The sequence below is a fragment of the Cervus canadensis genome, chromosome 21, assembly GCF_019320065.1.
Source record: "Cervus canadensis isolate Bull #8, Minnesota chromosome 21, ASM1932006v1, whole genome shotgun sequence".
Lineage (NCBI taxonomy): Eukaryota > Metazoa > Chordata > Mammalia > Artiodactyla > Cervidae > Cervus > Cervus canadensis.
In genome coordinates this window covers 13,239,821-13,498,277 of record NC_057406.1, presented here as the reverse complement: position 1 = coordinate 13,498,277, position 258,457 = coordinate 13,239,821, and the positions used below count along the sequence as shown (strand labels likewise).

The 258,457-nt window shown below is 47.6% G+C and overlaps 2 protein-coding genes, 1 long non-coding RNA gene and 1 other non-coding gene across 11 annotated transcripts; 2 read left to right on the top strand and 2 right to left on the bottom strand.

Moving 5' to 3' along the window:
* Window positions 1–62,790: 62,790 nt before the first annotated feature.
* On the top strand, window positions 62,791–95,905 carry PARP11 (poly(ADP-ribose) polymerase family member 11). 5 transcript variants are annotated; one of them, XM_043439969.1, is made up of 9 exons: window positions 62,791–63,002; window positions 76,590–76,788; window positions 80,925–81,053; window positions 81,918–82,038; window positions 84,374–84,449; window positions 87,988–88,060; window positions 88,144–88,274; window positions 89,515–89,666; window positions 95,666–95,905. In XM_043439969.1, exons 2-9 carry the CDS (start codon window positions 76,594–76,596, stop codon window positions 95,893–95,895), a joined length of 1,107 nt encoding a protein of 368 aa, XP_043295904.1. In that variant the 5' UTR covers window positions 62,791–63,002; window positions 76,590–76,593; the 3' UTR covers window positions 95,896–95,905. The 5 variants fall into 5 exon arrangements, with proteins under 5 accessions (XP_043295904.1, XP_043295903.1, XP_043295905.1 ...); XM_043439968.1 differs by lacking the exon at window positions 95,666–95,905 and adding an exon at window positions 91,509–92,224; XM_043439970.1 differs by lacking the exons at window positions 76,590–76,788; window positions 95,666–95,905 and adding an exon at window positions 91,509–92,224.
* TRNAC-GCA lies at window positions 86,188–86,258 on the bottom strand. The gene has a single exon. It is a non-coding gene; the product is annotated as a tRNA-Cys (tRNA).
* A 31-nt stretch (window positions 95,906–95,936) lies between the features above and the next one.
* CRACR2A (calcium release activated channel regulator 2A) lies at window positions 95,937–249,749 on the top strand. Of its 4 annotated transcripts, XM_043439964.1 has the most exons (19): window positions 95,937–96,135; window positions 96,990–97,150; window positions 170,034–170,264; window positions 178,483–178,594; window positions 179,835–180,018; window positions 184,242–184,388; window positions 195,785–195,875; window positions 196,932–197,027; window positions 199,427–199,614; window positions 204,356–204,427; window positions 206,099–206,144; window positions 210,818–210,924; window positions 214,532–214,850; window positions 221,907–222,039; window positions 228,083–228,164; window positions 228,281–228,395; window positions 237,529–237,630; window positions 240,280–240,356; window positions 242,058–249,749. In XM_043439964.1, exons 3-19 carry the CDS (start codon window positions 170,067–170,069, stop codon window positions 242,140–242,142), a joined length of 2,154 nt encoding a protein of 717 aa, XP_043295899.1. In that variant the 5' UTR covers window positions 95,937–96,135; window positions 96,990–97,150; window positions 170,034–170,066; the 3' UTR covers window positions 242,143–249,749. The 4 variants fall into 4 exon arrangements, with proteins under 4 accessions (XP_043295899.1, XP_043295900.1, XP_043295902.1 ...); XM_043439965.1 differs by lacking the exons at window positions 95,937–96,135; window positions 96,990–97,150 and adding an exon at window positions 129,247–129,730; XM_043439967.1 differs by lacking the exons at window positions 95,937–96,135; window positions 96,990–97,150 and adding an exon at window positions 130,033–130,152.
* Window positions 126,356–130,316, bottom strand: LOC122423211. Its single transcript, XR_006264104.1, has 3 exons — window positions 130,165–130,316; window positions 127,836–128,030; window positions 126,356–127,435 (listed from the first exon to the last, which is right to left on the bottom strand). It is a non-coding gene; the product is annotated as an uncharacterized LOC122423211 (long non-coding RNA).
* Window positions 249,750–258,457: the final 8,708 nt, after the last annotated feature.

Genomic DNA, 258,457 nt, shown 5'->3' with positions numbered 1-258,457 from the left:
TTCTACTGCAGGGGAGCAGGGGTTTGCATTGACATTACTTGAGTGGTTCAGGAACCCTCGACTTCACAAAATAATAAGAGAGCATCTTTGGTGGATGATGCTGCTGGGACCCCATGGAGAACTGTACACAAATGACCCTTGCAGGGCACACACTTTAGTGCAGCCCTTCAGAATTCTCATGCCCAATGTCACAATATCATAACTCTGAAATGAAAATCTCAAAACCCTCTGCGGGCAAACATCAGCAGATGCAACAAATAATAGGTGTAGACCACCAAGAACCTTCATTCAGAAAACAGACCTATTGGAGAAAGACAAGAAATGAGTGGGTTTTTTAAAAATTGTTAAAGATATGTAAAGGGAAAAAACGGGAAAAAAAATCTTAAGACACTACCAAGAAAACCCAGACAGATTTGAAGAATCAAATTGAACCTAGAACAAGAAAGTACAGAAATTGACATGAGTTACACATAACTGAGGACTTTCCTGGTGGCTCAGTGGTAAAGAATCAGCCTGCCAATGTAGGAAACGTGGGTTCAACTCCTGGGTGGGGAAGATCCCCTGGAGGAGCAAACAGCAACCTACCCCAGTCTTCTTGCCTGGAGAATCCCATGGACAGAGGAGCCTGGTGGGCTACAGTCCATGGGGTCACGGAGAGTTGGACACAACTGAGCGACTAGACAACAACAGCAGTATATAGCTGAAGTGAGAGTTTAAGAACTGGCAGATTTCAGAAATCTGCCCCAAATGCAGATAGATACATAAATGGAAAACATAAACACAAGATTAAGAGACATGGAGAATAGAAAGAGGGGAAACACATGACTAATAAAATTTCAGGAAAAGAATATTAAGAGAACAAGGGAAGAAAGCAACCAAAGAGAAAAAGGCTAAGAAATTTCCAGAATCTGTGAAAGAAACAAATCTTCGGAGACAGAGTCCTAAGAAAGAGCAGATGAGACATATACCCATAACATCATAGCAAAACTTAAAAACCAAAAAGACATAGAAGATCTTAAAAGAAACGAGAGATAGAAATACGGATTGCTCATAAAGAAATCATAATTGGACTTATAACTAACTTCTCAAAAGCAACAGTAGAAATAATAATATTGAGATAATATTTTTAAGTTGCCTAGAGAAAAAAAACCCTGTCAGCCTTCATTTTTGCAATCTTAAATTATCACTTAAAAATGAGAAGAAATAAAGATATTTTTAAGCAATGACCCAAAGAATGTATTGTTCAAGGACACTTGTGGAAAATGTTTCTAGAGTATTTTAGGGAAGAAAAAACTGAACTCAGAGGGAAAGATGTTAAGGCAAGAAGGGATAGTAATTAAAAATGCTGATAAGCATCTAGGCAAAGCCAAAAAAATGCACTAATTGTTCAAAACCAACAGTGATGAAAGTAATGAAACTTGAGTGTAAAACTAAAGTGGAACTGTCTGAAATGCTGGATAGCAATAATATGTAAAACAGGTTAAAATGTTCTCAGTTCAGTTCAGTCGCTCAGTCATGTCCAGCTCTTTGCAACCCCATGGACTGCAGCACTCCAGGCTTCCCTGTCCATCACCAACTCCTGAAGCTTGCTCAAACTCATGTCCTTCGAGTCAGTGATGCCATCCAACCATCTCATCCTCTGTTGTCCCCACCTTCTCCTGCCTTCAATCTTCCCTAGCATTAGGATCTTTTTCAATCAGGGTCAGTTCTTTGCATCAGGTAGCCAAAGTATTGAAGTTTCAGCTTCAGCATCAGTCCTTCTGATGAATATTCAGGACTGATTTCCTTTAGGATTGATTGGTTTGATCTCCTGTAGTCCAAGGGACTCTCAAGAGTCTTCTCCAACACCACAGTGCAAAAGCATCAAAAGCATATTATTTAGGAAGAGGGTACTAATATTAACCTTAGAATCTGGCTTGACAGAAGTTTCGGGCCAACCCCTGAAAGAGTAGAAACAGAGCGTGTAATTTCTAAATTAACTGAGGGAAAAAGAGAAATATGGAGGTCTTGATCAAAAGACAGGACAAGAGGAAGAAAACGCATGAAAAAGAAGAGTAAACAGAAAATACAGAAAGAAATGGTGGAAATAAATATAAACATATTAAGAAACACAGTAACTTTTTAAAAAATATCTTTTATTCAAGTATAGTTCATTTACAATGTTGTGCTAATTTCTGCTAGGCAGCAAAGTGAACCAGTTATGCATAAATATAACTATATACATTCTTTCTCATATTATTTGAATATTGACTATAGTTCCCTGTGCTATACAGTAGGACCTTGTTGCTTATCCATTCTATATATAATAGTTTGCATCTGCTAATCCCAAACTCCCAGTCCATCTTTCCATCACTCCCCTCCCCCTTGGCGACCACAGTCTGTTCTTTATGTCTGAAGAAACACGATAAATTTAAGTGGATTACACTCACTAGTTAAAAGACAATTGTCAGGTTCAATGTGAAAGCAATAGAAAGAAAACTTACTTATGCTGCCTTCAAAATATATACCTAAAACAGAAGGATTCCAAAAAACTGAAAGTAAAGGATAAAAAGAGGTATGTATACTAAGCAAATACTAGTCAAAACAAAACTAGCTATAAGGCTGTAGCAGAGTAAATGTCCTTAAGGCAAAAAGAGTTATTATATCGTGATAAAAGGAACAATTCATCAGGAAGGTATAACCAACCCAAATTTGCATTTATTTATTCTAGACACTCAAAATGCAAAAAAGCAAAATGGCTGAATTTCAGGGAGGAACTGACAAATGGTTACAGATTTTAAAATACACTTTTCTGTTGAGCAATAGATCAGGTGACATAAAAATTGGCAACAATGTCTAAGATTCAAATGATACAATGAACAAGATTGATCTAACAGACCTGTTTAGAATCTTGTACCCAACAGTAAAAGAAGACACATTTTTCAAACATGTAAGAAATAGTTATAAAAACTGACAAGGCACTCAGCCACAAAGCAAGTCCGCACACATGCCAAAAACATAAGGATCATAGAGCCCACCTTCCTCAACCACAGTCTAAGTAGGTTATAAATGAACCAGGAAAAGGCAACTAAAAAAGGTTTCAATACTTTGGCCACCTGATGTGAAGAGCTGACTCATTGGAAAAGACCCTGATGCTGGTAAAGATTGAAGGCAGAAGGAGAAAAGGGCAGCAGAGGATGTGGTGGTTAGATAGTATAACCGACTCCATGGACATGATTTTCAGCAAGCTCCGGGAGACAGTGCAGGACAGAGGAGCCTGGTGTCCCGCAGTCCATGGGGTCATAGAGTTGGACACGACTTTGAACAACAAAAAAAGGCAACCAACATTTAGAATTTAATACCTTTTGAACTGATTCATAGGTTAAAGAAAAATCATAATATCAATCAATAAATATTTAAACAAAATTAATTTTTAGATTTATATATATTAATTTTTATTGATGTATAGTTGATTTACAATGTTGTGTTAGTTTCAGGGGTACATCAGTGAATCAGTTCATGTGTATATATGTATATATATATGGAGGAAATGGCAATCCACTCCATCATTCTTGCCTGGAGAATCCCATGGACAGAGGAGCCTAGTGACCTACAGTCCATGGGGGTCACAGACTTGGACATGACTGAGCAACTGAGCATGCACACACACATCTGTTTACTTATTACTATTGGAATACTTTTTACTATTAGAAAGGTAGTAGAAAGTATGAGATTACCCAAGTACCATTCTGTCTAAGCTGTCTCTGGCAACACGCATTCAGGTGCCACATCTGAGAGGGACGTGGGTGAACTGTTGTATTTATGGGAGGCCCTTCAAGTTTATGTATGTATGTATGTATATATATATATATGTATGTATGTATATAATATATATATATATGGGAGAAGGAAATGGCAACCCACTCCAGTATTCTTGCCTGGAGAATTCCATGGACAGAGGAGCCTTGCAGGCTGCACTCCATGGGGTTACAAAGAGTCAGATATGACTAAGTGACTAACACAACTATATATATATGCATATATATATATATATGTGTGTGTGCATATATATATATAATATACATACATTCTTTTCCAGATTATTTTTCCATGTAGCTAATTACAGGATATTGAATAGAGCTCCCTGTGCTATACAGTAGGTCCTTGTTAGTTATCTATTTTATCGTGATCGTGCCCCTCCTACTGTCTCATTGCAGCTTCTCCTTTGTCTTTGGACATGGGGTATCTTTTTCCAGTGGGTTCCAGGGTCCTCCCGTCAATGGTTGTTCAATAGCTAGTTGCAACTTCTGTGCCCTCGCAGCGATGAGTGCACATCCTTCTACTCTGCCATCTGATTTGATCTCTAGTTATCTATTTCTTACATAATAGTGCATATGTGTTCATTCCGATCTCTTAATTTATTAAAGAAATTGTAAATTTTTCTTAATTCCCGCCATGTTTCCCCTTTGATAACTGTAAGTTTAATTTCAAGATCTGTGAGTCTTAGAACGAAATTTACAATCTTACTTAATAAAGCTTGAGGGATGTTGAGAGAAGCCCTGTCAGCAGAGGTCCTCAACAGGGGACAGTTTCCCTCCCCAGGGGGATGTTTGGTGATGCTTGGGGACTTCTTTGTCACAACCACAGGCAGACCTACAAGCAACCCAAGGCTGGAGGCCAGGGATGCTGCTGTCTTCCAATACCAAGGATGGCCACCCACGATTCCAGCACACTGGACCCCCAGGTCCTCGCCCTGTTCAGGTGGGCGTTATACAAGCCACTGAAGAACAGTTGACAACTCTGCCACGGCAGAGCCACGACCACACGTACCGTAGCTCAGAGCTTCAAAGACCACACTTAAGGTGCACTTCAAACAGCCCCTCTGCAGCGCGAGCTGGTCCCGGCCCCAAGACCACGTCTACAGAGTTATATTTACTAGTATGAAGTCTAAAATAGAAACCCCGCAGCAAGCTCTCCTTTCATTAAAGGTATCTCTTTGATACCAAAGTGGGTACCCGTGAAGGGGCCCGTGTCAGTTGTTGACACCAGTCTCTGGTGGGCATGCTCTCTCATTCTTGTTTTAGGGGGCACCTTCAAAGGGCAGCAGATTCACAGTCTGGCGACATCTTTGGTGAAACACTCAGATCTTTCCCTCTCTAGCTGTGTAGCTGGTCTCTAGAGCTTGACGTTTGCAATGTAAGAGTCTAAGACAGGTGGCTCATTGTTTAATGTTTCAGATAGCCACAAAATGAATTTCTTCAAGCCCCATTTAGAGTACTAAGGTGCTTCTGATCTAATGAGGTTTTATGGTTTTATTTTTTTTCCATCTAGATGAAAGACAGTCTGTTAGTCAAGGTAGCTGGTTATTTTTATTTATTGGTTTCCCATCAAACCCTCTCTTTCTCTGTCTCTGGAGTACACACAGGTCTGTATTCGGTGTGTCTGTGTGTGGGAGACAGACACACAGACACAGGATAACAGCCACAAAGAAAGGCAAAACCAGCCTGTCTATGTCTGTCCGGCTGAACTGTCTTGTCTCTGTGAAACGCAGAGGACGTAGGACTTCCTGTAAGTCCGTGATGGTGGTGACGCTGGTGAGAAGGGAGCCCAGAAACACCAAGAGATGGGCGGCAACCAAGATAAGAGGAAGACAGAAATAAAATATCAGGAAGGTGAGGATGGTGTGGCTCCTCTTCTCCGCCCTGAGCAGCACTGTCTTGGTTCCAGGTCTCTCTGTTCACAAGTCCTGTCTGCGTCACTGAGGATGGACCCACTGGGGCCTTGGGGTTATGAAAAGCCTCCAGCGTCTCCAGCCTCCATCCTCCCGAGACCCAGAGCATCTTTAACGTCTGCCCAACTGCTGCTGGGCAGCCTCCTTCCTCTTGCAAAGGTCAGGAAGGGAGATAGTGGAACTTGTAGGGACTGGTTGAAATCGTTGTGGGCCGAAGTGATGGTTGGATCCCAACATCTAAACTTTAGCCGATTTGAAAGTTACTTTGCCTGCAAAAGAGAATTTACTGAGCACTCTTCTAGTAAATACAAAGATTCACAATGAAAAATTTTCTCTTTCATCTTGGGAAAGAATTCTAATGGTGATGCCTCCCTGTGTATCCTAGTATTTTGCATTTATTCAGGTTATTTTCACAGCTGCCATCTCACTTGGTTTTGTCGGGGAGGAAGATGTAGACTGCTATCTCTCTTTATCCCTGGGACACTGGTGTGCTTCCTCCTTTCTCATGATAAGAACAACGTGGGGCTTCCCTGGTGGTCCAGTGGCTGAGACTCTGCACTCCCAATGCAAGGGATTTGAGCCCGGTTCAGGGAACTAGATCCCACATGCCACGACTAAATATCCGGCATACCACAGCGAAGATTGAAGACGCCACGCACAGCAGCTAAGACCCAGCGCAGTCAAATAAATACATGAATATTAAAAAAAGAGAGAACGATGTGACTGGTGGTATCTCTCATGTTTTCCTCTGGTGACAAGGAAGCCCAGCGCCAAATGCGTAGCTCAGACTTCACTGATTGAGTCTTTTCCTGGTTTTGATTTTTGTTTATATTCTTATTTTCCTTGGGTCAGGTTTTTATTTTGATGATATTTTGCCATTTTATTCTTTTTTGAGTTTTGGTTAGAAGCTCATTGCATTTATTCAACAGATATTTATTATCTGTCATATTCCCTGTTCCTCCTTCCTGCTTATTTAACACCATCTAACATGCCACGTGCGTGTGCTAAGTCACTTCAGTCATGTCCCACTCTGCAACCTTATGGGCTGTAGCTCACCAGGCTCCTCTGTTCTTGAGATTCTCCAGGCAGGAATACTGGAGAGGGTTGCCATGTCCTCATCCAGGGGATCTTCCCGATCCAGGGATCGTACCCATGTCTCTTATGTCTCCTGATTGGCAGGTACATTTTTTTACCACTATCACCACCTGAGAAACCCCTAAAATGCCATATATTTTATTTATTGTTTATCATGTATCTTTCCTGACTCCCCAACACTGTATAATAGAAATTAAGCTCCATGAGGGCAAGAATTTTTTTCTGTTGGTCTGTACTGTATTTCCAGAGTCTAGGGAGGTGCTTAGCACATGGAAGACCCTCAATAAATACCCACTGAGTGAAAGAATCATTTAGCACTTGCCAAATTCTGTGTCAGGAGATGGGGACCAGAGCCAGTGTCATGGGGATGTGACCTGAGCAGGTCACAGGGTCCCACACTGAGGTGGGCCCCACACTTGGTTGAATGCTATGGTGTCATCATCTTGAAATTCCTAATATACTTTGAACAAAGAGCCTGCGTTTCTGTTTACTCTGGGCTTCTCGAACTCCATGATGAGTCCTGATGAGGGTATTTCTGTGTTTCTACCTGCATAAAGTTTTGATCTGGAGGAAAGAATCATAAGAAAAGAAACAAACCACAAATATGAGTTTCCACATGAAATGTATATGGGTGTGTACACACACACACACACACACACACACACACATCTTTTTGATGCAGGGTCAACGCCTTTTCTCTGCCATCTTTCTCATATAAAACACACCCTTAATACACCGTCCGTGATTTCCTGTTTTCATTTCTTGAAAGGGGAGGATGAAGTTAAAGACAGACTTGAAAAGAAACCTGCACAACCCTTCTGTAGTTTGATAATCTCCTTTCCAAACACTGACAATTGTTTCACTCACTCCTAAGCAAGTTTGGGGGCCTTATCTTCGTCAAGTCTTCCCAAATGACTCAGTTTGGTTCTCATACATTTGAATACTTTTTGTACTCATGTTTCATTGGCTTACATGATATTTAATTCAGTTATGTGAATTGCAATAACTCACACAACTAGCTTGAATCAGTTTAGGAATAAGCACAAAAATGACTCTTGAAAAGCAAGCACTAAACAAAAGGGAAACAGAAATATTCAGTCATGTTAAAGAGTGGCCTACCTGCTTCCAGCATTCAGAGTACTGTGGATACCAATCACAGAGAGATGGATATCTCTCTGGTGAATCTGTAAGTCAGTTGGTGAATCTGGAAGTCAGTTAAGGGGAGGTTGGTTAAAGGAATTTCTACTGTCATTAATTCTATGAGAATACATAACAGAGAGATTCAGCCGGGCCAGAGAGGTCACAGAAGCCTCCCCTGAGGAAGTTATGATTGAAATGAATTCTTAAAAAAACATAAAAATAAAGGTAGGGTTTGCCTAGATGAAGAGAGAGTGGTGATTCAGTTTGTAGGAAGAGCAAGTGCAAAGGCCCTGTGGAAGGCTGGGTTTACAGCAGATTCAGAGAGCTGAAAGAAGGGGAGTGTAGCAGGAGCCCACAGAATGTGAACTATGTAAAGCATGGAGAAGTCAGGAGGAGAAGACTTGGAAAGCTTTACGGGTCATGTCAAGGATTTTGCGTTTTTCAATGGGAGTGAGGGGCACTACCAAAGATTTTAAGCTGGAAGAATGACGTTATCAGATTCAAATTCATAAAGATCACTCTGGCTGCAGTGGAGGGGAACAAGAGTGATTTGAAAGGTCAGCATAGTCCAGGGAAGAGGTGCTGTTAGTCAAGTAGGACTGTGAGGATGAACATGAAGAGGATACTTAGAACTTGGTGACAGAGTAGATACGGAGGGAGGGTGATGATTGATCAAGAATGACATAATTTCTGACTTGTAAAACTGGGTGCATGATGTTTTTATTCATTGAATTCTTCATCAAAACTATACTACAAGCCTATAGTAACCAAAAAAAAGTATGGTATTGGCAGAAAACACACACATAAATCAATGGAAAAGATTAGAGAGCCCAAAAATAGATCTATGTGTTTACAGTTAATTTATTTTTGACAATGAGCCAAGAATATACAATGGGGAAAGAAGAGCCTCTTCAACAAATGGTGTTGGGGAAAACTGGACAGACATATGCCAGATAATCAAACTGGACTATTATCTTACACCATACAAAAGGAAGACGCACAGATGCCAATAGGTACAGGAAAGTATGTTACACATTACTCATCTTTAGGGAGATGCAAACCAAAACCACAGTGGACTATCACCTCACACCTGCTGGAATGACTATTATTAAAAAAAAAAAAAAACAAGAAATAACAAGTGTTGGCAAGGATGTGGGGAAAAAGGGACCCTTTATGCACTGTTGGTGGGAATGTGAACTGGTGCAGCCACTGTGGTTAACACTGTGGAGGGTCCTCAAAAAATTAGGAATAGAACTATGATGTGTGTGTGCTCAATCAGGTGGATGCTTTGCAAACCCATGGACTGTAGCCTACCAGGCTCCTCTGTCCATGGGATTTCCCAAGCAAGAAAACTGGAGTGGGCTGCTCTTTCCTATTCCAGCTGATCTTCCTTAAATATACATTGAAACTGGCAACATGGAGGTCCCTGATGACTTTAAAGAAAGCTGCTTCCTGGAGTGATGAGATAGAAGGCAAATTGAAGTGAGTTGACTACGAAGTAGGAGATAAGGAGATGGAGGCTCTTCAAATCCTTTCTAGGAAGGAAATAGAAGATCGATAATAGATAGACAGGTAGATAGATGATAGATATATAATAGATGATAGACAGATAGATGATAGATAATAGATAGATAGATGATAGGTACATAATAAATAGATGATAGATAATAGATGGATGATAGATATATAATAGATGATAGATATATAATATAATAGATAGATGATAGATAATAGAGAGATGATAGATATATAAGAGATAGATGATAGCTAAGTAGGTAGATTAAGAGATAGATAGGAATGGATACACACAAAGGTATGTGAAATGTGTCTGGATTTCCATATGGATGTATGCATGCATGCTAAGTTGCTTCAGTCGTGTCTGACTCTTTGTGATCCCACGGACTGTAGCCATCCAGGCTCCTCTGTCCATGGAATTCTCCAGGTAAGAATACTGGAGTGGGTTGTCATGTCCAGGGGATCTTCCTGACCCCGGGATCGAACCCACATCTCTTATGCCTAGCTGCTTTGGCAGGCAGGCTCTTTTCCACTAGAGTCACCTGGAAAGCCCTTCCATATGTATAGTCATGTCTATCTTTCTACATATACATTTGTATCCATACAAACAAGTCTCTACTGTATTGTTGAGAAAATAGATTCAGAGAAATTCTATGATTTACTGAAAGTTGTATAGAAAACCCGTAGCCAGGCTATGGCCATAAGCCCATCCTCTGACTCATCCGACATAGCTCAGCACGTGGGAGGAGGGTTGGCTCTCAAAGCTCTGGCAAATCACACGTTTTCTCCAACTCTCAGTTCCCTTGGCTTTACCCGTTTGTTGTGAGGATTAAATGCAAGAACCACTCAACAAGGGGACCTGGCAGCCTGTTTATCAGTTTTCACCCCCTTCTGACCCCCAATTTCCTTTTCTCCTTCATCTAAGAAGAAGGGGATAACATGAAAGGAGTGAGGGGCTTTGGATATTTCTTTTGAGAAGGGTGATGAGCTGGAAACTAGGTTAAAATCAGCTGGAGAGATGGAGGGTCGATGGAGCCAATGTACTGGCGGCCAGAAAACTAAGTGAGTGCAATGTGCCATGGAGGAGAACCGAGAACTGTCTCTCCCTGGAAGTCTTTCAACTGAGGCAATAACTCCTTTCTGGGTGCTTCGAGCCATTTGTTCAGTGCTGTTGTCCCTGATCTTCCAAGGGAGTGATCCATTAACAAGTCTGAGAACTTTGTTGTTGTTTAGTCTCTTAGTTGCGTCCGACTCCTTATAAATCCATAGACTGCAGCACACCAGGCTTCCCTATCCGTCACTGTCTCCTGGAGTTTACTCAAATTCATATCCATTGAGTCAGTGATGCCTTCCAACCATCTCATCCTCCGGGGCCACCTTCTCCTCTTGCCCTCAATCTTTCCCAGCACCAAAGTCTTTTCCAATGAGTTGGCTCTTCATATCAGGCGGCCAAAGTATTGGAGCTTCAGCTTCAGCACCAGTCCTTCCAATGAGTATTTGGGGTTGATTTCTTTTAAGATCGACAGATTTGATCTCCTTGCAGTCCAAGGGACTCTCAAGAGTCTTCTCTAGCACCACAATTGGAAGGCATCAATTGGTTGGGGCTCATTTTGTTAGTGATCCTGAAATTGAGTCTTCATTAGCGTTTCAGAGGAACATCTAAATGCCACCACTGAAGTGCAGGCTCCTTGGTCTCCTGAGAGCATGTGTGCAAATTCCTGTGCTGCCCGGCCATGGAGCCCAGTTTCTAGAGGTAACCAAGAGGGAATGAGGCTGCCTCCTCCCATGCCCCACCTCTTCATTCTGTCTGGAGAGTCCACAAAATGCAGGTTACCTAAGTGTCTACAACTGGTTGTCCTCTGCCCTGTCCCTAAGAGGTTAAACCAATTTAGATGCCTGGGTTTGGGCAGAGGTAATCATTTTTTCCAAGTGGTTTTCAAGCATGTCATTATTCCCCTAGTGGAGCCCAGTTTAAGATGGGAAACAGTTCCCTGCCAGCTTGCACCAATATAGTGTAGATTTACCTAAAGGTGGGGTGGGATGATGGTAGACAGTGAATGAACTTTCAAGTTCTGCCCAATGCCAAGGGGCACACCATTAGCAGCCCTATAGAGCAGCAGTCCCCAACCTTTTTGGCAACAGGGACTGGTTTTGTGGAAGGCAATTTTTCCATGGACAGGGTCGGGGGAGATGGTTTGGGGATGATTCAAGCATATTACATTTATTGAGCGCTTTAGTTCTATTACTATTATATCCACTCCACCCAAACCATCAGGCATTAGATCCCAGAGGTTGGGGACCCCTTTGGTTGGTTACCTTTGGGCTTTCCTACCCAGTAAATTTTCATTTGGATTTTTCACACGAACCAGCTCCAGAAGTTGCAAATGCCATTCCACATGCTTGAAGAAGCTATTTCCAAATAATTCATTCAGCATCACGGTGATAGCCAGAGGCTCCGTTTCCTGGTGGCTGGGGGCAGGTGTGGAGGAAGAAGCGGGGTGGGGGGAATGAAGTCAACTGGATACAAATCAGAATAAACACGAGAGTGGAAGGGTTGCACGGCCGGTCAGACTCAGCTCCTGGAAAAGGTTAAATAAATAACCTTCAGCTATGACCTGAGTGAAACAGGAAGCTCAAACCTCCCGTCATATCAGAGAGGTTTCCACAGTTCACAAACTCATTGGTCCTTAAGGGCTGCCTTCCCATAGCTGTTCTTTCCCAGCCCCACACAAACACTTAGGTTCAAAGCATTCAATCTGTTTTTTTTTCAAGGCTTGGGTACTCAACCATGACATCTCTTTCCTTGGTGAATTTTAGGCCGTGGTTCAACATTTGATTTACAATTTAAACATCCCCCCTTAAAAATAACTGAGTGCACACAAGTGTGTAACGTTCAGCCTTCTTTTCTCATAGAATATTAAAGAAGGTCTTACAGAATCTAGAACAACTTGACATCAAAATGAATAATACTACTAAAGCTATAATGAGGAACCCATGAATCTTGCTGTACAGCAAAAACTAACAGCATTGTAAAGTAACTGTACTCCAATCAAAATTAATTTTAAAAAGGTAAACAAAGAACGCACGCTTATGAAATGGAAGAAAGAAAGAAGGAAGGAAGGAAGGAAAGAAAGAGAGGAATAAAGAGAGAAAAGCTCTTCCTTAGCATGGAAAGTGAAAGTGAAAGTCACTCAGTCATGTCCGACTCTTTGCGACCCCATGGACTGTGTCCATGGAATTCTCCAGGCCAGAATACTGGAATGGGTAGCCTTCCCCTTCTCCAGGGGATCTTCCCAACCCAGGGATCGAACCCAGGTCTCCCACATTGCAGGCAGATTTTTCACCAGCTGAGCCACAGGGGAAGCCCAAGAATACTGAAGTGGATAGCCTATCCCTTCTCCAGGGGATCTTCCCAACCCAGGAATCAAAGCGGGGTCTCCTGCATTGCAGGTGGATTCTTTACCAGCTGAGTTACCAGGGAAGCCCTTAGCATGGAAAGTCAACTGATAAATGTAGAAGAAATGATGGAATTAGAAAATCACCACTTGGCACCAACATAATAATTGATTTAGGCAAGAAACATCAATGGATGTTTAAACCAATGGGGGAAGGTTTGAGGAGTATTCAAATTTTATATACTCTCAATGTCTACCCATAAGACACTTACCGATTATAAGGGGCAAAATAGTCATTTTGCAGTGGAGAAGCCTGGCAGACACCATCTTAAAAGAGTGATCAAAATTAATATCAGCAGTAATGGGACAACTTGATTTTATATGCCTCTAAAATGATATATTTAAGAGAACACAACTTCACTTCTGTGGAGTTCCTGCCAAGTACGTGTAATCTAATCAGCAGACAAACCCAACTTGAAGGACAGTCTACAAACAAATTGAGCTCTACTCTTCAAAATTGTCCACAGCATGAAAACACAAAGAGAGACTTAGGAACTGGTCCAGATTAAGAGAGACTAAATTAGAGATGTGATAAAGGAATGCAATAGGAGTCTGTGTTTTCTTTCACAATAAAGGACATTATTGGGGCAATTGGTGAAATCTTTGTCAAGTCTGAGGTTTAGATAGCAGTATTGTGGTCCCCTGGAGGAGGGCATGGCAATCCACTCCAGTATTCTTCCCTGGAGAGTCCCATGGACTGAGGAATCTGGCGGGTTATAGTCCACAGGATCACAAAGAAGCGACTTAGCATGCACACACACATACATCTTGTTAACAATCGGTTTTCCAGGTGGCCCAGTGATAGAGAATATGCCCGCCAAGGCAGGAGATGCAGGAGACCTGGGTGCGATCCCCGGGTTGGGAAGATCCCTTGGAGGAGGAAACGGCAACCCACTCCAGTATTCTTGCCTGGAAAACCCCAAGAACAGAGGAGCCTGGTGGGCTCCAGGCCATGGGGTCACAAAGAGTCAGTCACCTCTGAGCTACTGAGCAGGAGTGTCTCATTCATGTTCATTCACATTGTAGCATATGACAGAAGTCTCTCTGCTGAGGCGATTACATTGTGTGTATAGACCACAGTGTCTTTGTTTATCTCTCTATTGATGGATCCTGAAGCTGTTTCTTCCTCTTGCTCTTAATAATGATGCAGTGAACACCAGAGTGCAGATGCTTCTTCAAGACTCTGCTTTCAATTCATTTGGCTGTATATCCAGAAGTGGGGTCACTGGATCGTATGTTAGTTCTATTTTTAATTTTTTGAGGAATCTCCATACTGTTTTTAATAGCAGGTGTACCATTTTACATCCCCACCAACAGTGCCCTAGAGTTGGCCTGGAGGGGAGACCTTTTTGGTTTTCATAACCAGGGAAGCTGCAATAGGCATCTAGTTGGTAGAGGACACTAACCATCCTACGTGGTGCAAGACAGCCCCCCACCCCCACCAACAAAGAACCACCAAGTCCCAAATGTCAGTAGTTGAGGTTGAGGAACCCGGTCCTTGATTGACTTCAAGGTTTTTTCCCCAGTCCCACCCCCACCCTCCATCTTCAGTATAACCAGGGCTGAACCAACTTGACACCTTAAAATTCAACTTTTCTCTTGATGAGTTTTTGGTCTTTTCACCATCCTTAGGAGCCAGGCAAGATGCAGCCAACATTTGACGGCTTATGACTCACCAGGCAGCACGTTCATTACCTTCTCTTGTTATCTTGCTTTATTCATTCTTATTAGATAGCCATTGCGCCCTCACTATGTGCCAGGTATAGTACTTCCATCTGAGGAAACGATTGTACCCCGTGTTTTTGCAGATATGGCGACTGTCGCTCAGAGAGGTTAAGCAGTGTATCCTGAATCACTCAGCTTGCAACTGGGTTGCCTGCTGGATACACATGCTGATAGTAGCTGCTGCAGTCATCTCTCTGCTGGGACCTGTGGGTGACCCAGAGGCTGGGGTCAGCATCTGCCGTGATCGGCACACCAAGGCAGGGGTGGGGAGGTGACACCATCATGGGAGGAAGAGAAGCCCGTGTTCCAGGTCCCCACCCAGGTGCTCCACAGGCCTCCCAGAGAGTACGAATGGGTTTTGATGGGGATAACAGTCTCTCCAAATACACTCATGGCTGGCCTTTCTTACTGAGCCATTCAGCTTTCAAATGCTCGGTACATTAGCCCAAAGGATGGGTGTTTTGTCTTCTTTTTCCCCTGCCCTTTTTTTTTTTTTTTTTTTTTAAGGGAAAGCAATTTGCTCCTTTCTGATGGAGAATGAGATCTGGCAAGCAAGTGCTCTCTCTGCCTCCTTCCTCTGTCCGCACACCCCTCACGCTCGGCCCCCCCACCCCTGCTTCCCTCCCCACCCTTCAGGGGAAAAAATAGTTGTGGGGCGGGGGGGACTGAGGGGGGAGAGGAACACAGGATCCATGCTAAGCAAAACTATTTGCATAAGCTGTACATTCGGTTCTTAGAGCTGGGGCTGATCTAACCTACGACAAATTCCTCCGTCTCGGCTACCTGCCAGCCGCGTTTTCATCGGGGCTGGCAAGACAACTGAAGTCTACATTCTGTACCAATTAACCACCTTCAGGGAGAAGACCACCAATTGCAATGCCAGCACACTCCGCTTGTTAAAGGGGACAGGGGGCCTTGTTGGACTAGGCCCAGGCTTTTTTCTTTAGGGTGGTGGGCGGGGAAGCAGGCCAGGAGGAGTGAGGGGTGGACTGGGGGTAGGGTGGGGGGGAAAGGAGACCAGAAAGACCAATTCTGAAGTTGCAGGAACTGTCCGGAAGCCATCTGCATGGGCCGGAACATCGTAGTAAAGACGGGCATCCACAAGGTGACTCTGGCAAGTAGAAAAGGGGCCTGAAGTGAGGGAGAAGGACTCCTGTGGGCCCCGAGAGCCACAGGGGACCCAGGGCCACTTTTTCTGGAAACGTGGGACTGCCTACACCGCTGGCACCCAGATAGGAGCAAAGGAGGGGCCTGACCTCGCCCTCCCGTGCAGACAGCCATCGGCTTTGGTAGCATCACCTCCTGGCGCGGAGATTACGGATGTGTGGCTACAAGCCATGCGGGGAGGAAAAACCTCTCCTCCTCGGAACTCAACCCATTTCATCCTTCTTTGCTGTTGGGCCATGCTGGGGTAGCAGGGTGACAAAGGGTGCTTAAGAAACTTTTGGGGTGAGGGGAAGACCCATGCCGCTGGTGTGCCACTGTGCACTGTACCGTCCTTGGCCACCTCCTGCAAATTCCCTAGCCATCCCTCTTTTTCTTCTTCACCTGGATGGAGAAGACCTCCAACGTGAACACATGGAGGCCTGAGGGGTCCCCAAGAGATCACTCCGTGACCCTCCTGGCTCCAAAACTTACTCTTTAGAAACCTAAGTGGGTGATGAGTACAGCAAGTTTTTCAAGCTCGAAAAGTGGGGAGCCCGGGTTCTTGCCTTACCTGCTCACATGTTGAATGGGGCAGGGAATCTCGCTGTGGGGAGGATGAAGGTCAAGTGCTCCTGGCAGACTGCCCTTCTCCCAGGACCTCCCTCCTGCCTGCCCAGCTGTGCCTCGGTTTCCTCAAGGGAAATCCACCCCCTCCATCTTCCAGCTCACTCCCGCCTCAGGCATTCCATCCCCAAAGCCTCTGACATGGGGTTAGTCACATCCATGTGGCAGTGAGAGATAAAAGAGGGGCCAGCCGAGGGTCCTTCTCCTCCACAGGAGCCTGGAGTAGAAAGATGGGGTGCCCCTAGCTCACCCCTAGCCCCCACAGGCCCCCAGCCACCCCCATGTCCCCAGTCCCATGCTTCATTAAGGGAGCACAATGTGTCCCCATGGTCGCCTGCCAGCCGGGATGTCCCGTGTGCAGCAGATGCAAAGAGAATGAGCAGGCGGCTGAAAGAGCCGGGGACAAAAAGAGCACATTGTCCCGAGCGCTGAAAGGGCTGCCTGAGAGGGGACATATGCATCTGAAAAAAAATACCCCAGTGGGTCTCCCCCCTGCTGGCCCCAGCCCGCCCTCACCCAGCCTTCAACTGATGCTGTACAAAGGGGTCCCCAAGCCAGGCAGGGCCAGGCCAGCTCCAGGCCGACAGCAGAATGCGAGCGGAGGGAAGGGTCTCAGAGGCACAGGCTCCCTCCAGGGAAACTCTCCACCCCAGTCCTCTGTCCAGTCATGGAACACTGGAAGCCAGGGAGCTGGGCATGTCCATGGAGACCCCTGGCCCCGCCCCCTTACTTTACAGGTGGAAACACCCAGGCCCGGGTTAGGTGATGCCCGACAGCTTGACCTGAGAAGCCAGGCTGCCTGAACACCCCGATCTCCTATGTTCTGGTCCCCCACACTCTGGGGCCACAGCCACATAGCCAGAGGATGATTTTCCAAAGGGGTTGGAGAGTATGTCTGGACCCCCTCCTCTGCTGCTCTGCCAAGGTGTGGGCCCCAAACTCAATGTGGGGAGAGATTGTGTCCTACCCACAAGAATCCCAGAGCTTGGTTGGATTTGGGAAATGAGGGGCCCCGAGAAGTGGGAGAGGGAGAAAAAATCAGCTTACAAACAAGCTGCTATTCTGTAAGACACCATGTCATGGTTTTGCGAAAGGAAAAGCACATGAGTTTACGAGTCAAATGCAAAAGCCCAAGTCCTCTGTCCTGGTGTGTGAACTTGGGCAATCCCAGGAAGCCTCCATAACCCTCACCTTCCACTTGAGAAAGTCAGGGTGGATGCTCTGCCTGAGTCAGTGTCGGCATCAGTACCTATCCGGGTACCAAGGTGGATGTCAGCGCTACCTGCCCACCTCTCCCAGACGGCCACCTGGGGATCAGGGACCACGAGTGAAGGGGTGAAGTCTCTGTGTGGGCGATAGGCCATGTACACATGAAAACATTCCTTTTAGTGCTAGAAAGCCTTCATGTCCCAGGACTGTGTTCCTCTATAGGGTATTTTCTAACCAGCCATTGCTTCTTGACTTTGACTTCGGGGAGAGAGCAGGAGGACTTGGTGGGAGTGAAGATTCTTTTAAAATCCATTGTACGTTTGATAATACCGCCTTTCAACCTTCATGGACAAAGGGACTTCTGGACAGCCAGCCCTCTGGGCCGGCAGCCCTCTGTGCGCGCCCCCGCACGTCTCCCGTGGGCCTTCTGACGTGAGAAAGGTCTCGCCCCACCTGGGGCCACTTCCTCTTTCCTCTGCAGCCCCTCCCGGGGTGGACTGGAGAGGACCCCACAGGCTCAGACGGCAGCCCCCCGGGGAAATGAGCTCACCGACCGGCCGCTGGCAGATGTAGGGAATCTGTGTGGTCTCTCACACAGCTGTGCAGAATTCTTTTCCCCTGAAAGTTTCCATTCTGTATGCGGGGCAGTGGGCAGGGGGAGGGCGCGCCGGCAGGCAGGAAAGGAATGTCGGCTCCCCACCCTGCTTGCGGGGCCGCTTTGTTTCTTTGAGACCTCAGTGGGGCAGAGACCTTGCGCTTTTACGCTGCGAGATGTCAGAAATGAGTTCGTTTTATTCCAGATGTAACGCCAGGGTCTCTGAATCGGATTATACATGTTATGTTGCCGTGCCAACACACACACACACACACACACTCCCATGCACACACATACCCATGCATGCATACACCCATGCACACCCACGCCCACATGCACACCCCCATGTGCATACACCCATGTGCGCGCGCACACACACACATATACACACACACGCCAGGAGCCCAGACTCTGCTCAGCATTGAGCAGCGAACCAGGACCCCAAGAGAAATAACGTTTTCTCTCAAAGGAATTTCCCCTGTGACATTCCCGAACCAGTGAGAAACCTGGTCAATGTCGTGCTGCCCAGGGCCCAGAGAAAGAAGAGTTCCCTTTGGACAGGGTGGGTCAGAAGCAGCTTGGCAGGGAGGGGGGACTTGACCTTGCTGCAAAGAAGGCTATAACTTGGGCAGAAAGGCAGTTCTGGACACCCAACATAGCATGCCAGGGCGACTGAGAGGCAGAGGGGGGTGAATCTGTCACCCATGGGCGCCCACAGGCACCCACGTAAGCCCAGAGGTCAGCTTAAAGACTCCTGAAGCTGAAGGCCAGTGGAGAACCAGCCGGTCCTTCCCCACTGCCAAAGGTGATCATGACCGAATCATCTCCCTCATTTGTGGAGGCCAAGAAAAAGATTCTGGAATTTCTGGCAAGTTTTTCTGGAGTTCTAGGTCTATACTTGTCAACACATCTTCCCTCATATTTGCTTTGAATCTCTTTGGCAGCCTGGGGTTCATACCTGAAACCAACTCTTCAGCTTAGAAAATCCAAAGAGGTACTGTGGGCAGAAAGGTGTCACTGCAGACATGGTCAGCTCCTCCTGTGAGGCAGACCCACATCAGGCTCTGGCTGTCAGAGTAAATGAGGATTTTCGTGCCTGCAGGATACTCAGGATGTAATAAGCAATTCAAGCATATCATTAGAAAGTCTCTTATAAATTAAAGGCTAAAAGAATTCATAAGAAAGTTCCCAAGTCTGCTGGGAGCTGAGGGGATGATCAAGAAGTCTTCACGAAAGAGGTCATTGTTGTGCTGGGCTTGAAAGGAGGGGGATGGATTGCCAGGTAGACAGGGGCGGGAGGGGCATTCTACACGCAGATCCCCAGGGCTCCACATTGGATGCTGGTCCACAGGAATTGCACCAGGGTTGAGCAAGCTTCCCTCTTGTTTCCGTCAAGATCTTGTTGTTGTAGTCAACTTAGCGTCTGATGAAAGTATAATAAATAAGCAAACGTGCACAGAAGTAGTCCAACACTTCATAGCATCGGCCAGGGGATTTGCAAACCTCACAGGTCCCAGTGCCCTCGTGGTCTTTTATTAAGTGTTGGCACCCAAGACAGAGTGTCTGAGTCTGACGGGTGCCTGGAGGTTCCCTGCAGAGAGTCGAGCAAGCTGGGGGCCTCTGGTCATTCACTCACGCGCAGACCGCCTGAGAAAAGGGATAATGTGGGAGGTGAGGAAAGTGTGAGCTGAGGCCATAAAAATTAGAACAATAACAAGGGTGGGATGGGGAGGGAGTCATGGTGGTTTACTGGGTGACCCCCTGGTCCATTCTCAGGTGCTTCTGTGGCCCCTTCCTCCTTGGGCTGGGAAAGCAGCTTGATATGGCAACAGTAACTGCCAAATAACAGTAACCCTGGGAACTTGCTCTGCTTTAAGTATCACACATTTATTTATATACATACATATATATATATTTATTTATTTTTATTGGGGTATTATTGCTTTACAGTGGTGTGTTGGTTTCCGTTGTACAACGAAGTGAATCAACTATATATATATATCCCCAAGGGGAGATATATGTCTCCCCTGGGGCCTCCCTGCCCGCTCCCATCCCACCCCTCTAGGTCATCACGGAGCCCTGAGCTGAGCTCCCTGCGCTACACAGCTTCCCACTAGCTGTTTATTTCACACGTAGTAGTGTCTCTATGTCAGCGCTGCTCTTTCCATTTGTCCCACCCTCTCCTTCCCCTCCTGTGTCCACAAGTCCATTCTCTACGTCTGTGTTAACTCACTCGATCCTCACGACTCCGGCAGCCCCTTTTGTAAACAGGAACACTGGAGAGCCAGGTCAAGCAGTTTGCCTGGTGTCACGTGGCGGCGGAGTATCAGGACCCAGAATCGCGCCCAGACAAGGGGGTCCCAGAGCCTGGAGTCCTGATCACGGCCCCATGACCCTTCCTCCAATGACAGAGGGCAAACCACCTCTACCCCTTGATGCCCATCTATGGCATGCCAAGTGGTCAGAAGCTTTGCTGTTATTATTGTAACTGCCTTTCCTTCCATCTTTACTTTCTCCTAATCTCAGGATATAGGAGTGGGCGGACTGGCAGACAAAACAATGGGCATCGGTGTGAAGTTGGGGCATGAATCCTACATTGTTTGATGAGCTGAAATGGGTTCTGGGTCTGTCCATCTCCCAAAGAGTCCATTTCTTTTCCTGGAGAGGGGTGGGGAAATTAGAAGACCTCCTTCGACCCTCTACTTCATCTTTCCAAAACCCTAAAAGAAAGATCTCTCATTCCATAGGTGGGAAACTGAGGCACCAGGACAAAAGTTCACATACCAGTCACAGTACCCGAGAACATCAGTGCAAGACAGAAAAGGGACACTTATTATGTAGTCTGATGGCTCCCTGCCACTATTTCTGGACCAGACTGCAGGAGTGGCAGTCACAGGGCTCACCAGCCTCCATTTCCCAGCCCCACTCCAGGACCAGACTTCACAAACCCATGGGGGCTTCTTTCCCACTGACCTCCAACACTGCCACAGAGGACTTCCCAGGTACACCCTTTGGGAGTCACTCTGTCTGAATCTGAATTTGGTTTATGAGCTGAAACCCCTTTGACATCCCTTGGCCAGCCATCAGCTATTTGAGGGCTTTACTGGGACCCTGCGTTTCTTTCTAGATCTATAACTACTATACTGTCTCCAAGGGGAACTGACATCTTCTCATTATAAGGAGGTTGGGCCAACTCATGTTTCTTCCCTCTTTTATGGGACCAGGGCAGGAGGAGTAAAAATCTGAGCAGTGGCCCTGTATGAGGTTGAATAAACCAACTTGGTTGTGTGCCAGTCCCTATTAACAATAAGATCCAATGATCCCCAAAGCTGCTGCTTAGAATTGTGCAGGATGTAATTAGAATACAATGTGAAAGGCCTCCCAGAGGGTTGAGCAGTGCACAGCCTGTGCAACTGTCTCCTGAGGGCCACCCTCGGCAGCTCATAGTCTAGATGAGAAAGGAATATCTAAATGTGCTCAGTCACTCAATCGTGTCTGACTCTTTGCAACCCCAGGGACCATAGCCCCATGGGCTCCTCTGTCCATGGAATTTTCCAGGCAAGAATCCTAGAGTGGATTGTTATTTCCTACTCCAGGGGATCTTCCTGACCTGGGGATGGAACTCAAGTCTTTTGTGTCTCCAACACTGGCAGGCTGATTCTTTACCACTGTGCCACCTGAGAAGCCTTGATATCCAAACAGGCAACCCTAAATCTGTCCCCTCAGCACTGTCAGTGAGGCGCCTCTAAAGAGCCCAGTGAAGGGATAAGCCAGTATCTCTCTAAATGGGAGCCGAGGACGTCTTCCTAATACGAGTACCCTTAGAGCTAAGCATTGAACAATGAACAGGAGCTCCCCAAGCAGAGCAGGAAAGAAGGGGCATTGTGGGCAGAGGGACCAGAGTGTGGAAAGATGTCTGTGCATGGTGGATGGTTCCTCCTGTGTGTGGAGCTGCTGAAAGTCGGCTCACCCTGTCTGCAGACCACACAACGACACCTGGGTACCTGAAGAGGTCGGTCCCTCCCAAGAGTCTCCTGGTCTACGCCGCGCAGGGCTGCCTGGGGAGCAAAGATCCTCAGAGACACACATGACCGCTGCAGAGAGGAGAGGCAGGGATTTATTTTTTTCAAGGCAGAAACCCCAAGCCTCAGCCCCACAGTACATTAGTGTGTGGCGGTCAGAGTCACAATTCATAGCCTGTCTGCAGGGGCCGGGAAGGGAGGCTTTCTGGGGGTGAGGTGAGAGCAAGGCACTCCTGGAGGCTCCAGGCTCTGTTTGTGCAGACAGCGTGGAATCTCTTCAAGCCAAGAGCGTGTGGACTCCTCCATTTCCCTCCAGGAAAATCCGTGATGCGGTGAGAACTGGGCAGCCAGAGAAGGGGGCAGGCGCCCTGGGGCCCTCTGCCCCTCGTGGTGGGCCGTCTGCGAGAGGGACCACAGAGCTTCAGAGACCTTGGAGCTCCGTCTCGGCTGAAGGTCAAGACCGTCCCCTGGGTGAGGAGTGGGAAGGGAGGGAGGGTTCTCTAGAAAAACACTCCAAGGACAGACAGATCCAGCCCCAGGCCAGATGAATCCTCGGGCCTTGTCCTGCCAGAGAAGTGCCCAGTGAGTCCTTCAACTGCAGGGAAAAGTGCAGAAAGCACCATAGCCTCAGGACACTGGGACAAGGCCGGCTGACCGCATGGGCCACCACCATCAGATCTGGGGTTCATGTCACCGTTCCTAAAGCTTCACTTGTTCTCCTTGCCCATGAGTAGGACTGGAAGTCCTCACTGCGGCTTATTTAGTTTATGTAGTAGGGTATTAGTCACTTAGTTGTGCCCAACTCTTTACGACCCCATGGACTGTAGCCCGCCAGGTTCCTCTGTCCACAGAATTCTCCAGGCAAGAATACTGGAGAGTGTAGCCATTTCCTACTCCAGGGGATTTTCCTGACCCAAGGATCAAACCCAGGTCTCCTGCATTGGAGGCAGATTCTTTACCATCTGAGCCACCGGCCTCATTTAGGTCCATGGCTGTCTTTCTACATCTCCCTGAAGCTATTCTGCCACGTTGTCTCTGAGGGTCTGGCTCCCCGGGCCCCACCCCCATGGGGGCTTCAGCTCTTCTGTGTGCACACAGCCCTTCAGCTAAGCTGACTCCCCGAGGTCCCTTCTACCTCCAGTACCACGATCCTGTTTCTCCTTCCTCCACAGGCCACACTGTGTGGTTTGTACCTTAGTTTAACCTACAATAAAATTTGGTTTATACAGTAAAAGGAGGAGTGGTTGTCTATCTTTCATTGGATTTCAAACTTCTCAAGGGCAGGAACCAATGTCTAGAGTGTCTTGTGCAAGAATCTCACACTGGTCATCATGTGATGCTGGAAGGGAGGAAGGATGGATGGATGGAAGGATGGAAGGATGGGGGAAGGGAGGGAGGGAGAATGGATGGAGGGGAGTGGGGGAGGGGTGAAGCAAGGAAGGGCAGAGGGAGGGAGGGGGAAAGTAGGAGAGAATAGAGAAATCATAGTTTTTTAAATAATTTTATTTATTTTTGGCTGTGCTGGGTCTTCATTGCTGCATGAGCTTTTCTCTAGTTTCAGTGAGCAGGGGCTACTCTCCAGCTGGGGCGCTAGGGCTTCTCACTGCGGTGGCTTCTCTAGTTGCAGAGCATGGGCTCTAGAGCCCAGGATCAGTAGTTGTGGGGCGAGGACTTAGTTGCTCCGAGGCCTGTGGGGTCTTCCCCGATGAGAGACCAAACTCGTGTTTCCTGCATCGGCAGGCAGATTCTTTATCACCGAGCCACCAGGGAAGCCCAGAAGTCATATATTCTTGTGAAGGCCACTCCAACATCCAGGTGATTTCTTATTCCTGAAGGCCCACCTTACAAACACTGCCTCCTTGGGAGGATCTAACAAATTCTGTCTGTAAGAGGAATCTCATGAACCAGCTGCTTTCACCAAGACATCAACCTAGGATGGGCATTCCATACTTGAATACATGAAGAATCTTAGATCCTTATAATAAAATGTGTCCTGAATTACTTTCAAGTCCGATTTCTCCCACACTGACAGGATGGCAGCCGCTAGACTGAAAAGGGACTCAAACGCAGGACAGAGGTTGGGCTTTGTCTTTGAGGAGCTCAGAGCCTGGAGGGAAAGAGAAGATGGGAGCCCAAGTTCACGCAGGGTCAAATCCTCACTTGGGGCGAGGGATGGAGAAGAAGGAGAATTCCTTCCTGCCTGGAGAGACGTGAAACAGGGGCTTTCTGCCTGGATGGTCTGGGGAGGGATTGTAAATCTGTTTCTTGCTGGGAACGCTTGCCTTGAAAGCTTGAGAGCCGCAGAGGCAGTCCTGGTGATAAAGCATCTCTAAATTGGGTCAGGGACAAAAGCTAACGACAGACGAGACCATAAATAACGCACTTCTAGGGCAGAAGGTTCAGCCCCAGCTCTGCAAGGGAGAGGGAGCCGGAGAGGAAGGATTTGATGAGCGGTTTGGGAAGACTTCAAAACTGGTCCATCACTTAGTCATTTTGTGCAGCACTTTCTACGCCTTTCCAGAATATGACAGCTACTCCCAAATTGATTCCTCTAATTTCAGTCTCTCCCTGGTCTCATCCGTGCTCCAGAGCTTTGCAAGGTTGATTTTCTGGGATATCTCTTTGATCACATCATTATTTCTGTAACAAATTCTCAATAGTTCCTCTGAAAAAGAATCAAAGTAAAACTTTAATGGACATTCAAAGTCATTTTAGATTCTTTCTAACAAGCCCTCCCTTCCCTGGTGGCTCCGTGGTCAACAGTCCGCCTGCCAATGCAAGAGACACAGGAGACATGGACTTGATCCCTGGGTGGGGAAGATACCCTGGAGGAGGAAATGGCAACCCACTCTAGTCTTCTTGCCTGGAGAATCCCACGGACGGGGGAGCCTGGTGGGCTACAGTCCATGAGGTTGCAGAGTCAGGCATGACTGAGCGACTATCACTCACTCACAGAGGTGGAAACTGAGGCACAGAGAAGTTAAGAGAGATTCTACTGACTTGACGTGATAATCAGGTTTGAAACCCCCAGGGCACTAAGGGGTTGTGAAGGGAGGGTTAGGGTTCCAGCACCTTGGTGGAACCTGCAAAGTGCAGAATGGGATTTTAGACTGAACTGGGAAATTCTCGGTGTCTCCAGCTTTATCTTTTCTTCTGGCTGGCTGCTGCCCCGCGTTTGGCCTTCTGAGAGCCAGGGGCTCAGTGATGAGCTCACCTTTTCACCCACTTGGGGGATCTCTCTTTCTCTTTTTTTAATCCATCTCGCTTTAATATCCTTCCACCATCCCTCAGCGCCTTTGGAAATCCCAGCTGGCTCTTGGCCTGGTACCCCTGCATCCAGTCACCCTCCCTGCCTTGTCCCCAACTCGGGTGGGCTCTCCTATAATGCTGACGATCTTTGTGGTCTCCTCCACCCTAGAATAGTCTTTCCATTTCTTCCTTTCCTTCATCCCCATGAGTATGGAGAAACTGAGTTTTACAACTCTTATAACTAGAGTGACAAGCCAGAGGCACAGAGGCACAGGCCTGTGTGATCCTGCAGGGCCAAGGTTCTGGGGGACTCGCAGCGACTGTGATCTGTGCCACCCCTGACTTGCTGTGTGACCTCAGGGCGAGCCGCTTGCCCTCTCTGTGTCTCAGTCCCCCGTGGTGGGATCATAATATCTACTGCCAAGCAGTGCTCCGAGCATGAATGAGTTATTCTCCCAAACGCCCTCTGAGCTTCTGGGACAAAGGTGCTATGTTAATACACAGCATCCCTCTTCTTCTTCTTCTCATTAGTATTATTCAAACCCAGATGGCATTATTATTGTTGTTGATTGACAGCCTCGCATAGCCTCATTCACGGGTGTCAGAGAGCCAGGCGGTAGTTAACACAAGCAAAAACCATGTTTAAAACAAAGCCCAAGGATCACTCCAATCGTCTGTGCCTTGGGTTGCTATTAGCGCCAGAGCAGCTGCGGTGGCAACACGGAGGGACAGGGCAAGGAAAGCGCCCGGGAGCACAAAGGGGGAAAGTGGGTCTTGACACTGATCATATAATCGTGCTGGGCTTTTATAGACACTGGGAGGCCTCAGACAGAATAAACGCTTGAACTTTATCCACGGTTTACAGGCAGCGGCTGTAAAGGTCTGTGTTGCTGTTGCTGCCATGTTAATGACCCAGCTTGGGGCGCTGCCGCCCGCCCGCCAGCCCGCCCGCCGGCAGCTTCTTCCAAAGAAAACAAATCTAAGTGAGTAACTCGATGTCCAGCAATGAGTTTTCCATTATAGAAAAATAAGTATAAATCTCTCCCAGTTGGGCAGCCGCACCGCGACGTCGGAGGCTGGTAAAGGGGTCAGGGGAGCTGGCCGCTTTGAACCCCTGAACCAGCCCATCCGAAAGAGGTGCCTTCTCTCTGTTAATTGCAAAATCAACAGATTAAAAACAAACCATGGTGCACGGGGCTCCTTCGCACCAAAGGAGAGCGGATCGGATGGAGGCGGCTGGGGGGGGGGGGTGTCCCTTGAACTGACTCTCCATTACCTTTCCCACTCTGCCTCCGCTGATAAAACCCCATGAGTCATTGACCTGAGACACGCGGAGACATTAATCTTCAGCTCCAGGCCAGGCCTTGCAGTGTTGGGGGCATAAAGTGGAATCTTGAGCAGAGGTAACTGAATGTTTTGTAGGTTTTTTTTTTTAAAGATTGTTCATAAATGTTCTGATTGTCTTTTTTTTTTTAAGATTAAAAAAAAAATGGACCAGTTTTGAAGTCTTTACTGAGTCTGTTACAATATTGCTTCTGTTTTATGTTTTGGTTTTTTGGTTACGAGGCATATGGGATGTTACCTCCCCGACTCAGGATTGAACCTGCACCCCCTGCATTGGAAGACAAAGTCTTAACCACTGGACCACCAGGGAAGTCTCTTGTTCTGATTGTCTTATCAGAACTTGTGGGGCCTTTAGGAAGCTGAGAGGCAGCCTACTTTTGGTGAGGAATTTGGACCAAAGGATGGTTGACGTGAGCTGCTTCAGTCATGTCCGACTCTTTGCAATCCCATGAACTGTATCCCCCCAGGCTCCTCTGTCCATGGGATTCTCCAGGCAAGAATATTGGGGTGGGTTGCCATGACCTCCTGTAGGGGAATCTTCCCTACCCAGGGATTGAACCTGCATCTCTTATGTCTCCTGCTTTGGCAGGCGGGTTCTTTACCACCAGCACCACCTGGGGAGCTCCTAGGAGATGGAAAAGTGATGAACTGGGGGAGATAAGGTGGAGAGGGCAGGAGGAAGTGGAGGAGGCAGGTGGGGATCCTGAACAAGAGAGAAGCTTGTAAGGGCTTGTCTCTGCTAGGGGAGTGATGGTTGGGATTGTGGTGGAGAGGGGCAGGGACAGAGTTAGTATCGGGGGAGGAAGTAGTCAGGCATCTGAGCCCCAGGAAGTGAACCCTGAGATGGGAGGGGTGAGGAGGGGGGGTGATTCCTGAATGATACTGGTTCTAGGGTCTGAAGGCCCCCTCCTACCCTCATTCTTCATTCAGATGCAGAAGAAAAAGCTGAGGTGCTGCTTGGGTGTAGGACTTTTCTCTCCTAAAATAGAATTTAATGAAGTGAAAGTGAAAGTCGCTCAGTCATGTCCTTATCTTTGCGAGTCCATGGACATGGAATTCTCCAGGTCAGAATATTGGAGTGGGTAGCCTTTCCCTTCTCCAGTGGATCTTCCCGACTCAGGAATGGAACCGGGGTCTAACATCCCCTGCCAAAATACGTGTGTTTCTTTTACCCAAACACTTTGCTTTCGTCTCTGTATTTTCTCATTCTTTCCTCCTTGCCAAACCCCCTTCCTTCATTGGCTCCCCCACCCACTCCTGCTACGCCACCAGAGGAGCGTCGAACATCCATCCATCTGTCCGTTCACTCACTCTGTCAATGTGGAACTCCTTCCAAAAGCCATTCTAGATGCGAATGAGGCAGCATCTCTGTCCTGAAGCATCAGAGGCAAACAGGTGCCCAGGTAAGTAGGAAAACGGAAGCAAGCAGCTGTGCCTGGGTCAGCCTGGAAGGGTGGGAGGTGGTAACAGCAGGCAAGGGGTCAAGGAGAGGAGGGTTTCCGAGCTGAAATGTGAAAACCAGAGAGGACTTCTTTGGGGAAACAGAGGGGAAAGTATCTGACATGAAGAGGAAACACCGCGCATGCTCAAAGATGCGCAGGTGGTCCAGACCTGTTCTTTTTAGAACAGAGCCAGGGCAGGGTCAAGGCAGGACGGGGAGGGGGCCAGGCAGGTCCTGGTTGCCGGGTTCCCCAGAGAGGATGGAGTGGAGGGTGGAGAGCAAGGAGGCTGTGAGCTCACAGGGTCTGGGTCACAAAAAGGCCTCATGCACCTCGATGAGGGGTTCAGATCTGATCCTCAGGATGGGGATCCACTTCTGATCCTGGAGGAGGTGGACTCACTGTGAGGCTTGGAGTGGGGGTAGGGGTGGGGACAAGATCCAACTAAAAAGAGGTCACTGGGGTTGTGAGATGCAGGAGTGTGGGACGAGGGCTGGGTCTCCATTGGCTAAGAGGCTGCCTGACTTCTAGGGTGAGACAACCAGGATGGAGCTAACCCAGAAAGGGGCAAAGAAGACAAAGCATCTAAAAAGGTGGACTTGTCTGGAGGAAGGTATGGAAAAAGCAGAGAGAGGAATTTCCTGGAATTCTAACAAGTCTAATTAACTCCTCCTCTGACTCCCTTCTTCCAGAGCTTTTCCCTCTAGTATATTTCCTGTTCCTCCTCTTCAAGCTCCTCTCCTGTCTCTCTGCTTTCGTTCACGTCTTCCCCAAGACCGCCTTCTCACCTGGGTTAAGCCTTTCCTGCCACCTCGTGTTTCCTAACCATGTTCCCTGTCTACTCTCCCAGGATTCCTTCTCTGAGTCTCATTTTCCCCCTTCATCTTTCTCTCCTTTTCCTGAGCCCATGCTTTTCCCAGCTTGATGCCACGGTGGCAGCTGGGACGTGCTCCTGTTTGTAGAGGATGGACTGGCTTCCAGCCTCTTGCCTCGGAGATGGGAGTGAAGTCTTCTCCTGGGAAACAGGATGGGGAAGATTTGGGCTGGGGAGGAGAGAAGCCCAGAAGGATGACATCAAGGGTGGATTTAAGGCAGTCATACAATTAAATGGGTCTTTCGTCCCTGAAATAGTCCTCTGGGAACAGATTCAATGTGATCCCTGGAGATGTCCACATTCCATATCCTAAATTTGGGATCTTTTTAAGTATGGGAGAGATTGTAATTCCTTAGAGGGCAAGAGAGAATTGGCCTTTCCCCTACTTTCTCCCCAGCACCGCATGCTCCCCAGGGAGTGTGGGTACAGATTTCTGATTCCAGAAGTTTCATGAACGACCAGTGGAGGCTTCAGAGGAACCATGAGGAGTCATTTCTATGGTTTAGGTGTTAATGAGTCCAGAGGAGGTTAGTGAGCATCCTCTGGATGTTTACCTCTGCTGCTTCACATCCTCTGTATCTCCTCTAATTCTAGCATCAATCTTAGGAGGTAAGAGCAATCATAATTCCACTTTAGAGACAGAGAAACTGAGGTTTGCGGGATTAGGAAACTTTGCCCGATTCTGCATGAGTCCTCAGCCTTCTCCACTTTGTCACACACTCCTTCCACTATCAAGCTAATGTTTGGAAATAACAGTAAAACAATAATAACACACATTGCTGTTGCTGTTGTTCAGTTGCTAAGTCGTGTCCAACTCTTTTTGACCCCATGGACTGTACCCCTCCAGGCTCCTTTGTCCTCCGCTATCTCCCAGAGTTCGCTCAAATTCATGTCCATTGAGTCGATGATGCTATCTAACCACATCGTCCTTTGCCTCTCCCTTCTTCTCCTGCCTTCAATCTTTCCCAGCATCAGGGTCTTTTCCAGTGAGTCAGCTCTTCACATCAGGTTTTCCAAAGTATTGGAGCTTCAGCTTTTATTGGAGCTTCAGCTTCAGCAACAGTCCTTCCAATGAATATTCAGGGAAGATCCCCTGGAGAAAGTAGTGGCAAACCACTCCAGTATTCTTGCCTGGGAAATCCCACGGACAGAGGAGTCTGGTGGGCTATAGTCCATGTGGTCGAAAAGATTTGGATACAGCTAAGTGACTAAATAACCCATATTAGTCTAATATAAATTTAAGTCCACATTTTTTTCTTTCTCCTAAAATGTTAGAATTGGATCTCACTGTCTGGATTTCGTTTTCAAACAGAGAATTAAAAACATTTCCCACAGAAGTCTGATGCTTGTCTCCAGAAGAAATATGTGGTACCCTGAAAAGGTATTTGTTCATTTGTTTTCAAAGACAGCATTGAATAAAAATTTTGACTAACTCTACCTTTCAGCTCTTTCCCAAGACAGCTCCTCTGGGGAGCTGATCTTTGGAGGAGTATGTTGGAGTGATTTCCCAGGCTTTCAGAAGGAGTAGAAGAAAACTGTCTACCCAGTGCCTGGAAGGGGACCAGAAACAGGCTTGATGGGAGGTAGCTGGAGATGGAAATAGACAAGGGAGTCCGAATGCAGGGTGCAGAAGATGAGAGACAAGTAGGATGGTTGCTGTCACTAAGCAACTAAGAATATGAGAGTGGCTTTGGGATAGTGGAGGACAGAGGCTGGAAGGACCTTGAGAAGGGGAGAGTTAGTGAAAAATTCAAGGGGTCTCAAGGAGGCTGTCAGCAGAAACCTGGTGCCCCTTGAGAAAGCTATTTATCAAGGACTGAAGAAAAATTTGGGAAATGTTATCAGCAACTGGAGAGAAGAGGATCCTTTATGCAGAGGCAGAACGTTTAGCAACACTCTCCTGCAGTAATGGGGAAAACAGAAAGCATGCCCCTTGAGTTGGGTGGTCTAGCCGTGATTTCCAGGCAGGGTTAAAGGTCACCGTGACTTCTCTTTTATAAAGATCTTTGATGTGGACCATTTTAAAAGTCTTAATTGAATTTGTTACAATATTGCCACTGGGCTTTTTTTGTTATGTTTTGGTTTTGGGCCATGAGGCATGTTGGATCTTAGCTCCCCAACCATGGGTTGAACCCACAGCCCCTGCATTGGAAGGTGAAGTCTTAACCACTGGACTGCCAGCGAAGTCCCCCACCCTGACTTCTTCTTGCTGCTTATATTAAAATTTGAGGGGAGAGAGATAAGCTCAAGAAAATACAAAAGTTAAGTAAATGTAAGGGTGGCAGAATCTGTAGAGTTTGGAAAGTCTCCTGCCTCTCCAGATGGAAAGCAATGTTAAATCAAAAACGGCTCTGGACAAAAGTAAAATTCAGAAAAGCACAGTGTAAAGATAAAAGTGAGAGTACACTTGTAAAGTCCTCTGTTAAGACCTTGGAAAGATTTAAAGGAACGCCTTAGAGAACTGTTCATTTGAAAATAAAAATGAAAACAAGCAAACAAAATCCAGGACTTTCAAGAATCCTTGGTAGCTTTGGCAGAAGCCCAAGGTAGACAAAGATTTATTCTCAAGGAAATTTGTGGATGTGACTTTTTATTTTTCTAATGTCATGAACCACAATAAGATTCATAGGAAGTTTCCAAAGGTTTAAGAAAACTGTACAAGCAGAAACACCACTAGCTTGAACTGGAAGAAATAGAGAATATATCAAAGAAAAAAGTTTCAGCTCAAAAAAGGACTCTTCCAAGAAGCCTCCCCAGTTTCTCAGCTAAAGTTAATAGCTATATTTTCTATCTTTCTGTAGGATTTACGATGGCTTTTATGACCCTGAACGGAAATGCTTTACATACTTTCTTCCTTCCAACTGGCCCATGAGTTCAAAAGTGGTAGGGATAATGTTTTATCATTTTTGTTGTTTATCCAAAATGAATGCAAAATTAATACAGATGCTCAACCAATATCTGATGGTAAACCAATAAGTGTGAGGCTATGGATGGTATAGAAGTTTTGATGAAAGAGAACGAATGGAGAAAACCTAAATGATGTGCTTACCAACCAAGGCATAGACAGGAAGCTTGATAAAGTCATGTCCTGGAGGTCAGCATCACTGACTTGGAGTTTGGGAAATCTGAATACACTTCCCAAGTGGTGAATAAGCACAGTGAAGGAGTAGCTTCATCTTTTGGGGGAAGGCCTGGGTACCTTGCTCTCTTCGATGTGTAACTGGTGACTTGCATCTAAGTTTGTTCAGCATTTGGCAACACATTATAGAACATTAAGGGAGACCCAAGGATTCCGGAAATCTGAGCACCAAATTCCCAGAGACCCTCTCAGGCTTCAAAATCTTCTGTTAGGAGAAACCAACTTGGAAAATTACATTAAAATCTATGAGACCAGAGAGTGATGATCATTCTTTGTTGCTGCTGGCACATATCATGCATTAATTTTTTTAAATGGTTGATCTATTGACATATGGGAAGGAAGAAGAAGGGAAGAGGATGTTTTAGAAATTGTCTAATGTTGCTTAAATGGGTAGGATTTTTTAATGAATAGTGTGAGTTTATAGGGAGCTTCCCAGGTGGACCAGTGGTGAAGAATCCGCTTGCCAATGCAGGAGATGCAAGAGGTGCAGGTTCGATCCCTGGGTCCGGAAGATCCTCTGGAGAAAGAAATGGCAACCCACTCCAGTATTCCTGCCTGGGAAATCCCATGGACAGAGGAGTCTGGCGGTCTGCAGTGCATGGGGTCCCAAAGAGTCAGACATGACTGATTGACTGAGCAGTCACACACTTAAGTTTATAGAGGGTGTGATATTGTAGGAGAGGTTTTATGCCACCAGAACAGTGATATCCAATGGCTACGTCCATCAGACCTTTGTCCAGAGGCCTTCTTCATCCGGATGGGACTCTGTCCTCCCCTAATTCTTAGTAAGACTCCCTTCTGAGAGGCTCTGAGACAGAAGCCCATGCCTCCTGCTGTCATGGGAACCTCATCTGAATTCCAGGAGAGTTTTGAGGAGAGATGATTCATGTTGAGGCCAAAATAAGATTTATTGAAATGATTGATATTTCTGTTCTTTTTTCTGTCTCTCTCTGTGGGAATCTCAAGATTAAGACCTAAGAACGATCACAAATACTCAAATACATATTTCTTCGACTCTACAGAACTCATACGATGACGATGTTGGGGGACCCTTGCAAGATGTATCTTAAGACGGGCTGGCAAAGCCTCTCCCCAAACCCCCAAGGGCCCCCTTTCGACTCAAAGCTGCTGCTGGCTAGTTCCAGTTCAGTGGCTTTGTGAAAATGAGGAAAGTGGTCTTTCTTCAGGGGGACACCCCTCTGTGCCGGGGGGCGTGGCTTGGTGAACAGAGTGCAGATGGGTTTATGACCTCACTCATCCCCTCAGGTTCAAGTTCTATGTCAAAAACAAGCTACACAGTCATAGATGCCACTATGGAGCCGCAAACTCCACCTTTGGGATCCAATCTATGTGCTTGGATGAGAACATCATCCTCCACTTAATCAAGTGCTAGCATGCCCAGATACTGAACACCTGTCCAGCACCTGCCAGCCATTGACCACTGCATTCTCTTTACCAAATGGCAAGTAGTGACAGGGACAGGAGGGGACACCAGCCAGAGACCCGAGCTGTGGGAGGCCCCCCGGGGGAAAAACTGGTTGTGGGAGGAGCTGGAAGCCCCCTGGGGAGCTGAAGTTCAGGGAAGGGGTGGGAGCAGTACGGTGGGACAGAAGGTCAGCAGGACCAGATCACAATCACCTGTTTCTTTTTTAAAGGAATTGTTTTCCAAAGTTCGAAATGTTATTTTTATATTTTTCTAATATTTGAAAATTTGCAAAACTTACTTCCTTTTCATCGTTTTAATGTGGCTACTAGAAACTTTCAGATTACATTCATGGTTTGCATCATATTTCTATTGGATGACACTGGTCTGGAACTCAGTGCCTGGCACTTAACTAAAGGTGTTTGTAAATGTGATTTGAAATGAAACAAAACAGAATGTACCACAACTACACGTCTCACTGACGTGTAGAGCTGATTGATCACTCTCTTTTAGACAGTACTTCTATATCTTCACGGCTACTGTTTGCTCTCCTCTTTTTTCCCCAGAGCTTTGTTGAGATTCAGTTGACATACATCGCTGTATGTCAGTTGAAGGTGTACAACATAATGGTTTGATGTATATATATTGTGAATTTTGTCCTCCTCTTCAGAAATTCATAGTTGCTTAGCACAAAAAATCAAGCCAATAAGCCAAAAGATAGTTCCACGTATTTTTTTCTTTAAGTAAAAAACCCCCTTTGCTCCGCTCCACTCATTCCCTTCTCTAGGAGGTATTGCAATCTCTCAGGTTCAGTGAGATGGCTGATATCACAAGAAGAAAAAGCAATTTACCAACTTTGGTCCCTCTCTATAGACACTGAAATTGATTCAGAACTGTCAGTTTTCCAAACTCCAAGTCCCTGGGGGTCCAGTGGCTAACACTGCGCTCCAAGGCAGGGGGCCCCAGTTTGATCCCTGCTCAGGGAACTAGATCCCTCATGCTACAATTAAGACCTGGAGCAGCCAGATAAATAAATAAATATTTTCAAAACCTCCAAATCCTTCCCTTCGAAGCCCTTGCCTTGGCTTCAAAGTCTTATCTACGTAAAAACAGAGTAGAGAGCAGAGTAAGTATTTCACAATCTTCTGTTAAATGAAGTTAAGAGAATAAAGCTTTGAGTTCAGATTAGGAATGTGGAGGAAATAGCAATCTGGAGAAAATTTTAGTTTGTTTTTTTTTTTCCTGAATCACTGAAAAAAAATTTTAAGAAAAAATCTCACATAAATTAAATTTTGGGTATTCAGAAATCTGTGATGACTCCTGGCACCAGGGGGCAAATTTCTGGGAATTAAATGGGATGATAACTCCTTCTTTGCTTCTGAATTCTCTCCCCTAGGTTTTCCATATGTAGCTTATACCCAACACGTGCCCTGTGTCAGAAGCAAGAGCCCTGCAGTGAGGATGCTGAACCGGGGGTGGGGGCTGGGCCTATGGGAGAGAGGAGATCCCGTGGGCTGGGTTTTGGGAGGGGGGGGTCCCATGGGCTCTGGGCTTTGCAGGGGGGGGGGTCCCTGCTGGAACGGGGTGTGGACAGGCACCAGGGTAGACTATGGTTTTAGGCATTTTTTTGTTGTTTAATTACTTAGGATTACATTTCTCTCCCCGGAAAAGATACAGGTTTGAGATGAATTTTAGATGTTTTTAAAACAAAAATACTACTCAGTTGAATTTGCTGTTTTTGCCGGAGCCGTGCAGCTGAGCTGGAGGAAAAGACAGCATAAGCAACTCCCGCCAGACTGAAGCCCTTTTTCTTCTTCTGTGTCACAGAGACTCCATTCTGTTCCCAAGGAAGAAACCATACCCTCAAGGATTCCCAAAAAGCTAGACAATTAGGTAAATATTTTTGCTCAATAAACATGCCATTTGGTACCACTTTCCCTGACAAATTATCTTTCCCCTGTCAAAAAGGGAGTTAAAAAAAAAAAGAAAAGGTAACCTTTATCCTGAGATGGATTCCTAATGAATAGAAAGATACAACTGGGTTTGTACAGTGTTACTGATACAACATTTAAGCACACTTTAGCTTGAAGTCACTAAGCTTTTTCCATCATATTTTAAACTTTTCTAAAAAAAAAAAAAAAATAGAGCTCAGGCTAACTGACTTCTTTAAGAGAATACCCTGATATTGAGGAAGGAAGTGAGACAGCTGGTCCCTAATCATTTTCTTTTTGGGCCTCAAGGCATGTGGGTTCCCCAACCAGGGATTGAATCCGTGCCCCCCTGCAGTGGAAGCTCAGGTCTTAACCACTGGATCTCCAGGGAAGTCCTGGTTGCTAGTCATTTTGCCTTAAAAGTTGTAAAAGCCATGCTTTTACAAAAGGAATATGGGCTGTCTTAACTAGCTTCATGTAGTTAGTGTGATGGCCATGATGTAAGACAATCTTCGTGGAAAAACTGTCTCCATGTTGTCCCTTTATTTCTAAATGCACAGATCAATATAACACTTTACAGTTGCTCAGAGCAGGTCCTTAGATAAGCAGTGAACCACATGTGCTGTGTCTACTCAGTCTTTCTCACCATAAGATTAACTGGTTCATTCATTCGTTCATCCATTCATCCACTCAGTCACATGTATTGAATGCCTTGTATTGAGAAGAAATAAGTAACTTAGCTTGTAGGAACTGAAGCCAACCTCCCAGGTAAAGAGGTTTTTGGTCAAGGTCTTGGAGATTACAGGTGTGGCAGAATGGCTGTCCTGATGGAAGGAATAGCATAAATAACTTAGCCTGTAGGAACTGAAGCCAACTTCCCAGGTAAAGAGGTTTTTGGTCAAGGTCTTGGAGATTACAGATGTGGCAGAATGGCCATCCCAACATAAGGAACAGCATATGTAAGTACACAGGAGAATGAGAGCAGATTCTATGATCAGGGAGGGAGCGGCAGGGAAGTTCAAATTGGTGGGATACAGGATGCCCGCAGTGGAGTCGACTGCGTCTGGTTGCAAAAGACCTCGAACATCAGCCTAAGGGGTTCATATTTTAATTTTTAGGGAAAAGATGATACGAAACAGATTTCCAGTCAAGCTGACACCCGTTCATTTCCTATTTCTCCGTATTCCCCATGCTCTAAGGACAAAATGATGAAAAAAGTATAAAAGGAAAAAGGAAAAAAAACCTAATAAGATGTAGCCAAATTTAAAAAAAAAAAAGAAAAGAAAAAATGTCTTTGTGGATCAATCCCACCACTGAGGAGAGATGAAGTCATGAGACTGGCAGGCAGCAGCAGAAAGGAGCCTGTCTCCTCTGGGGTGACAGAGGCTAAGTGTCTATGAAAAGGTTGGTGGAAACTGGCTCAGTGTCCAAAGACAGGGTCTGACTCTCCCAGACACTGTGGGATGAGGGAACTGGGACCCAGCCTCCCAACAGGGAACTGACCCAGGTTTCTTGAGTGGCTCTGTAATATTCATCACCATGGGGCAGGAGACCCCAGAAAACTATTATAAACCTGGCTATGGGCAGAGGCTGCAGGGAGCTGGGGGGAAGCATCCACAAAGCTTCTCAGCTGGGTGCAAGAGAGAGCAAATGAAACAGAAAGCCTCCTGTATAAAGCAAGTGCTAGTCACTCGGCCCTGGCTGACTCTCTGAGACCCCCTGGACTGCAGCCCACCAGGTGCGTCTGTCCATGGGACTTTCTGGGCAAGAATACTGGAGTGGGTTGCCATTCCCTTCTCCAGGGATGTCACAAAGATTTTAACAGTTTTCAAAGAGGTGTTTTTTGTTTGTTTGTTTGTGTATTTATTTATTTATTTTTAGTAAGTGGAGAAAAAAAAGTTTGTTAGCTTAAAAATGCTCTCCTAAATAACTTTTCAGTTCAGAGGAAATCATAATGAGAAGTCCAAAATTATTTAAATGAAAATTAAATATAAATACATATGATGACGTTAGACTTGTAAGGTTCAGTTAAGACCTACATTTATAAAAAGAAAGAAAGGTAAAAAGTAAATGAGTTTAGAGTCAATTCAAGAAGGAAGAGGTGGGGTGAAAACCAGAAAGAACCTAAAAAGGGAAGGAAGGAAAAAAATAAGGGTGAATGAGAAAACTAACAATACAAAAAAATCAGTAAAATTAAAATTTGATCTTTTGAATAAAAGAAAAATGTCTCATAAGGATAGTAAAGAAAAAGGCACCAAACAATAAAACAGAGAACCAAAAGGGGAACAGACCCACTTTGTCTCAGAAGGGAGAGTAAACAGATCATAAGAGAAAATGATACATCTATGCAAATAAGTTTGAAAAGTCAGAAGAAAGGATTAAGTTTCTTTTTATAATGTAATAAAAGGAGAATAAATACTGGGATGAAATTAGCAATCTCAGCCATACTTTCTTGGCCTAGTTTATTAAGTTTTTTTTTTTTAAAGATCACAAGTCAATGATAAATGTTACTGAATGCTTTTTTTTTTTTACCTCTTGTGAAAAGCATACATTTCCACCCCCCTTTGCATTCTGATGGTGGCGCAACATGACAATAAGAACCTTGATCTCTGAGATCTCACAAACGGACTGGATTTCTTGAGCATGAAAAATAAATTTCTACCTTATTTAATCCTCTGCCCTTTAGTCTTTTGGGGTTCATCTCAGCTAAGCCTAATCTTAACTGATACAAAAAGGGAACACATTAACTTAGTAAAGATTATTTATTAAAATATATTACAAAATCACACATAATAATCTGAGTGAGACCCCCCTGGAGCTGTGCCCTGTGGAGTCTTGAGAGGTGAGACACAGTAAGTCAGGAGGAAACAGGACTGCACACTCTCTAACGGCTTCTCTTCCGTCCTGTACCCGAAGTTTTAGCTAATATAATCAGATAAAGAACTTAAAAACCAAAGGAAAATGTTTTTTATTAGCAGATAATATGATAGTCCCTGGGGCTTCCCTGTTAACTCAGCTGGTAAAGAATCCACCTGCAATGCAGGAGACTCTGCTTTGATTCCTGGGTCGGGAAGTTCCCCTGGAGAAGGGATAGGCTACCCACTCCAGTATTCTTAGTCTTCCCCAGTGACTAAGATGGTAAAGAATCTGCCTGCAGTGTGGGAGACCTGGGTTCGATCCCCGAGTTGGGAAGATCCCCTGGAGAAGGAAATGGCAACCCACTCCAGTATTCTTGCTTGGAGAATCCCCATGGACATTCTGGCAGGCTACAGTTCACGGGGTTGCAAAGAATCGGACATGACTTAACACAGCACAGCATGATAGTCCATAAGATAGCTTATAAACTTTTGTAATAAATGAGTAGTCACTAAACTGGGTGTAAGATCAACAAACACATTGGTAGCCTACCTAAATCACCAGTATTAGACAATTAAGAATGTAATTTAGAAAAAGAATGTCTTATTCATAAATATGAAGACGATGCTCAGGGAGAAGATGATGGACTGTCATCAAAAGAAATGGAAAAAACACATGGTATATTAATTAGGATTCTTTCACATGCAAGTAACACATGGCAACAAGAAATGTCTTAATTCTATGAATGTTTGTTATTCTGTATAACAAGAAGCCCAGTATCTGCAAGTACAACACAAACCTGTCATCAGACTCTCAGTATCTTTCCATCTTTCTGCTACATGGCTTCTGCCTTCAGATTGGTCCTCCCGTGGCTGTAGGTTGGTTTTATTACCCACAGTCTACCTGTAAAGTCTCCTTCACACAGCCTCATTCTGAAGGAAGTAGAGGAAACACCTCTTCACACATCCATGTTTATCAAACTGTTCTCGAAGAATGTCACACCCCCAAGATTAAGTTGTGAGGTCATGCTACCAGCAAGGGATGCTGGGAAGGCATCTCATATTTTCAGTCTTTATCGTGGCAAGTGTTCTCTGCCAATAAGAAAGCGAGTTGGGGGACTTTCTTGGTTGTCCAGTGGTTAAGACTTCACCTTCCAACATGGGGTCTGTGGGTTTGATCCTAGGTCAGGGAGCTAAGATCCCACATGCTTCGTGACCAAAAAACCAAAACATAAAACAGAAATAACACTATAAAAATTCATTAAAGACTTTAAAAAATGGTCCACATCAAAAAAAAAATCTTTAAAAAAGAAAGGGGGTGCAGTGGGGGTAGGTTACTAATGAAAAGGCCATCTATGCCCCCAAATAAATGGATGGGGAGACCCAATAGCATTAAAGCTCCCCCAAATTTAAATCTATGAATTCAGGGCAATTGCAATCAAAAGGCAAATGAGGTTTTTCCGAGGCAGTTGAAAAGGTCATACAAAAATTAATACGGGAAGGGGAAAAAAAGGGCCAAGAATAGCTCAGACAATTTTGAAAGGAAAAAAAAAAATTAGGGCACTTGTCCTACCACCTTGTAAATCAAAACACCCTGTAAAGCCATAATAACTAAAGGTGAGAACACTTATGTCAACACCCACTTCACAAAGCTGTTACAAGAATCACATTATAAGGTCTACAAGAAAAATGCTTTGTTGACTGTAAAATGCCATCAAGGTGCAAGTCAGTACAGAGGACAAAGATGTACATTGCATCTCTGAGCTACAATACTTCCTCCAGCAGTGAAATTAATGACATTGACTTCTTTGCTCCTTACCTGCCGTAAATCTTCCTGTGAGCAGGGTCAAGGGAGGGCAGGAAAGAAGCATGAAAATCGTCCACTTGGAAGGAGTCCCAGAGGTTATTATTCCAGTCTCCCACTCTGAGGAGGAGTCCTACTTACAAATTCCAGCCCCAGGTAGCCATCCTGTCTCGGCTTGAACACTTTCCGTGATGGAAGGGTTACTCCCTCTCAAACCCTGTTGGTCCATGGGCAGGCAGCAGGAATCTTTATAGATGGAGCTGAAAGCAGACTGGCTCCAATCTTTTCCCATTTGCCTTAGTTCAACCTTTAAGAACAACACAAAACGAACTCATTCCCTTGGCCACCAGGGCCTTTCCCTGGCATAAACATTCATAGCTTTTTAACTGTCCCTCTAAGACCCTTCCCTAAACAGGCTGACCTTCCTGGGGTGCCCATTCCTTGGTCAATATTCTTCTCAAATCTTGTGTCATCTCCCTGCCACCACCTCCGAATGGAAACAGGAATGAGTCAATTTAAACAAATTAAGGCATAGTCCTAAGACAATGGATTATCTATGAAAACTGTGTTTTCAAAGAATATATAATGAGTTGGGGGGAGGGGTTCAGGATATGATGTTAACTTAAAACAAGAATACAAACTCTACCTGAGCTACATTTTAAATTCTTCCTCCCATATGCCTCCATCTCACTCAAAAAAAGACTTGAAGGACACACCAAAACTAATAATTATCCTGAAATGTTGACAATTAGATCATTTTTGCTTTCTCCTTTTCAACTTCCTACATTTCTAGGTTTTCTACCACAACTGTACTTTTATTTCACAATTTAAACAAATTACAGAGGCCCACGAGGCTGAAACATGGCAGAAGGAGAAACATGGCGGAAGGAGAAACATGGCGGAAGGAGAAACATGGCGGAGGGGAAACATGGCGGAGGAGAAACATGGCGCTTGGAACAATCCCAGATGCTTCTGATGCAGGTGGCCCGTGGCACGCTCACCATCTTGGTGTGGCCGTGACAAACATCGGTATTTTTGCAGCCACATCAGAATTTTGGGCTCACACTGAGTTTTTTGTTAACTAAAATTATCCAAAAAAAATTTTTTTGTTTTTCACATGAACTCTTTGTCAATAGTTTGAGTCAGTGGATCGTTGTTTTTTGAAAATCAAAGTGAAACTCTTGCTCATCAAACTGTATCCTGCTGAGTATTACTTGTGCGTCTCCATCTTATGTCAGCTCTCATTTATATGTTGGCCTATCTGACATGTCACTGAAGGGTATTTAGCAGAACCAGTCCCCACACAAGGATCGGAGGCTTCTGGCCCTGTGCCCTCTTTCTTTGGATGACTCAGCTCAATCCTTCAATGCTTTCTCTATACACTGGTTTGCCTAGGTGTGCCTTTCCCCAACTGGAGATCATCTCTAATCCTTACCTATTCATCTTACTGTAAGAAACTTTGCCCAAACCCCTGCTGAAAGAGTCAGTACCTCTGGGAAAACCTAGTGGTTTTTGGTAAGCTTTCAAAAAAGAAAAAACTGTGAAATGATGTTTAAGTGGTCATTGGACCATAAAGAAGACTAAGTGCCGAAGAACTGATGCTTTCGAGCTGTGGTGCTTGAGAGTCCCCTGAACAGCAAGGAGATCCAACCAGTCAATCCTAAAGGAAATCAACCCTGAGTATTCATTGGAAGGATCGGTGCTGAAACTGAAGATCCGATACTTTGGTCATCTGATGCGAAGAGCTGACTCATTAGGAAAGACCCTGATGCTGGGAAAGATTGAAGGCAAGAAGAGAAGGGGACAACAGAGGATGAGTTGGTTGTATGGCATCACTGATTCAATGGACATGAGTTTGAGCAAACTGCAGGAGATAGTGAAGGACATGGAAGCCTGACATGCTGTAATTCATGGAATGGCAAAGACACAACTGAGCAACTAACATTTTTGAAGCGATTACAAGCTAACTCTTGAAAACCCAGGTTAAGGTTTGCTGGGGCTCAAAGTTAAACTCAACAGTGAAGACTTCCCAGAACCTACATGTTCCCCCTGTTGACAACTCGGACCACCCCTCATCGCAAATCCCTTGGCACCACTCCTGAGATTCCTGAGAGATTACTGACAATGATTCTGTAATGAAACCTTCAGGTTCTTTCTTCCTTGGTGATGAGATGTGTCAGGGCCTGGAGATCTGAGCTCATTTTAAAGAGACCGGGTATTTATTGCCTGCAGGGCTTCAAGCCTAGGGCTGCAGTTTCCTCTTCACCAGGTTGAAGATCTTCTTGGAGACAGAGGAGATGGCAGCTCGGTAGGAGGGGAACTGCCCTGCTTTTATCTGTCATCTGCTAGCATTGCCCCACCTGCCCCAAGCACTGGACCTGGCCCTTCCCTCTTCTCCCTGCTCCAAGGACACTCACACGAAGCTCTTCTCACTGTTTCAGAGCACTTTTTGCAAGTCCAAGCTAGATTCTGAGTCCCAGCCTTGCTAACACCATGGCTGGATGCCCAGGATAGTCTTTGCTCTTCTCTGGCTCTCTGCTTCTCCCTTGCACTTCTGGAAAGTTTCTTTCAGAACCTAATGCTTCCGGAGGGCTTCCTTTGCTGACTCTGGGTCTTCCCTCTGCTTTATCAACGAGATCACAGGCAGTTTTCCTGTCATAATTTGATTTCTGGAAGAATATCTTTTTTTTTTTTTAAGTTGAAGTATTTGGACAGCAAGGAGATCAAACCAGATAATCCTAAAAGAAATAAATCCTAAATATTCATTGGAAGGACTGATGCTGAAAGTGAAGCTCCAATACTTCGGCCACCTGATTCGAAGAACTGACTTATTGGGAAAGACCCTGATGCTGGGAAAGACTGAGGGCAGGAGGAGAAGGGGACAACAGAGGGTGAGATGGTTGGATGGCATCACCGACTTGATGGACATGAGTTTGAGTAAGCTCCAGGAGTTGGTGATGGAGAGTGAAGCCTGGTGTGCTGCAGTCCATAGGTTGCAAAGAGTTGGACATGACTGAATGACTGACCTGAACTGATAGTAGATTTACAATGTTGTGTTAGTTTCAGATGTACAGCAGTGATTCAGCTATAATGTATAGGTACATATGTATAGTCTTTCCAGATTCTTTTTCATTATAGTTTATCATAAGATATTAAATATAGTTTCCTATGCTATACAGTAGGACCTCACTGTGTATCTATTCTATACAGTGTATATCTTCTACCCCAAACTCCTAATTCATCCCTCTCCATCCCCTTACCCCTTTGGTAGCCGTAAATTTGTTTTCTATGTCTGTAAGTCTGTTTCTGTTTTATAAATAACAGAAACAGTTCTATCACTTTTCTTTTACAAGATCATTTGTATTATTATTTTATATTCCACATATAAGTGACATCATATGATATTGACTGACTTATTTCACTTAGTATGAAAGCCTCTAGGTTCATCCACATTGTTGCATTACTTCATTCTTTTTTATGACTGAGTAGTATTCCATCATATATGTAACCACATCTCCTTTATCCATTCCTCTGTCTGTGGGCATTTAAGTTGCTTGAAGAATGTTTCTTTAATACATCCTCTGTCCTTTTACCCTTCAAACAACAAAACACTGACATCATAAAGCAAGACACAGGAAAAAACCAACCCAGAAGCTCCTCTTGAGGCTTGCTTCTCTTCACAGATGCACACGAGGTCTGATGAGCCACTGGTATTGGGCACTCAGGCTTCTCGTGGTCCATTTTCCTGGAAAACCATATGACGAGTGACAAAAAATAATGCTTAACTTGCTTCAAATAAAAATGTGGAGGAGCTATTCCTTCCTCTTTGTTGTGCATTGAGAAAGAGGGGAAAGGGCAGAGATGGAGAAAGAGGGGAAATTAGTACTGGGTACCAACCTCCTGGTTTCATTTATCCTTCATATCAATCCTGGAAGCACTATCCCAGTTTTATAGATGGAGAAAATGAAACTTAGGTCAAGTTACTTGAAATAACTTTGCCTGTGATCCAGTAGGCAGGGCCAAGTGTTGAACCCAATCAGTATGATGCTAAAGCTCATGCTTTTTCCTACATAACAGGTGGTTGGCAAGCAGCTCGCCGGACAATCCAGACCAGAGATGTGTGTGTGGCTTATTTTTTTTTTTTTTGACAACGTGGTATTTAAATTTTTTTGAGTATATTGCCAACATTTATGTTACATGCCCCCCTTCTCCCCACTCCCGTGTCCACAAGTCCATTTCCTACATCTGAGTCTCTGTTCCTGCCTTGCAAATACCATCTTTCCAGATTCCACATGCGTGTGTTAATATACAATATTTTGCTTTTCTCTTTCTGACTTACTGCACTCTGTATGACAGATTCTAGGTCCATCCATGTCTCTACAAATGACCCAATTTTGTTCCTTTTAATGGCTGAGTAACATTTCATTGTTTTCCTACATAGTTCTAAATCTGGATGCAAACATGTGTCTCTGGGGGGTGTTCTAACAGGGCTCTATTCAATGTGAGAAGTCTGACAATTACCTCCTGGGGATGGCGCCCTCAAGGCTGGCCCCTGCAACTTTTGGGTAATAATAACACATTGTGCTTTGGGTCCTAAAACATCTTAGAAGCACCTCACAAAGGCCTTCATGGATGCACAGAGCCAAGACCATTAGCCACAGTAGATGGAACTGTTTCACGCCCCCTCCTTTCAGGCATGTCTCTGATGTTCTTAGAGAAGGTTTCATTGACTGGAGCTCAAGTGCCAGTGAATATTCTGGGAAAGGACTTCTGTTTTTCTTACATTTTAAAGATGCTTGTATTTGTTTATTTATTTATTTATGTTGTTGCTCAGTTGCTACATTGTGTCCAACTCTTTTTGACCCCGTGGCCTATAGCCTGACAGGTTCCTCTGTCCCTGGATTTACCAGGCAAGAATACTGGAGTGGCTTGCCATGCCCTTCTCCAGGATCTTCTTCTTTCCTGACCCAGGGATCAGACCTGCATCTCCTGCATTGGCAGGCATATTCTTTACCCCTGAGCCACCAGGAAAAGAAAGAAAGGAAAGAAAGTGAAGTTGCTCAGTCGTGTCTGACTCTTTGGGACCGCATGTACCAGGCTCCTCTGTCCATGGAATTTTCCAGGCAAGAGTGCTGGAGTGGGTTGCCATTTCCTTCTCCAGGGGCTCTTCCAGACCCAGAAATTGAACCTGGGTCTCCCGTATTGTAGGCAAACGCTCGCTTTACTGTCTGAGCCACCAGGAAAGCCTTAATCTATGCATTGGTCAATTTGTTCATCAATTCATTAAAGTGGAGAAAATAAAGTTTAAAAAAAAAACCACTTAAGGTAACAGCCATTTTTGTGTTATAAACAGATATTGCTGGAATATCCCTGGTGGTCAGTGGTTAAGACTTCACCTTCCAATGCAGGGGGCTTCCCTGGTGGCTCAAACGTTAGAGAATCTGCCTTCAATGCAGGAGAGCCAGGTTTCCCTGGGTCAGGAAGATCCCTTAGAGAAGGGAATGGCTACCCACTCCAGTACTCTTGCCTGGAGAATTCCATGAACAGAGAAGCCTGGTGGGCTACAGTCCTTGGAATAGCAAAGAGTTGGACATTACTGAGTGACTAACACTTTCACTTTCCAATACAGAGGTTGCAGGTTTGATCCCTGGTTGAGGAACTAAAATCCCACATGCCTCTTGGCCAAAAACCAAAACATAAAACAGAAGCAATGTTGCAAGAAACTCAATAAAGACTTTAAAAAATGATTTGCATAAAAAATTATGGAAAAAAAAAGCCCAGATATTGCTGATAGTATGTGAAATATGCCAGTCCTGGGCTTGACATGCATGATCAGATTTAATCTTCAGAACAAACAGATGAGTTAGGTGTTTACTGTCCCTGTTTGATAAATGCACAGAGGAAGTTCAGAGACATTCATGGGCTCAAGACCAAGAGCTGGTAAAGGGCAGAGCCAGGGTCCCAAGCCCCAGCTACTCCCCTGAATGCTTGTTTCTAAATCTTGATAACCCTTGATGGTGTTTAATGAGCAATTTTTTTCTTGTGGTCACTATGGTGATGAGAAGGGCATGAATCCTGCATCATTCCTTCTCCTCCTGCACCAGTGATGCTCTAGTTCCAGGAGGTCCTGGACCACTTGCATGCCTCAGCCTCAGGAGAACCTCTGGGAGCGGGAGAAGGCAGGAACAGAGCCCCCTGCTGGTGGGAGGCCGGCTGTGCAGACACTCAGGGGCTCACAAGGCAGCCTAGTCTGTCCATCCTGGGGTCCCTGGAAGTGTGAGGTTAGCCTCCGGTTGCTCAGGAGAAAGGAGACTGTGATCTCACCCACCTCCCTGGAAAGGTCCAGCAGGGCAGTGGGCAGAAAGGAGCTCTCCTTCCCAGACATTGGAGACCAAGCTGGAGGAGAAGGGGAGGAACCGTGGGGCAGCCAGGATCCAGGCGAGGGGCTGCCTGGAATTTGCAGCCTGGAGGGCTGGGGGTGGGGTGGGGTGAGGGTCAGGGGTTCAGGCATGGGAGGGATAAGGTTGGCTTCCCAGGCATAGGATTTCCCAGGGAAAGCACTTCCTCCGCTCCAAGTGACAAGGTGAGCAGTGGTGTTTGGGGACCAGAGGAGCTGTGGCTTAGGTGCTATATTTTCTGGATGATTGCTACATGAAAGGGCTCCCAGATGCAGGAGTCTATGTTCCCACGCCCGACGATCCATCCAGCAGCCCATATGGACAGGCCGTTCCTTCACACACTTTTACTTTTGCTTTCCTGGAAGGCGTTCCAGTGTTATCATTCTGTTTAACAGTTATAAACACTCCCATTTATTACAAGCTTCCTAAGCACAGGCTTTTACTTCTCTTTGCCTGGGAAATTTGTGCTTATCACCCCCAAGCAGGGCAATGAAGGTGCTGTGCAAACACTGCTTTACAAGCAGGGAGTGACTTGTTGGTTTGCAGCTTTCATTTTAACAGTAAGCGCCAGGACCTCCCAGTCCCTGGCTTCCTCCTGAATATGGAAGATTCCCCTTAAGGCAGAGGTAGTGACCCCTAATGAAGTGAGAGAGCCTTTTTTCCCACATGTTGTTGGGGGCGGGGGTCTCAGGAGCATGGAGAAGGGTGTTGGCCAGTAAGGCCCAGGACAGGCCCGCAAGAACAAAGATATTCACCTCCTCCTAAGTTCTGGGCTGTAGGCTCACAGCTCCCTGTCACAGCTCTTCTTGTATCACAGGTATTCTCTCTTTATTCAACAGCCTCTCCCTCAGCACCGTGAACACCTTGTAAGCAAAGTCTGTTTATCTTTTCTCTATTTCTACATCCCCAACACCACGTCTTCGGCAGCCCTTGGTTCACGGTGGAAGCCCAGTGCGTGTATCTCTGACATGCTTTGTGAGCTTATGAGTAACTCGTTTTGGGAAAGACTTTATTTTTCCCCTGTTCTGTCTCATCCCAAGTCTTCTCTCACAACTCTTATACTTTTATGATAGTGGTGTGATTCTGAAGTGTTCTGTTAAGATTACTCATTACAGTTTACAACTTACTACAGACAAGAATTTCACCAATGGGAGGAGGAGCCTTTCCACGTGTGAGCATTTTTGCACAATCCACATCTGCTGGGATATATATCAGTACTAATGTAGGACACACTAAAGTAGTTTCTCCTTTCCTAAGAAATGCAACTGCACTATTTATCAGATAAAGTATAAACCTGGCCTCTGACCCAAAACTTTAGGTTGTGTTGGTCAGTACAGGGAAGGTTGGATTAGCTCAGGCACTGATGAATCAGACTCTGTCCCGAGCCTATTTGTCATTTTGTACATTCAACAACTTTTCTTCGATTTCTAATCTGCACTGGCTTCGGGAGGAAAGTGAATCAGTTTTGCCTTTGTTATCAGTTGTGCACTACAGTCCTTTTCTTGTCTTAAAATGTAAGAAGACACCACGTGTTCAACTACTCGAGCTCACCTTTCCATGACTCCTAAGATGAAAAAGACGCTTCCACCATGTTAGGTAATTACCTCAATGTTCTGATTAGGGAAAACTGATAAGGGCCTGGAATTCATGCAACATCCACATTGGTTTATTGAGTTCTCTGGGCAGTGCTCAACAAGGGTAAAGCAATAACTATACAGTTCAGCAACATAGCCACACCCAGATGTCATAAGGATTGTCAGGACGAAGAGCCAGATGATTTGCACTGAAAACAGCAGAAATTTAGAGGGAGGACAGTCTGGAGCTGAGAGTGGCGAGGGAACACTTCTCAAAAGAAATGGGCACTGAACTGGGTCTTAAAGGAAGTGTAGGATCTGAGTGGGGTGGCTGGAAATAACAGTCCACCTTGGGGAAGAGACCTTAGCAGAATGGTGGGGAGGTGCACACAAGTGGATGAGTGGCCACGCCCATCTGAATGGAGAGAAAACTGGTACTCAGGGGAGGAGAAAGAGGAGACATGGGCGGGATGAGACGTCGGGCCAGGTATGTCAGTTCTAAGGGCCACACTGAGGTGTTTGGATTCTATACCACATGTATCCTCAAAACCACAATGACAAGAGAAAAGATGACCTAACTTATAGAGTTGGTGATGACAGGGAAGCCTGGCGTGCTGCAGTCCATGGGGTCACAGAGAGTTGGACACGACTGAGTGACTGAACTGAACTGAACTTATAGCACAGGGAACTATACTCAATATTTTGTAATAACCTAAAAGGGAAAATAATCTGGAAAAGTTATCTATCTATCTGTGGACTGGAGTGTCAGTTGCTCAGTTGTGTCTGACTCTTTGCGACCCCACGGACTGTAGCTCGCCAGGCTCCTCTGTCCATCGGATTCTCCAGGCAAGAATACTGGAGTAGGTTGCCATGCCCTCCTCCAGGGGGGTCTTCCTGACCCAGGGATCTAACCAGTATCTCCTGCATTGCAGGCAGATTCTTTACTGTCTGAGTCACCAGGGGACCCTGTCTCTCCATCTATCTATCTATCTATCTATCTATCTATCTATCTATCTATCTATCTATCTATCTATCTATCTATCTATCTAATCTATCTATCTATCTATATCTGAGTCACTGTATTATACACCTGAAACTAACACAGCACTGTGAATCAGACTCACAGACTTAGAGAATGAATGTATGGTTACTGGGGGGAAGGGTGGTGGGGAAGGATAGATTGGGACTTTGGGATGGACTTGTACATGCTGCTAGATTTAACATGGATAACCAACAAAGACCTACTGTACAGCACAGGGAAAACGGCTCAATATCATGTAACAGCCGAAATGGGAAAAGTATTTGAAAAAGAACAGATACATGTATATGTATAACTGAACCACTTTGCTGTACATCTGAAGCGAACATAACATTGTTAATCAGCTATGCTCCAATATAAGATAAAACATTAAGAAAATAAATCAACTATTCTTCAATTTTAAAAAGAGTAGAGCAAATTTTATTGAGAGGACACTGAAAGACAAGGCCAATGAGAACAACTCGTTAGAAAATGTTTGATGGCTTGAAACATAGAACAGAGACCATCAGACCTTGAAGGGGCCTTCAACTTCATCTGATCCAAATGCTTGATTTCCCAGATGGGGGAAATTTCAGCTGAAATAAAACCAAAACCTGCCCACGCGCACTCAGCGGATAAAGGGAAAAGCCAAAGCTAGAAACCAGTGTGGTGTTTTTTCACCACCCCCCACCCTTAATAAATTCAAATCTCCAGACGTAGACAAATCACATCCCATGTTGCTCAAAGAACTTGCAGAACCCTTGTCAATAATCTTTGAAAAAGCATGGAGAATAGCAGAACTGTTAAGAGACAAGAGAAGAACAAAGTTGTCCCGATTCTCAAAAAAAAAAAAAAAAAAAAAAACCAGGGGGGAGGGAAGGGGCACATTATAAAAACGATAAGCTAGTCAGCTTGACAATTATCCCTGGCAGAATTCTAGAACAGAATTTTAAAAAGCTATTTACTCCACAAACATTATTATAATGATAGAAACGAAGGGGGAAATAACCCACAATTTGACCACTTTAACCCATCAACTGAACAGAGTATTAAGTAGACTCTTTGTAAGTCTTTAGAAAAGGAGAGATCACTCAGAGCCAACCCGAAATCTCAGGAAACAAAACACGTCTTCATTTATTTCTTTTTTGATAGGGATGTTAGACTGGTAGAAAGCAGTGGCGTCAAAACCATGCTTGCTTTCAGCATGGCGCTTGACAAGATCCATCATAATCTTTGTGGGTGAGACATGAACTGGCTCGCAGCCAGTGGGAACAGCCATGGCTGGGGTAAGGATTGTACCTAAAGACTGCTGATTAGTGTGTACATCAGCTTGAAGGGACGCTATGGTGCTGAGCCACAGAGGTCTCTCTTTATTCCTCCCTGAGAGTAATATTCAGTATTTTTGTCTGTGTCTCAAAGGGGATGTTTATTCTATTTTCATATGACACGGACAAGGGGGAATAGGTAATACGAAGGACCCTCGCTGTGTTCTGTGAATTGTGTTACATATACTTCTCCCACAAAATGATCACATTTCCACCGAACCACCCCTGGGAGGCAGATGGGAATGTGATCTGCTTCTGAGATGAGGAAATTGATGATCTGAGATGAGTCATGTGCTTAAGATGACACAGCTCAGGCGGGCAGGAACAAAACTTTGAATCCAGGGATGTCTGGTACCAGAATCGGGATGAAATGATCGTGTGTCATTTCGATAGACTGCAGCTTTGAGCTTAAATCCACGCAGTATCACAGAGCCCAACATCTGAATTTTAATTCTAGAGATCAATTGCGTAGACAAGGATTGGGTTGATGGGACCTACCACACCCATGGAAATGACCTGGTGGGGTTTAGTTGCCCCCAGGCTCCAAAGGAAAAACAGTGAAGAGAGTTAACCAAATTTGGCTGCATTTATTGATACATAGTATTTAAATCAAGACAGTTAATGGTCCCACTGCAGAGAAAGGTAACTAAGAGAGATGCAGAAGCCGTTATATGAAATATGGTTGAAAAAACTGATACCGTTTTAGGCTGAGAAGGCCTAAACCATCCCATATTTAAGGAGAAGCCATTAAAAAAAAAAAAAGTTTAGTTCATTCTGCATTGCTCTAAAAGGCAGAACGGGGATACATGTGTGGGAGTTAAAAACGGCCAGGCTTTGGCTTAATCTGAGAATGAACTTTCTAACTATTGGAACTGTCTGGAAATAGAAGACAGTGGTCAGTTTGCTGTTCCCATGACAGTTTAAAGACTGGACAAGCCCTTGTTAAAGTGGAAGAGGTTATGTTGGGAGCCAAGAGGGAGACAGAGGCCGTGCATGTGCCCCTCCAAATCCAAAATCTGACCCTACTTGTTGTTTTTGTTGAGTCGCTAAGTCCTGTCCAGCTCTAGTGAAATATTCATCAAACGACCCACCAGATAATCCTTGCACAGATCTAAATTTGTTAAAACAATATGGTTTCTTGGGAAGAAGGAGAGGTCCTACTCTAATTCCTAATTTAATTTGGGGATACCTGAATTCCCTGGTGGCTCAGATGGTAAGGAATCCGCCTGCAATGCAAGAGACCTGGGTTTGATCCCTGGGTCAGGAAGATTCCCTGGAGAAGAGAATGGCAACCCACTCCAGGATTCTTGCCTGAAAAATCCCGTGGACAGAGGAGCCTGGTAGGCTACTGGCCATGGGATCACAAAGAGTCGGACACGACTGAGCAATTGAATTCATATCAGCATCATCTCATTGGTAAAGACCCGTCCATATCAGAATAAGAATCTAAAATTTATCAACTTTGATCATAGTGTACAGTTAAGTCTCATGACCACTCATCTTTGTTTTGGACACTACACAGTTTGAGAAATTTATAGTTCTTAAATTTAAAGTATTTATAGCACACTTTTACCCCTGTGTGTATTTCCTTCTGCTTTCATTCACTCTTGACGATTTGGCTGATTTAGGGTAAAGCTGTATAGCTAGATTATTGCTACTCCAGAAAGCTACTCTGACATGTGCTTGACAAAAGCTGATCTTGGTCATCCAGAAACAAAGGAATTCTCTGGCTTATAGAAAGTTTGTGCTCACATTTTAAAACCAGAGCCATTTCTTGCCTATCTGCCAGCGCCACCTAGTGGGGCTCTGAGTACATTTTTCCCAGCCCAGGAGTAAAAAACCCAGTTTGGAAAGATCTATGTGGGATCATCATTCCTTTCTGGACCTCAGAATATTGGGGGTGGAAGAACCTCTAGGGGCCAATATTTAATACCCCTGTATTATCTAGGTGGGCCTTCCCCAAGATCCTACCCAGAGGTACCAATTTTAGTCTTGTCCCCAGGCAGATTGTTTACTGTCTGGGCCACTGGGAAACCCTAAAAGGAATGCATAGTTGACAGGATTCGAACCTGCTCAGGGAGACCCCAGTGGATTTCTAGCTCATTTCCTTAACCTCTTTGCCATGGCTACATAAGCCTAGTCCCCAGAGTGAGCATTAATCCTGGAGACCAGAGCCCCCAGGAAAAAGGAAAGCAAACAAATTGAAAAAGAAAGATCATAGTGAATTTTTCCTGTCTGTTTCCTTTGCATTTCACTTTTTATTTTTTTCAAAGAAATCAGGGCAGATTAAGACTTGATGCAAAGACTTGTGACCTGAGACTTGCAGAGGTTCACAGAGCCTCAGCGAGTAGGATCGGACCAGATGGAAAAATACACAAATACCCTACAAAGTGGGGTAAGAACTTAATTCTTTTCAGGATTTTGATTTTTGAGAAGTGGTTGCCGGGCAGATCTTGCTCAGCTCTATGCCAGTGATGAGACTTGTCTTAAGTCATTTCATATTTAATCCACTGTGCTTTCAAGAGAAGGATATCATGTGCATTCTTGTTCTAGTTTCAGGATTATTCAGGATTGAGGATAATGTTAAGGATATTCTATCAAAGAAAGAGTCCCTTGGACTGCAAGATCAAACCAGTCAATCCAAAAGGAAATCAACCCTGAATATTCATTGGAAAGACTGATGCTGAAGCTGAAGCTCCAATACTTTGGCCACTTGATGCAAAGAGCTCTCTCATTGGAAAGTATCTTAATACTGGGAAAGATGGAAGGCAGGAGAAGGGGGCGACAGAGGATGAGGTGGTTTTGAATGGCATCGTCGACACAATGGACATGAGTTTGAACAAACTCCCAGAGATAGTAAAAGACAGAGGAGCCTGGTGTGCGGCAGTCCATGGGGTTGCAAAGAGTTGGACGTGACTTAGTGATTAAACAGCAACAAGGGACCCGGCCCATGGGACCTGGGAATTGGAAGGGTAAGAGCTTCCTTGTTGCTTTTAGATGCACAGGTTCGTCAAAGCAAGGTGATCTGGACCAGAAAACTGATCACTCCTGACTCTCAGCTACTTCCTGTCCCTCACATTCTTTGGGTGGTTTGTCTCTTTACTTTATGTCTCTTATCACATCTTCCATGTGGCTCTCTTTTTAGTCTCCTCTGGTAAATGAAAAGTTCCTCCAAGCCACGGGGTGTATCTTTTGCTTCCTGTATCTCTTGGCTGACATACCTGAGCCCAGTATCTGATTTATCTCCCTAGGGCATCAAATCATGGACCGTGAGCGCTGGCAGCCACCTTGAAGATTACCTGGTCCACTCATCTCTTCCTGTCTCAAGAGGGATGTGACTTGCGTCAAGTCCGTCACTCAGCTCATCGGAACCAGAGCTGGGATCAGCCTCTGCATCTCCTGACTGTTCTGGACGTTAATACAGCAGGTTCAATAGTGGAAGGGAGGCAGGATGCCTCCCCACCCGCAACTGAGAGCAGCGAGCCACCAGCAAGACAGTTTCCAAACCCTCATGGATACAAATATTGCCTTCTACTCTATAATATGGATGTGTTTGTTGTAGCATGAAAACGTTAGAATATCCTTTTTTTCTTATGAGGAAACTTGGTGCTGAAAGTACAACGAGAAAGAGTTGTTTGTCGTCCTTGACATCATGTTGCAAGCTTCAGAGTCAAAACAAAGTTGTGACTTTTGTGCTTGGGATTGAGGAACCCTGAACATCTTCCTGAGTGTGGTTCTGGGTTCCTGAGGATAGAGGTCAGAAGGAGGGTAAACCAGGGAGGGGAAAGCCAAGATTTTCTTTTGAAAAAATTAATTGTTTTAACAGCCTCTTTGAGATGTAATTCACATACCATGCAACCCCTCCATTTAAATTGCATAATTGAATGGCTTTGGGGATAGAGGTGCTTTGTCTTGAGTGAACAGCTGCAAAGGCACATCCTCACACAGCACCTGTTAGAGTAGAAGGAAAAGCAACATGTTTTTATTTTTAAATTCCATTTATGTTCCATCCTGCCCCTCCTGATCTGTAATTGTTGTTTAGTCGCTAAGTCGTGTCCAACTTTTTGCGATTCCATGGACTGCAGCACCCCAGGCTCCCGTGTCCTTCACTATCTATCTCCTAGAGTTTGCTCAAATTTATGTCCATTGAGTCGGTGATGCCATCCAACCATCTCATCCTCTGTCGCCCCCTTCGCCTCCTGCCCTCAGTCTTTCCCAGCATCAGGGTCTTTTCCAATGAGTCAGCTCTTCCCATCAGGTGACCAAAATAGTGAAGCTTCAGCTTCAGCATCAGTCCTACCAATGAATATTCAGGGTTGATTTCCTTTAGGATTGACTGGTCTGATCTCCTTGTCCAAGGGACTCTCAAGAGTCTTGTCCAGCACTATGGTTTAAAAGCCTCAATTCTTCAGTGCTCAGCCTTCTTTAAGGTCCAACTCTCACTTCCCTACATTACTACAGGAAAAACCATAGCTTTGACTAGATGGACCTCTGTCGGCAAAGTGAAGTCTCTGTGTTTTAATAAGCTGTTTAGGTTTGTCACCCTGGAGAAGGGATAGACTACCCACTCCAGTATTCTTGGGCTTCCCTCATGGCTCAGTTGGTAAAGAATCTGCCTGCAATGAGGGAGACCTGGGTTTGATCTCTGGGTTGGGAAGATCCCCTAGAAGAGGGCATGGCAACCCACTCCAATATTCTTGCCTAGAGAATTTCTACGGACTGAGGAGCCTGGTGGGCTGCAGTCCGTGGGGCCTCGAAGAGTCAGGCACAACTGAGGCAGTAAGTACAGCACAGCACAGGTTTGTCATAGCTCTCCTTCCAAGGAGCAAGCGTGATCTGTAGGGCATTATTAATCCATAGAAGCACACCTTCACTGCTCCCCAGCTGCTCCTCCCAAACTGAACAGAAGCTCTATCCATGTTCGCTTGATTTGCTGGGCAGAAGCAATGGTCTTGGTGATGAACTTGCAGGAAAGAAGAGTTCTTGAGTTGATGGGAAAGGGAGCAAAGGGACAGGGAGAGGGTGGTAGGTGACAAAGCAGGGAGAAATCCTGCTTTTTAAAAGAAAAAGAAAAAAGAACATAAATTTGTCCTAGGGCAGTACTTAAATGCCAATTGCGATCGGATGACCAAAGCAGGCGGCAGCAGTGGACGACTGGAGACCAAACAGGGCAGTGGTCAGGAGCACAATCCTGAAGTCAGGCACCGAGGTTTGGATCCTGGTTCTTGGGCAGGTTAACGGATATCTCTGTGCCTTAATTTCCTTTCACATAAAAGGGGGTAAGGACAGTGCCTACTGAATAGGGTTGCTGTGTGAATTCTATTTGTCAATTACATATTGTAAATAGCTTTAAACAGTGTCAGGCCCATTCTTGCTGTTATACCAGGGCCTGTTCCATCTGCACCCCTTCTACACACACACACACACACACACACACACACCTTAGGAATTCTGACTGGCTGTTCCCTCTGCATGGAACCCTCTTTGCCAGGGTACCATTCAGCTTGCTCTCTGACCTCCTCAAATGTTACTTTCCTAACGAGGACCATCCTGAATGCTCTCTGCCCTTTACTCTTGTCTATGTTTCTTTAGCTTTTGTCACCTTACAGCATACCACACAATGTGCTTACTTATTACATTACAGCCTCTGTGGCCACCTCTCACCATCCCTCCCCAGCCTCAAGCCAGGCCCCCAGCCTTCCCCAGCATGTAGATTCCACAAAGGTAGGAATTTCCCTCTGTTTTGCTCCCTGATACATCCTAAGAGGCTACAGCCTGTGCCTGGAATATGGAGGGAGCTTGCTAAATCTTTGTTGAATGAAGAACTGAAGAGCAACTCCTATTAGATAATCTGCCGTGGTTTCCTGACTTCCCTGATCGTGATTCTTAAGAACCAGCGAGAGTTCCTGTGTCAAGGCCCCCCGTGTCTGCGGTGAGCTGAGTGCACGCAGGACACCCTCCAGCTGTCCTTTCCGCCTCTCAAGGCTTGTCCTTGATTCCGTCCCAATTTTAAAAAGGATTTCTTATAGATGTGCTTTCTGCTTTTAAACTCAAAGCTTCTCACACTGAGTCTGTCTGTGGTCTCTTTCTGGATCCCCCCCATTAAGTCCTTTTTGACAGAGTGATGACCCAAACCCTGGAGTGGCGTTCCTGGAAGAAGAACCTCGGCCAGGAATGTCGCAGCCTCAGAGGCTTTTTTCAGAGTTCTCCATCCTCTAATTAGGATGGTCGCTCATCTCAGCTGCCGCTTTGGGCCGTGGCTGTGAGCTGCATGCTGATGTCCATCGCTGTGCCTGCATCATTTCCCCCAGCAGCCAAGGGTAATCATCAGTGGGATTTTCGAGACAGCCTTTCCATTTAGCGTGAGTGAATTACTTCATGCTGCATTTTTTTCTTTTGGTTGAATTTAATTCCTTGTCCTGTTTCCTAATTAGGAAGATTTACAGGATTCGTTCTGATTTTTTGGAAAAAAACAAATCAAAAAAAAATCCTTCCCAGGGATACTTACCCAGCTTCGACAAATGTTTCATCTGCTTATTTCACCTCTTAATTCCTGCTGGAGTTGTTAACTGTCAGACTCCGACAAACAGGGCTGATTCTGCGACTGCCTCATTGTTGGCTCTTTTTCAGACGGAGGCTGGGTCTTTATATTCAGGGCCGATGGGCACAAATACAGCTCTTTCTCCCCTCACTCCTGGACCCTCTCGTGGCCCCTCATCCTCTCTCTATGCCTCTCTCTGTCTCCTGCTTACCCTTTCTGTCAGATCCCGCCGGCTCCCATATATTATACATTCCTAGTATGCTGGCCCCCATTTTTGGCTGTCCACGTGGCCCTTAAATACAAAATCAAGGACTTCCCTGGTGGTCCAGTGCTTAAGACTTCGCTTCCAGTGGAGGAGTTGCAGGTTCAATCCCTGGTTGGGGAACTAAGATCCCACATGCCTTGCAGCCAAAAAACCCAAAATGTAAAACAGAAGTGATATTGTAACAAAGTCAATAAAGACTTTTTAAAAATGGTCCACATAAATAAATTTTTAAAAAACATATAAAGAATTAGTTATAAAAATACCATTAAAATTATAGTTAAGACTAAATCCTGCATCTCACCAATCACTTGGTTCTCTATTCTTTGTTGTCTTAGGGGACATTGATTTTTTTCCACCATGAATTGACCTTGCCACTCTTTTCCTTCCTCAGCATGTTTTCTCCATCTGGTTATTTTCTTTCTTTCCAGAGATAAGATGGATCTCCTCTGCTCCTCCCCACACCCACCTCTCTTTGCCCCTTGGGCTTTTCATCTGCTCTCTAGGCATTCTGAGATCTAATCCATTCAACTAAAAAAGCTGTGACAAACCTAGACAGCATATTAAAAAGCAGAGACATTACTTTGACAAAGGTCTGTCTAGTCAAAGCTGTGGTTTTTCCAGTAGTCTTGTATGGATGTGAGAATTGGACCATAAAGAAAGCCTGAGCACTGGAGAATGGATGCTTTTTAACTGTGGTGTCAGAGAAGATTCTTGAGAGTCCCTTGGATGATAAGGAGATCAAACCAGTCAATGCTAAAGGAAACCAGTCCTGAATAATCATTAGAAGGACTGATGCTGAAGCTGAAGTTCCAACTTTGACCACCTGATTGGAAGAGCTGACTCATTGGAAAAAGAGTCTGATCTGGGAAAGATTGAAGGCAGGAGGAGAAGGGGATGACAGAGGATGATAGGGTTGGATGGCATCACCGACTGGATGGATATGAATTTGAGCAAGCTCGGGAGTTGGTGATGGACAGGGGAGCCTGGTGTGCTGCAGTCCATGGAGTCGCAAAGAGTTGGAGTTGACTGAGTGACTGAACTGAATTGAATCCACTCAACCAGGTGGGAGGGAGGATTCTGTCCCTCAGGATCCTTGGGCTGGGTTTAGTGTGGTTTAAGACATCTCCACCCAGAACACATGAAAGACAAATGAAAACATCTTCTCTTTGTCTGGCTTTCCTGAGAAAGCTAGTGACTGTCCGTGGTCAGGATGCATAGTTTCTATGGCTGTGGCATTTAGCCCCAGACAATGATGCAGTGGGAAGCCGGTCCAGCCCCAGACTGTGTCACAGAGAGTAAGCTCTTGGAAGACTATGAGAGGCTGAACACATGTCTGGACCATCCCTGGAGACAGTAACAGAAAAGTGCATGACGATGTTTCCTATGAAAACATTCTAGAAAGTCCCAGATCCATTCCATTTCCTCAAAAACATGAGAGGAGTGTTATGATTAATTAGGAGCCCAAATACCCAAGGGGCTCGGGCCGGTAATTTGAATGAGGATAAGAGAAACTGGTCTGGTGACTCAGGTAAAACCGGGAGTCTGTTCCTAGTCCAAAGTGGTGGGCATTGCCAGTTTTTGGCACAGGAAGATGTTGTGTAAGGGGAGCTCGAGAGGCCTATTATTTCATGTGAAATTTCCCAACTTTCAAAACGGTGGCCACTTATCAAAACTGTTAAAATACTTTGCGTGCTAAAGCTTCTTAGCTCACAGTTTGAGACCCTATGACTTAATGATCTCGGGTCACTTTCCACTCTTGCTCTCTAATGGTGGTTACAAATCCAGAATAATAATAAAAAAGATGATTGAGGAACTTTGAACTGTTCTTTCCAGTTTATGAAATGTGTTCTCTTCACATTTGGGACACAGCAGTATATTTTAAGAACATATCCATCTGAGGTTGGACGGCATCACTGACTCGATGGACATGAGTTTGAGTGAGCTCCAGGAGTTGGTGATGGACAGAGAGGCCTGGTGTGCTGCAGTCCATGGGGTCACAAAGAGTCGGACATAACCGAGTGACTAAACTGAACTAAACCTGAGATCTATGCATCTGACTCTCTGGTCGCTAGGACAGGCAACCCCAAGTTTCCATAGAAATGAAGTACAGCTCAAACCCCACAAAAGGCCCTAACCTTTCCAGGTAAACTTTCATTGTGAAAATCCACTCTATCTTCAAGGAAGCGCTAGTTGCTAAATTATTTACTACTGCTCACTTTGCAAAACTTGTTAAAGACAATCACCGTAAACCACCAGTAACAATTTCATAATTATGAATTTTATTCCTAAACAGAAGATGAAAAAATTGAACCCAGCAGTTTATTCAAAGAATAATGAATATATGACTAAGCAAAGTTTATTTCAAGAAGGTAAGGATGGGTTGAACATTAGAAAATCTGTTGATTCTTGTGTTACGACTTCCCTGGTGACTCAGAGAGCAAAGAATCTGTGCCTGCAATGCAGGAGATCCAGATTTGATCCCTGGGTTGGGAAGAGCCGCTGGAGAAGAAAATGGCAACCTCTCCAGTATTCTTGCTGGGAAAAGTCCCAGGACGGAGGAGCCTGGGGGCTACAGCCCATGGGGTCGCAAAGAGTCAGACGGGAGTGAGTGACTAAGCACATTCATACTTGTGTTGAAGAAAATTTGAAAACTGTGGGAATTGTGAGTTAAGTTTTGTTTGGGGAAAAATAAGGACTACATCCTTTTGGATGGCTCTGAGAAACTGCCCCGAGAAGGCAAGAGGAGGAGTCAGAATATATAGGAGCTTTGCAACAAAGGGCAGGTAGTTGGAACCTGGGAACTGGGTTCCAACTGGTTCTGGGAACACTAAAAGATTACTGTTAATGAAAGAAACCAGATATGTCAAGTTAAGGAATTTAGCACTTTTCTTTGTATGAGAAGATGCAAGAGTCTGGATGCACTGAAATCATTCCTTTGATCTGCATCTCAGCTTTCCCGGGCCAGTCTCCTCTATTTTCACATCCTGAGTTCCCTCAGGGCTCATCAGCTCGCCTCCAGGGTGACTGCAATTGTTGGTGACTGTGACATCCTTTGTTAACTGATACGGCAGGACATATTCCATTTCTCACTAGTGTAGTTCATTATATTCATGAGTCAGAATAAAAAAGGAGCACAGTGATAAGACAGTTGATAAATTTAATATCTTTCCCAATTAAACGCTTATAGTAAATAAGTAAATAAGAAGGATGATGTGTGTGTGCTCAGTCGTGTCCAACTCTTTATGACTCTCTGGACTATAGCCGGTCCTCCTCTCTGTCCATGGGATTTTTCAGGCAAGACTATTGGAATGGGTTGCCATTTTCTCCTCCAGGGGATCTTTCGCACCCAGGGATCAAACCCACATCTTTTGTGTCTTCTGCATTAGCAGGGAGATTCTTTACCCCTAAGCCATCGGGGAAGTCCTTAAAGATGATAGTGTTCTAGCACCAACTAGGGGCAAATGCTTGTCATCCTGAGTTAAAGACTGAATGCCCATTTTCTTGTCCTGTATTGATATTTTGGACAATGCAAGAGCAAGAGTGAAAACTGCATTATTTGTAGGTGATATGATTGTTAAAATAGAAATTTCAGAGACATCAGTTGATAAGTTATTAAAACTATAAGACATTTTCAGTGGGGTAGTATACAAGATAAACACACACAGCACTCCATAGCTTGTATGTACGTTACATACATTTACATTTGAAATATCCATTGTGATTAATATTTAAGTCGTTTTCAAGTTTTTACTATTACAAAAAATATAGCAATAAACATTCTTGTATAGACCATTTCTGTACATTTATTCATTTACCTCCTTGAAATCAGCTCCTAGAAATGGAATTGTTCAATAAAAGATTATGGAAATTTCATATTGCCAAACTATGGGGCAGGGACCTTTACTTAAACTTTTTTTTTCCCACTTTATTTTTTTGTCAAATGGCTAACCAATTGCCCCAGTATTACTTACTAAATAATCCATTGTTTCCCCACCACTTTATAATAGATTTATTATATGTATTGGATTGAAGGATATCTGTCATAGTAAGTGAAAAAAGTCAGACTCTAAATCTGTAGGTGTCCTTTGACAAAAAATTGCAATCGGTGGAGGTATACAAAAGCTCAGAAGTTTTTTTTTTTTTAATGTGGACCATTTTTGAAGTTTTTGCTGAATTGTTACAATAGTGCTTCTGCTGTTTACATTTTGGTTTTTTGGAGGAGTGGCTTATAGGATCTTAGCTCCCTGACAAGGGCTGGAACCAGCACCCCAAGCATTGGAAGGTGAAGCCTTAACCACTTGACTGCCAAGGAAGTCCTTCAGAAGGATCTGAAATTGTTTCCTTTTTGTTTCCTATGGGCAGATAGTACTTCTTTGCCTAGAAAATTCTTCCCCTCTTGCAGCTTGTTTTACCTAGTAACTTCAATAGAAGGGCATACTTGAAGTCTTAGCTCAAATTTCTTGGCGGGTGTGGGGTAGGTGGGCTTGCCATAGGGGGTAGGCAGACACCCTGTCCTAGGTAAGCATCCTTTCAAAGAATCCTGTACTTGCAATACTACCTACAAGCCATCCCGCACCTTCTTACTTATCTAAATTACACCTTATTGTTTCTCTGGACCCCAAGCTCCACGAGGGCTGAATACAGGGCAGTCATTCATTCTGGAGCCTAGCACAGTGTCTGGCAAATAACCGTCACTAATTGAACACTTACTGTTTGCCAAATACCGCGCTAGGTGCCTTTAACGACCTCACTACACCCTTCGATACTATATCACCTCAGTTCTGAGCGTGAAGAAACCGAGTCTGAGCGTGAAAGCATGTCCTGTGGGCTATTAATTCCCAGGCCTGTCTACTTCTTGGTCACTGCGCGGTGATCAATAAATAGAGGAAGAACTGCCAGCGAGGCTTGAGGTTCTCTCAGAGAGCACATTACACGGTAACCGCAGTCCTGGAGGGTGCTTGGACTGCTGCTGCTGCTAAGTCGCTTCAGTCGTGTCCGACTCTGTGAGACCCCATAGACGGCAGCCCACCAGGCTCCCCCGTCCCTGGGATTCTCCAGGCAAGAACACTGGCGTGGGTTGCCATTGCCTTCTCCAACGCATGAAAGTGGAAAGTGAAAGGGAAGTCGCTCAGTCGTGTCCGACTCTTAGCGACCCCATGGACTGCAGCATACTAGGCTCCTCCATCCATTGAATTTGCCAGGCAATGGTACTGAAATGGGTTGCCATTGTCTCCTCGGTGCTTCGACGGAGAACCCTTTATGAGCCCCAGGACCACTCAGACCCTCGCGGGCCCCGCCCACCCAGCGCTGAGGCCGGAAGGGAGCGTCAGGGGCGGGGCGGGCTTCCGGGGCCGGGGCGGGGCGGGGCCGGCGTTGGTTGGCCGGCTGCAGCCGGAAGTCGGAAGGTTTGGGGTCCGAAGACGCCGGCTTGTGACAGGGGAGAAGGAGGCCTACGAGAGGGTTGCCTCTCCGTCCCTTGGCTCCCGGGGACCCTCGGGAAAAACCCAGTGCCCCGACCCTGCGGCCGGCCCCTTCCCCTAGGCTCTCTCCGCTCGATTTCGCCACCGCTATGTGGGAAGCGAATCCGGTGAGTAGCCGGGTGGGATGGGGCGGACCGATGGGCGGGGTTGACGGGAGAGGGCGGGCGGAGTTCCCGGGAACTGCGCCCCACCCCCCTCCCCGCACCCCTCCTGGCCCTGCCGGCCGGCTGTTGAGTTCCGGGAACACTGAGGCCGCGACTTCGGCGGCTCCAGCAGCGCCTTGCGAACAGTGGAGAAGGCTCGGTGGGTCCCCAGCGCCGGGCAGGCTGGCTGTCCTGTCCCACTGATTTGGACTCGCTGTGGTTTCTCTGCCCCCCGTCTCTCCACACCGTCGTTTTAAACTGTGTTTTGCTGTCTGGCTGGCGTTTCCTGGGCCTCGAACTTCTGAGTCTTCGTTAGGCTCAGGTGTACTTGCTAGCCCCCACCTCACCCCTATCCAAAGCGAAGGGGATTTCCCCCGGGCTCGCCCCTGAATGGGCCTAAGGGGAACTGCCTGGGCTCCTTTTCCTTTTCTGATGGACAGCCTGCGAAAACTGGGGTGGGAGGAGTGGAGGGGCGAGCGTGTGTTCTTAGATTTTTTTTTCCTCCCCCGGGTGGACAGAAGTGATGACCTGGAGCGTTTCCGCTGCAAGTCGTTCTCCCTCCAGTATTTGCATTGTGTCTGCATATATTTTTGTTTATTTTGCTTTTGTACCTTCAAAGAGAGGAGTCCGTTTCCTAGGAGTATTCCTATTAGTCTCTTGTTAGAGGCGAAGTCGCCTGGCAACACAAATAGACGCTGTTTACACCTTTGAGTTAACTGGAAAATGGCAGAATCATGTATCAGAATCATGCATATATTTGGCCAAAATATGTGCAGCTACCCCGTCTGCTGAGAGAAATTGCTGAATCTCCTTTAATAACCCCGTTTCCATATTTGAAGTAACTCCTTTTCTGTCATCAGTACTTCATCTTCCCCATCCCTGGAATATATTTTCAGGTAAATAAGGGAGTTATCAGTAAATTCCCATCTTGTTTTTCCCCAGTGGAAACTAGTCTGTTGCTCTGGATTTTTTTGCTGCATGTTGTGGTTCCATCCCAGACCTTCGTGTAATGATGGTCATCATTTAAGACCTTTTTTTTTTTTTTTTGGCTCAAACATAGAATTCTCTAATATAAGGCCACATCAGAGGAAAGTAATTGCCGGGTTTTGATTTTAGCAAAAATAATTGCAGATTGTGAGAATGTATTCTGCTTATATATTCACTTTCGCTGTCATCAGTCAGTTTCATATATTATTATATGTGTGTTTGTGTGTATATTCATTTTTTATTGGCTGTCCTCTTCCTGGTTTCTCCATAACACATCTTTACTCATCTAAGTACATGTCTTGCTCAAAGTCACATGTCTTAAATCCTTCAGCATGTTGTAAGCTCCACAGGGGCAGAGATTTTTCTCTGTTTTGTGTCCTGTGGCGTCCACAGACTAGGGAAGAGAGCCTGGCATATAGTAGGTGCTCAGTAAATGCCCGTTGACTTCACAAAGGCCATTGTATCGACACTGGGAAGACTCCTTTGCTCTATTTTTTTTCTCCTCCATCACATACATATCAGGATTCACTGTTAGGTCACTGGTGTGTTTGTGAGGATTATAGAGGCACTAGTGGATATCTCCTCTATTTAGTTTGTTATGGCATTATCTCACTTCTTTGGAAGGAATACTTGGTTTTCTCTGAAATCACTCTAGTGATTTTGCTTGATTTCAGTAGAGCAGCCTGACTTTTGTTAATCGTGATGAACTTTCCACCTACAAACCCACATTCTTCTGACCCTTGTCATGCCACTCTAATATGTGTTAATTCTCCTGTGTTTTCTTACTGATACTGTTTTTATTCCTCTGAGCATGTGAATGCTGTCAATAAGGATAGTTTGTGAAGTGAAAGTCGCTCAGTCATGTCCAGCTCTTTGCGACCCCATGGACTATAGTCCATGGAATTCTCCAGGCCAGAATACTGGAGTGGGTAGCTTTTCCCTTCTCCAGGGGATCTTCCCAAGCCAGGGATCAAATCCAGGTCTGTTTTGTATAAATACAGTCATCATCCTGCATTTGGGTTTCCTCTGGTAATGTGTTTGTTTCTTATAATAGAAGAAGCATCTGGATAGTCTGTCCAGCTGTGCTCCTGGAATAAAAATTAATTTTAATATTTCTCTAAACCAAATTTGGAAGATGAAAAAAAAATGCATCCTAAAGATAAATACAGATGACTCTTGTATTGCCCGCCAGTGTAAATTACTGTTTACCATTTCTTTCCATTAAACAGTATAATAAATTCTACTTTGTGGAGGAAGGCATAGTGAACTGCTTTAATTGAAGATGTCTGCTAGTTTCTCCCTGTATTGTTTTGGTAGTATCCATGACGCTGATACGCCACCTGTAATCTGCAAATCTCTGGCAGATACACCTCTTGTGTGATACTGTATTCTCCTCACAAGTGTTTTGGGGAGATACTGCACTGACTCTGGCTGTGGTAATACTAGAAGCAGCCACCCCCTTCCACCTGAAAAGTACCCCAGACATGTTTGGAGTGTGGAAAATCACCACGAACTTGCAGCATTTCCTTGGGTGGGGGGAAACCCCATACAAGAAAACCAAGGAGCTATAAATAAACTTTATCTCAGCACACAGTTTTATTTTCCTTTTTCAAGACAGTCATGAGGTTGGTGGTGATTCTGTTCAAGTCTTTTACCGGCCAGGCACCGACCGAGGCAGATCCGGTTGACAGGCGGCAGGCTGTCAGTTCCAGTGGGGGTTCCTGGCAGTTCTCCACCCACTGGGGGAGGCAGCCCTTGGCCAGTGTGCCCCAGTTTAGGAAAATGACAGGATCTGTAGAAAGGACTTGGAAGGGGCGCCATCCCTGCCTTGACTCTGCATACCCTGAGCTTGCCCTGCCTTTTGCTCTCTCTGCCATTGTCTTACCCCTCTTTGCTGAAAATAAAGTGTCAACGTTACATGGGAGGGAGTTCCAGCTTTTCTCTGATGACAGAAAGTGAAAAGTGACAAACGTCTCTTAAGATAACAAATCATCTTGCAGTAATAGGCCTTCATAAAGAGTGATATACTCTTGCAAAATTCCTTTTCCCTTGTTAGCTCAGATGGTGAGAACAGTCTAGTGACATAGCAGAGGGAGGAGGAAATGACTTTCCCAAGATCAGGCAGGTGGGGAAGCCACAGAACTGTTAGCACCCGTGTCCTCGCTGCCTCCGTCCTGCCGCTTGGCGGGAGCCGTGATAACGTTTGTAAGTCAGTGCAGCGCTCCACCTGCCAAGCCTCCTTTTCCTCTGTTGTTTTATCGTCACAGCTGAGCTGCTTCCAGACTTCTCTCCTTTCTCTGTCCAGCGTCTTGAGAGAATAGTCTTAAGCTTTTTGACATTCTTACTCAAACCTCGGCTCCCCCAGCCCTGCCTCTGCCCCAGCACGTGACTTGCTGGGAGGTCACCGAGAACTTTGAGTCACCGTGCACAGCGGCCACCGGCACACCTGACTCTTCTGTCTTTCTGCAACACTAATGCCACTGGAAGTATTTCTCACAACTTCCTCTCTTTTTTTTTGAATTTTCTGGGACTGTACTTCTTTGGATTTCTTTTCCTTCCTGTGATTTGTCCTTGAATCCTGATCTTGGCTTAGCTGCACTGCCTTCTTCTGCCCCGAAATGTGCCACCTTCCCCTTGTTCTTGTCTCGGCGTGTCTTTCTGAGCTCCCAGGCTTCAGGTATCACTCTGATGGCCACTCCTGCCCAATGTACGCCGTTAGACCTGACCCCCTCTCTGAACTGGCTGATGGACAGAGCTACCGGTTGTCTGTCCAAGAGTTCACAGGTAGTATGTCTAAACCCAGCTCCCTGAGCTGTCGAGTCATGATTTCACTCCATCAACAAGCACGAGATGAATGCCTGTTTACTCCAGACTAGGAAGGGACCAGTGCAAACCTGACCACGTCAGAGCCTGTCCTCAAGGGCTGGAGGTATAGTTTGAATGGGGCCAGTGTTGCCAGAGGGTGTCTGGGGGACTGGGTAGGTTTAGTGAAGTAACTTACAGTTTGAGCTAGGTGTCTGAGTCACAAGATGTGGTCTCATGGGAAGGACAAAGGAAGCAAAGTAGCTGAATCCCGCAAAAGCAAGAGAGAATGAGCCATACAGCTTCAGTGGAGGAGTGACATGGAAGAAGAGCATGGCTGGTGGGCCAAGTCTCTGTGAGGACATCGCGAGAGAATGAGTGTGGAGGGCTGTAGCGGGTGGCAGCTGACATCTGTGGCTCTGCGTGTGTGGAGTAGGCAGTCTTTTATAGATGTACCCTCGGGCTGGAGGGGGGATGGAGGTAGGGTGGGTTCCTCTCAGGGAAAGTTTTAGACAGTGTATGTCTATGCAGACATGTTCTCAAGATGAGCATCCACTCAGGATTTGATAACTGACAGCTGCTTCCAGCCTTCTCTCCTTTCTCTGTCAAGCGTCTTGAGAGAATAATCTTACACTTTTTGTCATTCTTACTCAAACTTCAGCTCCCCCAGCCCTGTCTCTGTCCCAGCACCTGACTTGCTGGGAGGTCACCGAGAACTTTGGCATTGTCCTGGCATTCTTTATAATTGTTCGGGCAGTGGGTTTAGCTGAGCTTAGAGAGGCATGTGATGTGTGTGGTGTTTGGTGGCTGGGGGCAACACTGAATAGTTTATGGGTCCTCCGATACCTCTGTGAGGTGGGGACTTGTAAATTACTGTCCTCTTGCTTAATGATGAGACAAAGGCTCAACCTTGGATGCACTTTCTGAATAAGGGCAGCCCAGTTTTCAACACAGAACTTTCTGGCCCCAGAATAAATGCTCTTCCCATTCCAACTTAGGATGTAGGATTTAGAGTGAGTAGGAAAGACCCTCTGGGGAGAGAGTTGCAGGGAATCGGAGGTAAAGGAAGGGCTCCTGAGCTGCAGAAAATGTTTGTGATGACAGCTCTGGGGATTCAGGACTTCTCTGGTGATGCCACCCACAAGCAGGAGGAGAGAGACAATGCAGCCTTCCTGGGACTGGCATGGTGGGCACCGCACAGGGCTTGGGGTGAGTCTGATGGTTTGGTGTCAGGGCAGAACACAGTCGGGGGCAAAGCTGGGGTGGTGTTCGTGGTTGAGGCCTGAAGGGGTGGTGTGGGGCGGTTCACCGAGGGAGCCCCACCTGGCCTGGTGCTCACGCAGGGTGCTGAGGCCCTTGGCACGTGCAGCTTCCCCCTCCAGAGTTAGACTTGCTTTGGAAATAAGGTCTGAGGGCAGTCACTCATTTATTTAGCACTTACTATAAGCCAGTCAGTTCTCAGGCCCAGAGTTCACGGTGGTGAGCAACCCAACAGGCTCAGTCCTTGTGGGTTTGCGGTCTGTGCAGTGAGGCAGACATTACATCGATAACTGCACCGTAGCATTCAACTCCAACCATAGTAGAAGCTCTGAAAGAAAAAGCACAGTGGAATGTGTAACAGGAGGAGCTAGTGCTGGACTCGGAGAGTCAGTCACGCCACCCAGTGAGAGCTCCTTCTGCAGAGATCTGAGGGACTGAGCAAGGGTTAGCCAGGTACAGCCAGCATGGGAGGGGAGGAGGGCTGTTCAGACAGCAGAAATGCCCCGAGGCAGGAAGGAGCTTGAGAGAGAAATGGTCTGTGGCTGGAATGCCGGGAACCAGGAGTCAGGGCCTGTAGGTAGTCAGGAACAGGCCACGTGTGGATTTGTGGCACCTGTTTAAGATGTGATCTTTACCCTTGGAGGCGGGGTTTTACAAAGATCATTCTGGCTGCTGTGGGGAAAATGAGCTCTGTGTTAGAGAGTGTGCGAGGCAGAGTGATGGGCTGCCAAAGATTTCCACATCCTGGTCACCAGAAAGTGTGGTTCTTGTCAGGTCACAGAGCAAAGGGGAGTTAAGATTACCGGTCAGCTGACTAATAATGGGAAGTGTATCTTGAATTGTCCAGGTGTACCCAGTGTCGTCATCACTGGGGTGCTTAAAAGCAGAAGACGGAGATAGGAGTGAGTCAGAGGGAACGTGAGGCTGGAGGAAGAATCACAGATGTGCATCGTCGCTGACTGGAGATGGACTAAGGGAGCCATAAAGCAAGCAGTGCAAGTGGCTTTTAGAAGCTGGAAAAGCCAAGGAAATTGAGCCCCGCGACAGCCTCCAGACGGGAAGCGAGCCCACCTTCATTTTAGCCTATGAGTCCCACATCAGACTGCAGCAGACCTGTGAGATGAGAAAGTGTGTTCTTTTAAGCCACTGAGTTGGTTGTTTGTTCTGGCAGCGACTGGAACTTACACAGATGGACATCTGAAGGACCGTGGGGAGGCTCTTAGGGAGCTATAGTGTTGTCCAGGGTTGAGGAGAGCAGGGTGGGTCAACCCAGTTGCCGAATTGACACACTTACAATATCAGATAACTAGGATTCAACCAGCCAGGATGTTTGGAAGACGGGAGCAAGTGGATTCTTGGACTGCTCTGGAAAGTATCTGTCCCTGTTCTCTTGTAACACTGGTTGTGTTTTTTATATATTCACAATACTAAGGTCAGTCTTACTCTCCGATGAGTCGGGATTCTTGGAAGAAATCAGAGCCTAGCAATTGAGCCATTTCCAGCATAGTTTGGTGACTTTGTGAAATCTGGTATTATATTCTCAGCGTTAAAATTTGGGGTGAAAAAAGGTTTAGGGATATTTTGGCCTTGTAATAGTAGGTTGTTGTTATTTATGATGCTGACTATGTTTCAGCATCCACTTCCATAGGCCTCTGGAAATCAAGCATGACCATAGGTTTTATCCGTATCACAAAGAAATGTTTTTAATCTCATCCCACTTTTCAGCAACTCTTGTCAGCACTTTTGTCCTTGGCAGCCAGTAAATCAGGTGGGAAGGGGAATCTTAGAGACATTGCCATTTCTTCCTTCAGCATCTGAGAGCACGTGCTCTGAGGTGTCAGGATTTGCTAGTATTTGGTTTTCACTGTTTCTTTCCACACCCAATTACAATTGGGAGGCGCATCACTGCCTTCTGACTGTCCCAGATGTTTAAGAATCATTTAGGAGCCCAGCAGCACATTTCCTTGCTGTTTGTATAGCTTGAGCTTTTAGTTGTGAATGGATTGCACCTTTTCCAGCCCACGTCACAGCCCACAAAAGTATCATTGCCTGAATGAAAGCCAGCTTCCCTTGTACCATGAGTTCCTACCAGTAAACAGAACAGAAGGCTGTCGAGTTTGCCTACCCTGTTACATACTACATATACTACAAGAATGGATTTGTATTTTCTCTCTAGTAGTCTGTTCAATTTTAAAACTAAATACATGTTGAAACACTCAAGTGATAACAATCGCTCTGCTGTATCATGTGCCGTTGATAAGATGTGACTTCCAACAGAGTACTTTAATAAAGAAATTTTGTCAGTAGCTTTTTTTTTTTTTTTGGTCACAGCAATTAAATTGGGCATTAAATTTGGATTGACAGGTTCTCCGCAACATCAAGACTTTTACCCGTTTTAGCTGTTGGGTGATTCCTTTTTAGCCTGGGCTTCCTCTGTATCCTTATCAACAAAGCAGATTGATTTGGGCTCTGTTTGAAAATTGTGTGGAAGTTTATTTGTTTTTACACCATTATATTTGCTGAAAACCAGCTTATATGAACTGATTAACACAGACCGAACATAGACGTTATGGTAAGAAAATAAAGGATTTTTGTGAAAATCATTATTAATCTTAAATTTCAACTTTGCAAACTGCCTGTGAACAAATTTCTCCCTTTTCCTTTTTTCTCTGAAAATGCCTTTGAACTACTTCCTAATTCTTAAGGACTGTGTTTTAAAGATGCTAAGGAAGACAAAAGGGACTAGGACCGAGCACTAGGAACCTGTGAAGTTATAGGATGAATAGATGTAAAGTTGCAAACAGTTGAGAATCATGGCCAGAAATCTGAGATTATTTGGAGAGTGTGATTCAATGAAAACTGAGAAAAAAGTAGTTTAGATTAATGGTTAAAATGTTACTGAGAGGTTAAATAAGATAAGGTCTGATAAAAGTGCAAGCTCATTGGAGGTCCTGGCAAGTGCCTGTGTGTGCGCGTGTCTTGTCTGTGACAGTGGTAGGAGATACTGGGCCAGAAGCTAGAAACCCAAGTTAGAGTAGATTTCAGCGTGCCTGGAAAGTGAGACAATAGACATAGTGTGTGTAGACACACAAAGTTATAGGTAATAAGCCACCAAAGGAGATGAGGTGGAATCCCCAAAGTACTCAGCCGAAAAGAAGATTTAAAAAAAAAGATGAAAAGGGGACAAAGAACAGTGGACAAATAAAAAGCAAATAGCAAGATGATAAACCTAAGCATTCAGTAATAATAAATAATGCTCCAAACATCCCAGTTAGAAGGCAGATTGTCAGATTGGATTAAAAAGCAAAACCGAACTGTAAATTGTCTACAGGAAACACATTGAAAATGAAGGCACAAGTAGGATAAAACTAAATGGAAAGAGATATACAGTGCTAACTCTAGTTGAGAGAAAGAGTGGTATATTAATATTATGGTAGGTTTCAGTGATAATGGTATTATTAGTTATAAAGAATGCCGTATCCTAATTATAAAGAAATCAGTTAATCAGTAACAACCTTAAACATTTATACACCCAATAATAAAGTATCAAGATAGATGAAACAAAACTAATCAAACTGTAAAGAGAAATAGACAAATCCCATTTTAGTTGGAGATTTTAATACTCCTGCCTCAATAATTGATGAAATAAGTAGTTAGGAATGAGCAAGGGTATAGAAGACTTGAACAACATTATCAACATCAGCTTCAGCTAATCAATATTTATAGACCTTTAATTACATCAAACAACTGCTGAATACACATTTCTTTTTTAACCACACAGAGAATATTTAGCAAGATAGATCATATCTCTGGGCCATGAAAGGAGTCTAAATACATTTAAAAGAATTTGGATCATAGGTATGCTGTCTGAGTGAAATGGAATTAAATTAGAATTCAGTAAACAAAAGATCTGTAAAATCCTTAAGTATTGGTAAGTAAATAGTAACCTCACAAAACCTATTAAAGAAATAAGGGAAAATAGAATATGAAAACCTATCAAATTTGTGGTATGCTGCTAAGCAGTACTTAGAGGGAAATTTATAGCTATACTGATGCTTATATAAAAAAAAAAAAAGTCACAAATCAGTGACCACAGCTTCCTCCTTAAGAAATGAGAAAAAGAACAGCAAATTAAACTAAAGCAGGAACAAAGAGATAAAGTTTAGAGTGAAAATGATGAAAATGAAACAACAGAGAAAATGAAACCAGAAGAAAAAATAGTAATAGGGAATACAAATTACCAATATTGAGAATGAGAGAGATAGTATCACTCCATATTCTACAAACGTGGAAGGAGAGTAAGGGGATGTTACAAACAACTGAATGTCAATTAGTGTGGTGACTAAGATAAAATTGACATGTTCTCTCTAAGACACAGATCACCAAAGCACCCTCAAGAAATAAATCACAACAAATAGCCCAATATTTACTAAAGAATTTAAATTTGTAGGAAAAAACCTACCCACAAAGAAAACTGCAGGTGCAGTTGCTTGCCAGTGATTTTTATGAACATTTAAGGAAGAAATAATACCAATTGTGCACAGACTTTCAGAAAATCAAAGTTAAGGTAATACTTCACCACTCATTCTATGAAACTCATCATGCCAATACCAAAACCAGTCAAAGACGGTGTAAGACAACTACAGATCAACATCCCTCATGAACGTAGACGCAAACATTCTCAAGTAAATTTTAGCAATCAGACCTAATAACATATAAGGTTAATGCATCATTACCAAATGGTGTTTATCCCCCAGATTCAAGGTTTGTTTAATATTTGAATAGCAATCAGTATGTGTTAGTCACTCAGTCATGTCTGACTCTTTGCGACCCCATGGACTGTGGCCCACCATGCACCTCTGTGCGTGGGATTCTTAAGGCCGAATATTGGAGTGGGTAGCCATTCTCTTCAGGGGATCTTCCTGACCCTGGGATCAAACCCAGGTCTCCTGCATTGCAGGCAGATTCTTTACCATCTGAGCCATCAGGGAAGCCCAGCAGTCAGTATAACTTATCTGCAAACACACTAAAATGAAAAACCATATGATTATTTCAATGCATGCAGAAAACACATTTGACAAAATCCAGTATCTATTCCTGATACAAGCTCTGATCTGCCTAGGACCAGAAGAAAACATGCTCAGCCTGAGAAGGGGTGTACAGAAAAGGTTAACTGAACAGGCCTGGGCTTCTCAAACTCTGCACATTCTCAGGAAAAAGCCTGTTTTCATGACTGTCCTTTGCTGAACTCCAAAGAACTGAACTCTTGGAATTGGTTATTGAATGAGTATAATTGCATGCTCGTGATCTTCAGCCATGCTTTCTCAGTGTCCAGATAGTTTACACTAGCAGTGTGATTCATGGTGAGTTCTAACCTTCTAGTGGTCTGGAACTTTGGCAGCTGAGGTCACCCACACAGGTGCTATATGCTTGCATGACCAATACTCAGTAGAACCTCTGGACACCTAGGCTCAGGTGAATGTCCTTGGTGGGCAGCACTTTGTTGCCAACATAGTTTCTGGGAGAAATAAGTGTCCTGTGTGACTCCAGTGGGAAGGGACACTTGAAAGCTTGAATATGATTCCTCTGGACCTCACCCCGTCCACTTTCCCCATGGTGTTTATTTCACTCTGTATATTTTTACAGTAATAAACTAGCCATGAATCGACCAACTCTGAGTCCTGTGAATTCTTCTCTCATGAGCCTGAGGTTGATGACCTTGGGGAGCCCTGACACAAGGGACAGCTATGAAATACCTGTATCTAATATCAAACTTAGTAGTCAAAGACTGAATGCTTCCCCACTAAGATCAGGAATGAGGAAGTGATGCTTGTTGTTTATGCACCTTTATCCTGGAGATTATAACCAGTGCAATAAGGCAAGAAAAAGAGAGCACAGGAAAGAAAGAACAGGCATCTGTATGCTAGAAGAAAGAAGGAAAGCTGTCTGTATGATGCCTATATAGAAAATGTGATGAAATGTCCAGAAGTCTTCTAGAACTAATAAGTGAATTTACTAAGGTTGCCAAATACAGAAACCATATCCCAAAATCAATGTATCTCTACATACTAGCAACATTCAATCAGAAATTGAAATTCCAAATGCAGTTCCATTTATAGTGGTATCAAAAATATGACATACCTAGTAATGAATCTTGCAGAAATGATGTGTGGGATCTGTACACCAAAAACTATAAAACATTATTGAAAACAGTTAAAGAACAGGTAAATAAGTCAAGAGACATACCTCATTCACAGGTTGGAATACTAAATATTGTTGAGATGCCCGTTCTTCCGGGTAGCTCACTCACTATTCAATTCCAATCAAACATGAACGGACCTAGACCTGCCAAAGCAGTTCTGAGAAAGAAGAGCAAATTTGGAAGGCTAACACTACCTGATTAAAAGATTCAGTATGAAACTGGCCTTCCTAAGTGGCACTAGTGGTAAAGAATCTGCCTGCTAATGCAGGAGATGCCAGAGACGTGGGTTCGATCCCTGGATCGGGAAGATCCCCTGGAGGAGGAAATTGCAACCCACTGCAGTATTCTTGCCTGGAGAATCCCATGGATAAAGGAGCCTGGCGGGCTACAGTTCAGAGAGTTGGAAATGACTGAGCAAGCAACATGACATGAAATGGCACTCAAAACCGTGTATTCAAAATAGAAAAAATGTTTATTAGACTAGAAGGTCTAGAAGTAGGCCCACAAACATATGAACAACTGATTTCTTAATAAAAGTGAAGTGAAGTCACTCAGTTGTGTCCCACTCTTTGTGACCCCATGGACTGTAGCCTACCAGGCTTCTCCATCCATGGGATTTTCCAGACAAGGGTACTGGAGTGGGTTGCTATTTCCTTCTCCAGTCTTAATAAAAGACTCGGCGGAAAAGGACGGTTCACTCGGTGTTTTGTTAAAAGAAATGTTTAAGCCCCTTGTGCCAATGAGGTTCCCCCCATGCTGATGGATTGGTGTGCGGCCTTGGAGATGTGACATCTGCCCCAGGACCTGCTCTGACCGCTCCTGGGTGGGTACAGCCTAGAGCTTGTGCACAGCCTTCCCACTCCCACTGTTGATTACAGGTGGGCTCTTGTTGGCTTTCCCTGGTTCTCTACATTGCTTTTTGACTAGTCTGCTATTCTGCTTATATCAGAACTTCTCCTTAATTTCACGAAAAGATTGCTATTTTTTTTTCCCCAATAATGCTCTTAAGCATGAGGTTCTGTACTGTCTGTTCATGTAGAGCCAGCCCCCTCAGGCAGATACATGGATCTCTGCACCCTAAGCGGGGGTGTACGTTTCCTCCCGCAAATAGAACCCCGGTGTCACTGCACCTGGAGCTGGAGATGGGAGCCCATTCTTCCCAGAGTGCCACCTTTCTCTGAGTGGGCACTAGGCGAGAGGGGAGATGACAGCCCCTGGTCTTCTTGACTTACACCTCCTGCCATGAAACCTCTACCCTGGGAGCAAACTAGGTGGAAGCCGTCAGGGCCCCGTATTCACAGCTGGCTGGGTGTGGACAGGAGCTTCCACCACATGAGTGGGGACTGGGTAGAGGAAAGGAGATGAGTCCTTGGTGTTGCCTGCCCGAAGTAGGCCTTGTGCACGTGGGGGCAGGCAGCCCCTTCCAGGGTGTCAGCCCCAGACTAGCAGCTGGAGAGAGAGGAGGCCCCTGTCTTTTTGTCTGCAGCACAGAGCAGGGGGAGCCGGCCTAATGGAGCAGACCTCAGCTCAAAGGCCAGACCCTCCCTTGCCTGCTCTGAGATTTAGTAGATGTTCTTGAGCAAATACTTCTTTTGCTGTATGCTCTTAGGACAATTTCCAGAGACTTTGAATGTTGTTGTTCTTTTAAATAACGTCCACCAGTTAAAATGCAGTTTTGTCATTCCAGAAGTTCCACCCTGTTTCGAAGCTTTTAATATCCAATTTTGGACCTTCTTGCTATAAGAAGGGGGGCTTCCCTGATGGCTCAGATGGTAAAGAGTCTGCCTGCAATGCAGGAGACCCAGGTTCGATCCCTGGGTTGGGAAGATTCCTTGGAGCCGGAAGTGGCAACCCACTCTAGTATTCTTACCTGGATAATCCCATGGACAGAGGAGGCTGCAGTCCATGGGGTCGCAAAGAGTGGGATACAACTGAGCAGCCAACACTTCACACTTTGACACATATAAGAAACAAGGAGGTTTTCATTACCAAATACTATTTCCTCAAGGTGTTATGTTTATACTAACCAAATGAATGATATTTATTTTAATAAACTCATCAGAGGGTTTTAGCCATCTGGAAGGTTATTTTTCTCCCACAGGCCAGGATTTTGACTTTAAACTTATCTTCTACCTGGCCTTTCAATTTAATGATCCAAACTGATTGCTCCCAGGCCCCATAAATATTCCCCTTGGAATAGCTAGCGCTGTAGACAGGCTCCGCCAGCATACACATTGCACTTGAAAACTTACAAAACGTTTTTTTTCCACTTTACATTAACCTTTTTTTTTTCTCCTCAGCCTGATGTGCAGGAAGTATCGTTGTCTGCCAGTTAACCAGAAGATCAAGCAGAGTATGGCACCCTGGCTGACTGAACCCATCTCACTGACATTTATTGACTGCCTCCCCCCTGGTGGACAGCTTGCACACGCTGCTTTCATTGCCTATAAATGTATTATAACCTCGATACATTACTTCCATGGTTACAGTGTTCTAAAGGTATTCACTGAAGCTTGACTTAACTCTTTGAGACTTATTATATAGACTAGTCATTCCTTTGGAGGGTGAACTTGTTGAAAACCATACAGGTTTAGTCTTATGAACTGAGTCTGTAGAAAGAAAGTCATAGCATCTGTGAAGCAAAGCGGTCACATTCACCTTTTGCCCCAGAGGAGAGAAGAAACAGGGGGCTGCCATCTTAGGGAAGAACCGACGCGCCGGAGGCCTCGGGTGTTTCTAGAATCTTCTTTAAACTGCCAGCTGTGTGATTCTAGACAATGTAATTATCTTTTCTCTATTTCTTTTCCCCTGCTAACATTAATTGGAGAATAATGACTTCTCTTGTGCCTTGGGTTGTGGAGGAAAAAATGAGTGTAAATTGGCGAGGAATTGTATCAAATCTGAAGCGCTCTAGGGCAGTAGTACTGGCCTGTGGCCCTCACTTTACAGGGATGGTGGACAATCTGTCCTGGGCGCCCCCTCTCCGGCCTGCTGGCACAGCTGCCTATGACAGGACGCTTGGAGAGGACTTTGGGGGGCTCGCCCCCGGGAACCTGGCTCACAGTGTGTTCCTGGGTTAGTGTGCCCCAGTGCAGCACGCCGGTTGCTTGTATGCTGTGTCCAGGGGGTTTTCTATTTCCCATCCCCCTTCTCCTAGATGGAACTCATAAGCCAAATATTTATCTGAACTATTTCCTTGAAATTCATCCTTCCCAATTTTTCAAGTTATTTTCGGAAGAAAAACTAAATTTAGGTCACTCTTGCTTTCTGTGTCTCTCACGGTAAAATGGGCAAATTAGGTGAACAGTAAGTAATAAAGAAGGAAGAGTAGGCACTGTGAATAACTTACACTACTGATCTTAAAATTTAAATCACTGCCTTTATTACTGGGTTAAAATATATAAGGTTAAATGCGTGTGCATGTCTGCTCAGTTGCTAAATCACATCTGACTCTGCAACCTCATGGACTGCAGCCTGCCAGGCTCCTCTGTCCATGGGATTTTCCGGGCAAGAACACTGGAGTGGGTTGCCATTTCTTCCTCCAGGGAATCTTCCCGACCCAGGGTTCAAGCCCGTGTCTCCTGGGTTGGCAGGCGGATTCTTCACCTGCTGTGCCACCAGCAGAGCCTAAATCTACAGCTCTTGCTCCGAGGGTGTTCTGGTTTTCATTTCATAGCAGCCAATCCACTTTAAAACATGAAGGGAAGTTCCTGAACATAATTACAAAGCATTCCTCGGAGAGAGTTTCCAAACATGAATGAAAAAATAACAAGCCCCATCCCCTGTGCTCAGGTACTGTGCTTGGTACTCTGCAGGACTGAGCATCATGTCTCCCAGCAGCCCGGGAGGAAGGAGCTTCTCATCTCAGGTTTGTGAGAAGGAAACCATGGCCTCAAGAAGGGCATAGAAGCTTATCCCAGGTGACACCACTTCTGGATACTTTAAAGAATGAAATTTAAAACAAGTATTTTCCAAATTACCCAAGTAGTACATATTCTTTGCCCAAAAAAAAAAAAAAAAAAATCAGAGATACAGGAAATTAAAGTTTTGACAAATCACTGGTAACCATTTAACTTTGTGTGTGTGTATATGATGAAACACACATGCATATACATACACACAGAGCAAAGTCTGAATGATACACAGTTAAATGAATAGTATTGATTAAGCGTGGAGAAAGAAGGTGAGAGTTACCAGGAAGGGAAGTGACGGTCAAAGAAGTCTTGAGCTTTATCTTGAATGTTCTGCTTTTTTGCAAGGAGAATATTTTCATATATTAGCTGTGCAAATTTGGTAGTTTTAAAACCCTTAGAGAACAAGAACAGAAAGCTACATTCTAGGTAAAGTTGATCATGACTCACCTCTTTCCCTCTTTTCTGGTGACCTCTTAATCACATTCTCCACCCAAAAATGTTTAAAACTTTCAAAAATAATAACATGTACATGATATAGACAAGATTATAAAGTCATTGATAAGGAAATATAAGGCAGTGTTCCACTGTGTGGAAGTGCACAGACCCTAGGTCTGCATGGCCTGGGTTTGAACCCTGGCTTCCCTCTTGTGACCCTCTCATTTATAAATGTGGGGTAATAATAGTATCTATGTTATAGGGCTGTTGTGAGTATTACTTGTGCAGTACTGGGGACAGAATTTGGCACCTAGTAGAGTCCATCCTATAGGAGATCAGTCCTAGGTGTTCATTGGAAGGACTGATGTTGAAGCTGAAACTCCAATACTTTGGCCACCTGATGTGAAGAGCTGACTCATTTGAAAAGACTGATGCTGGGAAAGATTGAGGGCAGGAGGAGAAGGGGATGACAGAGGATGAGATGATTGGATGGCATCACTGACTCAATAGGCATGAGTTTGGGTAAACTCCGGGAGTTGGTAATAGGGAGGCCTGGCGTGCTGCAGTCCATGGGGTTGCAAAGAGTTGGACACGACTGAGCGACTGAACTGAACTGAACTGAACTGAACTGAAGAGTCATATAAGGGTTACTATTATTACTATTATTATCCTAACATTCAGGGAAAAAGCCATGTTAAATATATATCCATTTGGACTTTTCTGTGTGTATGCATATACAGATGTGCATATATAGACATATACACATTTATGTGGGTAGAGACAGATGTATATTTTTATTAAAATTGGATCATACTGTTTCCATTTATTATAGCCTCCTTTGTAGTCTCAATACCATATAGTATAAACATTTTTCCATGCCACTAAATGAAATGTGAATACTTAATTAATTGCTTTTTTTTAAAAGATATGTTATACAGTTTGCAGGATCTTAGTTCCCTAGCCAGGGATTGAACCGGGCCCTGGCAGTGAAAACTCTTCAGTCTTAGCCAGGGAGTTCCTGAAATAACGAATGTTTAAAACAAAAATCGAATGTGTCAGTATTTGGTCTTAACTAGTTGTAGTAGCGTGGATCCTTTAGCCAAATACGTGAACATAGGATAAGACGCATTTCTTGGCGCTAAACTGAGAAGTTGGAGCGCTTCTCTGTGCTGACACAGCTTACTTAAGTGCTTGCGTGGACGTGGATACATCCACCCAAGTGTCTGATTGTTTGTCCGATTTGTTAAGCAACGATAGTCAATGTATTTTTTATATAAACACCAAGATTTTTTTAAACAGACCATGGACAGTTTAAATGTAAAATTTAAATTTGTGGTTTACTTCATAATCCCAGTCTGAATCAAGGCTTCCCAGGTGGTGCAGTGGTAAAGAACCCGCCTGCCAATGCAGAAGACATGAGAGATTTGGGTTTGATGCCTTGGTTGGGAATATTCCCTGGAGAAGGAAACAGCAACCCATTCCAGTATTCTTGCCTGGGAAATCTAACAGTCAGAGGAGCCTGGCGGGCTCCAGTCCTAGGGTCGCAAAAAAAATCAGACATGACTTAGAGAGTGAGCACATGCAAACTGAAGCTTTCCTTTTTTTTTTTCTAAACAGTCCACTCTGGGAACTTTTCTTATAAGCAGTTAATCCAAAACCTCCAAACTGTTTCTCCAGCAGTTGCTGCTAAAAACTGGAACTTTATGTTCCATGTCCGATGTGCAAATGTGATATACATCATTTTAAATGTTTATCTTCAGAGACAATATGCGAGACAGTATGCTGTTTGTCAGCATCGCAGTTGACATACAGCTCTTTGTGAGAAGAAAAATGATGTGTAGAAACTTCCTGGTGTCCACTGGCTAAGACTCAGTGTTCCCAATGCAGGGGGCTGATGTTCAATCCTTGGTTAGGGAACGGGATCCCACATGCCACAACCAAGACACGGTGTGGATGCTAAGTCACTTCAGTCGTGTCTGACCCTTGGTGACCCTATGGACCATGGCCTGCTAGGCTCCTCTGTCCATGGGATTCTCCAGGCAAGAATACTGGAGTGGATTGCTATTTCCTCCTCCAGGGAATCTTTCCGACCCAGGGATCAGACTTGCGTTTTTTTAAGTCTCCTGCGTTGGCAGGTGGATTCTTTACCACTAGCGCCCCCTGGACCTGCAGCCAAGTAAATATATGAAATAAATAAGTAAAAATTAAAAAAAAAAAATGATGTGTAAACAGCGCACTGGTTACTAAGAAAACGATCTCTTCCTCTCTCTCTTTCCGGCACTTCAGGAGATGTTTCACAAAGCGGAAGAATTCTTATCCAAGACGACAGACAGCGAGGTGGATGAGATGGACACGTCAGACACACAGTGGGGCTGGTTTTACTTGGCGGAGTGCGGCAAGTGGCACATGTTTCAGGTAGCGCCCCTCGGGGTGGGGCGGTGGGAGTTAAACACATGGAGCATCGTCATGCTCACGTGAAAAATCAATAGAAGCTGCACCCGCCAGAAACCAAACCTTAGAGAAATCAGAGAGCGGAACTAAAAGAAAAACCAAGCTCTTCTGGCTCCTCTCCCCTTCCCCAGGTTTTCACAGTGTTTTCTTAGAAGGTACGGTGTGTGTTTTCTGTCTGGAGGGCGAGTGTGTCTGCAGGGTAAGCGTGTCTGCGGGGTGTGTGGTCTGGGCATGCGTGCACAAGGCCAGGCCTGGTTTGATGGACAGATGGTCGGGGAAGAGACCAAGCCTGCATGAAGTGCCTCTGTGCTCCCAGTGTCAGGGCAGAGCGTGTAGATACGTGTTCTCCTCCAGCCTCATAGCAGCCCGAAAGCAGATGCTAGTACTCTCTTACAGTCAAAGACTGGGAAGCTCAGGAAAGTTAATGTAATTGGTCCCAAGTCACACAGCTAATTAACAGTTAAACTGAGACACAAGCCCACACTCAAAAGTTTGTGGTCTTTTTTCTTTTTTCACTTATGAGGCTACTTAAAAGATTTGATTTGAGCCACTTAAGGTGTGTCATTTGGCAATAATCTGAAAACATTGCAATACTTTGGAAAAAGGCCTTATAACCAGTTGTTAAAGTTTTTTTTGTGTGTGTGCTGAAAATCCTTAAGCCATTGCCCACATGTTGTCTTAGCCATTCTCCCCATGTGTTGGTAACTAGGACAGGTCAGCAAGTTTCCTCTGTCCCTCCATTCTCTGTCTTGTCCCCCAGTACCTGCCTCTGTGGCCAAGCCGTTTCTGTGAACAGCTGGTAAATGAACTTTCTGGTTTGTCTTAAAGCCGGATACCAACATTCAGTGTTCAGTTAGCAGTGAAGATATCGAAAAAAGCTTCAAAGCAAACCCTTGTGGCTCCATTTCTTTTACCACTTCCAAATTCAGCTACAAGATAGACTTTGCAGGTATGTTTTTTTTCCCTCATAGTTGTGTGTTCTTAGTGTGTTGATATGGTGAAATCTACAGTTCTGCAGATCAGGATTAGCTGATATATTAATATTTGCAAACAGTGAAGTAAACCCTTTTGGTAACACATAAATATGCCTCCACAAAAATTCAACCTTTAAAATCTTTTAGATTTGCCTTTTATAAAGGTGTGTTTTTATGCTTATAGATACTGATGTATATGGAGAGTTTCGTATATCTTGAGTTCATATAATGCTTCTCACCTAAGGAACACGAAACACCTCTAAGCCATTGTTTCGCTCCTCGTCCTTTCAGTCTCTTGAAATAGGAGCCATCAGGTGATTTCAGGATCCACCAGAGCAGTTACATGACAGAGTCTTAGGTAGCCGGTTCTGTTTTTAAGACCAAAGTTCAGCCAAATGACCCATCTCTTGGTGTCTTTCCTAGAAAACCACTCTTCAGTGGACATTGCCTTCAGCCACTTTCTGATTTCTGGCTCTCTCGTGGGTTAGCCCGCTAATCTGGAAATCAGTCCCGCTTGGATTTCATCCATGATGAAATTAATCCGGGATGAACATTGATCTGTGATGAAATCCAAGGGTATGCTTTTAGGGACCCCATGACCAACCTCTTGCATTCACACCGCTGTCTCCAGTTGCCAGCCTCAGCTGTTCACTGCTCAGAGGCAAAGAGGACCCGGAGGGAGGGCAGCTTTCTTAACGAAAGTGCCTTTGCGCTGCCACACAGCTGTCTTCCAAGTCAGGTGTTCTTTCCTGGTTCTGAGAGTAGAGTCCTTATGACAGCGAGTTCTGGCTGTCGTGGGGTTGGGGGGCTGCTGAAACCCAGGAGATTCCCTTGGAGGAATCGAGGCCCAGACATACTGAAGGGGGTTAAACTGTCCACTAAGACATCGCTGCAGCCAAGTCTCCGATGACTGCTGTGCCCCAGAGTTGTTTGTTTGTTTTTAATCAAGAGTTAGCGGCATCAGATTCTTAGACCTGACTAAGCCTGGCATTTTTTACAATATTAGGCAAATTGGCTGCCTTTAAGGTGCCTGACACTTGTCTTAGATGGAGGGTGCTGGTGCACACCTGTCAGTGTTGAAGCCACGCTGAGAGACGTCATGACGTGCAGACCTCAAGCTTCATGTGGAGGGCAGAGCTCGTCAAAGCGTTTGGTCGGTGGTCCAACAAGCCACGTGTCTTTGAAAGAATAGTTTCTAGTGAACTGTATTTGGGGGAACATTTCCCTTGGACAGTGCAGTTTATTTAAAAAAAAAAAAAAAGTCAATCAAAGAACAGGAGTCACATAAACACCAGTTCCCACCCCTCTATATAATGACACTGTTTCGAAAGTGTAGGTATTAGCATTTCCCAGGTACATTGGCAAAATTAGCCCCCATCATTTTGTCACAAGCCAGCTCAGCTTCTGTTTATAAAAAAAACTGTGAGAAGTACATTCAAAACAAGCTGGTATAAGACGAAGGCATCACAGGCTTAACTCCATGTGCTGGGACGACCTTGCTTTCTTGCCGCCTCGTGGTTGTGCCAGTGTGTACAGAGCCTAGGAGTATACAGGAGGGGTGAACACACTTCTCACAGCATCAGCCCGGCCGGGTGAACCACCTCATCTTGGAGTGGAATGACATCAGTTAGACAAGTTGGTAAAATGACCGGAATTCCCTCGGTAAGACTTAGCACCTACCTCAGTGGGGATGATGAGGTGGACTTGGCAAATACTGCCATGGCTGAGAAAGAGAGGAAAGAAGAAAGTAATATGTCAGTCAGTTCATTAGCCTCTTATCACTAGCATCTCTCCTGTAAGTCTGTGTTGAGTCTAGCTAGGTTTTCCATTTTTTTGGTTCAGGTGTACAATTTAAAGAGAAGGCAAGAAATGTACAAATTTTTGAAACTGTGAGTTGTGCAAGTTTTATCATGGTAATGTATCTTTTTTGTTGTTGTTATTTCCAAAATTTTTGGAACAATCCAAGTAAAGATTTAGGAAGCCAGTCAGAAAATTCAGTACTTTCTTTCTCTTCCTAGTACTTTTAATTTTCCAAAGTTGAGAACTCCTCTCTGTTCACGTGTTTAACTCAAGCATGGTACGAAAAGGAATAGACCCTACATACCGAGCCATGTGTGAGGCTGGCTTCCTCCTGTGTGAGCTTAGATCAAGCAGGGAAGTTGATAACCAGACGTGTGGTCAGGTATCCCTAACAACGCTGTGCTGGGCGGCTGCTCCTGAAGCCCCGTGGTCCTTGTGTGGCTGCAAAGCTTCGTGACGTCGCGTCGCCCAGTGTGTTCCCGTGACTCACCTCTTTGTCTCTGTGCACAGAAATGAAGCAGATGAACCTCACCACGGGAAAGCAGCGCTTAATAAAAAGAGCCCCCTTTTCCATCAGTGCTTTCAGGTATCATGGGGGGAATGGGGTGGAAAGAGAGTGGGCTCTCTCTCTCTCTCTCCTCTTCGTTAATATTTGGCAGAGGAATAAGTAGATGGAAAATGTTTTGGTGGGTTATTTAATGATCTTAATGTTAATCTTTACGGAATTTCACATTTGTTGGTGCATGAGCTGTACTGTTATTTTCGACTGGCATTTCCTTTCCTGTCGTCCTTTTCATTTCCCTTAGATAGATGTATTTTTCAATTCTTTAGAGCAGTTTGCGTGGTAGTTTAAAAAATGCCTGATGGTCTCTACTATAAATCCTTAAAATAACCTACCGAGGTAAGTTCAGTTTAGCTTGGAAAGACTCTCCTGGAACCATCCAATTATTTGGGTTGTAAATCCTAAGTAATTACCCACTTTGTCTTCACCTCCACTGAACCCCGTTGGGCAACTCGTATAGGTAATTTCAGATCTTCGGTGACCAAAGGGGGCCTGGGAAAACAGGAGTGCATGGAACGATGGCCTGGCCGCCTGCTGTCCATATCCTGAAAAGCTATAAATGCCTTGTTGTTGTTTAGTCACCAAGTCATGTCCAACTCTGCGACCCCGTGGGTTGTAGCCCCACCAGGCTCTTCTGTCCATGGGGATTCTCCAGGCAAGAATACTGCAGTGGGTTGCCATTTCCTCCTTCAGGGGATCTTCCTGACCCAGGAATCGAACCCACATCTCCTGCATTGGCAGGCAGATTCTTTACCACTGAGCCACCAGGGAAGCCTTGCTATAAATGCCACAAGAGAAACAAGAGAATTAATAGGTGTTATTCACATGAATGAAGTTGAAGGGAAAAACTTTAGGGCATGTCTCCTATTATTGGGAATGATTCCTCAATTGAGTATTGAGATTCCTATTGTTCAAAGAATTTAAAATGAAACAAACAAACAATGCTATTTAATAGGCTGTGAATTGTAGGAGATGCCCATTTGCTTCTTCCAAGGAGATGTTTTGAAAGGATTAAAGAAAAAAGTTTTTGAAGTTTCTATCAGTTTGCTTCCTGGGACCTTTGGCCTATGTTTTAGGATCGTGATTTATAAGTTATGCAAGTACTTGTATAATGAATGCTCTGGGAAGGGAGAGAACTTTACTTCCTTACCAGCTGCATCATATCCTCATTCTTAAGTACAAGGAATTTAAGAAAGGAATTGCTTATCTTCAAAGAGTATATAATCTGAGAGAATGAGGCATAATAATGCAAAATGTTACAGTAATTGTATGTCACTATATCTGGTGTACTTTTGTCGGGAGAGGCATGTAATGCAAGGCACTTTGTTCTCTCGCAGACCATTGAAGCCATAGCACAAAGACAGGAGAAGGAGAGAAATAACCAGAATAGAGTCCAAGACGCAGGATAATAAAAGGAAGAATGGTTAGGCAGGATACAGAAGAGCAATGACGACAAGGAGGTGTTGATTCAGAAATGCTTATTTATTTATTGCAGGAATACATCGAGCGCTTATGACATGCAAAGTGAATAGCACATTCCTGTTGGCAAGGAATTTGCAATTAACCAAAGCTGTAAATATTCAACAAATAAGCAAACAAAAACATTTTGCCTAGCTGAAAGATACTTCTGCTGTTGCTTAGTCGCCAAGTTGTGCCTTACTCTTTGCAGTCCCTTGGACTGTAGCCCACCAGGCTCCTCTGTCCGTGGGATTCTCCAGGCAAGAATACTGCAGTGGGTTGCCATTTCCTTCTCCAAGGGATCTTCCCGACCCAGGAATCGAACCCAGGTCTCCTGCATTGCAGGCAGATACTTTACCACTGAGCCACCTGGGAAGCCAAAAAGATACTTCAGGCAAAGTGAAAAAAACAAACAAAAAACAAAGAAAACCTGGGAAAGGTACTGTTACGCGGTATCACAATCTCTGTAGTATATGAAGTACTTTGAAGAATCTCTAAGTAGAAAACCAATAGCCCCTTAGAAGAATGAAAGGAATTTGTGCAGTTCATGCAGTCTCACTTATAAAAAAGAGAAATACAAATTATACCAGGTTATTTCTTACTATCAGATTGACATAAATTCCAGAGTCTGATAACACGCCTCTTTGGAGAGGTTGTGGACAAGTAGGCATTCTCTATATTTCTGCTCGGAATGTCAATGACTGTAGCCTTCGAGGAGGGCCTCTGGGAAGTTTCTGTTAAAGTCAGCAATAAATATATTCTTTGACCCAGAAATGCCATTGCAAAAATGTTATCTTAAAGTTTGACAAGTGGCCATGTACAATGACAAGTGGATGGACTTGTCCTCTGTACCATCCTTAATGGCAGCAAAGAGTTGGAAAAAAGCTAAATGTCACCCATAGGGAACTTGTGATCAATAGGAGGGGGTGTGTCCATGCACTGGGGTACCCTGCATCAGTCCAGTAGAATGCACACCTTCATCCTCCAGTGTCCAGAGTGTCTGCCCTGGGCCAGGCTGTGTGCTAGGGAGTTCTCTCCCTGATACAGAAGGGCCTCTGAGAACATAGTGAAGAAAATAGAGCAGCTACAAAAGACACAGGAATATGCTACCATTCCTGTGTGCAAAACAAACCAAAAAACCCCATAGGTTTGTGTTAACCTAAAGTTCTAGAATACCCAAGAGACTAAAAGCAGTGATTACTTGGTGTGGAGGCAAGAGGTGAGAACTAGACCAAGGACTGGAGAGGAAGGGAAACCGTCCACCGCTCACTCTCGTTTACCTTTGTTGTTCAGTTGCTGAGTCACGTCCAACTCTTTGTGACACCATGGGCTGCAGCACGCCAGGCTTTCCCGTCCTTCACTCTCTCCCTGAGCTTGCTCAAACTCTTGTCCTCATCTTTAAATCATGATTGTGTGATGTCCCCAAAGGTAAAATTAGTTAAAAAAACTAAAAAATAAGTTAAAGATAGGCTAGAAGTTGATACATTTCTCCCACAACCTCCAGTCACCAGACAGGATTCTTTTATCAGTTATAGCCTTCTGCCGTCAAGCTCCCAAAGGTCATTGTCTTTTTCTGTGTTCACATCCAGTGTGTTAAACATGGTAGATGACTTTACCTGCTTCTGCTTAGGGTGAATTAATTAGGACCGTGCAGGGGCCTAGTAGACAATAAAGAGAGAAGGGTTTAGATTTGAGTTAATAATAGATCTTAGAGGACATTGAACATGTAGTTGAGGGTTCTGGATGGTATTTAACAGACACCATAAATCCAATAAAGGAGTTTTATTTTAATCAAGAAGTTGATTTTCTTCTTGGAAATTACTTTTCTTCACCTAAAGTCTTCCTACATTTAAGAGAAACTCTGGCAAATTCAGGAAAACAAGATCGAAATAAGATCGTTTTTGAAGTTTCCCATCAGATTTCTCAACGCAGCCCCTAAAAAAGTTGCACACAAGCCAATATTCAGTAAATGTTTTAAAATAAACCAAGGACGACACTTTATTGCTTTTGTCACATGATAATTCAGCTTGGGAGAAAATGTCTGAGTCATTGACAGTGATTATAATCGGCTTCTAAAATGTCGTTTTGTCTTTTCTGCCCCAAGTTACATCTGTGAGAATGAGGCCATCCCCATGCCGCCTCACTGGGAGAACGTGAACACTGAGCTGCCCTACCAGGTAAGGGCAGCACCCAGCGCCCGCCCGCCTGCGGGGGAGGTGGGCCAGGACCCGGGTAACACGGTGCCACCTTCTCTTTCCAGCTTATTCCTTTGCACACTCAGACACACGAATACAATGAAGTTGCTAGTCTCTTTGGGAAAACAATGGACCGCAACAGAATCAAAAGGATTCAGAGAATTCAAAACCTAGACTTGTGGGAGTTCTTCTGCAGGTGAGACCTTGGCCCCTGAGACTTTCCGCAGCCTCAGAGACGGCGAGGCACAAATGCTCGATGGTGTTCGCCACCAGCGGCGCCCCGCGCTCTTCTCCGTGTATTTTGACCTGCTTTCCCAGCCTCTTCCTCATCCCTGGGTAGAGCTGCTCTGTAAGCCACCAGCTTCTTATACAGCGAGGGTCCCCAGCCTCTTCAATCTAATGCCTGACCCCCTGAGGTGGAGCTGATAAAATAATAATGGAAATAAAGTGCACAATACATGTCCTTCCCTCGAGTCATCCCGAAACCATCCCCGCATCCCTGGTACATGGAAGGATTGCCTTCCACAAAACCGGTCCCTGGTGCCTAAAAGGTTGGGGACAGCCATTCTTATCCACAGTTTGATATTTTTTATTACCTTCATTTGTATACTTCTACAATGCACATTATTACTTTGAGTTGTAGGTCTCTTTTTGCATCATTCTTTTTTACAGACAGCATTATTTTTCAAGAGTTATTTGTGTTAATACATGTAGACCTATTTCATTATTTTAATTTTCATATATAAATATATAATTATTTGTTCAGTTTTTTCTCTTGAGAGGATTTTAGGCCATTTTCATCATGTTTGTTTTTTTGCTTTTACAATAAGTCCTACCTGGAATATCTTTTTATGTTTTGGAAGAGGTTTGTCCACTGGGAAGAGGGTTGAACTGGATGGTTTTATGTCCTTTCCAGCCTGAAGATTCAAAATTCAATGCAGTTCAACCAACATGTCCCACTCTGGGGATAAAATGATTAAGGCATAGTCCTTGCTCAAGGAATTTCACTACTTAAAGACTCTGAGAACTCTGTTATTTATTTTCTGAAGTGTCATTTTTATGTATCAGTAAAGCTTGACTGGTTTAAGCAGTCAGTCATTTTACTGTGATGGGACATCATCTGGGAGATCTATAGTTTTTTTTTTTTTAATTTCCAAAATTAAAATATTCAATTGAAGTATAGTTGATTTATATTGTAGTTTTGGGTATAATTTTTACCCTTGTCTGTTAACTAGTAATTTTTGATGAACCAATTTAGATGTCCCAAGAGAATCTGAGATTATCTTTTTTCGAGAGCTATTGTATGTCCATTTATGGTAGACGTTAAATTACTGTTTTCTGTTTCACCCTTTCTGTCACGCTTCACTCCTTGAGGAATCAATGATGCCACTTACAGTAATTTCTGTGTGTTTTGTGTCTGTGCGTTGTGTTTTTAGGAAAAAGGCTCAGCTCAAGAAAAAGAGAGGCGTGCCTCAGATTAATGAACAAATGCTGTTCCATGGCACCAGCAGTGAGTTCGTGGAGGCGATTTGCATTCACAACTTTGACTGGAGAATCAATGGCATCCACGGTGCTCTCTTTGGAAAAGGTAATCATCTGAACCTAGTTTGAGTGCTAGGAGATAGTCTTCTCTTTGAGAGAGGATTGATGATGATTCAGGGGCTCAAGAGGCATTAAGTTAAATGTTAGAGGCAAAAGTTAAATGCTAGGCTCCTGGCACACCCTCAAGAGTTTCCGAGCTACCAGAAAGCCACTTCCTGCTTGTGCAAGATGGAAGGAAGACTTCTCACATCTCTCCGAGGTCAGATAACCACCCCCCACCGCCGCCCCCAAGGCCCAGCCATTTGGATGGGGCATCATGTTTAGATTTGCTCATTTTTGCATTATGACATTTAGTTTCCACATATAAGTCCTTTCCATGGATAAACCTGTATATCAAACTGTTTTATGTCAAGTACACAGAGCACTAAAAAATAAATCAGTTAATGTGTACATGGTACATAGGTCTATTTTTTGTTTGCTTTTTTGCAGAATGATAGGTTGAAATGTTGATGAGCATTAAGGAATAATGGGGGAAATCCTCCCCTTTTTTCTAATGTTGTGGAAGTCTGAGTTCTTTAGTCTTTGCTCACTAGACAAGCATGTTAAGGAAAGAGGGGAGGGGAAAAGGTAAGAGGTGGACTTTAACTTGGGCTTCCCCAGTGACTCAGTGGTAAAGAATCCGCCTGCATTTCAGGAGACATAGGCTTGATCCCTGGTCAGAAAGATCCCCTGGAGGAGCGCATGGCTACCCACTCTAGTATTCCTGGCTGAAGAATCCCATGGACAGAGGAGCCTGGCAGGCTATAGTCCACTAGGTTGCAAAGAGTCAGATATGACTGAAGCGACTTAGCATGTATGCAGACAGTGCTTGGTCCTTATTTTGTACCTTCCCTCCAGAAAGAGAGGCCTTTCCCTGAAAAGGCCATCCCCTTTATTTAACTGTGTAAGAGGATCAGAAAGGTGTTACATAAATCCCACTGGATTTGGGTAATACGGGACTTTGCAATTCATTTCTAAAGTGTTTTGGGTACTTCCCTTACTGAGGGCAGCCTCCTAGGCCTACCAGTTTGGAAGAGTCAGACGCTTCACAGAGATTCCTGTTTAGCCAGTGGACCCATGAGCTTGTCCTTCTGGAACGTTTGGGTGTGAGCTGCATCGCATTCTCTCCAGAAATCTTTTCCTGGATGTGGGGTTCTATCATCTCCAAAAATATTACTGAACTGTCACCTTGTAAAATAGAAACGTGGTTTCTTGGGGTTTGAAATCATTTGTGCAGACCCATGGGTTCACTGTGCTCCCCAGTGATGGGTGCTTAGATGGGTGGGTAGCAGGTGGGGAAAGGGTAGAAGGAAATAGAAGAGGGAGGGAGGTCCCAGCATTTGAGGCTGGTCGTGCCACTTGTAATCACAGAAGCCACTTGTGTCTGTCTTATATATTGGATTTATTTATAAGATTTTTTTTTTTTTTTTTTTTGGCCACACCACATGGCATGTGGGATTTTAGTTCCTCAACCAGGGATCCAACCCAGGCCCCCTGCCTTGGATGCTTGGACTCTTAACCACTGGACTGCCAGGGAAGTCCCTGTAATATTCTTTTTGAATACCACTACGCAAGTCTAGTAGCTGCATTTTGATGGGGATGGGGGATGGTGTTGGTGGTGGGGACTGGTCTGTACTAACACACATACCCCAGTGGCCGCCTGCATCGCAGCTGTCCACAACAGACAGATTTCTGTTCTTTTCTTTAACACCTACAGTTGAGGGAATTCCACATCTATTTTGGCTATATGATTCTATGTGTCTATCCCCCTAGCCATCACAGTATTTTCGCTTGTGTTTCATACATTCCTTGGAGTAACCTTGGCTCTCCGGGGCCCTTTTTGTCTAAGGAACCTATTTTGCTCGAGACGCTGCTTACTCCAGCCGCTTCTGCAAAGATGACGTAAAGCACGGCAACACATTCCAGATCCACGGGGTCAGCCTGCAACAGCGGCATCTGTTCCGAGCACACAAATCCATGTTTCTCGCCCGAGTGCTGATTGGAGACTACATAAACGGAGACTCCAAATACATGCGCCCTCCCTCCAAAGACGGCAGCTATGTAAACTTGTATGACAGCTGCGTGGATGACACCTGGAATCCCAGGGTCTTTGTGGTGTTCGACGCCAACCAGATCTACCCCGAGTACCTGATAGACTTTCACTGATTTCACATCTAAGTCTCTGCGGTTGAGGGAGCTATATTCTTTTTCGCAGGGAGGTCTGCTCACTGATATCTAGCCACTCAGTGTTAGTGCTCTGGTCCTTTCGAAGCAGAAAGAGGCCTCTCTATAAAAAGACACACTGACTCTATGGTTGGTTTGTTGTCCTGTTTCCGTTTGTCACTGATGTTCTGTTAAAGCGCAATATCACTGCTATTTAAGGGCGGCGCTCAAAATGGAATCGTCTGAGTCACTCCATCTTTAAAGTTTACATGTGTGTCTTCAGGGTGAATGTTTTCAGTTCAAGTAGACTTATTCCTATATATGATCAAAAAATAAAAATGTAGACATAAAAGTGTCCCTTCAGAGGAACTGAGCCTTTGTAAAGGAATTCTGAAATGATCATCCACTGATCTATGTGTTACTTTGTTAGTCTTTGGGAGGGTGGGAGTCAGTTTAAAACCTTGAAGCAGCCTGAGTAACTTGAGAGAAATCAGACACAAGAGAATCATTGGCAGTGCTGCCAAGCAGGCCAGAAGGAGAGGATCAAGTCAAGGTACCCTCTCCTGCTGCCTTTGGGAGAGGCAAAGAGTCACCGCAGGCTATGACTGGCCTTGCTCACCTCTTCTGCCTTCTGCAGCCCAACTGACTGCAGTCAGCAGGCACCTCATCCCCCAGAGCTCCCCAATTCTTGTACCCAGACTCACTGCACAAAGTATTTATTGCATCTTCAAAAGGAAATTTTACCTTTTACAACACATGTTCTTGTTGTTCAGTCGCTCAGTCATGTCCAGCTCTTTGCGACCCCATGAACTGCAGGACGCCAGGCTTCCCTGTCCTTCACTGTCTCCCAGAATTTGCTCAAACTCATGTCCATTGAGTTCGGTGATGCCATCCAGCCATCTCATCCTCTGTTTTCCCCTTCTGCCCTCAGTCTCTCTCAGCATCAGGGTCTTTTCCAATGAATGGGCTCTTCACATCAGGTGTTCAAAGTATTGGAGCTTCAGCATCAGTCCTTCCAATGAATATGCAGGGTTGATTTCCTTTAGGATTGATTGGCTTGATCTCCTTGCTGTCCAAGGGACCCTCAAGAGTCTTCTCTAGCACCAAGCACATACTTTCCCTTTGTTTCGGGGCCTTACAGTGATTACTTCTAAGAGATTTTTAATCTGATCCTCCCCCCACCTAATGCACAGCTATTCAGCTATGATATATAAAACCCACACTTCTAAATTCCCTAGTTTGAATCATTGCAGAAAACCTGGGATGCTTGCAACAAATCTGATTTGTTCTTTTGAGTAGCAGTAGACAGTCTGCTCACTGTCTTGAAAAATTAGGTACAGTTCATAATTGTGCTCAGTGAAGTTTGTTTACCTGCTCCATCTGCCTGGCTGTTCTGTTTTAAGGAGGAATAAGTGACGTTGGAAGAACTTCCTGCCCCTAAGGCTATTCTAGCAGAGACAGGACAGCAACTTGGCAGAGATGTTACATAGGTTCAGGTGTTGGGTGGAGGATTTGGTCATATGATTGTTAAAAGAGTTTTTCCAGCCTTGATTTTCTGTGGTTATACCTGGGGGGGTGGGGTGGGGAAGAACACTGGTATCCTTTTTTTTTTTTTTTTTAGAGTTTTGCCAACTCCTAGATTGATTTATTTATTTTCTGTCTGTACTTCGAGGGCATGTGGAATCTTAGTTCTTGGACTAGGGATTGAAGCCACACCCCCCTGCCTTAGAAGAGCAGAGTCTTGCCACCACACCACCAGAGAAATCCCCAGAATACTGGTATCTTTCCTGGAAAACCTTTTTCAAACTCACTTTGGTACTAAATTCTATCTCCATTGCTGCTGCTGCTGCTGCTGCTAAGTCGCCTCAGTCATGTCTGACTCTGTGTGACCCCATAGACAGAAGCCCACCAGGCTCCTTCGTCCCTGGGATTCTCCAGGCAAGAACACTGGAGTGGGTTGCCATTGCCAGTTCCTTCTCCAGTGCATGAAAGTGAAAAGTGAAAGGGAAGTCGCTCAGTTGTGACTGACTCTTAGCAACCCCATGAACTGCAGCCTACCAGGCTCCACCGTCCATGGGATTTTCCAGGCAAGAGTACTGGAGTGGGTTGCCATTGCCTTCTCCGTCCATCTCCATTACCTTCACCCAATTTGGGCTGAAAGGTAGTGAAGGTAATTTAACTTCTCAAGAAAAACCCAGTAAAAGTCCACAACATGACAACTCAGCTCTGTCACTTGAACTGCAAAGACGTCATACAAATAAGGCATAGGGAGCAGGTTAGGTGAGGTGGTTCTTCAGCTGCCACCTCCCCCAGACTCGCTGCAGCCCTGAGGGCATGTGACTGTACCGAGTCAGTCACGCATACAGACACCTGGTACACAGGAAGCTGTGTCCAGTGCATTGAAGCCAAGTGACAGCAAAGAGTCCCTGACTCTGATGTGCAGACGAACAGCCAGTTTTGGCGAAGTGCTGTTCTAGAAAGGACACATTTTATAAACATGTGGAAGTCACTGTGGAAATACAGGAGAGAAAGTCAGCAGGCTGCTGCCTTGTGGGAGGTGGCTCACCACTGCTCCAGACTCGCTCACAAAAACCAGCTCAGAGACAGCAGGAAGGCAGATGCTGAAAGTCTTTTTCTTCTACCTGTTTGTTACTTACATACAAACTGATGTTCAGACAGTTCCCAATTCAACACGGCTGTCTTTTCCAGTTTAATTCGATGGCTTCCCCAGTGCTTGAATGGAATAACTTGCAGATTTTATCTCAGTTGGTAAAGAATCTGCAATGCAGGAGACCTGGGTTCGATGTCTGGGTCAGGAAGATCTGCGGGAGAAGGGATAGGCTACCCACTTCAGTATTCTTGGGCTTCCCTTGTGGCTCAGCTAGTAAAGAATGTGCCTGCAATGCAGGAGACCTGGGTTTGATCCCTGGGTGGGGAAGACCCCCCCTGGAGAAGGGAAAGGCTACCCACTCCAGTATTCTGGCCTGGAGAATTCCATGGACTGTATAGTCCATGGGATTGCAAAAAGTAGGACTTGACTGAGCAACTTTCACTTTCACTTTCATTGGCAGGCGACTCAAGAGACATGGTTTCGATCCCTGGGTTTTGGAAAGATCCCCTGGAGAAGGAAATAGCAACCCACTCCGGTATTCTTGCCTGGAAAATCCCATGGACAAAGGAGTCTGGTGGGCTACAGTCCATGGGGGTCACAGAAAGACAGGACTGACTGCATGCGTGCACACACACACACACACACACATACACAACTTCTGGACATTAGCCAATCTGACCTCCAGGAGACTAAGAGGCTGAGGTTGAAACTTGCAAGGCAACCCCCCAAGTGAACTCTGAACTTCACTAGCTAGCACCTCTGTGGAGGCAGAGTGCCGTGAAATAGACATTGTAAGAGAGAACTGTGCTGTTATTCTTGTCTGAGGTCGTACTCCAAATCCTCTTTCATAAGAAAGACCCGATTTTGATGAACTTCTTAAACGTGATCGTGTTGAGTTCATTGATGTTAGTGTCCTCTTTGTTGTGATCAGTAGACTGATTTGAGAATTGTATCATCACTGTGTAATAAGACTGGACACCACTGTTTGCCATCTTTTCCTCTTGTCAGCGTGTGTGTGGGGGGTTGGGGGAGAGGGAATCCATTCCAGATTTATGAATAAATGATTTTAAAAATTCTGCCCTGAGTAAACTGCAGCTGATAGTAACTTTTCTTTTATCACTTTGGTAATATCAGCCTCAGGGTTTAAAAAAAATGTGTTTATGAGAAACAATCTCCTAAATCTTGTGGTGACAAATAAGAAGGTTTTGTATCACTGTCACTTTCATTTCTAGACTGTTCCTGTGAGGATGGTCAAGACCTGGGAGCCGCTCTGCACTCACAAATAACACTCTTTCTACATGGAATAATCAGCACTCCCTGTATCGGGTCATGGAGGGCTGCATATGTTATATATTTCTTTCTGCGATGTCTGCGTCTCATTTCCACCTTGCATTATTTAAACCTCAGTTCTCAGCTCAGACTTAATGGACTCTTGAGGTGTTTTGTTTCCTGTAACTCTTAACGTAACCCACTTGCAGGTGTGGGAAATCTCTTGTTCTCGGTTTGAATCATCACAAGCCACAGCTAAACACATAACCCGTGGTGGAAAACATTTACTCTGTGCAACTGAAAATTCCAAAGTAGACCAGGGTCTGGCGCCCTCATTCTCGGCGGCTCCTGGCCCAGAGGAGAACCCAGGAGGCTGTCTGCCCTCACCCGAAGAGCGAGCTTCCTGAGTCCACCGGCCTCCAGCCCCTCCCGGGTAGGTCTTTTTGAAGCGAGTTAGACACTTCACTTAATCTTTCGGCTTCTGTTGGCCGAAAAGGGAGGTGTTAAAAGATCCCTTAATTGTAGAGTGGTAGAAAGGCAAAACAGAATGACTAAGACTACCTACCCATGGAAACAAGTCAGGTTTTCCGTTTGCTGAAGCTAGGTCCCAGTCTGTCTAAATTGGACTTTTATTGGGACTCATTATGATGAAAATTCTGGTGAGCTTTGATGGATGATATAGAAAGGTGCTATCTTTATAGAAATGTGTCTAAGCTTATCCAGGTATTTGATGTCACCTCCCAGGTTGCCCCAGTGGATCAGCAGGAGACACAAGAGACCTGGGTTTGATCCCTGGATTTGGAAGATCCCCTGGAGGAGGGCATGGCAACCCACTCCAGTATTCTTATCTGGAGAATCCCATGGACAGAGGAGCCTGGTGGGCTGCAGTCCATGGAGTCGCAAAGAGTCGGACACGACTGATGGACGACACACGCGCGTACACACGCACACGCACGCACACACACACACACACACACACACAGGTTGCCAAGAACAGTGCTAAAAACCATCTTATAGTGAGTGTTTTTGGTCACCCTTCCATCCCAGACTGCCCTCTGGCCCCCGGGGGAAGGAGGTTTTATTTATTTTTCAATAAACATTGTATTTTGCATAAAATAGTCCATTTCTAGATGAAAGTATACATCCCTGTACTTGTAAAGTGAAAAAGGGAAGGTAATGAAAAGATAGCAAGGAAAAGAAAAACAGAAGCCTTGTCAAAAATTATTTTTAATCAGAAGCTTCAGCAACGTGACTTTGCTTCATTTTACCCCTTTGCCCTAAATGCAGGGAAAGGTTTGGTGAAAGAAGCCATCCTGCTTCACTTCCTGTGGATTACTGGATCATAATGCTTGGGCACTGCTGATGGAAAAGAGGAACATTTCAAAGAAATATGAGGTACATGGCTCTCAGGGGCTGCCTGGTCATCGAGAATGATGTCCATGGGAGAGGTGAGTCCCATACGTCGGGGAAGGATGTTCACAGCTCTTCACCAACCCCCACTATTCCTCAGCGGGTATCATTCCCAAACTCTAGGCTGGGAGCTGGCTGGGAAGTTGGTTTGGTCTGTCCCACCTCTCCCCCTACCCCTGCTGTGCTGTGTTCCACCCATCCCAGGTGGGAAGGCATCTTCTTCCTAACACCTGAGGGCTCCTTTCTGAGTGTGACTCAGCTCGGTTGGCCTCCTGCTGCAAGATTATGTAAAGCGTTTTCTCAGCTCTAATTGCCTGGCTTTCATTCCTCAGCCCTGCAGGCTAAGAGCTTGGCTTTTATTTGAACCTTCTCCCTGTGTGGCTGTGGATCTAAGAAATTAGCACTGGTCTTATTTATTTTTAATGGCTTCTCGTGAGAAGGGAACATACTGGGGTATGCCAACGACGCTCGTGTTGTCTGCAGCTTTTGCCGCTGTGCTTTGCCCTCCACTGAGAGGCTACACAGCAAGCTGATCCCGGCTCCCACCCTGCTGTTTAAGCCAGCTCAGGAGAGTCGCAATCCAGAGTTGAATTCAGCTCATCTCTGCAATATTAACCATGAACCCAGATGGTGTTTCTTGTGTTTTCCTGTTCCTTTTTCAAGAAATATCTTGTCCTGAAGGGCTCATGACACTTGAGTATCTCTGCAGGTCCCATACAGAATTAGTAGACATTCTCAGTCCATATTTAATGAACATTCTTAGAGAAGTCATGGAGAATCAATGTCCGGCCCAGTTCCTCCTCTTTATTCGCTTAAGAAAGAGACCACCTTGGGAGCACTGATCTGAGTCTTATTTCTGACTTCGCTGGCTCCGGGCGACCTTAAATAACTCACCAGAGGGGGACAGTCACTTCTTAGAAGGTAAAGTTTGTTGGGGACCGACCGGGCTCTTGGTAGAAGAACAACCTGTGGCTGCATTTCTCTAGGAACACCTGACTTGACTGAGGGCCAAGAGGCAAGGGTTTGGGATGGGAAGGGAAAGGGATTGACCTGGTTCTTCCCCAGTCTCCCGCCACTCAGCACGTCCCCCTCCAGTTCACGTCTCTGAGTTCCAGGGAGTTGCCAGGCAGCAACCCAGTCCAGCAAAGCCCCAGCCCCGTGGGACTCGTGGTCCAGCAGGAGGACGTCCTGAACTGTCACAGGCTTTAGTAAAGGGGACGTTAAGGCTGCTTGGCAGCCTGTGACCAAGGATGTAGCCAATCCCAGGGGATCAGAGGAGGCTTCCCTGAGAACTGACGTCTGGACACACAGATCAGAAAGAGGGGCAAGTGCTAGTTAGGGGGACTCTGGGCCTGGCCACACCCCACTATGCCTCCAGGTTCCAGGAGATGAGGGACAGGTGTGGGTGTGGGCCAATGGAACATTCTTTATCCTTCGAGTGAAGATGGCAGGATCCAAGCCACTTCAAGAAACAGAATCTGTCACCCCAGTGCCTGCATCTGGCTTGGAGGTCTGGCCTCCAGGGGGCCAGGTCAGTGTGGAGGAGGGGGTGGGGGTGGAGAAGGAGTTTGCATGGTGACTGGGACATCAGCGGATGTTTCGGAGATTTTTATTCGACTTGGAATCCAGATGCTGATTATGCAGAGTTGTTCTTTCCTGTTCCTGGGCCTTTGCTTATGCCTTCCTCCCCCGCTCCCACTGCTAGCCCAGAAAACGCACGCACATTCCTCCTTCTACCTTCAGAGTCCCGTCTATCTGAAGCTTGGGCTCTGGGGTCAGATAACCAGGCTGAGCCCTGGTTCCATCTCCTGCCAGCTGTTTGACCTTGCAGAGGCAGAGGTTACTTCACCTCTTCATGCTGCACCTCTTTGTCTGTAAATGGGGATAATAACAGCGCCTAGGCTTCCCCAGTGGCTCAGCAGTAAAGAACCCGCTTGCCAATGCAGGAGACACAGGTTTGATTCCTGGGTTGGGAAGATCCCCTGGAGGAGGGAATGGCTACCCACTCCAGTATTTTTGCCTGAAGACTCCCATGGACAGAGGAACCTGGCAGGCTATAGTCTAGGGGGATCGCAAAGAGTCAGACACGACGGAGTGGCTAAACAACAACAGTGCCTACCTCCTGTCAAGAGCCGACTGGAGTGCTTAGGAGAATGCCTCAGGAAGGGTTATTGGGTGTTAACATTTAAGACCCAGAGCTCTTGGGAGCCTGACAGGTTCCACATTCGGAGTCCCGGGCATTCTTTTCTTCTTAGCACTTACTTGGTCAGTGCCCTTCAGCCAAATAGCCCCAGAAGCAGCCCTGAAGCTAAACAATCAGGGTTGTAGCCAGCGAGAGTCCAGACCTGGAGCCATGGGGAGTCCCAGCAAGCGGGGCTTAGGAAGAGCTTATTGAGGATTTGGGGGGAGCCTCTAAGGATGTGGGGCTCTGCCCAAGATTGGAGGCTGCCAGGAAGCAGGCAAGTCTGCAACTGGGCATTTCGATGGGTCTTATCTGTGGGAAAGGAAGACGAGCCGGAGGATGAGCTGGACTTGGTCACAGAGCAACAGATGCTCCTTTCGGCTAAGGGGTGGTGGTTTGGTATTCCATGGGTGGCTCACTGACCTTATTTTTATCTGTGCTTAGACACAGTTATGGAGTGAACTTGCTCTGTCTCATCTAGCCAGAGTCTCCTCATAACCTCTTCTGAGGTTGGTATTCTGCAGGTTTATCAGTTCAGTCGCTCAATCATGTCTGACTCTTTGCGACCCCACTGCAAGTTTGTGGCCACTTTCTAAATGTCAGAGGCTGCTCTCTTTTTCTCTCTAGACCCATTAATTATTTATTTGAACTAGTTTTTTCTTCCTCAAGAGAAATTATAAGTGAACATATTCATTCATGCAACAAAACAATAGCTGAATATCTATATGGACAATGTGCCAGGCAAGATACAGCGGTGAAAACCCGGCCTTCCTTCAAGGAGCTCCAAGTCACAAGTTAAGACTGAAAGACCGTCTGTGTCAGTCTATTTTGCTCATCAGCTTGCCACCAAGAAGTTTTCCATCCTGCCTGGAACTCCCAAACCCCTGCTCCCACGAGGCAGGGTTAGGAACTCAGTGTGAAGGTTGGACCTGCCACCGCTCCCTGTTCCTTGCACCCCTTGGACTGTGTCTGCCCAGGAAGGGCCCGGGGACTAGGTGTTCTGTGCGTGTTCCATGCTGTATCCACGTGTGGTCCACAATCAGGAGGGGTAAGGGAACTCGACATCCTCACATCTCAGCGCTGTGCGCATTCCTCTCATAGTTTTCTCAGAAGACGATTTTAATTCATCAAACTCCTTAATGTTGATTATCCTTTCTGAATGGCTTTGCTCTGTAGGGTGATTGTGTTTGGCTGGAGGTCAGAGACCACCTTACAGTTCAGCTCAGTCGCTCAGTCGTGTCCGACTCTTTGTGACCCCATGGACTTCAGCACGCCAGGCTTCCCTGTCCATCACCAACTCCCAGAGCTTGCTCAAGCTCACGTCCATCGCATTACAGGGGGTTCCTAATTAGACCAGCATCTGGGCGGTGAGATGCTATTGTAAGCAGTGGACACTAGAGGGCAGCATCTCACCCAGACTGTGCACAGCAAAGTCAGGCGCTGCGCTCCCAGCGCTAAACTGTGGAGAACAGGGGGAAAGGACCCCCCAGGAAGTTTCTGGTCTCCTCTGCTCAAGTCCATACAGGCCTGCATTCATCCCTTTTGTAATAATTGCTGGGAGAAGTGAGCCCCTTTCGAACAGTAACCTCTTAACATTTTGTTTATTTCTTTTTAAAGCAATTGCATTTTGTTTGAAGCACACAATGCAAGAACTCCCTACATCAGGTTCTTTAAAACATACACATCTTCTCTTCTGTTTTAGATACCACCAAAACAGTGTGATGGGGTATTATGTCTGAAGCCTGCCCGCGGAAAGGATGGGGGAAAAATTTCTTTGTCCCACTTTTTTTTTTTTTAATTGGCATCATGTCCAACAGGGGCTCAGTCAGTAAAGAATCTGCCTGTAATGCAGGAGACCCAGGTTTGATCCCTGGGTCGGGAAGATCCCCTGGAGGAGGGAATGGCAACCCACTCCAGTATTCTTGCCTGGAGAATTCCATGGACAGAGGAGCCTGGTGGGCTACAGTCCATGGGGTCGCACAGAGTTGGACACAACTGAAGCTGCTCGGCACAGCACACCTAACCTCTCTAAAAGATTTGCCCAGATAACCTTTTCCCATCCCATCACTGCATCTTTATTTTCTTTTCTCATATGAAATTTTTTGTCACCCAGCAAATAATTTCGGAGTACTTTCCGAGTCCATAAAGACAAAAATAGTTAACTCTTCAAAGCTTCCCTCTCCAGTCATCAAATTAAGTAAAATCACCATCTCTAATCCTATAACTTCTTTCTTGGCTTACTCCATTGCAAAGTCAGCACCTTAGGACATTCTGCATACGCTATGTTCTTTACCAAACGTGTGTCCAAAAGTTGGGCCTTAAACTTAGCTTAAAATGGGAATCTTTGACATATCAACACGTATTTCTTTTAACATTTTGAATATTATTTATTTACTTATTTGGCCGCACTGGGTCTTAGTTGTGGCATGTGAGACCGAGTTCCCTGACCAGGGATCAAACCCAGGCCGCCCGCATTGGGAGTGCAGAGTCTTAGCCACTGGACCCCCAGGGAAGTCCCAAAACACCCATTTCTGAAATCCCTCTCTCAAAGTGCAAGGAATTGAACTTGCTGCACTGCGAAATTTTAAAAGGTAAACTTTCACACTGTTCCTGTGAAATGGAGGTGGGGTGGAGGGTTAGGTAATAACCTGTCACTGCGAGGACAGGAAGTTGACTCCCGAGGTCACATGTCAGGGTCAGAGCTGGCGGAGACCCCAGACACAGGCTTTGTGGTCACCCGGCCAGTGATCTAGCTTTTCCTGCCTCTTTGTTGTAACGTGGCTGTCGTTGCCTGAGCTTGGCACTGATACCCTCCATTTGAAAAAAAAAAAATCTATGTATTATAAGATTAACATTTAAAAAATACACATGTTATGGGTTTAGCATTTTCTGTTTGTAAAGCAGTGTGCTGTCATAGAAAATTCAGGTGTCAGAGTCAGACCACCCTGTGTGACAGACCCAGCTTAGCCCCTTTCTAACCATGTGCCTGGGGGAAGTCACCCAGCTCCTCTGAGCTGCTGCTGCTCTGTCTTTTTTTCGGATTTGTGTATTTATTTATTTTTATTTATTTTTGGCTGTGCTGGGTCTTCATTGCCGCATGGGCTTTCTCTGGTTGCCACGAGTGGGGGCTGTGCTTGAGTGGTGCGTGGGCTTCTCATTGAAGTGGCCTCTCTTACTGAGGAGCACGGCCTCTCTTATGAGGAGCATGGGCTCTAGGGCACACCAGCTTCAGTAATTTGGGTGCTTGGGCTTAGTTGCCCCCTTGGCATGTGGAATTGTCATGGTCCAGGGGTCAAACCCATGTCCCCTGCACTGGCAGGCGGATCCCTAACTACCAGGACCGCCAAGGAAGTCCTCTTTGGCTTTTAATGCTGTTGTAAGTTATCAGAGACTGGGCACATGAAGGCGCTCGACACAGTGTCTGACGTATGTTGGCAGCTCCACTCTGGGGCCCGGTTTTATGGCTGGCTGAGTTCTTCCCAGAGGTGGGCGTCCATCCCTTTGGGCCAAGGTGGAGGCCCAGAAGGTCTGGGAGAAGTGACCTTGCGGAGCCCGAGTCAGAGCCCAACATAGACCTTCGCCTCTCAAAGAGCTTGAGAGCACGAGATGCAGGCGAGGAGACCTGAGGCACAGACAGGCCAAGCAGCACGGGAAGAATCCGTCTGTGATCTGGATGCCAGCCCACTTCCAGACAGTCCCGGCGTGCTGGGGGCAGAGCGCGTGGTGCGCCCGGGTAGAGGGATTTCAGACATTCCTTCCAGCCCGAGGACTCTCTGTTGAGAAGGCTTCGTATACTTTCATCGTCAACGATAATAGCAGTAGCACTTAATGCTTTGGCTTTTCCTAGGTGACCGTGGCCTGCTCTCAGGTCCTCAGTCCTTTAGTCACTCAGTCGTGTCCGACTCTTGGCGACCCCGTGGACTGTAGCCTGCCAGGCTCCTCTGTCCATGGGATTCTCCAGGCAAGAATTCTGAAGTGGGTTGCCATTCCCTTCTCCAGGGGATCTTCCCGACCCAGGGGATTGAACCCAGGTCTCCTGCATTGTAGGCAGATTCCGTACCATCTGAACCATTTTCTTCTCTTTTCTTCTGGCAGAACCTAGCTCGTTGCCTTCAATACTGGCACGTCTCTTTGTTGGTTTTAGAGTCACCTGCATTAACCCAGGTCTCATCTTGGCTCTTCCCCTACCTTGGCAGGCCACTTCCTCCCCCTGGGGCTCAGCTGCGTGTCTGTAGAACAAGGAGGTGGTCGAAGGCCCATTCCGGCTCCTGTCTTCTGTGAAACACAGCTCCCACTCTCTCAAAGCTGTTGAAAATAAAAGCAAGGTCACCTCTGCAAAGCAATTTATGTTCACAGCTCTCCGGCTTAGCATCAAACGTGGACCATAAAAAGGCAAGTAGAAGAAAACCAAATAAGAAGCAGCATATATTGAAATAAAGGGTGAAGTAGCAGAGAGCAAGGGTGTTTTCAGTGTAGCCAGAGCTGTTTGAGAGAATGTGGACCCTCTTGCCGGATGACCTTTGAGGGTCTGGTCCATTGTAATAAGAGGAATGATAGCACCAGGGGTGTGTTCTACTGTCACACAGGTTGTCTGCCACCCACGGGCAGGCAAGAACCTCAGGGGGGCTCTAGATTTTGAGGAATTTCCCCCAATGACTGAGGTCATGCAGGATAAGGTAGCTGGCACAACCCGGGGTGGTAAATCGCCACCTAGAGCGGAGAGAATACGGTGGCATCCCAAGTGGCTGACTTCATGCCTTGGTCTTCTACAAGAGAAAGCAAATTGCAGAGAAGTGAGATGGAGGGGCGTTCACCTCGAATCAACTCTTATGCACATGCACAGTTAAATCACTCAAAAATAAATGCCCTTCATCTTGATAACAATTTACACATCACAGCTATTTGGAAGCTGCTAATCAAGGGGAAAAACTCAGGATGGGAAACCAGGCATTTGCATTATTTAATGTGTAGCCAGTGCCACAGGTTTATGGTTCACTTACCTGCCAATGGCACAGTGTGCACTTTGGAACTCAGGGAAGATCAAAATCTATGTACTATCTGGACTAATATGGCAGTGAAGAAGCTTCAGAAATATACAGCAGTATGGGGCGGTGATTATTGCAGTAGCATTTGGGTTTCCCTGGTGGCTCAGCTGGTAAAGAACCTGCCTGCAATGTGGGAGACCTGGACTCAGTCCCTGGGTTGAGAAGATTCCCTGGAGAAGGGAAAGGCTACCCACTCCAGTATTCTGGCCTGGAGAATTCCATGGACTGTATAGTCCATGGGGTTGCAAAGACACAACTGAGTGATTTTCACTTTGGCAAATCTGAATAAAGTATTTGGGGTGGAAGTAATGAAACCAAACCCACCCACTCATTAGCCTTTAATTCACTCACATCCTAAAGAGAATAAAAAGAACTAAGAAGTTTTGGTAATATGAGGCTTCAGTTATTAAAACTACCAAATGAATGCTCAACATTAGAAACTGTTGATTGTTGCTTTAGTCGTTAAACATCACAACAAGGTCCGACTGTCCAGCAGAGAGAATTCTATTCAATGTCCTATGATAAACCATAATGGAAAAGAATATATGAAAAAAGACTGCTATATATGTATAACTGAATCACTTTGCCATACAGTAATAATTAACAAAACACTGTAAATCAACTATACTTCAAGAAAAAAAAAATGAAAAAAAAGATCGATTGGCCATCCACTGTATGCCAGGGGATAGCCATTCATTCACCTACCAGGCTGGTGCTAGGACCAACTTGAAAGATGAAGAATGTGTGGTCCTCACCTTCTGAGGTCTCTTGGTCAAGTGAAGAGATACACGGGTCAACAAATGAAAGATAACTCCGTGTGAAAGTGCTGATCAGAGAGATGAACTCACACATCCTGGGATATACAAAGGTGTCAGACGTGCCTGGAGAGCAGGTGGATTTAACTTGAGGGTGAGGCCACTTCCTACCTTAATCTTGTTGTTCAGTTGCTCAGTCAGTCGTGTCCAGCTCTTTGCAACCCCATGGACTGCAGCACGCCAGGCTTCTCTGTCCTTCAGTATCTCTTGGAGATTGCTCCAATTCATGTCCATTGAGTCGGTGATGCCATCCAACCGTCTCATCCTCTGTCTCCCCCCTCTCCTCCTGCCTTAGTCTTTCCCAGCATCAGGGTTTTTTCCCATGAAGGAAGGTATACAGCTGACCAAGTGAGAAAGGACAGTCCAGTCCAGGCAGACGTGAGCTTGGGCGAATGTACGGGGCTGGAAGGGACGGAGGTGGTCTGTGTCTGAGGAACAGTGTGCGGGCGTGGCAGCCACGTGTGCTAATCAGGAAGCAGAGTGGAACAGCTGAATCACAGGGGATGTGGCTGGAGAGAGGGCTCGGGCCAGGGTGGGAGGGGCTTCGTATTCTAAGTGAAGGAGATTGGATTTTGTTTGGGAAACTGACCAAAGTTCTTAGGAAGCTGAGGCACGGTCGGCGAGACTGGATAAACCGAGATGTTGTGGGTGGAGATCAAGAATACAGGCACAAGGAATTCCCTGGAGGGCCGGCGATCAAGGCTCTACGCTCTCAATGCCAAGGTTCAAGACCCCACAAGTCGGACATGCGGCCTCAGAAAAAGAGTATGGAGCACAGAGCATCCTTGGAGAATGTGGCGGACATCAGTGTTTTATTTACCATCTCTTGGGAACAGCAGACACACCTGGACGTACCTGTTCTCCCCTGTCCCAAAACTTCAATATGTCACCCTTCCCAAGAACTGCCTTTTAAATGTAAATTTAAAAATAATAAAACATTTAATAAAAAGCCATCTCCTTAGCTATAATGATTGATCCAAGGGTGGATACCAGATACAAGGTAGTTCAATCATATTATCTTATTGTCTTCACCCTGTCCGGAGTGTTTGATCAACATATGGGCATGTGACCCCAATCTGAGACCTTCCCTGATAATTCTGAATTTTGAATCATCACTAGGGGAAAGAGCTGTTTTTTTTTTTTTTTCCAATGGTGAATCTGTCAAGTTGCAAATTTAGCGATGCTAGTGGTTATGTCTCTAATATTTGGAAAAAAAAAACTGGCCTTCAGTAGAAAAAAGTTTAACCTTGGCAGAGACACAGATGTGAGGCCCAGAAGGAAGTTAGTTCTGGTGGTCTTTCAGCCTCTGGTTCCAGGCATCCCTGGAGTTAATTTCATCCCCTCCTGTCCTACAGTTTGGTTAACATGAACCCGTAAATTACCCTTTCTGCTGGAGGTAGTTGCTATTGGGTTTCTGACACTAGTAACCGAGAGTCCTGACTAATGAAGACAGGGAGATAATTAAGTCTGATCTTGATACATTGCCTTTTAAAAGACTCTTCTCTGGTTGGTGGTGGAGCTCAAGGGGAAGAGCAGGACCAGAGATAGAGACTCGAAGGTCATGTTTGGATTAGAGGTTGTCTGAGCCCTGGAAGTCCTGGAAGGAACAAGCTCACCTAAGTTAAGCGTAGGAAGTGATCTGAGGCCTAGGAGGCATTTTGAAGGATGCCAGCATCCAAGGGAACAGAGGAGGACCAGCTGTTTCACACCCAGGCCACTTCTGATTTCACCCAGCTTTTCCACTCTCACGGTCCTCCTTAGGGAGAAGGCCACGTCTAAGTCCATGAGGGGGTTGCTAGCTTCTCTTTTTTTCTATCTTTTCTTTATTGGCCATGCAGCATGTGGGATCTTAGTTCCCTGACCAGGGACCAGAGATCAAACCTGAGCCCCCTGCATTGGAAGCTCAGAGTCTTAACCACTGGACCACCAGGGAAGTTCCCTTTCTTTCTTTCTTTTTTATTTAACGCTGTAGGTCACATCTTTTGAAATCTACAACAGAGTAATTCTAGGTCTCCATCCCCCCAAAACTCTTCCTTTTATTTGAAACCTGTGATCTCATAATTTAGGTCTTCATCAGGGTTAAATTTCTCACTTCATTCAGCCATTGTTGTTCAGTCACTCAGTTGTGTCCAACTCTGTGACCCCATGGACTGCAGCACACCAGGCTCCTCTGCCCTCCACTATCTCTCAGAGTTTGCTTGAACTCATGTCCGTTGAGTTGGTGATGCCATCCAACTATCTTATCCTCTGTTGCTCCCTTCTCCTGCCCTGAATCTTTCCCAGCATCAGGGTCTTTTCCGATGAATTGGTTCTTTGCATCACATGGCCAAAATATTGGAGCTTCAGTTTCAGCATCTGTCCCTCCAATAATATTTAGGGTTGATTTTCTTGAGGACTTACTGGTTTGATCTCCTTGCAGTCCATGGGACTTTACTCATCTGGTAATGATCAGATTTTACTGAACCCTTCTGGTCTCTCTCATCTGTGGTTGTTCTGCAGATAATTGTGATTTTTGGTGTGCTCGTGAGAGGAAGTGAGCACGGGGTCTTTCTGCTCTAACATGTATACACACATCCTTCTGTATACTTTAAATCATCTCTAGATCACTTATAACACCTAAAATAATGAGCTGTAAATACAATGTAAATTCTATTTAAATAATTGCCAGCATGTGCAAAATTCAAGTTTCATTTTTTTGAGGTTTCTGGACTATTTTTTGCAAATATTTTAATCTACAGTTGGTTGAATCCATGAATGGGGAACCTGTGGATGTGGAGGGTGATGACTATCTGGGTGGAGAGCAAACTTCCCTTGCCCCCTAAACTGAGGTTTTAGAATGAACTTCTGTTCTGGGTTCACTCCTACATGATTATCTCTGTGTGTGTGTGTGTGTGTGTGTGTGTGTGTGTGCGCGTGCGCACGTGCACACACAATCATGTCTGACTCTTTGCAACCCCATGGACTGTAGCCCACCAGGCTCCTCTGTCCCTGGAATTTTCTAGGCAAGAATACTGAAGTGGGTTGCCATTTCCTTCTCCAGGGGATCTCCCCAACCCAGGGATCAAACCAGCATCTCTAACCTCGCCTCCTGCATTGGCAGATGGATTCTTTTACTGCTGAGCCACCTGAGAAGCCCATGTGTGTATCTACATACACCTATATCTGTACATGTATCTGTGTCTGTACCTATATCTGTACATGTATCTATGTCTGTACCTATGTCTATACATGTATCTATGTCTGTACCTATATCTGTACATGTATCTATGTCTGTACCTATGTCTATCAAGGAGGAAAAGCCCAGAAACATTAGTCTCTTTGATTTGTCTCCTACGATGGGATAGTGGATCCTGTTCACCAGGGTGAGAGAGACATGAATTGAATCGTATGAGGAGCTAAGTCCCCACTGTATCTGAGACCAGTCCTGGCGTCTGGCTGCCCAAGCCCAGCTGGCCCTATGCCCGCTCCTCCTCAGCCTGAAAAGAGCAGGCAGGTCTCCAGCTGTCTGGCAGCATGAGGGTCGCCAGGTGACCAAGGGGTGCTTGGAGCCCTGATACGTGTGTGTGTGTGTTACTGCCTGGCCCGCATGGGTCTCGGCACTGCATCCACCCGCAGAGCCCTTTTCCATCCCTTGCCATCTGGCCTCTGAATCACGGGCAGCAGGATCTCTGCCAACAGCCCGACGTGATGGTTTATGTTTCTCTCCTTCAGCTGATTTGTTCTTGTCTCGGGTCACTAATCCACTGCGAGAACTGGTGATCAGACGCCTGTCACAGAGGACCAAGGTTGTGATGGGTGTGGCTGCTACAGCAGAAAAAGCAAACTTAAAGCGTGTGGTGTGCACTACCCCGGGGCCTTGTGCATTGAATTCTCCCAGTGAGTTTCCTACTTTTTGACCAAAGATGTTGTTGGTCTTCTGAGACTCCTTTTTCAGAAACCTATAGATTCCTTCCTTGCCATATTCACCAGGAAAGTATAACTTAATTTACATACAGTTTTCTTGGATCTAATAAATCAGCTGAAAGCAGTTGTCTATGTTTTTCTCCTTCTGATTTACTTCACTCTGTGTGACAGACTCTAGGTCCATCCACGTCTCTACAAATGATCCAGGCTGAGTAATATTCCACTGTATGGAATGGAATATTCCATTGTATATATGTACCACAAATTCTTTATCCATTCATCTGCTGTCAGTGGACATCTAGGTTTCTTCCACGTCTCGGCTACTATAAACAGTGCTGCAGTGAACACTGAGGTACATGTGTCATTTTAAATTATGATCTTCTCAGGGTATATGTCCTTCTGTGGGATTGCTCGCCCCCACTTTGAAAGAATAATGAGTTTTGGGAATACACCCACCAGACTTCAGATCTCTGTGAGTGAGGCATATGCTATATGTCTGTATCTAGCACAATATGGTATTTAGCAATATAGACTCTGGAGCCAGGCATTCTGGGCTCACATCCTGCCAGGAGCACTTGCAGGCCGTGTGGCCCCTCTGTGCTTCAGCTGCCCCATCGGTAAAGCAGCACGGGTCTCCCAGCTGTGATGGCTGCATGGGTGAGGACAGCTGAGGGTCAGGACACCCCCTGGGCTGTGAGTACTGGACTTCAAACCCAGTGCCCAGCTCCTCCTGGGCTCAGCACAAGTCTGCGAATGAACAGCAGCAGTCTTTGGCTGCTCACCTGGCTGAATCCCCACAGGTATCCTTACCTCTGGATCAGAAAGGTAGGGACAGAGCTCTAGGGGGAAAAAAAGAGTGGTTGGAATGACTGGCCAGGGAGGCAGTGAAATATCTTTCTTTGAGGTTCTCCTAACAATCTTGACTCTCCTGGGTCGAGAAGGCAGGGGTGGAATCCTGTGTGTGAGGAGCTGGAGGCAGGGGAGGGAAGGGGCATATGAGCTCTCAAACAAGAGAAAGGATGGTCCTGACTCTGACCTCACGCAGGTCCACACTGGCAATAGCTGCTAAGCTCCACCAGAGGGCGCCCTGGGGTTAGCATCCTGGAGCCAGGATTAGCTCACACCCCTCCAGGGGGTCTCAGCGGGACTTCTCAAGGGCTGTTCTTGGTCTCTATTGAATCTTCACCTACTGGAGCCTTGGCATTGTCAGCACCCACCCTTCATTCTTTTCCTGTGACCCCGAGCCTCTGGTTAAGAAGATGTCCTGTATCAATTCACAATATTTAGAGGTCATGGTGAATGAGACTCTGAGATTCCTCAGAGGGGATTGTCTGGGGTCTTCTAAGCATTATGGATGTGGCAGAGCCGCTCAGTGTCAGCCTGTCTTTAATATATGTGTCTGTGTGCATGTACACATGTGCACGTATAGACTCGTGAATGTAATAGGTGATCATAGAGCCTCTTGAAAGTGAGAGGACAGTGAAAAAGTTGGCTTAAAACTCAACATTCAGAAAACTAAGATCATGGCATCTGGTCTCATCACTTCATGCAAATAGATCGGGAAACAGTGGAAACAGTGACAGACTTTATTTTGGGGGCTCCAAAATCACTGCAGATGGCGACTGCAGCCATGAAAGTAAAAGACATTTACCCCTTGGAAGAAAAGTTATGACCAAACTAGACAGCATGTTAAAAAGGAGAGACATTACTTTGCCAACAAAGGTCCATCTAGTCAAGGCTATGGTTTTTCCAGTAGTCATATATGGATGTGAGAGTTGGACTATAAAGAAAGCTAAGCGCCGAAGAATTGATGCTTTTGAACTGTGGTGTTGGAGAAGACTCTCGAGAGTCCCTTGGATTGCAAGGAGATCCAACCAGTCCATCCTAAGGGAGATCAGTCCTGGGTGTTCATTGGAGGGACTGATGTTGAAGCTGAAACTCCAGTACTTTGGCCACCTGATGCAGAGAGCTGACTCATTTGAAAAGATCCTGATGCTGGGAAGGATTGGGGGCAGGAGGAGAAGGGGACGACAGAGGATGAGATGGTTGGATGGCCTCACCGACTCAACGGACCTGAGTTTGAGTAAACTCCGGGAGTTGGTGATGGACAGGGAGGCCTGGCATCCTGCAGTCCACGGAGTCACAAAGAGTAGGACACGACTGAGTGACTGAACTGAACTGAGATGTACATGTACTTAGAAAATATAACATTTATGCTCATGTTCCCTTAAACTATAAAATGCTTTACTTCTCTTACTGCTTGAGACTTCTGGCTTGCTGTGTTCCCTCTACTTTCCCAAGACTGCAATCTCCAGAACTTAACTCATTACTGAACCAAACTCGGTCCATTCCTCTGAGTGCAGTAAAGTTGATCTGCCGACACCAGGTTGTAAAGAAGGAAAGGAGCGTTTATTGCAGGTGCCAAGCAAAGAGTCCAGGAAAGCTAGGTGCTCAGAACACCTGGACTCCTTAAAGGGTTTCTCAAGAAAGCACCTTTAAAGGCCAGGTGAGGGAGGTGAGGGTCCAGGGTATGTGATCTGCTCGTGTGGTTCTCTGATGGGCTGATGGTGGTACCAGGGTGGTGTCACAGGGGTGAACATTATCAGTCCTCAGCCTCCAGGAGGCCTGGGGGTATGTGTTCATGGTCATCAGGTAGTTAACATTTTCCATTTGGTGATGGTTTTAGCATCTGTAAAAAAAAAAAACTCAGGAAGTTTGAAGAGGGAAATGTAATAGGAAGATTTGTTCAATGTAGAAGAGACTGGCGCTATGGAGAGGGTGCCTGGAGAACTCTAAGGGGAAGAGGATGAAGGGAAAAGTGGACAAGGAAGAAGCTTAGGAACTCAGTAAAGAGCCTGCATGCCCGCGGGCCTCAGACCCCAGAGGGGAGGTTCCTGGGTCAGGGAGCACTCTGCCTGCAGCAAGGTGGTGGTGATGCTGGCGAGGATGAAGGTACCCAGAGCCGGTGGCCGAGGGCAGCCTGCCGACCCCCTGCAACACCACTGGGGTGTCTGCATGCTGCCGCTCTGAAAAACAGACACAGGGAAGGGGGAGAAAAAAGCCCTTCTTTCTCTCCCAGCCATGCATTGCCCTGCCCACGCTCCTATTGTCCAGCCTCAGGGCCAGCCAGCTGGCAACGGGAAAGCTAGCCTGCAGAGTCCAGCTCCAGTATTACAAAGCGGGAGAAGGCTGGGGGAGGCGGGTGGAGCTGCAAGACGTGAAATTAATAACTGGCACAGATGGAAAGTACATTTTTTCATCCCCAAGGATGGAAGGAAGCCCAAAACACCATCATGCAAAAGGGAGATAGATTGACTCAGAAAGGCATTTGCACCTAAAAACCGATGGTTTAGGTGAAAACATCTCTTGGAGCAGAGGTATGAGATGCATCCTGTTTGCTGCCAAGGTACTGGGTAAGCAAGACAGGGTGTTATAAAGCCTATTGTGCAAAAAATGTGCAGAACGCTGAGGGCTCTTCAACTGAGCAAATGCCCAATACGGAGTTGATATAGCTGAGAAACACATTCTAGAAGAAATGGAGTCAAAAGTCAATCATTGAAAGATCACTCTTCAGGGAGGCTCTTTATTACTTTCAAAAATGGTGATAAACTTTTTCTGTGCAAAATAGCATTTACCATCTCCCTCCCAACCTGAGCTCTTGATATTCCTGGAGAGTCTAAGACTGAGGTTTGTAGGATCTGGGGCACAACCTTGGTGAGCCGTGAAGCCCCCTCTCCCTGCCAGAAAGGAGTGGGTCTGAGGGTGAAGAGTGGGAAGGGTTCTTTCCATGTGACGGAGAGGCAGTCAGGGACCTGTCCAGCCCGGTCTGTTGCCTGCATTTGTGACATGGTGACCGATCCCTGCAGTCAGCAGTTCCTCCTCTCTCCCCAGAACCCTGACTTTCCTGCCTCCATCACAGCTTCTCTAATTGCAAAGTGTCCTTCCTGATTTGCTCTCTAGACAATCATGTCTGTTCTGCAAAGTGCTGACTCCCAGCCTTGCTGGACAAATTGAACACATCGCTCTTGGAAATGCCGATGCTGCCAAGGTCAGTCCAAGGGTCCCTCTTCTCCATTGGAAGGCTGCCTCACCTCCTGTCCATCCCAGGGTGGTGAATCTGAGTATGTGTGGGGCATCGACCCCCAGCTGCACCAGGCCCACATGGGCTGAGTTAGGCCTCGAGCCCTTCTCTAAGTGTGATAGAGAATCTGCCTGCCAACGTAGGAGCTGCAGGAGATGGGAGTTCGATCCCTGGGGTGGGAAGATCCCCTGGAGAAGGAAATGGCAACCCAGTCCAGTATTCTTGCCTGGAGAGTCCCATGGACAGAGGAGCCTGTCAGGCTACAGTCCATGGGGTCGCAAAGAGTCAGACACAACTGAATGACTTAGCATGCACACACGTGCATTACACGGTATGTACATTTGGAAAAACTCACTTTGTACATACAAAAAAACAGGTATGTACATTTGGAAAAACTTAAGCTCTATAAATTTAATTGTGTGTAAATTATTCCTCAATAAAATTTTCTTTAAAGTTAAAAAATGCTTTCATAGACATTATTCTGTTTGTTCTCCACAACAGCCTGAGAGAGGAATGCAGTGAAAATTCTCCCCATTTCATGTTTCAGAAGCCCAATGTTCAGATAAAAAGTTCTATGAGTTGCCTGAGATCTCACAACTGGGATGAAACTCAGTCTTTTACTCATGTTCCATTTTTTCTATTACATGTACTACTTAGTGGTTTCAGCTGCACCATGAAACAGGGTATAAATTGGTTCTTTTATAAATAAGTGAATGGAATACAAGGTTCCAGAGCCAAACCAAACCTGCAAGTTTCCTGACACAGTGGACTAAAATAAGAACTGGGGCATAAAGAGGCTTCCTGGTTGGTTCAGTGGTGAAGAGTCCGCCTGTCAGTGCAGGGGACACAGCTTCAATCCCTGGTCTGGGAGGATCCCACAGGCTGCAGAAAAGCTAGGCCTGTGTCCCACAATTAACTGAGACTGTGCTCCAGAGCCCAGGAGCCACAACTGCTGAGCCCACAAGCTTCAGCTGCTGAAGCCTGGACACTGGAAAGTCCGTGCTCTGCAACAAGAGAAGCCACTATAAAGAGAAGCCTGCCCAGCAATGAAGACCCAGCACAGTCAAAAATCAATTAAATAAATAAAACTGGACATAAAAATATCCTCTACAGTGATCATTCACATGGTCATACATGATATTTACTTCAAAAAATTTTAAATTAAAATATGGTTGGTGTATTAATACCATAACATGTTATTTGCAGGTGTACGGCGCTGTTGTTTTTGTTCAGTCACTCAGTTGTGTCTGACTCTTTGTGACCCCATGGACTGCAGCACGCCAGGCTTCGCTGTCCTTCACCATCTCCTGGAGCTTGCTCAAGCTCATGTCCACTGAGTTGGTGATACCATCCAACCATCTCATCCTTTGCTGTCCCCTTTTCCTCCTGCCTTCAATCTTTCCCAGCATCAGGGTCTTTTCTAATGATTCAGCTCTTTGCATCAGGTGGCCGAAGTATTGGAGCTTCAACCTCAGTCCTTCCAACGAATATTCAGGGTTGATTTCCTTTAAGATTGACTGGTTTGATCTCTTTGCAGTCCAAGGGACTCTCAAGAGTCTTCTCCAACACCACAGTTCAAAAGCACTAGGTAGTAATTTAATATTTGCATATTTTATGAAATGATCACTGTGATAAGCCTAGTAACCATCTGTCCCTGTGCAGAATTATTATAATACGTTATTTGCCATATTCCTCATGTTGTATATTATATCCCCACAGCTTATTTATTTTATTGACTTCCCAGGTATATCCATGGTTAAGAATCCACCTGCAATGTTGGAGATATGAGTTTGATCCCTGGGTAGGGAAGATCCCCTGGAGAAGGAAATGGCAACCCATCCCAGTATTCTTGCCTGGGAGATTCCATGGACAAAGGAATCTTGAAGGCTATAGTCTATGGGGTCACAAAGAATTGGACTTGATTGAGCTTCTGAGCACATTATTTATTTTATAACTGGAAGTTTGTACCTTTTAATCTCCTTCACCTATTTCATACCCCTTCCATCCCCTTCTCTCTGGAAACTGCCTGTTTGATCTCTGCTACTAGGAATCTCTTTCCATTTTCTTTTGTTTTGTTTTTTAGATTCCACATCAAGTGAGATCATTCAGTATTTGTCTTTGTCTGACTTATTTCACTTAGCATAACATCCTCTAGGGGCCTCCCTGCTGACTCGGTGATAGAGAATCCACCTGCCAAAGCAGGAGACACAGGTTCAATCCCTGGGTCGGGAAGATCACCTGGAGAAGGAAATGGCAACCCACTCCAGTATTCTTGCCTGAGAAATCCCATGGACAGAGGAGCCTAGCGGGCTACAATCCATAGGGTTGCCAAAGAGTGGGAGATGACTTAGAAACTAAACAACAATATTCTCTCGATCCATCCATTTTGTCACAAATGGCAAGGTTTCATTTTTGTCAATGTCTGAGTAATATTCCATTGTATATGTACACACCTAATATGTCCAGATATATGTATATGCACATATATATGTATGCGTGGATACATATGTATGTGCTGCCCCGGTGGCTCAGTGGTAAAAAACCCGCCTACAGTGCGAGAGCTACAGAAGACAAGGGTTCAATCCCTGGGTCGGGAAGATCCCCTGGAGGAGGAAATGGCAACCCACTCCAGTATTCTTGCCTGGAGAATCCCGTGGACAGAGAAGCCTGACTGATAACAGTCCGTGGGTTTGCAAAGAGTCAGACACAACTGAAGAGGCTTAACACTGCATATGTATGTACATATCATGTGCATATATTTATTTTGTTGTCTTTTTCATAATGGCCATTCTAACAGGTAGGAGGTTCTCTTTGTGGTTTTACTTTGCGCTTCCCTGATGATTAGTGATGTTGAACACCTTTTCATGTCTGTTGGTCATCTGTATGTCTTTGGAGACATCTATTCAGGTGTTCTGCCCAGTTTTTAATTGTTGGGCAGTTGTTTGTTTTTTGATATTGTCTTGGATGAGTTCTTTGTATATTTTAGGTATTAACACCTTATCAGGTATATTGTTTGCAAAAATCCCCACCCATTCAATAGTCTGCTTTATGTTTTATTGATAGTTTCCTTCACTGTGCAAAAGCTTTTTAGTTTGACACAGTCCTATTTTATTTTGCTTTTGTTTTCCTTGCCTGAGAAGACGTATCCAAAAAATACTGCCAAGACCAGTGTCAAAGAATGTACTGTGTATGTTTTCTTCTGGCAGTTTTACGGTTTCAGATCTTACATTTTTGTCTTTAGTATATTTGAGTTTATTTTTGTATATAGTGTGAGAAAGTAGTTCAGTTTGATTCTTTCACATGTAACTGTCCAGTTTTCCCAGTAGCACTTATTAAAGAGGCTGTCTTTTCCTCATCGTATATTCTCATCTCCGTTGTCTTAGATTAATTGACCGTAAGTGCATTGGTTTATTTCTGGGCTTTCTCTTCTGTCCCACTGATCTATGTGTCTGTTTTTGAGCCAGTGCCATACTCTCTTGATTACTCTAGGTTTATACTATAGTCTTGGATCTGGGAGACTGATTTCCTATAGCTCCGGTCTTCTTTCTCAAGATTGTTTGCTGTTGGGGGTCTTTTGTGTTTCCATATAAATTTTGGAATTGTTTGTTCTGGCTCTGTGAAAAATGCCATTGTATTTCAATAGATATTGCTTTGAATACATAGATTTCCTTGGTGGTATGGTCACTTAACCATACTGATCCTTCTAATACAAAAACACAGTACATCTTTTCATCTGTTTGTGTTGTCTTCAGTTTCTTTCATCAGCGTCTTATATTAATAGTTTTCCTAGTACCGGTCTTTTATCTCCTGAGTTAGATTTATTCCTAGGTATTTTATTCTTGTTGATGTGACTATACACAGGGTTTTTTCTTAATTTCTCTTTTGGATGGTTTGTTATTATCATATAGAAATGCCACACATTTCTGCATGTTAATTTTGTATGTTGCAACTTCAGTGAATTCATTGGCCAGTTCTAATAGTTTTGGCGCTGTGTCTCAGGGATTCTCTATATACACACAGGATCAAGTCTTCTGAGAGCATCACTATCATTAATCGGCTTCTTAAAAAGATTGCTTTGGTGTGAGTTCCAGCTTTGCCTGCTCAGCAGTTTATATTTCTGGGAAAACTTGAGGAAGTGTCCGTTTCTGCTTCTGTCTCCCTGTAGAGGGCACTCTTCTCATCCCAACCCAGGTTTCAAGGTTTCCAAAAATGCCAAGGAGGAAGATGGCACAGACATTGTCATGCATTCTTGATGCGAAGGTTCCCACACAAGAAATCTCCCCTCCTTCTTTTCATCCTCCTTCCTTCCTTCATCTCGTTCAGCAAAAAGTTTTGAACACCTACTATGTGCAGGGCATTGAAAGTGTGAATGACATGATCCTTCAGTTACACCTAATAACAGAGATAGATGTGTACCCAGACAGTCAAAACACAATTTAAAAAAATGTTTATTTATTTTCAGCTGGGTCTTCATTGCTGCTTGCAAGCTTTCTCTAGTAGCAGTGAGTGGGGGCTACTCTCTAGTTGCTGTACATGGGCTGCTCATTGTGGTGACTTCTCTTGTTGTAGAGCATGGACTCTTGAGAGCAGGCTCAGTAGTTGTGGCATATAGGTTTAGTTGCCCTGTGACATGTGGGATCTTCCTGGACCAGGGATCGAACCTGTGTCCTCTGCATTGCAAGGCAGATTCTTAACCACTGGACTGCCAGGATATCCCTCAAAACATGATCTCAAAGTGCTGTGACAGGAGAAGAGGTTGAGGACCCTATAAGAAAAGGTTAGGTCTAGGTTGTGAAGGGACTTGTATAACATCTAAGGTGCTAGATTTTCTCAGGGTAGGGTGGGCAGGAGAACCTTAGCAGGGAGGTGTCAGGAACCCACTGAGTTTGGAGAGGTCACCCTGGTCTCAACATGAAGGATGGATGAGGACTGAGAAGATCAGAGCCCCCTTTGCTGGCTGTGTCCCTCCTTCTCCTGACCTCAGATCCTGGAGGGTCACAAGTCTCCATCCTGGGCATTCTCATATCTGCCTTTATCTTCTCTTTCCTCCTATAGCTGCAACCCCTCTGCTGCTGCCAGGTAATCTTTCATGTAGATTTTAGTCTATTGAGCAATGACTCTCAGTTTCACATCTCCAGCCAAGACCACTCTCCTGATCCACAGTATCCTGCATCTGAAAGCCTTCTTGGCCTCCCCTGGACTGTCTTAACCTGCTCTTCCCCCTTGTTTTTCCCAGCATAGTAAATATCACCACCATCCACCAGTGAGTTACTTTTAAAATCTCCAGAATCACGTGACTTTCCCAGATCCTTCATACACTTTGAGCCCAGGTAGTGAAATTGACCGAAGTTAAGGCCTGGAGAGTTTTAACGGTGGATAGGACTTCAGACATTGATCAGCCCAGCAGAGGGAAAAAATGTCCACATTCAGCAGAGCCTGCCAAGTGGCTGAAGCGGAAAAAGGACCCAGGGGATGTCTAGCTCATTAAATCCACTGAGCACCCTGGAATCTGATCTCAGTTTCTTCAGAATGCTGGTGGCCTGGGCCTTGCTGGCTGGTCCTTGTCTCTGTATTAACTGAGCTTAATTGTCCAGCTGTCACAGTCGGTGGCCAGCCTTATCCTTATGCATTTGGGGCTGATCTAGCTGTTGCTGTGGGATTTACGCAGCAGTGAGTACCTTTAGCAAGACATGCATTTTGTGCTTTTAACGACTCTCCCAGCCTCCTCCCAGCCACCCTCACCATACCTGAGACTCTGAAAGGCAGTTGTCTGATCTATATCTCCCATCCCTCCAACCCTCTTTCTGAGATAGGAACCCCGGCCCTCCCTCTTCCCTTTCTGCTCCTGTCACAGGACTTCTGGCCTCAGAAGGAATTTTGTATTCATGGCAGCGGCAGCCCAAGTTGTCCAGGGAATGACCCCCCCCAGAGGAGAGCCCGGTAAAGACTTCGCATATTTGTCAGCCTTCTAAACTCTTCTGACAACCTGCCCGAGGCTGCCTGGTTACTCCACTTAAGAACCTTTGTCTGGAACAGTGGAATTAATAGCGCTTGCATAGATCTTGAAGCAGTGCGGGCACACACACAATGGGTGTTGGCCTCCCATTGTGCTAGCGGTGGGGACCAGCCTGCCTGGTACCTGAAACACGAGGGACCACAGATGTAGGAAGGCCATCCTCACTTTCAAAGCTGCAGAAGAGACGGACTTCTGAGTAAACCACGCCCAGGGCATCTCTCCGGCAGGCCAGTTCTTATCCTCGACATCCATACATGGCTCTGGCCACCCCAGACCCCAAGAGACAAGAGTTCATTTCCCATTCATGGCCTGCTGGGGCCCACTGAGCTTCAGTCTTAGGCTGGATGGAGCCTAAGAGTTACCCAGGACAGCCATCCATATTTTGTGACCATAGGGGTATGCTTTCTGGATTTGACTTATGGATCTGGTCAGGGTGGAGCCTGAGTCTGCATCTTCATCATTTCAGTGTCTTTTGAGTCATAGAAGGTTCACATTGCACGTCCAGAAATGAATTAAAATCTTCCCTGGGAGTCATGTCCCATGTGATTGGACTCCAACTTATATTCATAAATACATGTGCTGCTGCTCCCTGATACTTATTCTGTGTTTTAGCAAAATGATATGGTCCTTTGCTCACATACACCATTTCTGAAAGCCGCATCTTCCAGGCACGTATCTTTCCTTGTGGTCCGGCAGCTGTCACTCACAGTTACATCCATCCTTAAAGCCTGATTTCAGCCACACTTTCTCCATAAAGGACTTTCTTGGCTCTTCCCCTCAAAGATTTCTCCTTCCTCTATGCCCTGATGGCTCAGTTGGCATCACTGTGACCACGTTAGTGACTACTTTAGGTATTTGTAGGTACCTTGTTTGCCTGCTGCTGTGATTAGATTGTAAACTCTCTAAGGATGGGCCATTCTCCGCCACCTCCATAGCCCCATCTTGTATCTGAGAGAGCCTTTTGCACAAGCTGGGAGCTCCATAAACATCTGTTGTGAAATGAATGTGAATCAAGAAATGAGCAGTTAAGGAATTTTGGAAAACTCAGCTGGTGATGGAGTCCAGAGTAAATGAGAAAGTCAAGAGCAGGAAATGTGCTGGTTTGATCTCTCTTCGGAAGAAGCCAGCTGCATCCCCAATGAAATTCTCTCCTTTAAAAAAAAAAAAAGGAAAGAAAAAACTAAAAGCGGCAAAGTTGGCAGAGGAAGTGATAACATCACCTTTCATTCCTTTCATTCCTTCACAGATGTGTCCCTCAACTAAAACTAGAAACATCAGATGACTACATCTCCAGGCCTCATCTTCCACCTAAGTTTACCAGAATGTACACACACACACACACTCCTTCCTGGGGGACAAGCATCAAGTATGTTTTAAGTGCTTGTAAGTATTCTTAGTGGGACAGAAAGTGTCACCAACTTATGCAAGTATAGAGTATTAAGGTACATTTTAGTTCTTTTGAGTGTATAAAGGCCAAGACTGTAGATACGTATTTATCTTTGTTAGATTTATAATAAATCCATGTGGACTGTCACCGGTAACAGGAGTGCCACCATCCTGCGATGCTCTAAAGTATTGAGCAGGTGGCTGACATCTGGCATCATGTCCCAGAGCTCATAACAGTGAAAGCCAAGAGTCCAGGGACACTGGACCACAGGAAAGGCGTGACCTGACCAGGACTGGATATGGCCGGGCCCACCTGCAGTCAGCCAGGGTGGTCCAGGGGGAGGGAGAGGGAATTTATGTCATTGCGGGATATTGTTGTTTGTCCTTGTTGTCTGTCTCTCCTGTCATCTTCCAAAGGGCTCATCTCTCTTGCTGAATTGACCCTGAGCATCAGACTTTATGTTTACAGATTTATTGATGTGTAATTTACATACCTTAAAATTCACTCCTTGTGAGTATATGATTTAATTATTTTTAGTCAATGCATAGAGTTGTACAACCATCACCATGAGCCAGTCTGAGAACTTTGCCATCATCCTAAAAATTTCTATCAAGTTCATTTGCAGTCAACACCGACTCCCACCCCTTAGTCCAGGTAGTCACGAATCTGCTTTCTGTCTGTAATCTTTCTTTTCTGGACATTTAATATAAATGAATCATATAATATACATAGGCTGTGCAACTGGCTTCTTGAAGCATGATTTGTTTAGGCTCATCCATGCTGTAATAAGCACTGGTATCTCATTCCTTTCTATGGCTGAATAGTATTCTACTGCGTGGATATTCCACATGGAGTTTATCCATTCAGCAGCTGGTAGGCATGTGGATTATTTCCAGTTTGAAGTGATTATCAATGATGCTGCTGTGAACATTCACTTACAAGTCTTTGTGAGAACATGTCTTCCTTTCTCTTGGGTAGATTCCTTAGAGTGAATTTGCAGGGTTTGGATAACTTTTTGTTTCACTTAAAGAAATAACCGTTTTCCCAAAGTAGATATACCATTTTCATTCCTGCCAGGAATTTTTTTAAAAAGTGGGTTGTCTTATTATTGAGTTGTAAAAGTTCTTTTTGTATTCTGGATACAAGTCCTTTATCAAGTACATGTTTTGCAAATATTTTGTCCCAATCTATGGCTGGATTTTTCCATTTATTAAGGTTATTTGTTGAAGCACAAAGGTTTTTTTGTTTTTTGTTTTTTTTTAATTTTTTTTGTTCCAAACTTTAAACCTTTTATTTTGTACTGGGGTATAGGTGATGTGTTGTGATAGTTTCAAGTGAACAGCAAAGGGACTCTGCTATATGTATACAATGTATCTATTTTCCCTCAAACTCCCCTCCCATCCTATCTGCCACATAACATTGAATATAGAGTTCCAACTGCTACACAGTAGATCCTTGTTGGTTATCCATTTTAAATATAGCAGTGTGTAGATGACCTTCCCACTTTATCCATTTTTTAGTGACTCTTGTTTTGGAACCATAAAGATTTTCACAAGATTTTTCTCCTATGTTTTCTTCTACCAGTTTTATAATTTTAGCTCTTTTACTTAGCACTATGACCCATTTTGAGTTAATTTTTATGCATGATTGAGAGAAGGATCTAGGTTGTATATATCCCTTATCCCAGCTCCTGTTGCAGCAAAGATGACAATATCTCCATCGAATTATCTTGTTACTTTAGTTGACAGTCAGTGGATCGTAAATGTAAAGTTTTATTTCCGGACTTTTAATTCTGTTCCAGTAATCCATACACCTGTCTTAATGCCAATATCACATTGCCTTGATCACTGAAGCTTCCTAATATATTTTGTAATCATGCATTGGAAACCCTCCAATATTCTTTCTTCTTTTACAAAATTTTCTTGGCTACTCTAGATCTTTGCATTTTTCCATATGCAATTTTAGGATCAACTTGTCATTTCAACCAAAAAATCAATTGAGAGAGAAATGACATCTTAACAACATTGTCTTCCAATCCATGACTATTTCATCTTCATTTATTAAGATCTTACCTCAGAGTTAATTAACTCTTTTCCTAGAAGTTTCCTAAGATGAAAACTTAGGTTATTGATTTTTGATCCTTCTTCTTTTCTAATATATGCATTTATCCTATAATTTCCATCTAAGCACTTCTTTCACTGAATTCGACAAATTTTGATAAGGTATATTTCCTTTTCATTTAGTTTGAAACATCTTAAAATTTCTGTAGCTCCTGCTACATGAGCTCCTCCTTGTGTTTTTCTGCTCTTTTGGTTGAAACCTACTGTTAGGATCCTGTTATGTGGATGGTGGTGGTAAAGTGCTGGGGAGGGGAAGCATCCTATATAATCTTATGATAAAAGTCTCAACCTTTTCATGCACCTTAGTCTCTGGGCTATGCCCTTCAGAACTTTATCTTTTCCCCCCTTTATTTATTTTTTAAATGGAATATAACTTGATTTACAAGGTTGTGTTAGTTTCAGGTGTATAGCAAAGTGATTCAATTATAAGATATATATTATAGCTGAAATGCCATGGGCCAATAAGACCGCCACTCTAGACTGATAAATCTGAGACTGAGCTGGGCAGTGCATTCAAATGTACAGGTCTTTTTTGCCCCCAAGTCTGCCGAGGCTTCTGTTTTCCATCAAGCCTTTGCATCTCCACTGTGCGTGTGAGCAGGTTCCATTGACCAGGGCTGTGTGGGCGGCATGGGCTGCTGTTGTCTATATAGTGCTTGCGACCTCGGTCAGCCCATGACATGTGGAGGGTTTATCCATCTCCCCAGGGCTGGTTCACCTCCCTCAATTTCCCGTTAAATCTCCAGGTCATCACTGGTCCGTTGCTCCCCAATTTCAAGCTCTCAGAGCTGCCAGCCCTCCCTGTCCCCTTGTTTCTGAGATTGCCATTTAAACTGACACCTCCAAATGAAGAGAGACCACTCTGGCTGTGACAAAGCGCTGCTTGGTTTTCCCAACCTGCCCTGGTGGAGTCATCAAACAGCAGAACTGCGGGGGATGGGAACAGCTCCAGGCAAGAACACAAATTCAGTCGTTTTCACAGAACAAACTTGTCTCAGTTTGTTTGTGTGTTTTCAACCAATTTCCAGAGGGCTGAAATGGTTGTTTCTGACAGTTCTGACCAAGCTTTATAGTTGCTTTTTGGAGAAAGCGTTTATCAAACTCTTCCTATTCTCATGCTGAAAGTTCCCCTGCGGGCGGGAGGTTTTTATTGTGTGTTTTCCAAGACTGGTGATGTGATGTTTGGGGAGGTTGGAGCTCTGGGCTGAAAGATTTCCGATCTGGACCCTGCCACTGACCAGTCCTTGCCCTCTGCCCCGTTTCTTTAGCAGACAAGCAATGGGAGTGGACAAGGTGATGCCATTTTGAAGATGTTAAGTTTCTAATAGAATTCAGCTCATAAATATACACAGTGGACCTCAGAAGATTAATTGGTTTCACCCTTTCCCTGATCTTGATGGCATTTTTATGTCAAATTTTCTCTCCAAGGAAGGTTATGTATGTGTATATTTTCTTCTATGAAGCAGCAAGTTCTTTGACTCTGGTAGAAAAAGAAGGTCATTGATTTCTTTTTCTTCCTTCTCTTCCCTCCCCTTCCCTCCTCTTTCTTTCTACCCTCCCCACCCCCGACCCTGCCTTTCTTCCTTTGTCTCCCTCTCTCTCCTGTGTTCTGCCATGCTACCACTGTGAGCCCTGACTTAGTCCCAGGCTGTGGACTAGGCGCTATCTACGTGAATTATCAAGTTTACCCCCACCCAAGACAACTTCATTGGGTCGGTCCTTCTTTAAGGACATTCGACAGATGAGGAAATGAGATCAGAGAGACTTCGCAGCTTGCTCACGGTGAAAGAGTTATTTCGTTTCTGCCTCTCTTCCCCTCCCTGGCACTGACTCCACAAATAAACTGGTTCTAAGGCAGCGGGGTTGATCAAGTCTCTGGGAGATGTGGTTGGGAGTCCGGGCGGGGCAAGGATGCTCCTCCCAGTCCTGAGATGAAGGCGAGGCCTTCCTTTGAGAGCTGGATCTGGCCCTGAACTTTGGACGGAGACTGTAAGGAGGGCCCTTTGAGTGGGGAAGCAAAGTTAACACAACATTGTGGCTGGAGTCCCAACAAGGTGCTCTCAACAGCCTGCTGGGGGTGAGCCCCAGGAAGTAGGCTCACAGGTGCTGAGGGCTTTGAAGGCCAGGCTAAAGGTTTCCCTCCATGGGTCAGTGGTAAAGATTCTGCCTGCCAATGCAGGAGACACAGGAGATGTGGGTTTGATCTCTGGGTCAGGAAGATCCCCTGGAGGAGGAAATGGCAACCCACTCCAGTGTTCTTGCCTGAAAAATCCCATGGACAGAGGAGCTGGGCTGGCTATAGTCCAAAGGGTTGAAAAGAGTTAGACACAACTGAGCACACACACTAAAGGTTTTGGATTTTATTCTGAAAGCACAGAAGAGGTGCCCATGGAAGGTTTGTGTGTGTGTGTGTGTGTGTGTGTGTGTGTGTGTGTGCAGAAAAGGGGCAGTCTAGACTGTGCTTTGCCTTTGTCATCATCTGGCCATCCTTTGTAGGGAGTATTGGGTGCAGGGGAAAATAAAAGTATGAAGTCAAGGGTATCACCCAGAAAGAGGTGAGAAAACCTGAGCTCAGGGCATAAACCAGGAAAAGAGACTATGGGGAGGCCAAAGTCACTCCCGAGGAAGTCCACAGAAATTAGGAGGACTTGCAACCTCTTGAGTCAGTAGCAAAATCCTACAACAATTTTGATCTTTAATTACTGTCTAGTGAGCTGTTTCATAGCCTCTGTGTTGTTTTTCCTAAAACAGTGTTACGCTGTTGTGTCTTATTTTCTCTTTTCTAATGGGTCAAGAGATGACTATCGCTTTAAAAAAATAGGTCATTCAGCTTTTATCCTCTCAAATTCCAAATTGTCAGCTGGTATCATTTTTGATGTCTAAAATTTATTCTTGGTTGAGAACACTAGCTTAGAAAAATCAAGCTTCTTTTCCCGCACCCAAACAAAACCTCTTCCCAAAATGATGATGCTGCTGACAAACTTTGGATAGTGGAAGACAGAAATAATTTGGAGCCATCTCATAACCTCACTGTCAACAGATTTTCTTCCTACTCATTGTGCTTAGAATCTGGTTGACGCCACAAAACTCTAGGTTGGAAAGCCTTCTATGGAGTAGAGTTTCTTATTTCCTTATTTATTACATCAATAGCCAGGGCACTGGGGTTGGGTTTTGTGTGTATGTATGTGCACCCGACAAGGTGAAATTAGGAGGCCAAAATGTCTATATTTTCCTTTCTCCAACATTCTATAAAGAACAAAATAGTAGATATAAAACATGAATTTCATCACTCCCAAAGGAGCTCATTCTATCTATATTTTCCTGTATTTGGGGAGCCATATATTACTCATTGTAGAGTCTTAAATTTGTTTTTAGCAGAAGTAATGATACAGCTTCTACCATCCTTTAGGGAGCAGCCTCGTTATGGTGCATTTTCCTTCCTTGCTCTGTAAACTTGGGCTTCGGAAATTCCTGATAGAAGACATTAGTATATCAGACAAGGTAGCACCAGGCAATCTGTCTCTCAGAAGCTGCTTAAAAAAATTTTTTTTTAATTTATTTTTAATTGGAGGTGAATTGCTTTACAATAGTGTGTTGGCTTCTGCCATATAGCAACATGAATCAGCCATAGGTGTACATACGTCCCCTCCCTCCGGAACCGCGCTCCCACCCCCCATCCCCAGGCCACCTCCTCTGGGTTGTCACAGAGCATGAGGTTGCGCCCCCTGCATCATACAGCACATTCCCCTGGCTGTCTATTTTACACGCGGTAGTGTGTGTGTTTCCACGCTAAGCTCTCCGTTTGTTCCACCCTCTCCTTCCGACAAGACTGTTCTCTATGTCCGCTGCCCTGTGAATATGTCCATCAGTACCATCTTTCTGGATTCCATTTATCCATGTTAATACACTATATCTAAGTTGCAGTACATGTACACCACGGAAAGACAGCGTTTCTTCATCTATTTGGCTGCGCCTGGTCTTGGTTTTGGCATGCAGGGTCTCCACAGAACCACGTGGGCTCTCTAGTCGCAGTTTGCGGAATCTGTTAATACGTCCCTGACCAGGGATCGAAGCCAGGCCCCCTGCCTTGGGAGTGTGGCGTCTCAGCCACTGGACCACGGGGGAAGTCCCTGAGAGGCCACTTTCAAGACCTGGGGACCGGATGCAGTCCTACAGTGGAGCCCAGGAGGAATCCCGTCCCCACAGCTTTGATCAAGTCATCCTGGACCATAGTTACATCGTCTACGATCATGGGGTTGGCACTGCTTTTAGCTCTCTTCTGGTTCTTTAACCATGACACCATCTGAGTGATGAAGTCCACTCTTGCTGCTGGAGAGAGTAAAAAGTCATGGCTCACAAGGAAGTGAAATCTTACTTGTCCCGCTCTAAAGGACTCTAGGTTTGTGAATTCTCTAGAGGAAGCCTGTGGCTTTCAGAGGCATCCCCAAGGAGCCTTTATTTCCCTACCTTCTTTTCTTTTTCAAGCCCAGTGATGATCATGCAACCTGAATTGGGCCCTGAGATCTTAGAGAAAATGTCTCCTTCCCACCAAGGCCAGCTGATCCAGCAGGAGAAAGGTGGACAGTGTGGAAACCCAGGGCCATCGCTTCTGGAGTCTGCTTCATGGGCAGCGTGCCCAGCCCTCTCACGCTCTGACCATCTTGTTTGGTTTCGCCTTTGCTGGCGAGGCTCTGGGAGGCAGGACAGATGATAGCCTTCTGTGGAGCCCGGGAGAGTCAATATTGAAAGGTCTGTTTGTTTTGTTGGCCTCCACCTGTTGGAAACTCTATAATCATAGCCGCTCGTAATAAGGAAGAAAGGCCAGCAGGAAATATCTGTACTGGAACAGGGAATGTCTCCACACTGTTCCCCTGGGTGCCACGCCCAAGGAATTGGCCTCCCATTACAGTTGAGAGCAGCTCATGGGCAAGAGAACACAGAGACGCCAGGAGAAGGGTGTGAGGATTAGAGGGGGGTGCTCAGGAAGAGGGGAGCACCCCTTCCTGGCATTATGCCCTGCAAGCCCACTGACTGCTCTCCCCACTCACAGTACTCAGGTCCAAGTGCTCCACCCCAGCAGGGTCACCCCACCTTTCCAGGCTTTCCCTGCTTTCCTGCATCACCAAGAAAGCAGGGCTGGTGTCCCAGGAGTCTCAGCCACCTTCCTCCCATACCTTGCTCCCTCTGATGCCCCCGATCTCTCTGGCCTCCGTTTTCTCTTCTAAAAAACGGGGATGGGTAGATTTCACATCATGTGATCGCCAAGAGCCCTTCCAATCCTCGGATGCTGATGATAAGGGGCTGGGAGGAGGGCAGGCCACCCGTGCAGCTGGCTGTGCTCTCTGAACCGCCAGCCCTCAACCTGTGTGCTGAAATGGCACCGAGACTCAGAGACGGACACAACCATCTTTGACCTTGGGGCTGATGCAAGCAGGCATGCCCCGTAACAGGGATGCAGAAGCCCAGTGACGGGGCAGGGGCGTCAGAAGGAGGGCGAGGGAGGCCTGACCGCCCTCTGAACCGCTGGTGGCCAGGGCTTTGGTGCCACTGTGCTGCTGGGGTACGAGGTGGGGTGGGGGAGGCCGTGAGTCAGTGGTACCCAGGTTTCATGGAGAAGCAATACATGCATGGGTGTTCAGTCACTCGGTCGTGTCCAACTCTTTGTGACCCTATGGACTGTAGCCCACCAGGCTCCTCTGTCCATGAGATTTCCCAGGCAAGACTACTGGAGTGGGTTGCCATTTCCTCCTCTGGGGGATCTTCCTGACCCAGGGATCGAACTCAGTCTCCTGCATTGGCAGGAGACTTTACCGATGAGCCACCTCCAAAGCCCCAAAGCAAGTACAGCACATAGCAATTTATGACAGCGTCTCAGTAAGTGTTTACTTCTGTCCCTCCTGGAACAGGGCTGAGTGTGGAGGGGAGGAGAGCAGAAATGGGGGGAGACAGAGGATGCTAATCCACAAACCAGACAGGGAACCAGGCAGGGGTTCATCAGGAAGGGGCAGGGAGTCTGCTGGGGCCAGTGTCTGGGGACAGATTCCCTGGGAAGGGAGCATTTCGGTGGGGCTGGGATGCCTGGGTAGGATTTTGCAAGCAGAGAAGGATGGGAACGTGGACTCCAGGCAAAGCAAGAGCGCCAGCAGCTGGTGGGGGCAGCAGCTAGTTTGCGGAAATGGGCTGCGTGTGAGTTTTTTGGAGAAGCCGTGAGGCTGGGAAGTTAGCTCGTGTGCGTGGACGGTCTCATGCACAGGGTCAGGGTCATCCTTCAGCCCCACTGCCTCGGGGGGCCTATGAAGATTTATTAATATTTAATGCTTTATTAATTGGATGCTTTTTTATTACACAAGCACTCATGCCCACAGAAGAGGTAGAGAAGTATTACTATAAAGGACAAAACCCCCAGAGATACCAGCTGGTGGGGGGGGCCCTGGATGGTGCAGGTTTTCAAGGAGACATGCAGGAGACGCAGGTTTGATCCCTGGGTGGGGAAGATTCCCCTGGAGGAGGGCATTGCAACCCACTCCAATATTCTTGCCTGAAGAGTTCCATGGACAGAGGAGCCTGGCAGGCTGCAGTCCATGAGATCAGAAAAGAGTGGGACATGACTGAGCGACTGAGCACACACACACACAAACACACACACCCCTAGTCTGTGTCTTCTTCCAGTCCGAGGGCAAGGCTGGGACAGATATCCACCTCTAGAGAAAGTCCTGGGACAGATATCCACCTCTAGAGAAAGTCCTGGAAACATCCTGGAATGGGGCAGCAGGCCTCCAGGACTCCGGAACAGAGGGGCCCAGGAAGCCCGACCAGTCAGGCAGGCCACGTCAGCCCCGCCCTCGCCACCCAGGCTCCCCCGCAGGGCAGTCAGAGGTTGCTGCCTGCTGGCCCCACACGCGCGCAGGCAGATCCTGGAGGGCTCCCAGAGGGCAGCGGCTCCTGGCACCGCTCCCACCTCTGCCCCTGGGGGCCAGTCCAGCTGCTGGGGGCAGGGGGGTCAGGCAGAGCCTGAAAGCTGTGGGCCTGCAGTGGTGTCGCTTGGAGACTGAGAAGGAGGCAGCTGCAGGTAGGTCTGGAGGAGGGAGGGAGGGGGCAAAGAAGGGGGCAGGGAGGGGGAGGAGGGCAAGGGGAGGGGAGAGGGAGGTGTGGAGCGGGTGGGCGCTCCAGGCCCCTCTGCCTGGGTGCCTGCTGGGTGGTGGTGCTTCCTGCTGGGTGCCCCGCCGAGGGGGGCAGGGAGTGTGTGCAGCACATGGACTTCCGAGGGAGGCGTGTGCCCAGGAAGCAGCTGGGCTCCCCAGCCCCGTCCCCAGGCCTGGCCCGGGTCCCCGCTGATGCTCTGAACCCTGTGGGGACTGGAGGAGGGCCAGAAGCCCCGGGGCTGAGATCAGAAGGGACCTCAAGGGCCCTGTCGCCACACCCAGCCTCTTCATTTCATGGATGAGGAGACTGAGGTGAGCTGCCTAGTCCAGGACGGCAGGTCTAGAAGCTGTAAGTCCTCACCTGGGGCTCAGGGCTGCCGGGAGTCCATGCCGCGGGGCCAGGATGTAGCAGGCTGTTGTCCTGAGTGAAAACAAAGCCCTGGGAGGGACGGGGTCAGAAAGACAAAGAGACAGAAGAGAACCTCTCAGAGCAGAGGATGGTCAGGAAATGGGGCGTCACTTCCTCCCTGGCCGAGCTTGAGCTGTGGTCTGGCTGCGTGACTCAGCCAGCCTTGCTGCCTCCGGCCTAGGTGTGTGTGCACATGTGTGTGTCTCTGTGTGCATGTGTATGCCATGTGTGTACGTGTGTGTATACATGGGCACATGTGTGTGCATATATACACTCCATGCTGCATGTTTGCTAAGTCGCTTCAGTCATGTCCAACTCTTTGTGACCCCATGGACTGTAGACCGCCGGGCTCCTCTGTCCATGGGGTTCTTCAGGCAAGAATACTGGAGTGGGTTGCCATGCCCTCCTCCAGGGGATCTTCCCCACCCAGGAATTGAACCAGTGTCTTTGTCTCCTGCATTGGCAGGTGGGTTTTTTTTCCCACTAATTCCACCTGGGAAGCCCACTCTAGCAGGTGTAAAAACGCTCTGGTTTAGGTGTGTGTGCATGTGTGTGTACGTGTGTGTGTGCATACATACACTCCAGCAGGTGGGAAAGCCCTCTGCTCCATACTTCTGTCCGTGGTCAACACAGTGACTTTGTTGGGAGCCAATCCTGGAAGAACCCTGGATAAATTAGTGGCTCCAGAATTAGCGGCAGGAAGGGTCCAGGGGTGGGAGTCCCCGTGGAGATCAGAGCCCAGGAGAAGAGCCTAACTCATGAGGTAGTGAGTTCCCTGTCTCTGGAAGAAACCAGCAGGTATCCATGAATCTTTTCATCAAGGTTGTGGGCTGAGGGACATGAAACTGGGGCAGTGTAACCTGTACAGAACTGAAATTTTAGTTTGAGGGTCCAGGGTTTGTGCCCCGCTTTGGGTGGCATTAGCATGCATGGCTATGTCAGGTGGTGTCTGCCTATCAGAGCTGCTCTGCCCATAGGTTTGGGGGATAAAGGAGAGCTTGTGTCTGCCCTCTGAGGTCCCCTTGCTGCTCGGTACTAACTGGAAAGGATGATGAATGCCCAAGTCTTGGGAAGTTGGCAGGAGGGGTCACCTCTGTAAGGAGTGGATTGGGTGGCCTCCTGGAGGTGGCACTTCACTGTGCCGTAAGGAGGAAGCTGGGTCAGTGCATTTGAGGGGAGGGGCATCATGGTAGAGTTAGGGAGAGGGATGTGTCTGGGGATCACCAGGGAAAGTGCAGTGGACGATGTGGTCAGGAATGGACACACCAACAGCTTCAGCAGACGTGATGTTTTGGTCCTTGTCTACCCTTCTCTGCTGTTCTCAAAGCCGGATTTATTTAGTTTTTTGGGGGGATTTGCTAGAAGGTGCTTAGGTTTATTTATCTATTGTATTGGCGTATAATTGCTTTGGGAGCTTCCCATGTGGCTCAAGTGGTAAAAAATCCACCTGCCAATGCAGGACATGCAGGAGATGAGGCTTCGATCCCTGGGTTGGAAAGATCCCCTGGAGAAGGAAATGGCAACCCACTCCAGTATTCTTGTCTGGCCCATGGGCAGCCCTGACAGTCTACAGTCCATGAGGTTGCAAAGAGTTGGACACAGCTTAGTGACTGAGCATAGACATATAATTGCTTTACAATATCCTGTTAGTTTCTGCTGTACAGTGAAGCAAACCAGCTTATTTATGTAAACGTTTGGTTTAATGACCTTTGATACATGTACACACTCGTAACTGCCAGCACAATCAAGATACAGAACATTAAAAAACCTTGAAGTATAGTTGATTTACAGTATTAGTTTCAAGTGTCCACTATAGTGATTCAAATTTTTATGGAGTATACTCCATGTAAAGTTATTATAAAATATTGGCTATATTCCCTGTGCTGTGTAGCATATCCTTGTAGCATATTTATTTTATACATAGTAGTTTGTCCCTCTTAATCCCCTGCCCCATCTTGCCCCTCCCCTTCAAAGGTTGACTTCGCGTAACTTCACTGTGGTTGCATCGCTTGATGGGCTGGGAGACCTGCAGGTTCTGTCCTCAGGGGCCTCTGCACCTGCTTCAGGCTGATTTTCCCTTCTGCCTCTTTCTTGGATTGTAACCACTCTGTCCGTTCAGACAAGGTCATCAGGATGGATGCAGTGGGTCAGATGCAGGAAGACCCTCTTGAAGGCCAGTGGGTTCCAAAACCCACTCTGTCTGGGGGGACAAAATGACCTTCATGGGCTTTTCTCAGCTTGCGGGATATGTTTTTCTTTTGCGACACTTTCTTCAGGAGAAGTTGCATTCCCTTCGTCAGTTTGTTTTGGCTCCCAGCCCTGGTTTCTCAGAAATGCCAGCGGTTCTTTCTCCCCCGCCCGTTTGTTGACACATCCTGGTCGGGCTGGCGAGGCTGAGGGGGCAGTCATGGGGTGGCAGTCACGGGGTGGTGAGGGTCCTGGAGTCAGACCCTCCAGCGTGGAGGCTGCAGGGAGGCAGGCTGAGCAGACGGGTGTCCCACGGGGCTCAGATTCCAAGGGCCTCTGAACCCACGGAGCCTGTGCTGAAGGCCCCTTGTTCGCAGTATAGAGCAGCCTTGGGGCTGGTTGGCGTCTCCCGATCCTCTGCTCCCGGGACCCCTGGGTCTGGGCAGCTCCGTGTCCTGCTGGGCCAAGGGGACAGGTAAGGTGGGCGAGACTTCGTGCACACACTGTGGGTGTACCGAGCCCTCCCGGAACCAGGGTCCAGCGTGGTGGACGCCCGCCTTCTGGATCCAGGGTCCAGTGGGGTGGACACCCACCTCTGGACCTGCACGTGTGTCTTTGGCAAGGCCCTGCCAGATCCAAGGTCCAACGTGATGGACGCCTGTCTTCCAGATCCAGGGTCCAGTGGGGTGGACACCCGCCTTCCCAACCTACACGTGTGTCTTTGGCCAGGCAGCCTCCTAAACTCCCTTTCCAACTCACAGCAGCGCCAGTGGAGGTTGAGGGCTGGCTCCAATGGCTCAATTACCAGTGCAGACAGGAGGAAAATCTCCTGTTACCTGGGCAATTGGCTGGTTTTCTCTTTATTTACTTAAGAGGCCATTCTGTGTTGGGCTCCGGGAGCTGATGGATGGATGGAGCTTTGCCACATGGAAGCTGCAGAAACACACACCCTTGCCTGCTGGCTTGGAAGGTCGCATGGGTGCTGAGGGAGGGGTGGGGAGGTAGACTAGCTTCCTGCAGCCCCACCTGATCCAATGGAGGATGTCAGCAACCCCTTCCCACTGCACTTTGAGGCTGGATGCACAGAAATGCATCAGGCGTGGTTGAGCGCTTGGCTCCGCTGAACTCATTTGGTCCTGTCCCTGGTGGCTCAGACGGTAAAGCGTCTACCTGCAGTACAGGAGACCTGGGTTCAATCCCTGGGTCAGGAAGATCCCCTGGAGAAGGAAATGGCAACCCACTCCAGTATTCTTGCCTGGGAAATCCCATGGACAGAGGAGCCTGGCAGGTGTGGGGTTTCAAAGAGTCAGACACAGCTTAGCAACTAATGCACATACCACATTAAGATGAGAAACCCAAGGCTCTGAGAGCTGGAATAACTTGCCTGAGATCACACAGCTCCCAAAAAGCTGAGCTGGGGTGTGAACCCAGGCAGTCTGGCCCCAGGGCCACCAGTTCAATCCCGCTCTGCCCCTAGAGATGCTAAGTGCTGGAAACAGTTCTGACTCTAATCAGTCACGTGTCCTGGGGATTCAGCCTCTAAGCTTGAGCTCCTTCCCTCTTCAGTGAGATAGGAATGATCACTGGCTAGTCCATCCTGGGTGAATTCAGGGTGTGAAACACTCTGTGGCCACGGCTCACGTCCCCTGCCGGTCAATGGTGGCTTTGCCCACTGAGAGTGTGTTCTTGAGTCCTGCTGTCTAGAGGGTCCCTGCCAAGGTGCCAGTATTGGACTGAAGTTCCCCAAAGGGAAGGGACAGAACCACTCACCTAATTGGCATCTGTACTTACTGAGCCCTGGTTGTGCCGGCTAAGGGTCCCCGTGCGTGTGTGCTAAGTTGCTTCAATTGTGTCCAGCTCTTTGCAACCCTGTGGACCGTAGAACTCCAGGTGCCTGTGTCCATGGGATTCTTCAGGCATGACTGCTGGAGTGGGTTACCATGCCCTCCTCCAGGGGATCTTCCCAATCCAGGGATTGAACCCTTGAACTTTATGTCTCCTGCATTGGCAGATGGTTTCTTTCACTAGTGTGACTTGGGAAGCCCAAGGATCCCCAGGGATCTAGTTTAAGAAAAGAGACCACAGCCAGCCAGCATCCCGGACCTCAGGAATGAAGATCTTCAGTGATGAGTGGTGCTATGAGCACCTGTAGGGGAGCAGAGGAAGTGGGATGGAGTTGGGCCTGGAGGAGGGCTGCACTTGGGCGGGGAGGACAGTGGGCAGCATAGAAGTGGAGGGGTTTGTGATCAGACCGAGCATAGTGGACAGAGGCATGCTGGTGGGTGGGATCCCTTAGGGTGAGGTCTGTGTCACCATCTCACTCTGTCCATTTTCCAGCAGAGCCTTCTACTAAGAGCTGCCCCTGGGACTGCTAATGACTGGGAGCCTGGAAATAGGCAGCTGGGTAACCCTCTTGGGCCTCAGCCTGTCAGGCCCAGGCTGGGGGCTTTCACAGTCATAGGTCCCTGTGGGTATGGAGAGAGACCTTTGGTGGCACCAGCCTGCCATGCCCTCTGAGGACACGAGTGAGGTCACGGCCAAGGGTGTTCGAGACCCTGGCCAGAGAGACTTCTCCAGTCGGGGTTTGTTTCTCTCTGGGGAAGGAAGGAAGTGGTGGTTTGCTGAAGGTCCTCTTTCTATGACCTGAGCAGGATGGAAAGTTCAAGGCTTTCTTCCCGAAGGCAAGGGTTTTCTGAACAAGAGAGAAACACCACTGTCCCCAGATGAGGACACAGAGGGAGGAGGGGGTCCTTGGATATTTCATTCTGTTTCATCTGAATCATGTCAGAAATGACTGGAGAGGAACCATCAAGAGAGACACCGCTCTGCACATGAACCTTGTGATCTTGTTCTGCTGCCGTGGCCTCTGGTGGCCTTGGGTTTTCAAGCGTTCAGGAGCTTGGGTTCCGTGGGCATTCTGGCGAAAGATCAGCTCCACGCCATGGAGGTCTAGACTCGCCAGGCCTTGGGTGCGGGGGTCTGGTGCCCCTGCAACATCCCACAGACCGAGGAGACCCCGATCTCCCTGCTGCTTTCGTTTTAGTGTCTTCAGTGGGCTGACTGTTGGGTTTTAGGGTATTGTCTTATTTTTTAATTTTTTTGGTAACTTGGTCTTTTTTCATCGGAGTAAAATATACTTGACATAAAATTTACACTTTTAACCCTTCCTAAGGGTACAGCTCAGTGGCATCAGAACATTCACAGTGCTACGTAACCACCCCCACCGACACCATTCCAGGAACTTCTTCATCTGCCCAGTTGCTCGGGTTTGATCTTGACCTTGACTCCGGGGAGGCCCCAGTCTCACTGTGTCTCAGCCTCCCTCTGCACAGCCCCCTTGCCATCCGATGCCCTCTGCATTTGGGCAACCCTTTTGCTGCCGATTCCTGTCACTTTCTGGTTCTATAATTCTCTGCTTCAGCCAATGGGCTCCTGTGAGACCACCCTCCTTAGGGCTGGCTTCTGCATTAAGCACTTCCCTGGTGGCTCAGATGGTAAAGTGTCTGCCTACAATGTGGGAAACCCAGGTTCGATCCCTGGGTTGGGAGGATCCTCTGGAGAAGGAAATGGCAACCCACTCCAGTACTCTTGAGTGGAAAATCCCATGGATGGAGGAGCGTAGTAGGGTCACAAGAGTTGGACATGACTGAGCGACTTCATTTTCTTTTCTTTCACTGTCTTCTGTGTTTCTCCCAGCCGTCCTGTAGGGGATTATTATCATTATCACCCTTTTCAAAGATGAGGAAGCAGTGTCAGAAGTGACACCCAAAGGCACAGGATTTCAGAGCCAGGATTTGATTCTGGACTCTCTGGTCTTCCTCCACTGTTGTCGTGTAGAACCAAGCACAGCCAACCCCAACTCCTACGTTAGCATCTGCTTTAGAGGGCTTCTAGAATGAGCACGGGTTTGGGTCTGTAATAGATGAACTATCTTCCATTAGGATTCTCAACTGGAGCCTTTGGCCAAAAACGATTGGTTTGAAAATAGCTTAATTATGGACCATGTGGGCTACCCTGGTAGCTCAGTCGGTAAAGAATGTATATATATATATACACACCACATCTTTTTTTTTTTAATCTATTCACTGTCAGTGGGCATTTAGGTTGCCTCGAGGTCTTGGCTATTGTGAATAGTGCTGTTATGAACACAGGGGTGCGTGTCTGCTTTTGGATTACGGTTTTCTATGGCTATGTGCCCCGGTCTCTGGCATGTTTTTTATTGCTTGTCATTACCCTCTCCATGAGCTACATTAGTCCTTGCTGTGTTGCCCTATACTCAGATTTTGGAGGTTCATTTTTGCTTGGGGCTCAGGGTTCTGGCTTCAGTAGATGTGATACAACTCTGAGGATCACGACAGCTGGAGAAACAGCAAGGAATAGACTCCCACAAAGAGTCTACAAGGTATTAAATGCCTGCTGTGTGTCAGGCACTTTTTCTAGGACTTAGCATCCCCATTTTACAGATGAGGAAACTGAGGCTCCTATAGGTTAAATAGGTCATCTGAGTTCATGCACCTAGTTCTGGTACAGACACATCCCCCAGGGACACTTCACCACACTGATGCTCCCTCCACCCCACACAGGCTCCCTGCAAAGAGCTGCCCTGGTGGGTGGGGGGCCCTGCTTGATTCCAGAGATGAGTTAACAGACTTGTAGAATGGGGCAGGATCCCCTGACTTGACACCAGGTGAGTTGCCCCAGGCACAGGCCAGCTGGAAATACAGGAGTGGGGAGGGCCAGTTAAAACATCTGCTGTGGAACTCCTTTATGAGGAATGCAATTTTAATACATTGAACCACAGCTCGAGTCAAAAACAAAGACCCAGAAAGGAACTGCTAAAGGAGATGAATGTTAATGAAAAAAAAAAAAAATGACTCGGCCTCCATTATGTAATCACACATTGCAAACTAAAAATATTTTTTTTAACGCACAAGCCCCATTTACTGGGATTAGAAATAGAATAAAAAGCTCTAATTTGTACTGAATAGCAATCAGGTTATTCCACACACCACATCTGAGTTTCTTGACGTGGTAGGAACTAAATCAATGTGCTTTTGTTGAATGCTAATGCCCAACCCTCAAAAAACCTCCAAAACACAAAAGCAAAATGCTTGAGCACCTACTGTGTGCAGCACTTTGTACTGGGAGAGAGAACAAAGCCCATAGGACTTCTTTTGACAGTATAAATAACCCCTGTCAAGGGACTAGGACAGACTGTATGTCCTCTAGAAGGAAAGGGCCTTTGCAGAAAGCTTAACTAGATAGGGGAGAACAGAACTGGGCTTGAAAGGATGGTGGAATTCAGCAGATGGGGCTGGCAGCGTTCTGGAAGAATGTTCCATGAGGGTCTTTCCGTCCATCTTAGTAGGTAGTGTCTGAGGACCAGACTGCATAGGAATCGAACCAATGAGGTTCTGCCTAGACCATAAGATGTGCCTTGACCCTCTCCATATTTCTATGGGTGACATTTTCCGCTGGCTGGCCTCCACTGACTCAGCTCCCCATCTAAAACTGTGAGGCTCCAAGAGGCTGTTCTAGATCCTCTGAACCCTCGTCTTTCTTGTAGATACAGGCGTCAGGGAATTAAGCACAGCTCTCCCTGCCTGGACACAGGAGTGTCTTCTCTGGGGGTTTCTAGAACATGTGTGGGTATAGATGTGTGTCATATGGCCAGGCTCCGTTAGGAAAGAAGCAGTGTTCAGAACCCCAAAGAAGGTGCTGTGGGGCTGTAGGGGAAAGCAGGCAGACTCACTCTCAGAGACTTACCCTTTTCATACCAAGTTATCCACTAGGAAAGCCAAACAAAACACATCAGAGAGGGGAAGCCAGGTGGCTTCCCTAGTGGGCTCAGACGGTAAAGAATCTGTCTGTAATTTGGGAGACCTTGGTTTGATCCCTGAGTTGGGAAGGAGAAGGCATCCCCTGGAGAAGCAGAGGGCAATCCACTCCAGTATTCTTGCCTGGAGAATTCCATGGACAGAGGAGCCTGGTGTGCTGTAGTCCATGGGATCACAAAGAGTCAGACATGACTTAGGAACTGAACAACAATAAGCTTATATTTTTTATAGTCCAGTGGTTTCCATCCATTCATCAGATTGGGTTCAATTAACATTTGCTTCCTAGGTCATCACAACAATTCCATGTGATGCTGGCTCAGGCCTTGGTTGTTGTTCAGTCGCTAAGTCGTGTCTGACTCTGCGACCCCATGGATGGCAGAACCCCAGGCTTCCCTGTCCTTCCCCGTCTCCCAGAGTTTCCTCAAATTCATGTTCATTGAGTCGGTGATGCTATCTAACCGTCTCATCCTCTTCCGCCCCTTCTCTTTTTGTCTTCAATCTTTCCCAGCCTCAGGGCTTTTTGTCAACAAGGTGGCGGCACAGTCTAGTTAGGGGACTGAGGCTTGGCCAGCGTCCTATATTCCAGAACTTTCCAGCCACCGAAGCAAGACCCTCAGGTGGCAGTGGGAAGGATCGGGGCTGCCTGGGACCTCACGGAGCCTGGACTCTGCTTCCATCCAGAGCAAGCTGGAGACACCCCCAAATCTAGTTCTTTAAGAAACAGTCCACAGTGTGTCCTGCTGTTCAGAGCTTCCACCCTCCCTTTGCCAGTATTTGTCCGGGGCTGTGGAGATTAGGTATAACCATGGATAAGAAGGAATGGAAGAATGTGGGAGTCAGGGAGTGTGGATGTGTGTCAGACTCCCGTGGGCTTAACGTGTCGATTCCATCAGCTCTCATGCCCTGAGTGTCTCCATGTATGGAGCCCTGGGCTGTGAAACGGGGCTATTGTTAGCCTCCTTCATTTAGAAGTGAGGAGCTGAGAACCTCAAGGTCCCATAGCCGGTTGGGGTAGAATCAGTTCAAATTCGGCTCTCAGACAGCAAAGCCCTACTCTCAGGAGGGTCAGTCATGGGACCCTGGTGATGGCCCCTCATGTGGACGGAGCTCTTTGCCAGGTACACACTAGTCCATGCTCTGCTTTTAGATTTTTACAGCAGCGAGGCGACCATTATGCAGGCTGTTACACTGCTGACCGTGCATAGTAAATGAATTTGTGACTGTGGAAACACTCGGGAAATTGTAACATCCTCTACAAATATGGTATAATTGTTGACTCTGAATGACTCTGACTTACAGGTGAGAGGAAGATAAAATCAGAGAGGTGAAGGGGTTTGCCTGGGGACACATAGGGGACAAAGGGCAGAGTAAGGATGCTAGCCCAGGTCCTAGAACCGCTGGTGCTATTTGCCTCCTTAATGCCATCAGGGAGAGACTATTTTGGGGTTTATCTCTCCCTTCTCCATCACCACCAATTTGGTGGTGGAAACTCCACCAAATTGGTGCCAGATGAAAATTAGGCAGAGATTCCAAGGGAGACTAAGCTAGCTTTTCTTAGCTTGGCTTCCTTGTCCTAAAGGGAATGGGGATGAAGTTGAGGATGGAACTGGGGACCGTGTCTGCCAGCATGGGGGGCTAGGATGCATAAGATGCACAGAGGGGTCCTTTTTGTGCCACTCCTTTCTAGTTGGTAGAAGAGCCCTGGAAAGGGGTGGGCAGGACTGGCCATTTTGCCCCATGGATGGACCAGCAGGTGTTTTATGATCTCAAAAAACTGTTGTTGTTCGGTCACTAAGTCATGTCCAACTCTTTTCAACCCCATGGACTGCAGCACGCCAGGCTTCCCTGTCCTTTGATATCTCCCAGAGTTTGCTCAGATTCATGTCCATTGAGTCAGTGATTCCACCCAATCATCTCATCTTTCCTCCTGTCTGACATACACCTTTAAAAACTGTCCTTTATTAAGGGTGTCTTTGTGGCAAACTAGAGTTTTGTTTATCAGATATTGCCTTCATTTCCTTCATTCTCATAAAACTGTGAACACAGATTATGTTAAAATTGTGAGCGAAGCTGGAATCTAGGGTCCACCCCCGGGGCTTGTGTGTTCACATACAGTATTTATAAAATAAAGAAATCATAAATATTTTGTTAGAAAGGTCTTAGGCTTGCTATTGCAAAGATGAAAAGACTAGCTTTAAAGCATCAGCTCTGCAGTGTAGCCTTGTACGATGGGAAAGAGTGCCAGACTTCTATCTCACACTTGAAGCAGAGGGAGGAATTCTGTGTGGCTAACAACATCTTATTTACTTGCTTGTTTATTAATTTTTAAAAAGATAAGGAGTAAACATTTATTTCACACCTTCTAGATGCAGAAGCTATGCTGGAAGCATTTATATGTGGTCGCTCATTTATTCTTTACAAAGACCTCACTTATGAATTTTGAAGATGAGGCTATCAAGACTGTGAGAGATGAACTTGATCCAAATTTCCCAGACAGTAAGAAATGACAACTTGATATGGAGATAAATATGTCTGACTCCCAATTGCTATTTCTTCAATAATAGACCGAGAAAATCTATTTTCATTTTCTTTGTTTTTCGCTCCTTCTTAATCTCAGATCTTCCATATGGAATCTTTCTTACTGTCTGAAATACCCCGTTAAAAATGTCTTTTATTAAAGGGTCTGCTTGTGGCAAACTAGAGTTTTGTTTATCAGATAATGTCTTTCTTTCCCTTATTCTTAAATGACATTTTCTTTAATCCTAGAATTGTCAGATGACACTTTTTTTCAGCATTCCGAAGGTATTCTTTTTTCATCTTCCTCATGCTGAAAGAAAGTGTCATTTGAGAATTCCATTTAGCATGGACCGAATTGTGCAAGAGGTAAGTTAATTCAGTGGAGGTCGGCCCTCTGGACCTAGAAGCCCGCCCTGTACTGATTGGATTTTGTGAGCTCTAACTGGCTCATGAGATGCCTCAGGGGGGAGGTGTGGCTTACCCAGCAGAGATTGTTCTGCTCAGCACCCCACCCCCGGAGGACGTGATGCTGGAAGTAGCAGGGAGCAAACAAGAGGAGATTTGCAGAGACTTCCTCTCTGAAGGAGTCATTTTATTTCTGAGAGTTTCCAAGATAGATGTAGAGGGAACCACTGAATCCAAGCCGGCCTCTACCTCTCCATCTCCACCTTTGCCACATCCCACCCCTCCATCCTCTTGATCCCATATCTAAACAGCCTGAGCACCCATTCATCTGTCCCTGCTCATCACTGCCACAACCGGCTCAGGACACACCATTGCTTGTCTGGACTGTGAAAGTGAAAGTCGCTCATTCATGTCCAGCTCTTTGCAACCTCATGGCCTCCACAAGTCCATGGAATTCTTCAGGCCAGAATACTGGAGTGGGTAACCATTCCCTTCTCCAGGTGATCTTCCCAACCCAGGGATCGAACCCAGGTCTCCCGCATTGCAGGTGGATTTTGTACCAGCTGAGCCACCAGGGAAGCCTTGGACTTTAGGCAGTCCTGTCTGGACTGTAATATTCCCCTAACTGGACTCAGTGTATCCACTTCCCCAGCTCCTACTCCTCCTAAATTCACTCCCACAAGAAGCCCAGGTCACCTTTTAAAAATGCAAATCAGATCCTGTCTCTTGCAGCTTTTAGGTGTCACTTCAACGATTCCCACGGCTGCATGGGCGAAGCACCCAGTCCCTAGTTCGCCCCTCAAAGCCTCATTCTTCAGCCTCATCTCTGGCCGCCTTTGCCAGGTTACCATTGTTCTGGCCATCTTGGTTTCCTCCCGGTTCTGAGCACGTTAAATCTCTCCTCCCTGAGGGTTTTGGCTCCTGCCATCTCCTCTCCCTAGACTGCTCTCCATCCCCTTTCCTGGCTCACTCCTACTCATCCTACAGGACGCAACATAAATGTCCCTTTCTTTCCCGCATCCTCTGTCTATGTCAGCCTTGCCGCTCCACGCTCCCTCCAGCAAACATCTGCATCTCTGTGTCTTCAGCAGAGCAGGTACCTCAGTTGTGATCCCATCACTGACTTGCAGTTTCTGTTCATTGCGTGTGTTCCCCACTCCCTGGTGAGAGCTGGTCTTACAGACGTCTGCTTTTCACTGTGTCGGCGACACAAACCACAAAGCCTGGCCAGCTGCGGGTGTTGCTCACCTGGAGAACAAATATCCATCTGGCTTATTTAATCACATAATAATAATTGTGAAACAATGATCCCATCTACTTCACCTCTCAATATATCAGAGACAAGACTTGAGACTCCCTCAAAAAATTTCGTGTCCTTTGCTTTTATTGTAATATATGCAACAGCTGTCTACCTATCTATCCCATACATATGCATATATATACATACATATCAAAATTGTAACTGACATAAATTGACACATATACCAACATATAATATGCCTATATAATGTGTAGATCTCTAGTGTGTACATATGTAATGTGTATGTGTATATATGCTGTAGCTTGTCTGAACCATCATCTCACCTCCTCCTGGTCTCTACCCCCTGCTCAACCTCCATTCCCAGTATTTAGGCCAGAGATCTCATGCCAAAGAAGAAAGCTTCATCCCGCCAGTTCCGCAATACCAGAGGGAGGCAGTCCTGCATCTCCATTAAGAGCCAGGAAAGCATTTCCAGGGACACTCCACAAAACCCCCTCTTGTCTCAGTGACCAGAGGTGGGTCAGAAGCCCACCCCCCACCACCCTCCGGAAAGGGCCTGTGCTTGCTTTGACCGGATGGGGCCCTGAGCCGAGCATAAACTCACTTATTCTGAGTGATCAACAAAATCGGAATCTTGTTGGAAAGGAAGAAGGGAGAATGGATGATATTAGGCAGGTAACTGGGATCTGCTTCAAAACCTGACCCGAACTCAAGCTAGCAGTTGATTTCAGAAGCCCCAGGAGGAAAATTAAGTGACTCGCAGCGTGGTCTCTGCCCTGAGCTCTATTATGAGTTACTCGAAGTCAAACCGAGGACACTTTCCCATGGTCTGTTCTGCCTGCAGGTCCTGCCCTGACCACATCTGCCCTTCAGGAGGCTGCCCTGGACCCACAGTCGGGCCACTGGGCCGCTTGTCAAAGGCGGGTGCGGTGACTCGCCACCCTGCCCGCCTCTCCCCTGCTGTGATCAGCGGGGCCACAGCTCTTCCCACAAAGAGGGCTGCGGGAGGGGTGCTGGACAGTCAGAACCCAGAGCTCGGGGTCCAGGGGAGACCCCAGGAAAGCCCAGGTGTGGAGCCAGACACAAGGCTTCTTACGGTGAGAATCAGAGGTCCTAGAGGGAGGTGTGGTGGGAGCAGCCACCAGCAGGAAGGCTGGGCTACGTGGGTAGAGGGTCCGAGTGGTGCTGCAGGAGACAGTAGCTCTGACCTTCCGTAGCCCCTCTTTTAATCAGTTATTTTTGGCTGTGCCGGGTCTTTGTTGCTACACCCGGGCTTTTTCTAGTTGTGGTGAATGTGGGCTACTCTCTAGCTGCAGGGCACGGGTTTCTCATCGCAGAGCATGGACTCTTGGGCGCAAGGCCATCAATAGTTGTGGCATGTGAGCTCAGTAGTTGCAGCTCCTGGGCTCTAGAGCACAGGCTCAGTAGTTGTGGTGCAAGGGCTTAGAATCTTCCCGAACTAGGGACTGAAACTGTGTGCCCTGGATTGGCAGGTGGGCTCTTTACCACTGCGCCACCTAACAAGTACTGCACCCTGGGTGATTTAAAACAGCAGAAATGTGTTGTCTCAACCGCTCTGCAAGAAGGACGTTCAGGTTAAAGGAGTTGCAGGGCCCTGCTCCCCCTCTGGCCTGTAGGGCGATCCTTCCTGGCCTCCTCCGAGATCTGGTGGTTGGTAGGCAGTCTTTGGTGTTTCTCAGCTTGCAGTAATACAAGCTCTTGCCTGTGTTGTAATGTGGTTTGTCCTCGTGTGTGTCTATCTTAAGGTGGCTGTCTTTTTCTGAGGACACTGGTCATATCGGGGTACCTTCTGAGGTCCTGGGGGGTAAGGACTTCATTGAGCCTTTTCTTGGAGATCAGAATTCGACCTGGAACACTAAGTGAGCTCCTTTCAGTGACAAGATTAGGATATGGATGGGGCTGGGGTGAATACTTAACTGTGTCCCTTGGTCTGGGTGGAGGAGACAGGTGACATGCATCATCTCACCAGAGCCCCACAAGGACACACTGTTCCTATTCCTGTTTTATAGACAAGAAAACAGTAACAAAGTCCCCCGGCCAGGATTCATAACTTGTACATGGCAGACCTAAGACCTGAACCCAATGATTTCTGGCTCTAGAAACTCCTGTTTTATTCAATATATTATGCTGCCTCTAAAAAAAAAAAAGTGTGTGGCTTACAGTTACACCTCTCACCTTTGTGATTGTTGTCAGCGGTGGCACGGTGATAACCGTCATGACAAAGAGAACGTCTCTGAAAATGGGTGAAATGATGACGTACTCCAAAGAAGGTACACAAGGAGGATGCTGTTTTGTTCTCCTGACAAAGGCAACGGCTCCTCCTTTCTGGGCTGTCACATTGTAGAGAGGAATTGGCTTCATTGCCCCCTGGGCTCTTTCATGCCCAAATATCTATGGAGCAACTTCCGCATGCCCGACCCTGTGGCAGGGGTGAGTGATGAGACAAATGAGCCACATCTGGGTCCCAGGGGCTGAGGGACAACCCATTGACCAAACCTGGCACAGGGATGTGTCAGCCCGGGTCCTGAATTTCTTGACAAAAGAAACAAATTCACTGTGGAGTAAGGGGGTGAGTGGTTTCCTGTCTTGGGCCCACCATTGCCTGATGAAGGAAGGAAGTGGGGACCGGAAGTGGAGGCTGGTGAGTTAAGGTGTTGAGCCATCTCTTGCCCGCATCCCGGGGGGAGGCTGACAGCCCTGGGCTCCTGAGACCATGGGCTCCTTGACACTGGATCTGGCAGAGTCTAGAGGCAGCCAGAAGGAAGCCTCCTTTCCCTTTTCCACCCCCAGCTCAGCATTTCTCATTCCTGGTCATTCATTGAGCAGCTGAGCTGTGCTGCCTCCCCCTGGGGCATTTACCCTCTTCTCCAGTGAAGCTTGGGGGCCAGGATGGGGCCAGGAGGGCACCTTCATAGGTCCCCGTGTTGGACTTTTGAAGTCACACCCCAGCAAAAGCATCTGCAGGCCAGAGCTTCTCATCACAGAGACATGCCTTTCTTGCTTTTTTTTTTTAATTGTTGTGCTCTATCTTCCATCTCCCCCAAGTCTGCATGTATCTGTCATCTCTGTGGTTATCTTAGAACAAGGGGGTTGCTTTCTATTTATTCTTTCTTGAGTGTAACACTAACCACAACGGCTGCAGGGGTGGGGGGTGGGAGTGTCGGGGGAGGAGGGAGGGAGCCAGTGACTCTTCAAGCCCTGTGTTCCTGGGTGCAGTCAGAGCTGGTGGTGAAACTGACAAGACAAAGGTGGTGAACGCACCCTAGGGGCTTCAGGAGGATGTGGCCTCTGCGTCTGCAGATGAGTCAAGGGGACGAGTTGCTTTCTGGTTAAAAAAGAATTCAGAGTCCTGAGGGATAGAGACTACTGGCATTGCTAGGGCCACAGCTACGTGGACTGGCCACTTGGGGGGACCTTCAAGAGAAAAGTCCCTTGTCTTTCTTGTCCTTGAGGAACTTGGTGGCAAGGAGAGGAGATAAATAACAAGGATTCACTGTACAGCACAGAGAACTATATTCAATATCTTGTAATAAACTATCCTGGAAAAGGATCTTCTAAAAAAAGGACATAGATACATACATGAGAAAAGTGGAAGTGTTGGTCGCTCAGTCATGTCCAACTCTTTGCAACTCCATGGACTGTAGCCCACCAAACTCCTCTGTCCATGGGCTCTTCCCAATAAGAATACTGGACTGGATTGCCATGTCCTTCTCCAGGGAATCTTCTTGACTCAAGGATCAAACCCATGTCTTCTGTATCTCCTGCATTGGCAGATGGATTCTTTACCACTGAGTCACCTGGAAAACCCATATATGTGTGTGTGTGTGTATGTATGCAATTTAATAATAGGAAATCTCTTGCAAAATTTACATGTTACAATGATTTCCTTTGGGGCTGCCCGTGTGTTTCATTCTGACTCTGATGTTCTCATTAGTTATCTACCAAATAGCTTTTTCCAATTCAACTTCCTCTCCCCGTCACCTCAAGAAAAATGATATTGTTTCCAAGGCTTTTTAATGCTAAAGACTGAACATGTACCCGCCTCCCTCTGTGGGTGGAGTTTCCAGAATGGACACTTGTTCTCCATGAAACTTTGTGCCATGTCTCAGCATGGCCAAGTGCATTACATTATACTTGTATATAAGGCTTAGCTCATTCACAAGAAGAACATACTTCCTTGTTTTCTCCATGTCCACCCTCATAATTTAATTTGGCAGTGAGGTTATTTCCTTCCTGTTATCAGATGCAGACAGGTAAATGTCCTCACATTTTTTATCTTGTCCTCTGCTCTTTTATTTCCTCGCGCTGTTTATATGTATGGTTTAGTCTAACCTTATCCGTCACGAGTAGGTGTGAGCATTGCCTCCCCATTAAGTGTTTTAGGGCAGTCATGCGTGAATGCTTCCTTCCTGAAATAGTTATGATTTTGTTATAAGTGGCTTTCTCTTTTCTCCTTAATGTCACAATTATAGCTCAATGATGCATGTAGGTCAACTGACTTATATAGGAATTTCATCTCTGGCAGCGAAGAGGGCATTTCCAAATATTTGCTATAAAGATGGGGTGTTGATTGGAGAGGGTAGGGCATCACTGGGTGAAATGATCTCTGAGGTCTCTGATCTTCTTCTTGTGCATCGTTGAAAAACCAGTAGACGACAGACAGTGTGATTAGTGAGGAAACTGAAAATCATCCTATGGGTGAAAGGTAGTGTTGCTCATGATGTCTGCCTGGATGGGAGGCTCGGTGTCCTGGAGTCTCAAAGCACTGACGGCCTTCCCGATGCCTCCCATGATACCCAGCACATGGTCAGTTGTTTTTGTTCAGTCATTGAGTCATGTCTGACTCTTTGTGACCTCATGGATTGCAGCACGCCAGGCTTCCCTGTCCTTCACTATCTCTCAGAGTTTGCTCAGACTCATATCCATTGAGTCAGTGATGCCATCCAACCATCTCACCCTCTGTCACCCCCTTCTTCTCCTGCTCTCAGTCTTTCCCAGCATCAGGGTCTTTTCCAATGAGTTGGTTCTTCACATCGGTTGGCCAAAGTATTGGAGCTTCAGCTTCAGCATCCGTCCTTGCAATGAATATTGAGGACTTATTTCCTTTAGGATTGATTGGTTTGATCTCCTTGCAGTCCAAGGGATTCTCAAGAGTCTTCTCCATCACCACAGTTCAAAAGCATCAATTCTTCAGCGCTCAGCTTTCTTTATGGTCCAACTCTTACACCCATACATGACTACTGGGAAAACCATAGCTTTGACTAGACAGACCTTTGTTGACAAAGTGATATCTCTGCTTTTTAATATGCTGTCTAGGTTTGTCATATCTTTTCCAGTGGTCAGTACATATATTCAGAGACTAAATGCAGTTCCATTTGAAAGTATTCACTTTGATGTCAGTCAGAACTGTGCATGACTTTTGCTCTCTGCAGTGTAACTTTGTTAAAAAAAAAATATGGAAAATCCATCAATAACGTGCAAAACATGAATTGATGAAGGTGAAAAAAAAGCACTGGCTCTCCCTAGGCTGGACTTCAGAAGCTGGGAAACTCTAAAACATAAAACAAAAACAAAACCTCACCTAACCCTCCCCAGCCCGCACACACACCTCGTACCTTGACCCCACTCAAGATCATGTGAAACTGAGTCTCTGCAGTGAGGGCAAGGGATCTGGAGTCTAAAAGCATCTCCAGATAACTCTGATGGACTGAGAAGGCTGTGATGGGACCCATGTCCCAAACTCCAGACCCCAGACCCCCTGTATCGGGAGTGTGGAGTCTTAGCCACTGGGCCACTATGGAAGTCCCTCATGCTGCCCCTTTGCTTGGAATCTCCTCTACTCCTTTCCTCCCCACCCAATCCTCCCTACCATGTAGGGCCCACATACCTACCCCATCCTCCACCAAGTCATAACTTCTCACCCAAATCATAGTTCTTTATCATGTACTGCAGTTTTCTTGAAAAACATCCTTTATCGTATAGGCAGTATATGTTTGTCCTAAGAGGAAAGAGCTGAGAATATAGCAAATGGTAAAGAAGAGAGAAAAAAAAATCACCTGTAAACCCAAGAAACGGAGAGAGTTGCTGGTAACATCGGGGTATATTTCCTTCCAATCTTTTTATTCAGTACACACTCACACACACATACACTCACAAACATGCACACACACACTCGCGCGCACACACACACACACACACACATGCTTATTCCCTTTCGACCTTACTTCTTAGTTGCTCACATGCATCTGTCTCCACTCTGTGCTAAGCTCTCTGGGGACCCTGATGCTGCGTCACTCGTGTTTTATCCCTGATCCCTAACACAGCATCTTGCATTACTGTGCTTACTAAGTCACTTTAGTCGTGCCTAACTCTTTGTGACCCCATGGACTATAGTCCGCCAGGCTCCACTGTCCGTGGGATTCTCCAGGCAAGAATACTGGAGTGGGTCGCCATGCCCTCCTCCAGGGGATCTTCCAGACCCAGGGATCAAACCCTTGTCTCTTGCATCTCCTTCTCTGGCAGGTGGATTCTTTACCACTGGCGCCATCTGGGCCTCTGTCGGTGTGAGCCCAGGAGAACCACTGGGTGAATTGGCTTGGTCTCAGGATGCCGTAGACCATGAATCAGAGGAGGTGAATGTGCTGTCCTGGGGCTTGCTGATGGTTTAAAACTCACATGCCGTACTCCAGCACCAGCTGCTGCTGGCCCATCAGGTGCTCTGCTGGGGGGCTGGGGAAGTGGATCAAAACCCACGATGATTCCACCAGTGGCTGGGACACGGCTGGATGAATCAGTGCATTCTACATCCCACGTCAGGCCGATCTGAAAGCAGCTCTATCCTTGCTCGTTCACGGAGGCCCTTTTCTTGCGCTGGAATGACATGCTTGATTCTGGCCAATCTTTCTTTTTTCTTTCTGATCAAAAATAGTGTCGGCGTTACACCCGGAGAGGAGGGGATTTTTTTTCCTTCTCTGAGACATCAGCTTTGGCTCTAAAATACTCTTGCTTAGATGAAAATTCAAGAGGTTCTTGAGCTGAGGTTGGAAGTGGAAATGACAGACTCTTTTCCAAAAAAGCGTGGTATTTGGTGGAGGTGGGTGGGAACAAGTCAGGGAGGGGACCGCAGGGGAAGGCAGATCACAGCACTTGAGAGGGTTTCACAGGAAGAAAGGCAGCAGAAAATGTTCACTGAACATCAGAATCCCTTCGTGGCATAAATGGAGAACATGGGAGGCTGGCGGTGTATCGAGTAGCTTCCTTTTGGGGAATGAGATGTAGACACGTCATCGGTATAGATGGCAACTGCACCAAGGGAGCAGAGAGAGGGTGACAGGCCCCTGTGTCTTCTGAGATGTGTGCTTGACTACGGCAGGAGGTTTGTTATTTAGACATCCTTTTTCTTTAAAAATATGTGGCAGAGCAGCAGCTATTTCTAGAATTAAATACCTCCGAGGGAATTTCATGACAAGATCAAGGGAAAAGTCTGCGAAGTTTTGGCTTCGGATGAAAAGCATCTAAAACCAAGTGAAATCAAAGGGAACCTTAAGCTAACACATTATTGATGCGGGTGTTGGGAAGAAAGCTCAGCTGGGGAGGCTCTCTGGGGACCGAAGCCTGGAGAGGAAAATGTGGAAATATTCAGGGCTTGGCCTCTCTCTGCATGCCAGGATCAGACAGGAAATGCAAGGGTTTTGGTGGCTGACATAGTGCCAAGGGGAAGCTTGGAAGCCCAACGCTCAAGGAGGCTGGAAGCTGGGATGTTGGTGATGATGGGGGTAAGGGAGATGTCTGTTTTAAGAAAATCCCAAATCTAGTTTTATTTCTCAACTCCGCATTGCTATGGGAGGTAAAGGGACTTAGTAGAAAGAACTTGTGGTTGGGAAGCAGTTGGTTAGACTCTTGCTGTTGGTGGCAAGTTTCTAACATTTTCCCCAGACTCAGTTTGCTCCTGGAATCCCAGGGGCTTCCCTGGTGTCTCAGTGGTAAAGAAACTGCCTGCCGGTGCAAGAGACATTGATTCGATCCCTGGGTCAGGAAGATCTGCTGGAGAAGGAAATGAATGGCTACCGACTCCAGTGTTCTTGCCTGGGAAATCTCATGGACAGAGGAGCCTGGCGGGGGTGGCAAAGAGCTGGACACCACTGAATGACTAAAGAGCATCTACATGACTCCCAAACTAATCCAACCTCCTCAAGCGTGACTTCCGTAACTTCTGACCCTGCAGGCTCTCCTCCAGGCCTCCCGCCTCCTTCTGCTCATCAGTCCAGGGCCTGTCCCAGGGGGTGGGGCCTGGACACCAGCAGGGAACCAGAGTCACAAAACCTTGGCTTCACGGGGCTCATGTGCTAGATCAGGGCTATGTAGCAGACGAATATCTGAGCATGGGAGCTTTCCAATTGTTCTGGTTGCCAACACATAAGAAGGGAAGGAAACAGGCAGAATTAACTTTATTAACATTTCCTTTAACCTAATATTCCCCCATGGAGAAGGCAATGGCCACCCACTCCAGTACTCTTGCCTGGAAAATCCTATGGATGGAGGAGCCTGGTAGGCTGCAGTCCATGGGGTCTTGAAGAGTCGGACACGACTGAGCGACTTCACTCTCACTTTTCACTTTCCTGCATTGGAGAAGGAAATGGCAACCCACTCCAGTGTTCTCGCCCGGAGAATCCCAGCGACGGGGGAGCCTGGTGGGCTGCCGTCTATGGGGTCGCACAGAGTCGGACACGACTGGAGCAACTTAGCAGCAGCAGCAGCAATATTCCCCCAAGGATATCATTTCAGCATGATATGATATCATGCTGTTGCTGTTGTTGTTCAGTCGCTAAGTCACGTCCAACTGTTTGCGACCCCATGGACTGTAGCCCATCAGGTTCTTCTGTCCATGGGATTCTCCAGGCAAGAATCCTGGAGTGGTTTGTCATTTCCTTCTCCAGGGAATCTTCCCGACCTAGGGATCAAACCCGAGTCTCCTGCATTGAAGATAGATTCTTCACAGACCGAGCCACCACCGAAGCCCAAAGTACCATATAAGAGCTTGCTATTGTTATTGTGTGGTTAGAATCATTGTCAGGGTTGAGCTGATGGTGTGGCTGGAGAGCTCACTGCAACCTGGGTCACTGCAATGGTGATGGTAGTGTCAAACTAACACGGCCTGAGTTGTCCACTCCTAGAGGGTCCCAGCATCCGGTAGGTTGACACTTCTCTCATGGATGTTATCACGATAGAGCCCACTCGGCAGGTAACCTAATTAGCCAGGTGTTCTCAGCCTTTGCCAGCTCACCCTGTGCTGAAATCATCTTTACATTCAGCCTGGGGTGGCCAGCGGCATGCCTGGATATTCAGAGCAGAGCTGCAGAGACACTTGGAAGCCCTCAGACGTGATGGAGGGCTGGGAAGCCAGCCACCGCTATCCATCAACTCAACCCCGACAGTGACACTAACCTCACAATAACAGCAGCAAGCTTTTCTGCGTACTCTGGGCTTCCCTGGTGACTCAGACGGTGAAGAATGTACCTGCAATACAGGGGGCCCAGATTTGATCCCTGGGTCAGGAAGATCCCCTGGAGAAGGGAATGGCTACCCACCGAAGTATTCTTGCCTGGAGAATCCCATGAACAGAGGAGCCTGGCAGGCTACAGTCCATGGGGTCGCCGAGAATTGGACACAATTAATTGACTGCTGTGGGTTTGCAGGCACCCTTATGGTCTTGCTGAAGGGGATAACCTTGAAGAACTGCTGGATCCCATTCACTCTCTGAGGCCCACTTTAAATGCTACCTCCTCCCCGAAACTTTTCTTCATGTCAGCACGGCCCAAACCTGTCCCATCTGTAGCATCCTGCAGTGCTGAAGGACTCTGCCCTCTCTCAGACGCCGAAGCTCCCATCTTGCATCGTTAACTACATGTGTTCTGTATGACTGTGCCCTTTCTTTCTGTGGCTTCTCCCAGTGACGGTCACAGATTGACTTGTGACAGCCCTGGTGACCTGGCTGGTGAGTTCCGCTTTGTCCCAGGGAGGGTTCCAGGGCTGTTTCATCCCTGTGAATGCCCTGCTGCCATCATTAAGTTTTCATCTGGCTTCATGCACTGCCTGTCCATCCAGAAGGCACACCTTTTGAGAACTGGGATCTTGTGATCTTGGCCTCCAACCAGGATGTCTGCATGTCTGATCTTGGGGCTCAGTGGCGGTTGCTCTATAAGGAGAAAGGATCACCTGGTCCAAATAGCTCCCTCTGGTGCTAGTCATTTGCACGACATCCTTTACTTTTATTTCACTGCCATGATCTTGACTTGTATATATTCACTAATTTTGTAAAAGCTCCTTCCTGCACTGGGAGACCTTTTTGGCTCCTCACTCTATCCCAAGACCCAGTTCAATTCGATGCTTAGAAATTGGGAAAGACCATGGTTTAATAAATGGACAAAGGAGCCCACCTGCCTGGGCGCAGCAGGAGAGGCTCAGATGGTGGCAGGGAGGGGGGCCAGAACTGGGGTGCTCTGTGGCTTCTGGGGGCCTTTTGCTGTAAAGAGAAGCAAGGTCAGCTATGGAAAGATAGGAAGAATGAAGAAAGCACATTGGCCTTGCAATCAGGACCCTGAGCATCAAATATGTTCTTGTACTGAAGTTTATTTTCTTTGTAACCTTGAGAAAGTCTTGTGATGGTCGAGGGAGGTGTTCATTGTGAAATTGCTTTATCAACCAAAAAGTGGCTTCAGTTCAGTTCAGTTCAGTCACTCAGTCATGTCCGACTGTTTGCCACCCCATGGACTTCAGTGAAATATTGCTCAGCCATAAAGAAGAATAAAATAATTGCATTTGCAGCAACATGGATGGACCTAGAGGTTATCATAGACAAGTGAAGTAAGTCAGACAGAGAAAGACAAACACCGTATGACATCACTTACATGTGGAATCTAACATGTGACACAAACTTATTCACAAAATAGAAACAGACTCACAGGCATAGAAAACCAAACTTAGGGTTACGTGTGTGTGTGCTAAGTCAATTCAGTCCTGTCCCCTCTTTGCGACCCTATGGACTGTAGCCTACCAGGCTCCTCTGTCAAATGGGATTCTCCAGATAAGAATACTGGAGAGGGATGCCATTTCCTCTTCTTTATGGTTCCAAACAAGTTTTAGGATTTGTGTGTGTGTGTGTGTGCAAGAAAATTCATTGGAAACTTGATAGGGAATGCATTAACTCTACAGCTGTCTTTGGGTAGCAAGGACATTTTAACAGTACGAATTCTTCTAATCCCTGAATATAGATATCTTTCCATTTATGTGTGTCTTCTGAATGTCTTATAATTTTTCATTAATGTCTTATAATTTTCAGTGCACAGATGTTTCACCTCCTTGGTTGAATTTATTCCTAAGTAGTTTATTGCTTTTCGATGCTATTATAATTGAGATTGTTTGCTTCATTTCTTTTTCAGATAATTCACAGTTAGTATATGGAAATGCCACTGATTTCTGTATGCTGATTTTGACTCCTACAACTTTTCTGAATTTATTTATTAGATTTAATAGGTTTTAGGGTTTCCCTGGTGGTTCAGATGGTAAAGGGTCTGCATGCAATGTGGGAGACCCAGGTTCGATTCCTGAGTTAGGAAGATCCCCTGGAGAAGGAAATGGCAACTCTCTCCAGTATTCTTGCCTGGAGAATTCCATGGACAGAGGAGCCTGGCAGGCTACAGTGTATGGCGTCACAAAGAATTGGACATGATTGAGCAACTAACACACACAACAGGTTTTAGGTGAAATCTTTTAAGATTTTCTATACAAAAAATGTTGCCATCAACACACAGACACTTAGGTCTTCCTTTCTGATTTGGGTGCCTTTTATTTCTTCTTCTTGCCTGATTTCTCCAGCTAGGACTTTAGTGCTATGTTGAGTAGGAGTGGTGAGAGCAGACACCCACGTCTTATTCCTGATCTTAGAGGAAGGGCTTTCAGCTTTTGACCATTGAGTGTAATGTTAACTGTGGGCTTGTCCTATATGGCAATCCTTATGTTGAGGTATGTTCCTTCCGTGCCCAATTTGTTGAGAGTTTTTTCCATGAATGGATGTTGAATTTTGTCAGTACTTTCTCTGCATCTCTTGTGATGATCCTATAAGAGCTATCTTTCATTCTATTAATGTGGTGAATCACATTAATGATTTGTATAATTTGGACTATTCTTATAAATCCCATGGACAGAGGAGCCTGATAGGCTACAGTCCATGGGGTCGCAAAGAGTCAGATACGACTGAGCGGCTTCACTTTTCACTTTATAACCCAGGCATGCATCCCACTTGATTATGGTATATGATCCTTTTAGTGGTGCTGTTGGTTTTGGTTTGCTAGTATTCTGTTGAGAATGTTTGCATCTATATTCATCAAGGATATGACGACATAACACAGTTGCTTAAACATCAGATAACAGAGGTCTGTCCCAGCCCATGGGGGAAGTTGGTGAGACAAGTGAAATATCACCTAAGTTTGTCTAAAGGAGGCCTCTGGACAAGAAAGCTTGCCACTTTTCTAGATCTTCTTGCCTTGTAGTTACATGTGGGCAGAAGGATCTGGAACCTTTGCTGGCTCCTCTCTACGGGGCGCTGCTGCCGAGGCACTTGTTACTAATAGAAGTCACTTCCCCATGGAGCGTGACCCATCTCTCCATCCTCCTTCCTCTAATGTCCTCCCTCCCCCATAGCAATGATGAGGGCATGTCTACCTTTGTGTACAACATCAATGCTCACTTTCATACTCAGTGTCCCATCTGACCCTTCTCCATGGGACAGGTGGAAAACAGTCCTGTGTCCACCCTGATGCCCCAAGCTTTTAGCTCTTTACTCTCAAAGCCCCTGTTTTCCCTTTGATCATGATGTTCCACCTGCTTTTGAGACTTGGCAGGGAGGTCCTGGAACTAAGGGGATCTGGGAGCACATATTTAATAGAAAACATGCAGAATATTCTCATTCGTGCCGAGTCAAGAGAGCTGTCTTAGGTTGAGTTCCCCAGAAGCAGACCCCGAAAGAGTGATTTGTTTGTTTATGCTCAGGCAAATGATGTATTAAAGAAATGCTCCAGGAAGACTTAGTGAAGAAGTGGTTCACAGGACAGGAGAGAGGAAGAAGCTAGGAGTTTGGTGTGGGATGGAGGTCTAGCCTCAGCCTGGCTCCATGAAAGTGTAAATCCAACTCAAAATCATGCCAGCTGGAGACTGGGAAATGGGCTTCCCCACTTCCGCACCAGGCAGGCATTGGCTGAGGGATGTTTAGGGGTGACTGGGAAACTTCAGGCACTCCTGGCTCTGCCCATAAGACAAAGCAACTCCAGAAGTTCAGGGGTCGGCCTTCTAAGAGTCACGGGTGCAGGGAGCTAGAGCAAAGGTTGGGGGCAGTGGAGGGGGTTGGGTAGTGCACAAATGTTGGAAGGGATGTGGGTGGAGCATCTGTAGTGCTGCCCGGGTAACTGCACCCATAACTGTGTTCAGCTGTACCACACTGATGCCTCTGCCTCTAAAACCACTTTGCAGCTTCCTCATCGGCCAAATGGGGATCCTGTTAACTTGCCCGTATCACAGAATGATTGTGAAAACAAAGTGAAATAAGTCGGGGGCCCAGAACCTTCTTGACAACAATAGAGATATTACACAAAGCCAGGTGCCGTTATCCAGTCATTCTCTCTCGAGATCAGAAGATATATTAGTTCTTGGTCTTTGCCTGTCTGGCCGGCATCAGCACTTTGGAGAGAGCTTATTCTGTTGGGAAGAAAGCAGGCATTTTTTTAATGTTGATACATTTTGCAGCGATGTCTTTAATATATACCAGCCGCCTTGAAATACATCTAATTAACCACCAGATCTCATGCTGAGCCCATGGTTGGCTTTGATGTGCTCATCAGCGAGGAAATATTGGAAGACTAATCATAACAAGACTTAGCTCCTATAAAACGCCTTTTATCTTCAAAGTGGTTTACAACCACTAATTATGAGAAGAATGGGGGTGAACAGCAGCCATCTCATGGAGACCCCAAACCATTATCAAGGCCTTTAATGTATCTTATAATAGAGCAAGACAAGTGTGAGCGGGGCTGTTGAGCATTAGCTGTCCAGACTTGGGAGAGCTGTTTTACAGCGGTAGAGACAGCTGTTCCCTGTCTCCCTTGAGGTGGAAGAGGAAATTGGACCTAATTCGAGGGAAGAGGAGGTGCGATGTAGCAGTTGCATAAGGCACAGCAGGCAGAGTGGCGAGTCGCCCGCTCACAGGTGTTCCCGTAAACCTGCCCCTTTAAATGGGCTGCTGGGGCAGGCGTCCTTCGCAGTGGCCTGGGAGGGTGAGCTCACACCATACGGGGCTCTCCCGCGGGGCCTTCAGTGGTAGATTTCAGCGCTTCTTGACTGTGTCTTTTCAGTAGTGTGTTTTGTCGTTGTGTTGCTTTTTTGTTTGTGAGTTTATTTGTTAGAATTCTATCAGGGGTGGAGGAAGCCAATTGGGGTTCCATCATGATAAGAATGGACTTCCCTGGTGGCTCACTGGTAATCAGCCAACCAGTGCAGGAGATGCGGGTTCGATCCCTGGGTCGGGAAGATCCCCTGGAGAAGGAAATGGCAACCCACTCCAGTATTCTCACTGGGAAATCCTATGGATAGAGGAGCCTGATGGGCTACAATCCACTGGGTCACAGGAGTCAGACACAACTGAGCAACTAAACAACAACAACAACAAAATGATAAGAATAATAACAGGAGCTGACACCCATAAGGTTCTACTCATGCCTTCATTGTATAGGTGATGATAGAGGGACTCAGAGAGGTGGAGTAACCTGTTTGTGGCCTTGGACCTGATGTAATCTTACCCACTGCAGTAAAAGCCTACTGGAAAAGATGGGGTGACTGTCTGAAGCCCCCTGATACTGTGTGTTGAAGAAGTAAAGAATAATCTGATATGCAACAGGGAAACTCTCCTTTCCAGACTGGCCTGGGTCCTGAGCTAAATATTTTAATCTTGAACAGCGGGTGGTGAGGAAGCATCATCTTTGTTCATCTATGTCCTGGTCCCGCCAGAGGGTCTGCCCAGGGCTGTGGGGCAAGGAGGGGGCACAGGCATAAACGATGGGCAGGCCACCTGTGAGACTCTGAAGCTTGGGAAAAGCACATTTTCCCAGGTGCTGAGGGGGATTTAACTTATATGCAGAGTACATCATGAGAAATGCTGGACTGGAGGAAGCCCAAGCTGGAATCAAGATTGCCGGGAGAAATATCAGTAACCTCAGATGTGCAGATGACACAACCCTTATGGCAGAAAGCGAAGAAGAACTAAAGATGAAAGTGAAAGAGGAGAGTGAAAAAGTTGGCTTAAAACTCAGCAGTCAGGAAACTAAGATCCTGGCATCTGGTCCCATCACTTCATGGCAAATAGATGGGGAAATAATGGAAACGGTAACAGACTTTATTTGTTGGGACTCCAAAATCACTGCAGACGATGACTGCAGCCATGAAAGTAAAAGACACTCACCTCTTGGAAGAAAAGTGATGACCAAACTAGACAGCATATTAAAAAGCAGAGACATTACTTAACCAACAAAGGTCCGTCTAGTCAAAGCTATGGTTTTTCCAGTGGTCTTGTATGGATGTGAGAGTTGGACTATAAAGAAAGGTGAGTGCTGAAGAATTGATGCTTTTGAACTGTGGTGTTGGAGAAGACTCTTGAGAGTCCCTTGGACTGCAAGGAGATCCAACCAGTCCATCCTAAAGGAGATCAGTCCTGAACATTCATTGGAAGGACTCATGCTGATGCTGAAACTCCAATCCTTTGGCCACCTGATGTGAAGAACTGACTCATTTGAAAAGACTCTGATGCTGGGAAAGATTGAAGGTGGGAGGAGGAGGGGACAACAAAGGATGAGTTGGCTGGATGGCATCACCGACTCAATGGACATGAGTTTGAGTAAGCTCCGGGAGTTGGTGATGGACAGGAAGCCTGGTGTGCTGCAGTCTGTGGGGTTGCAAAGAGTCAGACACGACTGAGGGACTGAACTGAAGGGGGATCTTAAATATACACTAACCTTTAAGTCTCAGGCAGGGAATACAATCTAAAGAGTCATCAGCCATTGTCACCTGTGTAGGCAGTGGGGATTCATAGATCACCCTCTTGGGAGACCCTGGGCAGAAACTGTAGCCTCACCATTTTCCTTTCTTTTCAAGAGCTGATGGTTGGTAGGTTGACATCACCCATGGTGGGAAGATTGACACCATAGCAACAGGCAGAAGCTGCAAATCGAGGCTCTCCCCCACCCTCCACAGAGAACTGGCTGTGAAATATTGTGGTATCTTTTTTTCTAACACTATTTCCAGCACCAAATGTGTGCCCTGGGATTGTCAATTCAATTCTGAGGGCTTGTGAGCCTTTACCCTGTGGGGTCTGCGTTAATCTCAGAATTGAATTGACAATGAAGCCCCACTCAAGACAGGTGAATCCTAGTGGAGAGTTCTGACAAATTGTGGTCCACTAGAGGAGGGTATGGCAAACCACTCCAGTACTCTTGCGGCGAGAACCCCATGAACAGTATGAAAAGGCAAAAATCTATGACACCAGAAGATGAGCTGCCCAAGTTGAAAGGTATCCAGTATGCTACTGGAGAGGAGCAGGGGGCAATTAGTAATGGAAAAGACCCTGACGCCGGGAGAGATCGAAGGCAAAGGAGAAGGGGCAGCGGACGATGAGGTGGTTAGGTAGCATCACTGACTCAATGGGTGAGTTTGAGCAGACTCTGGGAATAGTGAAGGACAGGGGAGGCTGGCATGCTGCAGTCCATAGGGTCGCAGAGAGTCAGACATGACTTAGCGACTGAACAACAACAGTAAGAGGGAAGGTCAGTCCTGTGAGTCGGTGTGGGTGTAACAGGGACTGGTTGAGAAGGGGATCTGCAGAGAGCAAGAGAGTAGCCACTGTGGGGGGTCCTGACCATATACCCCCATATGTCTGACCCACCACAAATTTTCCACAATCCCCTCCTCAAGTTCATTAACTCTAGAAGAGTGCACAGAATTCAGGAAAGTGCCTTAATTTACCACCCTTTGTTACAAAGGATACAACTGGGGAGTAGTCAGATGGAAGAGATGCCCAGGGTAAGGGAAAGATCCTAAGATCCTCCAGGTCCCCCGGAACCCCATCTGTTGGGGCTTCTTTACATTGGCAGAATTGATTAAATCATTAGCCACAAGTGACTAAGTCAAGCTCCAGCCTCTCTCTCCTTCCTGGAGGTTTGGGGTGGGGTTGACATTCCAACCTGCTGTGAATAAAAAATGTCACCTGCCATTTCGGTTAACAACCATCAAGTCATCATATTGCAACCATCAGGTCAGCAGCCACAGCAGCGGCTCCCTGTGGGGCACCCTGAGGGTATTCAGGAGGGAGAAAAACCAGGATACTGGCCCTAGACAGTTAAGAGGCATATCAAAGGGATAATTTCAATGAGCCCATCTCTTGCATCTTCTCAGATGGTAGAAAAGGGCTAAATTCATTAACTTGAAATGTCTGGGGGTTTTGTGAGTGTGTGTGTGATTAGCAGTAATCTTTTCATCTTTGACTGTAAGTTTTATTTTTTTTCAGCAAGAACTCCTGTGTACCCTGGCTCCTCCCTTGCCTCTTTGAGACAGAGTGATCTGAGAGACTGTTTTCCAGGGCTGGAGTCTTTAGCAGTCTCCTTGTATAAAATATAGTTCTCAACTTTTAGGCCATGCATTTTTTTTTCCAGTCAACATTTCTAATCCCATAGTTGATTTGTCTGGCCACCAGCCCCCATCCTGAAACCCACTCAAAGTCACGCCTTAGCTTGAACTCAGGTGTGGTTGAAAGGGGCTTATCATAAATAACAAAAGACTCTTCTTTAGCACAGGAAATTCTGAGGGTTTTTGGAGCTCTGCACCAGAAACCAGGCACAAAGGCCAGATAGATCTTGCTCCTTGTGCCACCAATGCTTGGGCTTCCCTGGTTGCTCAGTGGCCAAGAACCTTTCTGCCAGTGCGAGAGATGGGGGTTTGATCCCTGCATTGGGAAGATCCCCTGGAGAAGGAAATGGCAACCCACTCCAGTATTCTTGCCTGGGAAATCCTATGGTGGATTTCCCAGGCAAGATTACGACAGCCTGGTGGGCTACAGTCCATGGGGTCACAAAGAGTCAGACACAACTTTGCAATTGAACACATGCACACGCACCACCAATACTTATCCTTCTTAATACTTATCCTCACTCTCCAGGGCCAGTTAGGAAGCCAACACACACCTATTGAACACCTGTCATATGCAAAGTACCAGGCTGGGAATTTGTTCATTTAAATGACCATATATCAATTCCATACCTACTAGGATTTATTAATAGGGCTTTTGTCTTTGTGGAAGAAATTAGACATATCATGTCACTTGAAAATCTAGCCAACCAGACCAAGCAGTGTGTTCTAATGCATAAAGCATGAAAGAGTAAGTACTCAGAGGCCAAGGCAATGCAGACCAAGTGGTCAGGGAAGACTTCTCGGAGGAGGAAGACTTAGAGTTGGGCCCTAAAGGCATGTACAATGCTGAAAGCTAGAGCAAGCTGTGAGGTAATCTTTCAGGAGGGAGAAGGATCTGAAGACTGCCCTTTGCTGAGTCCTAGAAAACAAACAGAGCCCCAGGTTGCTGCTGTGGTCTTCTCTTACTCTCAGGGGTGGTAAGTTTGAATCTCAGCTTGGCTTGATGACCCCAGACAGGTCATGCAGGTCATCTCTCTGAGTCTGAGATGCTCAGTAATGAAAGGAAGAAAGGACAGCCAGTTCTGACAGCTTCACTGGATCACAATGGAGAGGGGAGGATGGAAGGGTAAGTTCTTTTGCAACTGAAAAGGATAATTAGCATCATTAGGAGTTTATACATCTTTCATTATCTTATCACCTTCCAAGGAGTCATCTCATTCGAACTAGAAAGAATAATACTGAAAATGCCCTAGAAATGATTGTGAGAGTTCATTCACCCTTACCAACCACTTACTGTGTGCTCGTCATCATTTCCAAGTGTTCTACGTGTTTTTACGTTGCCTGGTCCTCACAGGAGGTAAGTACTGTCACCTGCGTCTTACAGATGGGGAAACTGAGGTTGGACGTGTCTGATTGGCAGGTGGGTGGCCTAGAGACTCCCCTTTCCCCCGTTTTCTAGGTTCCAGATACTGTTGGTGCCCAGCCCACATCATGGGAGGGGTGGTGTTGACCATTTTCAAGTCCTCTGGCCACTTCTGGTTGCCCCTTTGTCTGGGGAGTTTTCTCCAGAGACTCCACATATGGCCCCTGGAGTGCTGGGGGCTGACATCCTCAGGGGCAGCTCCCCGTGATCGAGAGGGGTTGACATACAAGGAATCCATTTCCTTGGCCAGGGTTTGGATCACCACACTGTGGTCTATCCCCAAGTTCCTGGGAGGTTCCAGCAGCCCTTGGCATCTTCCCGCATAGTTGGCTGGAAAAGGTGCCTCTCACAGGCCGCCCTCACTTTCTACTCCCCGGACAATGTTTCCGTCCCTCACAAACTAGCCCCTTTCACCCAAATCCCTGTCTCAGGGTCTCCTAAGATACCATCTCTTAGGACTTGAGTTGTGTCCCCAAAAGACACATTGAAGTGTTAACCCCCAGGACCCTGGATTGTGACCTGATTTCAAAGTAGCCTGTGTGTGTGTTAAGTCGCTCAGTCATGTCTGACTCTTTTTGTGATCCCATGGACTGTAGCCCACCAGGCTCTTCTGTCCATGGGGTTTCCCAGTCAAGAACACTGGAGTGGGTTGCCATATCCTCCTCCAGGGGATCTTTCCAACCCAGGGATTGAAGCTGTATCTCCTTCATTGCAGGCATTTTTTTTTTAAAACTTCTGAGCCATTTGGAATTAGGGTGATTGTAGGGCAATTAGCGAAGTTGAAATGAAGTTATTAGGGTGGGCCCTTAATCAAGACTGGTTATGTAAGACAGAAAGCTGATAGGAGCAGATGTGGAAGGGAGAGGCCTTGTGGTGATGGGGGCAGAGATCAGAGGAGAGATGCAGCTAAGAACCAAGGACTCCAGGCTGGCTGCCAGCACTGGGAAGAGGCAGGAAAAGTCCTGCCCGGAGTCTCAGAGTGAAACCGCTAGGTGGTATTTCGGGGTGCTCTGAAGAGCTCCGGTCCTTTATGTCTCTTGTTCAGTCGATAAATCATGTCTGACTCTTTGGGACCCCATGGACTGCAGCACACCAGGCTTCCCTGTCCTTCACTATTTCCTGGAGTTTACTCAGAGTCATGTCCATTGAATCGATGATGCCATCCAACCATCTCATCCTCTGCTGCCCCCTTCTCCTCCTGCCCTCAATCTTTCCCAGCATCAGGGTCTTTTCCAATGAGTCAGCTCTTCGTATCCGGTGGTCAAAGTATTGGAGCTTCAGCTCCAGCATCAGTCCTTCCAATGAATATTCAGGGTTGATTTCCTTTAGCATTGACTGGTTTGATCTCCTTGCTGTCCAAGGGACTCTCAGGAGTCTTCTCCAGCATCACAGTTTGAAAGCATCAATTCTTTGGCACTCCGCCTTCTTTATGGTCCAGCTCTCACATCTGTACCTGTCTCTAGGTGGAAAGAATTCAGCAGGAGGTAAATTGATAGATGAGAAGGGACTTATTAGAATAGGACACTTGTGCGGCTTACAAGTGGATGGGTGGGAGAGTGCCGCACCCAAGAACTTAGCGGGCTATAGTTTTATAATCAAAGGAAAAATAGGGAGGGGAAAAAGGCCACTTTATTCCTCACCCTTGAGTAGCCATCACACTTCCATCAACTCCTCCTCTAGGTTGGGAAGGGGAGTTTTCTTGTCCCGACATGGTCGAGCCAAAAAAATATTATTTCAGGTCTCTATACAATGAGTGACTTTCCACCAAATGTGTGCAGAGAGCATGTCCTAGGGATTATTAATTTACTAAGCTCCTGGGCGGGATGTGGGGCTTATGCCGCCATTGTTTTATTGTTTGGAGGCATGTCTTCTGTCGAATGATTTTGTTGCTAAGCAAGTCTGCTTGGTTTTGTGGTTAAGCAAACCTGCTTTCTTGAGAGATCATTAACTTACAGGGGTTGCTCATATTTTTTTCTACTTACAGTCCCCTGGTGAGATTAACTTTCATCACCAGCTTTGTCCCTGTCAAAAGGGAGCACAGCCCACTCTGAGACACTCAGGATTGGCCCTCAGAATATAAGGGAATACGTTCCTGTTGTTTAAGCCACTCGGTTTTTGGTCCTCTATTGCAAAATGGCCCTAGGAAACTGACACAGCTCCCGTCTGATGCCTTCTCAATTATTCCTCCACTTGCTCCCTCCCAGGGGCGGGTGAGAACCAGGCCCCCTGAGCTTTTCACACCCTCTCTGGCTGCAGCTGCCTTTTGCTCAGCAGCCCTCCAGCACCCCCACAGCTCGACATGACTGGCCCATCTGCCTCCCTGTGATGCTGGCAACATGAAGTTAGTCATTGACAAGTGGGCAGAGGTGGTGGAGTTTCAGTCGCCAGGTCGTGTCTGACCCCTGCAATCCCATGGACTGTAGCCAGCCAGGGCTCCTCTGTCCACGGGATTCTCCGGACAAGAGTACTGGATCACTGCTGCATATAGAATATTCCTCCACTGGAGTCTGGGTAATTAATAGGATCTGATCAGATCCTGAAGATGCTGTGGGACTCTTGGTCTACCTGTCTGCGGCAGGAGAGCTTCAAGGGAGGTCAGGGTGACTCTGAAGTCTGCCTCTGGCATGGTGGAGAGGGGGTACCAACATGCTCCATTTCTGAGGAGCCCAGAGTAACAGGGAAGGGGCTCAGAGCCTTCAGAGAGGATTCAGGCTTGGTCTGTGAATGTTCTGATTACAGCCATTACTGAGCTGTGAATCACTTTGGAAGTCTGGGAGATGCTTCTGGAAATATAAGAGGGCTGGATAATTTCCGTCTGTGTATGAAGGCTTTCATGGAGCAAGTCTGGAGGAAGAACGGCCGTCTGCAGGCTCTGATGGAGACGGGCAGATAAGAATGGGTTCTCTTTTCCCTTTATGATGGTAACAGACTTTGTCCATTGCCTTTGGGCCATATCCCACCACTTTCCCTCTTATGGGGGCTCCTCTGGTGTCTCAGACAGTGAAGAATCTGTCTGCTGTGGGGGAGACCCAGGTTTGATTCCTGGGTCAGGAGAATCTTCTGGAGAAGGGAATGCAACCTACTCCAATATTCTTGCCTAGAAAACCCCAGGGAAGAAGAACCTGGAGGGCTATCGTCCATGGTGTCACATAGAGTTGGACAGGACTGAGCAACTAACACACATATCTTTTCTCTCTTACGGGGTTACTGCCTGGTGGCCTGAAGCATCCTGGAGACAGGAAGCTGTGTTCAGTCCCGGGCCAGAGCATCACCAGGCTTCCACCAAAAGTGAGATGGCCCAGCCCATCGCAGGCCTTCCATTCTATTTGGAAATGAAAGCAGAAGCACTTCTGTGGCTTTGTCTTCTCTTCCCCTTGGGAACCCCGCAGATGCTGTGGGAAGATTGCTGGCCAAGTCAGAGGAGAAAGGAGACGAACTTATGCATCTGACTGGGGCAAGTGTCTGCAGAAGGGGGTCTGCCTTGCTCCCCTCCTCCCCATGTTCATTTAGCTCCTACACTATGTGACTGGGGGTTTTCGCAGGGAAACTGCTGAATTTTCAGGCATTTCCGGCTTGCCAGAGTTGAAGGTCAAAGGAGGAGTCAGGATTCTGGGAATAAACACAGCAGGTGGCGTAAGATTTGCAAATTCTGGGAAGCATGAGAAGGGGTTGGCTGGCCTATATATATATATATTTATATATATATATATATTTAAATAGATCTGTTGAACTATTGACATATAGTTGTTGTTCAGTCGCTCAGTCGTGTCCGACTCTTTGGGACCCCATGGACCGCAGCCCACCAAGCTCCTCTGTCCGTGGGATTCTCCAAGCAATAGTACTAGAGTGGGTTGCATTTCCTCCTCCAGGGGTTCTTCCAGACCTAGGAATTGAACCCATGTCTCCTGCATTGCAGGCAGGTTCTTTACCACTGAGCCACCAGGGAAGCCCGTGTTTGTATATACATGTATGTATATATGTGCATGAGTGTCTCTATGTATATGTGTTTCTCCATGAGACCACCACAGCAATTAAGATTTCGAACACATCTACACAACCAAAAGTTTCCTCTTGCCCATTTGCCATTCCTGCTTTTCACCTTCTCCCACCCTCCCTTATCTCTTTCCTATCACTATAGGTTAGTCATCTTTTTTCATAATTTTATATAAATGGAATCAAATAGGGTGCACTATTTCCATCCAACTTCTTTCGTTCACATGATTGAAATTCAATACAGTTTGTTCCTTGGAACAATAGTCCTCTCCTTTCAAAGCTGAGTAGCATCCCATTGTGTGTTTACATTACAGTTTTACCCACTCACATGTTGATGAATATTTCGACTGGTTTTGGCTGCTATGAATAAAGCTTCTGTGAACCTCGTGGACAAGTCTTTGTACAGACATATGCTTTTATTCTGTTAGCAAATATTTAGGATGGTACAAGTTTGTTTGACTTTTTTAGGAAACCACAGAATGTTTTCCAAAGGGGTTGTACATTTGTGTACATTCTCACCAGCAGCATTTGAATATTCCATCCCATCACCCCATATCTTTGCCAAGACTTGGTCAATCTTTTTTGTTTCAGACATTCTAGTAAGTGTATAGTGGCCTTTCATTATGGTGTTAAATTGCATTTCCCTTATGACTAATAATGCTGAACATTTTTATGCAATTATTTGATATCAATATATCTTATTTGGTGAAGCACCAGTTCAAATGTTTGTCCATTAAAAAACTGAGTTGTTTATTTTCGATTAATAAGTTCTGAGGGTTCTTTATATATTCTGGATCAAAATTCTCTGTCAGATACATGATTTGCAAATATTTATCTCTGTGGAGCTTAAATGGTATCTTTCAAAGAGCAGAAATTTGAAACTTTTATAAAGTCCAATTTATCAGGGTTTCTTTTAAAGGAATTATGCTATTGCTACTGTACCTAAGAAATATTTGACTTTAAGCCAAGGTCACAAAGATGTTTTCTTCTTGAAGTTTAGTATTTTTAGATTTTCCATTTAGTTCTATGATCTGTTTTGAGTAAATCTTAGTATATGGGATAAGGTATGAACTGAAATTCCTTTTTGCAAATGAATATCCGATTATTCCAGTACCATTTGCTAAAAGGATTATACTTCCTCTGCTGAACTGCCTTTGCAAAAAAATTAGTTCTATATACAGGTCTATTTCTGGATCTTCTGTTCTGTTTCATTTATCTATTTACTTTTCTGTCTTTATACCAATATTACACTGTCTTCATGACTGCAGACTCAGAATGTTTTGAAATCTGGTAGTGTTCTTCTTGCAACTTTGTTTTTCTTTTTTTGAAGTTGTTTTGGCTCTTCTAGGTCCTTTGCATTTTCATATGAATTTTAGATGAGGTTGTCAGTTTCTACAAAACCCGCTGGGATTTTGATTGGGATTGAGATGAATCTATGGATGGATTTAGGGAGAAATAACATCTTAACAGGATTGAGTCTTTCAGTTCATGTACATTCAACTCTTTCCACTGATTTTGGTCTTCTTTAAATTCTCTCATCAATATTTTGTAGCTCTCCATCTATGAGTATTACATATTTTTTCTCAGATATATCCATAAGCATTTCATATTTTTGATGCTACTGTAAATGATGTTTTCATTTCAATTTCAGCTTTTTGTTGCGGACATACAGAAGCACAATTGATTTTTGTATAGAGAGTATGTATCTTTAAACTTGTCAAAGTCACATGTTAGTTCTGGCAGCTTTCTGTGAATTTCATCAGATTTCCTACTAGACACTCAAGTTGTCTGAGAATAAAGATAATTTTACTTCCTGCTTTCCAATCTGGGTGCTTTTTATTTCTTTTCTTGTCTCATCAAACTGGCGAGATGCTAACAACAATGTTGGATAGAAGTAGTGAGACAGCATTCTTGTCTTTTTCTTGATCATAGGGCAAAAGTATTTGGTTCTACACCAAGTATAATTTTAACTGTCACTTTTTTTGGTAGATACCCATTTTTAGATTGGGAAAACTCCTTCCTATTTCTAGTTTGCTGAGGGTTTTTGCCAGAAGTTGGTGTTAGATTTTGTCAAATGCTTGTTCTGCATCTATTCAGATGATCAAAAAGTTTGTCTTTTTAAATTTGTTACTGTGGTGAATTATGGTGTTAATTTTCAAATATTAAGCCATTCTTGTACTCCTGGGATAAAACCCCACTTAATCAGGATGTATCATTCTTTTTATACAGTGTTGGGTTCAATCTGCTATAATTTCCTAAAGAATTCTTGCATCTATGTTCATGAAGGTTTTTGGCCTGTTTTTCTTTTCTTTTAATGTTTTTGTCTAGTTTGAGTGTCAGGGTAATCCTGGCCTCATAGAATATGTTAAAAAGTATTTCCTATCCTTCAATCTTCCAGAAGAGTTTGAATAGACTTGCTATTAATTTTTCTTTTAGCATTTGGTAGAATTCATCAGTGTAGCCACCTGGGCCTAGAGTTTTCCTGTAGGAAGATTTTAAACTGTCAGTTCAATTTTTGAAATAGATAAAGCATTATTCATGTTACTTATTTTTCCTTGAGCGAGCTTTGATATTTAGTGTGATATTTCAAGGAATTTCTCCATCTCATCTAAATTGATAAAATTATTGGCATAAACTTGCTCATAATTTTCCCTTATTATCCTTTTAATGTCTGTAGAATGTGTAATGGTGTCATCTCAAATTCCTTATACTGTGATATGTGTCTTCTCTCTTTATTGATCTTCTTAAAGTACCAGCTTTTAGTTTCATTGATTTTCTCCATTGTTTTTCTCTATTGTTTTCTATTTCATTGATTTCTGCTCTGATTGTTATTTCTTCTCCTTACTTTGAGTTTAATTTGCTCTTCTTTTTCTAGTTTCTAGTGGTAGAAGATGAGGCTGCTGGACCAAGACCTTTCTTCTTTGCTTTTATATGTGTTTAGTGCTATAAATCTTTCCCTGAGTACTGCTTTAGCACTATCCTACAAAATTTGATATATTGAGCTTTTAGTTTCATTTAGTTCAAAATGCTTCTTAAATTCCCTTTACATTTCTCCTTTGAGCCCTGGGTTTCAGAAGAACATTATATAGTTTCCACATATTTGGTGATTTTCCAGAGGTCTTTCTGTTGTTGTTCTAATGTAATTCCAGTGAGGTCAGAGTACATACTCTTTTTGACTGAATCCTTTTAGGTTGGTTGAGTCTTGTTTTGTGGACCAGAATATGGACTGTCTTGGTAAATGTTCCATGTTACACTTAAAGGTGTATTCAGATTTTGTTGGGTAGATTTTTCTATTAATGTCAATTAGGTCAAAATAGTTGACAGTTTGGCTCAAGTCTTCTGTATCCTTTCTGATTTCTGTCTCCTTGTTTTATTCATTATTGATAGAGGGATATTGAAATCTGAATGTGGTTGTGGATTTGTCTAGTTCTTCTTGAATTTCTATCAGTTCTTATTCTGTGCATTTGCTTTTGGCATCTGTTACTAGGTATATTTGTGTTTAGATTACTTTATCCTGTTGATAAATCTTGCCTGGAGAATCCCATGGACAGAGAAGCCTGGCGGGCTATCGTCCATGGGGTCGCAAAGAGTCAGACACGACCGAGCAACTGAACACACACATAACTGGGTTTCCAGGCTCCACCTCGGTTTCTTCTTCCTGTGCCATGAACTGAAAATTCTTTCAGCAATGCATGCATGCTACATTGCTTCAGTCGTGTCCGACCCTGCAACCCATGGATGATAGCCTGCCAGGCTCCTCTGTCCATGGGATTCTCCAGGCAAGATTCATCAATAGAATAAAGTAATCCAACACAAATGTACCTAATAACAGATGCCGAAAGCATAGAACAAAAACTGATAGAACTGATAGGATTCTCCAGGCAAGAATACCGGAGTGGGTTGTAATGCTCTCCTTTAGGGGGTCTTTCCGGCCTGGGGATCGAACCCAGGTCTCCTGCATTGCAGGCAGATTCTTTACCATCTGAGCCACCAGGGAAGCCCCAACCCCAAATATATTCCTCTACTGCTGGTCATCAGGACTGAAATCCCTCCATTCGAGGGTGGGGAAATGTGTAGAGGGATCTTGGTGTGGTGCCTGCCTGCAGGGGAACACTCCAGAAATGATAACTGATCTATCAGCACCCACATTTTTGTTATTGATTTAAATCTTTTTGTTGATTCAATTCTCTGGCCGCCTCCTTTCAATCTGGAAACGTCTACTCTCCCCCCACACCAGCCGCCCCCCCCCCACCACCCCAATCTTGTCTGCTTCCTTTGATGGGACAGCTGATCTGTTAGTGATCATGGCGCATTTCCCTTGTTCTGAGCTCATGCTAATGAAGAGAGAGACAGGCACAGGGGTAAGTGGTTCTCTGCTTCCCTCTCGCCAACCCCCACATCCTTCTCCAGCCTCCTTCCATCCTCACCACGCCTCTCTCTCATCTTCCATCTTCAGGTTCTGAAGAGACGAAGAAATTGACAAATCCGGATGGCCACCATTGATGGGAGAATGGTCTCCAGACGCCGGGGATCTGGCCGGGGGCGCCAGGGGAGCGGGGCCTGCCTGGGCTCCCTGGATGACCCGCCGTGCGAGGGGACTCAGCTGGCCATGCTGAGGAGGGCCCAGGAATTCTTTCAGACCTGTGACACCGAGGGCAAGGGCTTCATCGCCAGGGCAGATATGCAGGTAAGGGGGCCCTGGGCTGGGCCTGCCCACCTGGAATGCCAAGGGCCTGGGTCTCCCTCTCTTGGGTTGGGACCTGTCCCTTGGGAGGCGACATCTTTAACAGAAAGTGAAAGTGTTAGTCGCTTAGTCGTGTCTGACTCTTTGAGACCCCTTGGACTGTAGCCCTCCAGGCTTCTCTGTCCATGGAATTTCCCAGGCGAGAATACTGGAGTGGGCTGCCATTTCCTTCTCCAGGGGATCTTCCCAACCCAGGGATCAATCTCAGGTCTGCTGTATTGCAGGCAGACTCTTTACTATCTGAGCCACCAGGGAAGCCCTTCAACAGAAAAGATGCCGTTAACTCTGTCCTGGAAGGAGGCAGCACCCCGGGCTCTCCTGGGAGCCAGGTCTCATGGGTGCTTTCTTTCTCGGGTCTATACTTGCTGTCTGACTTGGGGGCTGTTTTCTCTGACTCAGTAACTCCCTAGGAGTGTGGAAAATAGTGGTTGCAATTTAAGTTTCTTGAAGACATGGAGAAGAACCTTCTGGAACACAGGTGGAAAGGCACTGACTTGCAGGTCTGAGTTGTGCTCAAGCCACTCCCACGAGGTGCTGCGACTCTCAGCTCTGTGGCCGGGTTACTGAACCAAACTCAGATCTACTGTCCCCTGCGCCATAAAGCTATCTATCGATTCTGGGTTATGGAGAAGGAAATGTAGTGTTTATTACAGGGTCAGGCACGGAGCCCAGGACCTTCAAGCTCCCTGAGGGGTTTCAGCAAAGCATCCTTAAAGGCCAGGTTTGGGAGGGAGAGTTCCAGGGTCTGTGATCAGTTCGTGCACAATTCTTGATTGGCCGATGGTGAGAGACCAGAGCGCCGTCACAGGAATTCAGGTGATCAATCCCAGGGCTCCAGGAGGTCCGGGGGCTACGTGCTCATGGTCATCAGGTGTATAACATCTTCCATTTGGTGGTGGTTTTTATCATCTGTAGAACAACTCAGGCAATGTGCTTCAGATACTATTATCTAGGTCCTTCGTGCTAAGTCGCTTCAGTCGTGTCTGACTCTTTGCAACCCCACGGTCTGTGGCCAGCCAGGCTCCTCTGTCCGCGGGATTTTCCAGGCAAGAATACTGGAGTGGGTAGCCTTCAGAGAGGGTCTAGAGCAGAGGATGCTGGGGAGGGGTCTGTCCTGGGAGGGCCCAGAGGGTCCTGCTTGCTTACATCAACACCAGCAACGACAGACAGTGTGGTCTGCCCCCAGGCAACTCTACTTACCAATACTGAAATGAACATTGTATGTCGTTTTCATGTGTCACTAAATATTATCCTTTTGATGTTGTCTTCAACCGTCAAAAAATGTAAAAGTCATTCTCAGCTCACTGGCCATAGGGAGACAGGCGCTGGGTCCCATTTACAGGGCGGCGGTGTGGTTTGCCCACCCCGGTCTGGTGCCTTCCTGCCGCTAGTGTAAAAGTTCTTCCGAGCGTCTTCCTGCAGCCTCTCATGCTGCAGTCATGGCTTCACCCGGAAAAGACTAGAGGAAGCATAGGTTCTGCGGGAGCTCTGACAGCATCTCCCCTGCCTCCACCAGCCCTCACTCATCCATCAAGTGCGTTTTGGTCGGGGGACATACAGTGGTGTTAAAGCGACGAAGACCCAAGATGGGCAGGTTTCCTTTTTCTTTTCCCCAGTTTTTTTATTTTGTATTGGGGTACAGCCAATGCTGTGGTAGGCTGCTCCCCCAGTGCGCCCGTTCTTCTTTCTCCTGTGTAATGACAGGAAGTCCACTCGCAGTGGGTGAGATGCGCTCCAGCCATCTGACAGGTGCTCAGAGCAGCGGTGGGCAGCCAGCCGGCCCGGCAGGGCAGGACCACAGGTGGAAAGGAGCCAATCTCGGGGACGGCCAGCCGCCCTGAGCTCAGGCTCCAGAGGCAGACATCCTGCTACCAGACAGTGGGCAGAGGACCCTGATCTGCGTGGATGTACAGGGTTTCGGCAGGGATGTGAGGGTCTTCAGCCCTGCCCGTGTCCCCCCCACACCTCACACCCTCCTCTACAAGGAGCCCCACTGTGTGTCCCTTGGGGATCATTCCTGAGAGAGCTGGGGTGAAGACTGCTTTGCAGGGGAGGGGTCCCTTAGAGAAGCAGAATCATGGGCTGGAGGGTCCCGAGTGAGAGGCTGAGGGACACTGGGGCGCCAGGCTGAAGAAGGGGGTGAAAGGACCCCTCCAGCCGGGAGAGGGAGCTGGAACTGGATGGACAGTCTGCAGCCTCATAAACCCTGTTTCCCCAATTTTTTAGAGAAGTGTGTGGGCTTCTCAGATGGCACTAGTAGTAAAGAAACTGCCAACGTAGGAGTCACAGGCGATGCGGGTTCAGTCCCTGGGTCGGGACGATCCCCTGGAGGAGGGCATGGCAACCCACTCCAGTGTTCTTGTCTGGAGAATCCCAGGGACAGAGGAGCCTGGTGGGCTGCAGTCCATGGGGTCGCACAGAGTCGGGCACGGCTGAGAGACTGAGCACCCAAGAGCAGTGTGATGATTATCACCAATGCCAACTGCACACCTCCCAACACGGCCTGCAGTTCCTGGGTTAGCTAAACTATAAAGAACCATCCAGGAGCTGGCCAACCAGCCAAACCCGGCCACTCCCCGTTTCTGTGAGCGCCGTGTCATTGGACCCCAGCTGGCTCTTTGCATACCCTCCACAGCAGATTCCAGGCTACAGCTCAGACTTTTAGAAGCCGTCACAGAGGCCCACAAAGCCTCAGAGAGGCACCATCCGACTCTTAAGGAGAAGCTAGATGACTCCTCAATTAGGTTAGCAAGGAGACTCTTAAAGAATTTTGTGGAAAATTGACCAGTTTTAATCCTGAATCTGCAGCTTACTGGCAGTGTGCATTTGTGTGAGTCTCTTAACCCCTGTAAGTTGTAGTTGCTCATGTGTGAATTATTTATAACTACCCCCTGGCGCTAGAAGAGAGTCAGACACCCATGTTCATGCAGAGCACTTAGCCCCGAGCTGGGACCTGAAATCTCCCCATAAATACTCACTGTGCATGTGTGTGTTGGTGGTGGTGGGAAACTTAATCCCTAGTGTCCTCCACATTGTGATGCTTTAAAATTGTGTGTGCCTGTGTGTGCCTGCTAAGTCACTTGAGTCATGTCCGACTCTGTGCGACCCCATGGGCTGTAGCCCACCAGGCTCCTCTGTCCATGGGATTTTTCAGGCAAGAGTACTGGAGTAGGTTGCCGTGTCCTCCTCCAGGGGAGCTTCCCGACCCAGGGGTCGAACCCTCGACTCTTATACTCCTGCACTGGCCAGTGGGTTCTTTACCACTAGCGCCAGTGGGTAAATCCACTAAAAATGTCTTAACCATTTCTAAGTGACTATTTCAGTGCTTTTCAATACATTCATGTTGTGTAATCATCACTCCCACTCAGCTCCAGATCTCTTCTTATTTTGCAAAACAGAAACTCTGTGCCCATTAAAGCCTACCTCTTCATTCCCTTTCCCCAGCCCCCAGGACCATCCCGCCTTATGTCTCTATCGATACAGCTCCTCTGGGGACTTCATGTAAGTGGAATCATATAGTGTCCATCCTGGTGTGACCACTGTATTTCACTGAGCAGAATGTCTTCAAGATACCACGTGGCAGCACTTATCAGAATTTCCTCTCTTTTCAGGGCTGTATAAGATTCCATTGCACCTATTTATCACATTTTGTTTATCTATTTGACTGTCAATGGGCACTTCTGTTGCTTCATACCCTTGCATGTGAACCATGCCGCTGTGATCAGGGATGTACAGATACACTTGGCGGCCCTGCTTTCAGTTCTTTGGGGGTGTATACCCCAAAGTGGGATTGCTGGATCACAGGCGATTCTATGTGTAGTGTTTGGAGGAGCCCACACCCTGTTTCCACAGAGGCTGCACAGTCACACTGGGGGGTCAGGTGAGTGTCATCTGTTCTGCCTCTGAGGTCAAGAAGGGACATTTCTGCTGGAGAGTGTCCCTTTTGGTCATTTCCAACAGGCACTGATCTCACTTGTGTCCAATCTGTGGGAGCAAACGTGATTTTGCTTCTTAGAAGACTTTTGGCCATGTCTAGGGATATTCTTTTTTTTTTTAATTTTTTTTATGTAGACCATTTAAAAATTTTTTAATAGATTAGTTTATGTTCGGTTGTGCTGGGTCTTTCTTGCTGAGAGGGCTTTTCTCCAGTTGTGGTGAGCGGGGGCTCCTCTCTAGTTCCAGTGTGCGGGCTTCTCACTGCCGTGACTTCTCTCGTGGCCGTTCGCCGGTTCCAGGGTGCGTGGGCTACAGGAGTTGCAGCACTCAGGCTCAGCAGTGGCAGCTCCCAGGCTCTAGAGCGCAGGCTCAACAGTTGTGGCACAGAGGCTTAGCTGCTTCTGAGCCTGTGGGATCGTCTAGGATCAGGGATCAAACCCACGTCTCCTGCATTGACAGGTGGATTCCGTACCACTGGGCAACCAAGGAAGCCCTGGGGACATTCTTGACCGGAGTGACTGGAGAGGGAGATGCTGCTGGCGTCTACAAAGCATTGTCCAGGGATACTGCTGAGTGTCCCGTAAGATCCAGAGCCGCTCTCTCCCCAGCAAAGAATTCTCCGTCCTGAGACGTCAGTAGTGCAGAGGTTGAGACACCTGTCTAAACCCAGTTGTCAGCCCGGACCAAGCACCTCAAAGCACCAGGCAGGATCAAGGTAGATCCCACCTTCAGACCTCACAGTCCTGTTCTGAAGACATTGGGTGTGGCTGGGCTCAACCACAGCGCTTTTGGCGCTGGGACAGGGGTCTGAACAGAAAGAGGGAGACGTCAGTCTGGCTGTAAAGGTGGATCCCTTGTGGTTTTATCCTTGTTTATGAAAGTAAAACCAACTTCATCATTTTAAGAAGTACATTATAGACAGGAGGAAAATAAAGGTACAATTTCCACCTCTCCCTCCAAGTGCCACCCTCTGGGGAAAAACCAGTGTGAAGGGCTGGTATGTGTCCTTCTGAAACTTTTTTTGTGTGTGTGTGCACATACACTCAGTTTTATCCTTTTAAAATAAGATCACAGAACAAGTTCATCTTGTTGGTGTTCTCTTTAGTGAGTGTTTCCCTTAGATGCGTTTGAAGCTGTGCCAACCTTTGGTTTACGCTGCACAAGACATGTTAGGGGCTGGTGACCTGGAAGACAGAGGGTCTGTCCTGTTGGGGTGCAGCAGGAGACAGCATCTGTCCCTGGCTCTGGGAGCCTGCCCCCTCAGCACAGCTATTCTAGGGCCTAGACTCCTGTTCTAGGGCCCAGTTTATAAGACCTTGGTGAGCATTCCCAGAGGGGGCTGGTAGTGATCTGGAGTGGATGGGGTATCAACCAGAGCTCCGTGAATAGGAGTTCAGAACCGCCTGAGATCACTTGTGGTCACTCGTTTATTGATTCGCTCGTTCAATAAATGAACAAGTTGCATACCCCTGGGTTGTCAGCATTGGGCCAGATCCTAGGGGCACAGTAGTGAGTAAACATGAGTGGGGCCCCTCTTCCCAGAGCTTCCAGGCTGGGGGAGCAGACATTTATCCACTAATCGCATCCATCAGGATGTGAAGTACAAAGTGAGGTGAAACTTGTGAATGAGTGCAACGTGTTTTGGGGAGTCTGGGTCTCTCCTAAGCTGGGGGCTGCCATGCCTTCCTGAGGAAATGATGCCAAGAGGCAGGGATTGAGGGTTAACTGGAAGGTGGTGGAGGGAGGCCAGGGTTTGGGGGAGCGTGGACTTGTGAAGAGCTGGTTGGGCTGTGGGCTGAGTGAGGAGGATGGCCCTGCCTCCTTGCCGTCTCCTTCCATCCCCTGCCTGCCCGTCCAGGTGAAGCTGAAGGGAGACAGGCCCCACGCATGAAGCAGAATTCTGGAGGGCTGGTATGGGCGGTGCTGGCTGGGCAGATTTTGGTGGCAGGGGTGGGATAGAAATGAGACAAGGGAACTAAGGAAGGGGCGCCCAGAGAACCACTAGCCCACAGCAGAGGCCCTGAAGGAGAAATCACTTTTTTATCCCAGGCTGGCCTCCACTGTGACTTCAGGCAAATCTCTGAGCTTTGCAGGTTATCAGCGCCATGGAATGAATCATTGCATCCCTCTCCATTTGGCTTGGCTCCCTTAGTTAAAAATGCAGACAGCACTAGGTACCCGGGGGGCAAGAGCAGAATGAGTTGGTTTTACACAGCTCTGCAGGTCCAGAGACGAAAGATAAATAAGAGCTAATTATGGTTATTAAGACTAAAGGATTTTGCAAGTAGGGCCAATGAAGAGAGGTGAAGAGATCTGGTGTATGCTGTTTGCTGAGGAGGCTGGAGAAGCCCTTGGTGTCGATCTGCCGGGATGTGAAGACTGAGGATGACTTGGAAGGTGTAAGATTGCTGTCCTCCTGCCCCTCAGTTTCAGTGACAGCAGGAGGAGGAAGCTGGATTGAGACGGAGACAAGGAGTGGGATTCCGTCATGGGAAGGACTTGTGCTCAGAAGTGTTGTTGGATTCAGGAGTGGTGCCAGAGATGGGGTATGACCTAGCTTTTCCTGGGTGATGCTAGCAAGAGCAAGGGTGCCCACCTGTCGGCAGTTAGAGGCAAGTTGAAGGTCCCACTGAGTCTGAAATTCCTTCCCGTCCATTTCTGGGTCCAGCACAGAGGCCACATTTTATTATTTTTAAAAATTTTATTGATTTATTTTTGGCTACACTGGGTCTTTGTTGCTGTGAGCAGGCTTCCTCTAGTTGTGGCAAGTAGGGGCTACTCTCTAGTTGCAGGGTGTGGCCTTCTTATTTTGCTGGCCTCTCTTGTTGTGGAGCTTGGGCTCTAGGGCACATGGACTTCAGTAGTTGCAGCTCCTGGGCTCTAGAGCAAGGGCTCAGTAGTTGTGGTTCACGGGCTTACTTGCTCCACAGAATGTGAGATCCTCCCAGAGCAGGGATCGAATCCATGTCCCCTGCATTGGCAGATGGATTTTTAACCACTGGACCCCCAGGGATGCCCGAGACCACACTTTAGATATCACATTCAGGCTGAGGGTGGGAGAGAGGCAGATTATCACAAGGAAAGGACTGGAATCTTCGTTTTCACCCTGCCTCCAATGGGATGCCTTTAGCTTCAAAAGGAGCTAATGGACTTCCTGCTTGACAGATTGACCCCCCTCCTCGCCCTGCGTTCTCTGCCTTTGGCTTTGGAACAGCTGGTTTATGGATTATCGATAAGCTAGAGACTCTGCTCTTTGCTCAGCAGATGCACTTCCAGAACCTGCACACAGTCTCACTCCCCTTCCTTAAAAAAAAACCCATTCATATTTAATTCAATGATTCTAAATGGCTCCCACACCATCCTGTCTCCCCACGTTGTGATCCATCACCATCTTCCTTAATGCACGTACCTGCCAAATTCTTTATGGCTTACCAGCTAGAAGATTGCCAGAGGATCAAGCTGAGTGTCTCGCAAGTTACGTCATGGGCGCTCACACCTGCCAGCTCTTTCTGACTATTCAGATGGGCGTGTGCCTTCCCTCTTGCGGCTCCGTGTACTCCTTGTCTTCAGCTGTCTGTCACTTCCACACTGAGAAAATTTGTGCAGCCGTCCCCAGGGGAACGGAAGGAAGGGAGACGGACAGCTGGGTTCTAATGAACTCCCTTGGGGAGTCACCACTGGGAAGCTTTGATTATTAGGGTACAAGAGGGTGCTTGCTTCAAGGGTGCAAATTAACCCTGGCCTGGGACCACTGTACGTCAGGCGGAGGCCAGGGGGAAGCTCAGCTTTGTTCTTCATCCATCCGTGTCTGCCCTTCCCTCCCTGGGTGACTGGGGCCAGGACCCAGGTCCAGTGACCTCGCACCCAACCTGGGCCAGTTCCTCTTTACAACACAAATACTCTTGTCCAGACCCAAAGCCAGTGGCAGTTCATGCCTTTTCAGGAGTAGTTGAGAGCCCACCTGGGAAATCCTATATATTTAAGTTATATATAAATATAGTAAGAAATATACACATATTTACTTATAAATCACTCAGCAAGTTACCTAGCAGATGAGCAGGTACCCAAGAGATGGTGGATTCCCAATATTCAGAGGAAGAGAAGGATGGTAAAGCTTCAGAATCTGACTTCTGGCTTTTCTCAGCCGGGGATGGAAGGTGCCGCCTCCCCCAGGCAGCCCTCCGTGATGAGCAGTGTTAACCATAGCAGTCTGCATTGTTTTCAGAGACTCCATAAGGAGCTGCCCCTCAGCTTGGAGGACCTGGAGGATGTGTTTGATGCCCTGGATGCTGATGGCAATGGCTTTCTGACCCCAGAGGAGTTCACCACTGGATTTAGTAAGTTCTGATGGGTGCTGGGGCCCCAGGGTATGGGTCAGCCTAAAGCCATAAATGGGTTTCCCAGGTGGTGCTAGTGGCAAAGAAACCACCTGCCAATGCAGGAGACGTAAGACACGCGGGTTGGATCCTTGGATCAGGAAGATCCTCTGGAGCAGGAAATGGCAACCCACTCCAGTATTTTTGCCTGGAGAATCCCATGGACAGAGGAGCCTGGCGGGGTACAGTCTGAGGGGTTGCAGAGACTTGGACACTAGCGTCTGAGCACAGAGCCCTATAAGGAGCAGTTCTGCTCCGTCATCCCCGAGGCCCTGTGTTGTACATGCTTTCCTGCCTCTCGAAGTTTCCAGACTGTGGGTCATTTGTTCTTTTTTCATGTGCCCACCATCCCTGCTCACGACACTGCCCCCTTGGTGCCCACCCCCTGGAGAACGGCAAGGAGTGAGCAGAGAAGCTCTGGGGGGAGGCTCAGCATAAGAGGTGAGCTGAGATGGGGTTTCCAATCTGTCTGGGGCCTCAGAGTGGGAGGCTTACACGGCTCATTGCAACCTGGCTGGCTAAGTCTTCCAGGTTGAGGGGCACCAGCTTTCAGAGGAATTTGTAAAGGGTTTGAATAGACCAGTTGTTCTCAAAGTGACCAGGAGGGAAAGAACCGAGATCCATGAATGATATTAAAAAAAACAGATACACCATCAGATCTGATACTGATCAGATATTGATTAGAACAAATACAGGTCAGATAAATCACCACACATCTGCCTCCTTCCAGGAAGCTTATATTTGCTTATGAATCTCTGATGCCTTTCCTGACCTTCAGAAATTGATAACTGACTTGTAACGTGAAGCACATTGATGCTGGCGGCCAGGAGGACTAGGCGGTAACATGAAGCGTAGGGAGTTGGGCTGCTGGAGTGTGATGGGGGTAAGGTCTTATTTAGAGAAGGAATCTGTGAAGAGATGATCTGAAGCCAGCCTTTAAAGTTTTGAGAACTACAAAATGCCATAGTACCTGCCATGCACTCTGCCTTTCCCAGGTTCTAGCATCTCTGGCAGAATCTCATCCAAGTAGGGAAAAACACAGACTCCAGAGCGTGTCATCCAAAGATCTTTGCTATGAAGGTCTGATCTCCCTTTTCTGTCTCTCAGCTGAACCTCAAGTGATTCCTGGCTGCTGAGAAGGTGAAGATCTTCCTTGGTGAGCATTGCCTAATTCAGACCCTTGTGCCCATGCGTCCCCCAGGTCACTTCTTCTTCAGCCAGAATAACCCAAGTCAGGAAGATGGAGGTGAGCAGCCGGCCCAGCTCCAGGAGGAGAAGGTGTATCAGAGCAGAGGGGACGAGGACCTGGGCGACATGGATGAAGATGAAGAAGCCCAGTTCCAGACCCTCATGGACAGACTTGGAGCCCAAAAGGTTTTGGAAGAGTAAGTGGTGACCACGACCTTGGGGACGGGGCCCAGCCCAGGGACAACCTCTCCATCTGCCACCTTCAGGCTTAATGCGCATGAAGCCGTCAGCCAGGCCCAGGGTCTCTGCTTCCAGCTAGACCACTGACTCCGTGGAGCCTGCCCTTGGCCATGACCTGGCTGGGTACCAGGATTTAGGGCTCTGACCCTGCCTTTTGCATTATTTTCATGGGAAACACCCTGATCCCCTGATCTCTCACTCTCCGCTGTCCATAATCAGCATGGTCCTTGGCTCAGTCTCCTTCACTTTAGGGGTGCTCACCCACCGGAGGGTAGTGCCAGGCCTTGAGGGTTTTCAGTGCATCGCACCTGAGGCTTCCTGTCACCGCCTGCTCACCTGCATCTCCACCTCCGCTGGGCCCCTGGGTCTGCAGTGCATCCCTTGTGCTCCTGCCAAAGGCAGCTTATGTGGACGGGACTTCATGTTGGATCCCTGAGCTGAACCAAACCTGTTCTGGAAGCTAAGGTGGGAGGTGGACCCATTTTCACCAGCTCGTCACTTGGGTGATCAGTAACTCAGCTGAAAATTTTAGATTGGCTGCCGCTTCAAACCAAACATAAAACTCCCGTTTTTTTTTTTCCTTTTTGGCAAAAAGTATTTTGTAAGAAAGAGACACATAAACATAAACGCAGGCATTTTCAGTGAAATGCTATCGAGGGATGTCATAACTGGTGGAAACTAGACAGAGGCCTGAGAAATGTGGAATAACTTTTGCCCCCATTTTCATCATCACCTTTTGTCTTTTTGTGCTGGGGTCTCTGGGTCCTGGGTTGGGAGTGAGTTTCATGAGGGGCGGGAATGTCCTGATGATTGGAGCTGCTATTTCTGGAGCTTGGAAAGAGGAAGATTATGGAGGAAAAGGATAAAGAGGAAGAAAAGAGTGGTCTTCACACAACGTGTGGGCCAAGACAGCATGTGTAACTCAAAGCATCTAGGTTGTGGCAGAGTTGAGACAGGCTGGCAAGAGCGTGGGCAGGCCAGAGGGGACACCACACCCTGCTTCTCCAAGGACAAGAGGCCAGAGCCCAGTGACCGTGCCCATGACCTTGTGAAGCCTTGTCCTGGAGGAGGGGGCAGGAGAGGGCCATGTGGGGACCAAGGGACTGTCACGAAAGCCAGGTGCATCTCTGTCCACCCATCGTTTCCAGGCTGGCCACCTCACGGAGGCTGCCTGGAGGACCTCTGTCAAGGGCCCAGGGCAGGGCTGAGCCCACATGATGGCTCCTGCAGAAGAGAAGGTTCCAGGGAAGATTCGAAGAGCAGACAAAACCAGCACACAGAGTAGGGGACCTGGGGACTTCCCTGGTGGCCCAATGAACAGGCCACCTGCCAGTGCAGGAGAGGTGTGTTCGACCCTGGTCTGGGAAGATCCCACATGCCTTGGAGCAACTAAGCCCGTGCTCTAGAACCAGTGAGCCAGAACGACTGAGTCTGCATGCTGCAACTACTGACGCCTCTGTGCTGTCAGGGTCCAAGAGCCGCAACTACTGAAACCAGCACGCCCTAGAGCCCCCGTGCCGCAACTACTGAGCCCGTGTGCCGCAGCTACCGAGCCTATGTGCCCCAGGGCCTGTGCTCCGCAACAGGAGAAGCCTCCGCAATGAGAAGACCGTGCATCACAACGAAGAGCAACCCTTGCTTTCCAAAACTAGAGAAAGCCTGTGTGCAACAATGAAGACCCAGCACAGCTGAAAATAAATAAATAAAATTATATATATATTTATGTTATTAAACAAATATATATATATATACACATACACATACATACATACATACATATATATAAAATAAGATGATGCCTGGGCATTGCAGTTCTCATTTAAGTTAAGCACTGTAACGTGAGGGGGACCGTCCAGACTGCAGGACCCCAGACGAGGAAGCAGAAGAGACTGGGAAAATTTCAGGGGTCTTTAAAGATCTCACCAATCAAGATGACATCTTGTTGGTTTGTGTGTTGTCCTGGAAGCAGGGAGATGGGTGGACTGACCACCCAGAACCCCTTCTCACCCCCGACCCCTGCATCCTTCCAAGAGAGTGGCCCTGGCCTGGCCCAGACGTGGTGGGCAGAACACCCGGACTCCCAGCTTTTCTCAGTGCTCCAGTTGGTTGAGTGATCGGGCAGCTGATCAGCCTTGGCTTATCTTTCATCCAGGGTTCAGAGATTTGTTCCTTTTCCAGAAATTTGGGGCTTCCCAGGTGACACAGTCATAAAGAATCTGCCTGCCAATTCAGAAGAAGCAAGAGACATGGGTTTGACGTCTGAGTTGGGATGATCCTCTGGAGAAGGAAATGGCAACCCATTCCAGTATTCTTGCCTGAAAAATTCCATGGACAGAGGACCCTGGGAGGCTACAACTCATAAGGGCACAAAGAGTTGGACATGACTGAGTGACTGCCCAATGTGCAAAAAAAAAAAAAAAAAAATGATGTGACCACAGCTAGGTGGTTCAAAGAGCTTTGAAGAGCATCACGTAGGTCTGCTAATTTCAGAGGAGGCTCAAGCCCAAATGGCTCACTGCCAGGTTCCAATAGGAACCTGAGGGATGCAAACAGACAGACCTTAGCCAGTGAGGTGCATCTTGAGTTTATAATGCATTTACTTCATGAGGGGCAACCTGCCACAGTGATGGAAGGTCACCGTGGTATCACTCTGAGACCCTTCATCTCGGAACCCTCTGTGCCACCTCCATTGTCTCTACAGTACAATAGAGCAGATGACCACATGTTCTGTGGGGGCGGGGCGGGGGGCTGGCACGGAATGGAACTCATTCTGGGAAACAGGGAGGCTCCTTACCTCCCCTTCTCTCATTTCCAAAATCTCTCATGTCATCCAATTCAGTGCTACACTTTCAACAAGTAATAGATACCTGTTGGATGGGTGGGTAGATGGGTGGATGGATGGATGGGTGGATGCATGGATGGATGGATGGGTGGATGCATGGATGGATGAGTGGGTGGGTGGGTGGATGTTTGGATGGATGGGTGGATGATTGGTCTTGATGACTTGGTGGATGTTTGGATAGAATGGAGCAAGGAAAGGAAAGAGAGAGGGAGAGACAATCAGATAGATGATCAGATAACTGACCAGAGCCAGCCTCACCTCTTGGTGAGCCTCCTCTCTGCTTGGTGCTGAGAGTAATATCTACGCCCCAGGCACATTGCTAACATGGCACCATCAAGTATTACTTTTGAATAAAATTTCTCAGATACCGTGCTTGTTATACAAGCACAAGGGATTTTATTCTTTATCCTGAGGGCCCCTGGTTGTAGCTACCTTCGGATCATTGTGGCTTTGGGATTTAATGGACTGCAAATCAGATTGCTCTCTGGCTGTCTGTTTGATCACTGGCTGTAGACTGTTGAATCTCTCCAGAGGGAGAGTAGGGACTGTGGCATGCCGCCTCCCACCCCTCCCCTCCCTGATCACCATGACCCTGTATGTCTCTGCTAAGCACACGCACATGAGCCCAGGGTGCTGGCCGGGGCAGGGGTGGCACAGCTCTGGGCTCATCACTCTGCGTCTCTCTCTCTGCCTGCTCCGTCCTCCTCATTCCACCGTCTCCTGGAGTGCACACTCGCATCTCTCAGACTTGTTCCTTCCCTTCTTCTCGCCTGTCAGTCACGCTGCTGCCTCCGGGCCCCAGTGGGGCGCAGTGTCTTCCCTTCCATTCCCTGCAGTGACAGTTGTTTTCTGCCACCCATCAACTGGCATGTCTTTCCCTCTCAGCCATGAGGACCGTCCTTCCTGGGGCGACAGGCCTTCTCCTTCAGCTCCATGACGCCTGTCCTCACAAGCACTGGGCTCCTGTCCTCCCCACTTCCTTGGGTGTGGCCAGTAGGAGGCCAGCACAGGACCAGACAGGCCTGAGCTTGCCTCCTGGCTCCATCAGTTCGCAGCTGAGTGACCTGAGATGTCTCATTCACCCCTCTCCATCCGTCTCCTCACCCGTAAGCGGGGGTGTTAGCAGCACCTGCCTCACAGGGGACTGGAGGACCAAATGAACAAATACTCACAAAGCAGCCAGCATGCAGCAAGCACTCAATAAATGCCAGCCCCTGACGTCACTGTTCCGACCACAGTGATGATGCTCTGGCTGCCCCTGTTGCCCCCGGGGTCTCGGGGCGTCCCAGGAAGCCTCGTGTCCACGCTCCCGCCTCAATGTTCCTTTTTCTCTCGCAGTGAAGCTGATGTCAAGCAGCTCTGGCTGAGGCTCAAGAAAGATGAGCCTCACTTACTGTCCAACTTTGAGGATTTCCTGACCAGAATCTTCTCACAGCTCCTAGAAGCCCATGAGGAGAAGAACGAGCTGGAGTGCGCCCTGAAAAAGTGGGTACCCATGTCAGCCCGCCCTCTGCACAGACACGTGCAAGCCAGGAACACCCCTTCTGTCTTATATCTGGTGACACCGCCTTTTGGCCATCCATCCGAGCTGGGCCTGGGCGTGAGCTGACACCGTGTGTGTGTATCTAAGCCCTGGCTCACGTGTGCTAGGCCCTCAGCCGTGCTTGGCCCTGTGCTATCTTGTCTACACAACTCGTTCGGATATTTATCATTATCTGCATTTTACAGATGGGGAAATTGAGGCAATGGAAGGGTAAGTAATGCGCCCCCAGAATTCACAGCACGTAAGAGGCAGTGTGTATTCAGTTAAGCCAGATAGGCTGGTACCCAAGACCCATTAGATACCACCCTACCTGCCTCTGGGCAGTAAGGCCCCAGCGTTTGGGACCTCAGGCTGGGAGGAGTCCCAGCCTCACTGAGTAACAGGTCCCAGCGCCTCCTGTGTGCACGTTAGAAGCAGAACCAGGAAATCAGGAGCTCTGGGTCTGCGCCACGTGTGGCCCTCTAGCCAGCTAGCTCTGTGACCTTGCTCTGCTCTCTTGGCCTCTCTGAGCTTCGGTTTTTCCCACCTGGAAAATGAGGGGCTGGATTATTTTTTGCCCCTCATCAGTCTGTCTCTGACCCCAGCCTTAATCACCCCCAAGAGGTCACAGGAAAGTCAGGTGGCACCCCCAGACGGGCCAATGGTTTCCTAGGGAGGCGGGGGCCCGAGTGGCTGCAGTGACCCAGCTCAGGGCTTAGAATCTTCCCTGCAGGGGGCCCCTCTGTGGCCTGCACCCCCGCAGGGAGAGAGGTACTTTGGAGCCTTTCAGTCCTCACATCCACCTCTAAGTGGCCTCCATTCGAGCTTTTGTCCCAGTTTAATGATGGTTATAAAGTTCGTGAGCTGAAAGTCAAGGTCACTGTCAGCTGTGTGGGAGAAGCTAGTTCAGCCAGGAGTTCTAGCCCTCTGTGTCCACATCCCGGCCAGCTACCCCTGCCCCGGGTCAGCTGATGGAGTTCTCTCGGCTGGGGGGGTCACTGAACTGTCTGGCAGTCGATTTCCCAGAGGCCTGCAGTGAGCAGAGCTCTGAAACAGGGGACAGGAGCACCCCAAGCTCCCGCCCGGGGAACTGCCTCCGACCAGCTGTGTGACCTCAGGCAATGTGCTTTACCTGTCTGTGCTCCTGTTTCCTTACTGGCAGCAATAGAGAACAGGGTTGGTGCTGTTTAAACTTTCTGATTGAGACTCATCAGAAGACATGCACTTGACTTTGGAGCTCACACACACTTGCATGTGTGAGTAACTGAAACCAAAGTTTCATGAAACATGCTCACTCTCCTTACACGTGACGAGCTCTGAGGTTATCTATTCTATAGCACGTGTGTACTCAGTCGCATCTGACTGTTTGTGACCCCATGGACTGTAGCCCACCAGGCTCCTCTGTCCATGGGATTTCCCAAGCAAGAATACAGGAGTGGGTTGCCATTTCCTCCTCCAGGGCATCTTCCTGACCTAGGGATTGGACTGTGCCTCTTGTGTCTCCTGCATTGGCAGACGAGTTCTTTACCTAGGAAGCCCAGCAATAAGAAATACACAGTAGGTCCCGTTGGAGTCTCTGTTCTCTTATCTTCCCTTAAAGAAAGAAAAAGCATTCATCATATCCTGCTTCTGGGTTCTACCTGAACCAGCTGATCCCTGGAGGTCCTTGTAGCTCAAGTCAAACAAGAAACTGAAACCCCAGAAGGATCAGCTCAGTTGCTCAGTCGTGTCTGACTCTTTGTGACCCCGTGGACTGCAGCACGCCAGGCTTTCCTGTCCATCACCAACTCCCAGAGCTTGCTCAAACTCATGTCCATTGAGTTGGTGATGCCATCCAACCATCTCATCCTCTGTTGTCCCCTTCTTCTCCTGCCTTCAATCTTTCCCAGAATCAGGGTCTTTTCCAACGAGTCAGTTCTTCACATCAGATGGCCAAATATTGGAGTTTCAGCTTCAGCATCAGTCCTTCCAGTGAACACTCAGGACTGATTTCCTTTAGGCTTGACTGGTTTGATCTCCTTACAGTCCAAGGGACTCTCAAGAGTCTTCTCCAACACCAGTTCAAAAACATCAATTCTTTGGCACTCAGCTTTCTTTATAGTCCAACTCTCACCTCCATATGTATTGACTACTGGAAAGACCATAGCTCTGACTAGATGGACCTTTGTTGGCAAAGTAATGTCTCTGCTTTTTAATATGCTGTCTAGGTAGGTCATAACTTTTCTTCCAAGGATACAGAAGGATACTGGAGAAAGAAATGGCAACCCACTCCAGTATTCTTGCCTAGAGAATCCTGTGGACGGAGGAACCTGGTGGGCTGCTGTCCATAGGGTCGTACAGAGTCAGACACGACTGAAGCAACTTAGCAGCAGCAGCATCAGAAAGATACAGAATAGTTAAATGGGAGACTTTACAAATGGCTCAGGTGAGGCCGAGTGATGCTGGGACATCTAGGAGGCGAGTTTGGGAGTTTGGGCTTGTTTGAGGGAGGGACACACTCTGGTTAGTGGGAAAAGGAGGTCTGGAGAATTTTTAAAAAAAAATATTTATTTGGCTGCCCTGGGTCTTAGTTATGGCACACGGGATCTTTAGTTATGGCATGTGGGATCTATTTCCCTGACCAGGGTTCAAACCCGGGCTCCCTGCATTGGGAGCACAGAGTCTTAGCCATTGGACCCCAGGAAAGTCCCCTGGGGAATAGATTGATTTGGGCTGGAGTCGGGGAAACCCTGACAACTGTCAGATCATCTCCCAGGCTCCCCCATAAGCCGACTGTTTAGTCCAGGGTCTAACTCGTCACTCTATCTGGGACATGCACATCACCCAGAGAGGGTGATGAGGCTTGACTGCTGTGGGCTACCTGGGGCTGGGCACCAGGGTACGGTCGTGGTTGACTAGTAGCTGGCATGTAAGAAATGTGGATTCTATCCCTGGGTTGGGAAGATCCCCTGGGGGAGGAAATGGCAACCCACTCCAGTATTCTCACCTGGAGAATTCCGTGGACACAGGAGCCTGGCGGGCTACAGTCTGCGGGGTTGCAAAAGAGTCAGACACAACTAAAGCAACCTAGCATGAATGCACAATGGGCACTTAATCTTTGCCAGGCTGCACTGGGCAAACGGAGCACAGAGTCCCCGTCTCTGAGGAGTTTACAATCACACCCAGGAGGCAGAGCCGTAAAAATTCTGCCACAGAGCCGACCAGAAAATCCTTGGGCTCTTGGAACACTCGACAGTGTTGCCATTGGCAGCAGCAGTAGCCTCGGCTTCCTCCTCCTTTTCTGAACCACACACCTCGGTTCCCTCTCCCATGGGGCCCAGAGAAATACGACTAACCTGGGGGCAGTTCTGGGCCCCAGCTCCCCAGGCTGGCCATGCCCCTCGTGGTTAGTTTTGCTGCAGTGAGTGAGGAAGGGCCCCCAGCATCCTCCAGGGTCACCTCCAGGCTCTGGGAGGGAGGGAGGAGGATGCAGTAGGTGGGATGCTTAGAGGTGACATCTTGATGTCCGGAGATTTGAGCGTTGAGACAGTGTCAGAAACAACGCAGGGCCTTTCCTCCCTGCTGGTGATTTCATTTTCTGATTCTGCACCTCAGGAGCAGGGGAAGGAGGCAAGTCTTGGAGCCTTCGACCTCCCCCCGCCTTGTCCCTTGGGACAGGGGTTGAGAAACCCTCAGATTTGGGCTAGAATCTGGGTTCAGTGTTTGCTGCTGCTGCATGTTCACGGGCAAGCAGCCACGACCCGGTGGGGTGAGGCGGGGGCAGGTTGAATGCAGTGACCTTGAGCTAATGCCCAGCTCCTCTGCTGCGCCTCCAGAGGTGGATGTGTGCCCTTCAGCACTTCCAGTTCCCTCTGAGGAGGAGGGATGTCAGATCGCAACCAAGCCACTCTTCTCTGCATACACCATGCAGAGACTTGGAGAAACTTATACTTTACCTTAGGAGACATATGAGTAGTTTGATATGAGAAAGGACTTCTGGCCATCAGAATGGTGAACTCTTCCACTGTAGAAAGCATCCTGCCATTTATGGTGATTCAGAAAAAAAGCTTGGGCTCTCCAGATGTAGAACGGGGCTGCCTGGAGGCAGCATCACCAGTAGGGATTCTGGAACCACACCCCAGGAGGGCCCCGTCGGCTTGGTCTGCCGTGGGGGCTCCAAGTCTGCATGTATAAAATCTCCTGACTTTGGACCAGAGCTGCAATCTGCTGGAGGAGTTGCCGGATTGAGTTCCTTACCAGGATCTAACCCTGAGGATGGGGGAGAAGATGGATTAGGCTGTATCTGGGGAGTGCTTTGAGCTCTTTGAAGAGAAGTGCTTTTGAGATCAAAGGCAGCCCCAGCTCCATCCTCTGCAGCTCAGAGCCTGGAAACACCCCCGGGCCACGCACTCTGCATCCTTGATGGACCACCCTTGGCCTTGGCGAGCTTAGCCCACGCCCTCGCTGGCATCGGTCCCTCATCTGCACACTGTTTGCTGGTCCAGATGATTCAGGCCTTGGGCAGTTTCTCAGGAGCATGGAGGTTGGAGGGGGTGGGCTGCACTTGCAACTCCCATCCTCCCAGCCACTGTCCTGCTGCTGTCCGTGCAGACTTACTTCCCTCAACCCCAAGAGGGTGTCTATACCAGTAGGGAAGGTGTCTCACAACCTGACAGGTGGCCCAACTGGGATACCTGGTACCTGACACAAGCCTGAGAACTGGTGTTCTGTGAGGGGGGTGGGGGCAGTCACTGTGTTCCTTGACCTTGCCACCAGGTAGGGCAGGGGTCCCCAACGTCTGGGATCTAATGCCTGCTGATCTGAGGTGAGCTCATGGAATTATAATAGAAGTAAAGGGCACAGTAACTGTAATGCAACTTGAATCATCCTGAAAACAACCCCCGCATCACCCTGGGGGTTCCATGAAAATGGTTCCTTTTGCCAAAAAGCTTGGGGACCGCTGATGGCAATGAAAGCATCGTATATATAGCAGGTAGTCCTTGTGATGAGTCTTAGCTGTGTGGTTCTGGCAAGTTAGCTTGTTTCAGAATGACCGGGGGCTCTGGGTTAAAAGGTAGATCCTTAGGTCCCTCCCCCAGAGGGTCTAAATCAGCATGTCTTGGGGGTGGGGGTCCAGGAATGTGGGTTCTGAAGCAGGTAGACCCCAGACCCCACTGAGAAATGCTGTCTAGCTTCTAGAAGGTGTGTGTGTTAGTCACTCAGGGGCTTCCTTGGTGGCTTAGATGGTAAAGAGTTCACCTGCAAGGTAGGGGACTCAGGTCCAATCCCTGGGTCGGGAAGATTCCCTGGGGAAGGGAATGGCAACCCACTCTACTGCTCTTGCCTGGAGAATTCCATGGACAGAGGAGGCAGACTGGTGGGCTACAGTCCATGGGGTCCCAAAGAGTAGGACACAACTGCACAAACTTCTGGAAGGTACCAGGCTGCAACAGGCCCACCCTGGATCTTCCAGTCTGTAATTCCTCTCCTGTTCTCTGAGGAGAGGGAAGTTCTCGGGGCGGGCCCTCGGCCATGAGGCCACGGCTTAGTCATGCCCGTGTGTTTTTAATTGGTGTACTATTACCGGAGGCAGAAGCACATTGTTAACTTTGCCCTGAGAGCAGAAGGAACAGTGAGGATGATTGTGCTCTGTGGTCACTGGGGGCATGATTTGTAAACCCGACTAATGAAGAATGGTTTGCTTTATAGGCTGGGATAAAGCTGCAAAGTTGGTTTATACAAGGCAGCAGAATCTAATTAGGGAGAAACCATCCATCTTGAAAATCCAATTGGCGATTTTACAGCCTTCGCAGAATTTTCAACAAACTCATATGTTTGCCTTTCATTCAGTGATGCTCTAATCCTGTGTGTGTGTGTGTGTGAGAGAGAGAGAGAGAGAGAGACTGATTTCAGGGGAACAAGAGAACTCTAGTGAATTTTTCTAGTAAGAGCCTCCCTTTGCCTCTGGAGACCGCAGTTGCCAAGAAAAGGCAGCAGGGAGCGGTGGTGAGTCTGAGTCCCAACCACAAAGTTGGTGGAGGCTGAATGCACTTCCATTTTCTTCTCTGGCAAAGAGCAGACTCACTGAGATGTTTCTGGCCCAGGGTCTCCACTCTATGAACAGAGCATGAGGGGCAGGGGTCGGGGTGACAGGGGAGGGGGCAGCCTGCAGACATTCAGACCCATTCCTCACCCCCGTGCCTTCTTACTCCACATTTGACAGATGCGAGTTGAAATGTGAATGCTGACAATCCAGAACGCAGAGGTTTGGAGCTGTCAGCTTTCTTTTTGAAAATTTTTATTGGTGTATCGTTGATTTACAATGTTATATTAGTTTCTGCTATGCAGCAAGTGAATCAGCTGTACATACACATATGCTGTGCTGGCCTTAGTTGCATCTGACTCTTTGCGACCTCATGGACTGTATGGAGCCCACCAGGCTCCTCTGTCCATGGGGATTCTCCAGGCAGGAATGCTGGAGTAGGTTGCCAAGACCTCCTCCAGGGGATCTTCCCAACCCAGGGATCAAACCCAGGTCTCCCACATTGCAGGTGGATTCTTTACCATTTGAGCCACCCGGGAAACCCATATATCTATGCGTGTGAGTGTGTGAGCACACGCGCGTGCCAAGTCACTTCAGTCAGTCCAACTCTTTGAGATCCCTTGGACTGTGGCCCACCAGGATCCTCTGTCCATGGGATTCTCCTGGCAAGAATACTAGAATGGGTAGCCACTCCCTTCTTCAGGTAATCTTCCTGACCCAGGGATCGAACCGAGGTATCCTGCATTGCAGGAGGATTGCTTACAGCTGAGCCACTGGGGAAGCCATATATATATATATGTATGTGTATATGGATATATTTTTAAAATTCTTTTCTCATATAGGTCATTACGGAGTACTGAGTAGAGTCCCTGTGCTATTCAGTAGGTTCTTATTACTTATCTGTTTTCTATATAGTAGTGCATATGTGTCAATCCCAATCTCCCCTCCCCACCCTCACTTTCCTCCCCAGTAACTGTACGTTTGTTTTCTACGTCTGTGCCTCTATTTCTGTGTTGTAAATAAGTGTACTTGTACCATTTTTGTTAGATCCCACATATGTGATATCATATGATATTTGTCTGAAAAGTGGATGCTGCAAGGACAGACTGGTCCTGTGGGTAGACACGGGATGAGAGGTCCCAGGAACCTGGGTGACCACAGACTGGCCCCCCCCTCCCTGCCTCGACCTTCATTTCCCTTCCTGTGGGGACACAGGACACTTGTCTGTGGTGGGAGGGGGCTCTTCCTCTCTCTGCATCTGCCTTTCACCAGGCTCTGCAAACCGGAGTCCTGTGTATCAGACCACTGCCCGTCCACAGGCAAGCACATGAAATCAGAACGACCCCTCTCCAAGCCTGTGGCCATTTCTTAAGCTGTCCTTTGAGTTCAAGTTTCTGAAATGTATCTAAAGTGCAGACAAATGCTGCTTGTCCTGTCCAAGGTCAAAACTATGCCTCCATTTAGGGAAGGAAGACACTGCATTGTTTCCTGGAGTAATTTCAGCACATCCTGCTTAGAACCTAGATACTGGGCCTGATGATTTTCTGAAATCCTTTGTTCCTAAGGAAAGGAAAAGGAGAGAGCAAACTGGAAAAGAATATATTTTGACCAATTAATATTTGACAGCAGGAAGGCCTTGCCCATGTGCCGTTAGCTGGGGCCCCAGTGGTACTGAGGATTAAAATACTCAGCCCACACCTGCTACCTTGACTCTCCATGTGCAGTTGGTGAAGGTTAATTAATTTCCACGGTGCCTGTCAGAGGCTGGCAGGGAAAGGTCTTGCTCCCTGAGAATTCTCTCTGAACCTAAGCCTTGTACTCATGGGGAACAGTGCTATCTCCAGCCCTCCTTGCTTCCCACACAAGTCCCATCCTTAGATCTCCAATACACCTGATACTGTGAACATACACACACACACACACACACACACACAAGTCATCCTTGTGAGAGGGGGCATCCACTGCAGTCAGACACCCAGGATGGCGCTGTCTCCTTGAGGTTGGTTGGACCTTTCACCCTGGCTTTCGGTAGGTCATTTGCTCTGAAAGAGCTGGTTAGAAACCCAGCATTCTCTCTCACTGGAACTGTTCTAAAGCAGTTTGGGTACATACTTGGTGGAGATATTATCTGGCATTTCCCTGCCACCCCATGTGGTCCACCCATGGACTTTTGAGTCTGGTATCCAAAGTCTTATATTTGTTTCTCACAGATTTTCAGTGTTAACACTTTGAGCACAGGCCCTGTGGATGACCTCAGTGTCTGAGTGTCCATAACCTAGTGGAGACTGCATAAACCCAAAGGAAAGTCATTCATGACTGTGAAAGGTTCAAATAAAGACATGCGGTGTTCTCTGAGGTCAGGGAAGGGGGTCAGGAAATCAGAACAGATGGAGAAATCCTCAGGGAGAAGACTTCAGAGTCTGTGTTTGTGCATCAGGCAATCTGAGTGGTTCCAGAAACTGTGGCAACAAAGGGGTGTGTAATAAGCAAACACAATCGGTTGCCTCTTTCCTCTGATGGCAGAATGTGGTGAGCTTGGCTGGGGCAGCACATGCCATATGCCCACATCTTTTGAGAGTGCCTCTCGCCACTGTTTCTCCCAGAGAAGTAATTTCTCTGCAGCCCCTGCTCACACACAGCCTGCGTCTCTAATGGATCACTTCGACAGGAGGTTTTATTGACTAAGCTTTCTGTTCTTCACCTTTTTGATTGCTTCTGACCCTTTCCAAACCCAGCAGCCCTTTTATCCTTAAAATGAAGACCCTCCACCCCTTGGGGAGCACTGGCCCTTGCCCTCTGCAGCCCATGATAATAATTAGGATAATAAATAATCCCTTATATCCATATAGGACTTTGTAGTTCCAAAAACTTTACTGGCTCATTCATTGTGATGATGCTGGGAGGAACGGGGAGCAGCTGTTATCCTTGGATCAAAGGATGTCGAAGCAGTTACCCAAGGTCACACAGAGGAAATGAGCTGGTTCTGGGATCATAACCCTGGTCATCTGCACCCCCTGAGCTGGGTTAGTGATGCCCGTGGTGTACACAGCACCTTAATATTCTCTTTCTCGGGCTTGTGTGTCCAGCCCTGGGTCATGGCTCAAACTCTGAAGTCCTTCACGCCTCAGCAGCCTCCAAGGAGACCAGGTTTGTTCAAAAGCATTTCCAGAGTATGAGCTCCATGTGGGGGCCCATATGGGCCCAGGACCACTAATGCCTGCCTGCATCCCAGGGCTTCTTTGCGGTGGGCCCCTCCTCCATGATGAGGGCTGGGGTAGGTGCCATTCAGAGGCTCCATCTCTCTTCCCTCCACTTGTTTTGCCATTGTCCTTGAGGTTCAGTCGCTAAGTTGTGCACAACTCGTCAAGATCCCATGGACTTCCCTGTCCTACACCATCTCCTGAACTCTGCTCAAAACTCATGTCTATCGAGTCAGTGATGCCATCCAACCATCTCATCCTCTGTCATCCCTTTCTCCTCCTGCTTTCAATCTTTCTCAGCATCAGGGTCTTTTCTAATGAGTCAGCTCTTTGCCTAAGTATTGGAGTTTCTCAAGTTCAGCATCAGTCCTTCCAATGAATATTCAGGACTGATCTCCTTTAGGATGGACTGGTTTGATCTCCTTGCAATCCAAGAGACTCTCAAGAGTCTTCTCCAGCACCACACTTCAAAAGCGTCAGTTCTTTGGTGCCCAGCCTTCTTTGTAGTCCAGTTCTCACATCTGTGTTTATAAAATTACTTACTTCATGACTAACAAACTGACATGTGAGCATGAAAAGCATAAAGTTTATTAGTTTAATCCAATAAAACTTCAAGTTAATATAACACATTTAATGATAATGTAGAATTAATGCCCTGCATGGTTATTAGGCTTACATGGTACATGGCTTATATGAATGATTTTAATTAGTATGACTTTAGCAGCGCCAAATCCATTTGAAAGTTTTTCTCATCTCACTTTATCGGTTCTCTGGTGCTTGTATAGTTGGAATCACTGTCTGTAGTTTTCCTAAATACCATTTGCCATGTCGCATTTGAATTTCTTCCATCACAGGAAGATAATTCCAGGGACCAGGGGAAGACCATCTTTCTCTCTGAAATCTCCTATCCACTGTATCCATTTCTGTCCCCCAGGGGTCCCTGTACAACAGCAGGTGTCTCAGTTCCTTGTTTCTTGCCAACATTTTCTTGTAATTGTGGGGTAGCTAAGAACCAAAGCAGCAATCCAAACATTTGTCATTTACCGAGAAGAGAGTTCTCCCTCTTTGCCAAAAAGACACTTGTTATTCCCGGAATGAGAGGTCCAGTGGTGAGCAGAGAGCCTCAGCTCAGAGGAGTCTTAGAGAGCTGTGCCCTTCTCTCTGGGCAATGCGGTACTCACTCCAAGTCAGGTTTATGGTCTTGGAGGTACAACCAGGAACGTGAACTCAGACCAGTGAGTAACCTCAACCGTGCATTCTGGGGCAGCTGTGTGGTTCCTGTAGAACTGAAAGGACGCCAGTCAAAACTGTGGCCTGTGTGTGGGGTGCCAGGTTCCCCTAGCAGACAGCGAGTGAGGAAAGACCAGCCCATGAGCTGTGGTGCGGGAGACCTGAGTTCGATCCCTGGGTCAGGAAGATCCCCTGGAGAAAGGAATGGCAACTCACTCTGGAGTTGCCTGGAGAACTCCATGCATAGAGGAGCCTGGTGGACTACAGCCCATGGGGTTGCAGAGTCAGACACAACTGAGAGACTGACATTTTGAGTTTTGCCCTCCCCGTGGCCCTGTGCTGAGATGGTCTGAGTCCTCGGATAGGACTGGCCCCTCCCTCTGTAGGGGGTGTTGTGATGGAGGTGGTGGTCATCAACATGGAACCTTTTCAGAGCCTGTGAAAAATGAGGGTCACCCAAAGTTCATCACACAGTTTCCAGGAGAGTACAGCTCAGACAGTGCTGATGAAGCCAGGTGGAGAGAAAGTATCCAATGTGGGAAAGAGATAAGCCAAAACCCAAGCAGAGAAAAAGCCCACACTTTTATGCTGTGGACAAGCATAGGGATCAGCAGGCAATGCGATGATGAGTGTCACAAGGCTGGGTGGATTGGTGCTGACATAAAGCAGAGCACAAGAAGACGGAGCCGAGATGCTCCCCTCCCCACCAGCAGGTGTGTGGATCATCTGGGAGGGATGGCCGGGAGACAGGGGGATGAGAGGGTCCTGCCGGTCCTCCGTGGTCACTGATCCTGAGGATCTGACCCTGCAGCCTTGGCTGACCGACCTACGGGGTCACCCCCACCACCCAGAGCTCCACTGGGGAATAGAGGCATCTCACCAGACTCTCCTTCTGTCACCCATGCAGGAAAATCGCTGCCTATGATGAAGAAATCCAGCACCTCTACGAGGAGATGGAACAGCAAATCAAAACTGAGAAGGAGCAATTTCTCCTAAAGGTGAGAGTCCATTCAAGTCCGGGGCTTGGCTGTGCCGGCCAGGCTGAAATAGTGAAATAGCATGTGCTCTGACCACCTTCCGCCTCCCGGACCTAAGATTGCAGTATCCCCCTGGCATTATTGATTTCCTATTTCTTGGCTTTTGATTTTTTTTTTTCAAGGTCGTTGTCACCTTCAAATTTGGCATGTAATTTACTGGTTCATTTTGATCGACTGTGGTCTGTCTCGTCCTATTAAGATGTTAGCCCCAGAGAGCAGGGGTCATCATCTTTTATGGACTGATGTACCCTTGGCACCCCCACTGTGCCTGGAGCAGAGTAGGCTGGCAATCAACAAGTATCTGTTGGATCAATGAGTGAACAAGGAGTAAATGTACCGAGGGATGGACGAGTTTACTATGAAGCATCCTGAAGGCTGGGCTTGATTTTGGTCATTCCTGGAGGGAGCTAGAGTTGTACATGCTCCCTGTCCACCTGGACAGGGGGTCACTGAAGCCCTGGGATGTCGTGTTCTTGCTGTTGCTGTTCAGCGGCTCAGTCGTGTCCAGCTCCTTGCAACACCATGGGCTGCAGCACACCAGGCTTCTCTGTCCTTCACTATCTCCCAGAGTTTGCTCAAACTCATGTCGGTTGAGTGGATGATGCCATCCAGCCATCGCCTCCTCTGTTGTCCCCTTCTCCTCCTGCCCTCAATCTCTCCCAGCATTGGGTTTTTTTTCCAGCAAGTTGGCTTTCACATCAGGTGGCCAAAGTATTAGAGCTTCAGCTTCAGCATCAGTCCTTCCAGTGAATATTCAGGGTTGATTTCCTCTAGGACTGACTGGTTTGATCTCCTTGCTGTCCAAGGGACTCTCAAGAGTCTCCTTTAGCACCATAATTTGAAAGCATCAGTTCTTCAGTGCTCAGCCTTCTTTATGGTCCAACTCTCACATCCGTACGAGACTACTGGAAGTCCAAAGGCTGAGTGGATCCTGATGTTGAGCAGGTTCAAGGTGGTGAAAGCAATCTCCATCCAGGTGCCTTTGGGCCTCATGTGTCCCTCTCCCTGGTCTGGCAGGACACGGAGAGGTTCCGGGCCCGCAGTCAGGAGCTGGAGCGGAAGCTGCTCTCGAAGGAGCAGGAGCTGGAACAGCTGGTCCAGAAGCAGAAGCGGGTAAGCTTTCCTCCGCATCCTCAGAGGACCCGACTCTCCACTCTACCCTCCCCTCTTTTCTTACCCACTTTCCCTGCCCTTCACTTAAGGACTTAATTTTTTCCAATCTGAGAAGGACCATTTAGTGGTACAAAAGAGAGCATTTGAGATCATAGGTGATCCTGAGATAAAACCTTTATACTCTCCCATGCCTGGTATTTAACTTGGAAAAATTGCTGAGAGTTGAGATATCTGCAGACATGGGGGTTTAATTACGCCCGGGAGCCACCAGGATGCCGAAACGGTAGTTTGTTTCCTGCATCCTGTGTGAGAGAGGAGGGAGACGCTGAGGCATGGGGATGCAGTCACTGATTTGGGGGGAGGAGGCTGCAGACTGTGAGGTCTTCCTGCCAGAATGGCTGGGGATGCCTCCAGTTGGAAGAGGCTCCTCAAAGGTCCATTTGTCCGCTCCCTCTCTTCCCATGCACCTAGAAAATGTGCATCAGCCCCTTTGCGACTGCTCCCATCACCCCGCAGGATCGATGCAGACACCAGACGCTCCCTTGATGCACCCGAGTCCCCAGAGACAGGCTAGGCAGTATCCCCGTGTCCATCCACCTTGTCTGGGAGAGCCTGGCACAGGACACTCAGTCGTGTCTGACTCTTTGTGACCCCATGGACTGTAACCCACCAGGCTCCTCCGCCCATGGAATTCTTCAGACAAAATGACTGGAGTGTATTGCCATTCCCTTCTCCAGGGGATCTTCCTGACCCAGGGATGGACCCTGGATCTCCTGCATTGCAGACAGATTCTTTACCATCTGAGTCACCAGGGAAACCTAGGCAAGCCTCCTCTTCAAAGCAAGGGGCTCATAGGTAGAGAGAGGACCATTTGCCACTTGGCCTCCTGTTTTGTTTCATTTGGTGCTGGAAGGAATCCAGCCCTGGACAGACCCAGACGCATTGCTTCCATTTGAAAAGAGAGGGATATTTTTAGCAGCACATTAAAATATGCTTGAAGACACCCCATGCTAAGGCTGGAAGACAGTTCCACTCCTGCGAATCCCCAACCCGTAGATTTTGGTTTTTCTCCTGCAGCGAGATGCTCTCAACGCCCGGAACTGCCAGCTGCCTCCCCATCCCCCCTGCACAGTCATACCTGGCTTCTCCTCCCCCTTCTCCTCCTTACTGTTATGTATTAAGTTCTTCCCCAATAGATTTATCCCTTCAATGAATGATTGCCACTCGACTTAATTACTGCATGTTTGCCTGATTACTCAGGGGCCTCTTGAGATTGGCACAGACGTTCTTGTTTTTGCTTCTTTTTCTCTTACTGGCCACATTCATTCAACTAAATCCATTATGATCTGTGTGCCTTGCTTTGAGTCCTCCTCTGGTGAGAGGGTTAGAAGCTCTGTATAGACTAATTGCCAGCCAGAAAAACCTTAAGGTGTTTAGTTGCTTTAGGGACATGAGAAAAGGTCCATGTTTGGTTGGACCTGTTTGGGCTATTTCCTAAGGGTTTGCAGGGTTTGTGGCTACTATAGCAAACTTGTCTAGATGAAAGGACTCGGACTTGTTTAGCTGAGAGAGGAAAAGGGAATAAGTAGATTGATATTCAGGATTCATGACCGGGGAAGGTGGCTGTGTGAAGAATGTCACTTAGCGGTTTCCACCTCCATCAAGAACCAAGGGAAAGCAACTAGTGTGGAGGACAAGGGGGATTTCACGAGAGCTTAAGACATTGATGAGACCATTGGTGAAACGATGGTCATCAGCACTGGGATAGAGGGACAGATGATGGTCTTTCTGAATGGTGCAGCCCCCTCCCAGGACTATTTTTTTTTTAAAACCATGTCGCTTTTAAAAGTTTATTTCCTTTTGTCTATGCTGGGTCCTCGGTGGGCTTTTCTCTAGTTCAGTGAGCCAGGGTTATTCTTTGTTGCGGTTTGAGGGCTTCTCATTGTGATGGTTTCTCTTGTGGAGCACAGGCTCTAGGACATACGCTCAGTAGTTGCAGCTCCCAGGATCTAGAGCGTGGGCTCAGTAGTTGTAGCTTAGTTGTGCCTTGGCATGTGGAATCTTCCTGGACCAGGGATTGAACCCATGTTTCCTGCATTGGCAGGTGGATTCTCAACGACTGCATGACTAGGAAAGTGCTCCCCGGCCTGTTTACTAGCCCCATGGAGACAGGGGAGAGACAGGAGTGCTCTGGAAGCTCCTTCCTGCCCTTGGAAGTGTGTGTGTGTGTGTGTGAATTGAGGGGCAGGACGAAGCTGACTGAGGCTGGAGGATGGTGAGGGGCAGTAGCAAGGGCCCCTGCCCGCCATGTGGAGGAAGCCAGGCGGGGCCAGGAGAGGCAGCCTGACGGAGCTGGTCCCCCATCACTCCCCCCTGCACACCCCCTTCCGCCCTTCCAGCTGGAAGGCCAGTGCACCGCCCTGCACAATGACAAGCATGAGACCAAGGCTGAGAACACCAAGCTGCGACTCACCAACCAGGAGCTGGCACGGGAGCTGGAGCGGACGTCCCGGGAGCTCCAGGATGCCCAGCAGCAGCTGGAGAGCCTCCGGCAAGAGGCCCACAAGCTCCACCAGGAGAAGGAGATGTGAGTGTGACCCTTGCGCCGCCCGGACGCTGCCCTCCGCATTGGTCCCCTGCTCTGAGCCTATGAGCGGCCCCCCCCTGCCCCCACCCCAGACCCTTCTCCTTGCTCATAACATGGGGATGGGGTGCCTTGGTCCCTTTTCTAACCTTCTTCTAGAACCCTGAGATATGATGCAGACCAGCTCTGTGCCAGGCATTACCTAGGATTGACAAGAAACATGCAGCCTTGTTCTTGGAAAATGTATTAAACAATCAGGAAGACGTTATCCAACCAAGTAGCAGGCAGTCTGGCGAAAGATGCTGAGTGAGGGGAGTGGCCAGACATTGACCCTGGAGGCCACGGCGGGCCGGGAAGTCTTCCCAGGTCAGCGTGCCATTCGTGTGCAGCGTGTCACAGGGCGTGTGACAGGGCCCTGGAAGCAGCATCCCAGCTCTGCCCATTTTTTTCCCACCAGCCTTCCTCTTTGCGGGCTCTATGGGGGCAGCCCCACATCTCTGGGCATGGTTTGCTGATAAAGCCCTGCCTCTCTCTGACCCCTGGCAAAACTTGGTCCATTGCAGGATGTGTGTGTGCTCAGTCATGTCTGACTCTTTGCAACCCTTTGGATTATAGCATGCCAGGCTCCTCTGTCCATGGGATTTGCCAGGCAAGAATACTGGAGTGGGTTGCCATGCCCTCCTCCAGGGGATCTTCCTGATTCAGGGATCGAACCCATTCTCTTGCGTCTCCTGTATCGGCAGGTATATTCTTTACCACTCTGCCACCTGAGAATCTATTAGCCTAAATCAAATTGTTCCATTATCTGGCTCATGTGTAGTGTTTTGCATGATTTGGGACTGATCCAGGGTGAGAAGCAGGACATGTGTTTGGATTTGGACTTTTTTACCCTAGGAAGATCCCTCCGGTTGAAAAATAGATGTCTTCCCTAGCCACTGGCTTAAAGCAAAACCAGCCCTTCCGTTCCAAGGCTCGGATGCCGGGTGGAGGAATGGTGTATTTCATTGGAAACAAGCAAAAGCGGTTCCTCCCCATTGAGAGCGGGTCAACAAGGTGCTTAACTTTATAAACAGAATTAAGGATTCGGCCTCTTAAAATTCAATCAAGGCCTAAAAGCAGCAAACATCCGAGAACACAGGCGTGAGGCCTGCAGGTAGAAGCAAGCACCAGAGCTAAGCACCAGAGCCGGGGTAACCAATCACGGCGTGAGGATTAAAATCTTTCTGAAGCCTTATCTTCATCAAGCAAGCCAGAGACACAATCTCTGGAGTCTGGGAATTGAAAAAGAGGGAAGGAGGGGCTAGGAGGGAGAGATAAATGAGTGCAGAACCTTCAGGGCTTGTTTTGAAGAAGCTTGCAGCAGCTCGTGCAGCCAGAGAGCCTGCTGGAGCCCAGGAGAGCGTGTCTTGTCCAGGGAGATGGGAGAGAAGGGCGGGGAGAAGCTTAGCGTGCCCTCTGTAGAGCAGGACCCCTGACCAGCAGTACGGACAGGATCTTTGTGCTGGAAGCCACCTCTCCATTTCACAAAAGGAAAATGGAAGCTCAGAGAGGGATAGCAAGCAACCTGCAGTCACACAGCTACACAGTGCCAGAAAGCAAGGTCAGAGTCTCATCATTCCACCCTGAGCATCCCCAGAGATGTCTGACTGCTGGGTGATTCTCCAGAGCAGCGAGAAGCGGGGAGAGGCGGCCTCTAGATCATCAGGCCCCGTCACGTGTCAACTGGATCTCAGGATGGGAAAATGAGTCTTCCTGTTCTCTGAAGATGCCCAAGGAAGGTCGACTAGATTTTAAAAAGAGATGAAGAAGAACAGTCAGAGGAGAGATGAAGGTCAGCTGAAAAGCAGCATCCCTGTCTATTTTGTTAATCAATTTGTATCTGAGGCAGTGGTTTATGAGAAGGCACAAAATTCAAAGTGGTTTGCAGCCCTACCCCCTGACTCCTGGCCTCCTGTGAGTAGGAGGCCACGAGTTGTGGCTTCTTGTGGATCTTTCCAGGGTGTATGCACACACTCACAGACACTTCCAGGCGGCGCTAGGGGTAAAGAACCCACCTGCCAGTGCAGGAGACATAAGAGACGCAGGCTCAATCCCTGGGTGGGGAAGATCTCCTGGAGGAGGGCATGCAACCCACTCCAGGATTCTTGCCTGGAGAATCCCACGGACAGAGGAGCCTGGCGGGTTACAGTCCATGGGGTCACAATGAGCTCACACACACACACACACACACACACACACACACACACACACAGCGCCAGTGCACTGCTCTACATCAGCCTGCCTTTTTCACTTGACGGATCCTTTGGAGAATGCTCCATATTTCTTTCTGATAAAAACCAGGCCGACAGCCCTTCCCTCCAGGCAGCGGTAAACCTCTCCCCAGCCGCTTCCATGAAATGGCAAGCTCTGTGCTTTACCCTTCCCCTGTCAGCCAGGCACAAACTTGTTGAATGTCTAGGTCAAAGGACGTTCAGGGGCATTTTGTTAAATATCTAAGTTTCTTTTCTTCTTTTGTTGCAGAAATGCTTTTCTTTTTGTTAAGACCCCCAAAATCTATCTGAATATATGTGTGTGTGTGTGTGTGCGTGAATGTTTAGATAGTCAGATATCTGTATGTCTACTAGACAAACAGCCACATGTGTGCACTGATACAACCACGTACGGGTGTGTGTATGTGTGTGTTGTCACGGTGCCAGGGTCTCCTGGTGCTGTGTCAGCAGGGCCAGAGGAGGGCTGGAATGAGGTCCTCTTCATTGTGGAGGACCTGGCCCCTCCATCAAATGCTGCGGAGTTTCCCAGGTGGCTCAGCAGTAAAGGACCTGCCTGCCATTGCAGGAGAAACAGGAGACACAGGTTTGATCCCTGGGCCGGTAAGATCCCCTAAAGGAGGGCATAGCAACTCACTCCAGTATTCTTGCCTGGAGGATTCCATGGACAGAGGAACCTGGTGGGCTACAGTCCATGGGGTCGCACAGAGTCAGGCACGACTGAGCACGCACACACTCACACTTGCACAAACACTGTGAGACCCCAGCCCTTAGGTCTCCACTGAGTGACTGTCCTCAGCAGGGAAAGCCATCTGCTCCCAGGAAGAAGCAGGACGCAGGGTGGGGGCTGGGGAGCCCCAAAGCCAGCCGGAGGCAACCTTGGCTCCAAAGGAACCAAGGAGCAAGCTGGCAGGTATGCTCACGTAGTGCCGGTCTGGTCGGTGAGCAGAGTCCCGGGCTGGGGCTTAGGGATCCAGCGTGGATAATGGGAGAGACATTGTTTTCCTTCAGGTTGAAATTAAATATAATTGGTAATAAAATGTTGGGAGTTCACAGCTCTGCAGGAGCCAGAAAAGTTCTGTTGCTTAATTAGGATTGTCTGAGGTGAACTTAGAATTTGAGGCAGTTTGTTACTGTTGCAAATTGACTTCCTAATTATTCTATAAAGGGGAAAAACCCACAGATACAGCGGAAGGAATCAGGAGATCGCAAACTTGGCGGGCGCGTCCTGCGGCCCCAGCAAGCTCAGTAGTGACATGGGCGGGGTGGTCAGGGGGCAGTCCTTGCCCAGCGCGGTCTGTGCACCCTCCAGGCAGCCCATGGCAGCGATGCCTTTTTCGGGTGCAAGGTGCTTCCTGCTCTAAAACCAGGCTGTGGCTTGAAAATGTGGAACCTTGGACCCTTTGCCGTAAGCCTGGGGGAGATTTAAAGTCTCTGAACCGCAGGGCAGAGCCCAGAGGGAAGGATGGAGGCAGACTTGCGCAGTTAAGCAAGGTTTATTTTTCAGCATCACCCCATTCTCTATTCTTTCCCTTTCTGAGACAGACTGAATTCCTCGCCACCACTCCACTCCCTCCTCCCTTCCATCTCTTTTCCACCCTCCCTCCCTCACTCCCTCCCTGCCCTCTTCCCTCCCGCCCCTCCTTTTGCCCTCTCTCCTTTCTTCCCACTGCTGTTTGCTAACTGCAGCTTTCAAGCCAGACACTGCAGTGAGAACACAAAGGCAAACCCAGCACACAGAGCCCCACATCGCAGCCTAAGTTGCCCTCCAGCCACCCCAGTGTATCTCTCAGCCTCTCTCTTTCCTTCCCCCAGATCCTCTATTGACACACTCACATTGTGATATAAATGATGGAGTTGACTGATACATTAAATCTCTGCTTTGTAGCTAAAGATGGAAATTTTTAGTCAAAGAAATGAATGCGCAACAGTGGAAATTCCAGCTCTTCGGGAACAGATTGGAGACTGTTGGGGGAAGGTGGAGAAGGGAAAGTGGTTCTTCAGTAGCTCCTGAAAATAAACTAAGCCAGCATGGTGGAGGTGGGGGTGCTGGGGAAGCACTAGCTCTGCTCCCACCCTCCGAGACTGGGCTGGAGAAGAGAGTTGATTCTGCTTCCCTGACCTCTGGGCGGGGCAGGACCACTGGAAGCCCAAGAAGACAGTACGGTCATCATGAAGCAGTATCACTGGGACCAGGGGTCTGAATTAGGACCCTGGCTCAGTCCTGGGTTGTCCAGGGAGAGAGTTAGCGAACCTGTCTTGTGATCTATGTCTGTAAAATGGGGATAAGTTCACCTTCCAAACAGGTGCCTGAGATGACTCGCTGATTCCTGGTGTAAGCCCCTGCAGGAGGCCCTGCTCTGCAGCGGAGGACCAGCCTGGGTACCATCTCCAGGGTCTGACTTCATCACCACCTCATGCCCTGGGAGTGCCCACCTGGTACGGTCACTCATCACTGCCCTCTTGTACCCCCTCAGGGAAGTGTACCGTGTCACCGAGAGTCTACAGCGGGAGAAGTCGGGGCTCCTGAAGCAGTTGGATTTCCTGAGGTGTGTGCTCATCCCAGAGCCCAGAAGGGCGCCCTCCCCACCCACCCCCCGCCAGAGTCTCACCTGTGTGCTGAGAAAGCCCCTCATTCCCTTGGTCCCCAGCATCCTGCTGGACGGCTGACACCATCTCTCCACTATGTTTGGTCCGTTTGCACAGGTGCCCGCCCCCCTCTCCAGTTTGTATCTCTGCAGGCGGGCATTGCCCCATTCTTCTGGGTGCCTGGCATGGTACTTGCTGAGGTAGGAGAGAACTGAACTGATTGAGCATCTTGTCCATGTCAAACGTACTCTCCTTTGTCCTCAACCAAACCTGGGAAGGTGGAGGGTTGTTAATACAGGAGTTCACCCAAGAGGAAGCGGGTATCAGAGAAATGAAGTAATTTACCAGCGTGACGCAGACACTTGCTCCCGGAGCCAGAAATGAATCCCTAGCTGGCTCATGCCTTTTATCCTGCCACATTCTGTTAGCGTTTGTTGAATGAGTAAATGAATCACAAACAGGGCAGCAAGATAGGAGTTTTCTCACCTATTAAGCTTTCTGTAAATTCAAGCTCACTGGTTTGATCTGGTTTGGAATACTCTCAAAAAACTCCCCCCAAATGACCAAACCCAACCAGGTGTGGGGAAAGATGGAATTTTCAATTTTGCCTCTGAGGTTTCTAAGTTACTTAACCTGCTGCCCGCAAAACACCTCTTGGGAAATGGTGATGAAATTTGGGTTCTAATTTTTTTAATTGCAAGCAGGTTTGAATCACTACCTTATTAAGGTTTTTAGTTTTTTTTTTTTTTTAAATTTGAAAGCAAGGTAAGATCACTGTGTCTGGCATCTTTGATGCCACCAAATAGAAAAATTCTCCAAAGAGAATGCATCTCAGATTTCTTCACTTAAGATGTGATTCAAAAGCCCAGGAAGGTGGAAGAGGTTTTCTTAGGTGGCTGAGTTCTCATCGGTGTGAGAGGAGGTTTGGATTCTCAGGAAGGATTTAGTGAAGGCAGAGAACAAGATGCACAGGAACACGTTTGGTTGGGCTTTTCCCCTTTTTGCTATTTGTACTTTGAAAAACTACAAGGGCAGATACAGTGTGAGTGAGCAGGGGAGGCTGACAAGGCACTGCTCTGCCAACATTTGTGGGTCTTTTTAATGGAGACTAGGGCTTCCCTTATAGCTCAGTTGGGAAAGAATCTGCCTGCAATGCAGGAGACCTGGGTTCAACTTCTGGGTCAGGAAGATCCCCTGGAGAAGGAAATGGCAACCCACACCAATATTCTTGCCTGGAGAATCTCACGGACAGAAGAGCCTGGCGGGTTACAGTTCATGGAGTCGCAAGAGTCGGACATGACTTAGTGACTAAACCACCACCAGTGTCTGTTCAGAGTCCCAGCCTGGAGCCTCTCTGCCTCACCTGGCCCCCCAACCAGCTGAGGGGAGCCTAGATGCCAGGTGGCTCTAAGGCCAATGCCCATAAGGCCATTCTGTCCCCCTGCCTCTGACCTGACTCAAACACAAACACCCTCTGCCCTTAGCCACCATCCCTAAGGAAAGCAGTTCCACACCCTCCCCGGGTCTGGCACGCACAGCTGTCCTCTGCACCCACCTGACCGTCAAACCAGTGCTGTGGATCTGTTGACCGCAGGCCCCATGTTTGACCAGATTCCCCCTTCCATCTGCAGGGAAAGGAACAAGCATCTCCGGGATGAACAGGACATACGTTTCCAGGTAAGTGGCCGGCGCCCCCTCCGCACGGCAGGGGGAAGACAAGGACTGGGGTCCAGTGGCAGCCAGGCCATGCTGGGACTTGTCCAAGAAAGCCCTGAGGCTTGGGGTCTGGCTGCACCTTCGTGTGGGCAGGACGGTGGCATAAGATTTTTCAAAAGTTAGTAAAGGTTCAAGGTGACCCATAGGGTCACCGTGTGTTAATTTTCTGTGAAGTGACACACTTTTCTTTTGGCATCACGAGACTGGAATACTCGGGAGGATCCCTCACTTTTTGAACGTAGAAACGATGAGTTGAAATGTCGCCATCACTTTTAAAGCAAAATGTCCTGTTTTTTCCTTCAGTAAGATTTTGATGTCTAGATGAAAATTTTACATTTTAGACTGTCATAGAGTGAATTAAAATGTGTATTTCATCATTTACATAGTTGATTTTATATACAATTTTTTAATCCTATGGGGACTGCTGCTCCTCTAAACTTATATACTTTCCCAAATAGCACAAAAATCCTTTATTTACATGAAGATTTTCATTTGTGAATGCATTAAGCAGAATCTAGGCTTTCAGGGTCTCCTATCACCCTCCCCTTTAGAGAGTAGCTGTTGAATGCTCTGAAGGGAAGAAAAAGGGGGGGACAGGATGGATCCATGTGACATTCTATCAGGATTATGCATCGTAAATTTCATGTGTGATCTTGGGTAAATTGTTGGCCTCCTTGGACCATGACCCCAGTGATCACAGGAGGAAAGGGAATTCTTCCCCTTTTTTCCATTTTGTAGGGCTTTTTGTTTTTTTACTTTTAGTTGGAGGACATAATGTTGTGTTGGTTTCTGCTGTAAATAATGCAAATCAGCCATAACTACATGTATGTTCCCCCCCTCTTGAGCCTCCCTCCCATCCCCCATCCCATTCCTCTGGGTGGTCACAGAGCACGAGGCTGGGCTCCTTGTGTTATATAGCAGTTTATACTAGCTGTTTTGGGCTTCCCTGGTGGCTCAGTGGTAAAGAACCCACCTGCCAATGCAGGAGACATGGGTTCAATCCCCGGGTTGGGAAGATCCCCTGGAGAAGGAAATGGCAACTCACTCCAGTGTTCTTGCCTGGGAAATCTCATGGACAGAGGAGCCTGGTGGACTACAGTCCATGGGGTCGCACAGAGTCAGACATGACTAAGTGACTAAACACCACCAACACCACTAGCTATTTTATACATAGTAGTGTATAGGGATTGTTTTGTGTGTGTGTGAAAACCTCTTGGAAAAGGAGGTCTTGTGCTAGCCCCTAAGCTGTTAATTCCCTAAATGCAGTCAGCAGCTGCCAGCTAGCTTGCCCCTCATTTGGTCTAAGCTGGTTTGTAGCTGCAAACCCCTTAGGGACCTTGCACATAACCGTCTCTCTTCTATCCCTGGCTGGCAGCAACACGTCTCTGCCGCCCACCTATGTGTACTATCAGAGCAAGGCTTAAGCCTACACATGTTTGTTTGATGGTAATAATGGTTATAATTGTTTTAGAAGTAACAATAAATTTATTTTAAAACTTCCTACCAAATGTCACCCTAATCCCTTGACCTTGCTTCTCTTCCCCTGCCAAACTCATTCTGTTTCGAGAAGGGAATGGAATTGAGAACCCTCATGGGGAATAGGAAAAAGAGGATAAAATCATGTTTATGCTGGATAATAATTAAAGATTAATTTGGAATCACAGCCATACCTTCTGGGGCCCTGGGAGCATGGCCACCCCTCCTTCTCTCATTAAAGATCACTTGGAACCATGGGACTGGCTGATTAATGAGAGACTCTTCTGTGATCTGAGTCCCTCTCATCTGGAAGACATCTGTTAGGGAGCCCTGGAGAGGGGGGTGCAAGCCCCCAACTCCACCAGGCTCTCCACTGAGGACACGTTACAAATTATTTCACCCAGCCTGCTTCCACAAAAGACCTGAAATACTCTGTTCTAGCTTTGTAGCTGTGGACAGGGCATTGGGCTAATTGACCCTCCTGTCTGGAAGGAAATCTATGACAGACCTAGATGGTGTATTAAAAAGCAGAGACATCACTTTGCCGACAAAGGTCCATATAGTCAAACCCATGGTTTTTCCAGGGCTTCCCTGGTAGCGCAGCTGGTGAAGAATCTGTCTGCAATGAGGGAGACCTTGGCTCGATCCCTGGGTTGGGAAGATCCCCTGGAGAAGAGAACGGCTACCCACTCCAGTATTCTGGCCTGGAGAATTCCATGGGCCATAGAGGCCATGGGGTTGCAAAGAGCTGGACACGACTGAGTGATTTCAGTTCACATGGTTTTTCTAATAGTGATGTACCGGTGTGAGAGTTGGTCCATAAAGAAGGCTGAGCACTGAAGAACTGATGCATTCAAATTGTGGTGCTGGAGAACAGTCTTGAGAGTCCCTTGGACAGCAAGGAGATCAAACCAGTCAATCCTAAAGAAAATCAACCCTGAAAATTCATTGGAAGGACTGATGCTGAAGCTGAAGCTCCACCTGATGTGAAGAGCTGACTCATTGGGAAAGACCCTGATGCTGGGAAAGATTGAGGGCAGAAGGAGAAGGGGGCGACAGAGGATGAGATGGTTGAATGGCATCACCAACTCAATGGGCATGAGTTTGAGCAAACTCCAGGAAACAGTGAAGGACAGGGAAGCCTAGTGTGCTACAGTCCATGGGGTCACAAAGAGTCGGACACGACTGAGCAACTGAACAACAGCAGCATCTGGGACTTTGAAAATTAAGAGGGATTGAAGCTCCACTTAAGAGTGTGTGTGACTAAAAGATGCACAGTCTGTTTTGTGCATCCTGTGTTTAGCTCTTCGTGACCCAGATAACCATGATGGTTCAATCACTCACCTAGAGCCAGACATCCTGGAATGTGAAGTCAAGTGGGCCTTAGGAAGCATCACTACAAACAAAGCTAGTGGAGGTGATGGAATTCCAGTTGAGCTCCTTCAAATCCTAAAAGATGATGCTGTGAAAGTGCTGCACTCAATATGCCAGCAAATTTGGAAAACTCAGCAGTGGCCGCAGGACTGGAAAAGGTCAGTTTTCATTCCAATCCCTAAGAAAGGCAATGCCAAAGAATGCTCAAACTACCACACAATTGCACTCATCTCACACGCTAGTACAGTAATGCTCAAAAGTCTCCAAGCCAGGCTTCAGCAATACATGAACCATGAACTTCCAGATATTCAAGCTGGATTTCGAAAAGGCAGAGGAACCAGAGATCAAATTGCCAACATCCGTTGGATCATTGAAAAGGCAAGAGAGCTCCAGAAAAACATCTGCTTTATTGCTATGCCAAAGCCTTTGACTGTGTGGATCACAACAAACTATGGAAAATTCTTCAAGAGATGGGAATACCAGACCATCTTACCTGCCTCCTGAGAAATCTGTATGCAGGTCAAGAAGCAACAGTTAGAACTGGACATGGAACAACAGACTGGTTCCAAATTGGGAAAGGAATATGTCAAGGCTGTATATTGTCACTCTGCTTAATTAACTCAAATGCAGAGTACATCATTTGAAATGCTGGGCTGGATGAAGCATAAGCTGGAATCAAGATTGCTGGGAGAAATATCAATAACCTCAGATACGAAGATTATACCACCCTTATGGTAGAAAATGAAGAAGACCTAAAGAGCCTCTTGATGAAAGTGAAAGAGGAGAGTGAAAAAACTGGCTTAAAACTCAACATTCAAAAAATGAAGATCATGGCATCGGTCCCATCACTTCATGGCAAATAGATGGGGAAACAATGAAAACAGTGAGAGACTTTTTTTTGGGGGGGGGTTCCAAAATCACTGCAGATGGTGACTGCAGCCATGAAATTAAAAGATGCTTGCTCCTTAAAAACAGAGACATTACTTAACCAACAAAGGTCCATCTAGTCAAAGCTATGGTTTTTCCTGTAGTCATGTATGGCTTTGACAGTTGGACTATAAAGGAAGCTGAGCACCAAAAAAACTGATGCTTTTGAACTGTAGTGTTGGGGAAGACTCTTGAGAGTCCCTTGGACTGCAAGGAGATCCAACTAGTCTATCCTAAAGGAAATTAGTCCTGAATATTCATTGGAAGGACTGATGCTTAAGCTGAAACTCCAATACTTTGGCCATCTGATGTGAAGAATTGACCCGTTGGAAAAGACCCTGATGCTGGGAAAGATTGAAGGCAGGAGGAGAAGGGGATGACAGAGGATGAGATGGTTGAATGGCATCACTGACTTGACAGACATGGGTTTGAGCACGTTCCGGTAGTTGGTGATGGACAGGGGAGCCTGGCGAGCTTCAGTGCATGAGGTTGCAAAGAGTCAGCAAAGAGGTTGCAAAGAGTCGTTGCTCAGCAACGACTGTGCAACTGAACTGAACTGAACTGATTTATCCTCTTGCAAATGATCACTACTCCTGTGAAGGGTAACTTCCTAGGTCCCGGGGCTCTAAACTGGTTCCTTCGATTAGATTATTAGACAGGAGGTAAAGGAATTCTAACGAGAGATGATAGCAAAAGGAAAGTGGGTAAAGGTTAGCAAGGAGCCCAGGCCATCCCTTGCTTCCTTTAGAGTTTTATTTCAAGCCTGATCTATGAGGTGGGGAAATTGAGCCCTTATCTGCTCAAACACTGGGATGAATCAACAGGCGAGGATCTGAGGGCATTCTGTGTTTCTCCAGAAAGACAAGGCGGCCAGGGCAAACACAGCTGCTTCCAAGGCAAGCTGTAAGCAGCGATCTGGCTCTGTGATCGGCAAATACGTGGACGGCACAGGGATGCTCAGAAGGTAAGCCATCCCACTTTGCTTCCCTGCTATCTGTTCCTTGGCCTTGCAGGGTTGGGAGCAGGCTCTGAGCACATGCTGAGTGCAGTTGGCCCTGGCGGGAAGCCTGGGGTCAGCCACGTGCACGCCCGTTGAATCCTGAAGGACATGTGCCTTCTTGTTCTGATGTCAAGGTGCAGGGTGAGTCCCAGGACAGGTTGTTGGTCCTGGGCTGCCCCAGCCTGCAGTGTTCCTGCAGGGGGCGCTGAAGAGCAGCTGCAAATCAGCCCAGGGACAGAGAGGGTGGGAGGAAGAGGGGTCAGCAACGGGGAAGGCGGGAATGCCAGGCAGGGCTCTGCGGTCTGTCGGGCAGAAGGATGTTCCTGGTCTTCCAGGCACAGGACTGTGTGAGTCTGAAGGGTAATTATAGTGGAGTATGGAATCTCCATGGGCTTCCCTGATGTTTCAGATGGTAAAGAATCTGCCTGCAATGCAGAAGACCCGGGTTTGATCCCTGGGTCGGGAAAATCGCCTGGAGAGGTGAATCCCTACCCACTCCCATATTATTGCCTAGAGAATTCCATGGACAGAGGAGTCTGGCAGGCTATAGTTCACGAGGTCACAAAGAGTCAGATGCGACTGAGCAACTAACACTTCACTTACCTCATGGAATCTCCAATCATTAATTCCTTTGCAGATGAGCATGGGGTCTGAACTTCACAGACTCCTCTCAATAATTCAAAGTTAATTAACTCAGGGATAATGTGCTTGGTTGCTCCTGGACAGCACTTGAGTCCCCAGAGGAGTGGCCCATTGCTCCTGGAGAGCGGCAAGCTAGACCCCTGCCCTCTCTTCTATGGATCATGTGCTCCGTGCCCACGATGGCCACAGAGAGGTAGAGACAGTCAGATCCCCAAGAGTAAAACCCAGGAGTGATTGTGTGAACTTGCTCATCTGGGAGAACCTGAGGACAGCAACCAGGAAATAAAAAGATATGCAAAGTGGAGCTGACCTGGGATGTCAATCCACTGATCTGTCAAAATCTTGAATTTGATCATCATCAATTCCTTTTCTAAACAGCTGAGCATGGGATGCAACATGGGAGCCAAAAAGATGCAACATGGGAGCCAAATTCCTGCAGTAATTGTTCTCTTGGTTCCTTGGAACTGAATATATGCTCTCAACAAGCACTGCCTGGTTGCCTACTGCGTACCAGTCATTCTTTGAATTCTAGGAAGCCTCCAAAGATCCAAAGATCGATTAGGCATGAGTCCTGCCCTTAATATCCATTATCGAGTACCTGCTGTGTGCGGGACACAGTGCTGTGTGCTGGGCTACAGGGATCAAGAAAATAGACCCCACCTCTGCTTTCAAGGAACCTACAGTTGAGAGGAGGAAACAGACTTTAATTGATGAATAATCAATATCGAGAACTCTGAATTCCTGTAGACTTTGGCAGAGGTGCCTGTTCTCTGCCACTCACACATTGTGTCTGGTGTCAGAACCAAAGAGGAACTTAGTCATGCTATGCTGATGGGACTCCAGAGTGTAACAGTGCTTGAAAATTGCCCAGGGAGAAGCTTTTGCCAAGAAACAATTTGTTTTAGGGTCATTTCATTTTAGGATCATTTCAGTGGCCATTTCTTTCCTGGGTGCAAGGACTTTAAAAAGCCATGCTCTGCCTGTGCATACACAGTGTGTGTGTGAGAGAGAGTACGTGTGTGTGAGTGGGGTTGTTTGTGAGTGGGTGTGTGTATGAGTGTGTATGTTACTGGGTGTGAGTGGGTGAGTGTGTAAGTGGGTGAGTGTGTGTGACTGGGTGTGAGTGGGTGAGTGTGTAAGTGTGTGAGTGTGGGTGTGAGTGGGTGCGTGTGTGTGTGTGTGAGTGGGTGAGTGTGTGTGTGTGTGAGTGGGTGAGTGTGTGTGTGTCTGAGTGGGTGAGTGTGTGAGTGTGTGAGAGTGGGTGAGTGCGTGTGTGTGAGAGTATGTGTGTGTGAGTGGGTGTGTGTATGAGTGTGTGTGAGAGTGGGTGAGTGTGTGAGGGTGTGTGTGAGTGGGTGTGTGTATGAGTGTGTATGAGAGTGGGTGAGTGTGTGTGTGAGTGTGTGAGGGTGTGTGTGAGTGGGTGAGTGTGTGAGTGGGTGTGAGTGTGTGTGTGTGTGAGTGAGTGTGAGTGGGTGTGAGTGGATGAGTGTGTGTGTGAGTGTGTGTGACTGGGTGAGTGCGTGTGTGTGCATGCATGTTGCTCACATGCTCACACATGTGCACATGTGTGTGCAGGCAGAGAGAAAGCAGATGGGAACACTAATTGTGTGCTGAAGTGGGTGAGCACTTAGTAGGCTCATGAGAATGTAAGAGAAATTTGTTGAAAAGGTGACAGTTTCTGTTAAAGACTGATTTTATCAGTAAATCTAAACATTCTTAAATTCCCACAAATCTTTTATTTTATATCAGGGGACGAAACTAAGTCAGCATTTTGTGAGTAAGTGCTGTATCCCCATTTCTCTTTCAGAATCGTCCATAACTTACGAACAGTAATACACTTTTTTTTTCTTTTTCTTTCTGCTGTCGGTCCTTAAGAACCAGAAATGCCAGAAACCGGGGAGCAAAGCGAAGGGGATTCTCCATTCGGCATATTCTGTGTCCTTCCGCCCTGTCGCCTCACTGCCGCTTCCTGCTCCATTTTCTCTTCTAATCCTCGTGTGTGTTTCGATTTTGGACTCAAGTCCCTTCCCATACAACCGCCCTCTGACTTGTTCGCAGTGGCGTGAGGGGGGAGAGCCCCGAGGGGCCTTTGCTCTCAAGCCTCGAGGACACAGCCCACGCACTGACCCACGTCCAGCGCCCGAGTCCTCCACCTCCTGCTTCTCCTGCTTCTGGCTGCTCGGACCGTCCGAGGCCGCTCACTTCTGACTCTCCGGAGAAAGGGAGAAGAAGCGGGTGGAGGGCCCTCCCTGGCTTCCTCGCCAGCCCCAAGCCGGTGGATGCCTGCTGTGCTGGGGCCCCCTTCCCAGGGCAGCGACCCCCTCGCCTGCCTCCCTGAGGGCTGCTTCCCTAGCGGGTCTGGTTTGTGCCCCAGCTTATCAGGGAGGTGGGCAGGGCGGTCGGGCAGGGAAACTGGCCTGGAGGGTTGGCGTCTGACTTGGGGACATGCGGCTGAGAAGGGCTGGTGTCCGACCTGGGCGAAGGCCGCCCGCTGTTGACCCAGGAGCTTTCTTTGCACGGCTGTTACACTCCTGTCTTCACAGCTTTCCTTCTCCTTCAGGCACCTCCCACAGCCTGGACCAGTGTAGTATGTCAGGATGGCTGTAGACGCCTGAGTCAAGTGCTCCTTGAGAGCAAGGACTGTGTCATTAGCTTAAAACCTGGAGCCACCGTCACCTTCACCTCCATCCTCTTCTTTGCTTTTATCATCACCTTCACTTTCATCATCATCTTCACCTTCATTGTAAAGACATTCCGTGAAAGAGCTAAAGCATGCGGAGTCTGCTTTTCCCGTTCCTAGCTCCTCTCTGCCCCCAAAGTGTGTGCTTCCTCAACTGTCTGTCACGGAAGCCGTCGGGCAGCCCCCAGCCTCCGCTCAGATACATGTTACGATATTGTCCCCACTCTTTGTCCCCCCACCAAACAGCCAGTCCGAGGAGGAGGAGGATGTGTTTGGCATCCAGAGGCGGAGAAACTCCCTGGGCCTGAGTGGGTGCCCCATTACAGAAGAGGAGCCGGGGCCCGGAGGACCGCTCACCCGGCGGCTCCGCAGGATCATCTCCATTGAAGAGGACCCCCTGCCCCAGCTGCTGGGGGGCGGCTTTCAGCAGCCGCTGAGCAAATGCTCAGAAGAGGAGGAGGCCTCCAGCCAGGGGTTGGATGGACAAAGTGGACGTACCCGACCTCTGGGACTCATGCCCACGTCTCCCCGAGGGCAGCCTGTGGGAAAAGAAGCCCTGTCTGAGGTACGAGTGTTCCCACGCTGGCTTGTAGGTCACCCTGTGCCTTGTCCCTTGATCGTGAGCCCAGGGCAGCTCAGGGGTCAGACGCAGCAAGCCTGACCACACACTGAGTTTGTGTCCATTGGGTACCACCCTCCCCCTCCATCATGAGAGTCGTGACAAAGACTTGGGGGCCTGGGGATGCTCTCCTGACAACTTCTGTTGCTGGCCCCACTCCCTACCCTATGCACTCTTTTCTGATTCAGATTTAAAAGCCTTCATGGAGTAAGATGGACTCTCTGCTGGGCCTTGAACATCACATAGTATGTACTTTAAACATGGTCCCTCTTCTGGTACATTCTGCGACAGCTCCCTGCAGGCGCATCCCTGCTGGGGAGGTCTGTGCCCCACCCCTCTCCTCTCAGCTCCTAATCAGCTCACCTCCTGCTCCTCCCGCCAGTGTGACCCTCCACTACCCCCATCGCACTGCTGCCCCCTACCAGCTCTCCCTGCTGAGTTCTTGGGAGAAGGAGGCACACAGACCGTCCTCCTCTGGATCACTGATGAAACTCCTCACCCGGTTTGTGAGCCATGGGGTCAGCTCCTCAGCCCTGCGCCCACCACTGAACCCTCTAGAACAGCTCACGTGCCTCATGGCAGCCTTCAGAGCTGAGTGGTCCAGTGGTGCATTGGCCTGTGTGCCAGCCAGCCCTCTCCCGGCCCTGCACAGGGACTTCTTGGCCTTGGTTATCATTCTTGGGCCTGGATTAACACTCATGCCTACAAACCCCTGCTTGTAAAGGACCCTGGGCCATGGGACCCGGAAAGATTGGTGGGTGGAGCCCTCCCCCCCGCCCCGGCACGCCCTTCCCCCAAAGTGCACAGGCCACACTGGCTGGCAGTGGGCACAAATTGGGGCTTTAAATACCCCATGATGGTGGTGGAAGAAGTGTTATGAGGTCCGCGGGAGACAAAAGGAAGAGATGAAGCATCCTGTCTGCGGTGGCCTTTGATCCTCGCAATTGTCCAGTGAGGGGCGTCAGAGACCTGGTGCCCCCTTGGGAGTATGGGGAAGTAGAGCAGAGAGCGCGAGGCCGCACCCCCACCCCCTGCAGTGACGGCAGCCCAGCCCCTCCCCCGCCACCTGCCTTCCCCGCCACCACCCCCAGCCCGCGGGCTGCACACACGAGCTGCCCTTTAGCTGCGGCAGAAGCTGCTGCCGAGAGGAAATATATCCGCTGGAAGTCGCTCAGCAGCCTCAGCAGAGGGTCGCCTCCAAGGCCGCTGAGCCCTCGGTTGGAACCAGCTTTCTGGAAAGTAGTTTCAGAATAGGAATCAATATCTTTTAATGACCACCTCTGTAACCAGCATTTCTACCTCTAGCAACCATTCCTAAGGAAATAATTAAAGTCAGGCAGAAATTTCATTGAAGAATATAAGTGTATAAGAGCAAACAATGGGAAAAAAAAAACACTAGGGACACAAATTAGACTATAGTCATTTAATAGAATGTTATAGTGCATTTGCCGTGATATTTAATGGTTTGCCTTGGAAACGAACAGAGATCATTCTGTTGTTTTTGAGATTGCATCCAAGTACTGCATTTCGGACTCTTTTGTTGACCATGAAGGCTACTCCATTTCTTCTAAGGGATTCCTGCCCACAGTAGTAGATATAATGGTCATCTGAGTTAAATTCACCCATTCCAGTCCATCTTAGTTGGCTGATTCCTAAAATGTCGACATTCACTCTTGCCATCTCCTGTTTGACCACTTCCAATTTGCCTTGATTCATTGACCTAACATTCCAGGTTCCTATGCAATATTGCTCTTTACAGCATCGGACCTTGCTTCTATCACCAGTCACATCCACAACTGGGTATTGTTTTTGCTTTGGCTCCATCCCTTCATTCTTTCTGGAGTTATTGCTCCACTGATCTCCAGTAGCATATCGGGCACCTACCTACCTGAGGAGCTCCTCTTTCAGTATCCTATCATTTTGCCTTTTCATACTGTTGTTCATGGGGTTCTCAAGGCAAAAATACTGAAGTGGTTTGCCATTGCCTTCTCCAGTGGACCACATTCTGTCAGACCTGTCCACCATGACCTGTCCGTCTTGGGTGGCCCCACGTGGCATGACTTAGTTTCATTGAGTTAGACAAGGCTGTGGTCCTGTGATCAGATTGGCTAGTTTTCTGTGATTGTGGTTTCCATCTGTCTGCCCTCTGATGCCCTCTCGCAACACCTACCGTCTTACTTGGGTTTCTCTTACCTTGGATGTGGGGTGTCTCTTCACGGCTGCTTCAGCAAAGTGCAGCCGCTGCTTCTTACCTTGGACGAGGGATGTCTCCTCACAGCCAACCCTCCTGACCTTGGACGTAGGGTCGCTCCTCTCGGCCGTTCCTGCACCGTCGCAGCCTGGAACTCTCAGTCACCGCCCCTGACCTTGGGCGAGGGGTAGCTCCCCTCGGCCATGCTTCTGCGTGGTGGCTGAGACCCAAAAAAGATGTCCTTTTCATTATAGGGAACTGGAATGCAAAAGTAGGAAGTCAAGAAACACCTGAAGTAACAGGCAAATTTGACCTTGGAATATGGAATGAAGCAGGGCAAAGGCTAATAATAGCATTTTGCCAAGAGAATGCACTGGTCATAGCAAACACCCTCTTCCAACAACACAAGAGAAGACTCTACACATGGACATCACCAGATGGTCAACACCGAAATCAGATTGATTATATTCTTTGCAGCAAAAGATGGAGAAGCTCTATATAGTCAGCAAAAACAAGACCAGGATCTGACTGTGGCTCAGATCATGACCTCCTTATTGCAAAATTCAGATTTAAATTGAAGAAAGTAGGGAAAACCACTAGACCATTCAGGTATGACCTAAATTAAATCCCTTATGATTATACAGTGAAAGTGAGAAATAGATTTAAGGGACTAGATCTGATAGACAGAGTGCCTGATGAACTATGGATGGAGGTTCATGGCATTGTACAGGAGACAGGAAGCAAGACCATCCCCATGGAAAAGAAATGCAAAAAAGCAAAATGGCTGTCTGAGGAGGCCTTAAAATAGCTGTGAAAAGAAGAGAAGCGAAAAGCAAAGAGAAAAGGAAAGATATTCCCATTTGAATGCAGAGTTCCAAAGAATAGCAAGGAGAGATAAGAAAGCCTTCCTCAGTGATCAAGGCAAAGAAATAGAGGAAAACAACAGAATGGGAAAGACTAGAGATCTCTTCAAGAAAATTAGAGATACCAAGGGAACATTTCATGTAAAGATGGGCTCGATAAAGGACAGAAATGCTATGGACCTAACAGAAGCAGAAGATATTAAGAAGAGGTGGCAAGAATACACAGAAGAACTGTACAAAAAAGATCTTCACGACCCAGGTAATCACAATGGTGTGATCATTCATCTAGAGCCAGACATCCTGGAATGTGAAGTCAAGTGAGCCTTAGAAAGAATCACTACGAACAAAGCTAGTGAAGGTGATGGAATTCCAGTTGAACTCTTTCAAATCCTAAAAGATGATGCTGTGAAAGTGCTGCACTCAATATGCCAGCAAATTTGGAAAACTCAGCAGTGGCCGCAGGACTGGAAAAGGTCAGTTTTCATTCCAATCCCTAAGAAAGGCAATCCCGAAGAATTCTCAAACTACCGCACAATTGCACTCATCTCACACGCTAGGAACCATGAACTTCCAGATGTTCAAGCTGGATTTAGAAAAGGCAGAGGAACCAGAGATCACATTGCCAACATCCACTGGCTCATTGAAAAAGCAAGACAGTTCCAGAATAACATCTATTTCTGCTTTATTGACTATGCCAAAGCCTTTGACTGTGTGGATCACAATAAACTGTGGAAAATTCTGAAAGAGATGGGAATACCAGGCCACCTGACCTGCCTCTTGAGAAACCTATATGCAGGTCAGGAAGAAAGAGTTAGAACTGGACATGGAACAACAGACTGGTTCCAAATAGGAAAAGGAGTACCTCAAGGCTGTATATTGTTACCTTGCTTATTTAACTTATATGCAGAGAACATCATGAGAAACACTGGGCTGGAAGAAGCACAAGCTGGAATCAAGATTGCTGGGAGAAATATCAATAACCTCAAATATGCAGATGACACCACCCTTATGGCAGAAAGTGAAGAGGAACTAAAAAGCCTCTTGATGAAAGTGAAAGAGGAGAGTGAAAAAGTTGGCTTAAAGCTCAACATTCAGAAAACTAAGATCATGGCATCTGGTCTCATCACTTCATGGGAAATAGATGGGGAAACAGTGTCAGACTTTATTTTTGGGGGCTCCAAAATCACTGCAGATGATGATTGAAGCCATGAAATTAAAAGACACTTACTCCTTGGAAGGAAAGTTATGACCAACCTAGATAACATATTAAAAAGCAGAGACATTACTTTGCCAACAAAGGTCCATCTAGTCAAGGACACAGTGTTGGTGGTATCCTGTCTGCAAAATAAGTGCTCTGCTAGGGTGGGGCGGGGCTGGGGAGAGTGCAGAGCAAGGTCAGCCCCCACCTCTGTGGCCTGGGCCATCTCCTTCCAGCCTGGGTTCCATGTTCCTCATCGTCCTGGGCCTGGGCCACACCTATGGCTGCACTGAGCTTTAGTCTCAAACAAATTACACATGGAGACACCAGGCTGGCAGAGAGTGGTGCTTGTGTAGGAATAAAGAACATGGGGCCGGGATAGTGTTTCTGAGCATGGGTTTCTTTTCTCTTTTTTAAAAGATGAGTTTAAATTCCTATAATTGACCTTGAATTTCCTGCTAAGTATGGCATGGAATTGATTTCTCCCCAAAAGGCTGTAAATGGCTTTTCTCTGAAACTGCTAATACTGGCTGCAGCTCCATTACAGTATTTGTCCATGAGAGGAGCTAATTCCCCCAGATCCACTTCTAAATGGACTCTAAAGAGCCTGCTCACTCGGCCAGCAGTGCCAGGCAGGGCTTAAGAGCAGGATTTGAATGATTGTGTGGCTCTCTGGACTTCATGACCCTTGGGGGAAAGGACCCACAATGGTCCTCGCCCGGCTTCCCATGCCATCCCCCATGTCCTGGAACAAGTCCATTTCCTACTGGCTGGAGCATCCCAGAGTAACGTGCTGGCCAGCCCCAGGTCCCTCCCCTTACTGGGCAGAGAAGGGAAAGCATGACCATGTTCTGGAAAGTTCTCCCCATAGCCTGGCATTTCAGGATTTGCCACACTACTGACAGAGATTGTCTTGCCACAATTGGAAAAAAAACAATAAGGCCATAAATTCAGTTCAGTTCAGTTGGTTCAGTCACTCAGTCGTGTCCAACTCTTCGACCCCATGGACTGCAGCACGACAGGCCTCCCTGTCCATCACCAGCTCCTGGAGTTTATTCAAACTCATGTCCATTGAGTCGGTGATGCCATCCAACCATCTCATCCTCTGTCGTCCCTTTCTCCTCCTGCCTTCAATCTTTCCCAGCATCAGGGTCTTTTCAAATGAGTCCTTCCAAAGAACACCCAGGACTGATCTCTTTAGGATAGACTGGTTGGATCTCCTTGAAGTCCAAGGGACTCTCAAGAGTCTTCTCCAACACCACAGTTCAAAAGCATCAATTCTTCAGTGCTCAGCTTTCTTTATAGTCCAACTCTCACATCCATACATGACTACTGGAAAAACCATAGCTTAGACTAGACGGACCTTTGTTGGCCATAAATTAAACTATATTAACAGAATGTTATAGCACTGTTAAAAATCACACTTTCAGGACTTCCCTGGTGGCTCAGTGAGGAAGGAAACACAGGTTTGATCCCTGGTCCAGAGAGATTCCAAATGCTGTGGGACAACTAAGCCCATGGGCCATAACTACCAAGCCTGTGCTCGAGAGCCCGGGAACTGCAACTGCTGAAGCCATGTGCTGCCATCACCAAAGCTGTGCGCCCTGGAGCCCGTGATCTGCATCAAGAGAAGCCACTGCAGTGAGAAGCCCATGCAACACAAGTACAGAGCAACCCCCGCTTGCCACAACTAGAGAAAAGCCCTCACAGCAATGAAGACCCAGCTCAGCCAAAAATTAATTAATTAATTTTAAATAATTTTTAAAAATCACACTTTCAAAAAACGTTGGTGATTCAGAGCACTATTCATAATTTAATAATATATTAAAAATAGAAAATTACATATAAATTTAAATTTATGTGTAATTAAGTAAATTACATATAATATCTCAAATCGCTCTCAAAAATCACCTATTGCCTCATCTATATAGAAAAAACCCTGAAACAAATGCATCAAAATAGAAACAGTGGCCATTTCAGGGTGGTGGGATAAATGATGAATAATTATTTTCCTCTCTACTAAGTTTTCTAATTTTTAAAATTAGTATTTATCACTTTTAATTTTTAAAGCTTTTTTTTTTTAATGAGTGTGGGTTTCTTTTTTCTTCTTTTATTTCGAGGGCAGACAGGGCCCCTAGATGAAGTTGATGAGATGGGATGGCAGGGCAGCGTGCAAGAAGGCAGGCTCATCCTCCATCCAGTCTAAGCTTCCAGTGATGGGGCTGAAATAAGAGGCCCGACCCCAGCCTGGGATGATTCAGCCCCCAGGATATAGATAAGCCTTCTTTTTCTAGCTCTCCATCTCCCTGCCGACACCCCACCTTGTCCTTCCTAATCACTCCGCACAGAAAACCTCCACCTCCTCCTTAAAGCCCAGGCCAAAGCACCCTGCACCCCGAGACCCTTGACCCCCTGACCGTGCTCCCTGGACACTTGGAACGTCATGCTGTGACTCTGTACACACGGCCTCCTTCCCTCCGCCACAAACCCAGCCCAGCACAGGGTCTGTGGCCCAGCACACGGGCATCAGTGGTGCTGGAATGCATGTCTCTCTTCCCACATCTGACGTTGGAAGGAGCCCCGGTGCCCTGAACCCGAAGCTTCTTGCATCCGAGGCCGGAGCTGGAGCAGCCTCCCTCGCTGGTTGCTGGTCTCTCCCTGGACGCCATAAGGACAGTGAGGGGTGGGGGTGGCAGGTGCGGGGACTGGTGACTGTCCCAGTGGTTGACCCAACTGTCTGCCTTCCGCAGAAGGAAGGCTCCCCGTCCACCCCAGACCGGCTCTTCAAGATCGTGTTCGTGGGCAACTCCTCCGTGGGGAAGACGTCTTTCTTGGGCCGGTTCTGCGATGGCAGGTTCTCCCCAGGCTCGGCAGCCACTGTGGGTGAGTTTTCTGCCCGAGGCTGGACCCTAGCCCACCTCTGGGAATGGGTGGCTGTGAGAAGGGGGCCCAAGTAGGGACTTGGAGCCCTGTGGGAAGGGCTATGGGCTAGGCTGGTAGGTGAGGACCATGTCTGCCCAGTGCTCCATGAGGATGCAACCACAAATGCTTCCTACGTCTGGCCTGAAGGGGACCTGAAGTTAGCACAGATGGACTGCTGGCCCTTTGTCCCCTTTCTGAGCCCGACTCTCTTGAATCATGCCTTCCCCACTTTCTCTGTGTGTGTGTGTGTGTGTGTGTGTGTGTGTGTGTGTGTGCATGCACTTGTGTAGATAGGCAGGGCACAGGACAGTGTTCTGGTGGCTTCTTTTACCTGTCAGCTGTCCCCATCCTGCATCCCAGGCCTGCTGGTAATAGCTGGAGTCCATTGTGGATGCTTTTTAAGCTCAGCTACTAGCTGATCAGGTCTTTGTCTGCTCCCGTCGCTATCTGGGTAATTCTGTGTTTAGGTGGGCTTCCCACGTGGCTCCATGGTAGAGAATCCACTTGCCAATGCAGGAGATGCATGGGTTCCATCTCTGGGTCAGGAAGACCCTTTGGAATCAGAAATGGCAACCTACTCCAGTATCCTTGCCTGGGAATTCCCATGGACAGAGGAGCCTGTCAGGCTACAGTCAGTCCATGGGGTTGCAATGAGTCAGACACGACTGAGTGACTGAGCACAAATCTATTTAGGTAGAGGCCTTGGCCCCTTCTCCCAGAGTTGCTCCTTGCCTTGCGATATGTAGTAGAACCCAAGGGCATTATCGACCTTTTAGCTTCTCCCAAATACGGTCACTCAAGCCAAAAAAATAAATGAATCCATGGAGTGTCTTCTATATGCCACTTAACCTTGCTGATAAGAAAGTGAAGTGAAAAGTGTTAGTTGATCAGTGGTGTGTGACTCTGTGACCCCATGGACTGTAGCCCAACAGGCTTCTTGGTCCATGGAATTTTCCATGCAAGAACAATGTTGTATTAGTTTCTGCTGGATGCCAAAGTGAATCAGCTGTATGTACACACACAGCCCTTCCTCTTGAGCCTCCCTCCCACCCCCACCATCCCACCGCTAGGTCATCACGGGGCACCAGGCTGAGCTCGCTGTGTTATAGAGCAGCTTCCCTCTAGCTGTCTGTTTTACCCATGGTCGTGTCTATACGTCAAGGCTGCTCTCCCAATTCGTCCCACCCTCCCCTTCCCTTTCTGTGCCCACGCGTCTGTTCTCTATTTCTGCCTCTCTATTCCTGCCCCCAAAGTAGGTTCATCAGTACCTGTTTTCTAGATTCCATATATATGTATTAATATGTGATATTTGTTTTTCTCTTTCTGACTTACTTCACTCTGTGTGACCGACTCCAGATCCATCCACATCTCTACAAATGACCCAATTTCATTCCTTTTTATGGTGGGGAATATTCTTTATCCATTCATCTGTTGGTGGACATCTAGGTTGCTTCCATGTCCTGGCTATTGTAGAGAGTGCTGTGATGAACACTGGGATACATGTGCCTTTTTGCATTATGGTTTTCTGAGGGTTTATGCCCAGGAGTGGGATTGCCAGATCATATGATAGTTCTATTTTAGCTTTTTGAGGCCCTTCCATACTGTTCTCCACAGTGGCTGCATCAATTTGCATCCCTACCTAATAGTTATCGTTTCCATCTGTCTTCCCAAGAACCCTGAAAGGCAAGCACTGCTTTCAGCCCAATACATGGACCAGGACTCTGAGGCAGGCCCAGAGAAGTCCAGAGGCTGGTCCTCATTCTCATCAGCTGGTTGGTGCTCACATTGGCCCCCCCATGCACCCTTGCTGTTCCAGCCCACTGTCTCCCTAGCAACACGGAGTTGTGTTGGCATAGGCAGGGCAGTCTGCTGAGGTCCAGGGGGACATCAAAAATCCTGGACCTTTACCCCAGCTCTGCCACTGGCCATGTGACTCCAGAGGTATTTCTTCTTTGTGCTGCAGTTTTCCTCACCTGAAAAAAATGAAAGATTTGAACGAAGCCACCCAAGATTTCTTCCAAGCCCAGTACTCTGTCCAGACCACCCTTGACCCCTGTATAAGATCCCTTGGCCTTACAAGCTGGCCCTCGGAGATAAACTTTCCTGCCCCAGAAAACTGCTTTGGGAGACTCCGAGATCTCTTCTAGGATAACCTAAATGGGCCCTTCTTTCCAATTTTCCTCCTATGGATGGTTCTTTCCTGTAGGCTGCAGGCACCCCGTTCTTATGGCTGAGCCTTTTCAGATTCCAAATCTGGGGGCCCCTCTTACCCCACTTCTGCCCCGTTCCACATGGAGACTCAGAGCCTCCAAAGGGGAAGAATCGGGACTCTGACAAGAAGACACCCAGAAGACCCTGCTGCATGTGACTGGAGACAGATGGCTCAGAGTGACCCAGTGTGCCAAGTGTGGTGACCCTGGAAGCGACCTCTCTGGAGCTGGACTGGCCCTCCCTGGAGCGTTCTGTGGGGTGACCACAGAACTACCCCCGAGGTCATACCTTGGGCATCAGCCTGTGGGAGCAGAGGGGAGATGCTTCACCCCCCAGGGCAGCCCCTACGCCATGCACATGTTGCCTCTCCTGTTGGAAAAATCAGAGAATCGGGGTCTGCTCACACCTCCAACCAGTGTCTCTGAGATGGAGAACTCTGGAAAAGAGATTATCAGACTAATTTGCACTTCCCAGGAGGCCAATTACGGAAACACCGACAATTTACGATGGGGAAAAATATCATCGTTTCTAAATCTAGAATACCCTTCCTCTCACTGCGCAAGGGGAGCCCAGAGCATCAGCTGGAATCAGCGTCTCTGGCACATGCGTCAGGGAGCCAATGTCACGCCAGCTGCCTGGAAGATGCTCCCTTTAAAGATACAGGCAAGGCACTGAGTCCTGGGCTCCGGGGGCTCCAGGAGCCTGAGTCCCATAGGCACAGCAGCCCTGGACCCTCAGCACAGACCTACAGGGACATGGCAGTGCTTGCAAGCTCTCCTCCTTCTCCGAAGAGACTTCCTGATCGCCCAGCCCCTCGTGAGCACATGACTTGTCCTTGCCCGTTGGCTTGTGCAGAATCTGGGTTCCACAATGCAGCAGTGTGTCTTGGGGTGCCCTGCCTCCCAGACCATATGTCCCTTCAAAAGCAGGTGCGTGGGTCCTTTGAGTGGCCTGGAAATGTCAAATGATGCTTCCTGTAGAATTCTGGAGCTCGTGTTGTCGAGGAGAAGAGAGGCTGTTGGAGGCAAAGGCTCTGAACCCAGGACTGTGAGTCCAGGGCTCTCCCTGAGGCCCCACCTTGGTTCACAGGCTCCTGCTTTAAACCACGGGCCATGCCCCAAGGTGTTCCTTCTGAAAGCTTTCCTGGCAGGATGCCCTCTGACCTCTCCTGGGCACCAGTCAGGTTCCATCCATCTCCTCGTCTGCACAGAGAAATTCTGGGAGCTTGCGTCCATGACATCACTGGCTCTCCCCACTCCCAAGCCCGTGTGCTCGGACTGACTGCTTGGGAAGGTGAAGGCTGCCCTTCCTGGGGCCCATCACCCAGCTCTGACCCGCACATCCCACCACACACACAATCCACCGAGATGGGCCTTGGGGTCCAGTCCTCATTCAGGAACCACTTAAGTTGCAATCTAGGGGTCACCTGCGAGTGTTCACTGAAGCAGCAGGATGTAAAGGTCATGGACGCCCAACTTTCCCCACACCCCCATCACACCTCAGTTTATAGATGGGGAAAGCAAAGTCCCCCAAATAGGGTGAAGTCAAGTCCTCAAGGTCACATGGCTGCTTGGAGGCAGGAACACGGGGTCTGGGCTCCTGGAGCGTTGGAACCGGTGCAGGGGTCTCAGAAATCCCTCTAGTCCCATGTCCCTCTGTGAGGCCCTTTCTCCTGGACTGACACCCCGTGTCCTCCCAGCCTCACGCTCCTGTCCAGCTTGTTCGTCTCTTTCCCAGCCTGTGGGTCTGAGGCTGCAGGGAGGGGTGCCCTGGGGGCCAGCAGGGACTCACCAAGCTCCTGGTCCACTGTGCTCCCTGCAAGACAAGCTCCCTGCCTCCAGCAGAGCAGTCATCAGTAAGGTCAAGGGACCCAGCCAGCCCTCCGTCACCTGCCTTTCCACCAAACACAGGGCTCATCCTTGGGTCTTCAGGGGCTTCAGACCAGGCCCCAGAGGTATCAGCTGCGGTTGGTTTTCTCCTGAGCTGTTATCAGATGGCAGGCAGCTACTCTGTCTCCCAGAGCACCCATGGGGGAAGCCCATGCGCTTGAGCCAAGGAGATACCCTTGGGTCTGGTTCCCACCTGTTCTGATGGGAGTGCTGAGCCCTGGACTCTCTGGGTGAAATGAAGCTGCTGGGTGCCCCATGCCCAGGGTGCTGCTGTGAAGAGAGGAACGAGCCTCAGAACTGGGTTTGCAACTCGGTGAGGCTGCTGACCAGCTCGGGCAAAGAGGGTCTCCTGCTTCTTCAGCCTTCCATGGTGGGGAGGGGGTGGAGATGTGTGCACTTGCATGTATGGGGGTGTGTGTGTGCAGATAGCAACCCTCATGTGGATGTCACAGGGGAGCTCTGTGAGGAGGGAGGGATGTCACGTGGGAACTGGGAATGCCAAGCCTTCTACCTTTGAGACCCATCGCTCTGTTCCTCACCCAGGTGTGGGCACCCTCTCTCTGACCTTCTTCTGGGAACCCAGGGTGTCTGCGGTCCTGCTGACATTCTAGGAGCTGACGACCCTCCCATCTCTCCTGCCCTGCCAGCCCCTCACGCCCCTTTGCCTGGACACTGTGGCGGGAATGCCTTTTTCTGTCGACTGCCTCTTATCTGCCTGTCCACCTGTCTGTCTCTCTGGCCAGCGGCTGCTACTGTTCCTCCCTGGCCCCTCCAGAGTAAGGACCCCAGAAGCTGGGCCTTTTTGAAGGTGGAGGAGGTTTCTCACTGGTTTCAAGATCTGATGACTTAAGAGGGAAAAGTGTTTTAAACCTGGTTGAACATCTGTGAACATCCTTACAGGATGTGGGATGGAGGAATGTTTGTTATCAAAGAACCACATTTAGGTCCTCAGTCTGAGGTCTGCTCTGGGGCACATGGTGTGTCTCCCTGCCCTGTGGCCTCTCTCTGGGGTCCATGACTCCAGGGGTGGGGGGTGGTCACAGCCTCAGAGGGATAATTGCAAGGGGCTTGAAGGCTGGGATTGGAACTTTGCTGGTGGCTTAAATGGTTAAGAATTTGAAGATTCTTAGTGCAGAGGAGCTGGGTTTGATTCTTGGATCAGGAAGATCCCCTGGAGAAGGGAATGGCAATCCACTCCAGTATTTTTGCCTGGAGAATCCCACAGACAGAGGAGCCTGGCGGGCTGTAGTCCATGGGGTCGCAAAGAGTTGGACACAACACTTTCACTGGTGGCTGGGATTAGGAACTCTGGACCCAACTCTAGGGGAAATGTTGCCTCTGATTCCCTCCCCAGCCCCTCTAATTCTCTCTGCCCCACCCACTGCCAAGCCCTCCCCTCTTCCTACTTCCCCCCCTTCACCTATCTTTGCATCACCTATGGGAGTCTGAACATGTGATCCATTCCCCCCAAGGATATCTGAATTTTATTATAGACATTTTGAAAAGGATTGCAGGGGGAAAGAAGGAAAGGAGGAAGGGAAGGGGGAGGGAGGAATCTGAGGACAGTCTTTCTGTCTCCTCATCTTGACCATGAGGGAATGAATTCATGAAGGACAATTTTTCACCTTAGTAGAATGCTTTTCCATATGTGAACTCTCTGATCCCTAAAGAGGGACACTGCAGCGAGGGGCCTGCAGTTCAGAGGGGTTCAGTGGTTGGATCGAGGTCCCACAGCTGGTCAGTGGCTGAGACAGGACCAGAGCCCAGGTCCCCGGGCTCGGCGTCCAGGGCTCTGTCCACGCCCACATCACCGGTCAGGAGCTGCAGAGGGGAGGGCCGTCCCTGGGGCTGCCGGGTGGGGGCGTGGCTTCTGGATTGGGCGTGATGCTCGGCTCCACCCACAGGCATCGATTACCGCGTGAAGACGGTGTGTGTGGACGGCTCGCGGGTGGCCGTGCAGCTGTGGGACACGGCGGGGCAGGAGAGGTGAGGAGCAACCCCCCCCCTCCCCGCCCCCAGGGGTAACCCCGCCTGCCCTCTCCCGGCGGGGGCGGGGTCTGGCGGCCGAGAAGGCCGCACACCTGACCCGGAGCTTCGCGCAGGTATCGCTGCATCACCCAGCAGTTCTTCCGAAAGGCTGACGGCGTCGTGGTCATGTACGACCTCACGGCCAGACAGTCCTTCCTGGACGTGCGGCAGTGGCTGAGCAGCGTGGAGGTGAGCTGCTGGCCTCCCAGGAGGGCCCTCCTCCTGGGTCCTCTCCAGACACTTGACTCAGACCCCACCTTCTCCCGGAACAAACCGGTTCAGGCGTCCATGCGTCTGTCCATCCAAGTGCCCAGCACCAGGCTGGTTACTGGGGACCCATAGGTGAACCGGAGAGGTGTGATCAGACTCTGCCCTCCTGGGGAGGGGATGTGTGGGGGAGGAACCCAGGAAAAATATAGATGAAGCCAATAATGGTGTCCCTGAGACTGTGAAAAGTGGGATTAGGAGTTGGGGAGGGAGTGCCAAGTGTCGAGGGTGCACGGTTTTCCAGAATGTTTATTAGAGTCACCAGGGCCTCTTCCCACTGCCTGCGTTTTCCCAGCTCCAGCAGGGGTCGGGTCTGCTCAGTGTTTGGGGGTCTCATCACAGCCCTTCACACAAAGGGAGGCTGATCTGCAATGTGAGGGTCCTAGGCTGTCCCCAAAGACACCCCGGGGCCGGGCCCTCGAGGGATGGGACTCCTCTTTGAATTCTGGATTCTCTCTAAGACTCTGCTTTCCCGCGTTGTCCTTGCAATAGGCTGCTCTGTGGGCCCTTTGTACTCCCGACCACCTGGAGCTCTCCTCCACCACCCGAATGAGACGTCCCAAGGCCAAGGGCCTGTGCCGAGCCACTTATTCTCTTCTACAGCCCTGCCTGCCCCAGTCCTTTCACATACAGACAAATAGGCCCCAGTCCCCTCACCAGCAGGACCCATGCTTTGTTTATTTGTTCCGAACTCTAACAGGCACTATTCTGGGGCCTGGGGACTCCAGGAGCAGATAAAAGGGCCAGTTTGCCTCTCTTCGCGGAGCTCTTGCTCAACCCTCTCTTCAAGCCCACAGGCCTTGCTCAGCTCCTAACCTGCTCATCAGGCTGTCCGCTGCAGTCCAGGAAGGAGCTGCCAGCCCCCAGCCCCTGCCATCCTCCACGCATCTTTACCTTTGTGACCAGGGCTTGTCGGAGGCTCCTCTGTGCTCAACAGATGTTGGACACAAGTGTGGAGGCTGCGTCTCCATGCAGGCAGGATACTGGGGTTGTTCATTTTGTTACGTCTCAGCCCTGAGACCCATACTGCCTGGAACCCAAAATCTGTTCCTCTTGGAGTTTGGACTTGGATGGGCCACTGCTTTCTCTCCTGTTCCTCCGCAGCCTTGGCGTCACCAAGGAAAATGGGGAACGGGGATGGAACCGAGATTCCAGGGTTTCTCAGGAGTTTGCCTGATACAAATTATTTTTCAAAATGATTGCATCTAAAACACGATAGAGAAAATGTATGTTTTGAAATGTAGCGAGTGGCCCTACATGAGCTGATGGAAGAGGCAGATGGTGGGGTGATACAGAAGTGCATCCTTTTTAAACTTTGTGACTTACGACCTGATTTTTGATGGCACCAGCCGATTTTATCTTCCTCACAGAGGTAAAACACCAGGAGAGACTTTAGGGCTTACCTAACCTGGTGGTTTTCAAACTTTCCTCCTTGGAGCCCCAGAAGCAGGCTGACCTTTCCCATGGCCAGAGATGGTCAGCGAAGGGTGGTGGTCATACGTCTGGACCCCCTACCCCCACCTCAGAGCCCTTCTATATTGTTAAAATTTTTTCTTTTGATTGCTTTATTTATTTTTATTTTAGTTTTTGGCCATGCCACACAGCATGAAGGATCTTAGTTCCCCAGACAGGGGTTGAACCTGTGTCTCCTGCATTCCAAATTCAGTCTGAACCACTGGACTGCCAGGGAATTCCCTGTCTTTCAGTTTTGTGAGTTGGAGTCTTGACTATGATTTTATTAGGCAAGAGGGTTTCCCTTTGAAAACCACAGATGTAATGCAGCCATCTGGTTCTCAAATGAAGCAATTGAGGTCAGGACCTCTTCAAGGTCACCTGTTCTTTCCCCAGCCACAGATGTTTAATTGCACCCCATATCAAAATTTTGATAAACACACAGTAGGGTTTCGGCACACACCAAACTGGAACTTTCAGATTCCCAGCAGGGGGCTGACTGTACTATGCCTTTGTGAGTAAGGGACTTGGGCATCCGTGGGTTTTGGTACCCTCAGAGGGGCTGGCACCTTGTAGATACAGAGCGATGACTGTAGACTAGTTCTGGGAAGAGGCAAAGCACATAGTCTGGGATTAGCAAGGATGGATGGAGACAAATTTACAGAATTGTGCTCTCTGCATTAGTAGGACCTGGGATTTCTAAGGCCCCTGTTTTGCAGAGAGCCTGGGGTCTGGCCAGGAAGTGGCAGATCAGATTGAATTTGAAGGTAAAGAAATGCCAGAGGGTCTGATGCTGGGAAAGATTGACGACAAAAGAGAAGGAGGCAACAGAGGATGAGACAGTTAGATAGCATCACCAACTCAATGGACATGAATCTGAGCGAACTCCAGGAGCGTGAAGGAGTGAAGGACAGAGGAGCCTGGCGTGCTGCAGTCCATGGGGCTGCAGAGAGTCAGATACGATTTAGCGACTGAACGACAACATCGTCGCAGCTTGAAGGCTGAGTTCGGTCATTCCACACAAAGCTGGGTGGAGCACTGTGTGATTAGTCTGTTCCTGCCCAGGGTAGGGCTGGATAGCATCACCTGCATGCACCCCAACAGAGCCCCCCATGGAAGCAAAGCTGAGATGGCAGATCCATCTGTGGCTAACTCAGAATTACCCATGTGTGGACGGGGCTTCTCTGTGTAATTTGTGGTTTGCATTCTCCTGCTTTAAGCTTTGAGCAGAAGGTACAGGTAAACTTGAAAAGATGATTCCAAACCTGAGTGAATGTGAAGATTACTTATGGAGCTTTCAACCAAAACAGACACCAGAGCCTTCTCTCCCAAAGAGAATAATCCAGAACCTGGAAATCTGAACAACAACAAAAGCAAAGGTTCCCCAGGTGGTTTTGATCCTCAGCCACCATGGTTTCCAGCCTAAACCAGTGGATTCTCAAACTCTAATATGCATAAGTAGTCTCCTGGAGACAGGGTTAAAATACAGATCCTGGGTCAGCAGGTGTGGGCTGGGGCCCCAGATTCTGCATTTCTAGCAGCTTCTAACGAGCCAATGCTGCTGGGCCAGGGACCCCACTTTGAGAAGCAAGATTGTAAATCCTTCTCAAAGACGTTTGTGCTCCTTCAGCAAGAGTTTGAGGGGCGTGACCCATGTGCTTAGCATGTCCCGGGCACACTGGAGGACCCAGTTTGGTGGCCCTGGATTCCGTGGGCAGGTGGCAGAGACTGTGGCAGGTGGCAGGGGTGTGTTGAGGACGTGGAACGGTGGCATCGTAAATGCAATTGATCTCAAGGTTCTTGAAAAGCTAAGTTGTTCTGCCTTGGCAACCAGCCACCGGAGACGTCAGGTGATGGATGAAAACTTGACACCTACTCGGATCGGAGAGGGACTGAACAGAAGCGGCACTTGGCGCTGGTGGCATGCCTCCAATTTCCATGGCGCTCCGCCAGCCAGCACCCCCGCCCGGAGGAGGCAGGGCGTGGCGGGAGCTTTAATAACAGCCTTTGGGTTCGGAAGCCTTGTTATTAAGTGAATGGTGGCCAGCTGTTCCCAGTGCCCCTTACCCCCTCAACCTGAAAGCTGTACCAGAGGCAAGGGCTGAGATTGTACACGGCAAAGCCTGGCTCCTGGACGAGGTCTTCTGGGGCGGGAACAGCTGCTGGGGAGGTGTGGAGTTCCCTGAAAAGGACCTGATCACCATCTCAGCTCAGCCACCGCCTGGATCTACAACGTGAGCCAGTCACTCAGTGAAGGAGTGGATGGGATGCTCTGGCCGTCACTTTCTACTGGGGCTGGCCCTTGACTCTGGGGCAGGGGGATAGGATGGATCATATAGACGACTCCGGTGATCCTTCCAGCCCAGACAGAACTAAATGCCTTGGGTGAAGAGGAAGGACCTCTGCCCTGCTTTATGAGGTGTCCTGCCCACCCCCCAGGTCCCTTCCATCTTTACCTGGCCTGCAGGCCTCCTGCAAAAGAGGCCAAAGCTGGACCCAGACACACTCTGTGAGGATCCTTCCACTGTCTTACCTTTCTTGTGCACCTGTGGGAAATCGCAGCCGTTAGACCTTCCTGCCACCTCAGCGTCACCGACCCATCTGACCCTCATCTCCGCTGCGTGGGACTCCTTTAACCAGTCCAGTCTAGAGGAGAAACTGGACGGGATCTAAGGGCCCTATTTTTTAGACTGTGAAGCACCCTGGACATCTGAAAACCTTGGGCCTGAATCAGGTCAAGAAAATAGGATTTGGTTCAGGCTTGATGAAAACTCTTGAGTAAGGAGATCACACCAGTCAAACCTAATCAACCCTGAACATTGACTGGAAGGACTGATGCTGAAGCTGAAGCTCCAATACTTTGGCCACCTGATGCGAAGAACCGACTCATTTGTAGAGACCTCAATGCTGGGAAAGACTGAGGGCAGAAGGAAAACGGGGTGACAGAGGATAAGATGGTTGGATGGCATCACCAGCTCAATGGATATGAGTTTGAGCAAGCTCTGGGAGATCATGAAGAACAGGGAAACTTGGTGTGCTGCCGTTCACAGGGTCACAAAGAGTTGGACACAACTTAGTGACCAAACAACAAGCCCAATGGGGCTTCCCTGGTGGCTCAGTGGTAAAGAACCCACCTGCCAGTGCAGATGTGGGTTCAATTCCTGGGTGGAGAAAACCCCCTAGAGGAGGTCATAGCAACTCACTCCAGTATTCTTGCCTAGAGAATCCCATGGACAGAGGAGCCTGGCAGGCTACAGTCCCTGGCGCTGCAAAGAGTCAGACATGACTGAGCGACTGAAAACAACAGTACAAGCTGGATAGGCTGGTATTGCTCCTGAATCCAGATTGCTGGTCCCCAGTGCCTGCAGTCCTGGCATACCAACTTCTTGTTTGGATCTTTCTGTTAACCCCAGAGCTCTGTCTTGTGAAGCCTGTGCATCAAGAAAGTAGCATCTGAACCAAGTCATGAGCCAGCAAGACCAGTGAATCTGAGCTGGAATAAAACCATGGAGGTTAATGTCACATAGGTTCTTTGCCTTATAGCTGAGAAATCCTGAGATGCAGAGAGAAGTGACTTGTCAGAGGATCTGCCGCTGGTCAGGCGGCACAGCCAGGGCTGGAATCTCAGGTCTGCTCCCGCACTCTGCTCCTCCCTCATCACACGGCCCTGGTTACACCTGCTTCTGAGAAATAGACGTTCATCTCTTTCCGGCCCTTCCGGCTTCCATCTCAAAGCAGAGCAGCTCTGCAGGTCTCCGCTGCCTTCCTGGATGACTGGCTGGCTCTCACTCTGTGATCTTTGTCACCGGTGACAATGTATAGCACTTGGCAAAAAATAGCAGCTTGATTCCGCCCCCCCCCCGCCATGTTCCAAGTTGAGCTCAAAGTGCTGGCAGTTTAGAACAAACTACACAAATAAATCTTGTTTTGACTCATCATCTGGGGGGTGGGGTGGATAAATATGGAAACCCCCAAGATATAATTTTGCAGTCATTTTTTTTTTCTTAGCATAACTGCGTGCTTTAATGTGTTAAGATTTTTTTTTCCTGCCTCTGGAGAAATACAGCACTCGCCTGGCTAAGTGCTTTTGCTTGCCTCCCGGCAAATAGATATTAACACACATACACACACACACTCTCTCTGTCTCTCTCTCTCTCTCACACACACACACTCACACACACACACACACACACACACACACACACACACACAGCTTCCAACCAAATGCAACAGCTGCATGTCCTAAGCTTGCTCCGAGTTGACAGTTCCTGTAAATTAAAGTCAGAGATGGAGAATATTTGAATTTCAACAAGTCTGTTTTCCAAGAAGTTCAAGTTTAGAGAAAAGTAACTGAATGGCGGAAGGTGGAGGAGGCTTCTGAGGCCAGTGGGAGGATCGACTCGACGCCAGCACTGAAGCCCACCTCCCAGCTCAGGGAGCAGAGAGGGTAGCGAGGAGGGAGCTGGACAGGTCCCATGAGGGCCACAGCAGAGCTGGACAGGGCCTGGAGGGTCTGCCCAGAGACTGCGCCTGGCCGGCCACTCCTTCCCTCCAGCCTGGGCTGCCCTCGTGACTGTTTGAAAGTGAAAGTTCAGTTGTGCTCAGTTGCGTCCAACTCTTTGCCACCCTGTGGACCCACCAGGCTCCTCTGTCCACGGAATTCACCAGGCAACAATACCGGAGTGGGTTGCCATGCCCTCCTGCAGGGGATCTTCCCAACTCAGGGATCGAACCTGGGTCTCCTGCGTTGCAGGCAGATTCTTTATCTTCTGAGCTGCTAAGGAAGCCGCATGTGGCCTTACCAACATCTATAGAAACGTCCACAGACATTGAGTGGCTGCAGACTTAGGCACCAAAGGAGGTGCTCCTCGGACTTTCAAAAGGAAGTGTCACTTCATCTGGTGGGTCATTAAGAGCATCTTTGTTCAAGCAGTGGACAGACAGGCCGACAGCTAGTTAGGTAGGTGAATGACATGAAGTGTAGGCAGAGGGCTCAAGTGTTGAGGTTCAAGTCAGAGAGGACCTGAGACCCCAGCCCAGCCCCGGCCCCTCCCATGTTGGAGACGGATCTAGGGCGGGGTGAGGATACCTGGCTGCCCATGATGGGTAGCATGTGCCGCGGCCTTACGTATGTTCTGACCTTTTTTTTTTTTTTTTTTTGCTGCATCTTTGGAGATGGGCCTAGTTCTCCTACATCGCAGGGCCCACGGAGGAGACGTGAGGGGCCAGAGAGTTTGTATAGGAGGAGGACACTGCAAAGAGCAGAAACCACTGCTCCAGCTGGGGCCTGGGCTTTTTTTTTTTCCCCTGGTCTTTCTAAACTCTTTCATCTTTATTTTTATTTTTTAGCCAGGAATTGTTTTTGGAAAGAAGGCCGCCTCTCCTGTTTTCAGGGGCAGCTCTGCTGCTCATGGTGCAGGTGATAGGCTGCCTGTTCCCACCTCATCCCATTTGGTCATTCAGGACCCAGGGAGAAAAACCAGCCACTTCCCGTAACAATATCAGACTCCAGGCTAGAATCCCACCCTGAGATTTCAAGTCTGATGCTCTTATTTTCAGAGAGTTTCCACATCAAGAAATCCCACCAGCCTTAAGTCATTCCTCATACATCCATCTACAAATATGTCTCACATGTGCTCCAAACAGCAAGTCTTTCGGCTCATTTTCCTACTTCTTCCTCTTTTGTTCCTTTTCTGTGAAAAACTGTTTGCACGAGTTTCTGTGGCACAAAACAGGTGAGCCTGTGGGGGCATCCCTGGTCCCCGAAGTCTGGTTAAGAGGGAGTCTCGTGGACCATGCATGCAGCCATGAGGATTTCTTACTCGCAGATAACTGGAATATGGCGGAGTCCACCCAGCAGATCCACCACCATGTGCATGAGTCAATCTACTTCTGATGTCTCAGAAGACACTGTAAGATCTAGGAGTGCCGTCTCACCATGGATATGCAGAAATACTGCCTTTAGAAAGTTCTGGTTAATGAGACAGTAGATAGCAGAGGGGCTTCTCAGGTGGCTCAGTGGTAAAGAACCCGCCTGCCAATGCAGGAGACCCGGGTTTGGTCCCTGGGTTGGGAATCTCCCCTGGAGAAAGAAATGGCAGGCCATTCCAGTATTCTTGCTTGGAGAACCCCATGGACAGAACCCCATGGACAGAGGACCCTGGAGGGCTACAGTCCATGGGGTCACAAAGAGTGGGATACAGCTTTGCTCTTGAATAGCAACAAAGTAGCAGAGGTAGTTGGAGATAAGAACTTAGAGCCAAGGATTTGAGAAAGGTGATCCATATACTAAAGGATGGGTCTTCATAACACTGACTTTACTGGATATTATTTTGGATTCTCTGAGCTCTAACGTTCTCATTTAATCAATGAGAAGTTTTTCACTACTGAACTGCAATGAAAAAGAATGTGTAGACGGAGGAACCAGGAAGACTTCATTTCAAATGTGATGACGTTTAAACTCAAACGGATGTCCTTTCGGAGGGATCGTGGACGTTTGCTTGACATGGTCTAGGGTAAGACAGCTGAACTGTTGGTGACCCTGTAACTGCTGGCCGACTTCCGGAATCCCACGGCCCTCTCTGCTTAGTGAAACACAGAGCTGCAGTGAATAACTAGTTGTTACCAAATTATGATTAAAAGTTCTAATTAAATATCTCACAAAACAAAAATAACAACCTGAGTGAATGTGAACCTTACCACATTGACTCAGTCTCTGCGTGTCTTGGGTCCTTGGGGTGCAGGAACTCTCGGGTGCAGGAACCTGGGGCGTAAGAACCCTGGGGAGCAAGGACCCTGGAGTGCAGGGGTCTCAGGGTGCAAAGAGCTTGGGAGTGTGGGGAGCCGGGGATGCAGGGACCCTGGAGTGCAGGGATCCTGGGGTGCAAGTCCCCAGCTGATACATCACAGCAGCTGGAGGAGTAAGTAGGGTTGAGCCCTCAAATTAACCTGTTCTTCTGGCCCATGATCTGTGGGTGCTTCAGGCCCCATTCTTCCTGATTGGGACTTCTTCAGAGCCAGGGCATCCAGGACAGGGATCCCCGTGGGGTGACCTCCAGGGAAGCACACGACAACCGTGTATCGGGCACTGTGGGCCCAGGACCATGATTTGGACCCGGACCCATCCTTTGAGGAGCGATGTGCCAAGTTCAAGGTTCCCAGAGGTGCCACTGCTGGTGGCAATAGCCCCTGGACCACCTCCTAAGCCCATCACAGTAACTCCTTTTCATTCGGTCATGTCAACCAAATCTGGTCACCTGGGAATACCCGTGGGGGCTGTATACAGACCCTTATTTTATCAGCATCAACTGTGCCCTCGTTCTGCTCCATCTAGGACCCGACGAGCAGGCCGGAGGGGGGCTTCCCTGCACAGAGGACTGGGAGGCACCAGAGGCAGCCTCAGGCACTCACAGAAGCCCAGCAAACTGAGGCTCTGAGAGACTGAGGTCCCCTCTCCACTTTGGGGTGACTGTCTTATCACCCGACCTCTGTGGCAGCAGAGAGTTCGCAAGCCAGTCTGAGTCTTTGCAGCCAATGTTTTCACCTGCCCTTCCAGGTTCTCCTTAAGAATGTATATCTTAGTTGGGGATTATCTTTTCCACAGGAAGCTGTGGGAGACCGCATTCCTGTTCTTCTGCTGGGCAACAAAATTGACAACGAGACAGAGCGAGAAGTGCCGCGGGGCCTGGGAGAGCAGCTGGCCAAGGTGAGGGGCGAGCATCCCGTCTCTCTGGACGAGGAGGGACCCCGAGGAGGGTCAGGCATGTGCCCCAGAGCTGGGCTGGGATCCTTCTTGGGGAGGCCCCTGGGAAGGAAGCAAGCGGGCCGGATGGTGTCCTGGCATCGGGGCAGGGGTGGGGAGGGGGGAGTCCAGCTGCTGTGCACGTAGAACTTTGTGCAGAGAACCAAGGTTGCAAGACAGACCTGCCTTGGGTGAGGGGGGATTTCCCAAATTCTCTTCCTTGGAACTCGGAATTACGAGTCCTCAGAGGCTGCGGCTGTGCACGCACTTAGTCGTGTCAGACTCTCGTGACCCCGTGGACTGTAGCTGCCAGGCTCCTCTGTCCATGGGATTCTCCAGGCAAGAACACTGGAATGAGTTGCCATTTCCTCCTCCAGGGGAGCTTCCTGACCCAGGGATTGAACCCCAGTCTGCCTGCATCTCCCGAATCCGCCTGCAATGCGGGAGACACAGGCAGATTCTTTATCTACAAAGCCATTGGGGAAGCCCAAACCCTCCGCTAGGAGGAGGTTCCTTATTTCAGCCCCCCAGCTGATCCTTGAGTCCCATCCATCTGTGTTTCTTGACTTGCTCACCTTCACAGATGATGCGCTCACTTCCTGCCAGACAGTGTGCTCTTCCTTGGAGTATGTTCTTCCTATTAGAGCATCCCTTCTTCCCACCAGGACTGAGCCTCCAAGCTGCAGACTCCAGACAAACTCAGGGCAGGCCCTGCAAAGTCAACTATTAAAATAAGCACCAGCACCCTCGCCCAAGCAGAGAACCAGTGTGGCTTGAAGGAAATCAGGCAGCAACACAAACCACGCTCGCTCTTGGTGGCCTGCTTTCCCTCCCTTGGTGGCAGATTCTGGGAACCGTGTGTCTGTGGAGCTATTGCTCTGCAGCCCCAGGATTCCCTAAGTGTTGGTGAGCTTGCTCGAGACAGGCACTTATGGCCTCTGGGGCCGGGCAGGCAGGCACAGGGGTGAGATTCACGGGAGGAGGAGGAGGAAGGTCCCGCAGCTGTGTGGTCAGCGGGCAGCTACATGTCCCTGGGCCACATCCACAATTCCCAGTCCAAAGAGCTCCAAACACAAAGGTTTTTTTGTATTTCATTTGTCAGAAGAACCTGACCAGGACTGCAACTGGGGCTTTTTTTGGTTTTTGTTTACTTCACTTTGAATGAATATTCAAATGTTTCACTGAAGAAATATTAATATATTTGATTATAGGGTGCTGTTGTATATCCACAGAGGCTATTATGTAATATATATTATGGACAAGTATTATCTTTCTTGTCCTTATTTCTCGGCTTTCCTGGTGGCTCAGATGGTAAAGAATCTGTCTGCAGTGCGGGAGACCCAGGTTTCATCCATGGGTCTGAGAGATCCCCTGGAGAAAAGAATGGCAACTCACTGCAATATTCATGCCTGGAGAATGCTATGGACAGAGGTTACAGTCCATGGGGTCACAAACAGTTGGGCGTGACTGAGTGACTAACACTATTATCTTTCTAAAAGTTAAAAATTCTGGACTCCAAAATACACCTGGATCCAAGGATTTTGATTAAGGAACTGCAGATCTGTATTTTTATCATTCCATTTTATTTTTCTTTCTTTCTGTAAGTGAAAAAAAGAGAAGGCTCAGAGAAGTTAAGTGATCTGTTCAGTTATCACCCATCCTCAGTGGTGGGGTCTGGGCTTGAAGCTAAGGGGCGATTCATGTCTTCCAGTTCTAGGTCTATGTGTTCCCCCGCCCCCACCATGGAGCCTTCATCCTTCCATGGACTGAAGGGGAGTCAGGACAGAGGTGTGCAGGGGCCAGACCCAGTGAAGTCAGAGGACGAGCTGGGCCAGCATTCTTGGGGCCTCCTGACCTGTGGCTGTGGATGCATTTGCACCCAGCTGCCTGTCCCCCAGGCTGTCAGCCTCCCGGGCTCCTGCCAGATGCCATTAGTGTTGTCATTTACAAAGCAGGAAGCCTGTTAATGGGAGTGATAAACGGAATAGGATGAGGCTTGGCCAAGCCCCCTGTCCCCACACTTACAGTCCACCCTCCGCCCGGTGAGGTGATGGACAGTTGTCCTGTGGCCCCAGGGCCAACAGCACAGGCGGCCAGAATGTTCGTTAACTGGTATGTGAATTATTAATAATTATTAGTAACTGTGCCCGTGTGCCAGGAAAAGTGAGCTGCTGGGAGTCCGGTGGAGACCTGAACAGGCTAACCCACTATTTGTACCCTCTTGAGCCTCAGTTTCCCTGCCTGTAAAGCAGAAAGGATGCCGCCCACCCTGGCCTCTGTCTGAGTCTTGGCCTGCATCACAGGCTGGTGTGAGAAGAAAAAGGAGCCCGTACCGTACACCCCAGACAGCAACTCCAGAAATTGTGAAGCACTAAGGCAGCAGTGTAGGTTGTGTTGTTTTATAGTTCTTATGGCTCCCCTGGGAGATGGTTCCGGAGCCTGCATCCGTCAGGGAGCCCGAGGGACAGAACTCAGCCTGGTCCAGAGAGGGGAGGGCGCACGAGGACGTGAAGGTGTGGAGGGTGTAGATGGACATTCTCTCCCCCACCCAAGGCTCCCTCCGTCCCCCCGCCCCCACAATTCTCCTTCACGCCCTCTGTCCTCTGATTCCAGGAACACAACCTGATCTTCTATGAATGCAGCGCCTATTCCGGTCACAACGCGGAAGAGTCTGTGCTCCATCTGGCCAGGTAATGAGATGCTCCTCAGCTGGTCCCTCTGTCTGCCTAAACCCCCTCTGTCTGTCTGAGCCATCTGGATAGAGGGACTGGAGCCTTAGGCCTTTGTGTGGGCCCCCAGGGTCAGGGACAGACCTCTGAAACACAATGACAAAAAGAGAGCCTCCTTGCCTGTCACCCGCCCCCCGCCCCCCTACTGCAGTCTTTATCTTCTGAGTCTAAAACGCTGCTTGCCTGCCCTTTCCCAGAGATCCTCTTTTTAAATGCAAATGCTTTGGGAAAGGTCAGATCAGAGGCCCCTCAATGCTGCCTAATGTTTTAGCAAGGATTAGTTGGCAGCCAGCTGGTTTATACTGTGGACTCCTGTTGGAGGGGGAGGGGAGCCAAGGAGAGGGGCTGCGATGGGGGACACAGAGGTACCCTAGAAGACAGCGCTCAAAGGACTGGTGCTGTAAGCCTCTACCTACACTAAGGTTAAGGAAACAGGACCACACAGGCCCCAGTCTCAATCCTCGGGCATTCACTCATTCATCTATCTAGGCGTCCATCCCTTCATCCCTCACTCATCCCTCCATCCATCCATCCATCTGTCCATCCACCCACCCATCCATCCCTCCATCCCTCCCTACCTCCCTCCATCCCTCCATCCATCCACCCACCCATCCATCCGCCCATCCATCTATCCATCCATCCGTCCCTCCCTCCATCCATCCACCCACCCATTCACCCATCCATCCATCCATCCATCCATCCATCCACCCACCTGTCCATCCATCTATCCACCCACCCATCCACCCATCCATCCATCCCTCCCTCCCTCCCTCCATCCATCCACCCACCCACCCATCCATCCATCCATCCATCCATCCATCTCTTCATCCCTCCATCCATCCATCCATTTGTCCATCCACCCATCCCCATACATCAACCCACCCAGCAGATACTGATTAGTGCTTATGTCATGCTGAGCATTCATTCTGGAGCATCTAAAAGATATTTTATTTTTTTAATAATTAAGAGCACAGAACAACTTATTCGATGCACTGGAGACGTTGTGGAGTTATGGAAGACCTAGGGATTTATGGGGAAAACTCTAGTGTTTTCTCTGCCACTGAGTCCCAGGGCAAGTCGCCCTGCCTCCCAGGGTTTTGCCTCAAACATGGGAACATCCATCCTACCTTCTCTGCTCTTACATTGTAAAAACCGGTAGAGGTGCTTCTGGTGAAAGTTCTTGGAGAGTATAAAGCAGGGATAAGATCCCTGACACTATTTTTGATCCTTCACCTCTCATGGTTAATCTGGAGCTCTGGCCACATGGGAAGCCTCTCCATAAAGTTAATAACCAATAATTATAGTGTTTGAGCCTCTGCTGGGTGCTGGGTACCATGATAAGCTTCAGAGACACAGAGACAAAGGATACAATCTCTATCATCAGCATCTCACTCTCTGCTGAGAAGCAGTGATGGGACTGTAATAGAGGACGGACCCAAGCGCTACCAAGGGCACTTACATTATCCAGAGCATCAGGGGAGGCTGACTGGAGGAGGTGTTGTGAAGGGTCCATACTGCTTACAACTCTAGCTTTACAGATCACAGTTGTGCACCTGTGCTTGCGCCAGGGGAGACTTGGAGCACTGTCTCTGATGCTCTTGGGAGGCTGGGTCCATCCCAGCAGCTCCTCTGCTGCTGACCCTCCACCTTCCCCTCCCCCAGGATCCTCAAGGAGCAAGAAGACACGGTGCGGGAGGACACCATTCAGGTTGACCGCCCTGCCAAGAAGAAAGCCTGCTGTGGCTGATACAGGCCTCCCGCCCGGACCTGAGGCCACGGGGCCGCCCTGCCTCCTGCACACAGGCTCCTGCACGAATGCCCCCACCAAGACCCACCGGACCTTTGTCTCCATCGGCAATGGTCCCCCCACCACCGTGGAAGGAAAGTGCAACCCCAAGGAGAGCTGCTCTCTGGACGTCTCGGAGTTTTTCCCTCTCTGCTCTGTCTGGACCCAGGTGTTGCTTCCATCCTTCTTTCTCCCCCACCTTGGTTTCCTGGGGGAATGGACAGATGGGCTTTTCCAGAAAAGCCACCCTGTGCCTTCTCCACCTCCCTTCTCCCCACCCTGCCCTTAGGAGCCTGGCACTGACGTTGCCATGGCAACTGTGCAGGGCAGACTGGCAGCTTCCTGTAGGTCAAATACACGGGACTGGGCAATGCTGGGCGATCGGTCTGGGCTCGGAGCCTGTTCTCTGGATGCCAGTGGACACCCTTGGCATGTGCTTCATGGGCCTTGAGGTGCCTACGGGTGCTGAGTCCATCAAACCGAGATACCTGCTTCCTGTTGCACCTTCATCCCCAGGGGACTGCTCCTTCCCCAGCTTCAGGGCCCCTCCTTTCTCAGCAGCCGCCCGGCCTTGGTGTTTATCCCCGTGGGTTCTTTGGAGCTGCACCTTACAAAAGCCACAGCCTTCCCCCCCACCGCCCACCTGCTCCACCGACTCCACAGGGTGGACTGTGGGTGACCAGTGTACACCGGGGGTCAGGGAGTGGGCTGACCAACTGCTTAACTTTGAGGAGGAGATGAAAAGAAAACCTGGGCAACAAAACCAGCTGCTGCTAAACAGAGCGCCCATGTCTGAGGGTATCAGGAAGGTACACAGAGCCGTGTAAAAGCCATTTTCTAACTGTTTCTCAAAATAGCTCTTCAAGAATTGTACCTGGTGATTATCAGGGTAGATTGACAGGCAGGCAGGGAGGCCCAACCTTGGGTCTGTAGTTACTGACTTCATTTTATTTTACTTTTCTAGAAGGCTATATTTTTTTCAAGTGTGGCTCTGATGTTGACATGTGGGGGATTCTGAGCAGTGAGCAGAGGGTAGCTGCCGACTTCGGCACCCCTGTGACAGCCCCTGAACAGGGCACTTGGAGGAAGGACACTGATCTGGGCTGGCGTGTGGTCCGGTCTGCTGGCTTCCGAGGTCCCAGCCCTTGGCAGCGCTCCAGCGTCGCTGACTAGAATCCCGGACTGGTGAGGGCACTCTCACCCTGACGGGAAGCTTGGAGGCAAAGATCATGAACGTCACTGCCGCTGACCCTTCTAGGGCTAGACCCTGGCCCCACATAGGAAAGTGGGTGAAGTCCACATGCCCTGGGACATGCAGGAAGGGAGGGGACAGAAAGCGTCCACAAGCCACCAAGATGATTCAAGAAAGTTGCACACAGCCAGCTGGGCGGGGTCGGGGGCAGTCACGGGCCAAGAGCCCCCAAGGGTGTGCCTATGCCTCCTGCCCAGACCGGCCAGAGGGTCAGAGACCACAGGCCACAGACAAACACCAGCTTCCTTTGTTCAGGCTTTCTGTCTCGTCCACTTTTGTAGGCACCTGGGAGTCCCCGGAGGGTGGGCGACAAGAGCCAGCAGAGTGCCAGGAGGCACCTAGGATCCTGAGCAGTCCTGCTCCCTCCTGGGCCCGCCTGGCATCAGCAACATAAGGGCTTTGGGGGGCTCTTCCTGCTCAGATGGCTTGTGTTTATCATCTGATGGACTCTGGACCCTGGCCCCGGTGTGGAGGGACTCACACGAGGTCCTTTCCCTAAGAGAGGGGACTGCCGGTGTCTCACTAGTGAGATGGTCACCAGCAGTGTCTGCATGTGATCGTGTGTCTGTGTGTCTGTGTGTGTGCCTTTATCTGCAGCCCCTCGTCCCTAGCCTGGGTTTCGAGTAGGGTGGGATGACCCTAGTGCCTGGCCTGCCAGCCCGTGGGGTGAATCCTCACCAGTCCTCAGGGATCCAGGCAGAGCGAGGGGCAGGAAGGTGGTCAGGCCTCTGCGGCTCCCTTCTCCCTGCCCACCTGAGAAAACATGGCGTACGGGGACTTTGTAGAGACTCTGAGAACTTCTGTGTCCCTGTATCTCAGCTACCCCTTTCGCCCTATTCTTATAAAGCAACACTGTTGGACACCAGCCCAACCTGGAGCCTAGCATAGGGTGCCAGCAAAGCCTCCCTGCTCCGACCCCTTGCTGCGGGAATAACTCTGAGCAAGTCACTTAAGCAGGTTTCATGTGTCTGTGGACAGGAGGTTTCCACGTGGACCTCTAGGAAGGCTTTGGGTACCGTGGGAGGCAGTGCATGTGAAGTGCCCGGAACACATAGGTGCTGACAAGTAGGGGCTATTGTCATTGTCAGGTCGGGTTTCTGCCCAGAACATTTGCCTCACTTCGGTTTCAGAGCCAACACTAAGCGTCTTCCCGTAACTGGGCGCCTCCCAGACACCACCTTGTTTTTGTTTCCTCTCATCTGGCTCTTTGCCCGACTTCTGAGCTCGTGTCTGGTGTGACCTCCTGGCCCTGCCCATCTTTGTCCTGTGGGCTTTCTGGTTTTCCACTCAGCCCTCATCCTGCCACCTTCCCTCCCTGCCACGGTGCTCCCGGCCCTTACCCGGGGGTGCCCCGCGCTCCCGGCGCTTACCCTGGGATGCCCTGTGTGTGTCACCATCCCTGGCCCCTCGCTGGCCACTCCCATTCTGACTGCTGGGGCCTCTCCCAGGTCAGCTGCTGCCTCTGCCCATGAACTCCGGCACCAAATCAACACCCTGGTGGCTTTGCTCCTTGTCCAGCGCGCACTTCCCCTTTGGGGTCTTTTCTGCTCCTCCCGGCTTTCTCCCACCTCTCCTCTGCCCTGTACTGCTCTTTCCGCAGTGTTCACGCCTCTGCCCAATCTTGGACTCCCCTCCAGCCTCCCCTTGCCCAGGTCTACTCCAGGCCACACCTGTATCCTCCATCATGGACGGCTCAACCCTTTGTTTCTGTCACTAGCAGTCCCTACTCCAAAGGATCTTAAACCAATTTCAGCTAAGGTGTGCATGCCAGTGGTGTTCAGGGCCATATTTGTATTTTAACAAAGAACTCTAAGAAAGGCATACTTGAACCCAAAGGAGTAAATCCCTAATGGTAGACTATTAAGCACCATAATGGGTTATGGGGTCAAATATTTAAGACAGAGCTGCTTCTCCTATGGGACTTCCCTGGTGGTTCAGACGGTAAAGCGTCTGCCTACAACGCTGGAGACCCGGGTTCAATCCCTGGGTCGGGAAGATCTCCTGGAGAAGGAAATGGTACTCCTCCTAAAGATCACAGTTTGCTTCATGTACTTTTGGGCTCTGTTTCTAAGTTCCTGTATGTTTATAATTGTTTTGTCTTCCTGACGGTTTGACCCTCTATCATCATAAAATGTGCTTCTTTGTCTTTAGTCACAATTTTTGTCTTAGAGACTGTTTTGTCTGATGTTAGTATGGCCACTCTGGCCCTTTTGGTTGATACATCTTCTGAATGGCATATCTTCTCTGTCCTTTTACCTTCAACCTATTTGTGTCCTTGAATCTAAGGTGGGTCTCTTGTAGACAGCATGTAGATGGATTCATGTTTTCTTTTCTTCCAATCTCTGCCTTTTAATTGGAATGTTTAATCTGTTTATATTTAACAGATGGGTAAAGTATGATTTATGTCAGCCATTTTGCTATTTCTGTATTTCACATGTCTTTTTTGTTTCCTATATTTCTCCACTACTGCCTTCTTTTGTGTTAGTTATTTTCTAGTGTACAACTGTAATTCTCTTGTGATTTTATTTACAATGTGTAATTTATTTGTTTTCTTGGTGGTTGCCCTGAGGGTCACCATTAATATCTCAATTTATTACAGTTTGGATTAATAATGACTTAATTCCAATAATATAAAAAATTTATTCCTATATAATTCCATTCCACCCTCCTTTATGTTGTTATTATTATAAATTACACCTTTATACATTTTATGCCCATCAACATAGATTTTTATTTATTGTTTTATGCAATTGTCTTTTAAGTCAGAAAAAGGGAGTTACAAATGAAAAATATGTTTATATCATCTTTATGTAATTACTTTTACCAGTGCTCATTATTTTTTCATGTTGATTGAATATTTAGTATCCTTTTAGTATCCTATTTAGTATCCTTTATTTCTGTAGTAGTTCTTGTAGGGCAAATCTGCTAGAGACACATTCTCAGTTTTGTTTATCCAGAAATGTTTAATTTCTCCTTCACTTTTAAAAGATAGTTTGACCGGATATAGAACATTTGATTGACTGACAGGGTTTCTTCCCCATCAGTACTTTGGCTTTACCATCCCGCTGTTTCTGGACACCAAGGTTTCTGATGAGAAGCCAGCTATTCATCTTATAAAGGATCATTTGTATGTGATGAATTGCTTCTTTCTTACTGCTTTCAAAGTTCTTTGTCTTTCTATAGTTCGATTCTTATGGGTCTAGCAACAGACCCTTTTGAGTTTATCCTACTTGCAGTTGGGCTGAGTTTCTTGAATGTATAAATTAATGGCTTTCAACAAATTTGTGGAGTTTTTGGTTATTATTTCTTAAAATAGTCTTTCTGCCCTTCTATCCCTCTCCCTTCCTTCTAGGACCCTATTATACATATATTGGCATGCTTTATGGTATTCCACAGGTTTTGGAGGCTCTGTTCATTTTTCTTTATTTTTTTAAAGTTGTGTTGCCAGGACTGGATAATCTCAATTGTCTTATCTTCAAGCCCACGAATTCTTTCTTCTGCCTGCTCAGATATGCTATTAGGACCCTCTAGTGAATTTTTCATTTTTTACTTTTAGTGAATTTTACTATTGTCCTCATCAACTCCAGAATTTCTGTTTGGTTCTTTTTTTTATAATTTATGTCTTTTTATTGATACTCTCTATTGGTGAGATATTATTCTCATGCTTCCCTTTAGTTATTTAGACATGGTTTCCTTTAGGTCTTTGAACATATTTTAGATAGCTGACTTACAGTTTCAAAGACTCCACAGTGGTAGCCATCTGCCTTGTGCACAGAGCGAGCTCTGCTTGCCATCTCCTGCTATCTTCCTTCCACTTCACCCAACATAACCAGGACTCTGGTCTCATTCCGTAGCCCCACACTCAACTCCTCCACAGAGTCTTTCTTCTCTTCTGAATTGGAGGAGGACCTTAATATCAGAAGATATATGGATCTGAGAAACCCTCCCCTCCACCTTGAGCTTCTGGCCACCCTGCTGGAGATGAGCTGCTCAAGGACACGTCCAGTTCCTTGGGGAAGTGAAGAGAGACCAGGGTACCTCAGATAGCTGTTTCTTCCTGCTAGGAATCCAGCCATTCCACAAAGCTTCACTCACAAGGGACAGGTGTGGGAAGATTGCAAATCAGAAGCTTATTTAAAAAGTAGTTTAATTACTTCAAAATCATGAAATCATAGTACATAAGCATACAAAACCCAAGACGTAAGTGGCCTGTTGCTGACAGGCCCTAGGAGTCCTGCCATCTGGCCTTCCCATAGTCTGGGGAACAGAAAGTGGCTCTTCAAATTCCAGCCAACTCAGCCAAAATCCATAGTTATGAGATATTCCCTCCCTCCTCATCCTGGGGTGTGTGTCGGTGGGGAGGAAATGGTGGTGTTGGCAGATTGTGGGAGCTTTCTAAACCTCCCCACTTCCTATTAATAGACATAAGATTCGCAGCCGTGGCAATAACAAAGAACATCATAACTCCACCCTTCACACAATGCAGTGCAGCCACTTAATCTAAGAGCCCTACCTAGGAAGAACCTCTTGGAAGTGATGGGCTTTGGGAAGCCTTATGGTGCTCAGCAGAGGACCTAAAGTCAATGTGGAAACTGAGCAGCATTGGAATAGGCTGGGCTACTTATCATCCATGGGCAGGACTGCGTCAGGTTCAAGAACTGACCCCCTCAGGGGGCTGGACTTTATCAGGGCTTTGGCTCTGGTTCAGAAGTGGGCCTTGCAGGTTCTTGTCACAGCACCAGGAAAGTCCACTGCCCAAAGTACAAGGACTCCTAGGACCAGTGAGGCCTGTGCTGTTATAATGGATTATGACTGGATCCATCTGACCTATAACAATAAATAATACACATAAAAACACTGCACTGCTAATCAAAAATGCCCAAAGAACATGGACAGAGAGAATGGGATCTTTTTTGACTTGCAAAGAATTAAAATGTGGTACTCAAGGGGACTCATAATGAGTTTGGATCATGTGACCATGGAACTGGGGTTCAATGCATACATGTAACATGAGGTCAAGGGCAGAAGATGGGGGTGCTGCTGCGACATTTGGTCCAAGGGTTGCCAGGCTGCTCTGTAAAATTACTGTGCAGTGTTTATTTATACAGAGTGAGGGCATAAACATCCATCTCTGTCGCCTCACGTTGGGCACACTGTCTGGCCAGCAGCATTTGCCTAAAGATCCAGTTGAGGGCAGAGCATCACGAGCACTGGGTGGGTCACTCGGCTGGTCACCTGGACCCTTGTGGCCTGATAGACCCATGTGGTTTGCCCGCTGGTTCCAATGAGGAGCTGCTTCAGCTTTAAAACAAAGTGTCCAGGAGCGTTCCAGCTGCCGAGGTCTGATTGCCTTTCAGACTCTGTGCGGCCCATCAAAGCATCCATCTCATTGCCCTGAGCTGCCCCGGCTCCCGCTGGCAGCCATCCATGACCCACAGGCAGCTCGATCGACAGCTCAATTTGACTTGGGCTTCATGCCTCTGAGCATTAAAAGATGCTTCCCTGCTGGCGCTCTTCTTTCCTGGTGTGGAACCAGCCACCTTCACCCAGGCGGTCCCCTCCCGAATGCTTTCTCTAAAGACCTGTGCAGAGTGCGGACCTGCAGACATGTGTGTGGCCGTGGGCAGAATCTGGACCCACCTGCTGCTCTGAGCCCCAGCTTCCCAGGCTGTAAAAGAGTTCTCTCTGCCCAGCTGCGCTCACCAGGCATGGACAGGTCAAAAGAGAACTCTTGGGGACAGTGCTTAGTCAACCAAAAAGTTCCAGACAAATGTTAGTTATTACCTCTGTCCCTCGTGAAGAGATCAGAACAAAAGACAATAGGAAAGAGAGAAATCCCACATGCCTGGGTAACTGGGAGAAGCTGGGGTCTCGGGTAAGAGCATTTCCTATGTCTCTGGGCAAGTAGAACAAGGAAAACCTGCATTTCTCCAAGCTAGAGATTCCATCTAAGAACAGAATACTCTGACTTCCCGCCCTCCGTGGAAGGTGGACTGGGGGCCGGAATCCAGACTCCAGGCTCCCCCACCATACTGCCTGCAGGGTTCAGGTCTCAGTCCCTTTCCTATTTACTAGAAGCTGGCATGTAGCTGACACTGGTTGGGTGGATGGGTAGATTTAAGATTTTAGATATTAATACCACACTCCAGATAGAGCCATCTTCACCAGCATGGTTTGTAAAACACTTGCACTCTGCGATGAGGCCCAAGTTCTGGCCTTGGAGGGTAGAGAAAGGTGGTTGCACGTACTGCTGTGGATGTGCTAATCAATGCTTCAGGACTGTACACTTGCAAATGGTTAAAACTGTAAATATACACTATGTATATTTTCCTGCAATACATTTTTTGAGCAACCTCTTTCACAAATGTTTATGTTCCATGAATGGGTGAAATCCTGGTTCTTTCCAGTGCCAACCACCAAGGCTCTAAGACACACAATGTTTGTCTCAGGCTGTGTCAGGAGATGGGGGAGCAGGAGAGGGAAGAAGCTTGCTGACAGCCCTTGAGCATCAGGGCCCCAAGGGGGGGAAACACCCAGAAACCCTCAACTGCCTATTAGCCTGTCATAAAAATGCCATGACAAAGATCCCAGCTCCCCTCCCCGAAGGACCTGGAACCAACCCCACCCCAGCCCGCTCTGTCGGCCTCGCTGCCCCTGCCCACCCGTGCACACCCTTCTCTTTAGGAGTTTGGCTTCTCCCCCTGGAGATAGCTCCTGGGATAAGGGGACCCCCATACTCTAAATCCCAACAGTAGACATAGCCTGGTCCCAAAATAGGGGCCAGAGTTTGTTGAATGACAGAAAAAATGAATGGCAAAGTCGTTAGTCTTTCCTGGAATTTCATCACATCAGGAAATATGCATTCTTACAGCAGGAAATATGTTAATTTAGCACCAAGAAATATTTTGGCTTTGCATAGATTTATGGGGTAAATTTTGAGCTTCCTTGATGGTGGCTCAGATGGTAAAGAATCTGCCTGCAGTGCAGGAGATCTGGGTTCGATCCCTGGATTGGGAAGATCCTCTGAAGAAGAGAAAGAGTACCTACTCCAATATTCTTACCTGGAGTATCCCATGGACAGAGGAGCCTGGTGGGCTACAGTCCATGCATTCTCAAAAAGTCAGACACTTTCATTGGGTACTTTTATGGTAGGGAGACTAGGAATTGGCACAGAAGGACTGGAGTGGGGGAGGGAGCTGAGAACTGTGTTCAGTGGTGAGGGGCTGACTTCGGCATCATACATGGAGAACCAGGTTAGAACCAGTCAGCACAGAGCATGGGGCTGTGACTCATCCCAGGGAAGTTTATCCCAGTGACTGCTGTCCAGCATAGGAACAGGCTGCCTCGTGAGGTAGAGAACCCTCCAACATGAGAGGCATTCAAGGATATGTTGAGGTCTGCTCTTAGGAGTGCAGGTGAGAAACTAGATACCATGAATTACTAGGCCCCTACTTCCACCCCCATCAACCCCAAGGGTCTGGGATTCTTTTGAGCTGAGGCTGAAGTGAAAGTTTGTAGGATAAGGTGTAACAAGGGCTTCCCTGAGAGCTCAGCTGGTAAAGAATACACCTGCAATGCAGGAGACCCTGGTTTGATTCCTGCGTCGGGAAGATCTGCTGGAGGAGGGATAGGCTACCCACTCTAGTATTTTGGGGCTTCCCTTGTGGCTCAGCTGGTAAAGAATCCACCTGCAATGCAGGAGACTTGGGTTCAATCCCTGGGTTGGGAAGATCCCCTGGAGAAGGGAAAGACTACCCATTCCAGTATTCTGGCCTGGAGAATTCCTTGGACTGTATAGTCCATGAGTTTGCAAAGAGTCGGACACGACTGAGCGACTTTCATTTTCACTTTAAGGTGCAACAGGGGTCAGGATGGCTTCCCTGGACCAGAAGCGTGTTGGTCCAATTCGTGTCTCTAGTTCCGTTTCCTGCTAACCTTCCCCTAGCCCCCAGTGCATGCCGCCCTCCCTCAGTCCGAGGGGAGAGCACCTGCCTAAAAGTGCCACCAATCCGTGTTCCTACAGCTTCCTCAGCAGCAGAGAGAGAGGCCCTGGGCCCTCGCCAGCATCCTGCCAGCCCCTCTGCTGTGGCAAATGAAATCACCAGCTTCACGCTGCAGATCTATTTAAACCAGCCTTTCATGTCTGATGGATTTAAAAATATGCTAGAAGTCAGCATCTTGAACACAAGAAACACAAACAAGCAGATGAGGCTGCATTTTCCTTCCTCGGTGCCCACCCCATCCTCTTTCTTTCCTTTCCCCCTCTCCTGCCCCCTCCCAGAGCAGTTTTCATTCATGAAGCCCATCTCCCATCCCTCCCCTTTGCTCAGTGGCTCCGAAGTCTGCAGCCTGAGAGTGGCTGGGTGCCCTAGAAGTCTGGGTTTCCTCCTCAATGCATAGGAGACAAGAGAGAGCACCCCACAGGTGGGCTGCCCTCACTCCCAGCTCACTCCCTGCCTGGCCGGGCAGACCCCAGAGCAGGACTCACCAAGGCCCTGCCTGGCACAGACAAGGAGCCTGCAGCCCCCTGCCCTGGTGATCACAGCCAGCCTTACTGTCTGGTGCCTTCAGAGCCCCCAGGCTCCCAATAAGCCCTCCATGAGCCCCTCACAGGATGCTGTCATAGCAGGAGCCCCAGTCCTTCCCCAGATAATTCTGGGGCTTCAGCCCACTTTGGTTGAGCTAACTCAATTTTCTCCTGCCATAACTGAAGCCATATTCTGTCTAATCCCTGAATGTCATTTCTCTGAGGCTTGATAAGAGGCTCTGCAGCGGGTCCTCCACCTGCAGGTAGGCGGCCAGGATTGCAAGGATTGCAGTGGCCGAATCTGGAGAGATGCTTTCCTGGAAACGGCCCACCCACCGCTCCACCCCAGCTGCACCAGGAAGGCCAGGCTTCCAACTCCACATTCTCAGTCTCGGAGGCCCATCGAATCTCCTGGGGGATTTGTCTTTATTTTTACTATTTATTTATTTTTGTTTATTCTTCTTTTAATTGGCTTATTTGGCTTGCTATTTTAAAAAATAATTTAAAAATAATATTTAAAACGTATCATCATGTTTCTTTGGTGGGGGGAGGCTATTGTTTGGTATCTGTCTAGTATTTTAAAGTTCATTTTGTTACTTTACCTGTCATAACTGGTGGATTATTTCTTTCAACATACTTGGTTGGTAAGTACTAAGAAAAAAATAATACCAGCGCTTGTCCCAGTCCCCTCACAAGAAATTCTAATTTAATTAGAAGTTAAAAGTTCTTTTTTTAAAATGTGTTTAATATTACCATTATTAGCAACAGTAACAATGGTGTGGAGTAATAGAAAGTGGAAAACCCACCTGTGTGTGAACTAGTCTCAGATCTGCCTCTCTGTCTCCATCTTCCACACTCTTTCCCACCCCACCTCCGTCTGGATTCCTCCAGAGAATTTCAAAGGTTTCCTCCGTCCACACAGCAGGTCATTAGCGAAGCAGCTGCCTGACAGTGTTCTGAGACCTCCCCAGAAATGCAGGCCTCTAATCACAGACCCGAACGGTCAGTGGAGGTGAGCCCTACGCTTGGGGGGTGTGGGGGGGTGGGGGCTCACGTGCTACAGTCCTTCATCCTGGGTCTGTGGGTCTACAGCACACGCGGACACACTCACACACATACACACACAAACACACATACATACACTCACACACAGTCATATACACACACACACAGTCTCTCTCTCACACACACATACACACACTCATACACACACACAAACACACACACACACAGCCTTTCTCACACACACATGCACACACACTCATACACACACATATACACACATAAACACATACACACAAACACACACACACACATTCATACACACACACACAAACACACACATACACACTCATACACACACAGTCTTTCTCACACATGCACACTCACACTCATACACACATATACACACACAAACACACACACACTCATATATACACACACATACACACACTCATACACACATACACACTCATATACACACTCACACACACACACACAGGCTCTCTCTCACACACACATACACACACTCATACACACTCATACATACACACACAGTCTTTCTCACACACACATGAACACTCTCACACACACACATACACACAAACACACACACACTCATATATACACACACACACTCGCACATACATAGACACACACATACACAGTCTCACACACTCACACACATACACACACTCACACATATACACACATACACAAACACACTCATATACACACCTTCACACACATACACACACAGTCTCTCCCTCACACATACATACACACTCACACACATATACACACAAACACACTCATATACACACTCACAAACATACACTCTCGCACACACAGACACACACAGACACAGACACACACACTCTCACACACACTCACATACACACACATACACATAGTCTCACACACACACTCTCACACATATACACACATATACACACACACTCTCACACACATACACACACTCTCTCACACACACATAGTCACACACATACACACTCACACTCATACACACACTCACACACACTCATATACATACACACACATGAATCCACGCACTCCACCCATTCCGATTTCATCCCTGACTCCCTTCCCAACTATCCTACCCCTGATGGTGGGGACAAAGAATGTTACCGGCCATTTCTGTGAACAAGGATGTTGCAGCCATAAAGCCATCAGTCATTGCTGCTGCTCTCAGCTGAGGGAATTCAGGATGGAGAAAAACAGGATCCTGGCCCCAGGCAACTGAGGTGCAGAAAACCCCCAGCCACCTGGGGCCTTAGAGTTACGGGTCTCTCCTGTGACACCCTCTGTGAACCACTTCCTGACCTCCTCCAGAGCGCGGCTGAGGCTCATCCAAACCAGGACCTTACGTCTGGGCCAGATCGCTGTTTAGACGTGAGCACGTCTATGGCCATCTCTCCCAGGTCTCCCCTGATCCCGGACACCTGCCAGCCCTGCTGCCCTCTAGGCTGCCCTCTGGGCTGCCCTCACTTTCTGCAGAAGACTGCCTCTCCAAAGGCCACTCATTAGGAACGCTGTGGGAGTGATGCTTGAATAGGAATCAGATCAGAGATGATAAATATGGGATGGCATCATCAACTCAATGGACGTGAGTTTGAACAGACTCTGGGAGATGGTGAAGGACAGGGAAGCCTGGCGTGCTGCAGTCCACGGGGACACGACTGAGCGACTGAACAACAACAAAAGGAGAGCTAACACCCTGCTGGGTGTGAGTGGCCCAGCCCTGGCCAGCCAGCAGCTGAATCCTTAATTCCATTTCTCCCGGTTATTAAAATGATTTTCCATGAGATAGTCCTGGCTCAGCAGAGTCGCAGACTAATAACGGAGCTGAGCGCCTGGAGGAACCTGGCAACCTGGCCATCCCCACCCCTTCTGCTGTGCGCTGGCAGAGTCGTGGGATATTCTTGTGTTATAGTCCTGGTGGGAACTTCTCTCCCCACCAAGCCTTTATTTCTCACCCTGACTCCTGATCTCCCAGCAGCCTATCTACTCTCCTGCCTAAAAAGTCCGGAGCAGACTCCCCGTGGAAAGCTCTGATTCCAGGACTTTCCTGGTGGCCCAGTGGTTTTAAGACTTTGCCTTCCAATGCAAGGGGTGCAGGTTCAATCCCCGGTCAGGGGCTTATGATCCCACATGTCTCCTGGCCAAAAAACTAAAACATAAAACAGGAGCAATATTGCAACAAATTCAATAAAGACTTCAAAGAAAAAGAAATCTCTGAGCCGAGGGCCACAAAATAAGAGGCATAGAGCTGCAAAATCAGTTATCACAGCTTTTCCAGCTGGGTGGATGCCTGGAGATTGTTCTAGGCTGACACCTTCATTCATAAGTGAGAACCCAGAAGCCTAGGGGGATGGTGCTGACCTCAAGGCCACATGTCAGGCAGGTGCCAAGAGCAGGAAGAATGGGTGCTTGCCCCTGACAGGAGCATTGCGATCATAAGTCTTCATCAGTTCATTTGGCAAATATTCCTGAACATCTGGCAGACCTTTGGTGGGCGTGGTCTATACCTGACACTGAACATAAACACGGATGAGAGGCAGAACCTGTCCTCCAGGAGATCACCGTCGAAGGAGACACAAGACCAGACACTGATAATATAGCAGGTACCACACCTGGGCACATGGAGACACGGGGAGGTAGACAGGCTCAGCCCGGCTGTGTGTCCCAGCCCCGGAGGGGCTCAGGGACGCAGGTCAGAGCCACAGTTGTAACCACAGTCATGACAGTAAACCCATGCCCACTCACTGCATCCCTGTCACGGCTCCCACTTACCTCCAGCAATGTCTCTGCGGAAGGGGAAAGGTTATCGCCAATTTGTGAGTAGAGGAAATTGAGGCATGGAAGCTGCAGGTCATGCAGCCAGGAGGTTGTGGGGAAACTGGGGGTTGAATGTGGTGCTCCAGCCCAGAGGCCACACTCCACTGTGCTCCAGGCTCCTCCCCTCTTAGGGGACCTTGGGTCCTCTGTGATGACCCCGCGGGGAGCCTCCCACCACCATGGGCTCCAGGTCTGCAGGTGGCCCCAGTCCTGAGTCCTATTGAACAGCCTGGGGTCCTCCAAGCCCTGGCCCTGCTCTGACCTCCTTCCCTGTCTCTAATCTGGGCATCTCCAAGCCAGCTGTCAGAGTCACTTCCAGGCAACAGAGGATGGTGGGTCTTGGCCCCTTTGCCCCTGGAAGCAGCACTCTGACCCACTGTGCACAGAGGCTCAGCTTGGAGGGGCTTCTCCCTCCCAGGGGCTCCTGCACATTCTTGTCCAGGGCCCTCATTTCTGAGAACGGGGAGCTACCATCTCACCATGTGGGATGTGTTCCCGGGTCAGCTCACAACAGTCTGGGACAGAGGTGTGATCATCACAGCATTTCACAGAGGAAGGGTCCACCCAAGAGACAGCAGTTCTGGTAACTCACTGCAGCACTCAGTCAGCTGGAGAAGCCGGGCTGCAGCCCCAGCTCTGCTTACTCCAAGGCTGGCTGGAGTTCAAGGTGTCATCCATGACCGCGAAGCTGAGCAGGAGCCTGAGAAGCCTGTGTCTTTGGCTTCAAGCTCCATCCAGCTGAGCTAACCAGCCGTGGCCAGAAAGCAATTGTCATAATGTCAGAAAGCTATTATGACCCACGGAGCCGCTGAAAGACGCTTTGAGAGTCCTTTCTGTGAGTGGAAAGTGATGCTGGACATCATGGTCCCCTGGAAACAGCTGCAGAACAATTCCAGAGCACACATCAGCCTGGCTCGGACCCTTCTCACCCTTCCGCCTCCCAGACAATTACATCCTCCGAGCCATCCTTGTGGGGAGAACAGTACGACATGACACCAGAAAGGAGGATGCAAACGACCTCAGAGCTGCACCAATCGCCCCTCTGAGGTTCCCTGCTGGGGAGCGGGCAGTCCTACGAGGCAGCCATCTGTCCTCCTGCCATTTCCCACCACAGCATCCAGAGAAGTCTCCCCTTCATCCTCCACCTGGGGCTTCTAGGGGTGCTTCTGCCAGGTGTACTATGCAGGTACCTTTTCTGTAGCTGATTTTCTGAAATAGGCAATAAGTGAAGTCTATTGCCATTTTGCAGGGAAAGCAGCCGCCAAATTGAGCTCATTAGCTTCAGAGCACGTGTGGCCTGCAAACCTTATCCTGTCACTTTCCTGATTAAAGTCCCAGGGCTTTCTCACTGACTGAGGAAAACGTCTCCCTGACCTGGACACGGGCTTTGGACCGTGGACCCTGGCTGCATCCCAGGCCTCCCTTCTCCCTGCTCCCCCAGTCTTCACATTCCCCTTGTCTCTCCTCTTCAAATGAGCCTCCCTCTCTGGATGCCTTTGGGTGGGGCCTCAGCAGGTGTCACTTCTGCCAACTGCATCCTCTACCTTACCATCCTCTCCTCTTCTGCTTTTTCGAGTTTCTGTTTCAAGTCATGTCTTCAGAGAGGCTCTTGATCTCCTAACAGTCTCTACTCCCTCATAGCATGTATCACTCTTGTGGAGAGTTTCCTCTTGGTGTCTAGTCCACAGCAGGGACCAACAAAAGTTGATGGAACAAGAAAGTTGGAATAGACTCCTTGCATAGCTCTCCTGGGTCCAACTGAGACCAGGACTGGAGCCACTGTGTTCAGGATGGCCCAGCACCCACGCCTGACCTGGAAGTTACAGCCAGCCTCCCCAGGTCACAGGCACGAGTGTATCTCCCTCCCCACCCCACCCCTCAGGCAGGACTTCCACATTTGGTGATCACACAGGACTCGTTGGAAAAGACCCTGATGCTGGGAAGGATTAAGGGCAGGAGGGGAAGGGGGCAACAGAGGATGAGATGGTTGGATGGCATCACCAACTCGATGGACATGAATTTGAGCAAACTCCGGGAGATAGTGAAGGACAGAGACTGGTGTACTGCAGTCCACAGGGTTGCAAAGAGTCGGACATAACTAAGTGACTGAACAACAGGATTCCTAGACCATGCCTTCCTCCCCGCACAGGTATTGTCCTGGGAGGCCCACTCCAGCCCTGGGCACGAGGGAGGACCCTCCTGTCTGTTCTCCTGACTCACCACGTCATGGTAGCACGTGCTTCTGTCACATTAATGATGATTTAAGACAGCAGGGGACTGAGCCAGTTATTTCCTGTTCAGTGTAGCCAGACAACCCTGGAGCATTTCTGTGGCTGTTATGCAGTCAAGAAGGGGTTGTTGGGTCTTGTTGGTCCCCACCTCCTCCCTTTTGCTGGTCCCCAGAATGCACTTTTGAGCCTCTAACTCTGGCCATCAAAGAGAATGGTACCCCAGTACACCAACTTGATGTATTATTTGTTGTTTTTGTTCAGTCGCTACGTTGTGTCCGACTCTGCCACTCCATGGACTGCAGCACACCAGGCTTCCCTGTCCTTCACTATCTTCTGCAGTTTGCTCAAACTCATGTCCACTGAGTTGATGATGCCCTCCAACCATCTCATTGTCTGTCACCCCCTTCT

Excerpts from the sequence above, each read along its gene's own strand:
- PARP11 (XM_043439968.1), top strand. The coding sequence starts at position 76,594 with ATGTGCAGGAAGTATCGTTGTCTGCCAGTTAACCAGAAGATCAAGCAG. Across the intron at positions 81,054-81,917 it reads GCAAGTGGCACATGTTTCAG|CCGGATACCAACATTCAGTG; the intron begins GTAGCGCCCCTC and ends TTTGTCTTAAAG. Across the intron at positions 88,275-89,514 it reads TTGTGGGAGTTCTTCTGCAG|GAAAAAGGCTCAGCTCAAGA; the intron begins GTGAGACCTTGG and ends TTGTGTTTTTAG.
- CRACR2A (XM_043439964.1), top strand. The coding sequence starts at position 170,067 with ATGGCCACCATTGATGGGAGAATGGTCTCCAGACGCCGGGGATCTGGC. Across the intron at positions 180,019-184,241 it reads GCCCAAAAGGTTTTGGAAGA|TGAAGCTGATGTCAAGCAGC; the intron begins GTAAGTGGTGAC and ends TTTCTCTCGCAG. Across the intron at positions 228,396-237,528 it reads AGTGGCTGAGCAGCGTGGAG|GAAGCTGTGGGAGACCGCAT; the intron begins GTGAGCTGCTGG and ends TCTTTTCCACAG.